General features: G+C 39.8%; 5 protein-coding genes, 1 long non-coding RNA gene and 1 pseudogene across 8 annotated transcripts; 3 read left to right on the forward strand and 4 right to left on the reverse strand.

The window, feature by feature from the left end:
- The first annotated feature begins 4,747 nt into the window (after nucleotides 1–4,747).
- Nucleotides 4,748–17,802, forward strand: LOC125960571 (uncharacterized). The gene is made up of 4 exons (XR_007470374.1): nucleotides 4,748–4,824; nucleotides 13,880–13,959; nucleotides 14,533–14,620; nucleotides 17,709–17,802. It is a non-coding gene; the product is annotated as an uncharacterized LOC125960571 (long non-coding RNA).
- On the reverse strand, nucleotides 11,424–121,775 carry NTN4 (netrin 4). Of its 3 annotated transcripts, none has more exons than XM_004269526.3 (10): nucleotides 121,240–121,775; nucleotides 117,877–118,406; nucleotides 83,226–83,504; nucleotides 57,902–58,028; nucleotides 55,729–55,917; nucleotides 27,531–27,744; nucleotides 27,055–27,170; nucleotides 20,780–20,848; nucleotides 17,834–18,004; nucleotides 11,424–12,842 (listed from the first exon to the last, which is right to left on the reverse strand). In XM_004269526.3, the coding sequence occupies exons 1-10, from the start codon at nucleotides 121,292–121,294 to the stop codon at nucleotides 12,706–12,708; spliced, it is 1,887 nt and encodes a 628-aa protein (XP_004269574.1). In that variant the 5' UTR covers nucleotides 121,295–121,775; the 3' UTR covers nucleotides 11,424–12,705. The 3 variants fall into 3 exon arrangements, with proteins under 3 accessions (XP_004269574.1, XP_012388356.1, XP_033283582.1); XM_012532902.3 differs by having other exon boundaries at nucleotides 27,055–27,167; nucleotides 121,240–121,767; XM_033427691.2 differs by lacking the exon at nucleotides 83,226–83,504 and having other exon boundaries at nucleotides 121,240–121,770.
- LOC105747979 (receptor of activated protein C kinase 1-like) lies at nucleotides 80,123–81,751 on the reverse strand (annotated as a pseudogene).
- A 47,342-nt stretch (nucleotides 121,776–169,117) lies between the features above and the next one.
- Nucleotides 169,118–191,787, forward strand: SNRPF (small nuclear ribonucleoprotein polypeptide F). The gene is made up of 4 exons (XM_049695041.1): nucleotides 169,118–169,277; nucleotides 171,166–171,291; nucleotides 176,676–176,740; nucleotides 190,808–191,787. Exons 1-4 carry the CDS (start codon nucleotides 169,275–169,277, stop codon nucleotides 190,875–190,877), a joined length of 264 nt encoding a protein of 87 aa, XP_049550998.1. The 5' UTR covers nucleotides 169,118–169,274; the 3' UTR covers nucleotides 190,878–191,787.
- Nucleotides 177,603–212,701, reverse strand: CCDC38 (coiled-coil domain containing 38). Its single transcript, XM_033427533.2, has 12 exons — nucleotides 212,156–212,701; nucleotides 210,659–210,723; nucleotides 208,148–208,311; nucleotides 207,956–208,036; nucleotides 196,487–196,644; nucleotides 194,328–194,385; nucleotides 191,095–191,164; nucleotides 189,402–189,553; nucleotides 187,972–188,107; nucleotides 183,193–183,398; nucleotides 180,988–181,081; nucleotides 177,603–178,662 (listed from the first exon to the last, which is right to left on the reverse strand). Exons 1-12 carry the CDS (start codon nucleotides 212,400–212,402, stop codon nucleotides 178,549–178,551), a joined length of 1,545 nt encoding a protein of 514 aa, XP_033283424.2. The 5' UTR covers nucleotides 212,403–212,701; the 3' UTR covers nucleotides 177,603–178,548.
- A 6,791-nt stretch (nucleotides 212,702–219,492) lies between these two features.
- AMDHD1 (amidohydrolase domain containing 1) lies at nucleotides 219,493–238,701 on the forward strand. Its single transcript, XM_004269524.3, has 9 exons — nucleotides 219,493–219,744; nucleotides 221,495–221,601; nucleotides 222,976–223,040; nucleotides 225,273–225,550; nucleotides 227,602–227,827; nucleotides 228,810–228,934; nucleotides 234,176–234,269; nucleotides 234,873–235,033; nucleotides 236,393–238,701. Exons 1-9 carry the CDS (start codon nucleotides 219,608–219,610, stop codon nucleotides 236,478–236,480), a joined length of 1,281 nt encoding a protein of 426 aa, XP_004269572.1. The 5' UTR covers nucleotides 219,493–219,607; the 3' UTR covers nucleotides 236,481–238,701.
- Nucleotides 238,702–241,675: 2,974 nt separating this feature from the next.
- On the reverse strand, nucleotides 241,676–264,624 carry HAL (histidine ammonia-lyase). Its single transcript, XM_004269521.3, has 20 exons — nucleotides 263,998–264,624; nucleotides 263,046–263,106; nucleotides 262,912–262,939; nucleotides 262,496–262,570; nucleotides 262,331–262,403; nucleotides 262,172–262,238; nucleotides 261,842–261,879; nucleotides 260,877–261,002; nucleotides 259,686–259,825; nucleotides 257,733–257,780; nucleotides 256,933–257,080; nucleotides 256,074–256,169; nucleotides 255,918–255,976; nucleotides 254,970–255,050; nucleotides 252,497–252,562; nucleotides 252,255–252,420; nucleotides 249,601–249,735; nucleotides 245,730–245,838; nucleotides 245,560–245,629; nucleotides 241,676–243,347 (listed from the first exon to the last, which is right to left on the reverse strand). Exons 1-20 carry the CDS (start codon nucleotides 264,242–264,244, stop codon nucleotides 243,207–243,209), a joined length of 1,974 nt encoding a protein of 657 aa, XP_004269569.1. The 5' UTR covers nucleotides 264,245–264,624; the 3' UTR covers nucleotides 241,676–243,206.
- Between the last annotated feature and the right edge of the window lie 2,166 nt (nucleotides 264,625–266,790).

The raw sequence follows: 266,790 nt of genomic DNA on the forward strand, positions 1-266,790 counted from the left end.
GGACACTGTACTGGCTATTTCCTTTAATAAGAATGCTTTCTCTGCTCTATTTATGTGGCTGCCACCTCCTCACTGTATAGTTACCAGCTTAAATATTACCTCCTCAGAGAGGCCTTCCATGACCACATTTTTTAGGTAGTGACCCACCCCCACCATCATATCTGCTGGGTGGAATGCATACTGTGTTGTGCTGCCCTATCTCCCTTCGATGGCAACAGGCAGTCTTCAGCTGTCAGCCCCTTTAGGGACTGCTTCAGCTGCAGAGAGCAAGGTCATCACCCTTCCTAGGGTAGCCTACATCCAGAGAGGGGTCTAAAGGTCTGGTCACCTCAGCCCCACTCGGGACCTCCCCAAAGCGTCATTCCACTCCAGCTCTCCTTGTAGCATGGGCTGGGGCTATCGTTGGGGCTGCTTTGCAGTGCAGCTTCTTCTTCTGCCTGCTTCTGGTTCCTTTTCCTCCCTTCCACAGAGGTTGATCCCTCCTTAGTAAAATTCTTAAAATTCCACCTCAGTGTTCATTTCTCAACACCAGGAAAGTGTCATTTCCTTCACAGTGTTTAAAACTATTTGAAATGGTTTCACTGATTCTTTGTAAGTTTATTGTTTGTTTCTCCCACTAGAATGTAAGTTACATGCACACAGGGACCTGTCTGATTTCTTCACTATTGTACCTCCAGTGCCCTGAAGCTTAGAACATCCTCATCTTCTTCATCCTTGTAAACACCTACTATTTATTATATGCCAGGTGCTGTTCTAAATACTTTATCTATGTGAATTCACTTCATCCTTATAACAGCCTTGTGAGGTTGGTACTATTACTTCCCCCATTTTACAGATTGGGAATATAAAATACAGAAGGGTTAGTTGGCTCACCCAGGGCCACACAGCTGGTAAGTGACAGAACCAGTATTTGAATCCAGGAAATCAGAGTTTAGATTCTGTGTACTTAACCACGCCAATAAGCTGTTTCTTTTTGTAGCTGCTGTTCAATAAATGTTGAATGATTGAATAAATAAGGAAAAGGGAATAGTTGAATATGCTTTGGGGGATATCACCTATTTATTCATTTGACAAATATTTTCTGAGTACCTGCTATCTGCCAGGCACTTTGGTATGCATAGGGGATAAAATATGAACAAAACAGATATGATCTCTGCCCTCAAAGAGCTTGTACAACCTAATGGAAGAAAATAGACTAAGTATGAAAATGAGTAATTATCTTATTATGATGTGTTATTTTCCATCCTTCTAAGGTGGTGGTCTAGAAGTAGTTATCACTATCATTGCTGTCCAAGATGTTTGGTTTCATTTTTAGGCAACCAGAGTACCACCCGTACCAGTCCCATAGGGCATACTCTTAGGTAATGGGGCCACGATGGCACCATTCCCTACACTCAGTGATTTTTTTAAAAAAGATTGTAGGGAAGTCATCATTTGCCAGGCTTAATAGGGAGAACAGAATGGAGATGCTGAAGCTCCTACTAATGATGGTGCCTAGCTGCAGGAAGAGTTACCAGTTCATTGTCTCAGGACTCAGTTCCTGAGTTCTTCCAGCAAATGGTGCAGAGGGCCAGAAGGAAGAGAGAGATTCAGGGAGAGTCAGAGCAGTTGGCTGCCTCTGCAGACTGAGAAAGCACATGTTAAAGAAGAAGGACTACAGTATAATGACTAAGAACACAGGCTCTGGGGCTCAGAACTGGGCTTGTACTCTTGCTCTATCACTTACTGCCTGTGACAAGGGCCTAGTTGCTCACTTGGGCTTCCTCTTCCTCAGGAGTAACATGGGAATAATAATAGCACCGGCCTCATTGTTGTGAAGATAATGCATATAAAGCAGATCTCAATGACAACAGTATCTGGATTTCAGGGGAGTCAGGACATTAGAGCCATCCTAGTCATTATAAACTACAATGTAGAGTCTACCCCTTTGCCTAGTGAAATTCAAAAGCGGAGAAGTTGCTGTTAGACACAGCCAAATCACCTTCTCTTTAATGTCTCTAAGAATCTCTCATTCAGGGCTTCCTCAGCATGCATTTTTGTGGTTCATTAATAGCACTTATCCCGGTGTGACATACTGTTGCTTGTTTGTATTATCTTCTCAATCAGATTTCTATTTGCTAGTGTTTGAATTGCATTAGTTTTCTCCCCCCCTTCCACCTCTCAATTATTAGAATAAGTGCATGTGTACTCTATGTTGGAGGAAATATATACTCAATCTGTGGCTCTGTAAAGAAATGGTTTCTGGGAATACCCTGAAGGTCCAGTGGTTAGGACTCAGCGCTTTCACTGCCCTGGCCTGTGTTTGATCCCTGGCTGGGGAACTAAGATCTTGCAAGCCACACAGTGTGGCCAAAAATAAGTTTCTGTTTGCAGAGTGTAATAATTATCCCTGCTCTGTTATCAAGGTCAGTGTTTTTGACTCCTAGTAACAGTAGCCTAAGTTTGTATCAGTTGAAGCTCCTTTGGGACACTTCTTAATGATGGGATAATTTTTTTTTTCTTTGCCTTAAGAAAAATTGGAGCAACTTCTCATATTTTTCTATTATTTTTCCTCCCTTTCTTTATAGAGGAAGAAATAGCAAAGAGGAGGTAAGCAGGAAGTGAGTCTCCTAAAAAGAATTCCCTGGTGGTCAAGTGGTTAGGACTCCAGGCTTTCGCTGCAGAGGGCCCTGATTCAATCCCTAGTTGGGGAACTAACATCTCACAAGCCCTGCGGTGCCCCCCCTCCCCCACTGCTCCGCAAAAGAATCACAAGTGAGAATGAAATTTGCAGGAGAAATTCAAACAAGGATGATTTGGAGGATGCAGTTGGACCTAGAAAAGGACACAGGAGCATTTGATTTTCAGGACCCTGAAAGGAGTGAAGACTTCTTAGAACAGCCATCAGTAGTCATAGATGTAGATTTCTGAAGCTTAAGGAATAAACTGTTCTGCAAAATTTCCAGATCACAAACGATGACTCTGCTCTGGAATAGCAATCCTTGAAGTTGAAAATCTTCGAACCTCTGAAAAGTCATTGCTCAAAACCTGAGGATAATTCACCAAATCCCAGACTGACCTCCCTATAGAATCAGCTTGTGGTTCATGATTTTAAAAAAAAGGCAGGGAGAGAATTTGTAGAGTTAATTACTAGACCTCGGTCTATTAAATGTACAAAGCATACAATGATGGTGCTGAAGCTTTGACATAAGTGGAGGAACTTGAATTCTTTTGCAGCTGGAATGTGCTGGAACTTCCCAATGGCTTGAAAGAATGCTTAGAATTTCTTTTTTTATTATGATCACTGTTATTTCTCACAGAGGCAAGTGAATCTTCCCGAGCTCTCGTGACTGGAGTACATGAGCCCCCAGCAGGTTTGTGGGGAGCAAAGCTGGCCAGTGCACCACAGCTTGGGCACATGGGATCCCTGTGATTCTCATGCATGAGTGTCAGAGCTGTTGTAAATCTTTAAAGCCAACAGGAAAATTAATGAGCACGGCACAGAGCAGGACCTTGTCAGCTCCATAATGGGTGGTGGGAGGAAGAATTCTGCTGCTTCCCCCCAGGCATTTAGTGTAACTCAGAACGCCTGCTTTGTGTTCATTAGCCAATTTTAACAGCTTTCCACTCTGAAGAATTTAGTCATTTACTGCTTTCAGTTCATCTGGGGGAAAACAGTGTTCAGTGCAATCAAGAGGATAGGGTCCATTGCATTGAATTTTCCCTTTAGTGATGAAGAAAGAATATTTCTCTTAAATCATTTAGGGCATTGAGTGCTCCATAAATAATTCCTACAGTGTGGATATAGAGCAGGGATTATTATATCTATCTTCTGAATGGCCTCCCCTACTAAAATGTAAGCTCTATGAGAGTAGGAATTTTGTTTTGTTCACCACTGTATCCCCAGGACCCAGAACAATGCCCACTGCATAGGAGGGTCATAAGAAAGATCTGTCTTCAAAACTTTGTTCTGAGGACTAATTGAGATGAGGATCATGATGGTGTTTGGCACTCTGAAAATGCTGGTTCTACCCCTACCTTCCATAAATCATGTTGTTTTAATAAGAATTTACACAATGGATGACCTACTCAATGGGAGAGTAAGCTAGGCTAGCATCTACTTACTGCCGTAAAAATAGATTTTAAAGAACTCTTCAGGTTGCAAGGTACTTATTGTTCTGTTTTTATACATGTGTTATTTTTATTTTCTACTTAAAAACTGAAAACACATTTCATAAAGATATTGAATCAGAGTCCTGAAAAATCAACTGTGGCCTATGTGAGGCTTTAAAACATCACTTCTCAAATAGCTTTTACCTAATCCAAGTAGGATAACATTTGGGGACAAGTGAAAACTTAGAGGAATCTTTCTTAAAGTTAGCCTTCTTTCCTGAGACATTTGGCGAGACTTGTGAAATTCTGGAGGATGCAAATTAAGTATACTTGTAAATACTGCATTAAAAATAATGTAATCACTGTGTTTTTGCTTCAAACTGCTTAGTGCAACATTTATCAAAGGCAGAGAACACGCTGATAAAAATATCCAGTTGTGTATTCTCAATTGTTATAAAAAGCTCTCAAGGCTGCTGAAGGTCACTTCTGGGCAAGTGTCCCTGTGTAAGAGGTTGGAGCGTGTGTGTATGTATAATGAGTATTACCGAGGTTAAGGAATTCTATTCGCTGTGATGCAAGTTGTGTACATTTCCTTGGTTTTTCTCCCCATACGTATCAAGGAAAATGTTATCCTAGATTTTACTTCTCATTTACAGGAATGGGAAAGCAAAATGTGAAGTCTGTGTGGATTCGTATTTTATTTGTGGCTTGAATCCTTACTTCTGAGAGAGGGTAAGTTAGATGGTCCCCAATGCTTTCCTTTCCCAATGTCACTGCTTTTTACCTTTCTCCTAACTTCTTAAGCTTCTGAGTGGGGTACAATTGAGTGTGTGAGTAGGACTGGCACTGCCTAAAGGGTAATTAGGAAGCTGCCTAAGCGTCCTGATTTATGAGGCATTGAAAGGCACAGCTGACCAAAAATATCTCTTCCACTGGCCTGCCATCAGTGCCTGAAATTCCCATGATAAGAATCACCCATTAAAAGTTTTCTGCAGACACGCATGGTTTATTTGAGTTAATAAAACATTGTGTTTGGGAAAAAGGAAAGTGGGAAAACGGGAAAGTATCTCATTAGAATGACTTATTTTATCTTATCAATCTACCAATCTCTTGGTCAAGAGTAGCATCTTGACAAGTAAGTATACTGTTTAAGGCTGGAGGGAGTGTTGGGAGTTCAGAGTTTTGTGTAGCATCTTCGTGTAGACTCTGAGCAGTATGAAGCCAATAGGCATTTGGGAGGAGATTGCCCAAAATGGACCAAGGAGCTAAGATATCAAAGACAAATTCAGGCATTTCGTAATTCCGTTTCAGGCCAGGTTAAGAAGTAGGGTAGATAATAGTTGGAGGAATCGCTTTTCAATTCCCTTTTTCCACCATTTTAGTTCCTGGGTAACCATAACAGGACTAATGATTCGGTTATTCATAAAATAATATGTGTGATGAAGGCCAAGTAGATTTATGACCAGAGGGAGATGCATTTGTAGAAGCAGAACTAGTGATAATTCTGACTTTGTTGAGACTATTCTGTAAAAGTGTCTAGAGCAGTGTTTCTCAAAGTCTTTTCTATAGACCACCTGTATCTGCGTCACCACTGGTGCTTATTAAATTGTCCCTCCCGGGTCCCCACCCAGACCTTCTGAAACAGATGTTGTGAGATAGGGGCCTGGGACTCTGCACTTTAACAAACATGTCTGTTGATTTTTATGGACATTATTTGAGAATCATTGGTTTGGAGGCTTCAGTAGATCATAGGGGTTAAAAGGGGTTAAAATCAGGGCTCAGATCTCAGCTTTTCTGCTTGTTTGGTGACCTTGGACAAGTAACCCTCTGGCCCTCAGTTTCTGTCTAATAACAGTACCAGCTTCACAAGATTGTTAACTGAGGTCTGAGGTAAGTCGTATAAAATTTAGCACAGCATCTGGCACTTAATAAGGGCAAAAGTGATAATCATTATTAAGATGAGTCTTAGGCAGTGCTTACTGGTATTAAATATTTTGATGACTATGTACCTTGTAAAAGGTAAATTTAAAATTCTGTTTCAATATATGGTAAAACCAATTGGTTTCCTAATTTCCTAATTACTATCACCTAAGGTTTCTCTGTTGCTTTATCTTTTTTAGCTTTTCTGACTCCTCAAACATAACTGATAGCAAAAGAGTTGGATGGAAAAATTTTGTAATAAATATTTGCAGTGATCTCATATAAATCATGATATCTATGTGAAGTATCTATGAACATACTTCAGTCAACCAATGGAAGAATTGGTTGACTGAGTATGTTCTACTTTAAAATATTTTGCATATTCTTACTAGAACAGATCACCTGGCTCCTTTTCCAGCTGTTGCTTTCCTTTATTCTCTTATATCTTTACCCCTTCTTTCTTGCCTCTTGCTCTCTCTCCTTGGTTGACAAGTGCCTACATTCTCTATTTTTTTCCGTTTCCTTGTGTCTTTCTGGTGTAATTCCTTCTCATTTATCTTGCAAGCAGAGTTGCTCTACACAGCAAAATTTAGAGCTGAGAGAACTGATTGAAATGCTGTTGAATTGTATAGTAGCTTATTCAGGGACATTACTGATAAATGCAAAAGTGGACCTTATACCTAAATAGATCTCAGAAAATCAGATCAAGAGGAAAAGAGCAAAGATAAAAATGGACTCATTATCTCAACTTAGTATAAATTATGGTAAACAGTTTTACTCTAATGGCAATGTAATAGTGAGAAAGATAGTAGAAAATTATGTAATTGCAAGGTGGAATAATGGGATACATTATAATCTGGAGTATAGAGAAGGAAAACTGGGAGAAATGCTGACCTTCAGTGTTCTTCCCTCAACTATGATCTAAAAGAAACAGCCATGTGGAGTCTAAAATATGACACAAATGAACTTATCTATGAAACAGAAACAGACTCACAGACACAGAGAACAGACTTGTGGTTGCCAAGGAGGAGGGGGGCAGGGGAGGGTCGGATTGGGAGTATGGGACTAGCAGATGCGAACTATTATATATAGAATGGATAAACAACAAGGTCTTATTGTATAGCACAGGGAACTATATTCAATATCCTATAATAAATCATAGGGGAAAAGAATATGAAAAAGAATGTATATATATATGTATAACTGAGTCACTTCGCTGTACATCAGAAACTAATACAACATTGTAAATCAACTATACTTCAATAAATAAATAAATAAATAATAAATAAATGAAATGGCCAATGGAGAAAATGGTGCAGTTGGCATCATCTCACGTGAATTCCTTTCTGAGTGCTAGGATCCCCTTTTAGTGGTTGAAATACGGACTCTGGGAATTAGAATGCTTGGGTTTAAACCCAGGTGTCACAATTATTAGCTGAGTGTCCTTGGACAATTTAGTCTCTCTGTGCCTCAGTTTCCTTATCTGGGAAATGGAGGTAATAATATGTCCTTTACGTGTGCTTAGGAGGATCAAATAAGAATAACATATGTAAAACATTTTGAAAAGTGTCTTCTTAATTATTGATTTCTACTGATATATTATCTTTCTTATTTTTTATTCACCACGTTTGAAATCCTTGATGGTACCCTGGCTGAGGAGGGGGTGTCCAGGGTGTCTCTGGGTGGACCATGTTGTTCACACCGTGAAAATTTGCTGACAGTGGTTATTTTTCTTTCTGGGAAGCAAGTTTCCCTGCCTGGCTGCCATTCCCCTCTATTCAGATAAGTGCACTATGATTTGATCATCCCCAGTAAATCTTGGAGAGCTTTGGATTTCTAAATTGACTCATTATTAATGATCACACTTTGGAACACAGCCACCCACCTGTGACTACCTAGTAAGAAACTAGAGATGTGTTCAGCATTTACTAAAACTCTCTCTTAACAGAACATGCTTCTCAATTCTGGAACTATCTATTTGGCCCCGTGCATATTTCTTTCTCTCTCACTAGTATTTTGCTTTTTTGGGTCACCCACCCTTTGTGAGTGGACTAATAATAAAGCTGAGAATTTGTCATTTAAAATATTGCAGGTCTCAAACACAGTAATGCTCAAGAAGTAGAGAAATGTTTAAATCCCTTTGGCGCAAGTGTAGGAAAGCAGGAACAAGGGCATCGGTTTTCAAAAAGTATTCTCAGACAAATCATTCTCTGAGATTTAAAAAAATCCGTCATGCAAGGCACACACCCTTTTGCTTCTATTCCATTTTTATCATACCAATCTCCCTTGCAAACTTGAGGTTATTCATAAATATTTTCCTTCCAAACTGTGGGAAATAAATCGTGAGTAATTTGGCTCTTTGATAAAGTTAGGTTAGGGGACTGCTTCTCATTGAAACAATGAACACAAAGGCGATTCAGTCCTGGGGCCTCTGACAAAACTCTCAACAGCCAAGGCGGTGTTCGTGCTCCTTGTTCTCAGGCATTCCAGAGCAGTGGCAAAGGGACAGCCAGCACAAGGAATTTTCAAGGGTTTTTTTTTTCCCACCCTTCAGAGTAGATAAGTCTCTAATCATTTAGAAAGGGACTTGTTCTGCAAGAACCCAAAGTATCCCAAAGAACTATGTTTACCCGTAACAGGCCTTGCTCTCTGTTTAACATAGCCAGATGCACACTGCTTTTTGGACTCACCATCATATCCCTACAGATTTGACCTCACTATTAAAAGATTATCCTGCGATTGAGAATTTCCATTATATCAAATACCAAATATTAGTAACATTCCTCTATGGGGAAAGTGATGTAATAAGAAGGCATAGACTGGGTTGACCTCAGACAAATTATGCACATAGGTATGTGGAGATTATGCAACTAATCTGCTGGCTAATAAAGCCCCACAGTACAGAGAATAAAGCTCTGGGGGCAGAGACTTTCCCACTAGCTCGTGAAGGAAGTATTCATGTTCATCTGAAGCCATAGATGGAAGTTTTATGTGATTCTGTTGCCTTGGTACTGTGATGGTTATTTTGAAAGATGCCAAGGGTGAGAAAGTATACAGAAGTGTGGCAGAATGATGGAATGATGGAATGGGAGTGGGGTCAGGGGGCGGCTTGCTCACATTTCATTTTGTTGTTTACTTTTACAAAGAGGAACATGAGGTTCCTTCTATTTTTCTTTCTCTTTCCTTTTTTTTTCACTTTGGAAGCCAATAATGCTCATAGGAAATTAAAACTGCAGTGAAAGGGCTGCAAATGATTTAAGAATCAAAAGATTAAAAAATGATTATAACAGTGACCTATGTTTTTGGAATGTTGCCAGAAAAGGTGTTGAAACAGCACCTAATGAAGATTCTAATCAAAAAGACTGGAAGGGCTTCCCTGGTGGCGCAGTGGTTGAGAGTCCGCCTGCCGATGCAGGGGACGCGGGTTCGTGCCCCGGTCCGGGAAGATCCCACATGCCGCGGAGCGGCTGGGCCCGTGAGCCATGGCCACTGGGCTCCGCAACGGGAGAGGCCACAACAGTGAGAGGCCCGCGTAACCAAAAAAAAACAAAAACAAAAACAAAAGACTGGAAAACCATATAGGGGCCCAGCAATTTGGTAAACTAGCTAAATTAAACTTTCAGTTATGATTTTGCTTGAACATACTTTAAAAACAGTTGATTAAATTTTAAGTGTTTAGGGCTTCCCTGGTGGTGCAGTGGTTGAGAATCCGCCTGCCAACGCAGGGGACACGGGTTCAATCCCTGGTCCGGGAAGATCCCACGTGCTGCGGAGCAACTAAGCCCGTGCGCCACAACTACTGAGCCTGTGCTCTAGAGCCCGTGAGCCAGAACTACTGAAGCCCACATGCCTAGAGCCCGTGCTCCGCAACAAGAAAAGCCACCACAATGAGAAGCCTGCACACCGCAACGAAGAGTAGCCCCTGCTCGCCGCAACAAGAGAAAAGCCCGTGTGCAGCAGCGAAGACCCAACACAGCCAAAAATAAATAAATAAATTTTTAAAAAAATTTAAGTGTTTAAAAAATAAATTACAAAAGCAGTACGTGACCAATGAAAGAAAGTCAAGCAATGCAGACATATGCAAACTACAAGGTGAGAATTCTCTTTCCCTTGCAGGGGTAAATACTGCTATAATCTATCTGTCAGAACTTTTGAGATGCTATATTATTATTTTTTTTTCTTTCTTTTTTTTTTTTGCGGTACGCGGGCCTTTCACTGTTGTGGCCTCTCCCGTTGTGGAGCACAGGCTCCGGACGCGCAGGCTCAGCGGCCATGGCTCACAGGCCCAGCCGCTCCGCGGCATGTGGGATCTTCCTGGACCGGGGCACGAACCCGTGTCCCCTGCATCGGCAGGCGGACTCTCAACCACTGCGCCACCAGGGAAGCCCGAGATGCTATATTATTATAAATGTGTTTTGGGGGTGGGAGCTAATACTATAAGTATTGTTCTGTCATTTTCTTTCACTGAATAGTATATTGTGGGCATCTTTCTACTCTTTTAAAAAATAGACATTATTTATATTCTTCTTTTTAATGTGTAGTAGCTATTTTATATAAAGTGAAATGGAAAAGAAGACAACCTGGCAATTTTGAAACTTAAGAAAATCCTATATCTGACATACTTAAAATATTTTTCTTGGTATGATGTACTTACCACCATGTTTTATAAGTTGCTTGTAAATGATGTCTACTAGTTAGCATTCCATCTATGAGGATAAGATAGGAATAGGTAAGAAACTAAGAGATATGCTGCAGGTTATAAAAGCAGACTTCATAAGAGTATGTATAGTATAATTCCAATTCTATAAGAGGTATGTATATGCATACAAAGTAGTCTAGCAGCATCTACACTAAACTGCTAACAGCTATTATCACGATTGTTGGAATATAGGCATTTTTTTTTCTCATTATGGTTTTCTGTATTTTCAACAGTGAACTTTTATTACTTTTTAAATTAGTTAAAAAGTAAATGTAAGGGCTTCCCTGGTGGTGCAGTGGTTGAGAGTCCGCCTGCCGATGCAGGGGACACGGGTTCGTGCCCTGGTCCGGGAGGATCCCACGTGCCGCGGAGCGGCTGGGCCCGTGAGCCATGGCCGCTGAGCCTGCGCGTCCGGAGCCTGTGCTCCGCAACGGGAAAGGCCACAACAGTGAGAGGCCCACGTACCACAAAAAAAAAAAAAAGTAAATGTAATATAAAAAAATGCAATGCATCTGATGAAAAAGTTCACGTCCAACAGCTACAGAAAGTAAACCCATCTGAATTAGCTTCCACTCCATCCCCAAACCCTAGAATATAAGAGTAGAAATACCAGGTCCTTATTTGATTTTCTTAGTTTAAGGAATTAGATTTGAGTTCCCTCATTAAGAGAAGGTAATCTTTAGCATCAGTTGATCAGGAAATGAGGCAAAAATCAGGAGATCATATTCCTTTATTACATATATGAAATATAAAAAATTAACAGAGCAATATATATATATATTTTGCAAGTCCACAGGACCTCAGGAAAAATATGTTCTGTATGTGAAGTTAATCTTATGGCACTGTGGTTCAGGTTTTATATATTCAAGTACAGAAGAAATGATATGTATAGTGGTTATGCATGAGTACAGAAGAGAAATAATAATGAAAAACTGTAATTTGGTGAACTATCACATACATTGAGTCAAAAAATGAGTGAACAGAATGACCATATACTGTTAATAAAGACAAGGAGGAAACTGTTTCCATATTCAGGTTTAAATACTAAACACAAAAATAAAACAAATTGTGTCTACAATAATTTTTGAAGTGTATACAAGTGCATTGCAAATAAATGGGCTTTTAAAATTTAAAGTCCATTTTCTCTTTATCCAAGCATTTTCTACACTTATGACTCCTTTCTCTTAGAGTCTCTTCTTGTTCAGTTTTTTTAAAAGTTTCATCATGGCCGGTATCTGTGGAATCTAACCTCTATCCCAAAGCTGAGACTTCATGCAAACATATTCTCCTTTCAGGTTGCATCTTCACATAGTTACTCTCAAGTGTTCAAGTTTAAAGAGTACAACTTCCACTTTTTTTCCACACGTAGTGATAGTGCTTCTGTTTCAGCAGGTTTTCTTACGTGCCCTTTTCTTCTTTTTTTTTCTGTCAACGGCAGTCTCCAAACTTTCACAACACAAGTGGTAGGTAGTAAAGTGCTTTATACAATGAAATACTATATACATGTGGAGAGGTTCCATTTAACACCCCACAGACCAAAGTTCACACACATCACGCAAGAGAAGGCTCTTTTTAAGAAACACCTTTTCTGATAGTAGGGTTGGGGATTCCTTAAAATCTCATTAATTACTCCAAGTAGCACAAATGTAAGTAACATATCTGAAGATGGGAGGAGTCCTTGTTACATGCATTGCCCTTAATGGATTACTGCTAAATATCTTACTGCTATTAAAATATTCTTAATAGTTATGAATTTCAGAATCAGTCCTATAGAAAATAGGTATCGGTATTGGATTTTTCATTCCACTTTATGAAACAAACTGTATTTAAACATGGGCCCAAAAGAGATAGGGTAGACAAGGGCCATGCATTGGAACATTTCTATATATTTTGGCACTAAAAAAAATTTCCAGTTTCATCTTTGAGGTCTCCTTTCCATTAAGTTTGTGTTTTGTACATAGAGAATTGCCATTATGTGCTATACACCTTTTCTGCTACTTGCACTCTCTTTTCAAAATATCCATGACTTTTCTTCCAAGAGATGGTTTCCAGTGCTGGACAAAACTTTTCATATTCACGACTAGTTTGCCTGTTCTTACATCCTCATGTCCTGCTACAAGGTACTCCAAACCTGAAAGAGAACAAAATTAGGGACTATGTAGTATCATAGTTTAGTGAAGGGAGAGATGTGACTTTAGCAGTTTTATATATACATGGTTCACGGTTTTATAAATTCATAGTTGAAATAGGGAGTCATATGCAATAATAGCTGACACTTAGTAAATATTTATTATGTGCTAAGTGCTCTAAATGTATTATCTCATTTAATCTTGAAAATAACCCTATGATGTAGGTATTACCTTTCTTCTTTCCTTGTTTTACAAATGAGGAAACAGAGGCTTGGCAAGATTGAGAAACAGTGTTTGCCAGTAAGCAGTGCACGCTGACTCAAGTTCAGGCCTGTCTGATTGTTGAACTTTTACTCTTTCCCTCTATGGTGAAGAAGTGAGGATTCTGTGACTACTTAACATGCTGCTACAGTTCAATATTTCTTGGAGACTCACTATGTATAGTAGTGTATATTAAGGAGGATTTTATAAAAGTGAAACAATCATTTGGGAAAACGTATTGGAAGAGAGCTATGGATTATACAAAATAACACATATCTCCTATATAAAGTCAGTGTGTTTTTGGAATATAGAATGTTTGTTTGTCATACTTAAAAAAAAGATGAGACTTGACTAGTGCTGACTTTATAATTCAAAATTCTTTTCAGGCTTCAAGTAAAAATTTTGGCTAACAAACATAAGAATCCAAAAGGACAATCTCATTATCCATACATTAATAAAAAGAAATGTGATAATCTCCCTCGGTACATGTCTGTAGTAATATCAATATTAGTATTTTGAAACAATTTTCTTTAATATTATAGGGTAGAGCAAATAAGTAATTACATTTATAAAATAAAACTTTCCTATATAAGATCAAGAGACATATACTTTAAAACTCAAGTTAAGGGAAAACACAAGATGTTAAAATTCAATTGAAAATATCAATTTAAGCTCATGGTTTAATATATACAGTCTTGTTCATTCACTAAAATGGCTTTAAAAATGTCATTCCAGTGGTAATGAACACCTGTAACAAACATAATGTCTCTAATAACAGGTCTCACTAAAGACAAAACAAAACTAAACAAGGCTTCTTGAAGAAATGCTTTTTTTAGGTCCAGGGCAGGAAGATACAAGGTAAGCATGGGATTTCTTATTGTGCTAAAAAAAGCAAGGAAGCTTTCAAAGCTTAATGGGAATCATTTTAAAAGGATACAGGAACCAGCAAGGGAGGGTTATAACTCACCAAAGTTGTGATAATTTGAGCACCAAGAATGTAATAATTGTGTGTGTGTTAATATACTGAATCAACAAAAATCCATAATTCCAAAGTGATACTCAAAAAAGAGAAATCCAGAGAAAAATTAACTTGTCGTCTTGAGACAGTTGTTAAAACCATTCCTTACTTTGGAAATTGAAAATTAAAGGAAAGAATTTAGCATTTATTGTGCTTTTATAATAGGAACTATATTTCATGGTAACCTAATAGCCCAGCTTGGGAGAGAAAGTCCTCTTACAGAATAATGTTAATTGATAAATGAAGGGAATTAGGTGAAATTAGAAAAACATCATTTCTCAAAATTCTAATGAAATTATTCATTGAGGAAGGGATTGCCAATTGAATTGGTGATAAAATCATTAAATTGAATAGCTAATGGGGAACTGGATGTTTGCTTAGTGACTAAGTAACTCATACTCATTGTTTTCTAGTCTCAAAAGGGAACCCAATGGAGAGATCAGACTGTAATCACTCCAACCCCAGAGTCAAGTTTAGCAACCCTGACGGTGGGTCATCCAGGTACTATATATCTTGTGATGTGATTTAACATGATGTGAATTAACATGAAGCACACAACAATATCTATGATGAATTCTAGACAAAATGTTTATCTTGAGTCTATCAAGCTTTTCTTTATGATTACAAGAAATATAGGAAGTAGAGAGACAAGCTAAATGACACCACAAAGAACCAACCAGACAAATATAGAAGGCAGGATAATCTACAGGACACCTGGCCTGGTTTCTTCAACAATAATAATTTCTTCAATACTAAAAAGAAACTCTGCATGAATAAAAGATACTTGAGGGACTTAAAAACTAGATAAAACGTGTGATTCTGGATTGAATACTGGCAAGGGCAAACCACGTCTAAAGAACATTTTGGGATCAATTGGGAAATTGGAATATGATCTGAGTATTAGAGTATGTGAAAATTAAAACTGAAGGTAAAGATAATAACTGAATAAAGTAGGTTGCAGAATGAAGCATATACTTATGATTTCATTTTTGTTAAAATATATACATATATATATACGTAAGATGGATTATAAGGTATTTAAATTCTTTAAAGGGTAACCTTAGCTTCTTCATGAAAAAGAATCCCAATATTTGATTAACAGACTAGTTAAAACATAATCGTCTTAAAAAAAAAAACAAAAAAACCCAAAACATAATCATCTTGATATTGTTTGTATCATCTCTAAAATAATAAAATCCTCATTTAAAAATACGATAAACAATTTTTAGGAAACTTTCAGTGTTAAGTCTAGTATTTTAAATGAATTTACTTTGAAACTGTAAATAGAACAAATATTATAGGAGTTTGCCATTACTTTGAAGTATAAATATAAATTAAACTAATAAAATGATGCCGAATAAATCCATAAATTATGGAACAGCATCATGCCAAAAGTTAGCATGGAAAACAACGTTACCTGTTGTATCACTTATTAGCATTTACATTTTATCTTCCTATCTCTATGCTTTTGACATCTACCTTGCTATAAGTTTTTATTTATTTATTTATTTATTTTTATTTTTTGGCTGCGTTGGGTCTTCGTTGCTGTGCGCGGGCTTTCTCTAGTTGTGGTGAGCGGGGCCTACTCTTTGTTGCGGTGCGCGGGTTTGTCATTGTGGTGCCTTCTCTTTGTTGCGGAGCACAGGCTCTAGGCACGCGGGCTGCAGTAGTTATGGCATGCAGGCTCAGTAGTTGTGGCTTACAGGCTCTAGAGCGCAGGCTCAGTAGTTGTGGCACATGGGCTTAGTTGCTCTGCGGCATGTGGGAATCTTCCCAGCCCAGGGCTCAAACCCATGTCCCCTGCATTGGCAGGCAGATTCTTAACCACTGCGCCACCAGGGAAGTCCCAACCTTGCTATAAGTTTGAGGGTGCAAAGTTTACTTTGTATCCATAGAGAAAGAAAATATAATACTTTAGTGCTAGTCTTGGTATTCTAATATATATGATTGATGAATGAGTAAATGTATGTATGAATGTAGGAATGAATGAATTTGCAGGGATGCCAATTAGATTACTCCTTTTCAAAAGTAGCAAAGGAAATGTTGGCGTGTAAAGTTTCAGAGTTTTCTTATCAGCTTTCTTTGGCCTTAGCTATTGAACTTGTAAAATGGAAAAACAAAGTGAAATGAAAGAGTGTCTGGTTTTGCTTTGGCAGGTTCTAGTCTTTTCATCAAAGTGAATAAACATGTTTTCAAGAATTCTTTGAATAATTGTGCTTATGTTTTCAATTGTGATGAGCTCAGTTGATTCTTTTACTCTATTTGGCAGAAATCTGATTAGGAAGTGTAATTCACTTCCTGGAGGGTGGCTCAGATTGTCAAAGCTTTTGTTTATAATGTCTTGCTAAAAAAATGAGTGGATTTCTTTCTTTCTTTCTTTCTTTTTCTTTTGCCAAGATAGTAGAAAGTGCTTATAGAAAGAGCCCCGGGAAACAGAACTTAAATTGATGACTCCTAGTCTCCGGTATTCAAAATCCAAGATTCTGATTACTTCATTTGTTCTTTGTAAACATATTTATTTTAAAATGTCTTTAAATTTTTCCGTATTAAAATTTAGATTAATTTAAATAAAATATGAAGAGGTATAAAAGGGTGTGAGAGATTAGTCAATGGTCAAAAGTCAAGAGTTTTATATCACTGTGTAGATCGTTTAGGTTGTGGGGAGTATTTTATTGATAGTTTTTCTCTCTCTTTCTCTCACTCAGTTATCTATTTCTCTCAAATTTATTAACCAAAACCCATAAATGACTTCTTAACATAACTGTGGTTTCCTGGACTTAAATTTGAAAAGAATTAGATCCAGAACACAAATTATGCACCTGTTTCAGCAGTGCCATTAAGACACAGCTGGCAACTTCGTAAACAAGGAAATACAGAAGATTAAAAAATATATTATTTGTTTTACTAGAACTTACTCTGTGGGTACTTTGTTACTATTATTTGGGTACTAATGGTAGGCCCTGGAGATAGTATGGTCAAAAATCTAAATCCCATCCTCAAATTTAATGAGGGAGACAGAAATAAGCAGCTTACGACACAGTATGAGTGTACTTGTAGAGTGAACAGATATGAATCCCATCCTTACTTGCTTGCCTCTGTGTCTGCCACAATGTTTTAAAGTGCAAATTTTCCTCCACTCCAAGTTTCTCTAAGATTCTGTAGTTTTGTTGTTGTTTGTTTGTTTTTGCTGTTTCTAATTTGAAACCAAAAGGTCATTTAATGAAAAAGAAGATGATGAGAACTTGAGAGTTGTTTTCTATCCAGGAGAAACAGATGCTTCTCATGCAACAGTAAAAATGAATTCGATATTATTTGCACAGATGGAATTTTGCATTTGAACTTCCTTTTGGGAGCAAGTTCTAACCAGGGCATCATAATAGGACCTAGCTTTCCAATACAGTATTATTGGCAGATAAATTCATGAAAGTGCTTTCCTTGCTACTGACACCTGGAACCAATCTGAGACTTCTCTTTCAGGACAGAAAATATTATATTGCTGGATTTTAAAATATTTTACTTTTATAGAGCATGTGAAAGAGAAAAAATTTTTTGATGTCAGTTCAAAGAATTCCATTTGGATTTTCCCTAGATCAGATGGTGAAAAGGAGAGATACTCTTGCTGAGTTTATTTAGGTTGTGGTTCAGAGAATGTAGGACAAGCAGCAAATCAGCAGAAACACGGTAGGTAACAAGCTAGACGAGACTAATGCTCACCAGGGTTGAGGATTGGACAAGTGCAGCCTCTGTTAGTCCATGATTCTGGATATAATGTTCGTTTTCCTCGTAAAATTTTCAATTTGGTGGATTTTAAGACTTTTTTAATCTTCACATTGACCTCAGCATGAGATCCTTTATCATGAGCTGATAAAATCTTTATTTTTAGCACTGTAACAACACAATTCCAAAAGTCAAAATGCATAGAATTTCATACTATCCTTTGAACTCTGAACAACTTAAATATGCATTTCAGAGTATAATGGAAAAGTGAACCAATGATGATAATGTGGAAATTTGCTTTAAAAATCATTAGGGATTAAGAGGTACAAACTACTATGTATAAAATAGATAAGCTACAAGAATATATTGTATTGTACAACACAGGGAATATAGCCAATATTTTATAATAACTGTAAATGGAATATAACCTTTAAAAATTGTGAATCATTAGTTGTACACCTGAAACATATAATATTGTACATTAACTGTATATACCTCAATAAAAAGAAAGAAAATCATTAGGCTCATTGATTTTGCACTGACTTCATCTCATTTATCTATATTAACTATCCTCTTCTTTCTTAACATTTTTCAACTGCTACTTCTGTCCATATCACTATGCTAAGAGAATATCAGCCATTTGCCTACTGCAAATAAATCTTAAACACATTCAGCTATCAAATCTAAATAGAAAAAAGATGCACAGGAAGTAGAATTGTTATCCTGGTTTTTATTTAGATTCTGACTATATTATACTCTTATAGCTAGCTTTGTGTAATGTTATGACAAAAAGCAAAATGTTACTGCCAGGACATATTTTACGTATTCTAAAGAGATTAAATAATATTATTGATTACTTAATTTTCTTCCCTGGTGTAATGCAAGCTGACTGGGATTAGGAAGCTGTCCTACGTGATGGCAGAGCTCCAGTTTTCGATATGACTCCTGATTCTATTATGTTCTTCCATCTATGAAATGGATGTGGATAGGGATCAAGTAATGGGATAAATTGGGGTGGGGAAAAACATAGACCTAAGGAACACTGAATGCAACGTTCTGTATTATTAGGAGAGTTCTTACTGGCTCATCTATATCTTGGAAGATGATGGAAGATTGTGTGTAATAAAAGAACCCTATCTTGGCTGGTACCATATCCTGAGAATATGGCTGTCAGATGGCCATGTTTTCTTTATAGATTCACCAAATGCACCAAATTATAGATTCACCAAATTTTAGACGTCTAAGGGCTCTTAAGAGCTCATCTAGTCTTGTTTTATGTATGAGGAAGCAAGTTTTAAGTGAACTGCTCAAACCTGTATGCCTGATTGATTAGAGGTAGACTTTGGACTAGAACTCTGATAAGATAAATGCATGAAGGGTACATATTGTAGTAGCCCCTTGCACATGGCCAATGCTCAATAAATGTTCACTATTATTTTTCTAGCTCAAAGAGAGCAGGAACCTTATCAATTCACTATTATAACTCAATAAATATTTGCTAAAAGAATAAAAATGAATCGAGTATTTTTTCTATTAAGTCAGAGAATGGGGAGGGGGAGACCATTTTTCCCCAAGTCTGTAGGTGTATTGCACTTAATAAGACCAAGATACTTCATGACATCATTAAAAGCATTCAAGTTCTCTTAAGCAGAAAATAATACAGTTGTATTAAAAGATATCAATGTGGTTGTAAATTCAGTCAAAGAGCTACTGAATCTATGTGATAATGAAAACCAGTTGATATTTCTATTGAACTGAATGACTTTGGACTAAATTGTCATATTTTTTTGCTTTTAATAGTAAATACCTTTCCCTCTAAACTGACTTTTCTTTACTGGGCACTATGCATTTCAAAAGTTTGCTTCTATTATTTAACCAGGTTGGCAGGTGAAAGGAGGGAAATATGCACATAATTTTAGATAAGATTTATGAGGTTTTTAACATTTGTGTTTTTATCTTTTATGAGAATAAATACGATGTTATCAAGAACCTAAACATTTTGTTTCAGAAATCATGACTTAAAACTTTCTCTTCATTGTAATGCATAAATAATAAATAATGCTGTATACATTATGGAATAATAAAAAGATTCAGACACTAGTCAATGATATGTTGGCAGGATAAGGCATCTTTAATATACTTAATAATAAACATAAAGCCATTTAGAATTTGAAGATAGTAACAGTCTTTACTGAAAATGCAATGGCATTTTCCTTTGTCCATACACTGTATTTTCCTGGCATTTGGAAGGTAGAGGAGTCTAGAGTATATAGAGAGGGCAGGGAGGAGACTCAGGCAGAGAGCTTGTCTCAAGGCCTCCCCACTATATTTCCCCTTCCTTCCCTAACACTGACTGAGCATCTAGTATGTGCAAGGTAATGTGCTGTGTGCTTTTCAAAAATCTCATTTCATGGGGAAGGTGGCGTCATCCCTATTTTACAGAGGAGGAAGTCTGGAGACGTTAAGTTACCCACCCAATAAACCACAAATAAAACCCATGTAGGTCTGAGCCCAAAGCCTGAGCTTTTAATCACTGTGAAATATACAGCTTTAAACTGATTGCTGCCTAGTAGTACTACAGGATAAACTGGCTGAGAAATCATTTAAGTGGCTAGAAACTTCCCTTTTAGATTACTAATACAAGAAGCATTTATAAGAAAGGATTACGTGTCATGATTTTTTTCTTTTTCTTGTTTGCCTCTTTTCCACATAGCAGGATAACCCTGCTTTTGCTCTAAAGCCTCCTGCTCTCACCATTACATTCAACACCATCTCTATTAGGAGAATCTAGGTCAAGGCCAGACTACTATGTTTACTATTATTATATAAGACTAGTGCTTTGATTTACTGTGAATGTGATAAACCAGGCCACCCATTTCCTTAAAAACTCTTCCTACTTAGTTTGAATAGATCCTTAGAAGCATTCAAGCACTTCAAACTCACCGTATGAATATTTCATTCCACAGAATGCCTTGGAGTTTCTTAACACCTGTTCCTTACACTCACATTTACCTACAGAAAGTAAATGAACATGGTGTTAGTTATTTAGAAAAAAAGTAAAACAAAACAAACAACAATTGCAAGTAAATTCAAGAAATCTTTGGAAGACTTTCAAAATGCCTTTGTACATAGTCTATAATAGCATTCTTATACTTATTTATGTACCTGTTTCCTCTCTAGACTGTGATCCTTGAGGACGATGGTTATGTCTTATTCATCTTTATATGCTTAAAGCCCAGAATGGATATGATTTTCATTCTTTTTTTTTTTGGCCATGCCGCTCAGCTTGTGGGATTTTAGTTCCCCGACCAGGGATCAAACACGGGCCCTCGGCAGTGAGAGCACAGAATCCTAACCACTGGACCACCAGGGAATTCCCCAGGATTTTCATTCTTACTGATTTAACAATTAGATATAATTCTACCTCTTCCCTAACCCCTCCCCTCCTACCCTCACACATTGCATTTTATAGGCACTGAGTGGCATAACAGCAGGTAACATTTACTGGGGAGCACTTACTACATGCCAGACACTATTTTAAGTCTTTTACATTTATTTACTAAGTATTTATTTATTATTTATTTATTTTTTATTTATTTACTATTTACAATACTCTAAGATTCTAACAAATAGAAATTTGACAGGAATACAGAGATAAAAGGATGAGCAAAGAAATGTAAGAGAAAGAGGAGAGAGTGTTCATGGAAGAACCAGTTGTTCTGTTTATCCTGGGTACAGATTGAGTTGAGGATAATAGAAGGTATCATGGAGAACCTTGACTGATATGCAGTTAGGGCCTGAATTTAATTTGTTAGATAAAGGGGAATTTTCAAAGCTATCAGCTTAAAGAAGTTACATGAATTTAAAAATATATATATGAAAATTAATCTGGCATTACTGTATCAAAACTATTGGAATGGAGAAAATATGAAGGCAGGGACCAGTTAGAAACTCGTGAAATTGGTAACACACAACAGTAACTAAATTGAATACCAACTATAAGCCATAAACTTTATAAGGAATTTTATCCATATGATCTTATTTAATATTTACAGTTAGGTTATGAGATAGGTACTATTAACAAATGAAAAAAGGAAGGCTCAGAGAGGTTAATTAGCTTGTTCAAGGCAGCGTATAGCTAACAAGTAGAAAAGCCAGATTTTAAGCCTGGGTCGGGGGGAATCTGAAGCCCCCAATCTTTCCATTGTACTATCTTTTTAAGGCAGATGGGATGTGGGTCTGAGAGGTGGCCATGGGTGTAGATAGGAAGAAATATCAAGGGATGCTGCAGAGTTAGGGTCTACAGGTCTACAAATCCTGTCACTGCATTGGATGAGGACAAGCATCCAATTTTATGAGGAAGCATAAAAATGTACTTGAAATTTTCAGCCAAGGTGACAGAGAGGATTGTAGTTTCACTAACAGAAATAGGGAAGTTAGGAGAAGGAGAGCATTTTAGGAGTGTATTACGTGTTTTTTTTTTGTAGTAATCAATAGTCTAACTTAATTATTGAAAGTTTATTGAGTAGCTCATAGAAAGGAGAAAAAGCTGAAGAACCAGAACTCTGAAAGGACAAGAAACAAGAGAGCGCCAGAGATCTATTGGGCAGTCTCTTTACGGCTTTGCCATTGGAATCATGAACTCTAATCATTTTCAGAATTTGCCACTTTCAGCTCAAGATTTAAACTCTAGGGACAGAACATCTGATTGACCTCTCTAAGACTGTATTAAATGGCGGAAGAGTGGTTCCCCAAAGAAAAACTGGGTTGAGCTACCACAGAAATAGCAAGAAAGAAGGGGAAAGGGATCTGGTCAGGCAAAAAACAACAGAGGTCTAGTACGAGGAGAATATAATGAATTAGAGATGCTGACAGACATACATGTGGAAATGAGAGTGTGATTCTGGTGAGACTAGGTAGGTAGATATGGAAAATGGAAAATATTGACATATCGGCTCTAGCTAAAGTTTCTTGAGAAACCAGAAGGAGATCTGCAAGTAGAAAATCACAGTGGAATTAAATAGTGGGAAAGATTAAATCAAAGATGCTTAAAATGAGCTGTTGTGATTTGTTAAGTAATATTGCTTATCGTCTAAACAAAGCAGAGGATTGCTCATTCAGAAACTGTAGTAACCTGAGTGGACAGCTCATGGCCTTTGATGATTCCACCAAAGCAGAAGAGTATGGTAACTACCATGCATATCTTACTCCTCAACATAATGCTCTTCCCTTTGTCCTTGAGCCTATAAGAACATGAGTAGGGAGGGACAATATTGGGGTGGGGGAGTGGGAGGTACAAACTATTGGGTATAAAATAGGCTCAAGGATGTATTGTACAACATGGGGAATATAGTGAATATTTATAGTGAATATAGTAATAACTGTAAATGGAAAGTAACCCTTAAAATTGTATAAAAAGAAAAAAAATTTAATAAAAAGAACATGAATAAGTCTGTTACTTGAAGACCTTTCCTTGGCTGCTTTCCAATACTCCCTTTTCATATGTTAAGAAATCAGACATTAAAATTTGCTTTTGAATAAATCTTTTTTTGATTAGGCTTCAGCCCAGATGTGTTTTCTTAAAAGAAATTTGGAAGAAGAGGAAAACCTATTTAGTTATACTGGGTTGTTAGAACGTTTCAAAAAAAAGTATTGCTTACAGTTCTCTGGTACTAGTTAAAGCCAGTTTTGTTGGACAGGAAGTGAAATTTTACATCTGATGCTCTCTACCCCACAAGAAGTGGTAGAAATTAAGAGTATCTTGGTATAGTGCATTATATTCCTAGTTATGGAAACTTATGGCAGGTAAATAGGTATGTAGGCACATACATTTGAAAATGAACCACAGTGCTTAGAAAACTGATTATCACTTTTCTGTTGAAAAAGGTGCCCAGGGGCACTATTTTATACTCATTGGGAATATTGCTGTAGCAGGAGACTGAACAGTCTCTTCCTCAGTCCGGAGCTCATCCAGATGAATTTCAGAGACTCTCTGGGGACATCATAGACCTAACAGCTGTTATGGATGTGAGAGTCTGGAGTTAGTCTGATGCCAGCACCGTTATGTGCTTCATTAGTGTGCTGCCAGCTCCCTCCCTAGTAACATGATGATTGGCTTAATGAATGTCTTATGGCACTAGAACCTTGATTTTTACAGATTTGGCTTGGCAGACAAAGTTGGAGAATTCTGAAAACGATTGTGTTAGAAAAAGAGAAGAAATCTTTCAAAAGTGGTTATTAAAGTTAACATCATAGAATTCAGACTACGTAGCATTAAGGCACAAAATTAATGGGAAAGAGTTTTCCTTTTCAAATGCTAAAAAAGATAAATATGACAACTTCATATTACCTTATCTTTCCCACCTTCTTTCCTGTTGTGAATTAAAATGAAACCAATTAGGAAAATGATCATAAGATTATGTTAAGTGAAAAAAAACCCATGATATGGAATTGCAGATACCAAGTGTTTCTATAACTTGAGTTCTTGATTCTTGAAAGGTCCATAAATTCTCTATGAGAAGGTGTTAAAACTGGTTTCTTACTCTGCTTCAGCCACACTGGCCTCCTTGCTGTTCCCTAAATAAGTCAGGCCTAGTCTCACCTCAGGGTTTCTGTACTTGCTGTATCTTCTGCCTAAACTCTCTTTCCTCTGTTATCTGTATAGCTCACTCCCTTACCTTCCTCAGGTTTTTTTCTCAAAAGTCCTTTCATAGGACTTTTCTGATCACCCCATTTAAAAGTATGTCCCTCTCAAGTATTTCTTATCCCACATCCCTGCTTTATTTGTCTATTATATTAAACATCATTAAATATTTAACTTATTAGCTGTCTTTCTCTGCATGAATGTGAACTCCTTGGAGACTGAGGTTTTTGTCTGTTCAATTACTAGATTTACAGCACTGGCACGTAGTATGAGTATTCGATAAATATTGTCAAATGAATGAGTCTATAAAGCATTCCTACAAATTAGTAAGAAAATTACAAATAGGAAATTCACAGAAAAAGAAACCTGAAAGTCCAAGAAACCATGAAAAATTACTAATCAGGAAAATGCAATTAAAATGACAAGGTCCCATTTCACACCCATCAGATTGGCAAAAATTTAGAGGTTTGATAACATCAGTTTTAGAAGCCCAATAAATATTGAATGAATTAAACTGTGCCTGAGTTATTAGCGAGTTAGAATACTGCTTGGCCCCTTGTGTATGCTATATAGACATTTGTTAAATAAGTACAAAGTACTTACTTGTGAGGATGTGGAACAACAGGGTGTCATATTTTGCTGGTGGAATGCAAATTTATGCAACCACTTGAGAGAGCTATTTTGCAATAAATGGTAAATTTGACAATAAGCACACTGTGACCCAACAGTGTCTAGATTGTACCCCAGAACAAGGGTCAGCAAACATTTTCTATAATGGAACAGATAATAAATATTTTAGGCTTTGTGGCCATGGGGAAAAATTAAAGATTTTATGTAGGTACTTATATAACCATTTAAAATAACTTATATAACCATTTAAACCTTAGAGCAGGCAGCTTAGCCTGTAGAAAAGTAGATGGCAGGCCACATTTGGCCTGAGGGCTGTAGTTTGCCAGCCCCTGATCTAGTGAAACTCCTTCTCAAGTACACAATATAACACATATAAGAGAACATTCATGGTAGCATTATATATAATAGTGGAAAATTGGAAATTGGAAATAACCTAAATGGCAAACAATGGGAGAATACAGAGTGTTGTATTCATATAATAGAATGGATGAATCTAAAAAAAGTACACATTTAACTAAAAAAAAAAAAATTTAAAGGGTAGGTAAGTTACCATGTACATGAGATTTTTAAAACATTACATAAATATATAAATATATTAATTATATACTATTTAATATATATATATAGTAAAATAGTAAAAATGTGAAAGTGGATGATGAACACCAAAATTCACGTTAGTGGTTATTCTGTGGAGTAAGGAAGGCTAGTCAACTTGTAGATTGGTACATCAGGGGCTTCAAATGCATCTGTAGAATTTAAATGAAAATATGAGGCAATTATGGCAAAATCAAGATTTCATAACACTAGAAGGTGTTCATATGGGTGTTCATATCACATTTTTGGTGTTTGTCGTGTTTAATAATAAAAAATATTTTAATGTTATTTTAAGTTTTATTTGGATGATTTGGTGAGCACTTTACAACCAAATGCTGACAACAAGATTTCTTGTCCACATTTGTATTTGTGACATGATTTAAGTTGATGCTAAATAGAACCACTTGAGTTTCTATGAGAAAAGAATAGAGATAGGATGAACACAGAAATTATGTGTTCAAGCCAGTATCACAGCCTGCTCCTCAAATGACAGAACACGTAAACATCACAGGAAAATTAAATCAGAATAAAGAGGAGTATAGACTTGATAAACTCAAGGAATCATATTTATGTAGTAAACAGTGTTTTGGCTTCAGTAAAAATCATTTTTCATATTCAGTTAATGTTAATTTGAATTTTATTAGTTTTATTTGGCTTATATTTAGTTTGTAAAATTATTTTTGTTTTATAGTTGGTTAAAAGCTTTAAACATAAGGAGTTCACAGCTAGCTTTTGCTTTGTACTGAGTTACATACACTAGGTCTGTAAGAATGTTTTTCCTTTAAATGAATCTGTACATTTCCATTGAGTTAGCTCTCAGCTGTGTAAAACAGTATGTTTTAGAGAGAGGAAGGGACTTCCCTGGCGGTCCAGTGGTTAAGATTTCGTCTTCCAATGCAGAGGGCGTGGGTTTAATCCCTGGTCAGGGAGCTAAGATCCCACATGCGTCATGGCCAAAAAACCAAAACATAAAACCGAAGCAATATTGTAACAAATTCAATAAAGACTTTAAAAATGGTCCACAGCAAAAAAAAAAGAAAAATCTTACCAAAGTATTAACAGTGGGATAGTGAGATTTGGAGGGTTTTTTTTACTGTGATATTCTGCATTTTCCAAATTTTCTGTACTAATTACATGTTATTCTAACAATCAGAAAATAAACAAAAGCTTGTTAAATACCATTTAGCTATGTTTAAGAGTTTTATACTTACGGGGGTCACTACTTTGTTAACCTTAGAACTAGAGTTCCCCTTGTAAGATCCAAAATCTGTTCTCTGGTTTGTCATGAATCACTGTTACTCAAGACCAGACCCGGAAATATGACTAGACGCGGTAATATCTATTGTCTCACCTGAATGTCGAAGTGCAGAAAATCCTTGCTCATCCTCCCACTCCCAGGTTGGTTCACTCTTATTGTGCATGGAATGGAAGTTAGGAATTTCATGATGCCAGTCTATGTCTGTGCTGCTAATAAAATAGAAAATGATGAAGAACTTATTAAGGAATTTCTTAGAACTTGAATGAAATGAATGTATTTCTAGAGATTTAAACCTTATTAGCTACCTTCCCATCCTTTCACTTTTCAGAAATAGTGTTGTAAAGGACTTATTGTTAAAAAGAATAATTTATTTTGCAGAATGAACCAGGCCATCTCTAGAATCTTGCAAGAACAAATTACTTGACTCTGCACTTTGACAAAAATTTTTTAAAGAGATGTGCAAATACATCTTTGTCCACTAGCGGCATGCAACGTTTTCCAAATCACTACCAGATCTTCAAAAGAATCTGAAAGACACAGAGGTGAGAACAAGAGCCATGCACATTCACCTGCTGATGCAGTCTCCTGTGAGAGGGTCGCAGCTCCCTGCACAGTCACAAGGCCTGCAGCCATAGGCTCCGAAGCCCCAGTATCCCACCATACACCTGTCACAATGTGGCCCTGCCACCCCAGGCTTGCAAGGGCAGTCACCGTTGCTGGGGTCACAGAAGGTCACTGAGCTGAAAGGAAGGACAGCTGATCCAACTGGATGACAGGAACACACTACAACAGAGAGGACACACAAGGACCATGAGTGACCAGATTATCTGTGGAGATTAGGCCCAGCCATCCCAAACTGGCTTCCCTTCACCACACAGCATATCTCTGAGTCTCCTCCTTTACCCACTTGGTGTATGCTCAATGAATGAAAGCTAATTAAATGACAGATAAGAAGATATCATCAGAAAAGCACATCTGCTGCTAAACCACCTAATTTATCCTAAAATTAAAGGCATTAAATATGAATGGCTTTTGTTTGGGGTGATGAGAATGAATCAGCAAAGAAAACAAAGAAGGAGCAGTTAGTGAGAAAGGAAAAAATTCATGAGCGCATGGTGTTCTGGAAGCCAAACAAAGTTTCAAGGAGGTGGACGACATCAACTGTGTTAAATGCTGACAGGTCCAAGAAGATGAGGAACAGGAATGGGTCACTGTACTTGACAGCATGAAGACCACCGGTGTCCTTGGCAGGAACGGTTTCAGTGTAACAGTGAGTGGCGAACCTCACTGAAGAAAACTCAGGAGAGAATGGGAATAGAGTAATCTGAGCAAGAGAACAGACAGCTCTGTTGTGAGCTTTTCTATAAGGGCACAGAAATGTGGTGGTAGCTAATACCGAATGGATATATGAACTGAAGTGAAGGTTTGAATTTTTGTCTGTTTTGATTGTTTTAAGATAGGGGAAATTACAGCATGTTTGATGTTGATGGAAATGAACCAGTAGAAAGGGAAAAATTGATGAGTAGAAGAGAGATGGGAGAATTTTTAAAGGGATACTTGAGTGAGGAAAAAAAGGATGGGATTTGGTGTAGAAGAGGAGGTGTTGGACTTGGGTAGGAGCATGATTAGTTCATAGTAATAGGACAGAAGGCAGAGCATATGGATACAAATGCAGGGAAGTGAATAGATGCAGTGGTGGGAGCCGGTGGGATTTTTCTTCTGATTGCTTGCATTTTTTTTTGGCTGCGCTGGGTCTTTGTTGCTGTGCCCGGGCTTTCTCTAGTTGCAGCAAGTGGGGGCTACTCTTTGTTGCGGTGTGCGGACTTCTCATTGCAGTGGCTTCTCGTTGCGGAGCACGGGCTCAGTAGTTGCAGCATGAAGGCTCTAGAGCATGCAGGCTTCAGTAGTTGTGGCACGTGGGCTCAATAGTTGCAGCACGTGGGCTCAGTAGTTGTGGCGCACGGGCTTAGTTGCCCCGCAGCAATGTGGGATCTTCCCGGACCAGGGATTGAACCCGTGTCCCCTGCATTGGCAGGCAGATTCTTAACCACTGTACCACCAGGGAAGTCCCCTGATTGCTTGTATTTTCTGGATGAAATAGAAAGCAAGGTCATCAGGTGAGAGAGATGATGAAGAATGGGAGTGGGAGAGTGAATGAGACACTTAGGAAGTGAAGTATAATTGCCAGCAGCATAAAGGCCACCTTTTGAGGTTAGTAGTCATCAATTTATAGTGACCCCAGATAAAATGATAGGTTGTTTCTCCAACCCTATACAAGTGGGAGAGTTCAGGTTTGGTATAGGAAGAAAGCTTAATTTGATTTGTTCAACGTTTGTGTCCCCTGGCTTCAGATTTGTATGTTGAAGCCTAATCCCCAATGTGATGGTATTTAGAGGTGGGGGGCCTTTAGGAGGTTTAGATACAATTTGGGGGAGATGAGATTGGTGCCCTTATAAGGGAATGAAGAATGCAGAGCTCTCTTCTTTGTGAAGGATGTGAGGCAACAACAGAGGTTGGCAGTCTGCAACCCAGAAGAGAGCTCTCACTAGAACTGGACCATGCTGGTACCATATTGCGGACTTCAACCTCCAGTTATTTCTCCAACTGTGGGGAATAAACGTTTACCTTTTAAGCCACCTAGTCTATGGTATCTTGTTATAGCAGCCTGTATGGGCTAAGACAGCTCCTCAGACTAGAATCTATAATCAGCCACTTCTGCAAGTCCTTTCTATTAATCAAAAGTCCTTCCCCTCAGCCCTCTCCCAACTCCTGCGATTGCCTACTGCTCAGTTTGACAATCCCCAACACTTTCTTTGTTCATGGGCTAGCAAGAGTAGCTGAACAAAGTAAAAAAAAAATGTGCTTGTTGGGTTTATCACAAATTTGTGTACCCTAACCTCAGTAGGGTCCCCTAACTGATGCTCATTAGCCCTATTTATTCAGTTGTCCCTGTCTATTTTTTTTAAATAAAATTCCTCACAGTGGGTGTCCCAAAATTTCTCCAGGCTTTTTAATTCACCCTCACCACTTGGTCTGAAGATTCTGATTCACTGATAAGGTCCTCAGGTAATCTTTTCTCCACCTCAAAATCTCTTTATCTTCAACTTTCCACGCTTTTCTCTAAGAATCAAATGAGAAAGCTGGAAGAGATCTTGCTTTATGGCCTTGTCTCTCACAAGCTCTGTGATTTTGGACAAAAAATTTAACTTTTGTGAATGTCGGTTTCTTCATTTGGGTATCTACATTACACGGAGATTTGATGAGGATGAAACTATTTTAAATGAGATTACTTCAGCAAGGTGCATAGCACAGAGTCTGACACCTGCCGGCCGGGCTCTTCCTTCTGAATCTTCTCAATTAACTTTCTGGATCCCACTCCCTCCTTTATCCCCTTGGAAACTTACTCTATTGATTACTTTCTTTGTCATTAAAAGCTCTGTTTGGCTTCAATCTGGCTTCACATCAACTACTAACTGTGTGACTTTTGGCAAGATACCCAGCCTCTCGTTTTCTCAGTTTTCTCTTCTATAAAATGGAAAAGAGAACAATATCTACCCTCATACAGTTGTAAGGGTGAAAGGAGATCACGTATATAAAGCACTTAGTATAGTGTATGGCATATGGTTAGTTAATAGTGAGTTAAATAACTAATGAATTCATTAGATAATTCTTGTAGAAGCATAGAGTCTATGCCTGTATAAGTTATGGTGACTCACGGATATGAGTCAAGGAGCTCATATCCGTGTGGGGGAAACAGAGGAATAAACAAAACATTTCCATAATCTGTGATTAGCACTCTGATAGAGCTCTGTAAGAGCACAGAGGAGGGGTGCACAGGCTGAGGGTCTCACATAGGATCCACAAAGGAGGGGTCATTTAGACATCTGAGTTGATCCTAAAAGATGAGTAGGAGTTTGCAAGGTGAAAAGGAGGGGAAGATAGGCAGTTGCTTATTTCAGCCTGTCTTTAGATTCTCTCCCCGTTGCATTTCTTTTAAATAATTAAAACAAAATTTTAATTGTGGTAAAAAACACGTACCATAACATTTACCATCTTAACCATTTTTAAGTGTATGGTTCATCCTCATTGCATTTTATGTTTCTGCATTATATGTGGAAGCTCTTCCTGCTTCCTGAAAACGTGAAACTCTTTCATGCCTCAGTGCCCCTGGCTGTGCCTGCATTGCTTTTACCTTTACGCTTCCTTGTCCCACGCCTTCCAGACAATTAACCACCCTCTCTTCTATGCTGCCTCTGTTCTTTGTATGTATTTCTATTCTGTGTGTATCACAGTGCATTATTATTTATGTGCCTGTCTCCCTTATTACTGGACTCTGAACTCATTGACAGAAGGATCTTTATCTTCTTATTTTTGCTTTCTATGCCCCAGAACAGAGCCTGGTACATAGTAGATGCCCAAATAAGAATTTACGGAATTGACCTGAAGGACATTCCAGGCTGTAGGAGTCATATGTGAAAGGGCCTATTTGGGGACTGTGAGAAGGTTACTGTGTCTAGAGTATACATTGAGTGGAAAGCAGTTGGAGCTGATGAGCCTGAAGAAAAAGCTATAGAGTTACGTTTGGAGCCAGACTGAGGCAGGGCCTAACCCAAGAAGTTGAATTTTGTCTTATGGGTATAAAGAATCATAGGAAGTAAAATGTTAAAAAAGCAGAACTATGACATGGTTATAATTTAATTTTGACAGTTACTTTGGCATCATTGTGTGAAATAGACTGCAGTAGGGGGAGACTGATGGCAGAGAAACCAAAGAAATGAGAGAGAACAAGGAACTTGACTAAGACAGCAGATGAAGGAATGGGAGAAAACCTTATTTTTTTTAATAGTGAATTGATAGGGTTCAGAGGCCATCTGGATGAGGAGGAAGAATGCATTGTTGAGGGACAAACAGAAACTGAGGAAGATTTTAAGGTTTGTAGTTTATGAAAGTGAATGACTAGAGCAGGTTGGGATAGGTGAATCCATGTTGGGGTGGAGATAGGGAAGGGAGGGAGAAGAGAGTGAGTTCAGGGTTAGACATATTAAGTTTGAGATGTCTGAAGGATGCACCAATAAGTTATAATACACAACTGGAAATAATAATCTGAAGTGTAGGAGAAGGTTGGGGTCACAAATACAGTGTTGAGAGTTGTCAGCAGATGGGGATTGAAACTAGGAGGGCTGGATGAGATTTCCCAGGGATAGTGTATAGAGTGAGAAGGCAACCAAGGGTGGAACACTGGTCCAGGCAGTTAGCGGAGCAGTAACTAAAGCAGATAAGGACCAGATAGAGAGGGAAAAGAATCAAGTAGGTGTTGTTATAGAAATCAAAGGATGAGAAAGTTTCAAGTGATTAACAATGTAAGACAACACAGAATGAGTAAGTCACATAAGATTTATAATAGGACAGTAATGCTGTCAAACAGGAAGGTGTTGGTGACTTGTGAGAACAGGAGCTGAAGAAATGCAGGTATTGATGGTGTAGTACTCTGTTTAGATCTCTTTAATTTTGTTAAGCCTATAATCATTAGTGCAGTGGTTCCCAAACCAGCAGGAATGTGAGAAGTCTGCAAAAGTTCTTTACATCTTACATATGTGAAACACACCCTTCCTCTCCTCCCTTATGCTCTCCTTGGTTGAGAACCACTACAGTAAGGGCATGGAATATTGCCTTTTTTTTTTTTTAAACAAAAGGTATAAATTATCTTCTTGAGAATATTCATTTATTTGCTTACTCAACCAACATGTGTTAGTTAATAATTCTAATGTTTACGAAGCATTTGTAGTCTACAAAACACAACTGCCCCTTAATCAAACATTTAAGATCCTTCATACTATGGCCCTAGCCCACTTTTCCGGTCTTACTTTTCATTACTCTCTTGCCTATAGCCCTTATTCTAATCAAATGGGATGAATTCTTGCAGATAGCCTTTATTCTAATTAAATGAACCCCCAACCTTTCCTGTTTCTGTACCTTTATTAATTTCAATAGGGAAATCTTTTCTCCTATATCTATCTTCCAAAATTCTACACGTCCTTTAAGATCTATTCAAGTGTCACCCCTAAAGTTGTCGCTGGAAGGGTATGGTCAAAGCGATTCAACCATTTGGAGCAGTGGAAGTGCTCAAGGTAGCAGCTCTGTTTGCACCTTTCCTGTAAAGACAGAACTTCAAAACTCATATTCAGTGATATTCAGAAAAGAGATGCAGCACCCTTCCCTCTGCTACCCTCTCCCACCTCACCAAGTATGAAGCCCAAAGCAGCCATTCCAGTTACCCATCTAATGGACAAGTTTACCTTCTTTGAGAAGTCATTCCTTATTTCAGCACAGTTGAATATGATTTCATCCTTTCTTTGAAACCCTCTAGTGCTTTAAAAATAACACTTCTTCTTATCGCTCTGGTCTCTTCTACTTTGCATTTCAGACAGTCAGAGGTTTACTTTTCTGTCAAACCGGTATGTAAATTCCTTGAAGGTGAGCATGGGTCTCACTCACCTATCCCCTGAAGGGTTTAGTGGAGGTAGACTTGGGTTCAACTCCTAGCTAAATTTTTACCTTTATGAGCCCCGCATTTCTATTTTACCAGGTGGTACCGAGAGTTAAATGAGCCATAATGTATGTCCCTAGCACTTAACAGGCAATTAGCAGATAGCGAATTATGGCTGCTCAAAAAAAGACTGTTTTTGTTTGTTTTTATTCTTTTTTTTTTTTTTTTTTTTTTGCATTACGCGGGCCTCTCACTGTTGTGGCCTCTCCCATTGCGGAGCACAGGCTCCGGACGCGCAGGCTCAGCGGCATGGCTCACGGGCCCAGCCGCTCTGCGGCATGTGGGATCCTCCCTGGCCGGGGCACGAACCCGCGTCCCCTGCATCGGCAGGCGGACTCTCAACCACTGCGCCACCAGGGAAGCCCTGTTTTTATTCTTATTCCTCTTCTGTGAAGTCTGTCTTCTTGATCTTTCCCTATTTTCTATTGGATTATTGTTCTAAAACAGACTGTTTAATTGAATTAAAAGGCAGTGATAAAAGAAACTATTTACAAAGGACAGAGGAGGAAAACACCATAATAGATTTTGTTCGAAAGGATAACAATGTGTGTGTTTGTTTAAGGCAGCATTTATTTATCTGTTCACTTACTCAACAGACATTTAATGAGCATCTACTATGTGCTAAATACTGAACAAACTCCTAGGGATAAGACAGTCTTGGCCCTTAAAGAGATTCATAATTTAGAAGAATAATTATTACAAGATTAAAAAAAAACTTACCTAACACAAGAGAGAAGTAAACATTTTGCTTCTAAAACGCTGAATTTCTCACGAGACCAGTTTTATTTTAATTCATACAGTTACGGTGATCACTATTTCCACATTAAATCCCCAGATATTTTTTCTTTTGGTTGGGCATCATTATGAAAACATTAGGCATTTTCTCTTAAGATAGCAAAGCACTTTTGATTTTTCATTTGTTTTTAATTAAATAATTTGGAGGTATTATATAATATGTAACATGAATGTATCAAAATGCTATGACTTTAAATTAAATCCCATAATCCAGGATAAACATTTCATCATTTTGAGGTGACTAAACCAATAGTTACTGTATGATTCAGTTAAGTCAACTTGGTTCTTGACAGCAGACAGGGAGCCAGAAGAAAGACAATGTAGGACTCTCATCTATTATTATATGGTATTCCACCACCACCACCATTATCTTTTACTCTAATAGAAGATCCAATCCTTTCTAGGATTTGACCTCTCTGTACTGCCATGTATTTTATTTTATTTATTTAATTTTTAAATAAATTTATTTATTTTATTTTTGGCTGCGTTGGATCTTCATTGCTACGAGCAGGCTTTCTCTAGCTGCGGTGAGCAGGGGCCACTCTTCGTTGTGGTGTGGTGGGCTTCTCATTGCGGTGGCTTCTCTTGTTGCGGAGCATGGGCTCTAGGTGCACAGGCTTCAGTAGTTGTAGCTCGCGGGTTCTAGAGCGCAGGCTCAGTAGTTGTGGTGCACGGGCTTAGTTGCTCCGTGGCATGTGGGATCTTCCTGGACCAGGGCTCGAACCCGTTTCCCCTGTGTTGGCAGGTGGATTCTCAACCACTGCGTCCCAAGGGAAGCCCTGCCATATATTTTAAAACCTACACACATTTCAGGAATGGCCAGAGAAGAATGTGATTCTATCACATGTGCTAGTGGATTTCTGTCAATGTGACTTTTCACATAATTACAAGATAAAAATACCATTTGGAAACTATGCAGAACTAGCTTCAGGCAGAAGGCCCTGACACCTTTCATGGCATACTTTTTCGGACTGCACACGGAGGCTTGCCTTGCATACCTATCTCTTGAGGTTTGTACAGCAGGCAATATCGGACACACATAATCTACATTTCTTATTTTCTTCCAAAATGCAAATATATTTTCTTCTTGCTTGGGGGAAAAAAAAGTTTCTTCTTAGATTCTGGTTCAGGTTCTGATCCTCCAACATATATTTATTTTTTTAAAAAATTTATTTATTTTATTAATGTATTACTTTTGGCTACGAGTCTTCGTTGTTGTGCGCAGGCTTTCTCTAGTTGTGGCGAGCGGGGGCTACTCTTTGTTGCGGTGCGCAGGCTTCTCATTGCGGTGGCTCCTCTTGTTGCGGAGCACGGGTTCTAAACACGTGGGCTTCAGTAGTTGTGGCACGCAGGCTTCAGTAGTTGTGGCTCGCGGGCTCTAGAGCACAGGCTCGGTAGTTGTGGCACATGGGCTTAGTTGCTCCATGGCATGTGGGATCTTCCCGGACCAGGGCTCGAACCCATGTCCCCTGCATTGGCAGGTGGATTCTTAACCACTGCACCACCAAGGAAGCCCCAACATATATTTCTTACCAATTGTTGATTCTAAAATGCAACCTAAGCACTTACTTTTTATGCATTCATTATGATGAACGTCAAATTAGAACCCAATTGCAGTGACATAAATCCTTGACTTCAGCTTTCTCCTTGTTAGACATAAAACCCAATAGTAAAGATTGAACTAACATCATATACTATTATTCTAAACTTAATTATTTGTTTCATTACCACTTTTGGTGTATTCAGCTGTGGTAAATTGTTCTTGACAGCCAAAAATTGCCTGGTAACAATGTTTAATGTTTCTAAACAATGTTTAGAAACTATGTGGTCTACCTAGGTAGCAAATCATTACTGGAGTAATTATTACCACTACCCCCCAAAAGAAAATTTGCCCTAGGCTGCTCTCACATAATCATATTGGCAAAGCAAAATTATTAAAAATGTCATTTTAATTCCTCACTATTGTCACAAGATTTCTTTAATAATGAAAACATCTTATTTTAAACAGTATGTTCTATACTGGTATGTCCTGTTATAAGAAAACATGACATAGTAATACAAAACTTCCAGAACAGATGAGATAGAGGAAATGGGTACTTTACAAAAGATTTCACAACAATTTTCCTTCAAATAATGAATTTAGATAATTGCTAAATGATGTACAAATTTTACAAATATATATTACAGATATATATTTGTAATTACATCTATTTTGTGAAGTATTGTCCCTCCATAGAGCATGCACAGAAAAGAGGACATGAGCTGCTTTTCTCCTAGGAAACATAACTATTAATGAAACAACGGGTGAACACGTTTTTAAATAACCTTGTGTATCTGTAAGGCTCTAAACTAATAATTGTTTCAATCACAAAGGCTGACAATAAATACAGCTGTCTGGAAAGTACTTGTAATATCTCAGGAAGACATAAAATAAAGCAAAGGCAATGTAATAGAGTTGGTAAGGGCACAAACTTAGGAGTCAGACTAGAAGAGTTCAAATTCTGGTTATGAGGCTTACTCCTTATATGACTGTGAAATTAACCCCCTCAAGTCTCTGTTTTCTCATTCATGAAGGAAGAGTAAAAATACCTAGGCTATAGAGTTGTTTGTGTGAGGACTAAATGAGATAGTGTAAATGTGTAGCAATGTTTCAGGCATTTAGTGGTACCATATGCTTAGATAATAACTATTATTGTTATCTGGATGAAACATATTGGTTTTAAAATGTCCATCATTCATTCATTCATTATACCTTTACCAAAGAGTTCTTGAGCTTTAGTGTTAACATGAATTATGCTAGGGGCTGAAGATACAAAGACAAATACAGTCATATCTCTTCAGAGAGGGAAGAGAGATATGCAAATAAATAATTACAGGGCAGTAAATGTTAAAACAGAGGTAGACCAGGGTGCATGGAAACACAGAAGAAAGAATAATAACTGCCTCATTATAGATATGGGTTGTTTTTTAAGGAAATTAATGATCTAACTGGCTTTCAAAATAGGCTGAAATTCCTTGCTTTGCACCTGTGAGGAACTGGTGGCAAACAGCTTTCTTGACTAATCTAAATCCTATAGAATTAGGTTACTCTCTTGTTACATGTTCCTTTCTTTGCTTAAAAAAAAAATTAATCGGCTATTACTTTCATTTTTTGGATCACAGTATGTTGAGAAAAAGTAGGGTATTATCTATGATCCTGCTGCTTATAGGGAGATACCCTGCCATGGAATGTAAGACAAAAGTCACAGCTGTCAATCTACATGAACATAATAAGCATGTAAACATGGGTACAAAATGGCCAGGAACATAATGGAAGAGTTATGGCTTCCTTTATTTTGATGGGGTTGCTAAAGCATTTGGTGGTAGAGTCGCAGGAGACCACTGCTGCCTTTTCATCTTTATTCCCACCTTCACTTGAGCTCTATGAGTCTTCACATCTTTCACTCAGAGTGATCCACAGTGCCAAGTGTGCAGCAGAAACAGCCTGCTGAGTTTAGCATCTCACCTTTTTTAAATTGCCCGAACTCCTTAGTATTACCTGATGGCTCTAGCTTTTGCCATTTTATTAGTAAAAGCTACACTTGGAGCAAAATACCCTGAAAGTATTTGCTCCTGATTTAGCTTCTCTAAAAACAGAACTCAAAGTTCAAGGCCCTCAGCTGGGAAAGAAACTGCTCGTCAAGCCCTTTCACCACTGCTCAGTGGCCACTCCTTCAGCTGCGCCTCCCAGCCTCCCAACATTGTTTTCTCCTGCAAAGGCCAAGGCCCTACAGAATTTCTGATGGAGAATTTTTAATATCAAAGCCATTTTGAAAGCTGTCCAGCTTCCTGCCGAGGTTCTTAGAAGGAACAGAAGATGACTTTGAGATGTAGCTCCAAACAGAAGGAGACAGTATGAACTGTCATTACTATATGAAGTGTGAAGTTCAATGTTAGATAAAATGAAGTCTTCTACATTTTTTGGGCATTATTTTCTCCTTCTACTATCAACTGGTTTTTTTTTTTTTGCTAGTGGATGGATAGCTACAAATAATAGAGAAAAAACTAAATGAACTTTACTCAAAGACAATATGGTTTTTACCCCTTTACTCTCCTAAGGAGCATCTTTCTATTCATCCTTTAAATGTTATATACATTGTATTCAAAGATAGCTAGTTCCACAATATTCAATATGTTAATTTCAAAAAAAAAAATTACACTAGAATAAATTAATAAGAAAATAATCTAAATTAGGATTTGCCTATCAGTTACTGAAATGCAATATCTCCTGAACTGTACATCCCACACAAAAGAAAGAGATCCATTTATGCATGAGATCTATTCATTCTTGCCTCTATTAAATGCTTTTTAAAAATAAATATAAGGTATTTAAGTGTATTTCCTATCTGTCTTCTATAAGCTTTTAAATGGGCAATGCAAATAAATACAAAAGTCATGCCCTTTAAAAATTTTTTTTAAATTCAATTGTTTGAATATATTCCCACTGAATTTTTATTTTATTTATTTACTTATTTTTGGCCACACCACGCAGCATGCAGAATCTTAGTTCCACTACCAGGGATCAAACTGTACCCTCTGCAGTGGAAGCACACAGTCTTAAGCACTGGACAGCCAGGGAAGTCCCAATGCCCTTTATTTTTAATGCTTCACTATGTGACCACTGCTCAGACCCTCAGTTTGATTTCTGTATCATTCCTTTCCTGTTTACTAGTTGTAACTGAGCCAGTTCCTATTTATTTCTGAGTATATCTAAGAGATCTTAGCAAGCTAAATAGCCGATTTTATATTCCTAGGTTGCTACTTTAGTTAAAATTGAAGAAAGTACTTTTGAGTGTACAGACAAATTTTACTATGGGAAAACTTTTTAGTATAATTTTGGACAATGTATTTTGCTTTGGAGAATTTGGTTTGATCATACACCATTATCTTTTTTGTTGAAGACAGTCTTCTATATTCCCAGGCCACTCAGGTACCACTCAGGTGCCTAGTTCCTAGCTAGGCATCTAGTGAGAAACTGGGGTCATCTCTAACTCCTTTTTCCTTTGGAGAAAGAATCCCTATTGACTCCATTTATCTCCATGGAACTGATGGGTTAGCCTCTGCTAGATTCTGTCATGGTACCCTTTTCTTCTTAATACTTAATGCAGTTTTTAATTTACATATTTACTTGGGTAAATTTATTTATAGTTTGTTCCCATGGGGTAAGGGACTGTTTTGTTGTATATACCGTGAATAGGATAGGGCTGCCACATGATAGGCACTGAGTAAATCCTTGCTGAGTTTTTAAAAAATGGATTAATTATAGCCAGTTAATAGATATTTCTTAATGACTGATGGTCTTCTGGCCTCCAATGTAATTTTGTTATGATTTTTTGCCTCATTGCTGTCTCCATAGTACATTGTGAAGGCCTAGAAGGTAGGGGCCATGTCTTTTCATCTCTGTATCCCCGAAACCTAGGACCATGACTGACCCATTTTCAGAACTTAATCTCTGTTGAATGAATGTGCCTCTCAATGAGCAACAACCAGGAAATGATTTTATGTTTTGATGAACCTCCTAAAAGGCTCATACTATTTCTTTTACAGGTTTTTAGTATCTTAGCATCATAGCATTGCAACACTAAGATATTAGAAACAGAACAAACACAGCAAATTCATAAAGAACTGAAATGGTCAAACAGAACAGAATATTCTGAATCTTGCCAGTGCAAGACTGTTCCCTGCATGAGTGCAAGACTGCTTCCTACATTTAATGCTACACTCAGTCAAGTACTGTTATTTATTATTTGTAAGAAAAGTTCTTTATTCTAACTCTGTGGGAGAGATTCCCCACCCATAAATGCCTCTCACTGGCAGCAAAACTTTTTTTCACATTAATCAATCTGAAATTCCTTTCCTCACTTTCATCCAATTATATCTAATTATGACTCATTGTTCTAGGTAAGTTAAATTATTCTTTGCCCCTCCCTATGTCCCCTTATACCTTTCAAGTATATGTAAAAAGTTGTTGTATTCTCACTGAGCAGTTTACTAGTTGATCTGAGAATATTTATCTTCTTTCATATTTATTCATTAGTATCTCTCTTTTCCTGACTGTTTTGTTGGTCTGTTTGAAGCACTCTCCATTTACCTCCACCTTTCTTATACTAAGATTCCTTAAGATAAATACAGCTCTTAAGATTCAAGAATGCAAGTGTGTGTGTGTGTGTGTGTGTGTGTGTATATATATATATAAAATTTCCGATTATTTCTGCCTTTGTTTACTCATTTTGTTTTCATCAGTTAGGTCACAGTATGGAATCAAGTTCTTCGGATCTTTATAGGTCTTTGGATCAAAGTCTTTGGGGTCAGAAAAATCTGGGTTCAAATCTCTGCCTCTGACCAGCTGTGTGAACTTGGACAAATTATGTAGTCAATTTAAGCCTTGGTGTCCTCATTTATAAAATACAAAAGATACCACCTAACTTGTAAAGATTGCTAAATGAGAAAACTTATGTAAATTGCCCAGCACAGTGTCTGACCTATAATAGCCACTCAACAAATGCTAGTTCTCTTCTTTATACCCCATCTAGTTTTGTCTAGGCTTTCTGAGAGTTTAGATATTTTATAATTATTTGCTTGATTATTTAATGCTTCTTCTCATCAAATGCAGAATAGCATATTATTTATTTATTCAGTGAACTGTTCTGGAGACATTTTAGAGAATTCCATGACCTCTCCCACTTCTCTTCCAAAATTTGACTGACTTTTATTATTCATCAGTTCATAAAATGTCTCCTTTTTGAGACTTCCGGGAAGATGGCGGAAGAGTAAGACGCGTAGATCACCTTCCTCCCCACAGATACACCAGAAATACATCTACGCGTGGAACAACTCCTACGGAGCACCTACTGAACGCTGGCAGAAGACCTCAGACCTCCCAAAAGGCAAAGAACCCCCCACGTACCTGGTTAGGGCAAAAGAAAAAACTAAACAGAGACAAAAGGATAGGGACGGGTCCTGCACCAGCGGGAGAGAGCTGTGAAGGAGGAAAACTGTCCACACACTAGGAAGCCCCTTCGCGGGTGGAGACTTCGGGAGGCGGAGTGGGGGAGCTTGGGATCCGCGGAAGAGAGCACAGCAACAGGGGTGCGGAGGGCAAAGCGGAGAGATTCCAGCGCAGAGGATCGGGCCGACCGGCACTCACCAGCCGAGAGGCTTGTCTGCTCGCCCGCCGGGGCGGGCGGGACTGGGAGCTGAGGCTCCGGCTTTTGTCGGAGCGCCGGGAGAGGACTGAGGTTGGCGGCGTGAACACAGCCTGCAGGGCGTTAGTGCACCGCGGCTAGCCGGGAGAGAGTCCGGGAAAAGTCTGGACCTGCCGAAGAGGCAAGAGACTTTTGCGTCCCTCTTTGTTTCCTGGTGCACGAGGAGAGGGGATTAAGAACGCTGCTTGAGAGAGCTCCAGGGACGGGCGCGAGCCGTGGCTAAAAGTGCGGAGCCCAGAGACAGACATGAGACGCTAAGGCCGCTGCTGCCGCCACCAGGAGGCCTGTGTGCGAACACAGGTCACTAGCCACACGCCCTTCCGGGGAGCCTGTGCAGCCCGCCACTGCCAGGGTCCCGGGATCCAGGGACAACTCCCCCGGGAGAACGCACGGCGCGCCTCAGGCTGCAACGTCACGCCGGCCTCTGCCGCTGCAGGCCCGCCCCACACTCCGTGACCCTCCCTACCCCGCGGCCTGAGTGAGCCAGAGCCTCCGAATCAGCGGCTCCTTTAACCCCGTCCTGTCTGAGCAAAGAACAGACGCCCTCCGGCGACCTACATGCACAGGCGGGGCCAAATCCAAAGCTGAGCCCCTGGGAACTGTGAGAACAAAGAAGAGAAAGGGAAATCTCTCCCAGCAGCCTCAGAAGCAGCGGATTAAAGCTCCACAATCAATTTGATATACCCTGCATCTGTGGAATACCTGAATAGACAACGAATCATCCCAAATTAAGGAGCCCTGTGGATGAAAGGCTCTTGGTGCTGCAGCCAGGAGTCAGTGCTGTGCCTCTGAGGTGGGAGAGCCAACTTCAGGACACTGGTCCACAAGAGGCCTCCCAGCTGCACATAATATCAAACAGCAAAAATCTCCGAGAGATCTCCATCTCAACGCCAGCACCCAGCTTCACTCAACGACCAGCAAGCTACAGTGCTGGACATCCTATGCCAAACAACTAGCAAGACACGAACACAACCCCACCCATTAGCAGAGAGGCTGCCCCAAATCATAATAAGTCTACAGACACCCCAAAACACACCACCAGACGTGGACCTGCCCACCACAAAGACAAGATCCAGCCTCATCCACCAGAACACAGGCACTAGTACCCTCCACCAGGAAGCCTACACAACCCACTGAACCAACCTTAGCCACTGGGGACAGACACAAAAAACAACAGGAACTACGAACCTTCAGCCTGCAAAAAAGGAGACCCCAAACACAGTAAGATAAGCAAAATGAAAAGACAGAAAAACACACAGCAGATGAAGGAGCAAGATAAAAACCCACCAGACCTAACAAATGAAGAGGAAATAGGCAGTCTACCTGAGAAAGAATTCAGAATAATGATAGTAAGGTTGATCCAAAATCTTGGAGATAGAATGGACAATAGAATGGACAAAATGCAAGAATCAGTTAACAAGGACCTAGAAGAACTAAAGATGAAACAAGCAATGATGAACAACACAATAAATGAAATTAAAAGTACTCTAGATGGGATCAATAGCAGAATAACTGAGGCAGAAGAACGGATAAGTGACCTGGAAGATAAAATAGTGGAAATAACTACTGCAGAGCAAAATAAAGAAAAAAGAATGAAAAGAATTGAGGACAGTCTCAGAGACCTCTGGGACAACATTAAACGCACCAACATTCGAATTATAGGGGTTCCAGAAGAAGAAGAGAAAAAGAAAGGGACTGAGAAAATATTTGAAGAGATTATAGTTGAAAACTTCCCTAATATGGGAAAGGAAATAGTTAATCAAGTCCAGGAAGCACAGAGAGTCCCATACAGGATAAATCCAAGGAGAAATACGCCAAGACACATATTAATCAAACTGTCAAAAATTAAATACAAAGAAAACATATTAAAAGCAGCAAGGGAAAAACAACAAATAACACACAAGGGAATCCCCATAAGGTTAACAGCTGATCTTTCAGCAGAAACTCTGCAAGCCAGAAGGGAGTGGCAGGACATATTGAAAGTGTTGAAGGAGAAAAACCTGCAACCAAGATTACTCTACCCAGCAAGGATCTCATTCAGATTTGATGGAGAAATTAAAACCTTTACAGACAAGCAAAAGCTGAGAGAGTTCAGCACCACCAAACCAGCTCTACAACAACTGCTAAAGGAACTTCTCTAGGCAAGAAACACAAAAGAAGGAAAAGACCTACAATAACGAACCCAAAACAATTAAGAAAATGGGAATAGGAACACACATATCGATAATTACCTTAAATGTAAATGGACTAAATGCTCCCACCAAAAGACACAGATTGGCTGAATGGATACAAAAACAAGACCCATATATTTGCTGTCTACAAGAGACCCATTTCAGACCTAGAGACACATACAGACTGAAAGTAAGGGGATGGAAAAAGGTATTTCATGCAAATGGAAACCAAAAGAAAGCTGGAGTAGCAATTCTCATATCAGACAAAATAGACTTTAAAATAAAGACTATTAGAAGAGACAAAGAAGGACACTACATAATGATCAAGGGATCGATCCAAGAGGAAGATATAACAATTGTAAATATTTATGCACCCAACATAGGTGCACCTCAATACATAAGGCAAATACTGACAACCATAAAAGGGGAAATCGACAGTAACACATTCATAGTAGGGGACTTTAACACCCCACTTTCACCCATGGACAGATCATCCAAAATGAAAATAAATAAGGAAACACAAGCTTTAAATGATACATTAAACGAGATGGAGTTAATTGATATTTATAGGACATTCCATCCAAAAACAACAGAATACACATTTTTCTCAAGTGCTCATGGAACATTCTCCAGGATAGATCATATCTTGGGTCACAAATCAAGCCTTGGTAAATTTAAGAAAATTGAAATTGTATCAAGTATCTTTTCCGACCACAACGCTATGAGACTTGATATCAATTACAGGAGAAGATCTGTAAAAAATACAAACACATGGAGGCTAAACAATACACTACTTAATAACGAAGTGATCACTGAAGAAATCAAAGAGGAAATCAAAAAATACCTAGAAACAAATGACAATGGAGACACGACGACTCAAAATCTATGGGATGCAGCAAAAGCAGTTCTAAGAGGGAAGTTTATAGCAATACAATCTTACCTTAAGAAACAGGAAACATCTCGAATAAACAACCTAACCTTGCACCTAAAGCAATTAGAGAAAGAAGAACAAAAAAACCCCAAAGTTAGCAGGAGGAAAGAAATCATAAAAATCAGATCAGAAATAAATGAAAAAGAAATGAAGGAAATGATAGCAAAGATCAATAAAACTAAAAGCTGGTTCTTTGAAAGGATAAACAAAATTGATAAACCATTAGCCAGACTCATCAAGAAAAAAAGGGAGAAGACTCAAATCAATAGAATTAGAAATGAAAAAGGAGAAGTAACAACTGACACTGCAGAAATACAAAAGATCATGAGAGATTACTACAAGCAACTCTATGCCAATAAAATGGACAACCTGGAAGAAATGGACAAATTCTTAGAAAGGCACAACCTGCCAAGACTGAATCAGGAAGAAATAGAAAATATGAACAGACCAATTACAAGCTATAACAACCCTCAAGGAATACTCCACAGCCTGGCTCTGAATTAACAGTTACTCTGGGGGAGGGAGACGCAAGAGGGAGAGGATATATGGGGATGTATGTATACGTATAGCTGATTCACTTTGTTATACAGCAGAAACTAACACACCATTGTAAAGCAGTTATACTCCAATAAAGATGTTTAAAAAAAAAAAAAAGTCTCCTTTTTGTGGTGAATTTTAATGTTATTTAATCTTTTTAAAGGATAGTCCTAGTATGATTATTACATAATGATATATGTATTTTACCTAGCTCTTTCACTTCTTAACCTTCCAGTTTTACATCCTAGATTTTTTTAAAACTGAGATTAAAGTTTCCCAACTCTTATTGCCAAGTCACTGTTCTATTTAAAGTTTGCTTTTCAAAAACAGTTACTTCATATTGGTTCTATGCTGGAATCATTCACAGTTGCTTCCAAAATAAAACAAAGATGTCTATGTTGTTTATATGACATAAGATGACTTCATGTGGATTTGCTAAAACTACAATTTGAAAGAAAAAGCCCACTGAGCTACTACTGGAAGAAATGTCAATGACCCTTGGGGAACAATTCTTTTCTGAGATGGACTGGAATACAGGCACAAGAATGAAAAATGGAAGGTGATATTGTGATAAGGTATTCTGGATTTTATTAATTTAACAATTATACTTCAAAGACAATTTGAAGGTAAAGAATAACCATGCTAAAGGTAGAATGAAATAGTTGTTAAATAGAGGTACAAGCAGAGAGAGACAGTGATTCTTCTTGCGACCATGTTGAGAAGGTGATATCTGAGTAGACTGTGAAGGATGGAAAGATGGTCTGCAGCAAGATAGTCACCCACTCAAGGCACTTGTATTTCCATCAGTTGAACAGTTTTCATCTAAGCCAGAAAGAAGAAAGAAGAAATAAAAAGCAAGAAGGAACACAAGAGAGATTTGAATGGATGATAGAACTCTTTCTTTACAGAGATAGCTTGCTACTTAGGGTAATGGTAACCAAGTAACCAGACACTATCTTGGTAAACATTTGGTTTAGGTTTTAGGGCAGAGGGACTAAGTTTATTTTTATTCACTCTCTGCTAAAAGGCAGTTGAATACATTTATTTTGTCCCACCAGGGAAGAAGGAAGGGCATGTCAGTTCTTCAAGAGGTTGTTTACTCTGACAGAGAATGAATGATACTTTCTTTTCCATTTGCTGATTTTTCTTTAGATGTAGAAAGAGACTATGCAATAGTCAAAAATATGTCTTGACATAAAAGTCAATTCATTTGTTGTAAAGTAACTAACTGGCTATTTCCCAAAAAGAGAACTAATTCTGTTCTATAAAGCATTTCTTCTGTTCTATAAAACATCTGTTTCAATCCACGTGTCCCACTAAAGGAAGGGAAATTTTCTATAGAAAAATGTCATGGACTAGCTGTCAATATTCCATACCCAATCAATTTCCCACCCGTTGAACATTTAACATATCCTTTGGTGTTAAAAGAATAGGGAAGCGGGGGAGGATGGGACTTCATGAAGTACTGGCTTCAATATTTATTTCAATACCAACATAACATACTTATACTAGTTTAATGCTATGTTCTGGAATATGTAAACATGAAAGTAAAAGCAGATTGTCCATGTAGTGATAAGCTAATTTTATTATAAATTCCAATCTCATTATAATAATTCACTTTAAAGTATGAGGTATTTATGGTAAATAAACCTGTACACTATGAGTAAGGGAGTCCTGTGAATGGAATTGCTTGGTATTTATTTTGAAACTGTTACATGAAAAACAGACATCCTAGAATTCTTCCAGAAATTTTCTTGGAGAAGAGCAGAGGTTCTGAGTTAGACAGCCTTATGTGGGAGAAGATAATTGAATGAATGCTTACCAGCATTTATATCTATCATTGAGTCAGGAAAAACATGTCTAGCCAGAGTTTTAGTAATCCTTTAGGATTTTCCACCAGAGATATGGCTAATTCAGGGAGTGGATTAAGTTATAGATGATAATTAGCTCAAAATCTTTGATCCAAGGATGAAAGTGAACAGAGTTCACACTAGAAACAGGAATAGTATGTGTAGTGGTTCTCACATGCTAGCCTGGAGACCAAAAGGCTGAGTCAGAATCACCAATGATGCTTTTTAAAATAAAATACAGATTTCTGTCTCCATCCCTGTTGGAGATTCTGATTCAGCAGATCTAGGGCAGGGCTCTGAAATTTCATATTTCAGCAACTTTTCCCAAGTGATTCTGGTCCACAAACAGGTTTGGGAACCAGTTACTAGATAGCAACAGTGCTTGAGATCAGATAAGGGGGCTGTGAAAGTGGAAGCCAGACTTTGTTCAAAGGAGAGAAACCATCCCACTTTTGGTTTAGAGTCTGAGTTCCTGATATTAAAAATATATATATGGTAGCTTGAAATAGGCCACGGTGGGAATATTTATTTATTTATAATATTTATTTATTATTTATTTATTTGGCTGCGCCGGGTCTTAGTTGCGGCACATGGGATTTTCTTTGCCACGTGTGGGGTCTTTGTTGCGGCATGCAGGATCTTTTAGTTGTGGCACGTGGGATCTTTAGTTGCAGCATGCGAACTCTTAGTTGTGACATGCATGTAGGACCTAGTTCCCTGACCAGGGATCGAACCTGGGTCCCCTGCATTGGGAGTGTGGAGTCTTAACCGTGGACCACCAGGGAAATCCCCATGGTGGGAATATTTAAACCATAGAAATTGACCAGTGCTACAAATCAGGGCTTTCTCCCCCCTAGAAAGCCAGCGTGCCACTGTCCAGTAGGATTATTCTATTTTTAATATGCTTGCCATAGGAAAATCTACTTAGGTTATAGGCTACTAAAGGCACATAACTGACTTTAAAGATTTCAAGTGAGCTACTCTAGAAGAAGCTTCTCTTTATTTATTTTTTTACACAGTAGGTTCTTATTAGTTTTCCATTTTATACACATTAGTGTATGTATGTCGATCCCAATCTCCCAGTTCATCATACACACACACACACACACACACACACACACACACACACACACACTTTCCCCCCTTGGTGTCCCTACATCTGTCTCTACATCTGTGTAGAAGAGACTTCTCTTTTAGAACAAAGAGACTGTATTCCTCCAAGCGTCTCAGTACACAGTGATAGTTACATTTCTCATGTATCTTAACAACCAGTTTGTGCTTCCATTCTGCTCTCAGCCCTAGATTCAGCTGGAGAGATTCACGTTGTCTCTTGTGTTTATAGACATTAAATGCACTGTCTTTAAAAAAAAAAATTTTTTTCTGAGTTGTAGAAATAAATTCAGTTTCAATGATCTCCACTAGTCTTAAAAAAGAACAAACAACCTCTCTAAAATCCTCAGAAGTAATTTCTTGACTATGAAAATGTGTAGTTGATTGTTTGGGTCCCACAGTTGACTCTAGTTAAGGTTAAAATAAAGAGGAATTGAGAACAAAGATGATTTAATTTCTCACAGGAATAAATCTATTGGCTAGTAGATTTGGTTCAGGGCCCTGTTTATTCAGCTTTGGTGAACTTATGGCCATTAACTACAAGTGTACACATAAGGACCATAGTATTTAGCATGATGTTTATCAGGAGGAAAAAAATAGCCTAGAACATCCATGGGGCCAGTAAGTCCTGAGTATTCTGTTCAATGTATAGTATATAGATTCTGTGAGGAAGAATAAACATCAATTCATTCCCTTTTCTAGATTATCTCGTTAAAGGCAACAAAGGCGGACAAACTTTGTATTTCAGCACTTTAAAAGGAAAAAATAAAAACAGCCACCAAGGAAGTATGGAAGGCATCTTTCTAAGGAAGCCTCCCCTTAATTGCCCTCACACCACCCCCAAACTCTCCTTGAGGCACTTCATGTGTCACTTTCATTGCATTTTCTTCATATGATGGGGGGACATTAATACTTTTGTGCTTTTGTGAAAGTTAAGTGAGTTACTAAATATACAGCCCTTTGAACAGTGAACAGAAAAGAGTAGGCACTCAATAAATGTCAGCTATTACTATTATATCATTACCATCACCACAGTGTATTGAAATGATCTGTTACTATAAATTTCTCCCCATCTAGAATGTAAGATCCTTTAGGGAAGACCTTTTCATCTTTTTCAGAGCTAGTGCTTACTGCAGTGCCTGCCATAGAGGAGCTGTTTTTCCAATAAGTGCTTCTTTGGCTAAATTGAGCTATGATTTATAAACTTCGACCTGCTGTTTCAGGCTTTCAATAGTTCCAACTCCTGAGAAGACATAAACTAGGAAATAAGGGTGACAAGGTTTTGATACATCGTCGCTGATAATCCAATAGTAAACTTTGACCTGCTGTTTCAGGCTTTCAATAGTTCCAACTCCTGAGAAGACATAAACTAGGAAATAAGGGTGAGAAGGGTTTTGATACATCGTCACTGATAATCCAATAGACGGTAATTGTCCAGGCCTATTTAATATTATGTTTGTAATTATTTCACTGATAGAAATATAAAGTTTATTATTTCCTTGATAAACAGTTGTAGGCTCTAGCACTTGGAAATGAGGAGCAAACATACAGAAGGAATCTTCTAGGATATGTCTTTGTAAGTGACTCTTCATATAGATACGGCCACAAGACAATAGCAGTATTTCCCATGCATTCTGTAGAATGCTGGTCCTAAAAGATGCTCTGTAAGAAAAGCATTCTCTGATTAGATTTGGGAGACAGACTTCAGAGCTCTATAGGAGGTTTATCATGAACACTAGCATATTAAAAGCTCTGAGAAATCCTGAAGAAAAGAAACCTTTGATTAATTCACCACTTCCTGAATTTGAAGTCTGTAGAAAAATTTCCCCGAATCTAGTTCCTATTAACACCTTTCGGAGTTAGTGTTCCATGAATCAAACTTTGGAAAATGCTATATCATAGAAACACATTTATCCAGATTTCCATTTTTTTCCTCAATAAATCTCTATGTAATTCATTAAAAAATCTAAGTCTATGTGCATACAAACAGAGATGCAAACTCTGGTTAATTTGGATGCTAAGGGAATAGTGGGATATTCTGTCTGGCTAACTAATTTTTTAAAATTAACTGTAGAGTGAATGCTAACTGCATTTAACCCTTGATGAAAAGTACTCTGCAGCATTCTCAAACTTTAATATAACACAACCACCTGAGAATTTTGGTAAAGCGCATGTTTGATTCAGTAGGTCTGGGGTGGGATCAGAGGTTCTGCTACTTCTAATCAGCAACTGGATGATGCCAGTGCAGCTGGTCTTTGGACCACACACTGAGTATCAGGTTACTTTTCTGCCTTGGTAAGCACAGTAGAGTAAATATAATAAAATTGTTACTTTGAATAACATTGTACATGCTGTTGATGGAACCACACACTGAGATAGTTTAAATTTTTAGAGATATCCACTTGTTTTCTTGATACTACCTTCCTCATAAAAGTAAAGTGGGACCCAATGGGCAGAAAAGTTGTAGCTCTAGCGATATTTCTATCAGCACTTAGAGTGAAATGTGGTGTACTGTAGGTACTTAATAACTGTTAAGTACATTAACCTATTTGTCATACACTTTATTATCAGCCTTGGTAACTGTAAAGGTGATATAGAGACACATCTGCTAAGGAGGGAGTTAATGATAAGAAAATATTACTAAATAAAAATGAAAATGTTGCCAAACATTGCCAATCAAACAGTATAGTATAGAAAATACTTGAAAGAGAAAAAAACTGAATGTGCTAATAAGTGGTGGAATTTACCCCTGGTGCAGAAAAGGGAAGGGAAGAACCAGAATAATGTTCTGGAAGAAGGTGCCAGTAAGAAAACCCATGCTAGGGAAGTGGACACAGGCATCTCTGCCCCAAACATATGCTGGAATAGTCATAAAGTGAATGGAGATACGCCTTCCTCAGGCAGCCTACCCAGGATCAAGGGTATGTCTAGAAAACGAAAAAAGGAAATACAGATCTTCCATACTAATCCATCCACCACCTACAAATTATGCTAAAAGGACTAAATTGGTACCAGTTATTTTCATAATCCCCCTACTTGGTGCAAGTATTGTGTACATGTTTTTAACTAGGAGTGATTAGCAATATGAATTATTGGTAGTAGCTTCTAGCTTGAAGTCTTTCAGTACCCCAGATGCAGGGGAATTCTATAATTTAAGGGGTTGAGAAACTAATCCAGACAAGTATGTTACAATTGTCTTATAATGTTTTCTTCCTCCCTCCCTCCCTTCCCTTCTCTTTCTTTCTTTCTTTCTTTCTTTCTTTCTTTCTTTCTTTCTTTCTTTCTTTCTCTCTTTCTTTCTTTCTTTCCTTCTTTCTTTTAAATATATTAATGTGCTCTTCATGCAGTTTTCATTAAAATAGCTTTGATACCTTTGGTCTTCGGACACTTGGATATTGCCTATAAATATCAATTGGCAGGGTCCAGGTAATTATACTAAAGGTACCTATTGACTGATTATCATCTACTTGTGGATAGTTCAATCCACACCATCTCACTGACTGAGGCGTCCAAGATGAGGGCACCTCTAGCCAACCACCCATCTTCTCTATTTCTCTCATCCTCATACTCCTTTAATGTCCTCCCCCTCTTTTTTTGCCTCTATAACCATTCTGAAATTTTTTCAGTTCTTTGAACATGCTATAGTCTTTCTTCCTTCTGCTCCTTTTTAGCACTGGTTGTTCTCTCTGCTGGGAATATTCCTACCCATGTTATGTTGATTCCTATTAAACTTCAGGTCTCCTTAATCAAAAAATTAACTCTTGTTCATTGCCCCTCCTATGAGCTGCCCTGTACACTCTCTAAACAATACTGGTCATACTTGTGTGATCTAACACACACACGTATATACCACTAGTTGCCTATACACACACACACACATACATACACACACACACATATGTGTGTGTATATATATATATATATATATACATTTATATGCACATACACACACACTCATAAGCTCTTTAAAAAGACTGTCTCTTGCTCACTGTTATAATTCCCAAGAATTAGCACACAGTAGTGTTCAATAAGAATTTGTAGAATGAAAGAATAAGTTTTTTAAATGTCCTAATTTTGCTCAAGTCTATTGACCTTGGAAATCAAACACTATAATATGGAAAATACTGTCTCTATTGACATTTTCACAGGCTAAAAAATAATAAAAAGTTATGTGTTTTGTTAGTTTTAGCTACCTTCTCCAATTTTGCTTATGTTTTTATAGAACTGTAGTTTGGGGACCAAAAACCTATAAAGCCTTTTCGGCACAAGTCCCTAGAAGAGCTATATAAGTAGTGGGGTAACTTTTAAAATAATCTCCTCTTTCATGCTCTTTTTATAAAACTCTGAAGCCATGAGCCCTCTAGGATTTACATAGTTAGAGCTGGCAACCTTTTTACGTTTTGTAAGAATATGAGCAGTAGCTTGAACATAGAACAGTAACAAAACAAAACAAAACACAAGGTATTTATCTTGGCTCCAAGTCTGCCAATAAACCTTTCTATTTCTCTTTTTATTGGTAAGACACAGACATTTTAAAAAAAAGTCACAGTTTTAATCTTTTGTACATTTACTCACCTTACAATTTTATAAAGCTGCAGAATTTAAAGTTTGATTAGTAAAGTAAAATGCAGTGCATAATATGCAATGCTTTCAAATTAATCTGAACATTATATCAGTAAAATATATTTGAAATATATGAAACTTTCCTAATTAAATCACTTGGCCCCCAGTACCCTAGGGAATAAATACTAAAATCTTTAGGATAGCATACAAGACTCTCTAAAATCTAGCCCTAATCAATGTTTCAAAGTTTTCTTTCACTGTTCTTGTAGATCTTCTACTTGTTACTCTAATGAAAGTGACCAGCCATTTGCTATACCGGAACATAGGAGATACTTGAATGTTAGTTAGATATTAGAAACTGGGTTTGTTTTAACCAATGTAAGTAAAATTGGGGGAACCTTCAACTAGACCAGTGTTTCTCAAACTTTAGCTTGCATCAGAAACACCTGGAGGGCTTGGAAAATTCAGATTTCTGGGCTCCACCCAAAGAATTTTTGATTCAGTTGGTCTGGGCTGGAGTCTGAGAATTTGCATTTCTAACACATTTCCCACGTGATGCTGTTGCTGATGGCCCTGCAACCACACTTTGAGAATCACTGGTTTGCTTGTTAACTTCAACTAAGTTAAAAAAAAAACAGAAAACCCCACAAACTTCCAGTTACAAGATAAATAAGTTTTGGGGTTGTAATGTACAACATGATAACTATAGTTAATACCATACTGTATATGTGAAAATTGCTAAGAGAGTACATCATAAAAGTTCTCATCACAAGGAAAAAAACTGTAACTATGTGAGGTGATGGATGTTAATTAAACTTACTGTGGTGATCATTTCACCATTATACATATACTAAATGATTATGTTGTACACCTTAAACTTATACAATGCTATATGCCAATCATTTCTCAATAAAACTGGGGGAAAATAAAAAAAAATACTGCATCTTGTCACTCCTCATTCCAAATCTCTGGCACCTTGGATCTTTCTTAACTTGTTTTGGTGATAAAAGCACTTATCACCTTCTAACATACTATATATTTCACTTATTACTTATATTTATTGTATGTCTTCTCTGCTAGAATATAAGCTCCTTGAGCACAGGGGTCTTGGTTTTGTTCCTGAACACATCCTAAGCCCTTGGCACATAGTAGGCACTCAATGTATATCCATTGAATGAACGAATGAATGAATGAAGGAATGAATACATTAGGTACTTCGTACAACATACTGTTTCAAGTCAGTGCTATATAACAGTATCTTTTTGAAAATGTTGTCTGTTGCTATACAAGACAGTTACAAGTATCTAAGTTACTCAATGACAAATGAATTTCCTTTCCTGTTTCATCTGCTCGTTAGTCCATACATTCTTATTTTTAGACATTTCTACTAGTGGTCTGAGGATGTGGAATACACACATACATATCTATTTAAATATATCCTGTACAAATGGTGTTAGGGCTGAATATATTCTAGATTGAAATTTCATAAGCAGACCCTTCAGTCAGCACATGGAGTTAAGGAAACTACATTTTAGTCCCTAAGGTACTGTGGATTTTAAAGAAGTAATTATCTTTGACATAAGGTATATTTAGTCAATAAAGAGTAGAAACTCTATAGTATTATTTCCCACTGTCTATCTTATAGGACAACAGTTATTATAATACTAGTTTTCATTTCTTGGGGGCTTACTATATGACAAGCAACGCGCTAAACACTCCACATACTTTAGCTTATGTAGTTCTCATTACAACCCTGTTGGGAGAAGGAAATCGAAGTGCAAAGAGCTTCAACAGCTGGCGTAGGATGACACGGCCGTAAGGGGCAGGGAAAGCTTCTACTCTAGATCTGTTTGAAACCTATTAAAATGAAAGTCTGAGTACAATAAGGAGCAGGAGTAAAACAGAATTCTTGGAGAAATGTTATGACGTAAATCCAAATTTGGGGCTCAAGGTTGAAAGGGAGCTGTTGCACATTCTATCTTCCACAGTCTAAGAGAGAAAGCTTGTAACAAGGAAGACCACTCATATTTCATGTAGGTATCTCCTGCTTGAGGTTAAAACTGTATTTTCAAGAGCAATAGAATTTTTCCTTTAAATTAAAAATGAACCCAAGATTTTAAATGATTGTTTCCCATTGTATTGCTCCTTTCCTGTCACTGTTTTTGATCTAGAACATGGAGTCCTTGGCAGGGAAAGGAAGGGCATGATCATTCATCTCCATTAACAGTCTTGAGTGGTTTCTGTTATCTAATAATTTCTGAGTTGACAGACGTGGAAATGCTCATGTAGTTAAATGACTATTCATCCACACTGGACTTCTACTTAAGCTCTGCATATATCTTTCACAGTCATGTTTCAGGTAATGTCTCATTAATTGAGCAGATCTTTGAAGATTCTACTCTTTTTTCAAATAAACCTCTTCTTGGAGTTATACCAACAAAAAAGCAGAACCATTCTGTAACAGTTTAGTATTTGGGGGGAGAGTAGGGAATTATTGTTATGTTCTAAATTCATTGCTACATTAGAGCAGAGTCAACCAAATTGCGTTCACAATGAAACCAAAACCTGTCATTTTTCAGGTGTTCAAATTCACTGCAGAGATGAACACTAGAGTGACCCAAGTGCAGATAACCACTCTTTCTTTCGTCTATTTGAGTCCATTATTGTCTGCGTCCTACTCATATGTTTGGTCTTAAGATGATCTTAAATATATCTCCCTCTTCATCATTCTTTTTTCTCTCTTATTAGACATCTTGTTTTCCAAAATGTGGTGCTATAGGAAACAATTTTACTTCATGGAGAGTGAGAAAGGACATTGTCTTTAAGAATATTATACTGTTTCCACCTAACAGATTGAAAATTCTTACCCCTTATCAATGAAGTTAACTGATGGGTGTGAGTGGATTGTCTGAGAATTTCATGACCTCTCTCCCATGCGTGAGCAAATGAAGGATGGAGAGTCATCTCTTTTGTACAAATCGACCTTTTTTTTTTTTCCAGTAACCATTAATTCACTTACATTTGCAAGCATCTGGGGCAGAGAAAGGTCTTCGGAGGTCCCGGTAGAAGCCTGGCTTACATCGTTGGCAATGCTGACCTTCTGTGTTGTGCTGACAGTCATTGCAGACGCCACCACTACGATTCCCTGATGCCTCCCACACATTAATGTCAAAGTGACAGGCATCAGCATGTCCATTGCACTTGCAGGCTGGAAAAAAGAAGCATGGGAGGAAAACAAAGAATTAAAAATAAAATGACAGGTTCTCTAATATTCAGGCAGTTAAAAGTAGGGTAAGCTGATTCCTAATTTTTAAAAATTTAGTTTTTTCTCATTCAGAGACATAGAGAACAGACTTGTGGTTGCCAAGGGGGAGGGGAGATGGGGAAGGGACAGAGTGGCAGTTCGGGGTTAGCAGATGCAAACAATTATATATAGAATGGATAAACAACAAGGTCTTAATGTACAGCACAGGGAACTATATTCAATATCCTGTGATAAACCATAATGGAAAAGAATATTTTTAAAAGAATGTATATATATGTACATACATCTATCTGTATGTATAACTGAATCACTTTGCTGTACAGCAGAAATTAACACAACATTGTAAATCAACTATACTTCCATTAAAAAAAATTTAGTTTTTTGAGTAGTATACATTTTCACAGTACAAGATTCAAAACAGTATAAAAACATTTATACATTAAGAACTCTTTCACCCCATTTCCTCTGGCCTTCAGCAGCTGCTTTCCTTCCTTCCTTCCTTCCTTCTCTTTCTCCCCTCCTTCCCTCCCTCCTTCCTCCGAGCCTAGAAGGAACCTTCTGGTGGACAGGGGTTAGTAACTTGGCAGATAGATTGATTTACCTTTCATGAAGTACTATTCCTCAGCTATTGCTGTACTGGTGAGTACGAGGTAATCTCCTATAGAAGCCTTAATTTTCTTATAGAAGAGGCTTGCAGAGTTTCTCATATAACAATTTCTCAAAGGCATTTCTAAGATTATCAGTCAATAGTGCCAAGTGACAAGTCTCTGTGTTCTATATGTGTTTAGATATGCAGCTGGTTTCGGTGGAAAGGGCCAGAATGGCACTCTAGGAATTTAGGAGAAATTCTTTAGATTCTCTTGATGAGTGATTTGAATAAGGATCCAGACTTTTTTCTGGAGGTCAACTGCATTTGAAAATGTTTGTGCTATTGTTTTTCATTGTTTCCTTGATGTGTTATGATACTTTGACCAGACTCATAGTCTTTAAAAAGCATATTGTAAGATAATTTAAGAGTTATACTTAGAGGAAATCCTTTACATTTCCTAGAAACTAAAATAAATCAGTTATGATTCCAAATTATGTAAGGGAAGAGACTTCTCACAGTTTTACCCACTGTACTTGCCTTTAAATCCTAGTAAAACTGAAGTCTGTGAGTGTAAACATTGTTAAGGCCATGTGTATTTCTCTGTGCATGTGTATTTCTATTTCATGTATATTTCATTTTGAATTGCAAAGAAAAAAAATGATTCATGTTCCCATAGTTTTTACCCTTCTGTCTAATCTCCAACCTCAAACCCAAAGTTAGCCATGGCAATGTTAGTCTCATTCTTGACGCACTGGCTTAGTTTTAAATCTAATTTGTCACTACAAGTATCATAAGTGAAAAGAAAGGCATTATGGTATTACAGGAAAAAAAGCATTTAATTTGGAGTCTGAAGAGCAGGGATCAAGTCCTGACTCTATCATTTACTAACTTTGGCAAGTTACTTAATCTTATTGAGCCTCAGTTTCCTGATCTCTAAAATGGGATTAACACCACCTACTTTATAGGGTTGTTTTGAGAACTGAATTCAAGATAGCTATTTTCATGATTATAATTCAATATCTCAGCTATGATGGTAACTGCACATTCTAATCCTCAGTTGCTCTTGCGTCTAGCCATGTTTTATTATGTCAAAGTCTCAGGGAGGGTGCTTAGGTCCCACATAGTGTCCTAGCAAATGGGCAACACATTATTGGCAAAATAGTATATCGGTGATTTTGCAAGCAGTAATTGTTTCCAAATGGCTGAAGTTACAGTGGGCAGTGATATGGTTTATGTTTGATATGGGCTACTACCTTATATTGTGTTTCTAGAGACAACAAGGAGTCCATAGATGTTTACTTTACAAAGAAGGCTTTGAGTCTGTGGTTTGGTACTTACTTCTGCACTCTTTTGGAGACCCTGTTTTGCCATCAGCTGCCTCCCAGGGGCGGTCATTGTATAAAGGTGCACAATGTTGGCAGTGGGTGCCTGCCGTGTTGTGCTTACACATACACTTTCCATGGACCTGCAAACAAAAATAAGTAAGCACTATGAGCACAAACAGTGCTAGGAAAGAACACTCTTCCCACAACCTCATCTCATTGGTTGGCTTTAGCCATATGACATTCATTCATTTTTGCTGAGAAGTTAGTCATCAAGATGAAAGATCCTTTCTTTAGTTTGTCTTGTTGTTAATTCATATCCTTGGCTATAGAATATGTGACCCTAATGAGCAGTTCTGAGATACTGGCTAGGCATTTACTTAAATTTTTTTGTTTTGTTTTGTTTTGTTTTTGGTTATTTATTTATTTATTTGTGGCTGCATTGGGTCTTCGTTGTGGTGCATGGGCTTCTCATTGTGGTGGCTTCTCTTGTTTCGGAGCACGGGCTCTAGGCGCACGGGCTTCAGTAGTTGTGGCACACGGGCTCAGTAGTTGTGGCTCGCAGGCTCTAGAGCGCAGGCTCAGTAGTTGTGGTGCATGGGCTTAGTTGCTCCGTGGCACGTGGGATATTCCCAGTCCAGGGCTCAAACCCGTGTCCCCTGCATTGGCAGGCGGATTCTTAACCACTGCACAACCAGGGAAGCCCTACTTAAATTTTTAATACCTTTAAATTATTTTATTCTTTACACAGAAGTAATACATCTTCAATATAGAAAACTTAGAAATCTGTAATCCCATCACAAAGTGACATCATTATCAACATTTGAAGCATATATTTGAGGCACTTTAAAAATAAAATTATATTTAATAAAATTTAAAAAAACACAATTATATTTAAAACTTCTTTTTTGGATTGAGATCATCATTTCATGTCATTAAATATTCTTGTACAACACACATTTTAATGGCTCCCTTGTATGATGTAAAATTTATTTGACCAATCACCTATTTTTTGTCATTTAGGCTTTAAAATATTTTTACATACTATATTTTAATTCTATAACGAATATCCTTGTAGCTAACAATTTGTGTACATCTTTATTAGGAATGTGTTTTCTAGAGGTAAAATTGAACAGTCAACATTTGTATATTTTTAAGGCTTTGAACACATTTTGTCATAATGACTGGGCATTTTCTTTTAATCCCACAATTCAGAGTAGTTGAGGGTTTTTAAAATAGTATTTCTCACAGGGAGGAATACTTTAGTGGAATTATCTGGGATCTGAGAGTTTTATGAGAATTTTAATATTTTTTGTATTATCTCACCAATAATTTCTTTTTTAAAAATTTTATTTATTTATTTATTTGGCTGTGTTGGGTCTTCATTGCTGCACACAGGCTTTCTCTAGTTGTGGCGAGTGGGGGCTACTCTTCATTACGGTACTCAGGCTTCTCATTGCAGTGGCTTCTCTTGTTGCGGAGCACAGGCTCTAGGTGCGCGGGTTTCAGTAGTTGTGGCTCACAGGTTCGGTAGTTGTGGCTCGCGGGCTCAGTAGTTGTGGCTCGCCAGCTCTAGAGCGCAGGCTCAGTAGCTGTGGTGCACGGGCTTAGTTGCTCTGCGGCATGTGGGCTCCTCCCAGACCAGGGATAGAACCCGTGTCCCCTGCATTGGCAGGCGGATTCTTAACCACTGCACCACCAGGGAAGTCTCCACACATTCACAGATTTCCCCTAGCCTCCTAGCACCGCAGCTTGGTTAATTTTGTTTCCTCTTCCTGGAAAGTCTCTTCCCTTCTGCCTGTCAGAAATACTGCCCAACTTCAAGAACCATCTCAAAACCCAGTCCCTCTCATGGTCCTCAACAACTGCTAATCTATGGTGATTTCTGCATTCTTTGAATTCCAACATCATTTTGTTTCTTAGGTATTTATTTATTGTCTTGTTTATCTGTAATTTTTTTCTACGTAAATTTTTTTTTTCTCCAGCTACATCATACTTTGCTTAAAGACAGAAAAAATGTTTTGTAATGCTTTGTGTACCAAACATTGCCTAACATAGCAACTCTCTCTTGTAGATATTCATTAAATAATTGTTGACGGGTTGATATAATTTATTACCTTTATGCTGATTTACCTCTTATACTGTTTCTCAAGAAAACAACAATACCTCATAGATCCAAATTTGGGAATCCCATTCTGAGCTGCTTTACAAAACGTTCATTTGTACAGTCATGACATCATGTGTCAATAAATGCATTTTGCTACTGGAATTCAGGGCAATACTTAGTTATTAGGAAGTATTCCAGATGATCCCAAATATTAATTTTTAGAAATTTATTCTATCAAATAAATAGTTATTCTATAAAATAACTTCTGCATGGTAAGATTCTTTTTTAATTGAAATACAGTTGATTTACAATGTTGTGTTAATTTCTACTGTACAGCAAAGTGATTCAGTCATGTGTGTGTGTGTGTGTGTGTGTGTATATATATATATATATATATTCTTTTTCATATTTTCCATTATGGGGTTTTTTTTTGCGGTACGCGGGCCTCTCACTGTGTGGCCTCTCCTGTTGCAGAGCACAGGCTCTGGACGCACAGGCTCAGTGGCCATGGCTCACGGGCCCAGCCGCTCCGCGGCATGTGGGATCTTCCCAGACCAGGGCACGAACCCGTGTCCCCTGCATCAGCAGGCAGACTCTCAACCACTGCGCCACCAAGGAAGCCCTCCATTATGGTTTATCACAGGATATTGAATATAGTTCACTGTGCTATACAGTAAGACCTTGTTTATCCATTCTATATCTAATAGTTTGCATCTGCTAACCCCAAACTCCAACTTCTTCCCTCTTCAACCCCCTCCTCCTTGCTAATCACAAGTCTGTTCTCTATGTCTGTGAGTCTGTTTCTGTTTCGTAGATAAGTTCATTTGTGTCATATTCTAGATTTGAACGGTAAGATTCTTTAAAGGCTCTAAAAAGATGGATGATCCTTTGTTTACTTGTACTAGATCCTGATTTCAAACAAAATGGAGTCTTTTGAAAAAATGAATAAGAAAAATCTTCCAAAGTTGAAGAATTTAGTGAAGCGAAGGCATACTTATGTAGCTGGCACAAGTTAGTAGCATAATGAAGATTAGCAGAAAAAGCAGTTTTGTAACTGTCTAAATTCTATAATAACCTGTGAAAAAATAAAAAACAAACCACTACGTACAAAACACCCAGGATACAAATATTTGATAGAATTAGAGTCCAAATTCCTAGAATAAACCATCCCTAATTCATCATTGCTGTTACGGAGATTATATGGAATACTATCTGAGGAGGGCATTTGAAACAATGTTAAGAAATCCAAAGTAAATATAGTAGAGACCAAGGTCAATAATTGCTATCTGTATAAAACTCTAAGTGTGGTCCCTGAGGTTGTGTCTTGAAGAGTATATAGGATTTTCCTTAGGGAGCAAAGACAAGAAGATAACCCCAAAGGAATATTCTGAATAGTCAGTAAGTAAACCAGAGGACATGTGTTGAACAAGTACGTTCTATCTAGACCATGGAATACATTATAGAGCTTAAGAATGATGAATTTATCCTGTAATACTGAAGATCCATTGAAGATTTTTGAGTAGGAAGTGATTGAAAGGTATATTAAATATACTTTATTTTCCTCTCTTTTAAAAGATTTCCTTTTATCTCCTATCTTGTCTGTTATGTTGTTTCTTCCCCCTCCTTTATTATTTCTTTTCCAAAATTTTTACCCCAGCTTATACCTTCCAACAGCCAATGGCAGTCAAATGTATTTTCTGATAATGTTTGGAATTTTAAAAGGTTGTTAATTTTTATTTTATTGCTTTTTTGTATCCTTCCTACTTTTAAAACAACCATTTATTGAATACTATATAAACGTAGATGCTGCAAATTATTGCTACTTTTCTTTAGAGGAACTAAACTATCATCATAAGTCAGTTTATCTGGTTTGGTCTTGGAATGCCCAAGGCCTATATGTAATTTCACCCAACTCATAGGTTAGTCCTGGCCCACAAATTCCAGGCCTCAGGAGGCCACAGACATTTAGGGAAACCTCATCAAACATTCACATGTATCACAAGATAATGTGGACAGGTCAGTTCCCTCTGGAGTAAAGATTTCAGAGCATTCCCTCATTCCTGCATGCCAAGGATTGGGATGAACCTCCCAAGGTCTGAAAGATGCCAGCCCAGCAAATATTTCTGCACACAGAAAAATTCAAGGAGCTGTCATTTTGAGAATTACCAAAAATAGCTGTAAATCATTACCTAGACCATTTGAAACAAGAAATCCTTCCTCAGCAATACAACTGTTACAGTTCAAGCTTGAAAGATCACCCACTATTTGATGCTCGTGAAAAATGTGCAAGTAAAACTAGGTCTTCACTGAAAAAAAAAAAAAAAACAGAAAAAGGAAAATTTAGTAACAAGTTAAACATAGCTCTTATTTGGTACACAAACATAAGCTAGATAAAGAGCAGGAAAATGGGATTATGTATTTAAGGCTTAGTTGAAGAGTGGTGTCTGGCTTTATAATTGGAAAATGAGAAATCTATTTCAACAAAAAAATCTACAACTTCTAATTATCTAAGAGGTATACCTCTTAGATAATACCTTGGCATTTTGGATATTCTATGAATTTCATAAACTCCTTTTCTATGCTGAGAGTATGTTTTTTCTGTTGATGTCAAAAGTTTTCCTACCTATATCTGAAACCAAGCAAGACCCTGTGGGACTCCTGGGCATGAAAGCCTTTCTGTGTCCCTTGTTTTTTGTTTGCAGGGAATAGTCTTCAGCCTCCATGACCTTCCCTGAGTTCCAAAGAGCAGGTCCAAACAGTTGCTAATCAAGGAATGGAGGCGATGCAAAGATAAGGGAGGAGCAGCCAAGAAACAGTAGTGCAGCCTTGGGGCAGGGTCCTGCTTCTGCCTCAAGGGGCACACATAACAATATCTTTAAGCTCTTTACAGAACTAAAATTCCCAACAAATGGAAGATGTTAGCATTCTTCATTCCAGAGAAGCTTATCAAGAGAGACTACCTGAGGCCAGATTAAAGGAGTGCAGGCCCTGCACACACCCTGACCCTTATCAACAATTCCGCCCTTGAACCATTGCTATAAAACTCCTCACCAAATCCTCCCAGGTTGGGACACACACTTTTGAGAGGCACGAGCCCGCTGTGTCCCTCTTTGCCTGGCAAAGCAATAAAGCTATTCTTTTCTACTTCACCCAAAACTCTGTCTCCAAGATTTGATTCAGCACCGGTGCACAGAGGCCAAGTTTTCAGCCTCATGTCTAATAGTATTTATTTGTTACTAATATTAACCTACTTGCAAGTCATTTTTAGCATATTTATCTTACAGGGAGGGAATCATACAAACTTTGAACCAGTAATTTAAGGAATTACTGGAACAGCTTGCTCATTAATACCTGTGCACTTTGACACATATTATATATTAGAGGCAAATAGACATGGAAGAGAAAATACCACTCCTTCATATGTAAGGCTATAGAAGTAAGAATCTAGGTGGGTGCAAAATGAGGAAATGATTCTTTCAAATCCGTCATTGGAAGATACACATCTTGCTTAGAAAAGCTGCTTTCTTTTTTATTTTTTTTATTTATTTATTTTTGTCTCTGTTGGGTCTTTGTTGCTGCGCACAAGCTTTCTCTAGTTGTGGGAGCAGGGGCTACTCTTCGTTGAGGTGTGAAGACTTCTCATTGCGGTGGCTTCTCTTGTTGCGTAGCACGGGCTCTAGGCACGTGGTCTTCACTAGTTGTGGCTCATGGGTTCTAGAGTGCAGGCTCAGTAGTTGTGGCACACAGGCTTAGTTGCTGCACAGTATGTGGGATCTTCCTGGACCAGGGCTCGAACCCGTGCCCCCTACATTGGCAGGCAGATTCTTAACCACTGTGCCACCAGGGAAGCCCGAAAAGCTGCTTTTTAATTGTTCTCTTTGGGGCAGTAGGCCTTCTAGTAGTCAGCAAACATAGAGTTGAGGAAATTGGCCATGGCAGGAGGTTGTGAGAATCTGGTTGTTTGCCATGTCAAGCATATGGGTTGGACAATCACTTATCAAGATGTTGTAGAATATTTAAACATTAGATGGAAGATTGGCTTTGACAACTTGTAAGGTCCTTCTAGTCTTAAGGTTCTATGATTCTAAGCCCTGCTGTTCTGTATTGTGAATACTGCCTGGTTGTAGGCAACTACCCATAATCCTTTCTGAGCTACCAGATAAGACTTAAATGTCATATGGCTGGGTCCTGTTGGCATCTCTCCAATGCAGCATGTTTCCAAATGATGTGAAAGTCAAACAAGGGAGAGCTAGGAGAATATCTCTTCTTTTTTGCAGGTACTACCTGATGTGGCACAAATGAAAAATAAATGTTAATAGTCTCTGAAGATGGATTTGCATTTGTCAATAATGACTATACCTAAACTAAATTGTATTCTTTCTGATTTTTCTTCTACTGTTTTCCTCCTTCTGAACTGCATTTTCCCCATTGGCTTGTGATTAAAGTAATTGTAGACTGTCTGTCATTCTAACACCTGCCTTCCAAATAAAGGTATATTTCATCATCTAGTGATGCTCACCACAGACATTCACCATAATGGAATTACCAAAGCGAATAATCAGTCTGGTTAAAGCTTTGAAGGACTCAAATTAACTGAATTGTTTTGTGAATGTCTGATAAAATTTACTTCCCAACTGCTTTCCAAGAAAGAAAGGACCAACTACTGTTCATGTCCTACTAAACTTTATAATGAAAGTTAGCGGAAAAAAAAGATTTTACAGCTAAAGATTCAGAAATTCCTGAATTTCATCAATTGACTAATTTCCTTGAGCTCTTGTGCCATTATTGTTTACATATACATGATTTTATTTTCATTCTTTGAATTCCAATGGGAAGTGAATATTCTTTCATACCATCATTGGAACTTTAAAAAATGTATGTGAAAAAAGGATACAAACAGTGCCTATTCTATGAACCTAAGAAAAATGCCCACTTAAAGGCAGCTGTGGCAATTCACGGACTTCCATTTAGCTATGACAAATGATTTAGAAAGTGGAACAATGCTTTGTAGCACCTTAAGACAAAATGTAAAGGCAAAAAACTGATTTAATTTCTAAAGAGATAGTATGTCCCTTTTAGAGAAAAGGATTAACTTCTAAAAGAATGAACTTCTTATGCATGAAAAGAGATAAATTCTAATAATGGCCAGCCTGTTAGAACCTGCTCCTCTTAAGCAGGGCAAAAACAGGCACAACAATGCTACAGCATAAACCTTTGAATAGAAAGCATTGTGAGGAAAACACGTCTTTTCATTAACAAATAAAATATTCCTCTACCCCTATTAAAGGTTTGCATGTTTTAATTTAACAGAAGAAGCGGGAGTTCTATGGTGAATATAAAGCATAGTAATTGAGTTTGGTAAAAGGGGGCTTGAAACATACTGTCAGAATGAGATAAAATAGGCTGAAGCCCGAGTATTCCAAACCCTTGCCCAGTAATATATATAGCAAGAATGTAAGAAGTTGAAAAGCTCTACAGTCTATTCCTTGGTCTATACTTTAACACTAGAGAAAACGGGTCTTGTAAGAAAGCATGGGCAAAAAAATAGAGGTATAGAGCAGAAACAATTATGAGTAAAGAATGAAAATCAGCCACGAGAGGCTTCCCTGTCAGCCTGTTGCCTGAAATTCTTCCTATTGGGACTCATTCCTTTAGCTTCTGAATGGTGCTTTAGGTTCAAGAGCTCCCTACAAAAATGTACTTAAGCTCAGAAGGTGTAAATCCTTAAATTATTAGCAACAAACATATCAGCAGGGATTATAACCATCTGTTTTCAATCCTAAAACTGTACTCAGAGTTGCTTAAAGGAGGAAGTAGTTTCCTGGTGGAAGGAAAGGGAATGTCTAAAGGGGAGAGGGAAGGAGCCAAAGACAAACTGTGCCTACTTCACTATTTTGCCAAGAACCTTGCTCTGGCTGACAAACCTGGAAAAAAAACAAAAACAAAAAACATGCATGGAGCCAATACAAATTTCATAGGAAAACTGCATGTAAGTACACTGTATGGTAATCGTGTTTATATACCTCTCTCCACTAAACTCTTGCAGGGAAGAAGCTGTGGCTTAAATTTCTTTGAATCCCCAGTAACTGGCATATAATAGGTTTTCAATCAATATGTGTTAATTTTATTCAGCCAATGTATATTCAAATGAGCATTGAGAACCTTAGTTATTGAGTTTAGTTCCATTTTAAAAACTTCCCAAGAAAGCAGGGTGCTAATTATTCACTTGAAGTGGGAATAGGATACTTTTGTTTGTCACAGAGCAGGATTTTGGGCAGAGTAGGATTGAAAGACATTCAGCTTTGTCCAGAGTGCTTCTGGTCAAGGAATATTGGTAAATATGATGTTACATAGAGTGGCCGTCTATAGTTGACCTGGGAGAACTACTGTAGGCCCAAGGAACATGGATTAGTCAGGGAGGGAAATGGGAACAATAAAGATGAAGAAGAAGATGATGATAATGATGATGATAAATAATAACAATTAATAGTAGTAGTTAATATTGATTAGCATTTACTATGTACCAGGCACTGTTCTAGGCATTGTCTAAATATTCATTGGATTTACACAAGAATAAGGTAGGTATATTACTTCCATTTCATAAATGAGGAAACTGAAGCCCAAAGAGTTTAAGTAATTTGCCCAAGGTCACAAAGCCAGTAAATGGTGGAGCTATTTGAATTCTAGCCGTCTGACTCCAGAGCCACCATCTTAACCCTTAAACTATACTATTCTGAAGACCCTGGGGAGTAGGATTTTTGAGAGATCTACTTTGGCTAGATCTCTTCAGTGTGTTACTTAAATAATATTGGTATGTTTCAAACCAATTTGTCCTTGAAGAGCTCCTTGGGACAAAGGCTGGTTTGGACTCAAAGTGAGCCATTTCAAGGGTATTAAGTTCTTGAATGGATTATTTGTCCTATTCCTCTGGGAGAAACCTAGCAGTTTTCAAGATGGGTGAATATAGGAAGATTGGCCCCCATTTCCCATACCTGGCATGAATAAGTTCAGTGCATGTACTGGTGGAGAATACTTTTAGATTCTCATTGGTTCAGTGTAAAATCTGTCTGTACACTGAAAATTCTGATGCCTCCTAGGGGCATTTCTGGGCCACTGCAAGTATTAACAACTCTTTAACTTATCAGAAACTCCCCTGAATAAATTTGCAAATGGAGATAATAGGAATGTAAATGAATTCTAATTAAAGATTTGCTCTTTGTGAATAGCCTCCCTTTTGTTATGTGCTCTCCCTATGAGATATGATTTGGTAGGGATAGATAGTAATATTATGTAGTGTGATGGCTTTTAAACAGTTAGTTTTAATTTATAAAGAATGGTAAGTGAGAACACTGTGCATAGCCTAATGATTCAGGTTAATTTTTAGATTCAGGTTGCTGGCTTATTTCCATTTTTTCATGTACAAAACTTTGTATGCCCCAAAGCTTTTATTTATATATCGAAATGGCAGTTTTTCTGTGCCCTTGTGCATGCTATTTATCATATGAAACCAGGAGTTGAAGTAGTATTCAGAAGCGTGAATCCACACACACACAATTTCCAAATGCTACTAAATCTGTGTACTCCAAATTGTGGACATTCATTTTAAGATTTCGTAAAGATGTGTTTCAGCAGACCTCTGTTTTGTAGTATTACAGCTAGAACTAAGAACTAAAATCAAGTTTTGTGGTTTATCTTTCAACATTCATCATGGCGCTTTCTGTGAAATTAGATGATTGGTCAAAACCAAAAACAAAACAAAGCCCAAACAAACTTTCCAAACCAACTTCCCTGCAGAAAGGAAGGCAGAAACTGCTCCAGGACAGAAAAAAGCATTTTGGGCTTTCCAAATAAATTTCAAAACACTTTTGAGTTAAAAAATAGGGTTAATAACGTAACCTTATTTAAAAGCCACATGAAAGAAAGTTTTAAAATATTCCCATTGTTTTAAAATGTACTATTAGCTCAACAATGGTTTTAAAGTGAGCACTTTAGTTTAAATTTTGGGTTCTTCAGTAAATTTTAGGTAGGATTCTCTCTTACCCTTCAGTGATGATTTCCTAGAATAAAGAAAATCTCTCTCTCTTTGTTAGTCCAGGTATAGGGACTACTTTTATTTATAACAATGGGCTTAGAAGGTTCAAATGTAGCAAGTTTTGGGAAACAACATTATCAACATTATCAGAATAATTTTCTTTGCATATTTCCCTAATTAACAAATAATGTTCTTTTTGTTTGGTAAAATTCAGATAAACTTTGAAATGCTGCTCCGCCCCCAACCCCACGCCAAAAAAAAAAAGACTAAGTGTTCTGGCTAGCATACTTTTGTGGGTTATCTCTGCCTTTTTTTTTTTTTTAACATCTTTATTGGAGTATAATTGCTTTACAGTGGTGTGTTAGTTTCTGCTTTATACCAAAGTGAATCAGTTATACATATACACATGTTCCCATATCTCTTCCCTCCTGTGTCTCCCTTCCTCACACCCCTCTAGGCGGTCACAAAGCACCGAGCTGATCTCCCTGTGCTATGCGGCTGCTTCCCACTAGCTATCTATTTTACATTTGGTAGTGTATATATGTCCATGCCACTCTCTCACCTCGTCACAGCCTACTCCTACCCCTCCCCATATCCTCAAGTCCATGCTCTAGTAGGTCTGTGTCTTTATTCCTGTCTTACCCCTAGGTTCTTCATGATCTTTTTTTTTTTTTCTTAGATTTCATATATATGTGTTAGCATACGGTATTTGTTTTTCTCTTTCTGACTTACGTCACTCTGTATGACAGACTCTAGGTCCATCCACCTCACCACAAATAACTCAATTTCTTTTCTTTTTATGGCCGAGTAATATTCCATTGTGTATATGTGCCACATCTTCTTTATCCATTCATCTGTTGATGGACACTTAGGTTGCTTCCATGTCCTGGCTATTGTAAATAGAGCTGCAATGAACATTGTGGTACATGACTCTTTTTGAATTATGGTTTTCTCAGGGTATATGCCCAGTAGTGGGATTGCTGGGTCGTATGGTAGTTCTGTTTTTAGTTTTTTAAGGAGCCGTCATACTGTTCTCCATAGTGGCTGTATCAATTTACATTCCCACCAACAGTGCAAGAGGGTTCCCTTTTCTCCACACCCTCTCCAGCATTTATTATTTGAAGAATTTTTAATGATGGCCATTCTGACTGGTGTGAGGTGATACCTCATTGTAGTTTTGATTTGCATTTCTCTAATGATTAGTGATGCTGAGCATCTTTTCACATGCCTGTTGGCCACCTGTATGTCTTCTTGGAGAATGTCTACTTAGGTCTTCTGCCCATCTTTGCATTTTATTATCATATCACTGAACCATTTTACAACTCTGTAAGTTGTAGAAAATGAATAATAATTCAAATAATTCTTGTCCATAGAAATGCAAATCAGTTGTGTCTGACAATGCAATTGATCATTGCCCTTCATATTGACCTATTTTGCACCTCTTTGTATATTTCTTCATTTACCAGTGTATGTGTGGTTCTCCGAATTTTCCTTTGAAGCAGTTATAAGGTCTTACTGGTACCTCATTGATTACTGATTTAAGTAAAATGGTTGACACATGTTTATTTTATATCTGTGTGACAGTCATGGCTTTACTCTTTAAAAATGTATCCTTGGGACTTCCCTGGTGGTGCAGTGGTTAAGAATCTGCCTGCCAATGCAGGGCACATGGGTTCAAGTCTTGGTCTGGGAAGATCCCACATGCCGCGGAGTGGCTGGGCCCGTGAACCATGGCCGCTGAGCCTGCGCGTCCGGAGCCTGTGCTCCGCAACGGGAGAGGCCACAACAGTGAGAGGCCCGTGTACCGCAAAAAAAAAAAAAAAAGTGAAAATAGCATTAAACTAAAAATTGTGATGCTCAGGAAGCTTATGAAGATTATATTTAGATAAGATCATACTATTACCAATTTATGTGATGTTTTTTCTATCATTACTTCCTTACATAAAACTATTTCTTATTTGCTTTTTGTTTCCAATGGTTTTTAAAAATTATTTCTGACTAATGGGCTTTTAAAAGTGATGTCTGTCCAACAGGTATATTTATTTGGATAAATCCTACAAATGAATAGTTAGGTTACATGCATAATTTGGTTTCAGATTTGCATGTGTACAATGCAATAAAGTAAGGTACTCTGATTTTAAGACATTTATTTCAGTGTATCTAAGGAATTGCCTCATAATATCAGATTAGCTCCGTTTCTCCTCTATAACAGCTACGATTTCTTCAAGAGAAGATTGACAAATATCATTAGAGTCTTGCTGCAGTTCTTTTTTATAGGCAGACTTTGACTTTCCTAAAGTACTATATAAGAAACTATCTTAGTATACAGCTAAGGCATCTGAAATTTCTTTCAAGCCCGATTACTGCCTGCGTTACTGTGTTGAGTCACTGGGACAGTTGCTATCATACATAGCCGTGTGACCAATCCATCTCTGCTCTTCGTTTGATCTCAGTTAAGTCTTGTTTTCATAAGTTCACTTTGCACTTGTCTTTTTATATTTAAACTTTTCCAAGGTCACAACACAAATCAGTGGCAAAACAGGGAACAGAACTCCCAAGAGAGTTCTAAAATATTAGAGGCTTCCATCTTAGAACAGTGATGTCATCAGGAAGATTTTTTTTTTCCTTCCCACAAACACCTAAAATAACTTCTTATGATAAAATCTCTGGAGGGAAAAAGGGATCATATCAATTTCAATTTTTTAGTATCTATTTAATTTGAATAATCTTAGAAAGAAATAGCAAAAGTAGAATTAACAATATATAACTTCTCCTATGCTGTTAAAACTATCAGACAAGAACCTAAGAAACTAAGTGAAGGGAAAAACTAGAACTCATTTTGTAAGCAACTTATCTGTCAAGCAGCATTTGATGCAAGAAAGAAGGAAGGTCTTGTGGGGTTTTGTTCAATGTCTTTGAGGATTTAGATGGGTTTTTATAATTAGTTGGGGACCAGGTAAATTCTATTAGAAATGCTGTGGGGGATTATTAAGTACTTTTCACCACATTGACATTCGCTTGCTCAATGTATTCACATAGCTTTTGGTTATTTTAAAGGAAAATTCCTTGTCACCCACTATTTTGCATTCTTATACAAAGTTTTTTCTTTCTTTTTTTTTAAATTCATTCTAGTTCACATTTCCCACTGTTTTTCTTTTTTCTTGACAGTTCTGTTTAACTGTCACTCAGTATTCTATATAGTGCAGAGGGTGTTACAAAAGTTGACTTAAGATAAATGAGCCCCTGATTATAGTACAAGAAGCCAGTTGCTAGGGCATGTTTTCTTCCATAGTCTTTTGTTATTGAATTAATTCATTCAGGTGCTTCTTTTCATATTGGAAAATTGCTTGTTTCCAGGTGAATCTTGTAAAATATTGTCTTCATTATTGAGTATGCTTATAAGATTAAGGTGGAAGTACTGATATTAAAAACTTATGCTTGTTAGGTAACTCTATCAGAAAGCAGTCATTACCACATCTGTGATCATTTGAATATGTCCAGAAACAACAACCACAGATACTGAAAGAATTGGTTTTCTTCAATACCCATCCATCCAAAGGTACTGCTTTTTAAAACAGTCGGCTTAATGACTGGGACTTGAAAAGAAATATATTCATTTTGTAAAGTTCCCTTATAACCAGCCATGCGTTGGTTGGTTTGTTTTTTAGCTTTTGATTTTTTTCTTATTGAGATTATATTCACATAGCATAAAATTCATCATTTTAACAATTGTAAAGCATGCAATTCAGTGGTTTTTAGAATATCCAAAAAATTGTGCAATCATTGCCATCACCTAATTCCAGAGAATTTCCATCACCCCAAAAAGAAAACTTGTGCCCATTAAGCAGTCACTCCCCATTCCTCCCTGAGCTCCAACTCCTGGCAACCACTAACCTACTTTGTCTTTATGGATTTGCTTTTTCTGGACATTTCATAGAAAAGGAATAATACAATATGTGGCCTTTTGTGTCTGGCTTCTCTCACTTAGCATACTGTTTTCAAGGTTCATTTACGTTGTAGCATGTATCAGTACTGCATTCCTTTTTATGGTTGGATAATACTCCATTGTATGGATATACCACAGTTTGTTTATTCATTCATCAGTTGATGGACACTGGGTTGTTTCCACTTTTTGGCTCCTATGAATAATGCTGCTATGAACATTCATGTAAAAGGTTTTGTGTAGACATATGTTTTCAATTCACTTGGGCAGATACTGAGGAGTAGAATCGCTGGATCATATAATAACTCTATGTTAAACTTTTTGAGGACCTGCCATACAGCAGCAGCACCATTTTACATTCCTGCCAGCAATGTATGAGGGTTCCAATTTCTCTACATCCTCATTAACACTTGTTATTATCTGTCTTTTTGGTTATAGTCGTTCTAGTGGATGTGAAGCAGTATCTCATTGTGGTTTTGATTTGCATTTCCCTAATGCCTACGAATGTCAAGCATCTTTTCATGGGCTTATTGGACATTTGCATGTCTTCTTTGGAAAAATACCTATTTAAACCTTTGCCCATTTTTAAATTGGGTTCTTTTCTTAGCATTATGTGGATAAATGTGACATAAAGAGAATAAATTTTGGAATTAGATACATGGGGTTTCCAATCCCTGCTCTCAATAATCTTGGGTAAATTCCTTAATAACAAGACATAGTTTCCTACCTATAAAATAAGGATAATAATACTGGCTCCATGTATTTGAGGATTAAAAGAGAAAATATATGTAGATGTGTGACACAATCAAGAACAGTCATTATTATTGATATTTTTAACATTATTATCTGAAATGAATCTCTTATTTTTTCAATGCCATTGATTAATTCATTCATATATTGACTGGGGATTTTTTGAACCCACTATATGCTAGACATTGTGACTATCCCAGTGTCTGCCATTAAAAAATCAGATAGTTTAGCAGATAGGGAAAGCTGGATATGTAAGCAAATAACAGAGTGAAGTAAATATTTTAATCGTGATAAGTACAGTGGACTCTTGGAGGTCTGAGGAATGATTGAGGCTTTGTGTCAAGGCCACTAATAACCTACTTGCTTGATAAAATAGACTGTCATTCTTTGCTTTGCATGTTAGTGAAGTTAGATGCCTAAGTGTAATTCTCTTTTTATTACATATGAGAATTGAATTAAATTACAAATGAGAATTAGAAGATAAATATACTACAATTATGACCTTTAGCCTCTATTCAGCATATGGAAATACTACAATTCCATGTTTCCTTTAATTTTAATGCCTACTAGGGGCTTATCTGGGAAACAATGAAACCATTGCCCTTCAGGAATTCTGAGAGCTGACTGAGCCAGCTAACTTACATGCCTGGTACTGGTGCCCTTAGAGATGCAAAAATTGAAGGACAAAGACACTTGATCAGTGTTTACTTTTACAAATTTCATAATTGTTTGTATATATAACATATTTAATAGTAGGAAAAAGTAATCATTTTTCCATTTCCATATACAATATACTGTAGTTTTTGAAACCATAATTTTCTCTGCTTTTTCTATCTAAAGAGCTCGAGAGTTAAAAAAGTATCAGAATTCCATATGATTAAAAAAATCTTATTAAGAAGTAACAAATACCATACTACTTCTGTATCCCCACACATGTACTATTTTATTCCATTAAATATTTACATTGCTAAGATGACTCTAGCTCCAATTCTAGCATTAAGGTTTTGAATGCCAAGATTAAGAGACCTTGTCTTCCTCACTATTTGAAATGGCTGTGAGGTTCCTCCATCTTGTGGGATAATTATTATATATATCTATATACTTGTCTGTATGTATGTGTGTGTGTGTATTTTAACCTTTAACTAAAATTCGCCTCATAAGAGGGAACAGGACTTAAATTACAACTTATCTTCTACTGAATGTAATTGTTTTAAGACAAATTGAAGTACATTTCCAGCTCTTACAAAATTGGCAAGACACAAATGAAATACCACAGAGATATGAGACCTGGGGTTGTGAACCAGAAGTCAGATAATCTGTAACCTCAGCTTTTCTCTTTCCATGTAGCTTCACCCTCCACTCACTCCATTATCTTAGCAATTAAACAGGGAGACTAGGCTTTCCAGATCCAGAGATCTGACTCTAGGCTCCCAGCTATCCACAGGATGGACACCCAAATGCTACTGGACTGAAAAGGAAATATTCGTAAGAAAATCGGCAAAGTGAGATATGCCTTGAATATCTGAGGGGTATTTTACAGTAGGAAAAATGTCAAATTTAAGTTGTTGTTTCCCAATCTATAGAACTAGCAGCTTAAACCTGTTAAAGAAACTCATTTTTATATCCTTACAGTGCCCAAATTTTGACCTAAAAATACATGTGATTCACTTTCTGTAAAGCATGTTCATGAAAAGTTGAATGTACAAATATTATACTATTTGGAGAATCAACCTACTTTCCTATTGGCTTATATTTTACTTTCAGAGATGTCAGCTCTCACACTAACATTTTAGCTTTCTGGTATTTTTTCCTTCAACCTGTGAAGTAGTCAAAAGCCTATAAACAAATACTTAAATGTTCTGGGGGAACCCTTGAAAGGAACCCCACAGGGAATTCCTTTCCTGAGTGCAAAACTTATTTTGTAACGCCTCTAGATTTAAAGTCTTCTGGTTTCCTAATCATCAAATAAAAAGAGTAATCTCAGACAACTTTTGCCATTAGAAGAGAGTGTGTCTTACTGTTTAGAGGGAAAATAAGGCTAGATTCATTTGCAATCTTATAGTCAAAACACTAACAATTTGCAGCCATGAACATGTTTTACTGACTTGCCCTGCTACTAGGAAACACAAGGTAGTAAATGAAGTATAAAGAACACTCTGTACACCTTCTATGTAGTTATTCACTGCCAAGGGACGACTGGCAAAGTTATACTATACTAACGTAGGAATATTGAAAGAAGAACTCTGAGACCTTGAAATGAATTGAGAATAGTCTCACACTAACTGCATCAAGCTGACAGCTTCTCTTTTGTTAATATTAGGAATACAACATTGCACGCCCCTTGGTGATAGGATTACCCATTCCTCCTGGTCTAATGTGACAAGTGAACTGCTTGGGATTGCTGCTGCCTTTCATTAGCAGTGAAAATGATTTATGGCTAAAGATGGAAGTAAAGAATGGTAGATCCAGAAATCCCTCTTCCTAATAAAACCAAAGATACTGATCAAAGATGATTCATACCCCCCAAAAGATAGTCACTTCTGAATTATTTCCTTTGTAGATTTTCCAAACTTATTGCTTTTACTCTTTCTTTTTTCCCTTTGGGCCATTTCAGTAATGAATAGAAGAGAAGAGAGAATCAATGATAATTTCTGGTTCAACAGAAATTAGATAACTTGGATAGATTACCTATTCCTATAAAAATAGTCTTTTTAATGAGAGTTTTTTTCTTGGTACCATATTGGTGGTGGAGGTAGGGTATGGTAGTAAGAACTCTGAATGTGAGAAATTGCTCTCTATCACTGTGACTACAAGCAGGTAAATTAATCTATCTGTACCTCAGTTCCCCTTATCTGCAGAATAGAAACAAAAATGCTTATCTTCTAGGATTGTAGTAAGGATCAAGTGAAATAATGCATGGGAAAGGGCTTTATAAAATATAAAACAAGGAAACTTTGGTTGTGGGACTAGTGTTTGCTCTCTTGTGTCCTCACTTCCCTCTTTGCTCAGTTTATTTTTTATTTATTTTTTGGCTGGGCCACACAGACTCATGCCCTCGGCAGTGAAAGCTAACCACTGGACCACCAGGGAATTCCCTTTGCTCAGTTTAGATTCCATGATCCATGATGATAATCAATCGCTTGAGCCCACCCCTACCACACTTGCCCTCCTGTGCTTTCTCCCCTCTTTTTTACTCTGTTCTTGGCATAATATCAAGTATAGATTAAGTACAGATTAAGTTTTTAACAACACACAGCAAAAAGAGAATGGGTGGTGAATTTAACCTGAGCTCTACTTTTTATTAACTTTTGGGAAATCAGTTAGCATTCCCAAGCCTCAGGCCTCAGTCCCTCATCTATGAAAGAAAGTGATGATGATACTTCATGCAGTTGTTGTGAAGATTAAATTCAATAACATTTGTAACATGACAGCACAAGACCTGGCACACTATAAGCATTTAAAAAGCTGTAACTATTATCAGCAGTATTTATAATCCATGATAATTATTTTTTCTCTGCTGAGAAGAACCGACACTAATTTATAGATGTTCATTTCCAAATATACATGCATGTTTGCTCTATGAAAATATTTTAAAATTCTGATTTAATATTCTCATTTAATAACTTTACTGATTGTTTTTAAACCCTCTGCTCTTTTCCTTAATACCTTGAAGAGCCAAGAGCTTTCTAATTATTATTGTCCATTTGGCTTATTCACAGTACAATAAAGAATTTTTAAAAAGAAAACTATGGTCTTAAATCTGTCCTGAATTTATAAAACATGACATATAAGTTGTGCAAATATAATACATGAATAAATGTATTCAGATTCAGATGAGAAAAATTTTTGTAATGAAACTTTATGAATGATTCTGAAACTTGCCTTACACAGCTAGGTAGGCTAAGTAATATTTTCCTCAAAACCCACATTATGGTTCCATAGGTTTTAATGTTTTCTTTTAGATTTAGAACACATTAGTCAAAATGTTGACACTCTTTTATCATGAGTTTCTGGTTACAAAAGAAAAATCCACTTTAACCTTAGTGTAACTCAAGGCATTTAAACAATTCTCCACGGCATTCTATGGCCTCTTGTTATCCAATGAATGATATTTTAGTAAAACAATGAAACGTTCCATGTTCCTTCTTATTACCATCCATCATCCAACAGCTGTAAAATCACCAGCTGCTGGGAAAAAGAGAACTACATCAGTTCTCCCCAGCTGCAAGGAGAAAAAGCTTGAGATCTCCTCTTCACATAATTTCTGGGATCCCAGCAGGCTGGAATCAAAGTACAGTTTTCCTTGACACAAAAACTCTAGCCTTGTAAACATGTCAAAAAGCACATACACTATGATTTATTCCTGTCGCTACTGGGGAGAAAGTGTCTGTGAGAAATGTGGTAGAAAAGGCTGAGATAATATAAGATAACAGCAGCAATGTAGATAGAGGCTACCATACGCCAGGCACTGGCTATCATATTTTTAAGCCTCACAATAACTATATAAGGTAGACATTGTTCTCATTTTCTTAGGGAACTGAGGTTCAGTGAGACATCAATTTAGTAAATGCTGTGGGGAGTCAAATCCAGATCTATTTGACTCCAATGCTAGGGTCTTAAACACTGTGCTGTTCTGCCTTCCAGTGACATGAACAGATAAGGAAATACTGAACTGGTGAAGGCTAGATGGAATGGATTGGGAAGAAGGGGAAACATGGAAAAGGTGGTACTACTTTAAAAGACACAGGAGGAGTGTTTAAAGGTAAATGAGGTTGCGAACTGGTACCCCACTTCATGCCTTTTCCTACCCCCCTCTTCCAAAGAAGGAAAATGGCCCTAAAATCTTATGTAGCTTAAGAAACAGACTAAGTATCATTTCCATTAACTTCCCTAGTTCTCTGTCATTAGCCATCAAAAATTCTAGCCCGTAAAACCAGATTTCATTAACTAATTGCTCATCCTCACAACATTGGCTGCAGGGGATTTGGCATAGTCTATAAAGCAGCAGCTCTCAAACTTTAGCAAGCACTGGAATCACCTGAGGGCTTGTTAAACACAGATTCCTGAGCCCCATTTTTAGAATTTCTGATTCAGTAGGACTGGATATATATTTGCAATTATAACAAGTTCTGAGGTAATCCTGATGCTGCTGGTGCAGAGACCACACGTTGAGAATGACTGATATAAAGAAAAACTGTGCTAAAGAAAGTCAGATTTATACACACATACCTATGACAAGCTGACTAGTAAAAGAATGCTCTCTTAAGAGGCTACCTTCTGTTCTGCAGGCACAATTTATGAATCTGGTTATTTACAGCTGCATATGTATAATGAATGGTGTTCACAGATACACAAATATGGGAGGACAATTGACCTTATGACCATGCTCTTAATAAAGCAAAAGACTATGCGTTTAATGTGCAGTTTGCTCAGCTAAGCAATCATAGGGATAAGAATATCACATTCAAACCAGGCAACTATGTCCAAATTTAATACCAGCTCTTTATAATCGAGAAGAAATATATACATGAAAATAAAATGCACCTAAGCTTAGGGATGGGAAAAATCTGAAACCAGAACCATTCACATTTCCAGTCATAAGCCTCTGCTGGTCCAATTGCTTATGGCTTTTTTTTTTTTTTTTTTTTTTTAAAGAGAGTTCTTCTGGAACCAGATCCCTGCAAGCCATCATGGCCTTGGCCACTTACCTGTTTCTAACCCCTTACCTGGCCCTAGCTCCACGTGTGACTTGGTCTTGCCTGGTTTTGGTACATGCTATAGTTACAGCACGGGGGGCTACCAGCATTGTTGCAGAAGTTGAAATCAGTACATAAGCTGGGGAGTAGGATGTCACAAGATGAGTATTATTTTAAGAAGATATGGCTTCCAATTTCAAAGGAGCCTGAGATGAGTAAGGAAATGAGGTTTCCATCCCATAGGGTCTTCTAGGATGGAGACTTCTCATTCTAATATCCTTTTGAAATGGAAAAAACCACTTACTATACAATCCCCTTTTCGTGGTTATCCAGATCCTCTTTTTAGGTTGATAATTATCTATTTGGGTGGCGGGGGGCAGGGTCTACAGTAACTTTAGTGTGGCAGAGAAACCAAGCTGCAATAAGTCTACATGATTAGAGCAGATGAAGGTTACCTTTCCAAAGGGTAAAGCCTAAGCCTGGCTGGCAGCACACAAAGATTAACACCAAAGCCCAGGGAATTCTCTTGTCTGGTACAACACTGCATTGGCCTATTCATGATATGAAATGAGTGACTGCACAACCACGTTGAATGAAAGTATGAGGTCCGACTGGCCAGAGGCAACATCCCGACAGGAGATAATCACTGAAGAGGTTGCTGAAATAAAGTGCAGTTACCTACTCTCCACTACTCCTTGCTGAGAGAGGTGAGGGTATGGGATGAGCAGTAAATGATGTTCTTCATCCTTCAAGTAAGTAAATCCTGATAGGATGGGGTTGATGGTCAATCAAGTAGTAGAACAGGATGAAAATCTAGGCTAGTTCTAGATCTTTCTAAGGAAAAGAACAGCAGTGATAAGGGAAAAGAGAGGAACATTAAAAATGCCTGCAAGTATTAAAAAGGAGAGCCTTCTTTCTTTTCACTTATGTAAGACAGGAGACGGCATCTTTTCTTTTTCTTGTGGCAGTGGCAGCAGACTTGCTGGTTTTCACAGAACACGATTTCTGTAATATGGTCTGTTGACAAGGCTCCTCAACCACTGGAGAACAAACAGGCTGACCGTTAATGTCAGAGCTAGGTCTTCTCACGAAGCCTTGGACAGGGGCTATTTCACACGCTGGATCCACAGAGGAACCCCCGACACTGCAGGGCGCTTCAGTTCAAGCTTCTGAAATATTACAATGGAGTGATTGGCAGGTTTTGGGGGGCTCTTACTTCCTTACACATGTAAATTCTTACAGAAAAGCTGGAAATATAAGTATGGGGAAAATTTTGTTTAGAGCCACAAAGTTCCAGAGACCAGCCACGGATGTTTCTGCCCCATTTCACTACATGTTCTTTTCTGAGAAACACATTGCTGAGTGTTAAGCACTGTGGCTGAAAAAAATGATTCACCCTCCCTCATCCTCCGTGTGAATCTCACAACTGCAGAGGCTGAAGACAGGAAGGTTGTCTCTGTTCCCTCTCATCAGGGAACTCACTTGGTGACCTGGTGGATGTCATGAGCAAGGTAGCCCAGTTGTCTGTGTCCCCTGCCACAGAGATGTGGCTGACCTTTGTCATGTAGATGGAGAATTCCTTGGTCAGCCACTCCACCTGTTCAGGCATTAGCCCTGTGAAATAAAACATGCCACTTTGGTTAGCGATGTTGCTGCCCATTGTGGGAGAAGCCCTCTTTCTTGAGGCTGGAGACAAGCTGAATCCGAATCTAATGACACAGTTGGCCATGCCTTTCACTTCTTGCAACCGTTGTTTTTGCAAATCCAGGCTGGTCACAATGGTTAAGGCAGTCAGGGCTCCATTGAGAATACATGGGATGGATCGAGATCTTCAAATGTGACTCCACCCTTTTGGCTTCATCAGCATCTTTGTAGGACCACAGTGAAGGCTCCCACATGCTCACCATGTAAGCCCGTGTTCTTGGCATAGGATCGGCAGAGACAAACACTAATGCCCTCTTGAATGAAGTGGTGCACAGCCCAGACATCCATGTTACCATCACCACTGTCCAAGCCTTGGTAGGCTGGCAGATGATTGTAGAGAACAGTTGTATTTTAAGACTTTTGCCATCAGCAGACCAGGTCAGAGAGGTGTACTGGGTGGCTCTGCTTTGCTGCTGGTACTGATAACTTCTTGCTTCAGTTCATTTACAGTGACCTTGCCCTCCAAGTCCCAGAGCTGGGTGTTGGGGCCCGTGGTGGCACAGAGCCAGCAGTGGTTGAGGCTGAAGCACAGGGAATTGATGATGTCCCCACCATCTGGCATATAAAGGTGCTTGCTTTTATTGAGGTGCCACAGCATGACCTGGCCACCCTTGCCTTCAGAAGCACAGAGGGATCCATCTGGAGAGACAGTCACAGTGTTCAGGTGGCCCGGGGGGCTGATACGGTTGGATTTCAGTTTGCAGTATTCCAGGTTCCATACGTTGGCCAGCTTGTCCCGGGCACAGGAGATGATGATGGGATTGCTGCTATCGGGTGAGAAGCAAATGCAAGATACCCACTCCCAGTGGCTCTCACCCTGGACAGTCTATTTGCATATACCCAGAGTGAATAATAAAAACTTCCAGAATTTTCTCTTCAGCCTAAGAAAGTGTTGCTAACTCTTTGAAAGTTTACATTCAGAGGATTTACTTTAAAAAAAAAAAAAAGAAACCACTGCTTTTTTTTTTTTTTTTTTTTTTGGGCCATGTGGCATGCAGGATCTTATTTCCCCAACCAGGGATCGAAACCATGCCCCCTGCAGTGGACGCATGGAGTCTTAACCACTGGACTACCAGGGAAGTCTCAAAACTATTGCTTTTAAACCATACTCATGAATGCTTTATAAGGCTCTTGAGAACTCTGGTAATTTAGTTTGGTTGACCAGAGCCATTCAGGTTGTCTCATAGGTCATGAGACAAATCAGATATGGCCTATTCTGGGCCATGTTTTGGGGGCCTCTAAGCTTGTATCTGTCCTTTTGCTCAGGACTCTACCCTGAAATAATCCTATAAGGCTTGGATTACAAAGATAGTTGAGGAAACAAAAGGCCAGTGTCATGGTCCATTTGGGCTGCTAGAACAAAGTTCCATAGACTGGGCGGATGATAAATAACAGAAATGTATTTCTCACAGTTTTGGAGGCTAGAAGTCTGAGATCAGGGTGTCAGCATGGTCAGGTACTGGTAAAAGCATTCTTCCAGGTTGTAGACTGCAGACTTCTCACTGTGTCCTCACATGGCAGAAACAGAGTTAGCTAGCTGTCTGGCCTCTTCTTTTAAGAGCACTGATCCCATTCACGAGGGCTCCCCTCTCATGACCTAATTACTTCCCAAAGGCTCCACCTCCATATACCATCGCATTGGGATTAGGGTCTCAACATACAAATTTGGGGGCGGGGACAAAAACATTCAGAACATTGCAGCCAGCCGGCTCTCCTTCGCTAATGCACTTAAATATAATGGCAGAAATTTATTAGCATCTTACCTCATGCAAATTTTCCTGTTTCAGTCTAGTTGGTTGACATGTATCTAGAATATCTAGGTTATTTTCTATTTGAATAATACCTGAACCCAGTTAACTTAGGTATAACAAATTATCCCATCCTTTATTTGAAACAATATTGGTTCAAAAGTCCATTAATGAGTAGAAACTAGTAGATGTTTGTTGAATGAGTATTGCACTCCCTTCAACTTGGAAGCCCCAGCTTCACTTCTAGAAGTAACAGCATTGTTTCTATTTTTGTAACTTCCTGGCTACTGTCCTAGTCATTTCAGTTACCCCAATGCTATTCTGCACCCCAGCAACTCAGCCCAGCTAACACAGACTGTCCTGCTGGCTAACTGGTTCATGGTCCCTCACGGCTGTACCTATATCAGGGCTGGGAGAAAGAAGACAAATGTGTAAGTCTACTCTTTAGGTAATGAAGTAAGGATATTCTGAGGCCTTTTAAGTTTTATTTATTTATTTTTGGTTTGGTTTGATTAGAAATATCAGAGCAAAACATAAAAAGAAAGAATTAGAGTGCTCTCCTACTTGCCTAATCCTCATTCACAGCTCTGGATGCATCCCAACAAGGTACTTGCTGTCTGAGCCACTCTGTATCTTTTCTGGAAGAAGATGAGGTGAAGACAATGACAGTAATTTTCATCATCTCCCTATTCCTATGTTGCTATCATTCAACCAAACACCTACTGAACACCTTCTTCTGGCTCAGGTAATACACTCGGTCCTGAGGATATGAAGATCACACAGTCCCTGTCCTCAGGAAGTTTGTGATCTCCTGGGAGATGCAAACAAGTAAAAGTTCAGAGGAAAGCGCAGTGAGAAGTGTGAGCCTAGAGGAGAGAGCATTTAAGTCTGCCTTAGGGTGAGAGGCTACTCTTTACAGAGGAAAATTACTCTTCATTCTACTGGCTGGCCAGCAAAAGATACTGGGCATTAAATTGAAGTTCTTATTTTTTACACTCTAAAATCTCCTTAACAATGGCACGCATTTACTGTCAAAGCTGGTTTCCATGTGATAATGCCACAAATATGATTATGCCAACCTCTTCTACTGCTCGCCTTACACTTTATATCTGGAAGTCATGGTACTAAAAACTGGCATGGATGTTTTCCAAGGAATCTGGTTATCATACTTGACTATTTATAATTCTAAAATGGAAGATTAAAAAACAAGTTAATAGGCACTTTATAGGATGGGCATGGAGTCAGAGAAGTGAATCAGCAGAGGAAGAAAGAAGAAGAACCATGTAAGCACAGACGCACTCTAAGGGAACTTAGACTACCAAATGATTTTTTTTCGTAAGTGAGGACTTGTTTTACATACCACGTGGAATGCTCCAGGGGCCTTGACAGGTCTGAAGCCATCAACAGGTATACACTGATCAGCGTGGCCATTACAGAAGCAGCTGCCCTTGACAATGAAATCATAGATTGCATAGTGCGTAAAATGTTGAGGCTTTGCATTCAGGTTGTTTCTCTGACAGGGACAAGACTGTCGTTTTAGCAGCTGCACACGGAGGTTGGTGATCTTTAGCTGCTCCTGCACTTTGGCACTGTAAGGGTTCTCCACATCATACGGTGGTGACAAAGCTCTGAAAATAACCTGTAAAGAAAAAGAAAATGCTGTGCATATATAGGACTGTGTGCAAACCCTGAACTATTTGCCCCGTGTAGTACTGGTTTGATTTATACCTTTTATTATCTGCAAGTGATAAGATAACAAGAGGTTTTCAGACCTTGATCACCCCTGGGGAAGAGCTGCCCTGTTATTCTAAGGAACAGATGTGCTGCCTGTTGGGATGCAGAAGTATAAATTGAGTAATCAGCAGAAATCTGACTCTTGGGTTGAAGGCAGCCATACAAAGATCTTGGGGGAAGAGCATTCTGGGCAGAAGGAACAGCCAGTTTGAAGGCCTTGAAGTGGAATCAAGCTTGGCTTATCCAAGGAAGAACAAGACCAGTGTGACTAGAGTTCAGGGGACAAGGGGGCAGTGGAGAGGAGGACAGAGGCCACGTATGACAGATCATGAATAGAGAGCCCTTTATAGGCCGTGGTGGAGTTATCCTAACTGTAGTGGGAAGCCACTGGAAGGTAATAGGCAGAGAAGTGATGTGATCTGATTTGCATTTTTAAAAAAGGTAACTCTCTCTTGCTTCTGCGAGGAGAATGGATTATAAAGGGTAAAGGATAGAAGCAGGAAGACCAGTTAGGAAGTGACTGCAAAATAAAGATCCAGGCACTTATATTTCTAAATGAGGTATGACCCTTTCAAAGACTCATCAGTTATTAATTGGGACCACTTTCGCTATGAGTATTTTTGATTCTCCTTTTCTGGATCTGCCTTGCAACTTGTGGCATATATTTGGAATATTTTTACTGGAAGTAAATATACAACCCTTTGAGGGTGGATTTGATTTCTAAAATTAGTCAGAAGTCACTTGAATCCAAGGCAGTGAGTAATGTACCTGATCAAGTTAGTTAACAGCACTTTTGGTTAAATGCAAGGTGTAACTAAGTAATGAGACTTTTTATTGTGCAGGTTATAGACAGACTCTACAGGCAACTTAAGGCTTTAGTTCTGAGGAGGAAACCAGAGGGAGGAAGGCTCAGAAGGGACAGACTTTGGACATGTCTGTGAGTCTATACATTATACAGGGGCAATAAAATGGGCCTTGGGGTGGGGTGGTGCAAATTCTCTAGTGGACCTGTTACTTTGGAGGAGTAGAGGTTAATGGAAAGGGAAATCACTGCCCATGGAAACCAATGAATATAAATATAATGTAACATAAAGCATTATTATAAGGAGGGCAACACTGTTACACCTCATTATGCAGTTAAAAAAAAACACCTCAATCAATCTTGTTGATTTATATAGTAAGAAATACAAAGCTCCTCTGAAAAATTCTTAAGCATCTCTTGACTTCTTAAAAATATGTCAAAAAAACCCTATTTACAAAAAAACAGAAATATTTTGATAACCACATAACGGTCGTCCCTTGGTATTCGTGGGGGATCGGTTCCAGGCCCCCCTGGATATCAAATTTTGCGAATGCTCAAGTCCCTTAGTTGGCCCTACATATCTGCAGATGTGGAGCCTGTGGATACAGAGGGCTGACTGTAGTATGAAAGTAAAGTAATTATTAAAAAGTAAGCTTTGGATAAACTCCCATTTAGAGAGAATGTACCTAAAAGTAACTTTCCAGAAAAAAAATTTTTTTCTTTAAGGAATACTTTGGATAGAAAAATTTCATTTTATAAATTGCTTTTGCACGGAAAGTATAAAAAGGCAAGAATCTACTCTGTAGGATCACATCTCCAGGTCTATTGGTACAGAACTGTCCTCAATGAAATATAACTTAAGGGAAGGTGATAATCAGCACTAGGCCTCCTATAGCCAATTCTCCATCCAGCAGCCAGAGTGATTCTCTATTAACAGAAATTGGACCATGTCCTTGCTTAGATCTACACGCACCTAAAGACCTCCCATGTCGCTCAGAATAAAATACGAAGTCCTTATAATGGCCCTGCTTTATTTTTTTTCTTAGTGCTATTACCACCTGCACATTTTAGTTGTAGTTGCTTAATGTTTTACTGTCTTCCTCGTCTAGAATGTAAACTTGATTTTTTTTGGGCCACGTGGCATGCAGAATCTTAGTTCCCAGACCACGGATAGAACCGGTGCCCCCTGCAATGGAAGCACACTTTTAACCACTGCACCACCAGGGAAGTCCCAAGAATGTAAACTTCTTGAGCGGAGTCACTGGTGTATCCCAGGACAGTGCCTGGCACAGAATAGGTATTCAATAAATTTTTGGTAAATGAATTGATTAACTATAACATTGTTCTTGGCACTCAAATAATAGGTGAGAATTTCAAATAACTTCCTTTTACAGGGTCCTAAACAGATTGACACACTGAATTCATGTCATAGCACCAGAAGGGGACAGGTGAGAAGTTGTATTAAAGCAATAGTTACCAATAATGAATTACTAACCAGTATCTGCATATGTAGCTAATTTTGAACTTGCAAAACTTAAAAAAGTTGTATCTTAAACAATATTCTGCACCATTTATTCACATGGAAAGTGGTAGAAAGCAACATAGTATGGAATAAAATTTTCCAATAAACAATGTCACCTATTTGAAAGTCAATATAGAATTAATGTCTTTTTCTTTTAACAACAGCCTAAATCAGAACATGATTTCATATTTTGAATCATTAAAAAAAATTTTTAAAAAGCATTGAATCCATTGTGAGCTTTACATGGGGTTTATTTTCCATATGATTCCCAAACACTGGCATTATGTTAGACATTTGTGACGCACTCTTGCTCTAAATAAGATCAGTGATGTGGCTGCCTCCCAATTTATCAAGCACAGTGGTGCAAGGACATGGAAAAAGGTAACCAGTGCTAACTAAATAAGTATTCCACTGAAAAGTCTATTGCATGCTACACTGTCACCCACCCATCCTTTTCCTGAACATTGGTGGCAACTGTTTGCTGTCTCTGCTCCTGGCACATATTTACCCTAGTTCCCTCTGTCTCCCTCCCCGTGAGAATTGTTCAGCACATGCAGGACTACAGGAAGATCTGTCAAGGTTTGTAGGAACTTAGAAGCTCTTTTGCTTCCTGGACCCAGACTGTGGAAGCTGAATGGCGGCTCTGTGCTTGGTGTGCATGACACCACAGTTGGCACGCTGATATCAGCAGGGAACGGACATCATGACCCCTGAGGCTGCGTGCTGGAAAGGAGACAGCGGAGTGCCACAGACACAAAAGTGGATGGGAATTTAAACCATGAAATCTTTTTTCCAGAAAGGAGACGCCTTAATCTGATACCCTGGGAAATGGATCTACCCTGTGTCAGGAAACAAAGAGTGTGCCAATCCAGATGCTTCAAACTTCTGGCAGGTCGCCTTTTGGGTCCCACCCAGTTTTTCTTCAAATATCCCCAGAAGAAGCCTGTATGGCACTACTTAAATGAAGGAAGAAAAAGTGTAGAAGCCCTCCATATAATATCAGCCTCTTCTGTTTTTGTCCCCATCAGGAACTGGATGTACCTATGGGCCCATCACTGTTCCTCTGCCTGTGATTGCTTCTGAAGATGCACTCCTAACAAGACATAGTCACAAAGCCAGAGGGGGATTAGGATCAAGCCCACTTTGATGTTTCCAGCTTGTTAGTGCCATTGGCCAGGATTTCATGATCTTATTTTTTTAACTAAGAAATTTGATTATGTTTTAGTGATTAATACTATGCTCATTACAGAAAAATCTGTCACTCAAAATGTAGAAGACATTAAAAAGTACAATTCAATCCATCCTAAAGGCAACCAGGGATACCAGCTTGATAATATTTTTCCATCTGAACTTCTATATGTATAAATACAGAATATAATGTAAAGAACTTTGTTTCAACTTAGCAACACTTTGTGAATATTCTTCCAAATCGTTAAAAATAACTCTACATACATCAGTAGTTCTCAAAGTGTGGCCCCCAGACTAATATCATCAGTATCAACCTGGAAACTTGTTAGATATGTAAATTCTTGGGCCCTACATCAGATTGACAAATCAAAAATTCTGGAGATGGGGCCCAGAAATCTGTGCTTCAACAAGCCTTCCAAGTGATTCTGATGCACAATAAATTTTGAGAAACACTGCTACATAACTTAAAACCTGTAGAATTCCATTGTGTGGATATGACATAGTTTATTCAGCCAGACTGCTACTGTTAGTCATCTAAGTTGTTTCCAACTTTTCAGTATAACATTACAATGTACAGTCTTGTAGCTAGAATATGGAAGTTTATAATAATATCCTGACACATTTCCAAACGAGAAAATCAAGAGTTAAAGGAATGCATAGTTGTTTTTTTTTTTAATTTTTTTAAAAAAATTAATTAATTTATTTTTTGGCTGTGTTGGGTCTTCGTTTCTGTGCGAGGGCTTTCTCTAGTTGCGGCAAGCGGGGGCCACTCTTCATCACAGTGCACGGGCCCCTCACTATCGCGGCCTCTCTTGTTGCGGAGCACAGGCTCCAGAGGCACAGGCTCAGTAGTTGTGGCTCACGGGCCTAGTTGCTCCGTGGCATGTGGGATCTTCCCAGACCAGGGCTCGAACCCGTGTCCCCTGCATTGGCAGGCAGATTCTCAACGACTGCACCACCAGGGAAGCCCCGGAATGCATAGTTTTAAAAGCTATCTGAGTTTCTTGAATGAATCATGGACCCTTTCCTACATAATCTTTGGAATCTTCACATTTCTCTGGTCTTGCCTCACTTCTCTAATCCTGGAATCCCTCAAACTTTGCCTAAGGATCTGGAATCTTGGCTTAGGTTCTGCCACTTCTTATGCCCCACTAAAACAAAGAGATCTTTAAGAAGTTCTGAACTGGTTAGAATCACCTATATGTTCTTTCTTTTCTGGAATACTTACAAAAAACTCTCAATAATACTGAAAGTTAGTAAAAATTGTATTCTTTATGTCTTATTTATACTCTGAGATAGAACTTTCAACAGAGTATTAACACAGTGTGAACAGAATAAGAAGTAGAGGAAGTATTTGGTACGTAATAATCAAGGAATTCTTTCAGTATTGAACTCATACCTGACATATTGCTTTGTACCTAAAATTTTATTGCCTGTGTTGAATCATAATAATTTGAGAAACTTAGTTATCACATTAAAAAAAAACTTTTCAGCTGCTAGCTTGAGGAATATTTCAGGTCCAAGTTCATTACCATCCCACGGACTCCTCTGGCACTTGCTCTTTCCATGACAGCATTTTTACACTAGTACATTGTTATTGCCTATTTACTTGTCTGTATCTCACATTAGACTCTGCTCAGTGGGCAGGCATCTTGTTTGTCTGGTTAACAGCTGTGTCCCCCAGCATGTCCCACAGTCTTTGGCATATTGTAGCATTTCATAATTATGTTGAACGAATAAATGAATGAATGATTTCTCCAAATAGCATTTTTAAAAGGAGAAGCCAAATAGGGAATAGGGTTTAGAAAAATAAAGAAAGCAAGATGGTCTTACCACCAGTTCTGCACTCTTGATGAGGAGCATGTGAACACACACATTTGCATAAATACCTATGTAAAAATAGGTAATACATTTCAAACGGCTATATGGATTCTTTGTCTTCAGTAGCACACAAGATCTTTCATGTTCTTCAGAAAACAAATCAGGCAGGCATGAGCAAGCACCCAAACACATACAAATACTAGATATTTCCCATGGTTTCTGGTCTAGTTTTCTTAGTTACCAAAAATAGAAGCTTCAGGATCATAACTGCAACTGTTATTTAATGGTTTTTGAAACCCTAGACATCTTCATATTCTCAAAAGAGCAGCTTTTGGTTTCAGTGACTTTCTCTATTTTTCTATTTCATTTTTGCTTTTATCTTTATTACTTTCTTCTGCTTCCTTTGGGTTTAATTTTCTTTTCTTTTACTAGTTTCTTAAAATGGAACTGTAGATCATTGATTTGAGACCATCTTTTCCCCTAAGTGCTTCTTTAGCTGCAGCTCATAAATTTTTCTATGTTGTGTTTTCATTTTTAATTCAGTTCAAATGCTTTCTAATTTTCCTTTTGATGTCTTCTTTGACCCATGGGTTATCCAAAAATATGTTATTTAACTTCCAAATATTTGGGGATTTCCCAGATACCTTCCTATTATTGATTTCTAAGTAATTCCTTTGTGGTCAGGGAATATACTTTGTATGATTTGAATCCTTTTACATCTATTGGTACTTGTTTTATGGCCCAGAATATGGTCTATCTTGATAAATGCTCCCGAGCCCTTGAAAAGATTGTATATACTACTGTTGCTGGTGAAGTGTTATATAAATGTTAATCAGATCAAGCTGGTTGATCCGATAACTCCATGGAGTTATTCAAATCATCTATATCCTCACTGATTTTCTCTACTTGTTCTGTCAATTTCAGAGAGAAAGTTGTTGAAATCTCCAACTATAATTATCAATTTACCTATTCCTTCTTGCAGTTCTTGCTTCATGCAATTTGAAGCCTTGTTATTAGGTGCATAAACATGTAAGGTTGTTATATTCTCTTGATTAATTGGCTCTTGATCAGTATGAAATGTCCCTCTTTATCCCTGGTAATATTCTCTTATCTGAAATCTACTTTGTCTGATAATAATATAGCCACTATCAAAAGCTTTTGATTAGTGTTAGCATGGTATATCTTTTTCCATTCTTCTCCTTTTAACTTACTTATGTCTTAATATTTAAAGTGGATTTCTTATAAGCATCATAATTGTGTCTTTTAAAATTTTTTATTCAATTTGATAATCTCTGCCTTTAATTGGAGTGTTTAGACCTTTTAAATTTAATGTGATTGTTGATATGGTTGTGTTTAATCTACCATCTTGCTTTTTGCTTTATATTCTGTGCCCTTCTTTTTCTCTCTTCTGTTGGATTGAACATTTAGGGTCCTTTTTACTTCTGTTTTTGTTTATTAGTCATAACTCTTTTAGAAAAAATAGTGATTGCTTTAGGGTTTATAGTATACATCTTTAACTTAGCACAGTCTATCTTTAACTAATGTTTATCACTTCACATATACTTTAAGACACTTACAGCAGTGTACTCCCATTTCCTCCCCTCAATCTGTGTTGTTTTCATGCATTTGACTTCTATATATATTATAAAGTCCATAACACATTGTTAATATTTTTTCTCTAAAAAGTCAATTATCTTTTAAAGAGATTTTAAAAATAAGAAAACAATTATTTTACATATAGCCACCTATTTTCCCTTTTTGATGATCTTCATGCCTTTGCACAGATCTAGATATCGATCTGGTATCATTTTTCTTCTGCCTAAAGGACTTTTTTTTTTAACATTTCCTGTAGTGCAGCTCTGCTGGTTTTTTGGTTTTTTTTTTTTTTTTTTTTTTTGCTTTTTATGCCTGAAAAATTCTTTATTTCTTCATTTAAAAAAATATTTATGTATTTATTTATTTTTGGCTGCATTGGGTCTTCATTGCTGCTGCGCACAGGCTTTCTCTAGTCGCAGTGAGCGGGGGCTACTCTTTGTTGCAGTGCACGGGCTTCTCATTGCAGTGGCTTCTCTTGTTGCGGAGCACAGGCTCTAGGTGCACGGGCTTCAGTAGTGGCGGCGTGTGGGCTCAGTAGTTGTGGCGCATGGCCTTAGTTGCTCCATGGCATGTGGGATCTTCCCAGACCAGGACTCGAACCCGTGTCCCCTGCATTGGCAGGCAGATTCTCAACCACTGTGCCACCAGGGAAGCCCCTTCTTCTTCATTTTTGAAAGCTATTTTTGCCAGGTATAGAAGTCTAGGTTAACAATTTTTTTTGCTTTCAGGATTCTGCCCCACTGTCTTTTGGCTTGCATTGTTTTTGTACAAAAGCTGCCATTCTTGTATTTGTTCTTTTGTACATAATGTGTTATTTTTCCCCCCTCTTGCTGCCTCAAGGTTTTGTCTTTACTGTTGGTTGTTAAACTATTTGATTATGATGTGCCTTGGGGTATTTTTCTTCCTGTTTCATGTGTTTAAGGTTTGTTGTACTTCTTGGATCTGTGGATTTATAGTTACAGTCAAATTTAGAAAAATTTCAGCCATTATTTCTTAAATTTTCTGTTCCCCTCCTCTCTCTTCTCTCCTTCATGGACTCCAACTACACATATATTAGATTGCTTGAAGGTGTTCCACAGTTCACTGATTTATTTAAATTGCTGATTTATTTATTTATTTTTCTGCATTTTTTTCTCCCTGTGTTTCATATTGGATCATATTTCTATTGCTCTATATTGAACTTCACAAATCTTCGCTTCTGTAGTGTCTAACCTACTAATCCCATTCCATGTTTTGTTTTGTTTTTTTGTCTGTGCCACGCAGCTTGTGGGATCTTAGTTCCCTGACCAGGGATCAAACCCAGGCCACCACCAGGGAAGCCTGTGAATTTTACCTTGTTGATTGCTGGGATATTTTTGTATTCTTGAGTTCTTTTCTGGGGTGCAGTTACTTGGAAATAGCTCGCTCCTTTTGAGGCTTGCTTTTAAGTTTTGTTAGGTGGGGCCGATGCATTCATTAGTATTGGGCTGGCTCTGTACTTTTACTCAGGCAGTACCCTTCTAATTACTCTACTGATGCATCACAAGGTTGAATTATCAGGTTTTCCATTCTGGCTGACTAGTCCTGGTCCTATATAACCTCTGAGGATTTTCTCCCTCTGTCCTTTAGGGTGGTTCTTTCTCTGGCCTCAGGTAGTTTTCTTAAACACATGTGTTGATCAGTACTCAGTTGCAGACTTGAGGGAGACCATCTGTAGATCTCTGGAAGCCTCTTCCAGTGCAGCTGTTTCTTCTCTGGTACTCTGCCCTGAAAACTGTAGCCACCTTGGCCTTCCCAGACTCTCAGCTCTTTAATTCAGGAAATCCATTAGGCTCCTCCTAGGTTCCTCCTCCCTGTACTCCAGCCTGGAAACTCCAGGCAATAAGCTGGGGCAATCATAGGGTTCACCTCATTTGCTTTTGCTCTCCCAGGGATCACTGTCCTCTTCTGCCTGATGTGCAGCACCTGAAAACATGGTTCATATATATTTTGTCCATTTTTTTTTTTCCAAGTTGTTTCAGGCAGTAGGGTTAGTCTGGTTCTCGTTATTGCATCTTGGCTGACAGCTGAAGTCTAAAGAACCAAGAGAGCTTAATTGTATAAAATACAATTTATAAAACTGTAATTGGACTAAGCCCTTATTTTTGTATAAAAATATCATAGAAATGACATATTGAAATTTTCATAATAAAGCTAGAAGTGTGGTTCCATTCCGCAGATAAAAAGGCTTGAAGAACAAATGAGTTTTCTTATGGGGCTTATCAAACTAAGAAATAGGAAAAATAATTGAAAACATAAGCATTTAAACTTTATAAGTTTATTCGATAATTCAATTTTGGTAATTTGTATATTTTAATAGACAGGTAAACCTTCACTATAACTTTCTTTATAATTTATGATACTTATTATAATCTTCTACTTTATATTTTTATGTTTATGCTATGCTGTGATGCATCTTTGTATTCCCATGTACTACTGTCTGATAGATTCTCAACAATACATATTGAAAGACTGAGTCAATATAGAATCATGTTAAGACAGATTTATTTTTATTTTCTAATACAAGAATAATAATATGGGAATTCCCTTGCGGTCTGGTGGTTAGGAATCTGCGCTTCCACTGCAGAGGGCACGGGTTTGATCTCTGGTCAGGGAACTAAAATCCCACACGCTGCATGGTGTGGCCACCCCCCAAAATAATAATAATATAAATGTAATAAAATTTTATTTATATAATGTGAATTTTATTCATAAGAGAATATACTAGGCACATAGTACTTCACAAGAAACTTTATCATCTTAAAAGTATCTTAGTTGTTTGCTAATCTTATACCACTTAAAAATTTTACTTTATTGAAAAAAATGGATTTACTATTAGTCAATATTAAAATACTTTTTGAGTGCCAAATCTGAATAATGTATTTTCAGTAATAAATTTACCCCAACTGCCAGGATGACAACCCATTTAGAGAGGAATCCCTGGTACTTTTGCCTAATATAATCTACAGTAATAACTAACTCTATATTAGAAAAATAATCACACTTCTTCCCTGCTCTACTTAAGCGTGGTTAGAGTAACATCTGTATTAAGAAATATTTCCTTTACAGATGCCTTTTTTCTTCTTGATTTCATTTTTTTAAAATATGTAAAACATTTTTGCTTCCATAGGCAAAACTATAATATAGAGTCTATCTAGAAAAGTCTCATATTATTGATGTCCTCTCCCTCCTCTGAAGGCAGTGCCTTTTATTTGTTCTTAGTTTTCCTTCCAGTGTTTCTTTTGGAAATATATATATATATATATATATGTTTTATTCTCTCTTAAAAATTATGTTAAATATAAAAATATATTTACCTCTTTTTCAATGGAAAAAGAAAAAAAAGAAATATTTCCAATTACATTATAAAGCCATCATTTGTTTTATGTGGTTGTTTACTAGTTGTTTACAAATAGCATCTGATAAATTCATTTGAATCTCATAACTACTACACATTGACAACTGTTCTGTATATTGTTAGGTTGATGACACACCTAAGACCTAAACATAGAAACTGATATATTTGTCTTCATTTCTGCTGTTTATCAAGCTATCTCAAAAGTGCAAATTCCCATACTTAAAAAGGTCCTAAAATTTAGTGCGATCCACACACTCTAGTTTTATACTGTCACCACGCAAACAAGGATGGCTTTATGTCACTTGACTTCTGAAGTTAGTTGCTGGCACCATTTAAGTTGAGGTTTTAGGAATTTGAGACGAAAAGCTCAAAGAGCACAGATTCTTTGAGTACATGTACCCTAATATGTTTCTGAAACCAGCTTTCTGCTTTCCTGGGTAGGTAACCTTTGGGAAAGTATGTGAAGTTTCAGGCTTTTTAAGGGTTGCCGTGAGTGGAGAGTTCCGGTTTCATGGAGAGAGAAGGCTGGACAAGGAAAAGATAGCATAATTAACAGGTGGGCATCTGTGGCGGAGCAGCTGGTTGGTTTAATTTTAGAACATTTGTCCTTGTCTGTGCCACTTTAAGTGGAGCACCTGCTTGTCTTAGAGAAGTGTGTCTGTCTTTGGGCAGTGCCAAAATCCTTTTGCTTACACTCTAGAGCATTAAGCACCCTTTTTCATCAGATAGCCCACCTTTTAAAGTGGGAGAGTCTTATCTACTCAACTAGTTCTTCTAAGATAGGACAATATAAGCTAATAAAGCTCTCAATGGAGCAAGCTGAGGAATGCAGTGCACTCAAGTGACTTACTTGTACTATAATAACCTCGATTTGTAAGTACACAAAAGCCTCTTTGCATGTTTCAAGGGCATATTTACAGTTTTAAAATGATGAAAAGGCAGCTTCTTAAATATCTTCAGGGGGAAGGGAAACGACAGAACTGCAAGGAGGAACAAGAAACAAGACAGAAGACCAAAATAAAAATAAAGATTGAGGCTAAAAATAAAATTTAAAACATTTTTCAATACATTTGGAATCCCAGCTTTTCCTTTGCCCTCAGTACTTGGAGTCATAGGATTTGAGTGTCAAAAGAGTCCTTAGCAATTGATGATCTAGTCCGACTAGTGGAAACTGAGACGCAGAGTGCTTAAAGTGATTTGCCAAAGGTCAATCCATAGGCTTGTGACAGAGCTAAGACTAGTACCCAGTTTCCTGACCTCCAGTCTAATGATTTTTCCATTATATCCCACTTTATACTTGTTTGGCAGCTAGCCATTCCTGAATTAAAGTTAAATTTAAAGTGGAGGATTAAGGAAAATATTATATATGATTTATCCCATTTCCACTTGTCATGTTAATAATGGATGGGACTAACTGTGCCTGCCACCTTTATTTTATTAATGGATGTGAATAACTGTACCCTTCATAAAGGTAACGATAGCTACTCTTGTTTGGCTCACAGGGATACAGTGAAGATTTTTAAAAAGATATCAGATATAGAAACACCTTGAAAAATTACTGCTCTTTATAAATAAAATTGATTGGTGAATAGCTTTTTATTAGGGACCTGCCTTGTTTTTGCCAGTCTCTCTTCTTTGGGACTGAGCCCTATCAGTAAATGCTAGGATTCATTGACGGGCCCTTCAGATGTGGATTGTATGTCAACCTGAGTAACTTCTCAGCATTTACCTTCTGTTTCCTAGAACCATGTTCGGCCTACAGTCTGGAATACCCTCTGCTTCATCTTGGGTCCCTGATACCTTCTGTTTGCCTCACCGATGCTGGAAATTGCATGCATGATCTCTCTGCTTTCACTGCCTGTGAAAATTCCAATTCTTGCTCCCTCTCTGTGTACTCAACTTTATATACTCCAGTCATACTGAACACTTTCTGTTCCTAGAAAGTGCCACGGTCTCTCTCCCTTCCCTTCCCAGCCTATGCCCATAAAATTCTACTGCCTGGAATACTTTTCACACCTCTTTGCCACTGTCACCCACTGCTTGACCCCCTTACTTGGCCAACTCATTACCTATCTTTTAGGTGTCATCCTAGATGTCACTTTCTTCACCATTCCTCTCCACTGCACGCCTAGACAAGATGTTCTTCCAACGTGCTACTTCAAGCACCTGTTATTTCTTTCAGACTTAAAACTTAACCATGTCTATTTTAATTGCTTATATTCCTCTCTAGACGGTGAGCCCCATGAGTACAGAGGGCCTTGTTTGCTTGCCTACCAGTGTACAGCGAATGCTTGGCACATAGAAGAGTTAACACATATTTGTGGAAATACAATACTCATGCTTGATAAGGATTTACATGTCACAAACTGCGTTCACCTTTATTTATCTCATTTCATCCTTACAGTGAACCTATGGTGTGGTTATTATTCATTTCCATTTTTCAGATATAGAAACCCTGAGAAGGTGTTAGTTGACATGTCCAAACTTACCTACCTAGTAAGTGACAGAGCTAGTACTTGAACCCAGGTTGTTGGAGTCCAAGTTCAGTGTTATTACCATTACATCACAACTAATTTTGTTTGGTTATAGAATAATTAAAAGTCTAAAGCAAGTGATCAGGGGATATAAATAATTGGAGCAGGAGAATAAATCTGGCAAAGAGAAGAGCTTGAACCATGGTGGAGGCAGTGGGGGAAGGGCGGGGCAGAACACCCATAGGTGAGAGGCAAAAAAAATGAATATTAGAACAAAAACTAAGAACTAAAGGCTCAGTTTTAGGGGCCACTCATAGTTAGAGGCCAGAAGAAAGGAGATGAGCCAGAAATAATACAAAAGAAGGATCAGTGAGCAATGTAGGAAAATAATGAAAATTCATTTTCCTAAAAGCCAAAGGAAGTGAGAATGCAAAGAAAGAAAATGTAGTTATTAATGGCAAATTCAATTCAGGAGGCAAGGAAGAAGATTGAGAAAAAAATGGGGGAGGGGTTGGCTGGCTCACAGAAGACTTTTGAGAGCCTCGATGGAATAAGGAACGGTTTGTAAAGGTTTCAAGAAAGAATAAGGGACAAAGTAAAGGAAGCAAGAAAGAAGCAATTGAAGAATTTTGGCAGTTTGTTTATTCATTCATCCATTGATAGACATTTGGGTTGTTTACAGATTTTGGCTATTATGAATAAAAGTGCTAAGGTCATTCACATAGAAGTCATTGTGAGAACCTAAGTTATTTTTCATGGGTACTTAGAGGAATTTCTAGGTGGTTTGATAAGAGCGTGTTTAACTTTATTGGGAATTGCAAGTCTGTTTTCTAAGGTAATTGTACTATTTTGCATTTCTCCTAGCAATGTATGATGAAAATTGTAGTTGCTACACGTTCTCACCAGCACTTGGTATTGTCAGTCTTCTTAATTTTAGCCTTGATAGTGAATGTGAACAGTCTCTCATTGTGGTTTTAATGTGCATTTCCCTGTTGACTAATGGTGTTGAGCATCTTTTCATGTGTTTATTTGATATACATCTTCTTTGGTAAAGTATCTGTTCAAATCTTTTGCCATTTTTATTCTTGTTGTTTTTCTTCTTGTTGAGTTATGAGTTGTGATATGTAAATATATATTCAGATATGTGATTGGCAAATACTTTCTTCCAGTCTGAGGTTTGTCTTTTTCATTTTCTTAATGGTGTCTTAAAAGCAAAAGTTTTTAATTTTTATGAAATTCAATTATAAATATTTTCCTTTTATGATTTGTGCTTTTTGTGTCCCAGATAAGAACTTTTTGCCTAACTCAAGGTCATAAATATTTTCTCCTAGAAGTTTTATCGTTTTACCTCTTACATTTAGATATACAGTCCATTTCAAGTTAATTTTTCTATATGGTGTGAACTAAGTGCTGAGAACTAAGTTCTTTTTTTCTTTCTTCTTCTTCTTCTTTTTTCTTTTTTTGCATGTGGATATCCAATTATTCCAGCACTGTTTGTTGGAAAGACTAGCTTTTCTTCATTGAATCACCTTGATGGCTTTGTTTGGTATAGTTTTCTTCATGTTTCTTTTGCTTGAAGTTTATTGATCTTATTAGATCTGTGGATTTATACTTTCCATCAAGTTTAGAAAAGATTTGCCTGTTATTCCTTAAAAAAAATTTTTTTTGTCCTCTGCTTATCCTTTTAGATTCCAACTACATGAATGTCAGATTACTCAATATTGTCCCACAGTTCACTAATACTCTTTTCATTTAATTCTCTTTTCTCTATGTACTTCATTAATGTATAGTTTCCATTGTTATGTTGTCGGGTTCACCAGTTTTTTCTTCTGCACTATCTAATCTGCTGTTAATCCCTTGCAGTATATTTTCATTTCAGATATTGCATTTTTCATCTTTAGAAGCTCCATTTGGATCTTTTTTTGTATCTTCTATTTCTATCTCCAATGTGTTTGTGTTTTCTTCAACATATGGAGCATATTTATAATAGCTGCTTTAATTGCCTCTGTCTGCCTATTCTATCAGCTGTGTCATTTCTGATTATGTTTCTATTAATTGACTTTTCTTCTGATCAGGAGTCATATTCTCATGGTTGTTATTTTGTTTTTGATCTTTTATGTTATTTTATTTTTATTGGAGTACAGTTGATTTACAGTGTTGTGTTAGTTTCTGCTGTACAGCAAAGTGAATCAGTTATACACATACATATATCCAATCTTTTTTAGATTGTTTTCCCATTTGGTCATTACAGAGTATTGAGAAGAGTTCCCTGTGCTATACAGTAGGTCCTTATTAGTTACCTATTTTGTATATAGTAGTGTGTCATGGTTGTTAATTTTGATTAAACATTAGACATTTGTAAATATTATGTTGCTGGTTGCTGGATTTTGATGCATTTCTCTAAGTAGGGTTAGACTTTGTTCTGCAGTTAATTTACTTGGGGTCAAATTGTTTTGAGCATTGTTTTTAATTTTTGTTAGGGTGAATCCAGTTTAGTCTTTATTCTAGAGCTAGTTTAACCCCACTAGTAAGGCCATCTGAGGACCCTTCTGAGAACCCTTCCCAGTGCCTGTGAATTATGAGGTCTTTCCACTTTGGGTGGTAGGAACATGAACTATTCTCAGCCTTCTGGGAATACTAGGAATTGTTCAGCTAGCCTCTGCATTCTATCAGTTCTTTTCTCCCTCTCATAGAGTTTTAGTTCACACATAAGCAGCTCAGTATTCAGCCAAAGATTTGAGGGGACCTTTGGACAGATCTTTGGACTTCTCTCTTTCTGCAGCTTCCTCTTTTCCAGTATTCTTCCCCACAAATTCTAGCTGCCTTGGCCTCCTTGAGCACTGATCTCCTCAAGTCAGTGAGATCACTGGACTCTGGGTTCCCCTTCCTATGCCATGCCTTAGAAATGCCCCATCAATAAGCTGGACAGTCACAGGGCTTGTCATATTTGTTTCTCCTCTCAGAGATCAGTCTTGTGCTGCCTGTTGGCCAGTCTGAAATAATTGTATCACATATTTTTTCCTCGTCTTCTAGTTTTTTAATGTGGAAAGGTAATTCCTACAGCAGTTAATCCTTCACAAGCAGAAGCAGAAATCCCATTTCAAATTGCTAACTTTTAATATGTTGCAACTTCTTGAGTGTCAGAAATGAGACAAAAAGGAAAACCTAACTGATTTTAAGGAGATCACTTTGAATACTTAAATGTAATTATTCTTTCTTTCTTATTCCTTCCCTATCCATCTCCCTTTCCTCCCTAAAGGGTAGAGGATTCTACCTGAGATCTTTCCCTTGAGCAAATGAAACTTGCAAATGAAACTGCTTTCTATAATTTGTTGTATTTGGAGGTGTACTCAGTATTTAAGGAGCAGAAACCATAGTGTTGCAGATATCCCCCCTTTTTTTTTTTCAAAGTAGATGATATTACAATAGCTCTGGGTAGCTATTTCACTTACTGAATTAAAAGTTCCTAGGGTTTCACTTTGGCCCTGCTGTCATTCAACACGATCAGAACAAAGCTCTTTACCCTCTTCTATGCCTCAGTTGCTTAACTGTAATATCAAGGTACTTTAATGCAGAATGTAAAATTGTGCACACGGAAAAGTGAATTTTCCTGAAGCACAGCAATTGAGATATTCCTTTAAATGAAGTGCACTAAAAGAGTCAGCCTTGGATCTCCAGTTTACTTACAAAACCTACCCTCATTGAAAAAAGATAAACCATGAACACTCAGTTGTTAACACCCAGAAGAATTCTCTAAGTCTACTATATCTACATTTCTATAAATACGTAGTTCTTTTCTTTTATCCTCCTCTTTAAGAGTAAGACAACTCAAAAAAAAAAAAGAGTAAGACAACTCTTAAACGCTAACAAGACTGAATGCCAGGAAAATTGTCCATTGTGGCAAAAATTTTCAGCCATTTTTTCATGTTAAAGGCTTTAAAATTTTTATTCCCCTCTGTTTATCTCCTCAATTAATCTTCCTTATAAAAATGCATATATACATATAAGTTAAAAACAAACACTTTCCCTAACTGTGTACCAGAGAAAACCACAGATGGCAATTAGCTTGACTTTATTTTATTTTATTATTTTTTACTATAAATTTATTTACTTATTTATTTATCTGTCTGGGTTGGGTCTTTGGTGCTGCACGCAGGCTTTCCTCTAGTTGCGGCATGCAGGGGCTACTCTTCATTGCAGTGCATGGGCTTCTCATTGCGGTGGCTTCTCTTGTTGCAGAGCACAGGCTCTAGGCACCCGGGCTTCAGTAGTTGTGGTATGTGGGCTCAGCAGTTGTGGCTCGTGGGTTCTAGAGTGCAGGTTCAGTAGTTGTGGCGCATGGGCTTAGTTGCTCCATGGCATGTGGGATCTTCCTGGACTAGGGCTCGAACCCGTGTCCCCTGCATTGGCAGGAGGATTCTTAACCACTGTGCCACCAGGGAAGTCCCAATTAGTTTGACTTTAAAACTAGCTTTCTTATTGAACATTTGTGTGCCTATTGGAGGATTTCCATAATGCAAACCTCCACTAGAATGTGCTTTCAACTTTTCATTCAAGAGACTTAATCAGGAGCAACCAAAATGTACTGCTTAAGGTTTAAAAAATATATCAAACTTTAAACACTGTTACCCTGGAGGGGAGATCCTGGCTACAAAACAAATAGACTTCAAAGGGACCTCCTGACTTTCTCTAAACCACAGATAAATATTTGCTATTACTATGGTAATAGGTAGCATAGGGCCACTTTGTCCTTCACTTGTAGGAGACCTTGAAGATAGGTGTTGATCGCCACCATGAAAAGTTTTCCCAGTAGAGATAAATCTCATACACCTTTTCCCATTAAGTTCTAGTCTGACATACAAGGATTAATTGCAAGAGATTAATTAAAGAAGAGAGCTGAAAGCTAATTAGAAGGAGAAACTTGCAGAAATAAAAGCCAATAAACTGGCTTAAAAGATAAAAAGTAGATATTATTTTTTCTACTTTGACCTACATGTAATGAAGTACAATCAGTTCAACTGAAAGACTGGTATCCCTAATTTATATGTTTGTAGAGATAGAAAACAAGGGACTTCCCTGGTGGCGCAGTGGTTGAGAATCTGCCTGCTAATGCAGGGGACACGGGTTCGAGCCCTGGTCTGGGAGGATCCCACATGCCGCGGAGCGGCTGGGCCTGTGAGCCACAACTACTGAGCCTGAGCGTCTGGAGCCTGTGCTCCGCAACAAGAGAGGCCGCGATAGTGAGAGGCCCGCATACCGCGATGAAGAGTGGCCCCTGCTTGCCACAACTAGAGAAAGCCCTCACACAGAAACGAAGACCCAACACAGCAAAAATAAATTAATTAAACTCCTACCCCAAACATCTGGAAAAAAACGAAACACCATGTTCCTTCAATGAGCCAAGTTCTTTCACAATATTATTATTTATAAAAAAAAAAAAAAAAGAATCCACCTGCCAATGCAGGGAACACGGGTTCGAGCCCTGGTCTGGGAAGATCCCACATGCTGCAGAGCAACTAAGCCTGTGCGCCACAACTACTGAGCCTGTGCTCTAGAGCCCACGAGCCACAACTACTGAGTCTGCACGCCTAGAGTCCATGCTCCACAACAAGAGAAGCCACTGCAATGAGAAGCCCGCACACTGCAAGGAAGAGTAGCCCCCACTCGCCACAACTAGAGAAAGTCCGCACAGAGCAATGAAGACTCAACGTAGCCAAAAATAAATAAATAAAAAATTTTTAAAAAGATGGAAAACAATAAATACTATAAAATTAGTCTATGTTTCCTTCCACTCCAGAGTAGAGATTTATAGAGAAGAACTGGAAATACAGAATTTTCAGGATGTTTAAGCCATTGAGCTTACAGAGCATGAACGCCCATAACAAAAATCCTGACCTCCAAAGAGAAACAAATTAAATCTCATTTCAGTTTCTAAAAATGTTTTTTTCTCATACTTTAGATAAGAAAAAGACATTTCCAACCTGGATAGATTGCAAGCTTGGCTAATATAAATCCTAATTGTGTCTCTTATCAGCAGTGTCATTTCTGAGTGATGACAGAGCTGTGATTAAAGATAAAATTCCAGGTCTATGTGACATTAAGCCTTTTAATCAAAGAAGCATTTATTCATTCAACCATTATTTATTGAGGAGATACTTTGTATCAGGCACTGTGCTAGGTACTCTGGATACAAAACTGAATAAGAAAAATCAGTCATGCGTAGGATTTCAGTTGTTCCCGAATTCTTGAAAATTGAGCGAGCTCTGTTAAAAGCGGTGTAAGAAAACAGCCCAAAATACTATTTTTTTAAATCAGAAGAGCACGTAAGGCCGTTTAACCAAATTTCTCAATGCTGGAAGTTCCTCTAGAATGGCTGATACCCATCTGTTCTCTTTTAGATCCCACACCCTCATCAGGCAGCATATTTCATTTTTTGATGATTCTAATTATCAAAAAGTTCCTCTGTGTTAAGCTAGATCTGTCCTCTGTAACTTCTAATACTGATCTTGAAGCTACACAAAATAAGTCTATTTTACTTTCAACACGCAAGTCCTTCAAACATTTAATGGCAGCCACCAACTTCACTTTCATTTTCCAGGTAAAATATCTACAGTGTCTCATATCATGTAGTTTTTAGACCATTTACCACTCTGGCTAGGTAGCAAATGACCTCTGTTTTATTTATATATGTAAGCAACCGATGACACTATTTTCCTCACATTTCCCCCTCTAAGATGTCAAACAAATTCTAAACTCTACTGCTGAACATTTCTTCCCAATTCTTTTTCAATCCAAATGCATTTCAAAGGTTTTTCTGTAACCTAAGGAATATTCAGATTTTAAAACACCTATAGTATTTCAATACAGCTATTTGGGAAGAAATGGAGTTGATGAGTAGGGACAGTGGTATGAAAGTAAAAAAAAAAAATGAATTCACCATGAGAATATTATTTATGTAGCCTACTGAGCACGTACCTACAATCACGGTAAAACAGGGAGGCAAGATTGCCATTCCAGTGTCATTATTTTGGGAGGTGGGGAAGGGAAGAGTCACTTCTATATCTGAATAGAACGTCGTAACATTATTTGCATATTTCTGTAGTATCTGTCATTGTATTATTTAGTTCATGAGAAAATAATATTTCTGGTTACACACCACCTAAACTGACAGGCATACTGGCAGGTAAGGCTGACGTAACGAAGCGGGGTTGGGGGTGGCCACAGCAGTCTAAATATTCAGTAGGTACATATGAACAGAATTGGTTCCCCCTGTCTCCATAAGCAGCTGAAGGGATGAAGGTGACTGGTTGAAACTGACCAGGAGATTAAAATGGCCTCTGAGGATGAAAGTACTAGCGGCCAGCTCCACAAGTAACATAGCCTTCTGGTTACACTTACGGCACCTGCTGGAACGTCCAGAAGTAGCTAAATGCTTTCTCAACTGGGCTTTTTAAAAAGGAGAACTAAAAAGGAACAGCAATAATACATCTTGGAAAACAGGTGTTTCCCACCTGTTCTGGTTACAGTATTTCAAACTGATAATCTTTTAAACATGTTATAACTCCCTGACTAACTTGAACAGGACTTCAAGAGAGACTTTTTCAAGCATATTGTTTTAAAAGACCATTTATTTTAACAACAAACCTACCACACAAAGTCATGAAGAGTATCTATTCTTAACAAAACAATAAAGACAAGTCCAAATAGGGAATCCAGACCAGGGTCAGGAACTGAACTTTGCTCACTCACTCTGAGTTCCCTACAGAGCAACCTCTTACTAGGATCACTTGGAGATTCCTCCTTGAGTCCAAAATACCAACAAGGTGTAGGTGGATACATTTTTTTCAGTTTTGATAAGAAGTTTTACTTTAAGCTCATACTTATCTCTTAACATAACTTTGCCATCTAAAAATATCTTTTAAAACTTAGTTCTTTATCTTGTACTTGACATTCATAATATAGTTTTAAAAGAATTTATAGAGTCACAATAGATATGTAGAACTAAATATGGAATGAAGAGACATGAATTGTTCTTTGTACATCTGATTTGTTCATTTTTCTCTAAATCTAACTCCTTCTAGTCTATTTTTGCCTGTTTGTGAAGATGACTGGGCTACTGCTTTAATAAAAAAAGTATATAATTCTTTATATTCACTCTACTATGAAATGACCAAGACTGATGTGTTCTCTAATTAAATAGCTGTCCAAAAGCACTAAGCAAAAATGTAGACCCTTGATGCTCTTGAAAAACATTGACAGTTAACCAATGTTAGTACAGGATGTCCCTAACTTACAAGTGGTTTGTGTTCTAAAAATTTATTTGTAAGTCAGTTGCCTGGCCTTTAGAATGCATTTTATGTCTATTTTTGTTTACTACTGTATCCCCAGAGCCTGAGATAGTGCTAGACACATAGTGGGCATCCAAATATTTGCTGATTGACTGGATGAAGTGACCTAAAAGTGCACTTCACTAATAACGTAATTGAACTATATTATTGTTAATAATAATTAGCATTTATAGAGCACTTAGCCATTTATAAAACACATTTATATGTGCCTTATTTTGTCCTTTCTCATATTGATTCAATTTACAAATGAAGAGTCTAAGACCCCTAAATTAAAGAGAGAGCCATTGAAGCTACTTGAGAGGATTGGGTGTGAGATGCGGAACTTGAATTAAAGTGGTAACAGTGGAGGTGAGAACCAATTAGAGATAGAACCACCAGAACCTGGTGATGGACCTGATATGGGCCTCCAACTCCTACACTTATGCTATCACATTGCATCTAGAAATACAAGCTATAGATAAAATATCATCTATACATACAAAATAGAGACTCAGAGAGAGTAGGGACTCATTTCTTTTTCTGCTGACACCCTTTTCTTTAGCAGTTAAGTGACTTCTTATGTTCAGTGGTTAAGAAGAAGGACCCATTCACCTTGCAAGAAATGAGATCTCTCCAAAAAGATTACACCAAAATTGAGGGCTCCTGCCTAGCTAGAAGGAAGACTGATGTGACTAGCTAAGCAGTATCCAGCGCAAGACCCCTGCTATTGGAGTAGTTTGGATGTAAAGAATTTTCTTAAGTCATTTACTCACTCTATGGCATAACCCATGTATTCAGAGGTGGATGAGACATTAAGGGGTCCTGAGACAAATCTTCAAATCTGTACACAAATCCTTTCTGTAACATCTCTCATAGAGGCTCACTCAGCCTTAGCTGAAACATTTCATGGGATGAGAAACTCAATGGATCTCACTTTGTCTTTTGGATACATCCGTTTTTTTAAAAGTCTTTCTTTGGTCAAACTCTTGCTTTCTGAAAGCATCAGAGTCCATTTAATCCCTCTTCAAACATCTGAAGAATGCTAGCAATTCCTGAACATCCATAAATCCTCTCTCACAGGCGAAATATCCCAAGTTAATTGTTCATGATATAATGAGGTTTCTAATTGATCTCACCAATTCTGCTCAGCTTTCTCTAAATAGGAATATCTTGACCTGAACATAATATTCTAGCTGTGCTTTGACTAGAGAACACAACAAAAGGACTATTCTCTTTTTGTTTGGAGCATTATTTTTCTATTAATGCAGCCTAAGACTGCATTAGCTTTTTTGGCAGTCATGATGTATTGTTGACTCGCATTGAGATTACAGTCAAACGAAACCCTCAGGTCTTTTTCACATGAATGGCTGATAAGTCACACCTCTTTGGTGGTATTACAGCTGATTTCTGAAAAGAGGAATTTATCACTATTAAGTTTAATCTCATAAGTTTTGCTCAAGAATCTTTCACAACGTTCCCTGAGTTGTCTTTCTTAAACAGTTCTGATTATGTTATCCTTACCCAGAGCTACTGATTGATCTCCACTACCCACAGGATCAAGTCCAAAATACTCTGCACACTAGACCCTGTATAATCTGAACTGAGCCTTCAGGGTTAGCCTCATCTTCCCTCATCCCTCTCTCTTCTCCATTCCCCACCATTCCATACTCTCCAACCATTCTGAGCATTGACCTTCTTCACACATGTGCACTTTTCCATGGAATTTCCTTCTCCACCTTTCAATTATTTTTTTATACTTTAAGAGACAGCAATTTAAAAGTCCCGATCAGACTGTGAGCTCCCTGAAGGCAGGAATATACTACAGTGATGTTCAGATAATAAGAAAGAGACATAACTTACAAGTTTTATATTTTTAAGTTTTTTTGGTTCGATTTTTCAAAGAAAAGAATATTTAAACCTCTTTCTTCAAAGCTAGTTTCTCCTCCCAGCTCTAGAAATGCAGGTGAGTGGGGTTTGGCTTACTTGAAATAATATTTCTTAGGGATAGGGAGTAACAACTTTGGCAGTTTATCTGAGTGAACCAGATAGCTGCACAGGTTTGTCCAGAGGCCATGTCATAAGGTGATTGTTTTCCAGAATCACAAAAAAACCCCACCTTTGCACCCAACACAGCATTGTGAAAAGAAGCCCAGCTGGAAGCACTGCAGGAGCAGAAGCATGAGGCCCTCTATTCAATCATTTCCAATGATTTCAATGAAAAACTAAACAAAATCCCCCAGTTAACCTTTACATGCACTTTCTGCTGTTTTCCAACAGGTGTTGATAGATTTGTACCTTTCCATCTAAACTGCAACCCTTTGTACCAGGCCTTTGCAGATTAGAAATAGAGCCTATGGTTTGGGTTTGCAAAGGGATGGAGGCTACGACATTGTTCTTGTTGAGAAATTGTACTAATTAACTATCTGCCTTAGGATCTGTCCTCCTAAATGGCTAACTTAACAGACATTTAGCAAGTCATCTCTCAAACAGACTGTTTAGTGTGCCTGCAGACTAGGTGCTCTGCCATAAAGATGAACAACAAAAGGTAACAAATAGTTATTATAGATAATCTTAACAATAATAATGCCTCAGAGTTCATATATTTGATAAACAGCTATTTAGCAGGCAACATGTTAGATGCAAGTCTAGTGTTTCTCGAAGTGTGGTCTGGACTGCCTTAAGGAGCTCACAGAACAATGCGATAAACGCCATGACAGAGGTGAGCGTGTGATAAGGGTGCACAGGTGTAAGGCACATACATAGTGCCCCTAACCCAGGATTTTGGAAAGAGGTGAAGTTTAAGGAAAGTCCTTAAGGATCAATAGCAATTATCTATCCTTTCATCCATCCATCCAAAAATATCTGAGTGACAACTTAGCTAAGTGGATGAGAGGTAGGACTTGGGAAGAGGAGCATCTCAGGAAAAGAAAGCATGTGTGCAAGGGTCAGAGGATAAGAAAGAGCATGGCACCTTGGGGTAATACGATGGTTCAATAGATAGAGCTGGAGGCTGGGGTATAAGCGGCAGTGAAGAGGCTGAGGCAGCAGGTATTAGAGAGGACCTAGCGTGCCCCATTAAACAACGTGGACTACGTTATGAGGAAACTGGAGAGTCAGTGAAGGGTTTTAAACAGAGAAGTGACATGTTAGATTTCATAAAGATCCTTCAGAGTGTGGTATAGAGAACAGATTGGGAAGCAAGCAAGACAGAGTAGAGAGAACCTTCAGGAGAACATTGCAATAATACATAGAAATGATTTGCACCACCATTTGTAGCTGTGGGGATGGAGAGAAGCATACGTACTCAAGAGACACTGCAGTAGCAGAATGGGACAGGCCCTGGGGACTGACTGAGGCTGGGTGAAGAAGAGAAAAGAATCGAGAATGAATCTCAGTTTTCGCCTTGATGGGTCTTTCTGGGTTAGACAGTGATGCTATTTGTTTAGGTCTTTATTTTCTCAGTGAGGTAAGAGGCAAACTCTTTGGCTGAGAGCAAGCAATGGGTGTGAGAAAGGGTTTTAGGGAGAGGAGAAGACACTTTGAAAGAGTCATTGCAGGAATGAAAGGGAGCTGACGGAAAAAGGATTTCCAGGGAAGTTTGAGGACCAAATTCAGGCTGGAAAACATAAATCTGTAGAGGTATCTCTCAGCACAATTGTGTTATTATTTTTCCCATTAGAGTTCAGCTATTTAGCTGAAGGAGCGAGAAGGCGAACAGTAGAATTGATCTAGAATGGGGATGTGATGGACAGACAAGGGGGCAATGGAGTTGAGAGAACTGACAGAAGATTCCAGAGAGAAAATCATGGGAGCAGGCTAGGTATCATGTCCATTTTTGCAGACAAATAGATATTTGGGGGCCAAAGAAGAGATAAAAGAAGTGGTCTAATGTGACATAACTAAATTGTTAAAGAGAAGAAATAAAAATTCAAAAGAAAAATGGCCAAAAGTAACAAACAGGATTGATAGAGCATGTGGGCAGGAGTTGATGATTACCTTTCTGTTGTTGCAAACTATACCTCTTCACTATGTCCCCTGCCCCAGAAAGGATTCCCCAGTGGGCCTATGTTCTTCTGAACTCTGGTAATCATCAGAGAGAGAGCTATTGTTACAACAGGCTGAGTGTAGTGTCCTCCCCTTTGGGTGTGTTGGGATGGTGAACATGGGTTGTTGGAGAGTGAGGTGCCTAGTTCTTCTGACAGAGAAGTGGTTGATGTGGCCTCCATTTACTTTTGCTTTTTATTTGGAGGTGGGAGTGGAGTCAGAGGGTTATTCATTGGGACACAGGATATGAGAAAAATGTAGGCATCAATTACAAAAGGAACTGATGGAAAGCCTCAAAGACCTCAGCAAGGTCAGGTTGGCTGAAATAAAAAGAAACACAAATTCTTAATGGAGATTAAACAGTATAAGGGAGTGATTACATTTTCTCTCTTTGATTTAATTTGAAAACACTGAAACCTTTTTCAGTAGCTGCCGAAAGACAGAGTGTTAGCACAAATGATGTCACGCAGAAGGCATTTGAATGTTTTTCATACTTGTTTTGTTTTGTTTTAGGAACTGTGATTATGAAGTGTAAAGTAACATCGGCAAACATAGCTGATGCCTTGAAAGACTTCTGCTCCTGTCAGTTACAGGAAAGTTAGGAAGACGAGTGAAACAGGACATAGAAAGAGGGTTGGTGTTTTGTTTTTGTTTGTTTGTTAACAAGACAAACTATCCAGGAAAAGAGCTTGTTTCTTAGAGATAAAGTGAGATGTGTACAAAATGCCCAACATAATAGAAACTGGCACATTATACTGTGATCTCTAAATGATGCTTTTCTCTTCTCCTCCTTAATAGAACAACTAAACATTAATACATAAGCATTAATAAAAACATTAATATTTTTCAAGATTGTGAAAATGTAAATACTTCTACATAAACGGGATTAACTGCACAGCACCCTTGCCTTAGGTAGATGTTCTCCATCACATTTTGAAAATTAAATTTCACAACCCACTAAGCAGAAAAAATGTGTACAATGCTATATTTTAATTTCATTTCCAATACTGTAATAGCTCAGGGGCATTTAAAAAATGCCTTTTAAAAAAAATCATTCCAAAAAATTGCTCCTATAGCTGGAATTGTGAGTCAAAAGAAGATTAAAAGTTGGATAAGTCAAGATAAAATGGAATGTGAGGCCCTTAAAATCTGAAAGCACCTAAAATCAACATTTCTCTTTCAGCATGATATTTTCAAGGGTTATCATTCTCCTTCAATACTGTTCCCTCTCCCTTTTCTATCATCATTTATTACCTGCTCAGTGCTTTCCCTTCTCCTCATTTGTTTCGGTTCATCTTTTGAAAACCTAAAGTTGCAGTTCTCATGCCTTCCCTCTGACTTTTCATTTTAGATTTGTACCCTCTGTTTCAACTGTAGCAAGTCAATGTTATTTGAATTCATGTTGTTGCTTAATTAAACAACCATTTAATTACCAACCCGCAGATTGGTAAGACTGGTTCTTGTATAAGCCTGGGCAGTTCCAAGCGTTTATGGTAATGGCAGCGTCAGTGGACTAACTTTGATCCTCTCCTGGGCTCAGTTCTTGGACTTTCCTCTTTTCTATCCACACCCATTCCCTTGATGATCTCATCCAGTTTCATGGCTTTAAACATCATCTCTGCACTGATGACTCCCAAGTTTATATATTTAGTCCAGAACCCTCCTCTGAACTTTAAACTCACAGATCCAACTGCCTACTCGGTATTTCCACTTGGATGTCTCACAGGCAACTCATACCTAACGTGTCCACATATAAGCTCCTGGCATTCCTCTCCAAATCTGTCCCCTCTAGAGTCTTCTTCATCTCAGTAATTGGCTATCCCATTCTTCCAGGTGCTCAGGCTAAAAACATGCTTACTTCTCTCTTTCTCTCATACCCTGCATCCAACCTGTCAGCAAATGCTGTTGGCTTTTATCCATAAAACCAATCTAGAACTCAACAGCTTTTTACCATTTACACTGCTACCTTCTGTCCAGGCACCATCAGATCTAGCCTGAATTACTGCAACAGCGTTCTAGCTGGTCTCCCTGCTTCCCCCTTTGGTCTTTCCTTAACACACAAACCAGAGAAATCCTATTAAAAATAAATTGATCATATTGCCCCTCTGCTCAAGACTCCACTGGTTTCCAGTATCATTCAGAGTAAAACTCAATGACTATAATAACTTATTGTCCAAACTGGGATCTCTTTGAGAGTGAAAGGGGATGCTACAAATAATGAACAGGATTTAAGTGATCTAGGTGTAAATTTGGGCCATCCTGGGCACCTGTTTATCAGGCTCCACATAATCTCCCACTCCTCCCCGTTATCCCTCTGACCTCTGACCTCACCTGTTATACTACTCCTCAACCCCTCTGCTTCAGCACCAGCCTCTTCACAGTCCTATCAGTAGGAGGCAGACTTCCTCAGGGCCTTTGCTCTTCCCCTAGACATGCCCATGACTCATTTCTGCTTCCCTTCAGGTCCTAATTTAAAAGTCACAGTGAGGCTTTCCCTGGGAGCTCTGTCTAAACATTTAAAACCCCCTTCCTACTTCCTAGCCCCCTTCCCTGCTTTTTTTTTTCTTTCTTAATTTACACTGATTATTGATACTATCTAACATTCCATATATTTTACTTACTTAACTTGTTTAGCACCTTACATTTAGAATGTAATCTCAGGGGCAGCAGTTTTTGACTTTTTGCTGTGTGTCCGCAACTCCTAAAATAGTTGGCACATAGGAGACACTATATAAATATTTGTAAGAAGAATGAACGAATCAGGACTAGTTTGAAAGGATACTTAAGAGTCGTGTAACATCCAACACAATTAGTAAACAGTATTATCATTTTACAGTTATTTTCGTATAATTCAGTTCAGCACCAGCCCCCTCGCTGTCCTGAAGTATTCTCCACATGTACTCTGGACATTCATGCCTTGTGGGGATCTGTGCTAGGTTCAGAGGTTGGGGGCCTGGGAGCCACAGAGTGAATACAAGGAGAGAGGAGACAAAGTTCCTCACGAAGTGACCACTGTAGGAATAGAAGAGACGGGGACATGATATTATAGTTACATGTGAGTGACCAGAGTGCATGGGAGTGCAGACCAGAGAGAGATTACGTTCAGTGACATTTCAGACAATTCTGATTACTGATCAGAAGCAACAACTTCCATATTCTCTGGCATGATTCATTTTCCTCATCTTCCAGAGCCCCCAACCTCTAATACTCCCAGCCTGGTTTGTGTTCTCCGGTCCTTGGTAGGAAGTTACCTTGTATGCCCAGATATACCTGACCTCCAGGTGTCTGTTCCTCATTGTCTGGCCTTAATTTTTCAATATGAATCATCAGTTACTAACTCAGCATTTTGCAATCTGATCTCTCAAAGTTTCCAGAAAATTACAACCAAATACTGGCAAAGTTAAACCATCAAGTAGAACAAATACGAAGCAAGCAGATGCTAAACAGATTTTTTTAATAGCTAGAAAGAAGGTATTTGATGGGGGGGTATTCACCCATTGAAATCAATAAGTCAAAGTTTATTGATTTAATTTCTGGGTTTGTTCGAATTTTTAATGTAGCTCTTTTGAATAATTTTATTTGATAACCATCCTGTGGGTTTTCCTTAAACTAAAGCCATTTTTTAAAATGTGCTGTTGTAAGTCTCTAGCCTCACCCCTACAGGAAGGGAGTAGCCCCAGGGTGTGGATAATTGAAACACTCTAAACAAATATATACAACATTTTATTTTCAAAAAAGTTCAACAAAATTGTAGCTGAGAATATGCTTCAAAGCATAACATTAATAACTTAGAAGAATTACTTAAAGCGGTTACCAACTAGATAAAAAGTATTTCCCTTCCACCCAACAAACAAATCAATCAAATAAAAAGTATGCTAAATGGTACTGAAGAACTGTAATACTCATTCCCATATAGTTTATTTTAAATGATCTTGGGTAACATTAAGTGCAAAGAATCTTTACTTGTTATTTTTCTATCTAATGTAAAAAAAATTAACTTTATTATGCAAAGTTCACAAACCTATATTACAAATTATCAATTAAACTGTAAGTTTTACAGTTTCATAATTACCAGAGCAATTTAGTTTTAGTTTTGTTTTGTTTTTAATTTTGGAGTTATAATAAAACCTAATCATATAAATAATTTTAAAGCAAGCTAATCATCCCAGCTCTGGCACAGGTTAGCTCATTACTTACTTACTCTGACCAAGTTACTCTGACTCACTAAGTCTCAGGTACTTCGTCTGTAAAATGGGGTCAATACTTGTACCCAACTAACAGGGTTCTTGTGAAAATAAGGGATGCAGAGGACTCTACAGAATGCCTGGCAGATGGGAAAGCTTCAGTAGATAAGAGCTGCCACTATGACTCATGACTGATGCTGCTGAAAAAATAGGCATGAGCGCATTTCAATAACTGAAGAAAACAAGTAGCTAACCAAAGAGTAGTGTTTAGAAAGCATTTCTACTCATGTATTACTTTGTTTTATCTTTTCAGTTTAAAAATCCTAAATATTGTCTAGGACATTATACATATAAATACCTGTAAAAACCTGATTAATTTATCATTTTCTGCACATTTGTGCCATACTGACTTTATCACAAGGTATTGAAATATAATCCTTTTCAATGGCCTAAAGAGACAAACAGATACTCAGATCTTGCAAAGCACATTATTTTCACAACATACTTGGGGAATTAATCATGCACTACCTCATATTATTTAATCAATCAGTCCATAAATTATCACATTTAATCTCTCACCCACTGGACTGTAAGGATTACGAAGGAAAGGAATGTATATAGTTTTTGTATCTTTCACACTACACAGCTTGGTACAAAGGAATTTCAAACTAGTATAATGGAAACAGCACTGGGCTAGAAGTCAGGAAATACGAATTTCAGCTGAGTAATTGTAGACAAGTCACTTAACTCTCTTCAGGCTTCAGATTACTCATCAGTCATGTGCTTTTCCATCAATGACATTCAGGTTCCTTTTCAAATGCTCTCATTTTAAGAAACACTAGCAAGAGGGATTTTTACCAGTGTTTGTCATTTTAATACACAACTTCATTTTTCCATATCAACAGGTTGAAAGAATGGGACCCTTAAGTACAGATTTTGTTCACTCATGAAAACTTGCCAGGAACTCAGAGTTCTTGTCACTGTCTGTTCCATCAAACACAAATCCTTCAACCTGTTTTAAAAACAGCAAGCCCTCCCCTGCCAGCATTCCCTATCCCCTACCCTGTTTTATTTTCTCCTTACTACCTATCACACTCTGGCATACTGTATATTTTACTTAGTTATTTGTTCTCTATCTCCCCCTTCCCCACCCCCATTCCCAGTACCATGCCAAGCACCACATCTGCCTGTGCCTTTTTTTAAAAAAAATGGAGGTATATTTGAAAATTAAGAATTGCATGTATTTAAGGTGTACAATTTGATGATTTGATATACATAAATATTGTGAAATAATCACCACTTTCAGGTTAACATTTCCATCACCTCAGATAGTCACCACTTTTCGGTATGTGTGGTGAGAATACTCCAGATCCACCCTCCTAGCAAATTTCAAGTACACAATAAAGTATTGTTAACTATAGTCATACTGTTGTACATTAGATCTCCAGAACTTGTTCATCCTGCATAACTGAAACTTCGTACCCCTTGAACAACACCTTCCCCATCTGTGCCTTTTACCAGGATTTTGGGAGCACTTAATACCTCCACCCCAGCATTTCCCAAGTTGTGCTCTGAGGATCTCTAGAGTTCTGAAAGATAGTCATCGGAGTTCTGCAAAAAGAGGGTTGCATGGGCAAATAAGTTTGGGAATGTCCCATCCTATACTTCCCACTTGGAGACAGAGGACACATAATGAGAATATTTATATACTTATAAATGTCTAATTTTGTTAAACCCAGTCAGTGTTTCCCAATCTGGTTTGGCCATGGAAACTTTCATTCCCAGAACACCACTGACATCTCAGAGGACATTCCTGCTCAGGAGAAAGCCATCTGGCAAATTCTTTTTTACCTTCATGTCACATCCAAATGAATAGCAAATGTGAGAGAGTGAGCGAGGAGAAAGGCAGATAGCTCTTTGCTAGCAATTCTTAGAGGTAATGGAGAGAGAACATGGTTTTCTGAAACAAATACTATACTTAAAGTCAGAAGACTTGTGATTTAGTCCTAGCGCTGCCACATAACTAACTAACTGTATGTCGTTGGGCAAATCGCCCTACCTCTGAGCCTATCTCCTCTCCTGTAAAGGAGACACATTTTAAGATAACCATATCCTATTCTTTGAAACTGCTAGAAAGTTTATGTGTAGTAGATTTGACTTGGATTTAAAAAGTATTTAAATTTAAAAATTATTCTTGGATTTAAAAAGTATTCTTCTGGGTGGATTTTTCGGGCCTATATTTTTAAAGTCCTTTTTCAGATGACTGGTGCCTTCCACTCTGAAGGTGGGCATATCTGATTTCTTAGACATGAAACTACAGGACTCTCTAGAGCCCTAAAAGCCCAAAGAAATATTTTAGAATGAATAATGGAAACAAATTAAGTCTGGGATATATTTATGTTAGTCTGAGTAGTAGGATAATACCTAGAGAAAGCCTGAGAAGTCTTATATAGAATGGAGGAAGATACAGGTCTATAGTATTATAAATAAGGAGTAAATGAAATTTGAGACTACTTATTTGATGCTAGATTAATTGGCTTATTTTTCTGATCACTCAGTTTTCAAAGAGAGTGATTGAGGATACAGGGTTGTACTGAAAAATTAATTTGTAGCTCAGCACTAATTTATATTCCAAAGCAACATGGGAGAGGTAGATAATAATCATTTCCTAGGGGGCTTCCTCTGGTCCTTACCTTTGAGGAAGACTCTCTTCTACTCTCTAACTCAGGAGGGAAAGATTCATTCTCAAACCTGTCTCTGAAGGGAAGAAATTCTATGATGGTTTAATGTACACTTGCAAATAATGCTCTAGAGAGAACTAGGTGGCCCTTGATGTTTTTCTTGCCGTTGAAATATGTCTGCTGAAATAACAACTACAGTAAAAAAAAATTTTTTAACTGGATATAAAAGGTGACTGCACATTGAAAGATCTATCTAACGTAAATTTTAGTCTCTGCTTGAAATTTGATGTAAGCATTGATGACAATAAGTAGTTTGGCTTTAAAGAAGACAAGATTTTGCTCTGCTACAGGTTAAATAAATGTTCCTTTAGTCATCTCTAAGTAATTGCTGGGCCATTGTAACACATTCAATATGATATTTGCTAAGCAAGCATGCCTGCCATCTGGTTACTGAAACTCTATTTTTGCTACTTCATAGGTACACATGGCCCAGTAGCACTGAGATGCAGGCAACTGATAGGAGCCTGTGGATCAATTCCAAAGCAATTTGAGAGTTCAAGCCATTCATTTGTTTGCAACACAAAGTGTTCTCCACGGAAGAAAACAATGAGTCTAACTTATCTGTCTCTTTCCTGTCCTGGTATCTTTAAAAATGTCCATCATGACAGGGTGCATGCAGGTTTACAATATTAAGCCAACTTTAGAGAAGAATGGAAAGAAGACTAAGAATGGAAAATAGTCTGTGTGCTGCTTGTACCACATCCTGCTCGGCTCTGGTGCCAGCAACTCTGTTCCTGGTCTGGGGAGTGTCCACAGAAGAAGAAGTAGCTGGGTAACATGGCAAAAGTCCATATGGGTCTGTGGTAGGAGGGAGAAGAAGTTTCCAAGCCAGTCCTTCCATCAAGTCCCTGGCAAGCACCCCTGTCCCCCAAACCAAAGACAGAATTAGCAGCACTGAGTACAATGCCTGACACACATAGTAGGGGCTCAATGAATGTTTACTAAATATAATCATCTGGGAAGTCTGTGAACAGTAATATAAATGACTGCTAGAAGAATGATTATGTTAGTCTCTGAAGCCATTGTAATACATGCATTGGATATATGCTTAACACCTGGTCCAGGCTTTCTCGACTTTGACACTATTGACATTTTGAGCTAACAATTCTTTGTTGGGAACAGGAGTGGGAGGGATGCTATCTTGCCCACTGTAGGAGGCTTAGTGGCATCCCTGGCCTCCATCCACTAGATGCCAACAGTGTCCCTCTCCCCAGCAAAAATGTCCCCCTCGTGATGGGGGGTAACAAAATCACTCCTTGTTGAGAACCACTTACCTACTCTGTGTGTTTGTGTCATGTACTAGAATTAGAAATACTATACTCTCTCTTCTCTTTTTTTCTGCATTGATATTTCTTGATCTACATGTTGAAGGTATTTTATTCTTTTAATCTGCTTTCTCTCAATTGCCTCTAAATTCCATGTTTTCACATATCTCAGTGGGGGAGGGCTTTCTAGGTACATCTGTACAAGTTAAAAAAGACATGTTTCCCCCTTAGGAGAGGGGAAATATGAAACAAAGAGTAAACATTCCATACAGAAATTGGACTAGTAGCTAAGGAGGCTGTTTTGCAGAATGATATTGAGATGGTCTTGCACCCAGGATAGACCCCAGACTCTAAGCTGCAACTATTGTGTATGTGTGTCCAAAAAGAGTTTCTGCATCTTAAAAGAAACTACCTTCATTTGTTTGCTATGCACTCTTGCAATCTTACCAGTAAAACTCCTCTGTTATATAAAAGTATCCTTCTGACAAACATATTTTTTTCTCCCTTGGTTTTGTTTTTATTTACTTCCTATTTATGCTAACAGTTTCAGGAAGATACCAGCATGGGCTCCAGGAACAGGCTGTCTCAGTAACTCTTGCCTCTTCAGAAGCACAGTAATCAGTCCTGCTAACTGAAGAAATCAGTAGCCTTTTAAACCTCTAAGGCAAAATGATAATGTTGCATATTTCCTCTTTCTTAAAATGAAAAATATTAAAATCTTAGAAATCTGACTTAAACCTAGCCAGTGGGCAACCTGCTTGAAAATGACTACACATCCATGTCTAAGGGTGAGAAATAATTTATGACAAATAAAGCTCATGAAAAATTCTAATTTCACTCATGTTGCTACAAGTATACCTTCATGCTTTAAAAAAAATGTGGGCTGGTAACATTTTTCTACCTTACTTACAGTGTAGAGTTAAACATGTGCCCTTACCTCTCCTCCAGTGCACGGGAAAGGATTGGAGTATCTAGAAGTGCAAATAGCTCCCTTCTTGACAACATCATCTTCCAGGCCAAATGTAGCCGGGCAGTTAGTTGCAAAGTACTTGTAAGGCTTCCATGTTTTCCCAAAGTCCTGGGACCGGTCCAGCACCATGGCTGCCGGCCTAGGGGACTTGAACACCATAATCAGATGAGTGAAGTAGAATTCAGCTTCCAGGTCTAACTGGATCTTTTCTCTGTGCACATCCTCAGCAGACTGCCACCACGTGCGAGGAAACCTGAAGGATGAGTCTGCCATGGCAGCTGGCAGGTGAGCCAGGTGAGGCTGGGCAGCACTGCATTTGTCACATTTGGGCTGCTGACAAGTCAGATCAGTGTTCTCACTATAGAAGCAGTACAGTTCAGTGGCGTTCTGACCACAGGTGGTGTCTGCCCAGAGTTTTCTTCCTAAAGCCAAATTTCCCATGCGAGGGTTGCAGGCTTTTTCACAGCGGGAACTCACTCCAGCCACTCCACTCAGTCCTAGGGATGGGAGAGCATATGTTATTCAAGACAAACCCATCTGGAAACTTCTTTTGTCCACCTAGTCCATCTTCAACAGTCGAGTTATCCCCATATTGCCCCAAGGCTTTCAGTAAAGAGGAAATGCTACCGAATTTGAGCATGAATACTGTTCTGCATTTATACTATTGGCATATGCAAGTGTGTGAATGTGCATGTGTGTGTGTGAGTGTGTGCCTGCGTGCCCGTTTCATGTAAAATTCCCATAGAAGAAAATAAAATCAGTTTGGGTAAAGGGCAAGAGGAAGGAAAGTGGAAACATTGGGTAAAGATAATGGGACTGCTTTCTAACAGTCTCTATTTTTGAAATACACTCATTTGCTTTTGAAGTCATGACATAAATAATACCAAAAACCAACAATGTTTTTAAGATCACTCAATTTAGTCTTTCAAATATAATTTGAGTCTTTAGCATTATCTAACATGTTTATGAGAATGCATTAAGGAGGAAATGTAGAATTCTACTATATTTTTAAGACGAAAACATGAAAGGACCAATTCCCTAAGAAAATCAATATGAGGTATTGGTATACAATGGGATCTCATTTAGGGATACAAAGCTAGAGACCACTGGAGCCAAGATGTGCAATATCTATTTTTAATATCAAGTAAATGTAAGTAAGAAAAAACCCTCTAAACTGCCAAATGACAGAAAAGCTTATTTGACACCCTCTCTGCCTCTTGAGTGCTTCTACCTATGACAGGTTCTACAGTAGTTACCTGTTTGCTTAACAGGAGAATGTTTACAGTCTGGCAGCCACTAACAGGACCTTTAAACATAATCTGTGAACTAAAACACCTTCCTAAAGAAACATGCGCTTCCACCCAAACAAAGGTCCAACAGACTTTAATGTTTCAAAATTACTTAAAATGATAAACATTATACACCGACTAACATCCTGACTACATAATATAATCCTTAATTTGGGCTTGTCATTTTAATTATGAATACCTGAAGCAAAATTATCTATTTTAAAAGTTAAAACAGAGAGGGAAAAAAAGGAAAAAGAAGTCAAACCCCAAATTCCGGCTAATTGAACGTTTCTGCTTCTTAAGAGGGAGCATCTCTGAATCGTTATCACTATACTGTTGGAGAAGCCAAATGACAGCTTAGACCAAAAGAGAGACATTTCACACACTCAACTGACTATCACGAGCCTCACGAGCCTTATGGTTCTTTGCAACCATAAGAAAGGGCTTCCTTAGGCATATTTTTTAAATGTCAAATTCAAGTGTGCGTTATGCCTGGACTCTGTTTGCCACTTTTCTGATTAGCTGGGGCAACAGTTGCTTGTGGCCAGGATCACCCAAACACACAGTGTGCTATGACTCACCTGTAAAGCATTTCAGGGAAAATCATATACTGCCCGTACAAGTATTTTTGACTTGAAACACTTGCCTTGTGATATTTATTTACAACCTCTTGATTGCTTGCATGTTTTTGCCATAACACGGTTTGAAAAGGGAAAGGTTTATTAAAGTTCACCTTGTGGCTGGGGGAGCATGCATAACAGCATGCAGGGGTGCATAAGTAGCAAGAATTAAAGTAAAAGCTTAGACCTTTAACGGCTCCTTGGGAAAAGTACTGAATAATTTTAGATGTCCCCACCCCAAACTAGGAAGAAATCCAGAAAAGACTGGAGCCAGATAAATAATCGGTGGACACAATACTTAGAGATCCCTAAAGAAGTGACCATCCAAGTATAGCAAGGATGCTCCTAAGAGTCCGACGCGTTTGGGATGCAGACTCCAAGCCTGGCTTTTACTTCATGCTAGCGTCTCTGGGGGCTGAGTGGATGAAACCGAAGGGAAGGGAGAAGTGTGCCAGTGCTCTCTCTCCACCAGTCCGTCCCTCCAGCCCACACTCCCCTTTCTGGAGCAAGCGAGATGCGTTTGAGAGACCAAGTGGCCAAAGAGTCCCTCACTTTCTTTCCCCCTTACACCCTGAACCGCACTTACGCCTAGCTGGAAACCAGGTGACCTGCAAGAGGAGGGAGAGGAGCAAAAGGGGTTCCCAAATTTAGAAACGGCAAGCTAGGAACGGGTGGCCAAGGGCAACCCAAGGCAGCCGGGACGGGAGTGGGAGGGAGAGCGCATCTGACGACGCCTCTATCGGTCGTCCAGTTACCGAGACAGGAAGCAGACCCGCCTCCGACCTCCCGCGGAGCCTCGGCCAGGGTACCAATTCCCCAAGGGCGGCAGGCCGGCTCCGTGCAACCCGGGGCGATCACTACCTATCGTCCCAGCCCGGGGTCTCACTGAGTTCTAGCCACTGCCCAGGGAGAGGCCACTCACCCCGCCCCAGGTGTCCCTACCTGGCTCCCTAGTACCCAGCATGAGGTCGGGGACAACGGCGATCGCTCTCAACAAGAGAGCGGCCCCGGCCCACGCGCGCCCAGGGTCGCTGGGCCACCCCTCCCCATCATTCCTCAGGCCATGAAGTGCCGGGGGATGGCGAGCTTGGTCCTTTGTTCCCTCACAAAATGGAAAGGCAGTTTTTTACAAGTCCAAACCGAGAAAAAAAACCAAGGTCGCGCTGTCTCCGGCAGGGCGCACCCAGGATATCGGGTTATCCAAAGGCATGTGTATCGCAGTTGAAAAAAAAAAAAAAAAATCAGTAGTATTTTAAACTGCTGAGACCCGGGGAAAGGAGGCGGAACATGGCCACTCATTTCATCCTTGGGAGCTGAGCTCTGCGCTCTCAACCTGCACTCGCCTGCACCCCCGAGTTCTGAGGTGGGGCACACAAGGGGCGAAGGAAGGGGGTTGGGGGCCCGGCAGCGTCACCACCCACCTGCGGCCACCGCGGAGCAGCCCCAGAGCAGCAGCAGCCGCGCGCAGCTCCCCATGGCCGGGAGGAGCCGGGAGGACCCGGGCCGGGCGGGTGCGGGAGGGAGTCGAGCCCTCGCGGCCGCGGGATGAAGCGCCAGCAGTCCTCGGGAGGAACCGGGCTCTTTATTTCTTCCTCCTCCTAGGGCGCCAGGCTCGGTCAGTGGGCGCCGGCGGCGGGGAGCTGCGGGCTGGGGCCGCGCCGGGCGGTGGGGTGACCCTCGCGCACCGGCCTGGAGGGGCGCGGGCACCTCGGGGGCGGCGGGAGCCCCGGCACCATAGCCCGCCTGGCCACGCTGCCCCGCGGAGCGGTCCTGCGAGCTCCTCCGCCGCTAGCCCGGGGCTCGGCGCCCGCAGCAGCCGCTGAACTTTGCGAGACCTTTCACTTCCCGGCCGCCTCCGCCGCCGCCGCCGCCGCCGCCGCCGCCACCGCCTCCTGGGCGTCCTCCTCCGCTTTTACCACGTCCTCTTGCTGCTGCGTCTCGGTCCCGTCCTTCTCCATGGGCAGTTCCATGGGATGCATTTTTATTGCACCGACACCGCGGCGCTCCGGTGCCAGCCCTCCTCCCCTCGCACCTCCACCCCTTCCTCCCGCCCGCCCCCCGCGCTCGCTTGACAGCCCGGGCGCAGTAGCCCTCGCGGTCGGGTCGCCGCCGCCGCCCAGGGAAGGATCCTCTCGCCCGACCAGCCGCCCCCGCTGCCTCGCTGCCAGCTCCACCCGCCGGCTTCAGCCCCCGCGCGCGTCCGTCACCTCGCACCCCAGCTTCTCTCGTGCCCCTCCCGTCTCTTGCCCTGCATCTCCCTGTGTGACCCCCCTGGTGCCCTCCAGCACCCACAGGCCTCCTCTGGAAGCAGTCTCCCACCTTCTCCCGGAACATTCCAGAGAGCAGTTGACTCCCTCTTGATCAGGTCAGGGCATGCCAAGGGGCTTAAAAAACCGCGAAACAGGCTAGCTCCTACTTCCTACATCCCCCAACAAAAACAAGCCCTCCTCTTCTCCCGCCACCCCTTCTCCCAGAGTCTAACGACCCAGGGATGGAACCCCTGATCCAATCCGGGGTCAAGGGCAAGGGAGAGCTCATTAACTGCTAAGTGGCATTCGCCGCTTCTCTGCTGACTTTCGGGGGGGTGGGGGAGGGCATCTTGGCTAAACAATCAATGCTTACTTTATCCGAGGTGTATCTGTTTTGATGTAAAACGTGTTCCCTAATTCAAACTCAAGGTGCTAAAAGAAAAGGGTCACAGGATTAGCTAGTACCCAGTTTAAGAACATCCTTGTCTAGGGGCAGGGGCACGACAAAGACAACCTCTTTGGTCCTTCCAAGCACTCTCTCTCCAGTTGTGCTGCGAAACAATAATGTTGTGTAATAACGTATGGGGAACAATTTAGTAGCGACGGCAAGCAGCTAATTGTGGATAGGATTGCTCAGGGCTGCTGCTTATAGAAGACGATTACACAGCCCTTGAGTCTGGGACTTTTGCAAGTTCTGTGAAGACATAATTCTACGTACACATCCAGGGAAATTGGTTAAAGTTAAGTAGAAAGCAATTTTTTATTGCAGTGTTCATTTTGTGCCTTTAAATATTTTCCAGAAAATTATCTACTTTACAGATACCATTCAGTTGTGTGTGTTACTGATGACGACAGTTCAGAGCTCTGGGGCATATGTAGATATTATTTATGACTCAGCTGGGGACACGTAAGAAGTTTATATCTCCCAGGAGGGACTGGGGCAAGGTCAGCATCATCCATTTGGGAGACATTAAAATTATTCTGGCCAACACTGGGAAGTGGCAAAAGGTGTGGAACAGCAATTTATGTAACACTTTAGAAAATAAACCCTTTGAATTTTTCAAATATTGTTAGGGCTTTCTTCATATCTTATAGACATGTTCCCGATGAAGTCAGTGAAATACGTCCCCAAATTATTCTTCTTACCAAATAAATGATAGGAAATTATAACAACCAAAGGCTCTAAGCACCAATATTAACCTAATTAACAAAGCAAATCTTTAAAAAAAAAGAAAGAAAATGCACTTTTATTATTAACTTCTGATTCTACTATATTGAGGCAGAACTACTCCATTTCTCATTACAAGTGTTAGGGGCATAATATCTGCACCAATCCTGCCTTGATAATATACTTCCTTGATTGCTCTGTAACTGGTTCCTGTTTCCTTTAACAAGAGAGTAAATGCCTTAATGGTCAAGCAGTCTTTTATACTTAGTCTATATAAAACATTATTATGTTTTTCTTTTATTCGTAACTGAGAACACCTGCTAGATATATAGTAAATTTTCATTAAATGTTTTTGACTGAGTAATGTTAAAACTATTACTATATACTGAGAGCAGGGATTAAGAAGAAAACCAGTGAAATCAGAATGATTCTCCATAGTCTAAAGAAATCTGTATGTTTATACCAAGATGAAGTAGCTCAGGAGAGAAGTAATTAGCATTCTAATAAAGTTCATTTGGTTGTATAGTCTAATTTAGTTATAAATTTTATTTTCATTTAAAAATTTTGGTTTTCTTTTTTTCTATTTTCATTTTGAAGAAACTATACAGGAAAAGTTTACCTACCTAAGGAAAATCTTGCTCAGTGATCAGCATATATTGCCTATGATTAAGTGTTTTTGAAAATTTTAGTAATGAGTTTAGAATTTTTTTAAAAAATTATGAATTAGTAGGAAGCTTAACATGGAATTTTGATAATGAGTTTTCAGAAGCCACATAATTGACAAATCTAGACTACTCCTGAGAACTTGAAAGAAAGATAAAAGGGCCTTTAAGAACTAAAATAGATGGCAAAAAGTCCATGCACCAAAGACCTTATTCACAGGAGAGCTCTTTAGGTCTTCACTTAAATTATTCATGCAATGTTAATAAGTTTGGTTATGCTGTTATCCTGGACCATAGCATATTAGAAGTAACAAAGTAGAATGAAGCAGAATCCTGTTAAAACAAGGAATGAGTTGCAAAGTGGTAAGAAAAAAGTAGCCATAAGGACCAAAAACCCTACAGCCATCTGAAGACTTTTAGTTTAGAGGCAAAGCACCAAAAGGCTGCAAAGGTATCACTCGAGTATAACTTAGTACAGTAAATGAGGTTTCTAATGGATCATGGGATTATTTTAGCATCAAAAGGAACCTTAGGGGTCTTTGAGGCCAACTTCTTACCCCATCGTGAATTCTCTCCACAAAATCTCTGTCCAATGGTCATCCAGTTTCTGTTCTAGAAATCTCAGTAAACAAAAGCAGCCCTTTTCATTTTTGGTACTATTTTGTTTAACTGTGACATCTTTCTTCTTAAAATTCTACCTATGTTTATAGTTTAGTTGTCTGCAACAATACAGAATAGGTCCAATCTCTTTTCTAATAGGTACTTGAAAATTTGAAGTCAAGATTTATTGCTCCTCCTAACTATTCTTCAAGTGTTTAATTGCCCATGTAGCATGATTTCCAAACCTTTAACTATCTTATTCACCCCTTTTCAGATATACTACAGTTTGTCAATGTTGCTTTTATACTGTGCATCTAGAACTCAACTCCAGGTTTGTCTGAATCGGTGTGGAATAAAACTGAACTAGTAGTTCCTTTAACTTAGGTTTAGGGCTTATATTTCATTAGCCTAAAAATGTATTAGAAGCTTTATGATGTCAGCTGATATTATGCTTGAAGCAAACTAAAATCCCCTTTTTATATACTGCTGTCTTAAAGAGTCATTAATAAAACATAAAGCATGTTTTGTTTAACCAGAAGGAAAGAGTTCCACTAAAATACACTGCAGATAGCAAGCATTCAATAAATATTAAGGAAAAAAAGCAACAAATTCAAATTGCTAAATTTGAAAAATGGTTAAATTCTTAAAAGGAAACTGTTACTCCTGAATGGGATAAGTATCTATTTTCTATAAAAATCATCACTTCTATGGAAAATTTGATTCAATAACACAGTATACATTGGTATTACTATACATTTCCAAGGAAAGGAGGGACTTTGAAATAGTGATATTTTTAGTATACCTACTATCTTTCCTCCATGGAACTATAAACAGTATCTCATTTATCGTGGAAGCATCAATGTGTGGGAAGGAACAGGTATAATTTTGCACATTTTCAGAGAGAGAAAATGATATGAAAGATATAAATGCCAAATTAAGATCATCCAATAAATATACACCAGAGATAGGACATGGGTTTCCATATTTGTTTGTTTGTTTTCATCATTGCTTATCCATCAATTTTCCGTGAATAAAATCTTCTCTTTTTGAACTAGAAGACTTTTAGGAGACAATGAAATGGAGAATTGTTTCCATTGAAATAATCCTATATTTTGTTTTCTACCTGGTCTATGCCCTTCAAATGCCCTTTAAAAACACCGTCCTGGGAATTTCCTTAAGCTTTAATCTAAGCCTCCTGCCACTGGCACTGTGTTTCTTATTTCATCTGCTTCCTGGCTACAGCTGCTCATTCCTAGGAAGGGAGTAAGAGCCTTTGAAAACACATGTGCTCTTCCAGGAAGGTAAGCAGTACTTTCCTTAAAAAAAAAAAAAATGCACACATGTTCTCTCATGTTCAAATTAATTATATGGAGTCTAGAAAGTTCAAATAAACAAGAACAGTTCTGTTGTTGTTACAGAGATAGCTACTCTGGACAACACTGTATTGGCACGAATTTTAAACATTTTCTCTTCAAAATAGCTCTTAGCTAAAACTTTCTATACATATTTCTATTTCTGACATTAATGAAAAGATGCTCAGAGACAAATAACTACTTTTTTAAACGTAGGGAAATAGATAAAGAAACAGCTACCAAAGGCCTCATGAGGATGAAAGAACAGTAAGCAATATGGGTAATTTCTCTTATTTATATCTTTTATATAGCAGTATAGTAATTAGGAGCATGGACAATGGGGTCTGACTCCCCAGATTTTAAGCCTGGCTCTGCCACCTGCTAGCTGTGTGAGTGTGGGCAAGTTATTTAACCTCTTGGTGCAACCATTTCCTTATTTGCTGTATGGAAATAATAACAGTATCTAATTAATAAGGTTATTATGAATATTAAATGAGTTTATATTTATGAAATGGTAGAAAAGAGCAAGACACATTGGAAGCACTTTAAGTTTTGTTAAATACATAATATAGTAAACTACAAATCCATCAAGTACATACAGTCTCTTTTGACCTGCCCTAGAATTCCATCTTCAAGTTATATATGGATATTTAATAGGCAGAAATGAAATCGTTGCCCTGGCTTAATTTTAAGTGCTGTTTTAGCTGTGTAAAAGGCATTGCACAGGAGGTGAAAGTATGAAGCAACAAATCTTTTTTAACTAGAGGGAAAGAGGGATTGGCACTGATGGAGCAGCTGCAATTTACCAGGCACAATGTTGAATACTTCGTAATTCTCACAGCAACTTTATATGGTTAGGTTGTCAACCACTTGATGAGAAAACTGAAGCTCAGAGAAGTTAAATATCTGAGCCAAGTTCAAACAGCTAAGTAAACTGACCATGCAGGATTTGAACCCCCAGTGTGTCTGACTTTAAGCACAGTATTCTTTCCGTTTCCTCTTTCAAGAGAGGTGGCATAACAAGGCAGTTAAAGAAAGTGTGTGAGACTAGATTGCCAATTTCCTCATTAGTAAAAACACTCATAGAATATTTTCTACCTTAACAATTACCGTTGAACCCACTGAGCCATGGATTTAACTACCACCTACCTTGTTTACTCCCTAACGTCACTCATGGGCCTCAGCGCTGTCAATGGACACCTCCACTTAGACATCTCAAATTCAACACATTTAAAACTAAACTCACTATCTTTCTCCCCTAGCAGGTTACTCCTCCTGTGTTTACTATCTTAGTAGAAGGTCACAGCTATCCATCTACTGGATCAACACAAATGAGTAGTATTTTCCAAACTTCTGCAGAATACTCATGCTCGGTGAGATATACTAAGTGTCCTGAGGAAAAACAGTTCTATTGTCAAATGATATCAATATTAGGTCAAACAAAATTAAATAGGACTTAGCACCTTTCATATGCTAAGTTCATTGCCAATCTTTAAGAAATGGACATAACATTATATTACATAGGATTGCATTCAGTTGCGTGGACTCAACTCATTAGCTTAACCAAATTGAGATTGATTTTCTTCCCATGACCGGAAGTCAGGAGGTAGACAGTCCACAACAAGTGCAGCTGCTCAAGGAAGTCATCAGGACTTGCGTGGCTTTCTTCTTCATGGTCGCAAGATGGCTATTCCACCTCCAGGACTTGTATCCCCCTTCTAGGCAAGAGAAATGGAACAGAGAAAAGGAAGAAGGATGTACGCCATCTGAGTCTTAAAAAGCTTCCCCAGCAGCCCCACCCACCTGCTTATATCTAATTTCCTGAACTGGGTTATGTGGCCTTTCCAGACCCTGAGGAAGTCTGAAGAGGTGAATATTTTAACTGGGCACATTGCCACCCTTAAAAAATCAGGCTGCTTCTATTAGAAGGAAGAGGAGATTGAATGTCAAGTAGACGTACTGTGTATGTCATCAAATTGTTAGTAATATTTCACTGGTGTATCTGGCCCAAGCACCTATTAACATATTTCATGGCTCCACATCGCTGACAGATGGAATTCATGCTGCTTGGCACCCAAACCTGCTGTGATGTACCAGTTCCTGCCACAGGGTCTCTGGCTCCACCCAGAGTGAACTTCCTGCAGTCTCTGAGTGGGTAATGGGCTTCATGCCTCTTGTTTCTGCATGCTCTCTCCCTTCCTTTGCCTCCTCTTCTCCTGGCTAATTCTGGCAGGTCCTCGGAAATTCAGTTCAGACAGTAACTACTATGACACATTTCTCTCTTGCTCTCTCCTCTTCCAGCAGGGTTAGTTGCCCCCTCTATCATCCCATGGATCACTTCATTATCCTCAATTATAGTTTTTTTCTTATATATTAAGTGGGGGAAAACAGGAAGCAAAATTATATTTATGCTTTAGTTAGAACTATGGGAAACATACATATGAAAAAGGCATGGAATGTATCAAAAATACTAGAGATGCATGCTTCTCTAGCTTCGAAACTTTCAGCAATACCATATAGTTGTTATGATCACATTTATTTTTTTTGTTTTTTTTTTTTTTTGCGGTACGCGGGCCTCTCACTGCTGTGGCCTCTCCCGTTGCGGAGCACAGGCTCCGGACGCGCAGGCTCAGCGGCCATGGCTCACGGGCCCAGCCGCTCCGCGGCACATGCGTTCCTCCCGGACCGGGGCATGAACCCGCGTCCCCTGCATCGGCAGGCGGACTCTCAACCACTGCGCCACCAGGGAAGCCCTGGATATTTTTTAGTACTAAACTTGGGCTGCGATTTCAAACACAAGCACTTTTCTGTATGTTTTTATTTCAAATCTCACAAGATTACAATGCAATTTAGAGGGCAAAATGGTGACATAATTTGCTTTAACCCTAAATTCAGTATAATGGACCTCATTGTAGAAGAGAGATTCAGTTACCAGGAACATCAGAGAACCTCATTAAATAATGTCGAACCATAACACCATCCTCAGAGCTCAAGGTAACAGCTTCAGGGTATTAATACATTTCGAAAGCCTATAAACTGAGCAGTAAAGGAAATTGGAAGGCCATAGCCACTCAAGGTTACAATAAAAATAATTTCATTTATGTTCCTGCAAAATTCAAAATAGCACCTCCAATGTTCTACTTTAAACCTTCTCTACTTATAAATGCTATTTACTCACAGAAATAGTGCCTATTAAACTTGAGGAATAAAGGCCTTAAAGCCAAAGTTAATACAAAATTAATATGAAAATAGTCATTGCTCTGGTGAAGTCTAAGCAATTTTTCATGTATGCAGTTAGTCTCTCTAACATAACTGTAGAAGATTCCTTCATCATAAAGGAATAGTACATCATTTTCCCACCTTCTTCCTTCCTTCAAGAATGTTTGAATGGACTTCCCTGGTGGCGCAGTGGTTAAGAATCCGTCTGCCAATGCTGGGGACATGGTTTCGAGCCCTGGTCTGGGAGGATCCCACATGCCGCAGAGCAACTAAGCCCATGCGCCACAACTACTGAAGCTGCTCTCCAGAGCCCGTAAGCCACAACTACTGAGCCTGCGTACTGCAACTACTGAAGCCCGCGCGCCTAGAGCCTGTGCTCCACAGCAAGAGAAGCCACTACAAGGAGAAGCCTGCACGCCGCAAGCAAGAGTAGCCCCCACTCGCCACAATGAAGAAAAAGCCTGCGCCCAGCAATGAAGACCCAACGCAGCCAAAAATAAATAAATTAAACAAATTATAAAAAAAAAAAAGAATGTTTGAATGAAGGCAGGTTTTATTACAAACAGAAAAGAAGGAATCCTCTTTTAAAATGATAGATTATTGTTAGAATACATGATATCCCTATTATGGACAGAACTCTGCCTTTGGTAATGAAAGCATATAGAATTATATGAACACTTTTAAAGCAGTATTAGAATTTATATTAAAAAGAATCCTGAAGCAGTAGGAGATTTCTCAGTCTACTAATGACCCTATAGGATGTTTGCTCTGAAATTATCATATTCTCTGTCTTCCTACTGACCCAACAGGGGAAAAGAAAGAGGTACAGATTACTATCTCTTACTCTGGAAAAAAAAACATCAAAACCTGCAGACTTGAAGTAATATGTAGCTAAACCGTAGCTTTGAATTCTTTTCTCAGTCTCACTGGTGTGGTCCTGGGTATATAGTACTTTTGCTTTTTCCCATGCCACTCTGATGCTGCTTTTGTTTATTTATTATTTATTTTTTTTAACATCTTTATTGGAGTATAATTGCTTTACAAGGTTGTGTTAGTTTCTGCTGTATAGCAAAGTGAATCAGCTATATGCATACTTTTAAATACGTGAAGAGAGTCAAATACATTTGTGGTTTTCTAGTATGTACTTTTTTTGTGTACAAAAGGATATTTAATGGCCCCTCTATGGACTCAAAATATCCTGCAATCAGTAAACAAATATCTTGAATATGCATGTAATCCAAAGGGATCAGTAAATAGAAAAAAAAATTCCCTATGCAAATTTGGATGAACCTGTCCTAATGTGCCTACTCTCGATGGGACATTGTTTTTTAAACTATTATAACCGGTAACAATAGCTAGTGTTTACTGGGGACTTAAAACACAGCAGGCCCTGTGCTAAACAGGTGACATACATTATCACCTTCAGTCCTCACAGTCACACTAGGGAGAGACCTTCAGTCATCATCCTCACTTTACAAATGAGAACGGAGACTCGCACAGCAGAGCTGAGACGGTAATCCAAACCACTCTTCTCCAAAGCCACTATGTCCATCATGGGTCTTTGGAAAATATGGAAAAGCGGCAAAAAGAGCAAACCCATCATACCAAGAAACCAGTTTTCATTTTGGTATATTTCTTTCTGATTGTATTTCTATCCATACAATTTTTGTTCCATACTCTTTCACTTATTATTATTAATTTTTTAGAAATTATTTCAAAATATCAATTTTCATGGCCATTAACTATTCCAGTGATTGGATATTCCTTGTTCAACTTAATGCCACACTTATTTGGGCTATTTTCAAATTTTTGCTATAAATAATACTTTTATAGCTATTTATGTGAATTAAATATTTTCTTAATCTGGGATTATTTGTTTATAATCATTAAAATGGAAACACCAGGTCAAATACATACATTTAAAGGCCACATTAAATACATTTTAGATCACATTGCCAAATTTATTTTCCAAAAAGGTTACATCAATCTGTACAACTACCACCAATGTGGTGCCTATTTCACCTCACCCATACCAGCATTGGGTATTATACTTTAGAAATACAAATTTCCTAGTTCAGTATGTGAAAAGTGATTTTTTTATTTGCTTTTCTTTTACTGGATTATGTGCAAAATTGAACATTTTTTTCTATGCTTGCTATTCAGTTTTATTTTACCCTTTTCACTGGATTCCTAGGGTGGAAGCTTTGATTATTGTTTTTAGTTTGTTTTTTCTGATATACACATTTAATGCTATAAATTTTCCTCTAAGCAAGTTGATTTTTCTGTGTCCCACAAATTTTGATAAGTTGTACTTTTATTTTTTCTTTAATTCAAAATATCTTAAAATTTCTCTTGAGATTTCTTCTTTGGCTCATGAGTTACTTAGAGGTATGCTGTTTAATTTCCAGATATTTGGGGATTTTCCAGTTATCTTTCTGTTATTTGTTTCTACTTTAATTCATTGTGGTCTGAGAACATACCATGTTTGATTTCTATTCTTTCAAGTTTATTAACGTGTGTCTTACGGCCCAGAATATGGTCTATCTTGGTGTATACTTATTGTGAGTCTGCTGTTGTTGGATGGAGTATTCTGTAAATGTCAACTCGATCAAATTGACTGATCTGTTCACGTCATATATACCCTTACTGTTTTCACCTTTTTCAAATTATACTCACTTAAAAAATTTTATTTGTTTATTTATTTATTTCTTATTTTTGGCTGCGTTGGGTCTTCATTGCTGTGCACGGGCCTTCTCTAATTGCGGTGAGCAGGGGCTACTCTTCGTTGCGGTGTGCGGGCTTCTCATTGCAGTTGCTTCTCTTGTTTCGGAGCACGGGCTCTAGGCGCACAGGCTTCAGTACTTGTGGCACATGGGCTCAGTAGTTGTGGCTCACGGGTTCTAGAGTGCAGACTCAGTAGTTGTGCCACATGGGCTTAGTTGCCCTGCAGCATGTGGGATCTTCGCGGACCAGGGCTCAAATCCATGTCCCCTGCATTGGCAGGCGCATTCTTAACCACTGCGCCACCAGGGAAGTCCTATACTCACTTTATACAACTAGTGAACAAAACAACAGAAGAGAAAAGTAAATTAAAAAACTTAATTACACTTAAAGTTTATAATGGAGGAAACAGATTTCCATGCATGCTTTTCATGAAGTTTTTCATTCTTGCCTATTACCTCTTTCTAACAATGAAGAGGATGTATGAGAGGAAAAGCTGGGTGAGAGGGTAAGTCAGAAACACAGAAGAAAATGTTGAAAGGAAACACCAATCACGTCACTAGTCTGAGATTTTTCCGTATTCTAAATGATGGTTTCATGCCTATTGAAAAAGAAAAAGCTTATTTTATCTTTGTCTTCTTGAGAATTCATAATTTTTAATTAAAAAGTAATAACTCTTAAAAACAACATCTATAATCCATATTTTGAACTGACCCTGTTTTCACTGTAAAATACCAGAAAATCACAGTTATAGAGTCGTAAAGGTAACTGTAGTACAGAAAGTTTGACTGATTACATAGTGTTATAGTTTTAAGAGCTCCTTCAAAAGCAATCAGACTATTTGGAAAACCTCTTTCATAATATATGTGTTCTTCCTTTAAAATGTAAACACTGGGCTTCCCTGGTGGCGCAGTGGTTGAGAGTCCACCTGCTGATGCAGGAGACACGGGTTCGTGCCCCGGTCGGGAAGATCCCACGTGCCGCGGAGCAGCTGGGCCCGTGAGCTATGGCCGCTGAGCCTGCGCATCTGGAGCCTCTGCTCCGCAACGGGAGAGGCCACAACAGTGAGAGGCCCGCGTACCGCAAAAAAAAAAGTAAACACTGAGCCAATCTTAGAAGCAAACACTGACTGCATACTTATATCAAGTCAGTTGTTGCATTTTAGTTATAGCAATCCAAAAACGTGAACCATAGGTTTACTTTTTAACTCCAACCCTGTTCAAAGATCACTTATTGGCCTCTGAAGGAACAGGTGGCATGTCTGTTATAGTTTAACAAGTGGCCTTTGGGTGAGGTATAGTCATTCAGATACCTCTGGATGCTTTGGATGCTCTCATGTGTGGCAGGGTACACTTGCTAAAACATTCTCTCTAGATCTGGAAACCTAGAGTCTGTATCTTAGGCACTGGGCTGGTATTCCAGACTTCCCTTCTGAGTCATAGATGAAAAATGCCATCTTGCAACTGAGATAGCACTTCCTTTGCCAAGAAATCACATTCCTAATTTCCTAATGTTGACATTACGATCCAGTTCTTGGTATATAAGACAGCTTTTCTCTTTGCAGTATACATATATCTGAGCATTCATCTTTCTGATAACAAACTTTACAGGGATTTTTTTTTTCTATCAGAGGTACCGTTAATTATATTAGGCTCCCCAGAGAATTCCAGATTCACTTCAAATACCAGCAACTCAATTCTATTCCACTACTCACATCTGTTGAGTTGGGTTGAATTGGAATTGTATTACATTAAAAGTTAATTTTAGGAGTATTTACATTTTTAGGAAATTGAATTTACATTTTTATGCGGATGGTATAACTCTCCATGTATTTAAGTCCTCTTTAAGGCATTTCAATAGAGTTTTATACTTTTCTTCATAAAAATCTTGTCAATCTTTAATCAGACATTCCTAGACACTATTTTTGGTTATGTTTATAAATACCTTTTTAAAAATAATATTTTAAAAATCGTTGTTGGTATATTGGTACATAACTGATTTTTTGTGTATTGATCTTATATCTAGCAACCTTACTAAATTCATAGTTCTGATATTTTTACTTTTTGGATTTTTCTGTATAAACAATCATATCATATGTGTATACACATGGTTTACTTCCAATCCTTAAAACTTTTGTTTTTCTTTGCTAACTACGCTGGCTAGAACACTTAGTACATTTTGAATAGTCACAATACTGGAAGACTGGTGATTTCCCTTATTACTTTGTGAGGTAAGCAATGTGTTTAAAAGATTTTTTTTAACCCAGCACTAGGTGTTTTGTACTGAGAGAAATCAAGTTGTCTAATCTGCCCTATTGCTAGAGTCATATCCTACCTTAATCATTTCCCATACCCTTACCTTCTTTTTCTACTAGGTGAATTGCTCTTTATACACTTTCTAAGTCCATGTTTTAAAATCACTTTTCTCATTTCCAATGGTGTATTTTTTTTGAAATTGAATATTGATTGTGAAATCAATACCCTATTGAGAAATTATCTTTCTCTTTACATTCAAATTACCTCTTAATATTCATGGCTTCCAGGAAAAACTTAATTAAAAAATGAAAGTACTTTCAAAGACAATGAGATGACCATGGGTCTACTTTCAAAGACAATGAGATGACCATTAATGCACATTAATGAAGCATTCTTTATATCTTCCTACAATATTTCCGGTACTTCCAAATGTGCAGCTTGCTTTGTTGCACAACATCAGAGGCACCATTCACATCACTGTCTCTGTGAATGGCGTTTCCTGAAATTTTCAGTGCACAACCTGCAAGGCTGATGTAGTGGCCTTGCCTGTGTGTTTCATTTTTCTGTCTAATTAGGACTGTGGGTTCTCTCTCAAGCAAGTAGTGATAAGCTGCAAATGTCTGGCTCCAAAAATAACCCTAAATGTGTTTCAAAAAGATTCTTTGGCTGCAAGCAGAAAAACAGTATGTCTAGGAGATGGGTTACTATAATACAGCTTTAGTAGGGTAGCCTCTTCTTCCACCCCAAATCAGTATTGATTCAGTGTTCTTTAACTTTAGTATTATGTAATTAAGTAAATTGTCACTTCCGTTTATATAAACACACAATTAGGATGAGGTAAAAAAAATGGAAAGTCGGGGCTTCCCTGGTGGCGCAGTGGGTGAGAGTCTGCCTGCCGATGCAGGGGGCACGGGTTCGTGCCCCGGTCCGGGAAGATCCCACATGCCGCGGAGCGGCTGGGCCCGTGAGCTATGGCCGCTGAGCCTGCGCGTCTGGAGCCTGTGCTCCGCAACGGGAGAGGCCACAACAATGAGAGGCCCGCGTACCGCACACACACACAAAAAAAAAAACACAAGGAAAGTTGGGTGAATTGCTTGGGGGAAAAGTCAACATAAAACTAATAAATTACAAATCTCACTAGTAGTAATAATATTTGTGATTAGATAATGGTAAGGTGGTAATGATAATAATGAATCGTAGTTGTTTGGCTTAGTTCCTTTTTTTTTTCTTTTTTTTTTTTTTTTGCTGTACGCGGGCCTCTTACTGCTGTGGCCTCCCCCGTCGCGGAGCACAGGCTCCGGACGCGCAGGCCCAGCGGCCACGGCTCACGGGCCCAGCCGCTCCGCGGCACGTGGGATCCTCCCAGACCGGGGCACGAACCCGTGTACCCTGCATCGGCAGGCGGACTCCCAACCACTGCGCCACCAGGGAAGCCCAGTTCCCTTTTTTTATTGAAGTTATAGTTGATTTACAATGCTGTGCCAATCTCTGCTGTACAGCAAAGTGACTCAGTCATGCACAGATAGATACTTTTTTTCATATTCTTATCCATTATGGTTGATCACAGGATATTGAATATAGTTCCCTGTGCTATACAGTAGGACCTTGTTGTTTACCCATCCTATATATAATAGTTTACATCTGCTAATCCCAAACTCCCAGTCTTTCCCTCCCCCACCCCCCAGCCCCCTTGGCAACCACACATCTGTTCTCTATGTCTGTGAGTCTGTTCCTCTTTTGTAGGTAGGTTCATTTGTGCCATATTTTAGATTCCACATGTAAGTGATATTATATGGTATTTGTCTTTCTCTTTCTGACTTACTTCACTTAGTATCATAATCTCTAGTTGCATCCATGTTGCTGCAAATGGCATTATTTTGTTCTTTTTCATGACTGAGTAGTATTCCATTGTATATATGTACCACATCTTCTTTATCCATTTATCTGTCGATGGACATTTAGGTTGTTTCCATGTTGTGGCTATTGTGAATAGTGCTGATATGAACATAAGGGTGCATGTATCTTTTTGAATTATAGTTTTTTTCTGGTCTATGCCTAGGAGTGGGATTGCTAGATCATATGGTAATTCTATTTTTAGTTTTCTGAGGAACATCCACACTGTTTTCCATAGTGGCTGCACCGACTTACATTCCCACCAACAGTGTAGGAGGGTTCCCTTTTCTCCACACCCTCTCCAGCATTTGTTATTTGTAGACTTTGGCTTAGTTCCAAATTTAAACTGCATTGTGGCTTAGTTTCTGCCATAAAAAGTTCTTGAGAGACAGAGAAAGAGAGAGGATTATATAGCATAGCTGCTACTTTCTCACTAAGAAATGTCAGTGTTAATGATGTATGCCAAACATACAATGATACCAGATTCTCAACTGTTTGAACTATCATCTCGTGCCCAAGCAATGTCAAAGTTAATTTTATCTGACTGAACCCATAAAGTTCTCTTTAGAAAGGCAGGTCTTTAGTTATAGACTAAAAAGGGCAAAGATTATAGCCAATTCATCTTTATAGCTGTACATCTGCAGTTTTAAGTTATATATATATATTTCACTCGCTCATTCATTCAGTATTGGATAGCACAGTGTTAGACCTCACAGGGGGTAATACCACAAAGGGAATAACATGTACTGGGTGCAAAGTAAGCGCATGCAACCAGCTTGCGCTATCAGAAAAAAAGCACTGGATGGAGCCAAAAGAAGAGTGTAGATCAATCATGACCTTGATAGAAAAGGATAAAGTTTGGATGCTTGGACACATTTGCAAATAATGATGCTAGCATAGAAGCTAAACAGAGGGCTAAAATAGAGACCACAGGTTATACGAAAAAGTTATGAATAGTCAAGAGTTCGAAAGCAACTTAAATGAAAAAAATAAAAACAGTCTGCCCTGGCAATGTGTAAGGTATATTAGGCTTGTCACTAATATGAGGTGGCTAGGGACATCAACTGTATTACTTCATCCTTATATCACCAGTGCCAGGCACAGAATAAGTTCTCAATAAATACTTGTTGAAAATGGAAGAAGGATGATCAATTAGATACCTATGTGACCTAATTTAAAATATTCTGGGACTTCCCTGGTGGTGCAGTGGTTAAGAATCTGCCTGCCAATGCAGGGGACACAGGTTCAAGCCCTAGTCCGGGAAGATCCCACATGCTGCAGAGCATGCACCACAACTACTGAGACTGTGCTCTAGAGCCCGCAAGCCACAACTACTGAGCCTGCATACCACAACTACTAAAGCCTGTGCGCCTAGAGCCCATGCTCCACAACAAGAGAAGCCACCGTAATGAGAAGTCAGGGCACCGCAACAAAGAGCAGCCCCTGCTCGCCACAACTAGAGAAAGCCCACGCCCAGCAACAAAGGCCAATGCAGCCAAAAATAAATAAATTAATAAAATAAAATAAAATATCCCAACTCACAAATGTCACATGTGGCTAAAGAAAAATCTGTTTCTGAGTTGTTTTTATAGGTGTGGTTCAGCCAGCATTGGTGACACATCAGGAAAGATGGCAAACAGACTGAGAACAAGCTGTAAAAAAGTGATCTCACTGTAAGCAGCATGGGTGGGCCTGGTAGGTCAGTTCTCATACAAGCACATTCATTCTAGAAAGTTCTCATATGACTAAGAAGACGCTAACAGAAATTGAACAGATTTCATCATTAAATAAATAGGAAACATCAAATAGGTAATGGAAAATGTTGAATGATGATGGGAGAAGACATTTCTAGATAATTTATAACCTCCTTCCTTTCATTCCCTTTCACATGTTGACTTCTCCTATTCCCCTTGACCTCTTCCATCCCTACCCTATGAGGCAGGGATGTTTCCCTGTAATCCACTCAAGAGCACTATCTTTGGAAGTTAAGTAACTTGCCCAAGATCACCTAAGAAGAGACAGAGCCAGGATTTGAAAAATTGGACTCCAGAGCCTGTGGCTACTACCATTCTGCTAAACTAGATTATGCAGTAGTTACATGGCAGGTAGAAAGTAAAATGCCTTAAAGTTGTCATGGGTTTTTTCCCTATTCTGTCATTAAGCAGCGTTATCCTTCAACTCAATCAATGATTCCAACCTTCCTCACCAGAAAAAGCCACCTAAACATTTCTAATTACCTAACAATATAAAGCAAGAGAACATCAAAGATCCAGAAATCTCCAGGAATAAAGAATAGAGGTGGGAGGGGACAGTGAGCATTTTACTGCCCACTTAACCTCATTCATAAAATGGGAGTAATAATAACATGTATTTTGTAGGTTTCCATAGGATTGAATAAGTTAATTAAAGCACTGAGAATAATGCTTGGCACATAGGAAGCATTTAATAAGAGTTAACTATTATTTATTTTTTTCCTATCAGGGGCAGTGGATTGTTTTTTCTACAAAAAAATTACAATAAAAAAAATTACAATATCACTACATGTTTTCAGTTCCTGTAGCCCAAGAATGTGATTTCTAGCATGTACTCATATTTCTTAAAATCCTATAGAACTTATTTGGATATTCCATGTTGTAATACAACATACCTTAACTTACTATTTTAACCAGGAATTCATATTGCTTTAACAAAAATGAATTAAAAGATTATTGATCATGTTGCAAAGGCAGAATAGTGAGATGCTTAGAGACCAGACTCTGGCATTCTAACTCTAGAAGAATCCCAGATCTTCCACTCATTAGCAGAGTGACTTTGGGCAAATTATCTACCCTATGTATACCTCAGTTTCCTCATCTGTAAATTAGGATAGTAATAGTATCTACGTCATAGACTTGTTATGAGGATTAAATGAGTCATTACCAGTAAAGTTCTAGGAATATGCCTTGCACATAGTCTGCACTTACATGAGTTATTATTTCTTTTATACTTTTTCCATATAGTTGAAAAATGTATTTTGTCAATTGATTTTTAAAAATCTATCAGCAAAATGTCCATAGGAAAATATTCAAATTCCCCTACTCTAAATGCCTAAAATATATTTAATATGTGGTTGAAATTCAAGCCTTTCTATCTGTCTAATTTTAGTATATTGTAATTATTGCTTTAATTCTATTTTAATCCTCAGATACTTAATTCGGAGTAGTTGCCTTTTACTGTCTCAGCCTGTTACTTTTCCTGAAATCCATGCTTAGGTTTAAACTTGCTTATATAATTTTTTTTAACATCCTTATTGGAGTGTAATTGCTTTACAGTGGTGTGTTAGTTTCTGCTTTATAACAAAGTGAATCAGCTATACATATACATATATCCCCATATCTCCTCCCTCTTGCATCTCCCTCCCACCCTCCCTATCCCACCCCTCTAGGTGGTCACAAAGCACTGAGCTGATCTCCCTGTGCTATGCGGCTGCTTCTCACTAGCTATCTGTTTTACATTTGGTAGTATATATAAGTCCATGCCACTCTCTCACTTCGTCCCAGCTTACCCTTCCCCCTCCCCGTGTCCTCAAGTCCATTCTCTACGTCTACATCTTTATTCCTGTCCTGCCCCTATGTTCTTCAGAACCATTTTTTTTTTAGATTCCATATATACGTGTTAGCATACGGTATTTGTTTTCCTCTTTCTGACTTACTTCACTCTGTATGACAGACTCTAGGTCAATCCACCTCACTACAAATAACTCAATTTCATTTCTTTTTATGGCTGAGTAATATTCCATTGTGTATATGTACCACATCTTCTTTATCCATTCATCTGTCGATGGACACTTAGGTTGCTTCCATGTCCTGACTATTGTAAATAGAGCTGCAATGAACATTGTGGACATGACTGTTTTTGAATTATGGTTTTCTCAGGGTATATGCCCAGTAGTGGGATTGCTGGGTCACATGGTAGTTCTATTTTTAGTTTTTTAAGGAACCTCCATACTGTTCTCCATAGTGGCTGTATCAATTTACATTCCCACCAACAGTGCAAGAGGGTTCCTTTTCTCCACACCCTCTCCAGCATTTATCGTTTGTAGATTTTTTGATGATGGCCATTCTGACCGCTGTGAGGTGATACCTCATTGTAGTTTTGATTTGCATTTCTCTAATGATTAGTGATGTTGAGCATCCTTTCATATGTTTGTTGGCAATCTGTATATCTTCTTTGGAGAAAAGTCTATTTAGGTCTTCTGCCCATTTTTGGATCAGGTTGTTTGTTTTTTTGATACTGAGCTGCATGAGCTATTTGTAAATTTTGGAGATTAATCCTTTGTCAGTTGCTTCATTTGCAAATATTTTCTCCCATTCTGAGGGTTGTCTTTTTGCCTTGTTTATGGTTTCCTTTGCTGTGCAAAAGCTTTGAAGTTTCATTAGGTCCCATTTGTTTATTTTTTATTTTATTTCCATTACACTAGGCGGTGGGTCAAAAAGGATCTTGCTGTGATTTATGTCATAGAGTGTTCTGCCTATGTTTTCCTCTAAGAGTTTGATAGTTTCTGGCCTTACATTTAGGTCTTTAATCCATTTTGAGTTTATTTTTGTGTATGGTGTTAGGGAGAATTCTAATTTCATTCTTTTATATGTAGCTGTCCAATTTTCCCAGCACCACTTATTGAAGAGGCTGTCTTTTCTCCATTGTATATCCTTGCCTCCTTTGTCATAGTTTAGTTGACCATAGGTGCATGTGTTTATCTCTGGGCTTTCTCTCCTGTTCCATTGATCTATATTTCTGTTTTTGTGCCAGTACCATACTGTCTTGATTACTGTAGCTTTGTAGTATAGTCTGAAGTCAGGGAGCCTGATTCCTCCAGCTCCGTTTTTCTTTCTCAAGATTGCTTTGGCTATTTGCGGTCTTTTGTGTTTCCATACAAATTGTGAAATTTTTTGTTCTAGCTCTGTGAAAAATGCCATTGGTAGTTTGATAGGTATTGCATTGAATCTGTAGATAGCTTTGGGTAGTAGAGTCATTTTCAGAATGTTGATTCTTCCAATCCAAGAATATGGTATATCTCTCCATTGTTTGTATCATCTTAATTTCTTTCATCAGTGTCTTATAGTTTTCTGCCTACAGATCTTTTGTCTCCTCAGATAGGTTTAGTGCTAGGTATTTTATTCTTTTTGCTGCAATGGTAAATGGGAGTGTTTCTTTAATTTCTCTTTCAGATTTTTCATCATCAGTGTATAGAAATGCAAGAGATTTCTGTGCATTAATTTTGTATCCTGCGACTTTACCAAATTCATTGATTAGCTCTAGTAGTTTTCTGGTAGCATCTTTTCCGATTTGGATTCCTTTTATTTCCTTTTCCTCTCTGATTGCTGTGGCTAAAACTTCCAAAACTATGTTGAATAATAGCAGTGAGAGTGCGCATCATTGTCTTGTTCCTGATCTTAGTGGAAATGATTTCAGTTTTTCACCATTGAGGACGATGTTGGCCTTGGGTTTGTCATATACGGCCTTTATTATGTTGAGGTAAGTTCCCTCTATGCCTACTTTCTGGAGGGTTTTTATCATAAATTGGTGTTGAATTTTGTCGAAAGCTTTTTCTGCATCTATTGAGATGATTATATGGTTTTTATCCTTCAGTTTGTAAATATTATTTATCACATTGATTGATTTGCGTATATTGAAGAATCCTTGCCTTCCTGGGATAAACCCCACTTGATGTGCTGTTGGATTCTCTTTGCTAGTATTTTGTTGAGGATTTTTGCATCTATGTTCATCAGTGATATTGGCCTGTAGTTTTCTTTCTTTGTGACATCTTTGTCTGGTTTTGGTATCGGGGTGTTGGTGGCCTCATAGAATGAGTTGGGGAGTGTTCCTCCCTCTGCTGTATTTTGGAAGAGTTTGAGAAGAATTGGTATTAGCTCTTCTCTAAATGTTTGATAGAATTTGGCTGTGAAGCCATCTGGTCCTGGGCTTTTGTTTGTTGGAAGATTTTTAATCACAGTTTCAATTTCAGTGCTGTGATTGGTCTGTTTAAATTTTCTATTGCTTCCTGGTTCTGTCTCGGAAGGTTGTGCTTTTCTAAGAATTTGTCCATTTCTTCCAGGTTGTCCATTTTATTGGCATATAGGTGCTTGTAGTAATCTCTCATGATCCTTTGTATTTCTTCAGTGTCAGTTGTTACTTCTCCTTTTTCATTTCTAATTATATTGATTTGAGTCTTCTCCCTTTTTTTCTTGATGAGTCTGGCTAATGGTTTATCAATTTCCTTTATCTTCTCAAAGAACCAGCTTTTAATTTTATTGATCTTTGCTATTGTTTCCTTTATTTCTTTTTCATTTATTTATGATCTGATCTTTATGATTTCTTTCCTTCTGCTAACTTTGGGGGTTTTTTATTCTTCTTTCTCTAATTGCTTTAGGTGTAAGGTTAGGTTGTTTATTTGAGATTAAACTTGTTTATATAATTTTATAGCGATTTCCCTTACTAACAAAGCAAACTGTTAAGATATAGTGAATGTGATAAGTACTTAGAATATTTTATTTTTTGTACAGACTCTGCTAAACGTCATAAGTCTTAGAGCTCAAAAATTAAGCAAAATACATGTACTTTTTTGTACATATTTTTAAATTTTATGCTTAAGTACCGTTTATGAGTATTGAAATTAACAACAGGCTCAAATCAAGAAGAGAAATATGCCAGTGACTCATCACATTTAAAAAAAAAATAAATAAATTTATTTATTTTTGGCTGCGTTGTGTCTTCGTTGCTGCATGCGGGCTTTCTCTAGTTGCGGAGAGTGAGGGCTACTCTTCCTTGTGGTGTGTGGTCTTCTCATTGCGGTCCCTTCTCTTGTTGCAGAGCTCGGGCTCCAGTAGTTGTGGTGCACAGGCTTAGTTGCTCCGCGGAAGGGGGGATCTTCCCGGACCAGGGCTCAAACCCATGTCCCCTGCATTAGCAGGTGGATTCTTAACCACTGCGCCACCAGGGAAGCCCCGCATCCCATTTTAATGCTGCTTAATTTTTAGGCTTCCTATGTGAATTAGCTAAGAGATACAGCAATTTAAATAATAATGATAAAACCTTTTCTATTTCCTGCTTGATTTCTTTCTAAAGGAAAGTATTGTTTTTAAATATTTCTCAGGCATTCTCTATAAAAATAAAACCAGGAAATTAGAATTCTCTTAACAGGCATATCTTCTAGAGCTAAGAATTTCAGATGAAGGAGAAAGTGAATAGAGAAAAAGTATTTTTATGAGTTTAGAAAGGATAGGTCTCTGTAGATCTAGAGTTTAAAGAGTCAGTCAAGTGTTGTCTGTGTCATGTTAATAGAATATTATTTTGTGAATTCTCCAGTCTTGTCCCAATGTCTGGCATCATTCACATACCTGCATACCAGGTATAGGTGGCATGAAGGCAGCACACACTGATAACCTCCCCTTGGAAAAAGATGAATAAAGAATATTTGCCATTTGGTTCACTCCTCGGAAAATATCAGAGGCATAATAGGAAAAAGAATTAAAACTACAAAAAAAAATTAAAAGAAAATTAACTTATAAAGAAGTCAGAGTGATCAGCTTTCTTATTTATAATTATGGAAAACAATTTACTCACATTACTAACGGTATAGATAAGACTTTCTTTAACTACAGATATGTCCTTTCATAGAACTGAAGATTTTTAAATATAATGTACAAAATTTAAAACCTCTATTTATCCAAAATCAATTGACTATTCAAAAACTTGTGTCTTCTTCTGCTTCCATTTCATGATTAACAAGGAATTAGTTTCAGCACTCTTTTTAGAGCATAGGTTGAAAAGGCATTTTAATTTCCATCTCAGGGTAATTTTAAAACCACATCAATTATTTTTCATGTGCAGCTGTTTTTTATCCACAAATTATTGCTCTAGGCATTTTTACTTTACCACACATTTCAGAAGAGAAGGAATGAAGGGAAACCAGCTAATCTACAAATGTTTCACCAACAGTAGATCAGACCACAAAAAAGTGAAGGAGGAGTTATGAACCAATGTTTCTTTAGGAATAAGAACTGCTTATTGGATATATATTATATATATATAATATATAATATAAACACTGGCTATATAATCCACTTTAATTGCATTTAATTATCACTAAAGAATTGATTTCTGATTTGCTTTCCCCCTACCATTTATTCATTTAATACATATTTATTTATGTGCTGGGAAACATAAGTGAAACGTAAGACTGTTCTCAAGAGGCTTACATCTGATTGAGAATACAATAATTGCACGTAAAACAAACAGAGAATGATATAAAGCAATAAAACACACCAGAGACTGGTGTGCCAAGAAGAGGAAGGAGAAGGGTGAAGGGTGAAGGAAGAAGGGAGAAGGGAGAAGGGGAAGAGGAAGGAGAAGGAGACGGAGAAGAAGGAGAAGGAGAAGGAGAAGAAGAAGAAAAGAAGAAGAAGAAGAAGAAGGGCAGCTAAGATTTGGATAAGCTAAAGAAGGGCAGGGAAGACATTCTCCAAAGGCAGGAGTGAAGGTTTAAAGTGAATAAGGAATGTTTGGGATACACTGGGTAGGCGTGTCATAGGAGCAGGGTACACAGAGGTGAGTAGAATAATAGAATTTAGCCTGGAAGGGAGCTTAGATGTCATCTTTCTGAACGTGCAAAAATCTCTTTTATAACATCTCTGGATGATAGTCATTTAACATCTACTGTTAGACGTTTCTTGTTTGTTTAGCAAAACACTAATTATGCTCCAGGTACTGCTCTGAAGAGTTCACAGACATTAACTCAAGTGGTCTCATAACAGCCCTCTGACCAAGGTATGTTCATCATCCCTGCTTTACAGATAAGGAAGTGAGGCAAGGAGAAGATAGGTGATTCGCCTCAGGTCACGTTGCTGGTAAGTGGCTGATCCAGGATCCTCATACAGATGGTCTGGCTGCAGAGTCCACACTCTAGCCAGGTGTTTACCCTTTTCCAGGGTAGATGGCCCTTCCACCGTTGGCCAGCTCAAATGATTAGACATGAGGTTGAGAAGCTTCTAAAATTTTTCTTATATGTCAGCATTATTTGTGATATAGATTCGCCTCATAAAAATTCAGATTTCAAGCAAAGAACACTGTGGAACTCTAAGGATTTGAGTGCAGGTCTTCCTTGACTTACGATGGGATTGTAGTCTTATAAACCCATTGTAAATTGAAGATATCATAAGTTGAAAATGCATTGAACCTACCGAACATCATAGTTTAGCCCAGCCTACATTAAATGTGCTCAGGACTTCCCTGGTGGCGCAGTGGTTGAGAGTCCGCCTGCCGATGACATGGGTTCATGCCCCGGTCCAGGAAGATCCCACATGCCGCGGAGCAGCTGGGCCCGTGAGCCATGGCCTCTGAGCCTGTGCTCCGCAACAGGAGAGGTCACAACAGTGAGAGGCCCGTGTACCACACAAAAAAAAAGTGCTCAGAACACTTCCATTAGCCTACAGTTAGGCAAAATCATCTAACACAAAGCCTATTTTATAATAAAGTGTTGAATATTTCATGTACTTTACTGAATAATGTGCTGAAAGTGAAAAACAGGATGGTTGTAAGTGTGTCAGTTGTTTACCCGCATTATTGTGTGGCTGACTGGGAACTGCAGCTCACTGCCACTGCTCAGCATCATGAGAAATTGTACCACATGTCACTAGCCCAGGAAAAGATCAAAAGTCAAAGGACAGTTTCTACTGTATGTGAATCGCTTTTGCACTGTTGTAAAGTCAAAAAATCATAGGTCCAGCCATCATAAATCGGGGACCTTCCATATAAGTGAGTTAAAGTGGTCACAAAAGTTACCTAGTATTTGTTTGATACCAAAACCAATGGTGTCTATGATTTTTAAAAAATTCTCTTAAAATATATAAAATGAATCTAATTTGACAAAATCTAGTGATTCTGTATGCAAAAATAAATGTAGTTGATTTATTAACTTGTGAAAGTCTTTAAACAACCTAGTGACTCAGGATACCAGAAAATATATAAAGACCATTTTATCATGATCACTTCAGAGGTAGAACTTTCTCTGTGAATGGGTGTTTTTTTTTTTGTTTTTTTTTTGTTTTTTTTTTGCAGAACACGGGCCTCTCACTGTTGTGGCCTCTCCCGTTGCGGAGCACAGGCTCCGGACACGCAGGCTCAGCGGCCATGGTTCACAGGCCCAGCCGCTTTGCGGCATGTGGGATCTTCCCGGACCGGGACACGAACCCGTGTCCCCTGCAGCGGCAGGCGGACTCCCAACCACTGAGCCACCAGGGAAGCCCTTTCTCTGTGAATTTAAAGAATGTTTAAAATTAAGAATGCTTCTTGGTAATCTTTAAAAATCATGATGTTACTTGGCGAGTGGAGACTGTGAGAACTGAGACAGGCTTCTTCTCCCAAAGCCAGAGTCACACAATCCTGAACACTGGATTCGCTCACCCATTCATTCAGTCAATACTGACTGAGTTCTCTCGATGTGCCGGGCATTCTTTCAGGCACTGGGGATTCTGTGGGAAATAACACAGACCAGGTTTCTGCTCTTGTGACATTTAACATTCTTTGGGGGTGAGGGATACAGGTGGGATTTAATCAGGAGTGTAACATATTTTCTGTTTGGCCAAAATTATACTTTATTGGATTCCCATCTGCCCCCAATTACTTCTATTATGTTAATAAGAAGGAGAAAAGACTGTAAGACCTTGAGATACGCTTACAATGCAAGGAAAAGGAAACATAGCTTGAAACAGAAAGAAAGTCTATTTTTCCAAGGAGCAGCATGAGGAAGGAGGTGGAGCCAGCTTTTAGGAACGCCTGGGTCTGATGCTATCTCCCAACAGTCCTCACTGAACTCCCCAAACTGAGAAATTCTAAACCTTAAAACATGCTAATAATTTTTAAAGTGTCAATAGTGATGGTAAACACTTAAATTTAGCATATGGTATTATCATATAAAAGCAGAATATTTTTTCACAGAACCAGAAATTGACAGAATTATCAAATGTTATTCCAAGATTTTGGCTATAGAACTGGAAATACGAGTCTATTGATTAAGCCATGGCTCATATAGATGATTTCCTCCAAGGAAAAGTTGGTCTTTCAATTAAGCACTTATGCTAATAGTTTTTATGAAGATCAAATGTTTCTAAATTCTAAGGCCAGAGAGAAATAGTTAAATCAATAACTGAAAATTTAGAGATTTTATTGGGTAAATGATTAAATATTTAGCTGTGAAAATATGTTTTTCTCCATAGAGTTAAAAAGTTTATATTGATCATTTTCTTTAAGAAAATATCCTAAAAAAAAAAAAAAAAAAAATCCTAGGGGCATTGTCAATTATAAATAAGGATCAGAATACAGGTCTTTGCTTTAAGGAAACAGAGCTCTTAATTTTTAATTGCCCAATAAAACAGCTGCAATGCAGCCTTTTATACCTCTGATAAAGGCCATATGTTCTTTTCTATCTATTAGGATTGTGAAAGTTTTTGGTGGACAAATAATGAGAACCCAAGACAGATTCTGTTCTCTTATAGCAGGTTCCGTTTTCTACATGTAATATCACAATGGGTGCTATAACTGGATAGTTCTATACAGAGTCATTGCACCAAATCAGGACTCTAAAATACTCTTAGTTTATTTTACCATGGCCTTACACATGTAGTAGGGTTGCATAATAGGAGAAAAATAAAGTCTGGTGCAATTCTCACAGCATTAACATAATCTCTATTGAGTAAAACTACAATTTAAAAAAACTGGCCCAATATATCTACTGTTAACTATGGCCTAAGTTGTTTAAATAAAAAGAATTGTCATGTTAAAGAAGAATCCTGTTTGTCTTTCAACACCTGCTATTGGTAGATTGAGAATGACTAACAGAACTGAGAGTTTCTAGAAAGAGGGGAGGCCTTTTGAATAAGGGAAGAATTTGAAACAAAGAAGATAAAGAGGTTTCAGACTTATTTGATTTTGAGTATCTTTACACTATATAGTGAAATTTCATTAACTTGAATTCATAAAATCAACTACTATCACCTAGTTTGGTGCTAAAGATTACTTTTGAACTATTTATTATGCAAGAAAATCAATAATAAAAAATTAAAATAGTTCATTCCATTTAGAATGCATAAAATGAAAAGAGTTGGACAAGGGGGCACAGGAAATATTTTTAATTTGTGGAGCAATTCCTGGGATTTAGTTTGCTCCGCAAGGAAGAATAACCTTTCAATAAATAGCTTAGCAAATAAATATATTATTACATTTTTTTCTTTTCTTAAATATTTTGATAGGAAAAAACATATATATATATATGTAAATACTTTGATTCGTATCTATAAGCCAGATATTTCCAAAGTAGATATTGCCCATGATTGGTTAATACCTGAATTTACGGGGTTTGTTTCTATACCTTTCATTCACACGATCAAATCATTAAGCCCCCATCATGTGTGCAGGCCTCAGACGCACATTCTGGTTATTGCCAGAGTGAAAGCAGCGTTTAAGAGGCTCAGGAAAAGCACCTAGGCAAGTGCTTTTGCCTGTCTCAAGCAGGGGATCTCAATCTGGGGCCCCTGCATGAGCTTTAATGAGCCGAGGTCTTCAAATCTGCAGAAACTGCATGAAAAATTTTTATGTGTTTATATGAAATTTTTCAGAGAGTGCCTTTTTTGTTTTGTTTTGTATTGTTTTGTTTTGTTTGCGGTACGCGGGCCTCTCACTGTTGTGGCCTCTCCCATTGCGGAGCACAGGCTCCGGACGCGCAGGCTCAGCGGCCATGGCTCACGGGCCCAGCCGCTCTGCGGCATGTGGGATCTTCCAGGACCAGGGAACGAACCCGTGTCCCCTGCATCGGCAGGCGGATTCTCAACCACTGCGCCACCAGGGAAGTCCCTCCATGTTTTTCATGATTATCAAAGGTCATTATCCCCCTAAAAAGGTAACAATTATTGATTTAGGGAGTCTTTGTTCATGGAAGATCCAGTGCTCCAATAAAATGCAATACAAGATTGGGATTGACATATAATCATTACTATGTATAAATAGATAACTAATGAGAACCTACTGTATAGCACAGGGAGCTCTACTCAGTGCTCTGTGGTGACCTAAATGGGAAGGAAATCTAAAAAAGAGGGATATATGTATATGTATAACTGATTCACTTTGCTGTACAGCAGAAACTAACACAACATTGTAAAGCCATTATACTCCAATAAAAATTAATTTAAAAAACCAAACAACAACAACAAAAAAAAAAACAAAAATGCAATACAAATTTGGATTAAAAGATCTGAAATGAGAATTCCCTGGTGGTCTAGTGGTTAGGGCTCGGCGCTTTCACTGCCAGGGCCCAGGTTCAATCCCTGGTCAGGGAACTATGATCCTGCAAGCCTCAGGACACGTCTAAAAAAAAGAGAAAGATTTGAAATGATGTCCCATCCCCGCTGACCACAAACTTTCCCTGGAAAACCCTTCAAATACCTAGCTACCATTTGCAAGAAAAACTGTTCTAAATGTAATGTTATAGATTTTGGTAATATTAAACATTTCTTCTGTTAAAGTCTCATATCCTTTGTTCAGTTAACAATATTTTTGCAAATGTATTATGTGCAGATGTTGAGGATAAAAACGATGAACCAAAACAGACATATCCCTCACCTTCCAGGATGGATATATAGCAGAAGACACTCTCAGTTTTCCTTGTTCTCTATATCAACTGGAGGAAAAAAATGTATAAGACATACTCAAGTTCATCTAATTTCAACTAAAAGCGCTCACATTAAACTAAATGAATGAAGTAAAGTGACATCTAGCGTTGGTTAAGTGGCAGTGAAATATGTATAAAGACACTGTAGCTTTAACTTATTCTTTGGAAATAATGTTAAACTTGGCTTGACCAACCCTTAAAAGCATAGTTTGTTTTCATTCTTTTTTACATTTTAGAGTAATTTTGAAATAATCTGAATTTAAATGTCGATAACCTTGTTTTTACTTTCATAAAAAAAATCTCAAAGCACAGAGAGAAGTATTGCATAGAGAATAAAATAACACTCATGGATCTATCACCCAGTGTTGGCATTTTGCTGTATTTGCTTCAGATAGCTTAAAAGTAAGACATAATAGACACATTTGATGCCCTGTGAACTCTCTCCTGGTTCATTTTCATCTTTTTCTCCTCAGAAGTAACCACTATCTGGTTTACGATTTCTGTGACTGTTTTTATATTTTTTATTACATATTTATGTACCTGTAAAATTTATAATATTGCACTTTTTATGCTCGATATAAATAACACCATCCTGTATAAGTCCTTGCAGCTTGCTCTTTCTGTTTCAATATTATGCTTTTCAGATTTATTCATATGGATCATTAGCTCTAGTCATTTATTTTAACTGCTGTGTGGTAGTAATCCATTGACTAGATTATAGCACAATTTATGTTACAATTGATGGACATTTGGGTTGTTTCCAGTGTCTTGCTCTTTTAAACCATGCTACAGTGAACACTCATATTCACTCACAGCACCCTTGTGCACACGTTTGAGAGTTTCTGTAGTCTGAATGCCAAGGAAGTAGTGCTCATATATATATATATATATATATATATATATATATATATATATATTTTTTTTTTTTTTTTGCAGTACGTGGGCCTCTCACTGTTGTGGCCTCTCCCATTGTGGAGCACAGGCTCCGGACACACAGGCTCAGTGGCCATGGCTCACGGGCCCAGCCGCTCCACGGCATGTGGGATCCTCCCGGACCGGGGCACGAACCCGTGTCCCCTGCATCGGCAGGCGGACTCTCAACCACTGTGCCACCAGGAAAGCCCTCAGGTATACACTTTTATATTCAATTTGCATCTCCCTGATTAGTAGTAAAACTGAGCTTCTTAAAAAATATGTTTTTACCACCCAAGTTTCTACTGTGAATTGCCTGTACCTCACACGTGCCTGTTGGATTGCTAGCATTTTCCTGACCAAATTCTTGGGGTTCTTTACATACTCTTGATATGAGTACTTTGTAGGTTTAATGCACTGCAAATATTGTTCCCCAGTTTATGGCTCGGCTCTTCGCTATGTTCATAGGATCCTTTCTTTTGAATGTAATCAACTTTATCTATCTTTCCCTTTTTATAGCTTAAGAAATCCTTTGGCAAGCTTTTCTCCTTTATTTTCTTCTCGAATGTTTAAAGTTTTGATTTACATATTTAGGCTTCCATGTTGCTAACTTTTGTGTATTGTGTGAGGTTGCGAATTTGTTTTCTTTTTTCTTATAGATAATAATTGTTCCAGCATTATTCATCGAAGAGACGTTCTCTTCTTTATTGTTCACTGTAGAAATTAGTTGTGTCAAATTTCTCTTGTATGGCGCTACTTGAATATGACCTTGAGTTTCCCTCAATTGAGTCAAGCGTATCTACTGACACATTCCACCTGTGGGCTTTTCCCTACTCACATGCTGAGCCTGATTTGCCATCTGCCTGAGAAATATTGGTCAATCTCAGCACCATTCTTCCTAATGTTCCCAGACTGTGTCTGTGTTCTCATCACTGTTTCTTTTCTTGCAGTCCATACCCTTGCCGTTTGCACTCCTATTCTGGATTCTGAGTTAGGGTGACCAACCATGCCAGTTTGCCCAGGACTGAAGAGTTTTCCCAAAACAGGACTTTAAGTGCAAAAACTGGGACAGTTCTTGGCAAACTGGAATGGGACAGTAGATCACTTTTGTTTTTACCTCCAGTTTCAGCTTCCTCCTATATTGACCCCTTGACTCTTTAATTTGGCGTTATCTCTGTGCTCACCAATCATCTTTACATTGAACTTATATTTGTTGAGCACCTACTATATCAGAGGCTGTATGAAGCATTTTCACATATAGTATCTCACTGAACACTTACAACAGCTCTGTATGTCTTCCTTTTATACACGAGGAGAGTTGCATATGATTGGCAAGGATCACAAAATTAGTGACACAAAAGATTGAAACCCAAGTCTCTTGACTAAAAGTATTTTATTTCTACTAAACTTGCTATCATTCTAGCCTGAGGAAAGCACAGTTGTGGTTGCATACATGGGGTCCACCTCTGTACTAACTGAACTTCTGGGTGGAACCTCATTACGCCTAGCCTCTCGCTGTTCATACCTTTTTGGTTGAATGTTATTCCTGGTACATTTGACAGTGTATGAAGTCAACTTCATATATTATAAAGCAAAAGTCACAATTCCATTTGTTTTGCAACAGTACAAACATCTCAAATGTTTCATTAGGATAAAAACTAAGAATAAAGAGAAACATGAATATTATAGCATGGTACACCACACTGCCACATCAGATTGTATCCCTCCAGTCAAAACATCACTGCATGGATGTGGGATCTTTTCATTTTATTGCATCTACTTTATCAATTGTTCCCTTTTTATAGCTTATTTAAGAAATCTTTCATTAAGTTTTCTCCTTTACTTTCTCCAAATCCCAACTCTTATTTGTAGATTATTAATAAAAATATTGTTTGTGTAAATATTAGTTCCCCAAATATCAACAGGAGTTAGGTAGGGGAAAAAATAATCCAATTAGTGTGGGAAACAAATTTCTTTATTATAGAACTTCTCAGTCTTTATTTTGTTAGTTTGCATTGTTATTTCCCCATACAGAGATAGTATAGTATCTTCCAAATGATTTGACCATGAAACCTTTTTGTTTTCTTTTTTCATAACTTTTCCCATACTTTGGAATATACATAGGGAAATTCTGTTTTCATCTGTCACAGCAGAATACCCTCTAGAGGGCAGCAGATTCCTTTGGCATATGGCCAATCACCTGTTCATTGAACAGGTTGACAAGGGTCCTGGAACATGTTCTATTATTATTCAGTTCATGGATGTAAAATTTCTAGTTCCTATAGCAGGAATAGGCATTGAAATTTAGCTTAAGCCTGTTAATAAAATAAATGTGTGGCACTAAGATAAATACTCAAAAATCAACTAACTGAGTCTCTGATTGATCACAATTACATCATTGTATTATAAAGTTCAGATAACAGATCATATCTTTTCCTTCTTCCTTTTTATCTTCAATCAAACTACAAATATTAACCAAATGTTCTATAAGGAATAAAATGAAGTATTACAAACAGTTCCTTTCCCAAGGAGCTACTAAAAGATTGGGGAGATGTTTAGATAAAGCAACACGTTACCTCAGTGACTGTCACACCTGCCTGTAATTTTGAATCACCTAGAGGCACTTTTAAACAATAACAATGCCCAGGTCCCACCTCAGAACAATTAAATTTGAATCCCTGTGTTTGGTCTCAGGCATGTCATTAAAATAAATATTTTCAGATGACCTGATGAGCAGCCAGGGTTGAGGACCACTGTTTTATAATGATCAAATAATGTTTTAGGGAAGTAGTTTCTGACCTTTTCAAAGAGGAGCAGAAATTTAGGCTTCTTATCCTAGAGGAAGTGTTTTAAATGTGGAAGAAACGAAAAGAAAATAGTCATTCTTACATCCTCTGTCCAAAGTTAACACGTGTCAACATCTTTATTCTTTCTTAGCCATCAGGATTGCATACAACAGAATCAAACAAAAACCCCACATCTTAGAGTTCCTAAACTTAAATTCAGAAAACATTTCCTAGTCTTACAGCAAAAGACATCATGTTTTTGCCTCCAAAAATTCATTATAGCTCACCTTAGTTAACGAATAGCCTGGCACATTCCAAATAGATCCACTGGACCCATGAGGGCCTCATCTGACAAAAATAAATTCTATTCAGTTGCTACTTGAATAGAGCTAAGAGGTTTATTTGTACAAAAACTAACTGGTGAGACAGAGGAGGAGAGAGCAAGAGATCAAGAAAATATGAATGAATGATATATCTTTCAGTTGCAAAGAGATATGGAACAAGAACCTGCCTGGATGGCTGGAATGAGAAGTGTAGGCTGTAATTATGGATTGGAAGTTTTCTTTATGCAAAATTAACTGGTTTACAGTGGGAAGTGAATGCATGGAAACGTGTCTCATTAACATCACATTCTTTTTAAAAATTAATTAATTTTATTATATTTTGGCTGTGCCGGGTTTTAGTTGCGACACGCGGGATCTTCATTGCGGGGCATGTGGGTTTTTTTTTTTTTTTTTTTTTGGTTGCGGCATGCGCACTCTTAGTTGTGGCATGTATGCAGGATCTAGTTCCCCAACCAGGGATCGAACCCGGGCCCCCTGCATTGGGAACGCGGAACCTTATCCACTGGACCGCCAGGGAAGTCCCAAAATCATGTACTTACCATGAGCTCAGTTAGTGTCAATAACCTGATAGGACGGCTGTTTTTAGGGCATCAAAGAACTGGAGACCTCCTGAAGACAATGACAAGTCTTTGAACTAAAAGATAGTATTTGAAAATAAAATACAGGCAGAAATAATGGGTGCAGTTCTTCTGAGAGCTGATAGATATTTTAAGCAAAGAACCAGATCCATCTTTTGCAAAAGGCTTTAGAAATCAAACTAAAAATGCTTAGCTAGGTCTAATGAAGTGTGCTTTGAATGATCCAGAGGAAATATTATTATCCCTATTTTATCGATGAAGTATCTAAAATCAGAGAAATTAAATAACTTTCCCAGGCCTGCAAGCAAATAAGAAGCTGACTGGCTTCAAAGTCTTCATGCTTGACTACTACACTGTATTGCTTCAGAACTTACAGAAAAAATTTCACGTTGCAATAAACACATGTATGTACATATCACACAAATTACCTGTTCTAAGGCACATCTTTCAACATCTCTAAAATTGGGATATTACCAACCCTCAATAGGGTCTACAATTATAATTGACACCTATATTGATACATAAATGATACCTATAATTATAACTGAAACATAACTGGTACATAAAACAATGGTATGTCTTTGAAGTATAGTAAAGTAAATCTCATAGGCACTTGCAGTTGTTCCTGCCCATAGGAAGGTGTTTGTAAAATCAGAAATCCTTTTCTTTTTTAAGAAAAGTGATGAAATAAATACAAATTTCTGTGAATGAAAGTTCATTCACTCTTTTAACTAATTTCTTGAGTTTGGTGATCAAAGTAGCAAAAACTCTGGAATCAGATGGACCTGTGTCAAATTCTGCCCAAACTATTTCCAAGCTATGTGACCTTGAATAAGGTACCTAATCTCTCTAAACCTCAGTCAAATGAAGATGTTAACAGTAACTCACAGAGTTATCATAAGAATTCAATGTAATAATTCATTTAAGGGACCAGCACAATGTTTGGCACATTTGATAAATATTATCCACTATTATCACTATTAGTTTAAAAAAGTCTGTTACATGCCTCCATTGTGTCACACAGAGGTCTAAGGTTTGGTAATGACCTTAAAACAATGAAATAAGGAAAAGATTTTGCTCTCATAACGCTTATATATATCCTAGGAGAAAAGGACACAATTATTATTGTATTTACTATGTGATCAGCACCAGGCAAATCACTTTGAGTTAAAAGGTGAGTTAAGATGACTTGCCTCTCCTTGAGTGATTTACAGTGTAGTAACCTAGTTAACTAATATTTAAAATCTAATTGTAGAAAGCCTCTTTGAAAGTAGTTATGTCCCTAACAAGGTAATTAAGACATTTCTATTTGAGGTCTAGTAAGAGATTCAAACTAGATAATCCAAAAATATTTGTCGAATCAAATTGGGATGCATATCTCTTCTTTCTAGTTCGCTGTGAGTTGGGAAACCAAATGGGGCCTTCTCCCAGACAGTTTTTTAAAAACCAGTTTTCCTTTAAAACTCTTACTATAGAATCACAGGAAATTTTACAACATTAAATAAATAGCATCCACCTTGCAATTACACATTCAGATGTTTCACTCATTGCCACATGTATTATCTTCACCTATTAACTAAGTTGTCCTTTATCACTACAGTAATGATCTTCTATGATAACGATGTGCTGAGTCACCAAAAAATTCAATCCACCACATAAGGTGAGTTAGGCCCCAGTGATAATTCTTCGTGATATTTTACCCACCTCTAACAAACTTCACATTTATATAAGATGAGAACAAGAGGAAGTGAGATGGTTTTGTGGCTCATTTTCTTTATATCAGATGAGAACTAGAGAAACCATGGTGGTTTCATGACTCTTATCTCATGGCTCAGGAAAAAGTAGCTGAGCCAACAGCAATCTAAGACCATGTTCCACTTAAGTGATATTCCTGGTCTCAGTTTTCTTATTTGGAAATACAGGAATTGAAAGAGTTTTTTTCTTTAAGTATTTTTTGCAAATATGTAAGTAACATATATACTGATTTCTGAATATTTGGAAAAAACAGAAAAATATAAAAGCAACCTATAATATCACCCAGAGAGAGCCAAATATTAACATTTTGACATATTTCTCTCTAGAAAGAGGAAAAGACAGGTGAGCACATATATATACAAATTAGGAATGGGCTATGACCAAATGCTTAGGTGAAATCAACAGACTACTTATTACTTTATGAAAGTAAATAAAAACAAGATATGAATGATTCTCAGGAAAATATAAATTACATTAATTGACTCAAGAATAGTAGAAAACCTGAATAGATCTATAACTATGAAGAAAACTGAAAACACTTGCAGAACCATACTTCCACGAGTTAGGTACCATTACAACCCCCATTTTATAGAATGAAGAGGCTACATGTCAAAGAATTAGCAGAGCTGGGACTTGTCAGTGGTTTCCATGATCGCAATCACCATACTCTAAGTAGGTCTGGACCCCAATGAGAAAAGACTCATCCTATGGTAGGCAAGTTCTTTAACAATCAGTAACCCAGCACCTTCTCTGTGCATTGTTCTGGGTGCCAGGGATGCAAAGATGAATAAGTATGCCATGGTCCCTGTGTTCAAGGAGCTTCTGGTTGACTCAAGACAGACAAAGAATTATACAGACTATATTGCAACATGTAAATTGCTATAACAGAGGTAGAAAAAAGAAGCATTGCCAGATCCCAGAGGAAGGAGCGATGCCGTGGGGGACAGGGAAGGGATCATACTGAATGTACCATTTGGGCTGGCTCTGGAAAGGTCAGCAGAGAAGGGAGAGAAAGGCATTCCATGAAGAGGGATGTGCTGAGGCAAAACGCTATAGATAATCGATACGTTGATGTGTCATTAAATCTCTCTTTAAAAACAGTGTAAAGAGACATTATGCTGCTTTTGACAGAAGGCAGCAGTTGTCGGCAGCATCTTTTCCTTCTTCCATCATGACAAAAACTGCTGTTAGTTCACATTAAAATGGTAGTGATATTTGGCAGAAATCTACTGTATTCTTCCTTAATGAGTTGTCAGAGATTCTGCCATGCCATTTGTCTTCTAAACAAGTTATTATGAAGGCTGTCAGTAAAGAGTAAAGATGAGGATAAGCAATATATTCACCAGTCAGCAGGGGGTTGAGAATCTGTTCAGTCAGAATCAGCAGGGGGCTGTGGGAAAATGTCTGTTCTTTAAGCAAGCCTATGAAGGACTACCATTCAAAAGAGAGGGTAGGTTTGTAAGAAGCTAAGAAAGTCTTCCTCTAATTTAAACTCCCAGGAGCTTTCTGTGGGCACTCTATCTGCTTACGGACAGAGAATGAAATAAAGAATAGCAGACATTCGGATATAAGAGTGATCTTAATTTTGACCACTCACCAAAACCTAATTTGGAGACTGACAGATGAATCTGATACTATACAGAAGGTCATGTGTATGGGTAATTAAGTGGACAATCACATATGTCAAAATAATTCACACTCAGTCTGCAGTATAGAAATTTCGCTCTTACTTAGGCTATTAATTACATGCGGAATTAAGGATTAAGATTGATTGTGTGTGTTTGTTTTCCCTGAGTTTCTTACAGTTTGGATTAGAAGTGCTAAGGAGCAAAGTTAGGAGAAAGATCCTGGCTCTGAGGCTTATTCCTTGTGGGACTTTGTGCAAATTATTTAGCAATTCTAGCTAATAATAACTGCTTAACAGAATTCCTGTAAGGATTAAATGAGATAATATGTGTAAAGTGTAGGCACATAAGTGCTCAATAAATGGCAGTCATAATGATGCTGCTGCTGGCTTAAATATTATTATTATACAGATCCAAGAACAGTCTAGGCTTTCCTCCAAGCATAATAAGTTCCTGTAAGGAGAAGAAAATTTTTATTGTCTAAATAATTATGGATAAGTAAATTATATTATGAATAAAAATATTTTCTGCTGATAAATTTAATCTTCTGTCAGTAATAAAATCTAATTTGTTATCTATGATTGGATAGAAACAGAATCAGTTTCAGTTCCCTTTCTTAAATTATTACATTTCTGATTGCTCTATTATACGTTGAGAATCAAGATACAGATGTTAACAGCAGCATTGCAAAATCTCACTTTACAGTGTATGGCTTTAAAAGAATTATATTTTACTGCCTAACATTCTCAACATACATGGAAAACTGAAAGATTTAAGCTATGAGACACTTACTGAAAAGCTATTCTGTCTTTGGGAGGATGAAGGGTTAATCTCCTGTAATTGAAGCCATAGTTACAACTCAAGGGATAGTCTTTATTTTACTCTTCAGTTCACTCCAGCTATTAATTTAAACTATCAGAGAATAATAGTATATTAAAGGTGGAAAAGTCCTTAAGATGATCTATTTCAATCCCTTAATTTGACTAATGCAAAACTAAGGCCTACAGAAGTCAAGGGACTTCACGAAATATCAGTGGGACCAAGGGTAATATTAAAAATTTTTTTGTTTTCAGAATTGCAGCAGCTATAAATAATATAACCTGATAATTGCTAGAAGTAAATAATAGAACTAACTTGGTATGGAATAAATCTGACTTTTTAAATCTTAACTGGTTCTCACACCTGGGGTTAAATATCAGCTATTTGGGACACTGTGAATAACATTAGGTGCTTCATTTCTACAGCTCCTTGAATAACAGCCCACTGCATTTCTACAACACATGGACATGTTCTTCAGTGCCTTAGAAGTTAAAGTGCTAGGGCTTCCCTGGTGGCGCAGTGGTTGAGACTCCGCCTGCCGTTGCAGGGGACATGGGTTCATGCCCCGGTCCGGGAGGAACGCATGTGCCGCGGAGCGGCTGGGCCCGTGAGCCATGGCCGCTGAGCCTGCCCGTCCGGAGCCTGTGCTCCGCAACAGGAGAGGCCACAGCAGTGAGAGGCCTGTGTACCGCAAAAAACAAAACAAAACAAAAGTTAAAGTGCTACTCAAAGTCCATCATTTTAGACATTGGATGAAAAAGGATATAGAATCATATTTGGCTTTGGGATATTTCACAGTTCTTGGTATGTATTAATATATCACTCAAATATTTGTCTATATTGTCTTGTTCACTGTAACTCTACTATATATTGGCTAACAAGGTCAAATAAAATAATTTTTTAACAAAGGATATTCTTTGTGTTTGAGAATAACACAGAATGGCTATTTTCCTGTAAGCCAGTTGATGTCACTCTATAAAATAGGCAGTAATTATCATAAAAAACTAAAATAGACTTCTTAACCTTACACTTCAACAATTTTTCACTCATGCATGTTCAGTCATGCATGTAAAGCTGTCATTTCCAATCTAGACTATTTCTGATTAGTCTTAGCTATTCTGAAGCAATGCCAATCAGAGTGATTATGTTATCACTCTTGTGGCAATTAAATGCTCTATTTGTTTACTACTGAAAGCATGACTGATCCGATACATAGTCAAGTTACAAATAGTTCTGTGTCTGATATTAATGAATGCCCATAATGCATTTTTCCAAAGTTATTTCTTCACAGTTAAAATGACACAATTTACAATGAAAATTTTTCCTCTTTAAATCAGTGTTTCTCAACTAGGGGCAACTTTGCCTCCTGGGGACATTTGGCAATGTCTAGGGACATTTTTGATTGTCAAGACTCAGGGGGAGGAGGGATGCTACTGGCATCTAATGGGTAGAGGCCAGGGATGCTGCTAAACATCCTGCAATATATAGGACAGACACCCCCCTTCAACCCCAACAAAGACTTATTTGATCCAGAATGTCAGTAGTGAAAAAGTTCTGGAGATTGATGGTGGTGATGGCTGTACAACAATGTGAGTGTATTTAATGCCGATAAACTATACACTTAAAAATAGTTAACATGGTAAATTTTATGTTATGTATATTTTACCACAATAAAAAGAAATCAATAGTGCTGAGACTGAGAGCTTTAAATCACTGAGAGTCCTTTTATAAGGAATGTATTTCAGTACTTCTAGGAAGGCTAAAAGACTCTGCATCTGATAAAGTGACATTAATAAAGCAAACAACTTTACTTTCTTCTATTAAATCATATTTTGTTCTCTCTTGACTTGCTTCCAAATTTCTTTCATCCACTAGTGAATGATTCCAAACAATTAGTTTCCTCACCAACATGCATACTGCTGCAACAAAAATGAAAACAGAAACTATAATTAGGGTTTTTGTTGGTTTGTTTGTTTTTGCTTAGGCTAGTTTGACTTCGGTTTCAGTTACATGCAACAAAAGTCTTGACAAATATAAGGGGCAGCAAAGAAACTTGGACACAGAAACACAGAAAATAAGAAAATTTGACACATGGGCTGTACGGAGAAGAAAGAACAAAACAATATGAAGCAACATGCTTCAAAAACCACTAAAGATAGAAGTGAAGATTTATTTTCTTTTTCTGGTGTTAGTCACAAAGGAAGCTAAATGCAGGCGTCCACTCAATAGTGTTCCATTAAGAAAGTTTATCAAGGGTAGACTCCAGCCTCAACCTATGCTTCTTCAAATCTACCTTCCCACTACTTTAAATATCTCCCCTGTGTTCAGAGTTGAACCCAGTAGTAATTAGTCACTTCACTTTATACTATTTCAGCTCTGCAAATATTTTATCAGTATTCCCTCTTCCCCAATTTAGTCAATGGTAATTAAAACATTTCTTATTGGGACAATACATATTATTAATAGCTCTTGCTGAAGCTGGATTAGAGTATATCAGCAAAGCCATAGCCCTTCAAAAGTTTTGATATTAACACAAATGAAAATGAAGCTCTAAAACTGGAACACAACGATTAGAATCAAAAGTTTTCTCACCTATAACATAGCCACATCATAAAAATAAATATCTTACACAACTTTCACTAAAATTACTCTTAGTTCCATAACAGCACATTAGAAAAAAGATGCTGATAATCTGTCAAAATAAGAATTTTAGTCATATATGTAGAGAAATTCTTGTCACAAAATTTTAATTTACGAAAGAGATGGGGAGAAGAAAATATAGGGAAATATTTTAGTGACTTTGGGTAAAGAAAAAAAGTAAACCAAATGAAAAGCAGAAACTATAAAGAAAATGATTAGTGAACTGAAAACATTAAAATCAAAATTTTCTGTGTGGCAGAAGATACCATAGGCAAAATCAAAGTTCAGGCGACAGTCTGGGACAGTGTTTCTCAGAAGCACATAGTCACCACCTGGGGAGCTTTTAAAAGTACTGATTCATAGGTCCCATTCCCAGAGATTCTGATTTTATGTGGATGAAGATACAGCTGAGGTGCCTAGAGTTTTAAAAGCTCCCCAGGTGACTAAAATCTACAGCCAAGATGAAGAAAGTTGCAATGTATATAACCTATGAGGTATTTTTAACCAGAATTATTAAAGAATCTTATACGTCAATGAGAAAAAGGCAAAGAACCAATGTAAAATTGGACAAGGGATTTAAACAGGCAAATAATGAAAGAGAAAACTCAGATCAGTAAACGTACAAAAGATGCTCAGTTTTCTAGTAGTCAGGGAAATCCAAATTAATACGAGATGCCTGTTCACACTAAGCAGGTTGGCAAAATTACAAGGGTTTGTAATGCTGTGAAGCAACAAGAACTCTCAAACAGTGCTGGTAGGAGTGTAAATTGGTACAACCCTGTGATCGTTAATTTGATGTGTCATCTTGGCTAGGTTATGGTGTCTGGTTGCTTGGTCAGACAGCAGTCCAGATGTTGCTATGAAGGTATATTTTTAGATGTGATTAACCTTTAAATCAGTAGAGCTTGAGTAAAGCAGATTGCCCTCCATGATGTGGGTGGGCTTCACCCAATCAGTTAAAGGACTTAAGAGCAAAGACAGGTTTCTTGAAAAAAGCAATTCTGCCGAAGACCGCCCTGCCTAAATTTTCAGTTGCTGAGCTGCCCTGCAGATTTCAGGCTCAAGCCTGTAACATCAACTCTTACCTGAATCTCTAGCCTGCTGGCCTGCCCCACAAATTTTGGACTTGTCTGCCCTCACAATCTTGTGAGCCCATTCAGTAAAATCTGTCTGTCTCTGTCTGTCTCTCTCTCCATGTTATACGTATATGATATAATCTGTGTGTGTGTGTGTCTGTGTTTTTGTGTGTCATGTGTCCGTGCGTATATACACAGAACCTCCTGATTCTGTTTCTCTGAAGAACCCTAAATAATACAAATTCACTTTGAAGAACAGTTTGGCAATTTCGGGAAAAGCTGAAGTTGAACAAGTTCTAGAAAAGCTAAAGATGGGCGTGGTCAATTTCAGATCTAGGTACGCAGCCTGCAGTCCCTCTCAAAGGGGCAGTACTGGCATTGTGGTCGGGAGCTGTAAAATGAGATGAAGGGATGGAACTTCTCTACGTTAAAGAGTGTGGGGTGGCGTGGGAGACAAATATGGCAAAATGTTAGAATGTGCTAAATCAGAGATGGAGTGTGTTTCATGTTGCCACATTATTTTCTGCACTTTTTCTGTATGTTTGACATAGTCTGAAACTTTAATAAAAACAATTTTAAAGCAACTTCTGTTAAGCATGATGGCAATGGAAGTGGCCCTGACTGGTAGGCCAAATGCACTAAATCAAGCTCAAAGTAGAAAAGACAGTCTCAGCAGAGAGCAGGGATGGATGAGGAGAGGGTTGAAGGAGAAAGCAAATAACTCGAGGACCCCAAAACTTTCAGAAGTCCCTTCGCGCACAGAACTTCCTTTAGTTTCAAAGATGGTTCATTCATCGTTAACCGGCAAAGGAGAGCATACACATTTGGCAGATTAAATGAGATCCACAGACATCACTGGTCATCTTGACCTTCATTGCTTAGTTAAGGCAGTGTTTGCCCAGTTTCTTTGCTGTAAAGGTACTATTTTCTCTTTTCCTAGAAGTTTTTGAGGATCATCTTGGAAAATATGATAAAATAAATGGTTAACTTGCTGTAATATCAGTGGAACCCTTTGATGATTATTGCAAGTGGGATTTATGAGAAGCTGGGAGAAGACAGCACACAGCAAGGAAAAACTGTATAAGGATTTGAGTAGGACCGAGGTAGGAAAAAATAAAAGATGTTGCTTAGTCCCTTGTAGTTCACTATTTTTCTACTCTGCCTTCCTTTCCTTGCCTTGAAAGTGTTTTTTCTTCTTCCTTTTGTTAACTGGGTCCAGTTAGTTCCACATGGGCAGGAACCAAGCCTCTATTTGTTAATCTTTGTATCCCCAGAGGCTGTAATAGAGTCAGTGATAAATAGATGCTTACTGAAGAAAAGGAACGAAAGGGGAGAGAAGAAGAGGGAAGAGAAAAGATGGGAATAAAAGAGGAAATAACTGACCATAACAGATTATCAATGTATTCTTTAATATTTATTTTATGTTCCATACACAATTAATTTATTATAGGTGGAAGCAAAAGAAAAAAAAAGCCACATACCATTGGCAAGGTTTTCCTTCTCTGAAAGCATCAACCTAAATTAAGACTAGAAAGAGCAGCGATACCTTATGCTTAACAAATGTAGCATCTTCAGCGGAGCTCCCTGTTTGGGAGAAGAGAAACAAGCATTAAGACTGCAGTTTCAAGGCTTTATTGCTTTCCTCACCTATACTTATACTGTAGTATGCCTGTGGGATCATCTAGATCAGAGCTGAGTCTGGTCATCATTTTCTTCCATGTGTTCATTCATTCACTCAATATCGGCAAAGTGAAACACTGCCTTGGGTGTTATCCAATTGAGTGAAGGGCTAGGGCCAAACACTGCAGGCAGGAATCTGCAGGCAGAAGGGTCAGCGGCCTGTTTGCCATCCCATGGACAGATATGTGTGGGCTTGGCATGGCTAGATACTTCAAGGGTTGTGCTCCAGAAAAGCAAACTTGCCTGCCCCCTCCTTGTGAGAACAGCCTTGCATGTAGAGGAAAACTGGTCTTCGAGCTTGGTTGCCAGACAGAGGGCAAGGAGCCACCAAGCCCAGCAAGCTTACTACCAAGCAACCCACAGACAGCCACAGGGATGGCCCAGCAGACAATTTGTTTGTCTCACCACACTCAATCCTCATTTAGCAGTAACCAAATACTGAATTTTTGTTTACCTTGCACTTAAGGAACTTATAGTAGGAGGTCAAATACATGTACACGAATACCACAATACAGAACGATCTATAACATGTACTATGTGAGTAGTCCAATTATTACGAATAGAGGAGTTTTTATGCCTTCTCATATTTTTGGCCTCAGGTTGAATATCACCTCCTCAGAAAAGCCTTCTCTGACTTCCAGAAGGAAGTCAATTCACTAAACGCACACTTGCTGAATTACTGATTGCTTTTGAAATTTTCATTACATGCAAGATTCACTGCAGTCATTTTGCCACAGCTGTTTTCCTCCAAGGATTTATGGGTTCAGCTCAGTTGATTATCAGTTTTGCGTGCATTTCATCTGAGGATGCCTAGCCCTCTTTGAGGGTAAACTTTCCATCAGAAAGGTTTTGCTGTCTTCTCTATTTTTGTAAACTGGAGCTTTGCCTCTACCCTGGCCACTCACTGACAGTGAAACCATTGCAGGGAACATTCTGAACAACCTGTTTTAGATATTTAGCAATTTTTGGTATATTCGTCATTTGGCAGACTGGTCTTTAGACAAATTTAGGCAAAATAGAACTTCCTTATCTGAGTTGGTTTCACTTTCCACCATACCCTTTCTCTATCTCCCCGCCCAGTTCACTTCCTTTCAGCACATAATAGTTGTAATTATTTCTTTGCTTTCTGGTTGCGTTTCTCCCACAGATTGTTCCTTCCTTTTGGAACAGTTGCATCCACAGCCCCTAGAATAATGATCAGCACGTTGTGACACAATATATATTTGCTGAATAAATGAATGAAAGTTTCAAGAAGGAAAGGATCTCTTTTAATTATTAACTAATTTAGTCATCCCAAACCTCAGGAGGTAGAGACTACCGTTGGCCCCACTATACAAATGAAGAACTCAAAGTCAGAAGGCCCATGAAGGAACTTGAACTCAAGCAGTGCCTATTCCAGAGTCCACACACTTTGCGCTAAACTACCTCTAGTAGCACAGAGGCACCCATGTTACAGAAAGACTTGTACAGAGATACATGGACATAAAGGAAAGAAATATACATACATAAATAGAATATTCCTAGATTGATATTTTATATAGTAACAAATCAAGAAACATCTTAAATCCCAACAATTAGGGTATATCTAAATATATGATAAATATTATGCAGCCATTAAAAATATTGACACTGAAACATTCCTAAGAAAGAGAAATTATTTTTACTATAATGTTAAGTAAAATAGGATAAAAATTTATATATTATTCCAACTATATCAAAATACATACACTTATACATAGAGAAAAGAGATGATAACAAAATTTAACAGTTATTTCAGCATTGGAATTACAGTTGATAAATACCCCAGGACAATGAAAGGTGATAATGAAGCTGGATAACATATTGATATACAGCCTAAAATGGAATGAGTGTAAACAGATGGCATATAAGAGGTTAGGTAAAATTGTAAAAACTAACCTAATTGTTAGAGTAGAATTTCTGAGTGTGGCAGAGACCACTCTGTGTTCACGCTGCCTTTTTCCTCCTGTGCACTGACAAAGCACATTTCCCAGCCTCCATTGGACTTAGGTGAGGTCATGTGACTGTGTTCTAGCCAACAGAATGTGGAAAATGATGTGCATTGCATTAGGGAACGAAATGTAACAGCAACAAATGAGTTAATGAACAAAATCTTTTTTTCTCTAAAATAGAGGGTAGCTGGTGTTAAAACAGGATAGATGGTGTAGAACCATGTGACAGAATAACTAATGGCCTGGGGAAGTTTAAGAGAAGTCTTCAGACCTAAAGTGCCCATTTGAATTGGATCATGGAGATAAGAATTTTCCAGGCAAAGCAAACAGGAGAAAGGATTTCTAGATGGAGAGAGTATCATGTGTAAGTACATGGAGTTGTAAAAAAACAAAAAAAAACATGGCCTGTGATTCAAAGGCCAGCTTTGTGGTTTGTGGGACAGAACGGAAAGACATAAAGCTGGAAAGAAACTTTGGGAAGGAACTTGTTTTAGGCCGCTGGTAAATGGGAACCAAAAAAAGGTAGCAGAGTAGTATGTCCAGATTTTCATTTTATTTTGGAGGAGGGGAGGTTAGAGATACTTCTAGCAACAAGGTGGGTAACAGATGAAAAGTAGAATAACAAGCTTATTTTTAAAAATTTGGTTCACTGGAAACATTTGAGGGGTGAGGGGGATGGAGACTGTACAGCACAGGAGACTGTGGGAGAAGTTCTATGTGGTTTTGTTCTGTTTTGTTTGTTTTTTTTTTTTACATCTTTATTGGAGTATAATTGCTTTACAATGGTGTGTTAGTTTCTGCTTTATAACAAAGTGAATCAGTTATACATATACATATGTTCCCATATCTCTTCCCTCTTGCGTCTCCCTCCCTCCCACCCTCCCTATCCCACCCCTCTAGGTGGCCACAAAGCACCAAGCTGATCTCCCTGTGCTATGCGGCTGCTTCCCACTAGCTATCTATTTCACATTTGGTAGTGTATATATGTCCATGCCACTCTCTCACTTTGTCACAGCTTACCCTTCCCCCTCCCCATATCCTCAACTCCATTCTCTAGTAGGTCTGTGTCTTTATTCCTGTCTTACCCCTAGGTTCGTCATGACATTTTTTTTTCTTAAATTCCATATATATGTGTTAGCATACGGTATTTGTCTTTCTCTTTCTGACTTACTTCACTCTGTATGACAGACTCTAGGTCCATCCACCTCATTACAAATAGCGCAATTTCGTTTCTTTTTATGGCTGAGTAATATTCCATTGTATATATGTGCCACACATCTTCTTTATCCATTCATCCAATGATGGACACTTAGGTTGTTTCCATCTCCAGGCTATTGTAAATAGAGCTGCAATGAACATTTTGGTACATGATTCTTTTTGAATTAATGGTTTTCTCAGGGTATATGCCCAGTAGTGGGTCGTTTGTGTTTTGAGAACAGTGAAGTCCCCTTTTGAACAGATTAACTTCCAAGTGCCTGTATGATTAGAAATTTTACTCAAAACTCACCACTGCCACCTTGTGGAAGTACGGCAAAGAACCGAACTGTGTTTAAAGTCAGTATTTAACACTGGTCAGCTAGCTGAGGGGTTCCCAGCTTTTTACCCGCAAAGGGTTTTATTATCTACCCTCCCCCCAAACTGAATCTATGATTTATGAAGCTAAAAAACATCATTTATTGACAATTTTCTTTCCCATTTTTATAAATCAGATACATCTATAAATGTCAATCAGAGCTTCTGATCCATGATTATCAACTAGTATTTGTATTTTGAGTTGATTTCATTCTAATCAAAAGCAGAGAAGCATCAGGTTTTCATCATTCTTATACAGTCCCTGTTAAATAAATGTACGATTTGTTAGTTGTTTTGTTTATTTTTTAATAATACAAATAGTTTGCAAAGCCTCAATACTACCTGCAAAGTGATCCAAGTCTGTGGCCTGTGTTTACAAATCATGGATCTAATCCAGTGGTTTTCAACAGGGGACGACTGTGCCCTCCAGAAGACACTGGGCAATGTCTGGAGATATTTTGGTTGTCACAACTTGGAGGGAGGGCGTTGCAACTGGCATCTACTTGGTAGAGGCTGGGGATACTGCTACAATACATCCATTCTACAATACAAAGGGCAGTCCCCACAACAAGAATTGTCTGGCCCCAAATGTCACTAGTATTGAGGTTGAAAACCCCGATCGAGTCCAATCCCTTCATTGTTATCAGCGAAGAAACTGAGACCCAGAATGGTCACATGACTTTTCAAATTAGGCAATACATTCAAGGGTTCCAGAAATAGAACATATAAAAAGGCATACAGGACTTGAACAGACATTTCTCCAAAGATATACAAGTGGCCAATAAGCACATGAAAAGTTGCTCCACATCATTAGTCATTAGGGAAATACAAATCAAACCCACAATGAGACGGCTTATTATTATTAGGATACTAGGACGACTATGATAATATTTTTTAATGGTAAATAAGTGTTGGTGAGAATGTGGGGAAATTAGAAATCTCATACATTGCTAGTGGGAATGTAAAATGGTGCAGGCATTGTGGAAAGTAGTTTGGTAGCTCCTCAAAAAGTCAAGTACAGAATTACTGTATGACCCAACAATTCCACTCTTATATTGGAAGGATCAATCCGTGATAGCGTAAACATCCTCCACCTTCTGCTATAAGTGCAGTATAAAGACTGTAGCGGGCCTCTGCTCACAACGCAAAAGAAACAGATGGAGCGGGAGCCCACCACACCATGTTCTAGACTCCATGTAACCTCATCTGAAATATATTCTGTACTTGACTTACTTCGGTGCGTTTCACGTCCCTTAGCCTATCTAGTCTTGCTTCTCCCACTTCCCCTGAAGTGGGTTGACATGAGCATTGAGCATTACAGAACAGAGAGAAGGGGACCGTGTCAGAGGAGACCTCCCAGCACAGATTCTGTGGGAAAGTGAGGAGGAAACCCGAGAGCCCCAAATTCGTTCTCCCAGGTGTACGAGGACAAAGGAAGCCCCCACTAGCCAAGTTGGCAAGACATCACGTCCACTCTACAGGGTACACAGTGCACCCTCGAGGTAGGTGAGCAAACGAGAAACCAGAGCCGCCTCACGGCATTTGCAGCCTCGCAGGTATCCTCCCGTTGGCTTGGAGCAGCCGGTTTCCCAGAGGCCCGCGCACTGCCATGGAGGCGCGCACCCACTCTGCGCAGCTGGTTGCCAGGAGACATGCCCAGCCACCTCCTCCAATCAGCACGCACCTCTTTGCGTCCAATCACAGAAGCCAGAAGAGAGGTAGTCGGAGGTGAAAGGTCACGCTGCTATTTGGCGGCCATTTCTCTGGAAGCTACGCGGCTGGGGACCCTGCTGTGGCTACTCCAGTCACGAGGGTCGGACGACAGCTGGGTCGGCGGCGAGTAGCCTGCAGCATTTGCCCAGTACTGCAGCAGTAGTCGCGATGGTAAGGAGAAAGAGAGCGGCCAGCGTCCCGTGAGAGAGAGAGGGCGGGTGACCAGCCTTGCCGGGCCTGGTGGTTGGTTCGCGCGTTTCCCATTCATCCGCGTGAGGCGCGGCGCGCCGGGTGGCCAGCCCCTTTCTCCCTGCTCTGGGTGTCTGAGGCGCGCCCTCCTTCCGAAGCGCTCCCCTCCCCAGGAGTGCCCCTGCCCCCTTCCCCGTCTTCGTTTTGTATCCGAGCCTGAGGTGTCCTTGCTGCCTGGGGCCACAGGGCTGGGGTAAAAATGCAGCGGTTTTTCACGTCCCACTTATCACACTCCACAATCCGCTTTCGTCCCGTGAGGTTGGGGGGCCCTGCAGCCCTTTGGAATACAGAGCCCAGGCTTTGAGCATTCTCCTGTTCGTTTAGCAAAGCTTTACTGAGCGCCTGCCGCCTGCCAGGGCCAGGTAACGTTCTAGGTGCTAGGAATATAGGATAAAAAGTACTGATGCGGACCCTGCTCTAGGTTAACTCAGACATTAATCAAACAACGATAAATACATAATTTCAAATAACGTTAACTGCTAAGAAGGGAGCAAACGGTGCTGTGAGGGGGCGCCGAGGTACGTTAGAAGAGTGGTTACAGGTGGCATCCCTTGGAGGAGGGATTGAACCTGAAATCTAAGAGATGTGGAATGCAGCCCCGTGAAGAGCAGGAGGAAGCGTGTGTACCTCAAGCTCAGGGAACAGGAGCACAGGCTGTGAGGCCGGAAGGAACACCTGACTAGCTGGAGGAATTGAGAAAGCCACAGCCGCCTGCAGGGATAGTGGTCATGAGATGGGGTCGGGCAAGACCTCTTAGGCCGTTTTAGGAGGTCTGGGTTCCACTCCAAGTGCAGTTGGAAGCCATCGAAGCATTTTAAGCAGAGACATGGTATGATAAAAATAATACTTGCCATGTGGCTAATAAGTTGGAGAAAGATGAGTGAAAACTGGAGACCCATTTGAGATCACTGTGAATGTGCTTATTCTAGAGGGTTTAGTAGCCAAGGTTATTGGTTTTCTTTCTTTGGCCGATGAGTGAGCAGATGAGGAAAGGAAGAAAAGTCTGAATTCACTGGGGGTACTACCGGTTAGCTGAATAAACAAACATTAAGTGATTGCCCATATGTAGGAGGCACTGCAAAGTCAAAGAAGACCCAGTCCTAGCTCCTGGAATTCAGTTGAAGATCGTGGAGCATGATCTGTCCCTGCCTCCTCCTGTAGCCTCATACAAAACTAATTTGTGTGTCCCTGAGATCCCTTGTTCATTCACTCTTCCCTCCTTTTACATAGGTACCCCCACCCCCACCCCACCAGATCAGCCCTTTTCCCTCTGGAAATACCTCTCATCCTTTAAAACAGAGGCATTACTTATTTCAGGCAACTCTTCCTTTTCTTTTAACCTGGATTGTTTGATTGTTTGGTACCCTTGTACATAGCATATCTCCTCTTACTACATTGCAAAATAATTGTCTATTTGCATGTGTTTTGGCCCTCCCCCCTCCCACTGTGGGCCTGAGGACAGGGACTGTTATCTGCTTTTTTTTTTTCTTTTTTCTGCCTTTCCCTTTGTTTCTTTATGGCCTTGGAACAGTGAGTGATGCATATTAGGTGTTCAGTGTTTCTTAAGTGAACAATGAATACTTCTACAAGTCTTGATGGATTGAAGGTGAAATTGGCTAACTGGGTATTTAAGTTTCTCTGATGCTCTTCAACAAAAGTGAAAATTATGTAATAATGTGAGAGGGAAACAAGAGTTTTGCTTCATTTGGATACTATAAAGTATTGGTGATTTGATAGAGAAGAGAGTAGGTAATGGAAGCCAAACTAAGGAAAAATAATCAGTTGGGTTCTTTTTTTGTTCTTTGTGCAGAGTTTGCCCCTCAATCCCAAACCTTTCCTCAATGGATTAACAGGAAAGCCAGTAATGGTGAAGCTTAAGTGGGGAATGGAGTACAAAGGCTACCTGGTGTCTGTAGATGGCTATATGAACATGCAGGTAAGCTGAAGAGTTACAAAGATCATTAAATTGTATTTATTTTTCTTCACCTGACTCCTCAAAGGTTTAGTGTGACTTACAAAGTTGTAATTAGTTTAATTGACAAACACAGAGCAAAATTCAGGAATAAAGTCAAGGCCAAGGAGGGTGTTGTAACTGTGATAACTATGTATGAGACATATTAAAGCAAAATTCAAGCACAGATTTGACTCCTAGCGGTTAAAAGTAAGAAGAGCTCAGACATTTGATTCACAATGCCATAAGACAAATACACTAGAGTTCGCAGAAAAAGCAAAACTTTTCCCAGCACTTAGCTCTGAGAGAAACTTTTCCACTGAAATTCTTAAGTCTTTTGATGAATGCTAAATGTACAACATCAAAGTAATTTGATAAAAGCAATTTTTTTTTTTTTTTTTTTTTTTTTTTTTGCGGTACGCGGGCCTCTCACTGTTGTGGCCTCTCCTGTTGCGGAGCACAGGCTCCAGATGCGCAGGCTCAGCGGCCATGGCTCACAGGCCCAGCCGCTCCGCGGCATGTGGGATCTTCCCGGACCGGGGCACGAACCCGTGTCCCCTGCATCGGCAGGCGGACTCTCAACCACTGTGCCACCAGGGAAGCCCGATAAAAGCAATTCTTGAGGGAGAAGACAGACTGACCAAAAGAATTGATGAACTGGCTACTTGTCTATTAAACTAGCTTCTGTAAATGTTTCAGCCACGTTTTGTTTTTTGTTTTTAATTGAGGTAAAATATATATAGCACAAAATTTACCACTTTAACCATTTTCAAGTGTGCAACTCAGTGGCATTAACCGCATTCACATGGTTGTGCATCCATCACCATTATCCATTTAAAGAACTTTTTCATCATCCTGAAGGGAAACTCTGTACCCATTAAACAATAACTCCCCATTCCCTTTGCCTCCTGGTAAACACTGTTCTTTTTGTCTTTATTCTAGGAACCTCATATAAGTGGAATCCTACAATATTTGTCCTTGTGTGTCTGGCTTATTTCATTCAGCATGGTGTTTTCAGGGTTCATCCATGTTGTAGCATGTATCAGAATTTCATTCCTTTTTATGGTTGAAATATTCCATTGTGTGTAGCGGTCCCTCAGTATCCTTGGGGGATTGGTTCCAGGACCTGCCTGGTATACTGAAATTCACAGATGCTTGAGTCCATACTTGGCCTTCCGTATCCGTGGTTCTGCATCAGCTTGTTCATGCGATCTCAAACCTGTGTTGTTCAAGGGTCAACTCTACCTCATTTTAATCGTTCTTCTGTTGGTGAATATTTGAATTGTTTCCACCTTTTGACTGTTGTGAATAGTTCAGTGAACATATGTGTACAAATATCAGAGTCTCTACTTTTTCTTTTGAGTCTATATTCAGAAGTGGAATTGCTGTATCATACAGTAATTCTTTGTTTAATTTTTTGAGGAAGTGCCAGACTGTTTTCCACAGCAGCTGCATCATTTTACATTCCACCAACAATGTACAAGGGATCCAGTTTCTTAACATCCTCACCAACACTTGTTATTTTCTGTTGTTTTTTTTAATAGTCATCCTAATGAGTGTGAAGTGGTATCTCATTGTTTCGATTTGCATTTACTTAATGATTAGTGATGTTAAGATCTTTTTATGTGCTTATTGGTCATTTACATATCTTTGGAGAAATGCCTGTTCATGTCCTTTGTTCATTTTTAAATTGGGGTGTTTGGTTTTTTTGTTGTTTAATTCAATAGTTTTCAGCCAGGTTTTTGAAGAAAGAGTTTGAGGTTATATTTTCCTGAAGCGCAGGTATTTATGTGACTGATTAATGGCTGATGAGTGAACTTTAAAGGGTACCTAGATAGGTGGTCAAACCAATCATGACTCCCAAGTATTCCAAACTGATAGTGCGGTAGGCAAAGTACTAATAGGAGCACTTGTAGGCCCAAAGCTGACATTTTCCTTAATTTAAGAGTTTACCACGTGAACAGACAATGCTCAGGTCCCCAAAGTTCTTATAGAGCATGGTTTTGGCCTGGAAAATTCCCTAAGCAGGAATCATTTACCAAGGCCATAGAGAAATTTGAAGACTATATCCATTGTGCTGAAAATGTTCCAGACTTAGATAGTGGTGATAATTACATAACTTTATGAATATACTAAAAACCACTGACTTGTATACTTTAAAAGAGAATTTTATAAAGAACTATATCTCATTAAAAGAAAGGGATAAAGAATACCCACCAAATACTTGGTTTTAGAAGTAATATGGCTTCCTAGTGAACCTGCCAGAGTTATGAAATGTATCTCTGAGTAACTAACCGCATTGGTGATGCTTTTGAGTTTGTTCACTCAGTGAATATTTACTGAGAGCCCCTATGTGCCTGGCACTGTGAATACACCAGTGAACAAAAACAAAAGTCCCTATCCTCAAGAAGTTTGTGTTTTAGTGATGGGAGATGGTAATATAATGTGATATGGTATCAGGTAATGATAGATGCTATGGAGAAAAAGCAGAAATGGAAGAGGGTGACAAGAGTGTACAGTATTAGATAGGATAGCCAGGGAAAGCCTCTCTGAGGAAGTAAATTTAAACAGAGACCAGAATTGAGTGAGCAACTAAAGAGAGTGTTTGGGGAAGGAGCATCCCAATCTGAGGGAACAGCAAGTTGCAAAGGCTTTGCGGCAGAAACATGCTTTTTCTTTTCAAGGCACAAGAAGGTGAGGGCAGAGTGAGTTACAGGAAGTATGATAGAAAGATTGGAATGGTAGTCATGGAAGACCTTTTAAGGAATTGTAAGAATTTTGGATTTTATTTAAAATGTGATAATATACAAACAGCTCATACAACTCAATATCAAAAAAACAAAACAAAACCAAACAACCCAATCAAAAAATGGGCAGAAGACCTAAATAGACATTTCTCCAAAGAAGACATACAGATGGCCAAAAGTCACATGAAAAGATGCTCAACATCACTAATTATTAGAAAAATACAAATCAAAACTACAATGAGGTATCACCTCACACTGGTCAGAATGGCCATCATCAAAAAGTCTATAAATAATAAATGCTGGAGAGGGTGTGGAGAAAAGGGAACCCTCCTACACTGTTGGTGGGAATGTAAATTGGTGGAGCCACTATGGAGAACAGTATGGGGGGAGTTCCTTAAAAAACTAAAAAATAGGGCTTCCCTGGTGGCGCAGTGGTTGAGAGTCCGCCTGCTGATGCAGGGGACACGGGTTTGTGCCCCGGTCTGGGAAGATCCCACATCCCGCGGAGCGGCTGGGCCCGTGAGCCATGGCCGCTGAGCCTGCGCGTCCGGAGCCACGGCCGCTGAGCCTGCGCGTCCGGAGCCACGGCCGCTGGGCCTGCGCGTCCAGAGCTTGTGCTCCGCAACGCGAGAGGCCACAACAGTGAGAGGCCCGCGTACCGAAAAAAAAAAAAAAAAAAACTAAAAAATAGAGTGGGCTTCCCTGGTGGTGCAGTGGTTGAGAGTACGCCTGCCGATGCAGGGGACACGGGTTCGTGCCCCGGTCCTGGAAGATCCCACATGCCGCAGAGTGGCTGGGCCCGTGAGCCATGGTCGCTGAGCCTGCGCGTCTGGAGCCTGTGCTCCGCAATGGGAGAGGCCACAACAGTGAGAGGCCCGCGTACCACAAAAACAAACAAACAAACAAAAAATAGAGTTACCATATGACCCAGCAGTCCCACTCCTGGGCATATATCTGGAGAAAACACTAATTCAAAAAGATACATGCACCCCAGTGTTCATAGCAGTACTGTTTATAATAACCAAGACATGGATGGAAGTAACCTAAATGTCCATTGACAGATGAGTGAATAAAGAAGATGTGGTACATATGTATCACACACACACAATGGAATATTACTCAGCCATAAAAAGAATGCAGTAATGCCATTTGCAGCAACATGGATGGACCTAAAGATGATCATACTAAGTGAAGGAAGTCAGACAGAAAATGGCAAATATCATATGATATCACTTAAATGTGAAATCTAAAAAATGATACAAATGAACTTATTTATAAAACAGAAACAGACTCGGAGACAGAAAACAAACCTATGGTTACCAAAGGGGAAGGAGTGGGGGAGAGATAAATTAGGAGCTTGGGATTAACAGATACACACTGCTGTGTATAAAATAGATAAACAACAAGGACCCACTGTATAAAACAGGGAACTATAACTATATTCAATATCTTATAATAACCTATAATGGAAAAGAATCTGAAAAATGGGGTAACTGAATTACTTTGCTGAGCACCTGAAACTAACACAGTATTGTAAATCAGCTATAGTTCAATTTTTTTAAAGTGTGGTAGAAGGCCTTTCGAGCATTATTATAATTTAGAAACCAGTTTAAATGTTGGTGGTGAACATCTGCCGGAAATAATCACTTTAAAAAAAAATTAGTTGATGTTAATACATTATTTCTGAGAGCTATTGCATACAAAACTAATTGTTGGCAACAATTTCAGACAAAACCATATCCCCTGAGTATAAGAGGTTATTTTTTGTTCTCTATAGGAGAAGGAATAATATCCAGTAGCATTATTAATTCATTAACATGTTTTAAATGCCTTACCTTATATCCTCTCTAAGACCTATTTTTCTTTCCCTTTGCCCACTTGCCTAGTTAATGAAGGAAACTTCCCTGTTTCCTTTCTATCTTGTTCATTTCTTTTGTGAGTCCCAGTAGCACTGATTGTAATTTTTTTAAATTATAAGTAAAGTTTATTATCTTTATGTAAAAGGAAAGCTAAACATTTTGATGTAAAATTAGAAATAATAGAGTTCTCTAAAGTAACTATAAAGGTCACTCTTAATTAAACCTCCTCTTAAGAACTTATTTTTTTCCTGTTTATTAGCACATAATTTTTAAAAATTCTTATTCAGTTCTTTAGTTTGGTTGTTGACTAATATAAGAGTATTTGGTATTTTAGCCATAGCTTTTGTACCCTTTGGGTTCCTCAGTATGATATAATGCTATTACTCTGAGAAAAGTTAACGTCTGTTTCTTTAGACCTGAATTATTCACAGCTTATTCATAAATTGGAGACTGTCTTCCTTGACATGTTGTTTTAATGTTTAATAGAAAGAAATATTACATTATTGAGATTTAAAAAATTGTGTTGAAACGAGCTTTATTATATATCAGTTCTACATCCATCAATGTTAACTTTACTGAATGTTCATATGAAACCAAAAAGTACTACAGTAGTAATAGAAAACTAATCTTCTAATTATTGTAGGTAAATGTGAGTCATTGGTACCGAAAGTTCTCTGTTAATAAGTTCTCTCACCAATATTAGGTGTATAATACTATTTTCCTCTTGTGTGATTATACTAATATATTTTCTTTTTATTTAAAGCTTGCAAACACAGAAGAATACATAGATGGAGCATTATCTGGACATCTGGGTGAAGTTTTAATAAGGTAACAAAACATCAGTAGTTTATATAAGGAGTTACTGGTGAGCAGTAAAAATACCTGTTTAAATAAACTATTAGTGCCCCAATCTCAGAATTACTTTTTTTTAATCACTATTAATTTTAACATAACATTCTACAACTAGACTTCAAGATTCTTGAAATTGTTAAACTTGTCAAAGCAGATTTAAATATTTGGGAGTTGTTCATTCTTAAGGTTTTTCTAGTGTTGATATTAAACTTTCTAGCTCTTAACTGTACCTTTTTCAGTGGTTTTAGTTGCAAGAGCTTGGTTTTGAATTTTAGGTGGGTCTGGCTGCTATTAGGGATTCGTATTACACTTATTTTCTAGAACTAGCTTCACATCTCCAAATTCTAGTCATTATTCCCTTTGGAAGATCATAAAGATACCATTTTGTAACAACTGCATGGTATAAAAATGAGTGTCATGTGCTCTTTAACAAACCAAAGGTAAAATTTTTTTTAAAAGAGAAAGAAATGATGTATTGTAATTTTAGCATTAATATTTTTGTAATGAAAAAATCTAATAAACGTAGTAATTCAGATCTTATATGGTTTCTTGTTGGAACAACAAAATGGACTGTTTTTCTGTTTACAGGTGTAATAATGTCCTTTATATCAGGGGTGTTGAAGAAGAAGAAGAAGATGGGGAAATGAGAGAATAGCATCTTTCGGGGGGAATTTTTTTTATATATATTTGTAGACAATAAAGATTTGTTTGTTTTTCAACTTGACTGTGAGCTATTCATATTCAGATATTTACATGCAGAGCTCAAATGTTGAAACAGTTGAAAAATTATTCACAGAACTAATGCTTTAAAAGCCACCCAACTTTATTCAAGTTGGTTTTCATGTAAGCCCAATGCTGTATTTTTTTTCTATAAGGGAAATTTATTTATATGCTCTATAAATGTTTATGAAAGTCAATTTTATCCCTTGTAATTGTATATTAACTGAGACCTTTTAAAAGCAACTGTTTCTTTTAGAGTTATTTTTGAGCCACTTTTGACACATATAAAGTTAAATATTTTATTAGAGTTAATATAGACTTTTACTTACTAGTCAATAAATTACATGTTAATTCTATATCAACGTGAGCTAAATGATATGCACATTACAGCTAAAATTGAAACGTCACCTGAAAATTAAGATGGTTTTGAGTATAGAACACAACAGAAATTGTGAACTGACATGTAGGCTGAAGACATACTGTTTGTTCACTTAAGAGAATTAAGTTTTCTGAACAGAACCCCTTAATGTGAATTAAAAATCAGTCTCATGGTTGGTTATGTCTCATTATGTTCTCATGAGAACATAATCTAGTAGTTTTCATTTAAGTTTTAAACTCCTCAAATCAGTATTTTAGAGTTGCACATTGTTAAAATGTATACTCCACAGTGATAAAATTGACACTGTGAACTTTCCTGTGCACTGGTTGAAAAAAAAAAAGATTATTTAAAGTCTTAGGTTGTCAGAATGCCATTATTGCACTTAAATGGTCATTCACCATACAGTTACATCAGTAAGGTCACTTTGGATGTGTATCCCCACCTGGGACAACAGAAAGTATAAATGTTTAGCTATATGGAATAATGGTTAGGATGTGGATAATAAAGGTCTTCAACAAAAGAAAATAACTCCCATTTCCAATCCTAAGAGCCTTTTAGAGTAAGGACCTGTCTTCCTGAAATTGGTTAGGCCTGTGTGTGGGGCAGAATATTGCCATTACTGAAAAGCAAAAATCTGCAAAATATGCCTAAAGCATTCTGGTTATAAATGTCTTACTGCTCCTATTCAAGTGAAAAAATATTCTTCCTCCAGTGATTTTGTTCTTGTATCCTTGACTAAAAGTAGTTCACGTTTGTTAGCAGATGGAGGTTTTGAGCGGTACATAAGTTGTCTTCCCAGCTGAAACAAAAGAAAAAGTAGTTAATATTTTCATATAACCATTTTCTATTGAAGTGTAACTAAAATACTAATATTAACTTGATTTTTCTGAAGAATAATATAGTTTAAAATAGTAAATAATAATCTCAATTACAAAGGGATTGATAACCTAATGGATGTCCAAATGCAGGCAAAGTTAAGTAACGAATGGAGCACCATGGTATGCAGAAGACAGGGCAGTTAGGTTTTATGGGCAAGTGGGAGGATTTAGATAAAGTCATCAGATAGCTTGTGTTTCAGGTATGCTAAGCTTAGAGAAACTCCATGTTTGAGGCCAACACTTCATTTCTCAGTAACTGCCATAGCTAATTTCTACTCCATTGGTTCAAAGAGACCACTTTCCTCTGCTAAGCAACAGCTGACTGGTATTTAAAAATCCTGTTAGGGCTTCCCTGGTGGCGCAGTGGTTGAGGGTCCGCCTGCCGATGCGGGGAGCGCGGGTTCGTGCCCCGGTCTGGGAGGGTCCCGCGTGCCGCGGAGCGGCTGGGCCCGTGGGCCATGGCCGCTGGGCCTGCGCGTCCGGAGCCTGTGCTCCCCGGCGGGAGAGGCCGCAGCGGTGAGAGGCCCGCGTACCGCAAAAAAAAAAAAAAAAAAAAATTCCTGTTAAACAAAACCTTGAGAAAACCATGTACTATTTTCTTAGGCACGAGAAATCCTGTTGGCTCTTGGTCCCACCAGGAGAGGCTTAGGAATACCCCAGTTCATACCTATTTATTCTCTCTGGAGCATATACTCAAGTATATCATACTAATCTTTCTCTTTGAGTCTTTTCTCCCCCTTCTCCTTATTCATTTATTTATTTTTTGTTTTGCCTTTATATCTGAATTTGTATAAATTAAATGTATAAGAAAACTGTTCTGTTAGACATGAAATTTGATGGGACATTTCCATTGTGCCTCAAAAGGGGCACCAACCCTGTGTGTGACTGTCCCCTGCATTGCAGAATGTTTGACATTCCTGACTCCAGAGAACTAAATAGCACTAGCAGTCCTCCCCTCATTATAACAACAAAAATATCCTTAGACGACTGGAATCCTTGAATTCCTTTCCTAATGTCATATTTTTCCCCTCACTGGTGATGATCTCCTTTGATAACCTTTGTTATTAATTTCTGTCTGGGAAAATTGCCAGTGATGAAATGTCCTAAATGTCCTCTGAAAGAGTAAAATCTTCTTTCAGAGGTCTTCATACATTGTTGACTTATCAACATTCTTTCTCCAATTTTCTTCCAGATTTAGTTTTCATTCTCATTTTTAGTCTGTTAATTCAGTAAGCATTTATTGAGTGTCCACTATGTGCCAGGCATTGGGGATACAAAGGTCATAAAACTCATTCATGGTCTAAAAGGAAAGATGGATATATTAAAAAATAATCACTTTAATTTGGTGAGTTTAGTAAGTAACAGTATATACATGTAGCAGGGTGATGAATGGTTAATTCTCTCTTAGAAGAAGAGAAGTTAGAGTTGAACTTCTCAAGAGAAGCAGAGTTGAACTAGATAAGTACAGACCCTTTTAAAGATGAAATGCTTATTTAAATAAAATTAATCATCACTTCTTGACATAGTACATATTAACAGCTACCATACTTCAGAACTTTAAGTACTTACCTCAAAGGCTGGTTATGAGGCACAGAAGCATTCACTATAGGTTAGCTGTGACTATGGTGAGAATCAATGTCCATATTAGCTTTGCAGTTAACTATGAGATTGCCTTCCTGGAACATACTTCAGACTCTAGCTCAGAGGAGGGAGAGTGGCATATAGAAACAAAAGGCTCTTCACACCTAGGGGGAGTCATAGACCACGTGCACTCTGTGACTGCCCAATTCTAAACTTACTGAACAGGTAATCTTGAAATATGAAGAACCTTGGCTTCTGGTCAGATTCTGCTGCTAAATCTGAAGTGACTCTGGGTAAATTATTTTAACTTCAATTATAAGTCTCATTATTTTTACAGTGTGAGGATTAAAAGACCCTTCCAGTAATATGTAATTCACTTACTATTATTTTTTTAATTCTCTAGTTTCATGGCACCTGGAGCTAAAGAAAAAGAGGAGAGGGGAGAGGTTTCTTTTACCAAAAAGTTAGTCTAATGGAGAACTGTAGAACCAGTAATTTGAATCATTCTAAAAGTAGCAAGGAACCAGAGAGAGATCAATTTAAGCTGTTAGCAATCTTACTGAAGTTTAACCTGGATAAATTAGATGAGTTAGGTATTTTGTTTTTGCACCACAGAAGCCCTCACACATTGATGTAGTGGAACCTATTAATAACAAAACACAAACCTTTTTCTTTGGTTGTGCTCCTGCTCTTTCCAGAGCAGTTTTTAGCCTTTCCTCCTGGTGTTTTTGTTTTTCTTTCACTTTCTCTTCACGCAACCTGTCAAGAGGGGAAGACATTGTTCTAACTATAAATCACAGAAAGTAAAAAAGACCTACATCATTACTATTTGGTAAAGAATTATGTAAATATTATAAAGTTTCCTTTAAGGTTAAATGAAAATAATACTTCATCTTCACCCAAATCTATGGGTTTTGAATATTCAGGTGAAATTTCAACAACAAATCCTGTTTGTGTTGAAATGGGAAGAAAACGCATGTCACCATTTTGGAAGAAGTAAAATCTATCCAAATCTTGGTCTAAAACAAGCACCTCAGCAAAGCTTTCTCATCACTCCATTTACAGTTCGGTACTTCGCAGTTAATCCGTATGGCAGCCACTTGAATTAATTTCCAGTTATTTCCCCCTCTTTTTAAACCTTTTTATTGAAGTATAATGTGGAGAAAAGTACACAGATCACAAGTGTATATAGTTCAATGGATAACCACAAAAACATACTTTCCAGTAAATCTTTTTGAATGTTATCCTCAAATTAAGGCCAAGAAATAGTATTTGTCTTCGTTCTCTTCAGAGTTGTTATGACGATAAAATTAAATGAGCTGACTTATGCAAACTGTCTAGTCCAATGCCTGGTACAGAATAACCACTGGACAAGTGATAGCTTTTGTATGGATGTATATAATTATCAATGTAACATTCACTGAACATTTTTTATGCAAAATTAGGTGTTATGTTAGGTGCCTCCAAACCATGGGAAAAATCCAGTAAAATTCTCCTTTTGATAAGAATGATAAGTAATTGGAATTAGGTTCATGTATCACTACTGGAAATAGTAGTAATTACAAGATGCAAATGCTCTTAGTATAATTAGTCAAAGGTCATCTTCTGGAAGGAGTGATTTTCATTTATGATTTCTTAAAAAAATTGCTTCATATTCAATAAAATCCCATCAGGATCACCTTAATATATTCTGGACTTTGTTTTTATATGGAGGAAACCATATCCCCCCCACCCCAGTAATGTAAGCAGTAACAAAGTATCTAATATTAATGGCTACTCTTTGAGTACTTACTATATGCCAAGCATGCTTTAGCGCTTTACATAGATTATTTAATTTAATCCTCACAACAACCCTGTGAGATAAGTTCCATTATTACTGCCATTTTACAGATAAGGAAACTGAAACTTAAGAGAGGTTGTGTGGCCTGCCTGAGGTCACAAAAGTTGTAAATGGCAGAACCTGGATTGAACCCAGGCAGGTCAGCTCTAATGCCCATGCTCATAGCCATAGTTCTAGTATGCCTGCCAACATGTTTTTTTGCTATAACAAGAACATTATTCCACCTATAAGCATTCTCTATATGCTACATTATACTAGGGATCATATTATATTTATAATAATCATTGCCTCAAAGGTAGTATGTACATAAAATCCTTATTTAACTTGGTATGGAAATTTCTAAATCAGTGAATTCTCCGGGAAAGGCCCCAAGCTAGGCAAAGATGTGGGGACATGGGGGCTGGGCAGGGGTGGAGGTGAGGGTGGTGGTATGTGTTCCAGGGATGGCAATCTTCATGAGATTATCTTGAGGAATAAATGAGTTAATGAGTAAATGTGATGTATGTAAGTGTTGGCAGTTAGGAACTGAGGAAAACCCTCATTACATGGCTCTAACTTTCAAACAATTCCTTCATAGGTTGAGTCTCCCTGTAGTTTTCCAATGAAAGGCTCCTAATTCTAGTCTTGGGCCCTTCACCACAAGTATAGTTCTCCTTCTACATTATAGCCCTTTGAAAATTTTCATGTAAGTAGTGAATATTCACTCTGAAAATCACTTTTTCAGGCTAGAAGGACCCCTTGCCCATCCAAAACTATGTCATTTGCCCCTGATGAACTCTCTCCTTCACAGTGCTCGTTTTACCATTGATAACGAGATGTTTATTTCGTAAGAATATGGATGTTATGTGTCTCCACACTAAATAATAGCTCCATGAGGAGGGCAGGGCTGGGTTTGATTCCACTGTGTCTCTATATTGCGTATAATAGAGACTTGCTGTATAATAGACTTCTTAATGTGTGTGGAATCCAAGCAAAAACAGCTTCTCATTAAGTCTTTCACTACATTTATATCATAAGACAGTGACTGTACTTTTGCCGTCGTTCTTTCTGTTTCATCCTCTCAATTGCCTCCACGGTTTCTTTGGGAATGGATTCAATGAGATCACTCAGTTCCACCAGGCGAGACTCTACTTTTACCAGCTTTTGAACTGGGTTGAGGCTGCCAACCTCAGCATCTCCAATGCAGACTTTGTATACTTGATTAATTTTTTTACTAAGAGAGTCTATCAGTTTTTCCTGAGGTTGAGAAGAAAAGGAGAGCAGAAAACATAAAATTTCATTACGATTTTCTTGTTCATTCAATAAACGTAAAATTCCCTTTTACTATATGATAATGAAAAAGGCTTTTATGTTCTTCTAAGTATTTCCTTTTTTAAAAGAAAAACTTTAGTACAACATAGAACAGTGAGAAAATGCAGCATTGAATTTATGTTATAATTTATAGTCAGATCATTACTATAGTAACACCTTGGATTATTTTCTTTAAAAATATTTCAGTCTAGGTATAAAAATAACTTAATAGGACAGATTGTCTTTTTGCTTGAATGTTTTCTGTATCATTCTCATTCAAGTAGACACTACATAAACATTTTAAATCCTTTTTTTCCCCACTCTAACGCATTTCCTAGCAGCACAGTGTGTGAGCTCCCTTTTTTGCCCTTACTATTCTTATTTGCTAAAACTATAATCCTGTATGATAGTTATTTGCATACATGCCTTATCTCCCCTCCTAGACTGTAAGCACCTGGAAGGCAGGAGCTATTTCTTATTTTTACACTTATATCTAAAGCAGCACCTTGCACATAACTGTGCACTTAATAAATGTTTGCTGATTAAATGAATGCATTCTCTAAGGAAAAAAAAAGTTACAAGCAAACAGATTCCTAAGCTGGCCTATAAAATCTTTTGAGGAGTTTTTTCATTCTCTCCACTGGGAAGCCATTCTAGTACTCCAGTCTAAGCAGAGGCTTAGGCCAAACCTTGCTGATCCCTGTACCTGGCCACTGTGCCGTTTTAACTGTTGGTAGAGATGCTCGAGCTTGTAGGTAACATGTTTCGGGACCATAAGGAAACTTTCTGTCTCTCCAGTGTGTACCCGGCATTCGCAGATAAAAGGATCTCAATAAACTGAGCAAAGTAAATCGTTCTCCAGGTAGCATCCTGCCCTCATTCCTGCTTCTCCTCAGGAAGATGAGAATCACCATAAAGCCAAGGACAAATAATCCTCAAGACAGATGTAGCTCCAGGAGCCATGGGAGACCCCTCCTGAAACCACAGACTCATTACAGAGCCACCAACACTTAATTACAAGTCAAGATCTGTTACCAATAGTTTACTTCAAACAGCTTGTCTGTCCCACCTAGTTTAACAAGCTTTCTGATGGTCCTGTTTGCCATAAAGTCCCCCGTTTTTCTTCTAAAGTAACACTTACTGTATTCCCTATTTATATTTAAAATATGCTTCTTCTAGGAAATTTGGAGAAATACAAAATAATGTTAAAGGAAAAAGTAAAAAAAAGCAAAAGTCCTATTTGCCATAAAGCTTTTTTCTTTCCCTTTCTAAATAACATTTATTGTATTCCTATTTATATTAACACATTCCTTTTAGAAACTTTAGATGTATAGAAAAATATAAAAGGAAAAAAGTATAACTCATCAAGGGGCTAAAATATTGTACTTGGATATGGAAAAAATTAATGTGGGTCATTAAAAATATATATTCTGAGAAAACATCTTTAATATGAGAATGATTAGTAAGTTGATGGAAGTTTTGTGGGGAAACCTCTTGAACACTTAGAAAGAGCTTTAGAGATGGATGGGCAGCGACCTTTCAGCATGTCTTGTTTTCTTTTTAAGTTCTGCCTGTCAAACAGGAGAGGAAAAGACAAGTAGAGATATTTTATTAAGATAACAAGTTAAGAACAGTGTAAGAAGTAGGATTGGGGAATGAGGTTAAAGAAAATACTCATGTATGAAAAAGAGATTGAGGGCCTGGCCCAACAGAGCAGAAGGACAAGGAAAAAGGGAGCTCAAGGCACAGGCCTACAGATGACAGAGAAGTAAAGCATCAGTCCCATCCCTGGAGCTGCCACCAGATGGCGGGCCCAGCCCAGAGCACCTCGGAGGAGGAGCAGCCAAGAGAGGCTGCAAGAAGTGGGAGGAGATGCTGCTTCCTGCTGTGTAGCGGGACAGGATCGGGACAGGACCGTGAAAGGCTCAGAATACTGGATACGAACTCTGGATGCCTTCAGCAGTGAATGGGAAGTGATCTGACCAGAGCAATGATTAGGAGAAATAGTTGTATCAAAACTGGATAGGCGAGGGGGTAGATGTCTAGATGACCTTTAAAGTCCTTTCCAACTCAAGGATTCTGTAATTCTAATCCATGTTATGTTCTGCTGAGTGCTGACTGTAAACAATTTTTGCAATTGAACTTGATTAGCTCCCTGTGCCCAAGAACGATAAAACGAGAGATGAGGACGTTCTGCAAATTGAACAACGGAATAGCTTACATTCCATTTCATGTTCGATAAACAACTGCACAAAACAACATGTATGAATCTCACAAACATAATGTTGAGAGGAAGAAACCAGACAAGCCAGACATATTACATGATTCCATTTATATAAAGTTCAAAAACATGAAAGCTAATCGATGGTGAGAGAAGTAAAGATAGTGGTCATCTTGGGTGTATGGCAGAGACTGGAACGGGGCATGCGGGAGGCTTCCGGGGGTGGTAATGGTGTGTTCACCTTGAGGAAATTCCTTGAGAGATAAACTTAGGATCTGTGCACTTTTCAGTATTACATTATAGTTGAGTTTAAAATTTTATTTTAAAAGTAAAATATTGAATCAAGGAAAAATGTTTTTAGGGGATTAAGTACAGTTAAGAGTGTGGAAATTTTGAAAGAATAAAATACTCATAGCTCCAAAATACCTATGATAATTTATGAATATTAAAATTAGACACAGCTATGCTTATTCACTCATAAAGGATTATGTTTTGCACATTTCAACATATGAAAAGAATGGGAGTGGGGAAGCTGGAAAATTCTTAGAAAAGAATACTTTCCCCTGCCAATTGTCCTGCTCTGCCTCTGCTTCTCTGCCCCAACATTTCACATTTTTGGGAGACACTGTGAATTATTAGCTCCATTTTCCCAGAGTATATAATACACGGATGCCAAAATTACACTTGTGACCCAAATGTCATAGTCTTTAAAAAAGTAATTTTCAGATCAATTCTATCTTCTCCATTTAGGGCTCTGGTTGCTTCAAAGTTTGAGTATTGAAATGCCACTTTTTTTCATAGCCACCCTAAATTTGGATGAAAGGGGCTTGGTGGAGGGCACGGGGAGATACCACTGATATTTACCTGACATTTTTCATGTTACTCAGTTTCAGAATTATTTAAAACAGAATTGAAGGGTGGAAACAACCCAAGTGTCTGTCAACAGATGAATGGATAGACAAACTGTGGTATAAAAATACAGCAGAATATTATTTGGCTGTAAAAAGGAATGAAATTCTGATGCATGCTACAACATGGATGAACCTTGAAAACATGCTAAGTGAAATAAGCCATAAACAGAAGTCCAGATACTGTATGCTTCCATATATATGAGGCAACTTTATAGAGACAGAAAGTAGAACAGAGGTTACCAGAAGCTGGAAGGTGGGGGAATGGGGAATTATTATTTCATGGGTACAGAGTTTCTGTTTGGGATGATGAAAAATTCTGTAAATAGATAATGGTGATGCTTATGCAATAGTGCAAATATACTTAATGCCACTGAATTGTACGCTTAAAATGGTTAACTTGTAAATTTTATGTTGTGTATATTTTACCACAATTTAAAAAAAGGTTTAAAAAAAACCCCAGCATTGAAGAACTGAGAGGTGGCTGTCATCACACTTCCTGCTCTGGCAGTGCACAGTCCTATCCCCTCCTACCTCCGGGTGTTATGCCACCCTAGGAAATGTGGGCTGTGAAGGAGCCATAAACAGCTTTGTCTTTTATAACCCTGCCCACCTATGGGCAGGGGAGCATAGTCATCTTCTGACAGAGTCCCCTTAAATCTACCTGTGTTTGAAAATCAAGTTCATAACTATAATTGTGATATTAGTCTCACATATGAGTTTTGAATTTTATTCATTTGAGATTTTTACAAGAAAACCAATGTTAGCTGGAGTTTGTTATGGGTCTTAAAACTAACCTAATCATTCATTCAACAAACATTTATTGAGCACTTACTTTATGAGGACACTAAACTTAGCTGACTAGATAGGGTAAGACAACCCCTACCCTGGGGTTTGCATGGAGCTGGGAGAAACCAGCACGCAAACAGATAAGCACACGTGGATCTATGCAGACCCGAAAGAGGCCACAATCTATTACAAGCTCACTGTTGGGAAGATAATTCCTTTCAGTGCTGATTCAGTGATTCCTCTGTTAATTATTTGCCCCTCAAATTAATACCAAAATGATCACAGGTAGTGAAATACTTCATATGTATGGTAATATGTATACTGACTAAAAGAAATTATTTATAGGCGGGGAAATCTCAGCATCATACTTTGTAACATTTTAAGAGAACTCCAATGCCAATTTAAATGCTTTCTATCTACTGTGAAATTAGCTATTACATATTGACAAGGTAATTATTTCCAAGCTGCTTTCTGGGCTCCATCATCAACCTGGGACTTGTGGTTTGCTTTAATTCCCCTATTCCAATGCTTAATACACAGGGAATGCAGATTATTAATATCATGAGCCAAAATAAAATTACTACAGGCAAAGAATGATTACCTGAGCATCTGAATTACATTCTCCAAAACTAAATAGCCGGGACCTTAATTCCAGTTCTGCTGCTTTTTCCTCTTCTCTTACACAGTTAACCTTAAGCATTTCCTTGTGTTCCAAAAGAAACTCTATGTTGGTATTTCTATTGCAAAAGAAGAAAGAGACCCTTGTCTGTAATTTGTGGTTTAGTGAAATAAGCCATCAGTCAGGAGCTTCAGCACTCCCTCCAGATCATGTGTCAACATCCTATGTCTAGCAAGCCAAATACAAGTTTATATTTTAAGACATTGACAAAGTACATGCAACTTTTCAGGTTAAAGTGAGAAAAATAAATGCACAGATGCTTTTTAACTTCCATCAGGAAGCATTTTTCTCACCCCACCCCCACTTCTGTGGTTCCCCCGAGTCCCCCAAATAGAAAGCAGCAGAGCTGAGGTATCAGGAGCCCAAGCTGTGTGACCTAGTATGTCAGCGTTCTCAAACCTGGCTGATAATCAGAATATCTGAGGAGCCACTGGGTAAAGTACAGACTCCTGACTACTCACTTAGAGATTCTGATATAGATCCCCTTTTCCTGCCCAACCATACCCACCCCATCCCCTCAAATCATATTGTCAGGGCGGGGGCCCCATACACTGAGGACTGGGAGAGAGGAGACAAGGATTAAAAGGATACAGTAGTCTACTGGGTGATTATGAGATTATGGTTTTAGGTTCTTAACTTATGAACAAGTTAATATGTTCCAAAGTTCAATGTAGTTTGACTTAACTATTTAAAATGACTGCTGTCTTCTGATCCAGAAGACTCTTCCCAAAAAAGGTTCTACACATTTTTAGTGTAGAGTAGATATAAAGGTCTATTCTCTGCAACTTGAAGCTATTTTCCAAAATTGTAATCATATAAAATTTTAGAGTAGAAAGGAATTTTGTGAGTCATCAAATCCAGCCTCCTTCCCAACAGAAATCCTTTTTTATAGTAGCCCTGATATATCAATATGTACATTATAAAATGATATATTTAAGTCACACACAAAAAAAACTTTTGCTGAGAGTCACAGCCAAGTAAAAGGCATTTATTAGCATTATCCAAAGCATGAATTGATTAGCCAGATGATAGCATAAAACTGTATTGAACAAAAATTAAGGCAGTAGGTGACATTTCAATTCTTTTTAATCTTTTAAATTGTCTCTTATTATTGCTAGCTAGGAAAATATTTTGACAAGTGAAAAGTAGGGACTAAAATTAAACTAAAGCCAGTCTATTCTGTGTAAATATAACTTCTACCTTTTCCACTCTTCAGTGTAAACTATTATTAACAAAAATCCCATCCTAAATCCAGAGAGACCACAAGGAAGGGCCATACATAAATGAGTTGGACTTTATCTCTGGTTAGAAATCGGTTAATAGAATAAGTCTACTCGTTTTTAATGACTTACATTTTATCCTGTATAAGTTTTTCTTTTTTATTTACATCTTTAAGATTTTCATCTACATCTTGGGAGTATTGTACCAAAGTAAGATTCTGCTCTTCCAGCTCTGTGAGGACCTGAAGTAACTCTTCGGGTTCTTTGAAATAAAGTTCTGGCTCCTAATCAATCAATAATGAAGAATATAATTCGCTTAAAAACATGCTACCTATGTACATGTGACATCTAGGGAAGAAACAGTGGGGTAAAGGAATACCGTTCTGATTATGAGGGAGACATGGGCAGAGATTGACAAAGGAGCCTATTTCCACATGAGAGCTGGCCTTCAGGAAGAGAGCACTTTGGGTGTTGGGGGGAGATCAAGGTTATTAGGGAAGGGGAAAAGGAAGAGGGTGAGGAAAAGAGAAGGAAGAAGGGATGGAGCAGAGGAGGAGGCAAGGGCAGGAAACAGGGAAAAGGCAGGTCTACAGAAAGGTAAGGGGAGAGGAACAGAAGAACGAGAAAGACAGGAGGCTAAGTGGAGGTCATTTTCTCCCCACATTTTAATGATTTTCTATTTTCCAAAATTTTAAGTATAAGTTTATATTACTTTAAGTAAATTTAATTATTAGCAAGATGACTTGAATATTTGCACACCCATGTTCATCATATTTACTATAGCCAAGAGGTGGAAGTAACCTAAATGTCCATAGACGGATGGATGGGTAAAGAAAATGTGGTATATCCATTCAGCCTTAAAAAAAAAAGGAAATCCTGTCATTTGCTACAATATGGATAAACCTGGAAGACATGAGGACATGAGACTAAGCGAAATAAGCCAGTCATGAAAGACAAATACTGCATGATTCCACTTTTACGAGGTATATAAAGTAATCAAACTCTTAGAAATGTAAAGTAGAACGTGGTTGCTAGAGGGAGTGGGCATAGGGGAGTTGTTCAATTGGTGTATAGTTTCAGTTTTGCAAGGTGAAAAAGTTCTAGAGGTCTGTTACACATCAGTGTGCTTATAGCTAACACTACAGTACCATACACTTAAAAATGGTTAAGATGGTAAATTATGTTTTTCCTACAATTAAGAAAAAAAGACTTGGATAAGGTATGTTATACATAATACATGGATGGTGATTTCAAGTGTTTTTCATTCGTTTTGAGTTTCTGTGGTTGTATATAGTGTGGGATTAGCTCAAAGTCAGGGTTGTAGCCATACAGGGCTGTTTTGTTGAAGGTCAATTTATCTCACAGTCCAGCTGCCCAGCATACCTCAAGCCCCAATAAAATGATAAACAGTCAGAAGGTGGTTATTTTTATAGGAAGACTGTAGATAATGTATATCTCCTAAATTGTTACCTTCTTATAGACCTTTATTTATTTATTTTTAATTTTTTTTTTTTTTATCTTTTGGCCACACCGTGTAGCATGCGGGATCTTAGTTCCCCGACCAGGGATGGAACCCATGCCCCCTGCAGTGGAAGCATGGAGTCTTAACCACTGGACCACCAGGGAAGTCCTGACATTTATTTTTCATTAAATGTCTGATGACAAAGATGAACTGTATATAACTGGAGAACAGTATCAAAATCATATTTTCTTCTGGAAAGTTGTGAAATATTTGGAATAGGACATTTTAATTTCAAAAGAAGAAATGAGCATTTATACTTTTCACCAAACACAATTTTTAAATCAAGAAAGATAATCTGGTTACCAGATCATAGTCCATATCATCATCTAAAAAGAATTCCGAACTGTCTTCTGAACTGATACTTTCAGGTCGGCTGTAAAAGAAAAAGAAAATGCCTGATTTCTGAGCCACTTTCTGTCAACAGATTCGCTTTCATTTCTAAATTGTCTTTGGAACCTAACGGTAACATAGTTCTTTTCAATAGCCTGTTTAGCCTTTTAGGGAATTGCTGATTGCAGGAATCCATGGATTCCATGAGTATGCAAAAGAAAATCAGATTCAGTCCCAGACAAGGGTGACATATGCAAACAGACCACAAGGAAGGGCCATGCCACATGATACCAATTATTTGAGGTGCATCTATAAAATTTCAAATTTTAAAAAAATTTAGAAAAAACAAACACATGACAATCTACATTGCTACATCTGCTTTGTCCTTTTTAAGGCAGTATTCTTGAGAAACTAAACATGTGCTCTAGTGCTCAAAACAAAACGTGTGTTCCAAGTAACACAATATTTGTCTTTTTAAGAGTAGATTTTACCTTTTAAAATATCTTCTGATCAGGCTGAGGAAATGTTGGTTGGGGGTGGGTGGGTGATGAGGTACATCCTTAAAGAATAATTATATGGCTTGCAAGGTGGCTCTGGAAAAATCCTTTAAGAAGGATAAATTGAAAATGATTGGAATATTAAAAGGGGCAGGGACTAAAAAAAAAAAAAGGGGCAGGGACTAAGGAGAGAGTAAGGCGGCTGTTGGTGTGATCTAGGTAAGTAACACTTTCAAGTAGAGGGTAGTGATGATGGGAAAAGTGAGTAAATGGGTGGGGCTTGGGAGGAGAATCTAGAGATGCATGAAAGAAAGAATTCATGGTAACCAAGAATAGAGCTACTGGGGTCAAAACAGAAGAGACAAAGATGACTCCAATGCTTGTAGTTTGTGAGCCTGGAATAATGGAGGTTGCACTAACAGGGAGGAAAACGGTTAAAGGATGGGATAAGAACAAGATTAAGATCTGCTTTGTTCATGTTGAGTTTGAGGGGACAAAATAACCTACCTGGAGCTGCCCGTTAGGCAATTGGAAATAAGTTGTAGGAAAACTGAGAAAGGGCCATAGAAGTAAATGAATATTTGGGAAACATCCCCTGAGAAAGCATTTGGTACTGCTGTCCATGCCACTCTTCTTGGACTCAGTGATAGCATTTTCTAATCAATCTCCCACCTCTCTGATACTTTTACCTTTTGGGGTTCCTTTTCTTTGGGTCTCTGGTTCCTCAGCCTTCTTGCCTCTCATTCTAACCATTCTTTTGGGCTGATCTCATCCTCTCTCACAGATTCAACCACTGCTAATATACTAACTCTCACATCTCTCTCTCTTTCTCTTGAGCTCTGGACTTCAATGGCCAGCCTCTAACTGGACACCAGTATCCACTTGGGTGTCCCCTGGGGAGCTCAAACAGACACATCCAAAATCACACTCTTTATCCTCCTGCCAGGCTTGCTCCCCTTACTGTGTTCCCAATATCATTGAATGACAACATCATACACCCGGTTGCCACACTAGAAATTTGGGAGTTGTCTGTGGCCACTCTCTTTTCCTCACACTTCCCCCAAAGTGTAGGGGACGCCTGTCAATACCACTTCCCTGATGTGTCCCACAGCCTTTCCTTCTTCGTTCCCGCTGCCACTGTCTGGTTGAGGCAGTCCATTATCTCTCACCTGATGAACTGTGACAACAGGCTCCTAACTGGCCTGTCCATTTAGGAGTTTCATCCCTGTCCATTTTATTTCTAGTTTCATCCCTGTCCATTTTATTCTTTAAAATACCACCATATCCAATTTTCTAAAATGCAGATCTGATTGGGTCTCTGTCACACACTTGCTAAAACCCTCAGTGGCTCCCCAGGGCACTTGGAACAAAACATAGACTCCTTTGGATGGCACCACTGCTTCCCTGTTCATGATGCAATACCTATTTACCCCTCGAGCCTCGCCCACTTGCACCCTGCGGCCCAGCCATTCTGAACAGAGCCAAACGCCGTCACCCCTGTCCCAGAAGGCCCCTCCCTCTTCCAGAGTGTCCTCACTGACCCCTCCTCCTCACCAGGAGCAGCTTAGATGCCACCTGATCTGGAGGGTGTTCACTGATCCCGCCCTTGCTTTCTGAGTCTCTCACCTCTCATCTGGACTGAGAGTCCTTCCTTTGCATGCCTGTGGCACCCTGAGCTTATCCTTCCAATGGCCTTATCACATTATAGTGTAACTGACAAATTCCTCGTCTGTCTCCCTCACTAGATGGTAAGCCCCTGGAGGGCAGAGACTGTCTTTTATTTATTGCTGGCCCTGCAGGGCACTCAATAAATATGTGCTGAGTAAATGAAAGAAACTAGGAGAGTGGTGAGCTTTCTGAGAGAATGAATGTGACGTTTGAGTATTACTTGTGCATCAACATGAAGAATCCTTATGATATTCTGTATTTGATTGTGTCTTGACTCTGTTGATGTCAATATCCTGGTTGTGATATCATATTACAATTTTGTAAGATGTTACTATTGGGGGAAACTGGGTGAACTGTAGTGGGGCCTCTCTGTATTTTTTTCTTACAACTGCGTGTGAATCTACAATTATCTCAAAATGAAAATTTAATTAAAAACACAACAAAACAGTGACTCCTAAATGCCACAGAAGTGCAGTCACCCCAGGGCCCCTGGAATTCAGAGCACAGTATCTGTGTTGGCTTTTGTCATGGATAATACAGTGCTGGCCCAGATCCTTCCTTTGGGGCTGGTGTACCCATCCTAAACATCAATATATTTTCTTAAAAGCTCCCCTAGGGTAGCTAGGGTTGAGAACTACCAATTTATGAAATAATGAGTATAAATGAGTCAATAATCAAATAAGGGAAGAAACAAAAAATGCTTTATAGTCTTATTGCAGCAATTTTGAATGACATGGTAAAATTGCAAACACACAAGTCAGCAGTGGATTCAAACAACTGGGCAGTGAATTCTGAGAGGCAAAGACCCGAGATGCAGGGCGCAGGCAGTTTCTGCAGATAGCAGTTGTAGGCCCTCATCAAAGGATGCAGGGAGGCCTATGAGAGCTTGGTCACCTCAGGAGCACATAGAACCACTACCTCCGGCATCTGTTAACGGTGGGTGTGGATACATGGTACGTATGTTAAAGAAAGGCTAAAAGAAATATTTGCTTAAAAAAAAAATTCACAGTTTTCAAGAGAGTTAATCAATATGTACTGTACTTTGATAAGGATGATTTCTTTTGCTCCTGGGTGGGAGTGGTCGTCTTGCGCGGTTTTGCTGTTCAAAATGTCCAGGCGAAGTCCATGTCATTGGTGATGGTGGAAGTGAAAAAAATAACGTAATTAGAAGTGAGTCCTTGTTATTTGGTACAAGATATTCATTTTTTCTGCACTGATATGCCCATTACTTTTTAAAAATTATTGTTAGAATAATAATCGTATAGGAAATAGAGCTCTTTTATTCTACTACTTTTGGTTCCAAGCATAAAATCAAAGGCACTGTTTGGGGTGGGGGGGTGCATTTTGTCAAAAACGTGGCACAACTATTAAAGGTCACAAATCAGGGACATAGATGGTGAAATATAAACCATGGTTCTATTTTTACCTAATCATACATATTTCTAATCAGAGATTTTAAAAGATCAATATATAAAATAAAAATGATGGACTTCAATTATTACATCTTGTGGAGAGACCTACCATAGGCCCATACAAGTCGCCCATGCACTCATTCCCCTGACACCAGTGTCTGGGCCTGACCCTGGTCTGAAACTGAGAAGTGGGCAAAACTGGTCTTGGGTCTCTCCATCCACTGACCCCCAGGTCCCCCCCACAGCCAGGCCACACTTCCTCATGCCTGTGCTCTTGTGACTTCCAGTCACCCTTTCTGCTATTCTGTCTTGAAACCACAGCAGGTCCCACTCTCCCACCCTCTACCTGGGAAGTTCCTACTTATTCTTCAAAATCCAGCTCAAACATCACCTCCTCTTAAAGACTCTTCTGGGACTTCCCTGGTGGCACAGTGGTTAAGAATCCGCCTGCCAATGCAGGGGACAAAGTTTCGATCCCTGGTCTGGGAAGATGCCACACGCCATGGAGCAACTAAGCCCATGCGCCACAACTACTGAGCCCACGCACCACAACTACTGAGCCCGCACGCCACAACTACTGAAGGCCGCATGCCTAGAGCCCGAGCTCCACAACAAGAGAAGCCCCCGCTCACTGCAACTAGAGAAAGCCCGCGTGCAGCAATGAAGACCCAACACAGCCAAAAATAAATAAATTTATATATATATATAAAAAGACTGTTCTAAATGCCTCAGGCATAGATCACATTTTTTGCTTTTGCTCCCAGACCCCTCACTATCACTGCTGTATCGTTTGCCCTATTGTATTGTATTGTATAGTATAGGTCCAGGGTGCAGAACTATGTCCTATTGGTCTTTGTGTACTCAGAGTCTTAAAAAGAACCCGATACGTTGTATGCCTCCAATATATACATGGTGAGTGGGGAAAGGAAAGAAAATGGATGAAGAACCAGTGGATTCTACCACCGCCATAAATTACCATCTTAAGCTTTTAAACTGATACTGGAACACATATTACTAAAATGTCTTGTTAAGGGATGTTATTTAAACTGAGTGACTTCTATATTCAAGATTTTAAAGAGAAGAAGACATTGACCCCACTACCTACTTCCTCCACCCGCCTCCCCTACACTCTACTCCAGATCCTCTAACCTTAATTGTGTGACCAGGAGATTTGACAAATGAGAAATGTGTCATGTTTTTAGATAGGAAGGTTGATTTTGTAAAGCTGCCAATTTTTCTGAAATTAATTATGTTTTATGGAATTATAATAAAAATGTTACAAAAAATTGGTCAGGGAGTTGGGTGTTGGGTTAGGTAGAACTTTGCATAATGATTCTGAGGTTCATCTAGAAAGATAAACAAATACTTTTTTTTTTTTTTTTTTTTGCGGTACACGGGCCTCTCACTGTTGTGGCCTCTCCCGTTGCGGGGCACAGGCTCTGGACGCGCAGGTTCAGCGGCCATGGCTCACGGGCCCAGCCGCTCCGCGGCATGTGGGATCTTCCCGGACCTGGGCACGAACCCATGTCCCCTGCATCAGCAGGTGGACTCTCAACCACTGCGCCACCAGGGAAGCCCTCCATGTATATATTTTTATTACTTCATATCTGAAATTAACCTGAATTTCCAAATTAATAATTTATAATATCAGAGATAGTGGGATAGTGGGATTGTTCAGGTTCTGCTTAAAATAAAAATTCTGACTATTTAATAAAAAACAAACATTGAGGCAGAATATTTTAGAATTAGGGATATTTACTTAATTGAATTTAAGAATATGGGACTTACTTGTCATTATACTTGGAAGCTTGACATTCACATTTTCTTTATTCTTTGACACCCTTTTCGTTGCTTGCTGGATTTGCCATTGTTTTGGAGACAGTTTCAGCAGAAAAAATCCATAGTGCATGTACTCTTTAAGGAGGAATTCTGTTTTTGCTATTTCACTACTCAAAAGAAATAAAGATATGATTAGATATACCTGTGTGAAATCATGTTCATTTTTTAAAAAACATTTTACAAAAGTCATTTTCTTGGTCATGTATTTGAATAATAATTTGTTTAACAAATATTGTAAATATGGCCATAAAAATATGGGCTTCAGGCTTCCCTGGTGGCGCAGTGGTTGAGCATCCGCCTGCCGATGCAGGGGACACGGGTTCGTGCCCCGGTCTGGGAAGATCCCACATGCCGTGGAGCGGCTGGGCCCGTGAGCCATGGCCGCTGAGCCTGCGCGTCCGGAGCCTGTGCTCCACAATGGGAGAGGCCACAACAGTGAGAGGCCCGCGTACCGCAAAAAAAAAAAAAAAATGGGCTTCAATAAGATATGAGACAAGAGGCAAGAAACCTGTAGGACGGCTTCCCTCGTTACACAGTGGTTAAGAATCCGCCTGCCAATGCAGGGGACATGGGTTCAAGCCCTGGTCCGGGCAGATCCCACATGCTGCGGAGCAACTAAGCCCGTGCGCCACAACTACTGAGCCCGCACTCTAGAGCCTGCGAGCCACAACTACTGAGCCCATGTGCCACGACCACTGAAGCCCACGTGCCTAGAGCCCATGCTCCGCAACAAGAGAAGCCACTGCAATGAGAAGGCTGCATATTGCAACGAAGAGTAGCCCCCGCTCACCACAACTAGAGAAAGCCCCTAAGAAGCAACCAATGCAGCCATAAATAAATAAATTTATAAAAAGAAACCTGTAGGAATGTTATTTGAATAAAACATGCCCGAGGATATGCACACATAGAATAGACTGATGATCGTGTTACTGGGCAAGGCCTCACTGCCCAGTGTGCATAGATGCCAGTACTATGGCACCGGCTTTTGAGAAAAGAAAGAGCTTTACTGAGAGGTTGAGCGGCAAGACGACAGGAGGCAAGCCTCTCAAATCTGTCTCCTTGCCTGTCACCCTCTCAATAAAGCTCTTTCTTTTCTCAAAAGCCGATGCCGTAGTATTGGCTTCTATGCGCATCGGGCAGCGAGCCCTTGCCTGGAACAATTCTGGCGACCACAAAGGGACATAGGTCTTCTGAGTGCCTGCCAGAGGCACTGTGGCCCTTAGTGGAGTGTGTGCCTTGCCACCAATCCAGAGTGGCTACCTAGACCGAATCTGTCTAGAGGGTCACCTGTCAGGTTCCTGCTTCCCCAGCCCGGCACTCCAGCTTCCTTGGTGCTACTTTCACTTTTGAGAAAAGAAGCAACTCCTGGATCAGAGGTCTTTTGGGCGAGTAAGCTCATTAAAATGCACCTGTGCCTGTCTAATAACCTTGTTGGGATTATAATTTAGAGCTCCAACCTGGGGAGATTTTTGTTGGGTTAGATTCCCAAACCTTGGGTTAGAGTCCCAAGGCCAAGATCATGGGTTAGGGTCCCATATTAAGGGAGACAATATAAAAGGTTCTAGCCACTGAGGTACTCAAAGGATGGGGTTAGAGTCCCAGGCCTTTGGTTTCATTGTTTATCTATGTTTGTCTGTGTCTGACTGTTTTATTTGTTAGGATTGGCTGATAGCGGTTGGCTCTTGTATGACTGTACCAGAACTTTATTAAACCAGATATGAATGAGGGCCCTCTGACTCAGGAGACCAAAGACATTGCTCCCTGACTAGAAACCTTGCCTTATGGAGGTGTGGGGTTTTTTTTCTCACTTGTCCCTAATATGATTGCCCGAAGGTATTGATACAGGGGTGTATTCTTAATGGAACCAGCCCTGATTACCTTGTTGGGGTGAGAGGGTAAAGGAGAAATGAGGGCGTGTAAAGCAGGAAAATCCTCCATCCCAGAGGAACATACCCTGTTCTTGGGTTAAAGGAATTCTATATAATTGGACACATTTTGGTTTTCCCTTACTGAGAATTTTAACCCTATTTTGCATGAGCCAAACTAACAGGGAGTTAGCATTGAACTGCTTTTAAGTCTCTCTCTATGTAAAAGGAAAGTTTGCTTGGAGGAACAAACATTGGTGGTGGTGCTTAAGGCCATGGACTACATACATGGAGGCCTTGGGCTGAATGCATTCCACCTAGAAATAGCCCAGACGTCTAGATTAGCTCATCTGTGATCTCTGCTGGGGAGGTAAAATGTTTTGGTCGTCTACCAGGAAGATTAAACACCAACATGCTCAGAAAGGAAGTGAGGGCTTGGGTATTTCAGCCTGTATCTTCCTGAATTCCTCTCTCAAATTCAGCTCCAACTGAGTCTAAGACAGCCTCCTCACTTCACTTTCTTCAAGGTGGTCCAGTCACCTCTCTCACCCTCCTCCTCATCGGGTAAGTTTTCTGAACTGGCGAGGGAGACAGTCTGGACTTTCACAGGCCCCTCTGCAATAGGCAGGCCTGCCCTTAGCACACAGGGGAGAATTATTAGGAGCCTCTGGCCAAATTGACTACAGTCTTGGAGCTGCCGGGCAGCTTCCTCAGCAGCTGGTAGCATGCGTGACTTTCAAGCCACAGTTCTTGGCAATCACCTCTAATGGAAAGTTTCCAGTGTTCCCTAAGTGAACCTTCACATCCATGCTGGCCATCTTTGACTCCTCATTGGATTTTCGGGGGAATTCATACAGCCAAGTTGTGAATAGTCACTACTTCATTTGCTTGCTTCTTTCCAGAAACCAACTAGGAGAAGAAATTGGTTCCCAAATTGTACGGTTCTTGCTTTCTCCCTCACACCTCTTGAGGCTGTCTGCTGTTCTGGGTGGGGTGGGGTCGGCGGGAGTGAGGGAAGGCCATTTTCTAGAGGTTTGCAATCCGTAGACTGTTCTCAGCTCTTGGGTTTGAAACCTGGGGTACTGGCTAACTGTTGACTTATGAGTTGCTTGTTTGCACACTCTCTCCAAACGTCCATTCTCAGGGGGGCCAGCTAACCCCTCAGAATCAGCACTAAGGTGGAATCATTGAGGGGGCAAGCCCTGAGTGTGCCCAGGTGCTTCCTACAAAGGAACAAAGTATGCCCTGAGCCCCAGATTGGCAAACCCTGGTGCTTTCCTTCATCTCCCATGAACTCAAGGGTTTTCCAGGTGCAGCCAGCATTGCATCCCACGGACGTCGAGTCTCTGATAAGACGGACGTCGAGTCTCTGATAAGTCTGACGTCGGGCCCAATCCATGGAGGCTGGGAAGAGGCAGCAGGCATTTGCTAACGGCAGTTGTTCCAGGCTCTTCCGTGTTTTTGCTGGCCAAGAAGTAAAGTGCTTGGAGCACAACGATGGAGGCAGCCCGGTCAGCCAACAACAGAGCTCCTGCTTCACGAAGGGGCTTTTTTTTCCTCCAGAGGATGGACTTCCACATGGAGAAATCTTGGCTGTCCTACCATCAGCTCTGCCTTGCACTGTGAATATCAACTTTCCTCAGATCAAGAGGTAGCAGGTACAAGTCACTTGACTGTTTTTTCTAACTTATTTTGCAATTTTTTCAGCAGTGTAACCAAATTAGGTCTTTATATCACAATAAGAATTTGCAGAATAGATGTAAAATCATGGTTCAGAGGCAAGACCCTCAGGAAAAGCCTGTCTTGCCTGCAGTCAGAGCCTAATGATGATCTCGACTTACTCCATTTGGCTTCGCCTTGGGCGCCCTGTGGCCCTCCCGCCATACGAAGCGGGAAGTCCTGCGTGGCGTGCCAAGACTTCTACCAGTAATCCTCCTACAGCCACAACCAGCCCTACCCTCATACCCTCCTTACCAGAGAGTCAGAAGGGATCGACTCCCCTCCCCGTACATGCCAGCGTATTCAATTGAGTCCACGTGGTCCTCTGCCTCAGGCAGGGCAATATCCCTTAAGACAAGTTCCTGCCGATCTAGATGACCAAGGTCAATCCAGGGGGTTGGTATCTGTGCACTCCCCCCTTTTCTACCTCTGATCTGTGTAACCGGAAAAAAACCATATTTAAAGCCCAGCTTTCTGTACATGCCTGATGCCCCCATTCCCTTGTTGGGGCAAGATCTACTAACAAAATTAAATGATTTTCTCACCAGACATTAAAGTACTCCCAGATCAAACCTGCGCCCTCTGAGCTGCACTATTACAACTGGGAGACCCGTCCTTGAGGAAATTCCACAAAAGGTAAGAGCGGATGTTTGGGCTGCAGGAAGGCCAGGGAGAGTCAAGATGCCTGACTCAAGAGTAGTAAAACTCCATCCAGGCACCAAGGCTCCCAATTTAAAGCAATACACTTTAAACAGGCATTCAAAGAAAGGTGTAAACCCTCTGATAACCACCTTTCTTAAATGCCAATTAATCGGACCTCGTCAATCCCCATATAACTCTCCAATCCTGCTGGTACAAAAACCCGGGGCCAGAGATTATTGTTTTGTACAGAATTTGAAAGCCATTAACCAAACTGTAGGGGATATACATCCCGTGATGCCAAATCCTTATACTTTGCTTCTAGTAAAACTAAGGAAACTTCAGACCAAAATGCAACCCTCACTTTAAACTTTCTGGCAGACTGGGGACAAAGTCTCCAGGGGAAAAGCGCAAATTTCTCAACTGACTGTAAAATACCTAGGATTTGAGTTATCAAAAGGAAAAGATCCCTTATTGCTGGATCGAAGGGAAGCGTTAGCTAGGGTAGCTGTACCCACGACCAGAAGGCGATTGCTAGGATTCTTAGGAACGGCTGGGTTTTGTAATATTTGGATTCCTAACTTTGGACTCATGGCCAAACCCCTATACGAGGCTCTTGAAGGAAATGACAATGAGCCATTAAGTGCACTGTGGAATGCCGTAAGGCATCTCATACCATACAAATGACTGAAGAAGTCTGTTCTAGCTGTCCTAACCTAACTCATCAGCCTTTAGAAAATGCAGATATGGATATGTTTATGATCGGGAGCAGCTTCGTGGACTGGGGACTCCAGAAGGCGGGGTACACAGTAGTAACTCCTCAGGAACCTTAGAAGCAGAAGCCCTCCCTCCAGGTACGTCTGCCCAGAAGGCAGAGCTCACAGCCCTCGTAAGAGCCCTGTGCCTCAGAGCTAAGAAAAAGGTAACCATTTATACTGAGTATGCCTTCTCTGTCATGCATGCCCATGGGGCCATGTGGAAAGAGAGACATCTACTAACATCAGGAAGGGAAGAAATTAAGAGGAGATACTGGCCTTATTAGACTCTATTATAATGCTGGAAGAAGTAGCCATAGTACATTGCCCGGGCCACCTAAAGACTGATATTAATAGAGCTAAAGGAAATATTCTGGCTGATCAGGCTACAAAATGGGCAGCCAGAACCCCAAACCCAGATCCTAAGGCCCTAACACTCATTCCACTTACTCCTGTTCAAGCTCAGTATTTAGAAATGGATTCAGAGAGAATAGAGTAAGGGGGATTTCATGCTGATTTTCAAGACTTAGAGGGTGATCAGTACCAAACAACCAAACAAGGCTGGATTTATACTGAATAGGGACTAGTGCTCATTTAATGGAAAGAATTACTACTCATCTACATCAAGGAATGCATCATGGGAGGGAGGCAACCTATCATTGTCTACGACAGTTTATTGTTGGTCCACAGATGCAAAGGACCATTTAAAAAGTAATACAGAATTGCAGGATCGGCAACAGAAAAATACTAAAACCGGGCCACCCACAGTAATAAAAGGGGTGCAAACCCGACAGACAGAACCAGGAAATGACTGGCAAATAGACTTTAATATATGCTGGTATTTGTGGACACCTTCACAGGATGGGTCGAAGCTTTTCCACGTTGGACAGACAAAGCTTCCAAGGTAACAGAGGCCTTACTGAAAGAAATTATCCCTCGTTTGGGGTTGCTTCATTCAATTAAATGACAACAGAGGTAACTCAAGGGGTGTCTGCAACCCTCAGAATACCATGGAAGTTACATGCTTCATGGAGACCTCAGTCTACGGGAAAGACTGAAAAGATGAATCGTACCTTTAAAGACAATTGCATTAATATGTAAGGAAATCCACTTAACTTGGGATAAGGTCTTATACCAGTTTCCCTGCTTAGGGTAAGGGTAGCCCCTAGAAGTAAGTTCCAGTTGAGCCCTTATGAAATGTTATATGGGAGACACTTCCTGAAGACTAAGTATTATTGTAGTCTTGAAAATGATCATACTATAAAAGAATTAGATACTATAGAATGTGTACAGTCTCTAGGTGTTACTTTATCTGCTATATCTAAATATGTTTCTAGTCCATAAATGTTTCCCACAGACATTCCCCTGCACTGCATAATCTCAGGGGATTGGGTCCTCCTTAAAACTTGGAAAAATCAACACCCTGAGAATCAGCTGCAACCTGAGTGGAATGGACAATTCCCAAACGGGGCACACTCTCCATGGACTGGAGGAAACAGGAGGACCCAACCGTCCTAACACGGGAGGGAAAGCCACTACTGATTTCCCCACGCTCATTACACTTGTGAACCCTTAACTGACCTTAAATTACTTCTCCAAAAGAAACAGGAGAGCTAAGGCTCCACCTGGCCAGGAAGAGAAATGCAGACAGCTTCAACCTGAGTCCAGATCAGGCCTATATAAATCCAAATTCAATCACTCAAAATAACATATTTTCTTGCATTCCCAAAGAAATAAGGTCCATTTTTGAAGGACTGTTAAAATTAGGAGTTATAGGTCTGTGTATCTTAGAGTTAATCCTTTTACTCATCAAATTTTGTACTTATTGTCTGCATTTTATTTTAAAAAGGCCTCCCCAGCTCGCATGATGATTGCCAAGACGTAAGAGTTCAAGGTGGGACTCATAAGTAGTTACATTTAAGTGCAAAACAATTTCATTCCTCTTATAAAAATCTAAGCCCTTTAATCAGCAGGGAGCAGGTAGGGCGGTCTTGCCCTCTTTCCCTCAAGACTGAGGAGGTGTACAAAGAAAAAGGAAACTGAAACAGCATGTGAAACATTGACCAGGGGCTTCCCTGGTGACGCAGTGGTTAAGAACCCGCCTGCCAATGCAGGGGACATGGGTTCGAGCCCTGGTGCGGGAAGATCCCACATGCCGCGGAGCAACTAAGCCCGTGCACCACAACTACTGAGCCTGCGCTCTAGAGCCCGTGAGCCACAACTACTGAGCCCACGTGCCACAACTGCTGAAGCCCACCCATCTAGAGCCCATGCTCCGCCACAAGAGAAGCCACCGCAATGAGAAGCCCGCGCACCACAACGAAGAGTAGCCCCCGCTCAACCCAACTAGAGAAAGCCACGCGCACAGCAGCAAAGACCCAACGCAGCCAAAAATAAATAAATAAATATTAAAAACAACAACAACAACAACATTGACCAACTTAAACTGGTTTGCCTCAAATAGGTTGTTGATTCATCAAACTTTGAGTTATTTTAAAGACGGCACCGTGCATGTGCTAGACAGGAACCCATGTCTCCAGGATGACCCCAGAACAAAGAATCTTCAGTCTACGAACTTAAAGAATAGAAATGTTGCCACCAGAGCCCTTTACAAAGAGAAGAGTCCTTAAATGAGGAAAATCTGCCTTCTAGCAGCTCGAGTAGCTTATGTGGACTGACTTAAGACTAGCCAATCAGCTTATTCCCCCAACCCCTCACATTTCGCCCCAAACCCTGGATCAGGGAGACAGATTTTAGCCCTGCCTCCTGCCTCCTTGTCAGTCAACCTCGCAGTAAAGCTCTTTCATTTCTCAAAAGCCCGTGCCATAGTATTGGGTGCTATGTGCATCAGGCAGTGAGCCCTTGCTTGGTAACAATAGATTTACTCTCCTTATTTCTGAGGGAAATATTGTGTTAAATTTCAGACATAGGGAGAAATTAGAAGACAGCAAAAGATGGCACTTATGTAAGAAGAAGAAGGGAAACTAACACTCAGCGAGCATCTATGGACCGGGTAATATGCAGGGCACATTGCATGTATGATTTCATCCTCAGTACAGGATAATACTGATGATAATAATAATACATATTGTTATTCCTATCTTTTGGAAAAAGAAATAAATGACTTGCGAAGTCATCTGTGTGGTAAATGAGCAAAGTCAGCACACAAACCTGGGTCTGTCTGACTCAGATGCTCACACTCTCAACAATACCCGGTGACTTGGACAGAAAGCCTTCCCCCAGCCTCGCATTGCTTTCCCATAAAATCATGTTACAAAATGGACCCAGAAGGAATGTTGAAAATAACAATGAAGGTCCTTGTGAAAGGGAGCTCCACTCTTATCCTTCAGAGCCTGCCTTATCCATACCCTTGTCAATACCCTTATCAATATTACTCCTCTATCTTCAGCCTCAGTACTTCTTTTGCTCAGAACCTCCCTTAAGTCCTGCTGGGAGTGATATTCAAGAGTCAATAAATGGCGGGCTCATGTATCAGCCGTCAAAAGATGTTGGGAACCCCTCATTCTACCACCACAGTATTTTTAGACTGAAAGCCTCTCTGATGTTCTACAAAGAACAGGATTAAAATGGCTACAACTGCACAGCTTCCAAGCAAAAGCTTCAGAATAAGCTCCCTTTCTCTGTGTAAACAGATGTCCAGCCCTCCCTTCAGCAGAGGGCCTCTGTGGGTCATCCTGAGCCCAAAAAGAGAAGAGGAAATATATAGCAGATGCTTGCATCTCTTTGCTCTGTTAGCAGCCTGTTTTTCATGACCTTTTGCACCTTCTTAGTGTGACAAGACACATAAACGACAAGCAAGTTCTCTATGGCCAGGCTGTTTGGAAGGTTTAACTGGGTGGCAATTGTGTATAGTTACTGTACTTTATGCAAACATAGAGGCTGGTACTCTAGTTCTATAAAGAGAATCTTCTAATTACATCATGGAGGGAAGGAAGGTAGGACAGGATTCTTCAACTTGGAGCACTTTCAACCTTAGGCTCCTGACGAAAGAGGCTGCTGAAGCCAGAATGCGTTTGAAACACACATTTTGTTAGTAGCAATAGTTTCCAAGAAACTGTCATCCAGTTCATTTGCTGTGTTTCAGACAAGCTATTGTCTTCCTCCCAAAAAAGTCTGGGATGTAAGTCTAGGACTTAGTTTTAGAAAAGAGAGAAACACTGAGTCCTCAAAAAGAAAAAACAAGTTTTAGCATGACTCGATACCAAGACCAAGTGTCTCCTGGATCGTGAAATTTCTGTTTAAGGATGTGACAGAAGGAAGCTTCTTGAGATATTTAAAATTAGATCAAGTTGACATCCACTTGACCATAGAAGAAAATATCCAAGGTTTAAAAAGAGTAGCTGGTATTAGAATAATTTTATCCCAACTCCTGCTCCTGTAATTTTTGTCATTATAAATCCCAGTTTTTTACTCTTTTTTGAAAAATTTTATTTTATTGAAGTATAGTTTACAATTTGTTAATTTCTACTGTACAGAAAAGTGATTCGATTATATATACACAGATACATTATTTTTCATATTCTTTTCCATTATGTTTTATCACAGGATATTGAATATAGTTCCCTGTGCTATACAGTAGGACCTTGTTGTTTATCCATTCTATACAGAATAGTTTGCATCTGCTAATCCCAAACTTCCAATCCTTCCCTCCTCCTCCCCCCTCCCCCCACCTTGGCAACCACAAACCTGTTCTCTATGTCTGTTAGTCTGTTTCTGTTTTGTAGATAAGTTCATTCACGTCATATTTTAGATTCCACATATAAGTGACATATGGTATTTGTCTTTCTCTTTCTGACTTACTCCACTTAGTATGATAATCTCTAGGTCCATCCATGCTGCTGCAAATGGCATTATTTCTTTCCTTTTTATGGCTGAGTGGTATTCCATTGTGTATATGTACCACAGCTTCTTTATCCAGTCATCTGTCAATGGACATTTAGGTTGTTGCCATGTCTTGGCTACTGTCAATAGTGCTGCAATGAACATCGGGTGTGTGTATCTTTTCGAATTATGGTTTTCTCTGGATTTATGCCCAGGAGTAGGATTACTGTATCATATGGTAACTCTATTTTTAGTTTTTTGAGGAACCTCCGTACTGTTTTCCATTGTGGCTACACCAATTTACCTTTCTATCAACTGTGTTGGAGGGTTCCTTTTTCTCCTCATCCTCGTCAGCATTTGTTACTTGTAGGCTTTTTTTTTTTTTTTTTTTTTGCAGTACGCGGGCCTCTCACTGTTGTGGCCTCTCCCGTTGCGGAGCACAGGCTCCGGACGCGCAGGCCCAGCAGCCATGGCTCACGGGCCCAGCCGCTCCGCGGCATGTGGGATCTTCCCGGACCGGGGCACGAACCCGTGTCCCCAGAATCGGCAGGCGGACTCGCAACCGCTGCGCCACCAGGGAAGCCCTACTTGTAGACTTTTTAATGATGGCCATTATGACCATTGTGAGATGGTACCTCACTGTAGTTTTGATTTGCATTTCTCTAAGAATTAGAGATGTTGAGCATCTTTTCATATGCCTGTTGGCCATCTGTGGGTTTTTTTGTTTTGTTTTGTTTTTAGGCTGCACCGGGCAGCATGTGGGATCTTAGCTCCCCAACCAGGGATCGAACCCATGCCCCCTGCATTGGGAACGCAGAGTCTTAACCACTGGACCGCCAGGGAAGTCCCCATCTGTATGTCTTCTTTGGAGAAATGTCTCTTTAGATCTTCTGCCCGTTTTTCGATTGGGTTGTATTTTGGTTATTGTCTTATTTGAGCTGTTTGTATTTTTTGGAAATTTAGCCCTTGTCCGTTGCATCATTTGCAAATATTTTCTCCCAGTCTGTAGGCTGTCTTTTCATCTTGTCTATTGTTTCCTTTGGCTTTACAAAAGCTTGTAAGTTTGCCTATGTCCAATTTGTTTATTTTTTGCTTTTATTTCTACTGCCTTGGGAGATTGACTTAAGAAAAATTGGTACATAAATCCAGTTTTTAATATCAACCAAGTTAGTTTCAACCAAGTGTAAGTATAAATATAAAAAATACTCCCAATTATAATTGTAAGATGACTGTAAAAATATACAAGCACCCCAATTTCAGAGATGGTAAAATGGGGGAAGAACAGTGCCTTAGAATGAAGATAAAAGGACACTTAGAAAATAATTTATTGTTTACCCCTAACATTGCTTTACTTCTTTTCAACTAATTTCTTGGTTTCTGTAATGACAAGTTAGAGAAATGTTTCAGCCAGAGGTCACTGTGTCCTGGCACCCAGGTAGAGATAATCCTTGATCGACAGATTACTTATTTTTAAAATGTGATAATACTTATGAAATCATCAACTGATAAGGATTAGTCCCACTGAGGTCTTGCCAGGCACAAGTAGGTTTCAGTGGGGCAAGGACACTTGATGAGGAGAAGACGGTGCCCGGCCTCACCTTTTCATCAACTGTACCTCCATACTCGCCTTCTTCAGCTCTGCTGTCATTTGGAGTTTGTTTATAGTTTCTTGTGCTGCCCTGAAAAGAAACAGATTTGTTAGTTTGCTTTGTATTGGGCTGTGTTCTGAGAAACTAAAAAGAAGAAAGAAGGAGGGAAAAAGGCGATCTGGCCAGAGTGAAAAAACGAACATTTTAAGAGCATCTACAGATCTCTGGTCGTTTTCTCGAAGGAACTCTTCAAAGGCCATTGCGTCTTCTTCGAGCTTTTTTTCTGCTTTCATGAATTGTCTTTCCTTCATTATTGTGTGTTTTTCAAACTTCTGAATTGTGTTTCTTTTGGTTGACAGAGCATACTAGGAATATTGAAAACAGAAGTGCATCAAGAACATGATTCCACATTTCTAGCACATTTCCATGGTCTCACAACAAAGGGAAAAATAACTGGCCTGGTCTGTGATCACTTGTATTAGAAATAACAGTATGCCCAATCTTGGGGCTACAGCCTTCATTGCATGTAGGGATTTTATTTTCAGGATAGTTAGAACGGGGACTCATGCCTTTCTTTCACTTTTATAAAGAGGTTCATGTTGTTCCAAAATGGTTCTGCAGATCAAAATAGCTACGTATCCCCTCAGGCTCTATCCTAAAAAAAGGGGGTGGTGGTCCATATCCCTCCAAAGAGCAAGTCTACTTAGTATTATTCAGTGTCCCTCCAATACTTTCTGGGCCTTGGGAAATTGGGCTGTCTGTAGCCACAAAAGCTTTCCTGTAGGAAGTACCATGGGAGAGTCAGGTTCCAGTGATTCCTCCAAGGGGGTAGGAGGGTGGGGGGGGTGTTTAACCAGCCTCAGAGCATCCTGTTTAGATCCCCAAATACAACCTTGATAGCTAGCTGCTTTTTTTTTTTTTAGTACATAATATAAGAATCCACTTGGGTTTTTAATGCCATGCATGAAAAATAAAGTATAAACAAAGCCACATATATTATAATATAAATGGATTAGAATATGGAAATGAGATAACTTTAAAGAAACAACAACCAAAAGTTAGATACTCCAAGTTTAAAACCCCAAGATATTTCATTTATTACTTTGTTTGCCAAGTAGTTACTGAGTGCCTGGTGTGTGCCAGGTCTGTTTTTTTTTTTTTTTTTTTTTGCAGTACGCGGGCCTCTCACTGTTGTGGCCTCTCCCGTTCTGGAGCACAGGCTCAGCAGCCATGGCTCATGGGCGCAGCCGCTCCGCGGCATGTGGGATCTTCCCGGACCAGGGCACGAACCCGTGTGCCCTGCATTGGCAGGTGGACTCTCAACCACTGTGCCACCAGGGAAGCCCCCTAGGTCTGTTTTAAGTGGTACTGATAGAGCAGTGACCAAAATAAACAGCATTGCTTTTACGAAGTATTCATTCTAGTAGAGCAAGGGTGTTGATTAAAGGAGAACAAGTGGTCCAGTGGGCAAGGGCAGGGGTTTAGCCCAGGAAAGCCTCACTGATATGGTGAACGTTAAACAGAGACTGGAAGGAAGTAGGACGCAAAGCATGCAGATATCTGAGGGAGAAGTGTTCCTCCCAGAAGGAAAAGCCTCCTGTGCAAAAGTCCTGAGGCAAGAGCATGATTGGTGTGTCCCAGGAACAGCAAGGAGGCCAGTGTGGCTGGAGCAGAGTGACAGAGTAGAGAGTGGTAGGAATGAGGTCAGAGAGCGAGTGAGCTGGGGACCAGAAAAGTCACCAGAGGTTTTCAGCAAAGGAGGGGCAGGTGTGGAGGACAGGCTGAGTTCAGAGAGCAAACGTGCGAGACCTGTGTTCAGAAGGTCTAACGTAATTCATGCGAGAGCTACTGGCAACACGGACCACAGTGGCAGCAGAGGAGGTCATGAAAAATAGTGTGATTACAGATATAGTTGGAAAAAAATATATTCCAAAGGATATTTGGGTGTGGGCTGTAAGAAGGAGGAGTTGAGGATAACTCCAATATTTTGGGCATAAACAACTAGAAAAATGGAATTGCTGTTTACAGAGATAGGGAGCACTGCCTGAGATTCCAATCTGCAGGGGCAGGAAGGGTATAGCAGGGGCAGCTCTGGCAATGCAAAGTTTGAGATGCCTATGGAGCATCTAAGTAGAGATGTTAAGAACTACGATTACAGTTGTTGAGTCTGGAGTTGCGTTTGTGAGTCTGGAGTTCAGGAAAGAAGATCAGGCTAGAGAAGTAAACTTGGAAGCTGTTAACAGGGCAGTAGAATTTAAAGCCTCCAGCCTGGAGAAGGGTAGATAGAGCGTGGGGTGAGGTGTGAGCCCTGGTCATTCCAGCATTTGGAGATCAGGGTGAAGAGGAACAAGAAAATTATGAAGGAGTGAGCTGCCAGTGCCATGGAAGAACCAAGACATAGAGAGGCCCAGAAACCAGCTGAAGAAAGTGTTTCAAGGGAGGGTGATCACCTGGGCCAATACCTGCTGGAAGTGAGTAGAGGGAAGACTGTGAAATGACCATTTGAATTTGGCAATGGAAGTGGTGTTGGTGGAATGATGAGAACAAAAGCCCCGAATGAAGTGGGTTTAGAAGAGGCTAGATCTTCAAGGTAGGAAAGGCAATGTATCTGGGGCATGAAATGGAAAAATAAAATGTCCAGGTGAAAATTTGGCAGGTATATGCAGGAAGTCTTCTATTTGGCTAATGGGAGAAAGAAATTATTTTAACTACCTCGAGCATAAATCTGTCTCTGTGGTCTTTAATAAATTCATGGACAGTCCTTTTTGTGTCTGCACCTTTAAAGAAAATTGAAATAGACTTAGGTTTGATTCATTATCCCTCAAAGATGTTGTATAAAATAAAAGGTATGTAATTAAATTATTGCATACAGTATGTATCTGACTTAAAAAAAATACCTTCAGATAAACCTTTTCGTAACCACTGAAAAATTACTTTAATAATATTAGCTACCATTTATTTTATGCCCATATTCCAGGAACTTCACTAGACTTTTAAAATATATAATTTAATTCTATTAATAACCCCAGTAAGGTTCTTATTACTATCCCCATTCTGTATGTGAGGTCCTGAAGCTCAGAGATGTCAAGATGCTCGCCCAAGACTGCACAGCTAACAAGTGGCAGAAAGGTATAGTCCCTGGTATCACCGTGTTGCCCAGCATTTGCCTATTTTTCATACAATTACAGTGCAGAATATGCACCTCCAAGAGCTTCTAAATAAGTTAACATGGCTTCCTTCTTCTACATTAATTATTGAATTCAAAGTCCTTTCCTAAGTGATTTTCTTGTTCTCTGAAGATTTTTTTGTTTTCCACAATTTGGGAAAGTACATGGATTTTGGGAGCCAAAGAAATTTTTTTTTTTAGTTACCACAGCAAATGCTGGGCACTCCATGTGTGTTCATCCTTCCTTCCTTTTAATTTTCAATTTAAAAATTTGGACAAGACACATTTGGGGGAAGATTTTATGACTCCATCATCGTACCATTAACCACTTTAACCTCATTAGCTTCAAACTGCTATCAATCTCATTTATAGACACTTCTTGATCTGATGAGTAAGAAACGCCCATGACATTTTGATGACCAGATTGCCCTCATTCATAGAGCAATAATGAATAGCTTGTACTATTTTAACAGGTTGACTTCAAAGAACATTAAAACAGGTTATGATTTTTTCAACAACAGGCAAACTTGCTTAATTCTATGAGCTTCTCAATTCTGGACGTAAGAGTTTCACGGCCTGAACAGTCAAGGCTCCACTTTAGAAAGTTTCTGTATTTCTACATCTGAAATGAGATGAGTGTAAAAGGTAGAACTGAGTGTAAAAGGCAGAGCTAATAGCTCTAATACTGTATCATTTTGGCTGTGACCTTCCTCCTTAGAGCCACGAAAATGAGTCATAGTCTATTTCTTTTCGCAGCTGCTGAACTTCCCTGACCAGGGATGGAACCCGCGCCCCCTGCAGTGGAAGCATGGAGTCTTAACCACTGGACCACCAGGGAAGCCCAAGTCTATTTCTTGGAAAAGGTATGTTTTCTTATTTAAAATAGATTTTCTCCCAACTCTCAACCCCCATTTACAAAGACCCGCTACCATATTATGAGACTGCATACTTCGTTTTTCTCACCTCCAGAAAAGCCCCCAAACCTAACATTAACAGTAAATATTCAAAACAATATTCTTAATCAAACAGTCATTTAGCCTTACCTTCTGTAAATCTGAGACTAAGAGTGGGATCTAGCCCCGGTTTTTCAGTTGAGGTACCACCTGTGTCAGCGAAGATTCCCATTTGGCCCAGGTATGAACGATTCTTCATTCGGGATGAAAAAGTAGACTTTTGGTAGATTTTCATGCTGTGTTCATAAATTTTTCCTGCCCAAGCGAAAAAGTTTAACAGAATTTCTAATATACGAAAATAATGTGTTAAAATAGTGATTGTATATAAAATTATCATGTGCAACAAGCCCTTTTCTCATTACTAATTCGTTAAACAAGCAACTTCAAGTTCTTTTGTCTGAAGGATTGTGCCAGTTTTCAATTCCTTCTCATATGAAGCTGAGCACAAAGATCGGAACGTTCAACCTTGATTAAACATAAACTTCACAAACGGGAGACTGGAAAGTGTTCTGGTTTTATTTTCACGATCTCGTCTTGCTCAAAATGCAGGTCTCTTGGAGATTCCACCGATTTGAAAGGATTGGTTCTGTGGAACTGAAAACTTGAGAGCAAATGGACCTCCCCAGTAGACATTAAAAAAAATCAGGCTTCCCATTTCTTGAATCTTTTCTCAATATCGGATACTTTCAAACTATAGAACACATGCAGAAAACCATGACCTCACAGCTGAATTGGTTAGTAAGCATTTCTAGATTTTTTTCCCCTCATTCTAATTAGGATTTAAAAAATTTTTTGTAATCAACCTTTACTTCTAGTGATAAGCAAAGCAAACCTCATGAAATCGGAACCATGGATCTGCTTCTGTACTTGTATGACCCTGAGAGTGAGTGCCTTACTTGCCACACCTTCGTCCCAGCCCACTGATCTTGTCTTTATTTAAAATTTTGATATTTTATTCATCATGGATTTTTTTGCATTAATTTTAATTTCTTACAATAGTGAATTAAAATGTTGCTTATTCTGATTGCTGAGTTTTTGCCTCCCCCTTAAATTTTGCACCCAAGGCAAGTACCTCACTTGCCTCACGCTAATCCTTGTCCAGATTTATATATATATTTTTTGTATCATTCAAATTTCTCAATGAGCTTATGTAATTTTTACAATGAAAAAAATAGCAATGATGTTTTCATTTGAGGGAAAAAGGTATTCAGGAGTTTATATAAAAGGGTGTGCTCACAACAGGAACAATGGGACAAAACATCCTATCTCAGGTTGCCCGTTTAAATACTTTTGTTTTAATTAATTTATTTTTGGCTGTGTTGGGTCTTCGTTGCTGCACGCGGGCTTTCTCTAATTGCAGTGAGTGGGGGCTACTCTTCGTTTCGGTGCACGGGCTTCTTGTTGCGGTGGCTTCTCTTGTTGTGGGGCATGGGCTCTAGGTGAGCGGGCTTCAGTAGTTGTGGCACATGGGCTCAGTAGTTGTGGCTCCGGGGCTCCAGAGCACAGGCTCAGTAGTTGTGGCACACGGGCTTAATTGCTCCGCGGCATGTGGGATCTTCCTGGACCAGGGCTTGAACCCGTGTCCCCTGCATTGGCAGGCGGATTCTCAACCACTGTGCACCAGGGAAGTCCTGCCCATTTAAATATTGACATAAGCCTCCGTAATCTCAACGAGTCACATTTAAGACCCAAATGTCCCAGCAGCACTGTAGCAGATGATCAGGAATGCAGACTTTGGAGTGGACAAATCTGATTTTGAATCTTGATTTGGTACTTACAGATATGTAAGCAAGTTCATTTAACATTCAAAATATATTTCTGCCTACTGTGTGTCAGGCACGGTTCTGGGTGCTGGAGAGAGGGCAATTTTTTTTTAAAAGAACAACAAAAAAAGATAAAAACCATTGTTTTCATGGAGCCTACATTTTAATCCCTTAGCATCTCTGAGCCTCAGTTTCCTTCCATAAAATGGCAATAACAGTTCCACCTCTTAAGGCTTTCATGAGGATTCAATGAGGTTGTACATAAACAACCAAGCAGGATGCCTAGAATATGGGATGAATTCAGTAAATGGGAGCTACCAGGTGCTAATCATTACTCATTAGCCTGTGTTTTTACTTCTAGTGACTATAAACACAAAGATGAACAGGAGAAAAAAAATATATTAAAGCATATAAAAGAGAAAATATTAATAAAAACCTACAACATTGATACTATACTTTTCCAGATTACTGAAGTTTTTTCACAGGCATTAGGTTCATTCTGACAGGTAGAAAAGCAAGGTTGGTGAAAAATTGATAACAATCTGTTGGGTTGATGTATTTGCAATTTGGATGGCTAATACTAAAGATTTGCAGGAGATTTTCTTAAATTTATGCTCAGCACTCATCCCCACCCTTAAGATTCTGCTCACCTCTTTCTTGTCACATTTCCCCCTCTTCAATTCTTCTATTTAAATTCACTCCCTTCCTCATCCCTACTCTCATTCCCTTTATCCTCAAAGTCTATCTGCAATAAACACCTTTATCCATAGGTTCTGGCACTTTTTCACTCATAGAAAAACTGGAAGTTCTCTTTCCTCTAAGCCAACTGCTAATAGCAGACGTCTGCTCTTACTTCATCTCTTGGGTAATTCATAGCACACGTAAAGAGAATCAGTGGTCTCTAGAAGTTGTTATACTTCTATATTTCCATATGTATTAATCCCCCTATTGATTAATGAAGGGCTGGTGATGACCATAAAGGAGATGAAGAGAACCAGCTATGCTTAGGAAGGGATTATAAAGTTCCCGAACTAAACCAATATGGTGTACCAACCAGGAAAAATAAGTAGAAGCTGGTGAATGTCTTCGTTGTGCAAAATAAAAATAGCAGAATGACTAAACAAAGGCTCTGTACCCAAATGAGAGGGAAAATGTTGCTGGATTGCACAGCAAATGCGTGCAAATTCACATCTAAAAGACATGTACAAATCCAACTTCTGATGGATGAAAAAGATAAAGAGCTCAGAAAACCAGGGATTGAAAATGGTGGTGTGTGATTGCAAGCCATCAGTTTTACAGGCTTGTGATTAAGAGCATGGACTCTCATTATGCTCCTTCATCCTCACCCCTCAATTTCCCCCTCTTTCAAAAGAGATGGTAAGAATAGCACCTACCTTGTGGAATTGTTAGGGGAGTTAGTTAGCATATGTCCCGCCCTTTGGACAGCATCAGGAGCACAGTAAGTGTTATGTAAGTGTAAGCTCATGGAGAAAGCGCTCTAAGGAGGGAAGATACTTGGTGTGTTTGAGAAACAGCAAGGAAACCAGTGGAGCTTAAGCACAGTGAACGGAGGGGAGTGACAGCCAAGGTCAAAGAGACAACAAGGGCCCTGTAGGTCATTTACTCAGTGGAATAAAGATCATTAAATGAATCACTCTGACTGCTGAGCTGAGAAGAGACTATAGAAGAGGTTGAGGGTCAAGTCGGGAGGCCTGTTGGGAGGTTACAGCCATCGAGAGGCAAGAGCTTATGGGGTCTCGGGATAGTAGTGGAAGTGGTGAGAGGCGCTCAAATTCTAGATATATCTGGAAAGTAGAGACTACATGACTGGCTGGTGGTTTGGATGTGGGGTATGAGATAAAGAGCCCAGGAAATAAAGAATGGAGTTGCCATCAACAGAGACAGAGAAGGCTGTCTCTGGGGAAAGGGGTGGGTGGGAAGAGCGAAGTTTCAGGTTAGAACATGGTAAGTTTGAGATATCTATCAATATTAGACATCTAAGGGGATGTGGGTATAAAATATACTGTTCTTCCAAGTGAACACCATGCAGGTTGGTTTAATTCTTGCATTATTCTAACATTATGCAATCACACGTGGTTACCACATTATATAAAAGACTGAGTCAGGTCCTTTGATGCGTGTCATCGTAGGGGCAGCACGAATGGCACTGTGGAAAGACCCTGGCCTTTGGGAACAGGCAGGTTTGAATCCTGCCTCTGACTCCACCCAGCTCTTTCTCTTAGGCCTACCCGAGTAAACTCAGTGCACCTTAGCTGCTGCTTCTATCAAGTGTGGATACTCATACCTTTCTTACAGCCTTGTTGCAATTTCCAAGCACAGATAATGTATGGGAAGTGCCTACTGATGATAGACTGATAGGGAGATAATTGCTTATACTTTCTTCAGAGTAGATATCCAGATCTGTCCTCTTTCTGGTCCACTTTGTCTTGTGAATAACCACAGCACTTGAAAAGAATAGGAGAGGTAAGTGACAACTAGCTTTCCTAAGGAACCCTGAATTAAAGTTATTGAAACCCGGTCGTTTGAGAGGAATTGACCACCAATATCCATACAAATTTGGGAATCTGACTCACCTTAGGGCTGATTCTTATTATTCCAATCTTTGTGGAAGTGGAGAAAGAGGAATTTTTTTTTTTTTTTTTTTTTTTTTTTTTGCGGTACACGGGCCTCTCACTGCTGTGGCCTCTCCCGTTGCGGAGCACAGGCTCCGGACGCGCAGGCTCAGCGGCCATGGCTCACAGGCCCAGCCGCTTTGCGGCATGTGGGATCTTCCTGGACCGGGGCACAAACCCGTGTCCCCTGCATCGGCAGGCGGACTCTCAACCACTGCGCCACCAGGGAAGCCCTAGGAATGGGGTTTTATAATGTCCAAACCTAAAGTCCTAGACCAATTCTAAATGAATTCACAGTAACAATATCTAGCACATGTTTTCTGAAGCAGTTTGTGTTTGATTTTCTCGACGACTCTCTCTACAATTCAATGAAAATGGATTTGCAGATTCTCTTATTAGGAGATAGAAAGCTCTGTTTGTCCCCCACGTGCAAATGAAGATTTAGACAGATTCTCTCAGACTCAATGCCTTTCAAGTTTTTCCCACCTCATTCCGGCCCAGTTGGACAAATACTAGGAGAAAGGGCTGTGAACTGTGTCCTGGGATAGTGTGTGGAGACCAGCACTAGCAATTTTTTATTTACAGGAAAGCCGGGAGCCACTAGGTCCTTGGCCTGCTCTGGGACCCGCCTCTTTTCATTAGGTCAGAAGCAGAGCGTGATGGTGAGGAAATTACCTTCAGCTTGACCTTTAAGGACCTGCTGGCGTCAAGCTAGCTATTTGGTATGGGCTTTTCTGTTGACATTTCTGACGGCACCTTTTGCAAACTGAAAATATTACTGGAGTTCAAGAGGAAGGAAGAGTAGGGGAAAGAAATAGCCAATTTGAGTCCCATGATGTGAAAAGTACTTTGTGAACCAAAAAGTGCTACAGGGATGCTGGTTATTTCTGAGGGAAAATGTGTTATCCTCACCCCTCTATAATTATTTAACAATGACCGGAGGAGAGATGTCCACTCTTAACCTTCTTGCTTCTGCAAACTTCTTGTTTGCAGGAGCTTTTTGGGGAATGTTGTCTATCTGGACTGGAATTGGATACACTCAGTTCACCCACAGATATAAATTCCCGTGAAGAAAAAGTATGATTTCTTTTAGACTTACCAAGAGCTTGTACGCTTTAAGAACATGGTATATTCTTTGAAGGGCTGTTGGTTGAAATCAAATCTTTAACTTAATTGACCAGCAAGGCAAATAGCAGGATTAAAATAAACTAACAGTAATAATAATACTACTTCTTTAGAGCTAGGCACTGGGCCGAGTGATTTACATTTCATCTTATTTAAAGCTCAAACAAGTCCATAAAGTAGAATCAATTACTCCCATGATATGGATGAGGAAAATGAGGCTTAGAGAAATTAAGTAAATTGCCCAAGGTCAAATAGCTCATAAGTTACAGAAGTGGGATTACGACAAGTTTACTGAACCCCACAGCCTTCTATGTGCCTATAATTTCACCCCGTGCTTAGTTTATACCTCTAATTGCAACATCTGCAAATATGCCTATAATTGCAAAATGTAGCAGATTCAAGTCTTTAGCAGAAATTTTATAAAGAAAATGTTAATATTTCTCTATGAATTAGTGACTTTATGTGTTTCTATTTTCCACTGTTTCTATGGTTGTTCAAGAAGTTCCGTTTGGATTTTATACTTCTCTTATAGTATTATTTCTCTGTATATATTATACCTTTCTTTTTAAAACTGTGAAAGACACACATCTGTTTCTGATTGTGTGTCTGAGCTGTGAGTAATCTATGAATTTTTTTCCCCTTTAGGGTCTCTTTTATTCACATTATCTATTTAATTCTCCCCCCCCTCTTCTTTTTCTCTCTTTCCTACCTGTCTGATCTGTCTCTTTCATGGCCGTAATATGAAGCTTAAGTATATTCGTATTTATTGTGTTCATTTAAAGGCGTTTTTGCTTTCTGTTCTTCGTTTTTAAATGGCTTTATAGTGACAAAAAATGGACTTTTAGATTTTGTGGTTTTGCTGGCCGCAGCTTTCTTTTACCGTATGCTATTTGCGTCCATAAAGTGTCTTCCTTTTGATTGTAAAGTTTTTGCTGGGCAGGGAAAGGGCCTTCCTATCTTTGAATGTCCTGAAAGGCCTAACACAGAGCTTCTAATAAAAGTGTATAAACAAAATAATATATTTGAGAAACTCAAAACCCAGTGCCTGCCAGTGTATTCACAGCAACTGACAGGCAGGAAGAGATGTGGCTAAGAATTACAGACCATCTTCTTTAAACAAACTTAATTCGGTCTCCAATCTCGGTGAGGGCAGGCCCCACCGGATACAGTTGCGGTGGGCGACACTGAGCTGAAACCAATCTTACCTCGACGAGTTTGCATTCAGGAGCCGTTCCAACCTATCCTTCAGGAAGGCGGAAGGATAGGGGAAGATGAGAGAAGGCGCCAATCGATTTTTTAGTCTCGGCTCTATCCTCCCCTGCCCTGCTCCTCCTTCATCTCGGGGACCGTGTGGTAGTGGATCCGGGAGCGGAGCGGGCCAACCGCAAAGTGCGCGGTACTCGCGGTCGCGCGGACCCTGGAGCGACCCACCCCCCCGCCTCCCTCTCCTCCCCATCCCCGGGTTCCCTCTGCGGGCGGCCCCCCGAGTCCCAGGCTGCCGCGAGTTTCTGGTCAGAGGTTTCTCCCCACTCTGTCCCCTCCCGGGACTCTGTCTCAGGTTCCGGCCCCTGCCCCTACCCAGGTCCCCCTCCTCCCCCATTCTGCCCACTCCGGGCCCCCTCGCCCTCGGTGACTCCTTTCCGCCAGGTCACGTGATCGTCGCAGCCCGCCTTTCTCTCTCCCCTCCGCAGAGCCGCAGTTTCCTTACCTGTAAAGTAGGGACAGGACTCTCTACCACATTTACCCAGAGCATGAACAAAGCGAACAGGAAAGAGAAGATTCCATTATAACGTTTATTACTAATCATCATTCTCGTTGCTGGTACTCTTCTTGCCGGTTCGTAGTGGGGGGAGGCGCGCATCCCCGGCGGTCTGGACTGGCAGCTGCTACGAGCGCCCGCCCCCGCCCCGCCCCTCCTTGCTGGCCCCGGGGCGGCGCCGCCTGCGGACCTGTCCCCTCTACCGCCGGCCGCCAGCGGCAGGAGCCGCACAGCCTCTGCTAGACCTGCGGTGCGCAGCGACATGGCGGACGGCCACCGCCTCCTGCTGGAGAACGCGCGGCAAGTGGTGCTGGTGTGCGCCCGCGGCGAGCGCTTCCTGGCGCGGGACGCGCTGCGCAGCCTGGCGGTGCTGGAGGGCGCCAGCCTGGTGGTGGGCACGTAAGTGGCCGCGCGCTCTGGAGCTGCGGGCGACCCGGGTCGTGTGCTGTGGGGCACTGGTCAGCCAAGGCCCAGCTTGGTGCTCTTTCTGTAACTTGTGCGCTGTGGAGGGCAACGCGGTAACAGCCTTTTCGCACCCAGGGAGTCATTGGCACGCCTGCCTTTTAGGCGCCTGTTGCTAATGTATTTGGCCGCCTCCGGTTGTCATTCAGTTGAAGAAACCTCTCTCAAGCTGCACATCCCACTGGGGAGCGTCAAGATCCCGCTTCTGCTGATAAAATATAATTGCAGCAATCTGAAGGCGTAGGGGTTCTCTCCAATGCTTCTTGAAGTGCGGACGGGGGACCACCTGACTCAGACGGCCTGAGATTTTTTTTTTAAAGACAGACTTCTGATGCCGCCCCCCATCCCCAGATCTTTTTTCTTTTTTCAAGTTTTCTTGAGATATAATTGGCATACAGCACTGTATAGATTTAAGGTGAACAGCACGATTTGACTTACATACATCTTGAAATGATTACCAGTAAGTATAGTGAACATCCATCCTCTCATATAGATACAAATTCAAAGAAGTAGAAAAAAATTTTTTCCTTGTGACCAGAACTCCTAGGACTTATTCTTTGAACAACTTTCATAAGTAACATACAGCAGTGTTCATTATATTTATCATGCTGTACATTACATCCCTAGTACTTATTTATCTTATAATTGGAAGTTTGTACATTTTGACTACCTTCATCCAATCCCCTCCACCCAGTCCCCACCTATCCCCAGGTCTTTTGAATCAGGATCTCTATGGGTGGAGTTCTGAGATCTGAATTTTTACAAAGCACGTCTCCCACCCACTTTGTCTGCACCCCAAAGCTTGAGAACCACAGAAAACGTTCAGATGGCAATGGTTTGGGGTGATAGATAATTAAGATTCAGCCACCAGAAAGAGAGGACATTTTCAGTTATTTTCATTTACACTTCTGAGAATAAAAGAACAGCCAAAGTTTGGAAGGGTGGACTTGGAGTGGTAATGGGGGTTGGGTGCCCATCTGAATTGGAGAGCCCATGGCACTGCGATTACACAAGTCTCATCCCTTATCTGAATCTGCTTAGGGTTGTGTAAGAGCCCAGCTTTTAGGGACTCTGTGTTTGTTTGTTTTTAATTAACAAAGAAATAAAAACATTCCCAGTGTTACTGTCAAAAACTTGTTAAAATGAGTTAACAGAATTGCATGGATGTAGGAACCTAGAGCTAGTTGATGGCCGTACTCCACGGAGGATCCAGACCCGACCCCTACTGTCTTGCTCAGCTGAGCACTGCCCTCTTGCTCACAGGCACTCCAGCATCCAGGATTGCTGTGCCATCTCTCATTATGGTGTCTACATTCCAGCCAGTAGGAAGTAGGCAGAGAAAACGATCCTATTGGCTAGAACTTAGTCACGTGGCCACACCTGGCTGATGGGAGATGTGGAAAGGTGGTCTTTATTCTGGGTGGTCATGCCTCTAGCTAAAATTTAGGAATCTAGCACTGTGGGAAAAGGGAACATTGATCTTGGGGAACAATTAGCAATCTCTGCTACACCTGATTTGACTTTTTGCCTTGCATGTGGCTAGAGTCAATTTCCAAAGACACACACTCGAGAAGGAAATACAATAAATATTGACTGACACCAAAAGGCATCAATAATGTGATCATTGGTCAAAATTTTCACAATATTTTCCCCAAAGTTAGTCATAATTTCTTGATTTTTTTTTCAGAGATGGGTTCATAAAAGCCATCGGTCCTGCTGATGCTATCCAAAAACAGTTTTCAGAAGAAACATTTCAAGAAAGAATTGACTGTTCTGGGAAATGCATCTTGCCAGGTATTAACCTCTTTTTCAGTAAAGCCCTGAAAGCAGTTTTAGTAGTGTAAAGAGGAAGAGTAGTAGCTTGTTTTAAACAAGGTTTCACAATGATGTGAAAATATAATAGCTACCATTTATTGAATTTCTACTAGTAAATGTCTAGCTGCTTTACAAACGCACTTTCATGTTGAATGAAACCGAACTGCCCTGGAAGGTAAGTATCATTATCTACACATTGCAGATTAGAACACTGATGTTTAGGGGTGAAATATCTTACCCAAGATCTCTAAACAGGTGAAGGGCAAGCTGGGAGTCACACCCATTCATTCACTCCACTTCTTCCCACTCATATGTTGAAGAGAACCAGCTGTGCTGGGCTTGGGTTCAAAAGCTGTTGGAAGAATTTTATTAATCCATGGCATAGGGGAGGCAAAGACAGCAAATTGCTCTCTGTAATTCCAGAATATACTCTAAATTTGTATAGAGTATGAAACAAAGGACCCATCTCCAGGCGAAAAAACATAAACCAAGAAACCCTAGAGATTTCATTGAAGTTCATTTGTATCTTCAGTGATTGATAACAGAATCAGTTTATTAACCATTATCTCCTACATTTTCTATGTTTTATGGCTTTATGTAATCCTCTGAAACAAATTTCACAAATTTTGAGTTCTGCGCAAACACAGAGGCTAGGATTTATACTTGTGTGCTGTGCACATCTGACAGAGCTTCTACTATCTGGCCCTTGGGGGTCAGGAGAGAAAGTCAGGGTGAAACCTCATGAGAAAGAGCAGAATATGGTAGAGAATATATGGTAGGGACTTTTGATTTTACTCCGATCGGAACCACTAATGAGCCATTTAATCTATAAGGCACTTTGAATGTTCTGGAAGGACGGACTTTACCAAATTGTACTGGGATAAACAAAAGTTTCAAGTGACCATTTTATAGTTTCTCTTTAATTAAAATATTTTTCTTTCTTAAAGAAAGATTCATCTTTCTGATTTTATACTTTTCCTGCTCAAAGTTGAGGGTAGGGATAGTATTATTCTTTTTCACACCCAGATTCTTCCTTGGTTTTGCTCAGCTAATAGATTTGACATCCTGTTTTAAAAGGTTGCTTGGTGAGCATGGATTTATTGGGCAAAAGGAGCTGTATTTCTTTAGGGGATATTTTCATCATGTTGAGTCACCCTCCTCCATTAGAGCCTTCTAGACCAACCATGCAGGGAGTCTTCTTGGAACGACTCAGACAAATTCTCCCTTCTCCACCCTCCTCCAAGATGGCTGACCACCATCGTGCTTTCCTAAGAACTGTATAGTAGAGTCTGCCTGCTGTCTAAGTGCTTTCTGTTTCTTAACTTTAAACGTGATTTGATTTATTGATTACAGGTTTAGTGGATGCACACACACATCCAGTATGGGCTGGTGAAAGAGTTCATGAGTTTGCGATGAAGGTAACTGCAATAAACAATAGCAAATCAAAATAAAGCACAAATATAGACGTGGTTTTCTAGAGTTTGTAGGCTGTTAGGCTTTACAACAAATGTTTACATGTCTTTTTAATGGATATTTTTACTGGCTTGGACTATGGAAATCAATGACAACAAAATTAACCAATTTATAACTTGGTACCAAATCTTTATACTGTGCCCAGGGCTGTCAGTCATTTCAAGTATAATAGTTTTCAAGCTGTTTTAGCTGCCAAATCCTCCTTTTAAAATAGAGCTGACCTGCTTTGCTCACTAATTTCTCCTCTCTTTTCTTTTCCTCATTCCATCCCTTGGTAGCCTTTGAAGGGACTCCAGGAAACAGTTTGAAAATCACCATTCATTGGGGTCAAACTTGGAAAAACATATTATTAATCACAAAAATAAAATGTCTTATATTGTTCCCACTTTTTTTCCAGAAAAATGAAACTTATTAAGAAACATAAATTGTAGTCTTTGTCAGTCATTAATTAGCTGCAGTCAACCCTCAAATCCCTGGTTTGAGCCATTTTCACATTGTTTATTTCCTTGTTTTTAGTAGACTTTATTTTTTAGAGTAGTTTTAGGTTCACAGAACAATTGAATGAAAGGTACAGAGATTTCCCATATACCACTGCTCCCTGCCCCCTGCCCAAAGCACAGCCTTTTCCATTTTCAACATCCCTGACCAGAGTGGTACATTTGTTACCATGGATGAACCTACACTGACACATCATCATCACCCAGAGTTGATAGCTTTCATGTCGGTTGACTCTTGGTGCTGTGCATCCTTTAGGTTTGGGCAAATGTGTAATGACATGCCCCCACCATTGTAGTATCATACAGAGTAATTTTACTGCCCAAAAAATCTTCTCTGCTCTGCCTATTCATCCCTGTCTCGCCCCAGTCCCTGGCAACCACTGATCTTTCTACTGTCTCCATAGTTTTGCCTTTTCCAGAATGTCATAGACTTGGAATCCTACAGTACGTAGCCTTTTCAGGTTGTTCCCTCCGTGTCTTTTCTTCACACTGTTTTTTAAAAACCTGTGCAGCCTGGGCTTCCCTGGTGGCGCAGTGGTTGAGAGTCCGCCTGCCGATGCAGGGGACACGGGTTCGTGCCCCGGTCCGGGAAGATCCCACATGCCGCGGAGCGGCTGGGCCCGTGAGCCATGGCTGCTGAGCCTGCTCATCTGGAGCCTGTGCTCCGCAACGGGAGAGGCCACAACAGTGAGAGGCCCGCGTACAGCAAAAAAAAAAAAAAAAAAAAAAAAAACCTGTGCAGCCTAACAGCGAAATTGGATTATTTCAGAAAAAGAAAAAATTTCTTCAAAAATTGTCTGCCTTTTTCAACAATCTAGAACTGTTTTTAAGACTTTCTTAAATCATTGAATTTCAGAGCCAAAAATCAACCTTAGAGATTTACGGTCCAATTCTCTCATTCGATGATGCAGAAAGTGATGCAAAAAGGGCAACATGTAAAAAATGTTTTTTTACAACCCATCAGGTGTTGTTTTTTTTTTTTAACACGAAATGAACAAAGATCATTTATTATAAAACCATTGAAACTTTCCTTAAAAGCTCAAGTTTGCAATAACTTGAACGTGACAGAATTAAGAACAGAAGGGAAGGGTGTGACTAAGGGAGCCCCGCAGGCGGGCACACTTTGTTTGCACCACATTCTCTGCTGCCCAGAGTAACAGGGGTCCAGTGGGATCCCAGAAAGAGCCTCTTTATTTGCTTGAGTGACAGAGGTCAGGCCCGAAACTCTAGGTGGCCAGATACTGAGGGGTGGAAATGCTCTGGGTCTCTTAGTGGGGACTTGAATAACCACAGTGAGGTCCCTAATCGCCTAAGCTTTGCTTTCTCATGGGTACCGAGACTAGCTGGTACACACCGAGACTGACTGGCTTGTTAAAATACCGAAATACTTTTGTACCTGTTGGTAAACTGTCGCTAGCCTGAGGCCCCAAGTCCTCCCCACATCTCCCATTTCTGCCATCCCAGTCCCTTCCTGAAACACCTCTGACCCCTGCAACTCCCCACCACCCTGGCAGAGTAGGGACTTCCAGAAGGATGGTGCCCCACCATCCTTCCTGATCGGTTGGTGCCTGTGCCATATCGATTGTCAGTCATGTCGAATATCACCCCGTACGTAGGTTCTGTAGAGCTGCCTGCAACCTCCCTGCATTTTGCAGACCTAAGGGTGAACCGTGTGTTCAGTTGGCAGGAGCCACATACATGGATATCCACCAGGCTGGAGGAGGGATCAACTTCACGGTGGAGCGCACGCGCCAGGCCTCAGAGGAGGAGCTGTTCAGTTCCTTCCAGCAGCGGCTTGGGTGCATGATGAGGGCGGGGACAACGCTGGTGGAGTGCAAGAGCGGATACGGCCTCAGCCTGGAGACGGAGCTCAAGATGCTACGCGTGATTGAGCGCGCCCGGCGGGAGCTGGACATCAGCATCTCAGCCACTTACTGCGGGGCTCACTCGGTGCCAAAGTAACCTCAGCCGAAGGGACCAGGGTTTAACTCAGGATACTGAGAACGCAGAAGGGCTCCTGTGGTGCCTAAGTGGGGCTGTGTTCTCCAGGGAGTGAAGGTGCACCAGCACGTTAGCTCTTGCAGAGGGACCAGTAGAGCCTTTGGAAAGGTGTTCTGATTCCAACCTTCAGGCATCTCACACACATGGGTTTAGGAAGGCGGGCCCCCCCAGACCCATTCGTTTGCAAGTCCCTTAATAGTGAAGGAAGAGGAGATGTTGAAAACTCTTGGTTAACAAAAAGAAATTCCCCTGATAGGTCCTTTAAAATGACAGATATTAATTTAAATGGTTTCCCATGACAGTGAGCCCAAAGGCACTTCAGGAATTGAGTAACACCCCGTGGGAGGTAGGTCAAATCTTGACGTCAAGATGACGTAGGGAGGTTTTTATTTTTGTTCATCTGTTTGCTTGTTTAGCAGCAAACATTTTTGTTTTAATGCTGTAAATGTTTTTTTCAACTTTCCTCTTTACCTAGAAAGTTCCTCCTGTATGGATTTGCTGTAGAGAATTCTCTCCCCTTCTGTGTCTGCATCTCATCCATCCCGGAATTACTAGATCAGAAGGCCTGCAGTCCCAGAACCAAACGATCCAAAAGAAATCCAGGACTTGAAAATTCGCAGGTGTCTCCAAAGTCTTAGTGCAGTTTTAAGTTGTGATAACTAACTTAGATAATAAATGCTGCAGGCTTACAAAAATGGTTTAATCACATAAATAGCCCATTTAATTAAGTCATATTAATAAGTTAATTAAATCTTTTAAGGTTAATCATTAAAAAATGTGTACATTTATTTAGTTCTGTGAACTTTGACAAAGAAAATTTTAATGTTAATATTTCATTTACCATCTTTAATCAAAGGAACTAAAAAAATTAACATTGAAATTATTATGAAAAATTTACAGAACTAAGTAGAAAAGAAATATAAATACTTAATATTTCCAATGATGTTTGTTGTATGTTTTTAGCATTTATACTTCTGAAATTATTATGGCTTGAAACTGCACTAAGACTTTTGGGTTATCCTGTCTATTATAGTCTTTTTTTTTAGTAGGAAAGACAATGTGACATGGCAGAAAAGTCTCAGGCTTTGGAGGGACACCAGACCTGGGTTTGAGTCTAGCTTAGCTACTTCCAGCTGGGTGATTTTGAGTTAAGTTTTGATCACTTAACTTTTCTGAACATGAATTGCTTATCTTTAAACCAGCTAAATAACACGCTTATCCTATATGGTTGTCTCGAGAATTAGAAACAGCATATATAAGTACGTGTCTCCTCAGAGCCCACCTCTATCTACCCACCCAGATGGTTTTTGCTGAGAGCCTTCTGTGTGCCAAACACAAGGCTAAAGTTTTACAGAAAATTTCTCCATCTGCCAGTGAGCCTCTGAGGTCTGATCCTTATCCCCGAAGATAAAGCCTGAGGCCCAGAGGATGCCAAATGACGTCTACATCATGTGTCCAAAGTTATATGGCTAGCAAGTGGCGCAGCTCTGTGTCTGACTTCAAAAGCCCAGACCTTTCTCATATATAACTACCCCAGAATCTTAGAAAGAATTTCAGGGCCTCCTACTATCTTCCTCCCCTATGTCTGATGAGGCAGAAAGCCTTAGGCAGATGCTCCTAGAAACAGCTTGGCCCAGATAAGGGGCTCACGGTTGGGTTGTCAAGGAAGCATCCAGGATGTCCTCTACGTGTCCTTGACAAGAAGATTCATTTTTTCAGCAAGGCATTCCCAAAGGCAACCCAGATGTGCCAGAATGGATGAACCATCTGAGTCTCTGCCTATAGGGTCAGTGTATACAGAAGTCTTATCAATACCTCTGCTATGTAGGCTCATCCGGATTGCTAAGAGTCCTGAGTTATAGCTTTGATCTTCTCTTTACCTTTCTGAGGCTTGGGGTCATTTACCTACAATTTCTCAGATTCTCCAAGTGCCAAAAAAACCCTTTCTCCAATTTAAAAAAAAAAAAAAACACTTGCCCACGGTAATCTCACTTTCTTCTTCCCTCAGAGGAAAAACTGCTACTGAAGCCGCTGATGACATCATCAATAACCACCTCCCAAAGTTGAAGGAACTTGGCAGAAATGGGGAAATACACGTTGACAATATAGATGTGTTCTGTGAGAAGGGCGTCTTTGATCTCGATTCCACCAGAAGGATTCTTCAAAGTGGGAAAGATATAGGGTTACAGATTAACTTCCATGGGGATGAACTCCACCCAATGAAGGCTGCTGAGGTATGGGTGACCTTTTGCTTTTCCTTTGTCGACACTCGTGCTGTGGAAAACTTAATGAGTTTGTTCAAAGGAAGGAGTAACCATCTGAAAAGATAGAGAGTGGGGAAACTTGTTTGAAATATGTGCAGGTTGGTGTGGTTGAGCCTTGGAATCCCAGACTTTTTTGCTGATCATTTACTTTTATTATTTCCTCCTGGTGATACTAGTAGAAAAAAGAAGTACCTCTGTGATCTCATTCACTAAATTCACAACCTATTTTGATTGGCACGCAAAGCCACCCTAGCTCAGTCTGTTAATTTCACAGGTAGCTTCTAGGGTCTTTCTGTGGCAGCATCCAGAGGGCTTTTAGTGGAGCATACCATTAATGGCCACAGGAGGATTTTCACATCTATGTGTCTTTTCCAGATTAATTTATTCATGCTTTCTACAAATAGTTGAGTATCTACTGTGTGCCGGGCATTGTTCTAGGCACTGAGAATTCAGCAGTAAGACGCACCAGATCCCTGCAGTTGGGGGTCTAGCTCTTTCCTCTAAGCCCTGGAGCTACATAAACAACTGCCCTTGGGGCATAAATACAGATGTAGATAGTCTACATGTGTCTCGACCACCACGCGTTCAATATGATCTCTTAATATCACGTCCAAATCTTGTCCCGTGTTTCCTGCCCCAATGAATGACGTCATTATCCATCTGTTGCCTAAGTCGAGACCCTGGATATCATTTTGACTCCTCCCTCCCCCTCACCTACTGCATTTCAGCCAACCAGCAAGTCCTCCCAATTCTCCTCCTAAATATCTCTGGATCCACTTCACCACACTGCCGACTTCAGATCACCGAGCTTGTGCTCGTGAGAGGTAGTTGGCAAGAAATCTTAATAATAGAGTGCTGTTTATTTTTGCAGGAAAACCATTTGCTGGCACGTTATTGATTTGTTTTTGCTGTTGGTGAAACTTCTCTCTGTCTCTCTGCCCATTCTGTTTAGCTCGGGGTGGAACTGGGAGCCCAGGCAATCAGTCACCTGGAAGAAGTGAGTGATGAAGGCATTGCTGCCATGGCAGCGGCCAGGTGCTCTGCTGTCCTCCTGCCCACCACGGCCTACATGCTGAGGTGAGGTTGTTTCTCCCCCCAACATGAGAGCTGCAAGTATAAGCTGTGGACACACAGACTTCCAAGATGCCCAAATATTCATCACCCTTACAAATCCCTTAAAAATGCAGATCAGGGGCTTCCCTGGTGGCGCAGCGGTTGCGAGTCCGCCTGCCGATGCTGGGGACACGGGTTCGTGCCCCGGTCCGGGAAGATCCCACATGCCGTGGAGTGGCTGGGCCCGTGAGCCATGGCCGCTGAGCCTGCGCGTCCGGAGCCTATGCTCCGCAACGGGAGAGGCCACAGCAGCGAGAGGCCCGCGTACCACCAAAAAAAAAAAAAAAATGCAGATCAGGAAAACTTAGCTCATGGAAGATGCTAATACTGGTATGATATTTGTAATGAATTACCCTGAGGAGGGAGCTTAGACCCGAATTGTGTTTGAGTGGTGGGATTACTGGCGAGAGTGGCGCTTTCATTTTCTTTCTTCCTCATTTTTGGAATTCTCCAATTAAAAATCAATATGTATTACTTTTATAATTAGAAAATAGTGATATAGGCTTTATACTTTAAAGGCTTTATACTTATGCATAAGATATTAGGGATATTTCACAGTATTCTGAATCTGAATGAGCTGCTTTCTAAGAGGATACAAGTGGGGACCATAATCCTCATAAATCCTGGGAGTGGGAGGAAAGAGGAGATGTCTAAGTATATATTGTGGCATCTCCCCGGGGATTTGGCTGTGTGCCCTCAGTGGACTGAGTCCGTGTAGTCCATCTTTTATCACGGCCATTGCTCCAGTTCAAATATGAGACCTGAGGTCTCTTGACTCATTGAACCGCTTCCATAACAGCCACCGAAGTTGTGGTCAGAAGGTCCAGCGTTCAAGAGGCAGTTGATTTCCTCTTAGGACTGGGTGCTTTCTCTGCGGTTGTGATACATGGTTTTTTGTGGGGAGGGGCGTGATTCGCCAGTTATGGCCTTAGGACAGTGGTTCTCAAACTTGGAGTGATTTTACTCCTCAGGGGATATTTGACAGTACCTGGAGACATTTTTGGTTGTCACAACTAGGGGGTGTCACTGGCATCTAGTGGGTAGAGGCCAGAGATGTTGCTAAATATCCTACAGTGCACGGAAAAACCTTCTACAACAAAGAATCATCCAGTCCAAGACATTAATTGTGCTGCGATTGAGAAACTCTGCCTGAGGGATTGGAAAAACAGGTTCAAGTAACTTTTATAAGGGAGAAGAAAGGAATATTGCAGTGCTTTTTTCAAATTTATTATGATTTTATACACCTATATATATAAAATATTATACATTTCTCTTATTACTATTCTCTTAAAGAGTAGACATAATGTAGGTTACCGTCAGGAAATATCCATTAATAACTATTCTCAGTATGATCAGCTGCTTTTCTTGCAAATCTCAGTAGTCATCAGAGTCATCAATCAAGACTTAATCTGGTTAACTTTCCACCACCCAAGGAATAAGTTTTTACAAAAGAAAAGGATTCCTTTAACTCACCTTGAATCTCTTAAGACAGAGCAAAAATCTGAGACCTGCGGTGCTGGAGGGCAGTTCAGCATTAAAAGTCTGCACTTTGTCCCTATGCCAGTGGCCGCTGCCACGTGCCATCACCACAAGATGGGTTTAACATCCTGTTTGGATGACAGGGGCAACCAAAGAGAAAGCCACGCTCTTCTCTGGCTTCTCTGTTTCTGTATTTCTCTGATCTCTCCATCAGGAGGAACCTGCAGGTTTCCCCGCTGCGCCCTGAACTCTCTTGACTCTCATTTCCAGAATAACCATTGCCTTATGCCACTCAAGGGCTTCTTTTAATCATTATTTTATGCATCTTTGTGTATAATATTTAAATTTATTCAGGACACATTCGCCTTAGTTTATCTGGAGCCCCCTTTATAATTTTACTGCCTTGTACATACATATATTTTTCCTCCTTAAGTAGTTCGGGAAAGGGAGGGGAGGCCGTCAGAGTTACCGGCAGGGAAATTTTAACATCTACCCTTTCCTCACTCTGTACCTCTGCTTCACCCACCTCTCTCATGCATTGTCCTAGCAGAGAAACACTATTTTAAGTGGTCCTGGAAACTGCCTGTCGTAGACTGGGAATGCTACAAGGGCAAGTGTCACCTCTGTACCCCCAATCCTTGATTAATTTCTGTATTCAACACGCGTGTTGGGGGCCCACTACTTGTCAGGCACTGTTCTAGGCACTGTGGATCCAGCCACAAGTAAAACAGAGTCTTGTCCTCAAGGAGCTTACATTCTAATGGGGAGAGACAGACAATGTGCAAACCGACCAACGAACATAGAAAATGTCAGGTGATGCTTGGTGCTGTGAAAACAATCCAGGTGAGGCGAGAGGATAGAGAGTGTTTGAGGAGAGGGTGCTGTGTTTTTAGGGTGGTCAGGGAAGGCTTTTGGAGGAGGGGACATTTGGGCAGAGACCTCCAGGAAGTGAGGGAGCAAGCCATATCTGGGGGAAGGAGCCGGGATAACTAGAAGAGTGTTCTGAGTGGCTGGATGGTGAGTGCAGCGGTAGAAATGCACTGAGAGTATTTGAGGAACAGCAAGAGTGAGGCCAGAGAGGCACAAGCCAGGCAGGGAGAGAGAGGAGACGAGGCCAGAAAGAGGGGCAGTTCTTGAAGGGCTGAGTTCATGGTGCAGACAGCAAGCCCACGGGAAGCCACTGAGAGTGGTTCAAAGCACGGCGACACGATCTAACTTATTTTTCTAAAACATCCCTCTGGCTGCTAGGAAGAGAATATATTTTAGGGGACTTGAGGGTAGAAGCAGGAAAGCCAGTTAGGATGGTCTTAACAAATATCCTAGCAAGCAATGATGGTGACTTGGATCCAAGGTGGTAGCAGAGGGATATAAAAATGAGTTGGATTCTGGATATAGTTTTAAGGGGGAGCCAACAAGATTTTCTGATGGGTTGGATGTGGACTGTGAGAAATGACTCAAGGATGACTCTGAGGCTTTGGTACCTGGCACAGAGTTTTCACTAATGGGATGGTTTTAGAATGACTCTGGCTGAATTAATGACCAGGCAAGTTTTATTGATCTCCTTGTGTTAGATACCATATGCTTTTCATTGAAGCTGCCAAGAAGTCCCTGTATTTTGGGGAGAAAATAAAACTGAGGTGCAATGAAAACACAATAATAAAAAATTAAAGAATTCCTTTAACAAAACATAATCAATCAGCTATTAATACCAGGCACTGTACTGGTACTAGAGACACAATGGTGAATAAGACACACATGGTCCTTCACAGAATTTGCAGTGTAAGCATATGAAACATGATAAGTGAATAGACAGTAATACCTATAGAGGTAATGAAAAGGATAATCGCTTCTGGCTGAGTGACCAGGGAAAGTGAGCATGGGTGGGTGAGAGGTGAGCTGGGCCTGGGAATATGAATGCATTTCAGGGAGGGGTGGATATTCTAGGCAAGGAGAACGGCAGACTCAGAAATGTACAAATAGAAAACCCCAGTGGTTCGAGTGCAGTATTGGGTAGGACAGGGATGAGAAAGGAGGCCCTGAAAGAAGTGTGGGCTCAGTTTGCGGGGAGCCTCGAATGCCAAACTTAGGTGGACTTTGTATAAAACATAAAGAGAACCTACTCTGAGCACAGAATTATTATTAATAATTAATATAATTATTATTAATAATAAAGTTATTCCATTCTTTGCCATATTTAGTACACTCCTAGAATATAACAGTATCATTCATTCATTCAATCAAAAATATTAATTAGCCAGAGACAGGACTGGGTGCTGGGACAAATTATAAGAAAAAGAAATAATCCTTTCAGTGATCCTTAGCCCCTGCTGGACTTGCCAGCAGAGGGGCAGGTGTAATAGTCTTAATACTTTACAACCAACCGATCAATCAAATTGAACTTAAGGCTAGAGTAGGGTCTCAAAGGAGGGGTCAGGGTTACCCTCAGCAGCTTTATTTAAAGACAGCTCCTGGGCAGTACAGGTTCATAATGGCTGAGTACCAGTCCACTATCATTGTCATGAAACAATAGCTATTGTTTCTAAAATGGAGGGGTGTGGGGTGCTGGGGAAGCCAGAGGAAATGAGGGCCAACAAGGTGACTGGGAAGGCTTTCCAGCGGAGGTCTCTCCTTGACCAAACTTCATTCAGGCTCCTCTGAGCCCCTCTCTCCACTAAACCTCAATCTTGCCTGTAAACCTACAGGTTCTTAGCACAAATGATTTTATTCACCCATCTTCCCCGACATTATAAGACTTGAACAAACACTGGCATAGTTTCTAACAGCTCCAGGATGCCTCCCTAGAATGAGCCCAGGCCCCCTTAGAATACCTGTCTGAGAAAGCCCAACCTGCCAGGAAAATTAACTGTTTGTTCCAGTAAAACCTGGTGATAGGCAGATAGGCCTCTGAACTTCCTCTTAAGCAGTTACTTTAAAAAGCTCGCAAGGGCTTCCCTGGTGGCGCAGTGGTTGAGAGTCTGCCTGCCGATGCAGGGGACACGGGTTCGTGCCCCAGTCCGCGAAGATGCCACATGCCGCGGAGCAGCTGGGCCTGTGAGCCATGGCCGCTGAGCCTGTGCGTCCGGAGCCTGTGCTCCGCAACGGGAGAGGCCACAACAGTGAGAGGCCTGCGTACCGCAAAAAAAAAAAAAAAAAAAAACACAAAAAAACAAAACAAACAAACAACCAAAAAAAGCGTGCAAGGAGGTCAGGGAGATACCTAATCCAGGAAGAAGCACAAATACGTTACATATTAGTTTCTTGGGCCTTCAAAAATTTAAAGGACCTATAATAATGTTTGAGACCCCCTTTCCCTCCCAAAAAAAAGGAGAGGGAGAGATATGAACAAAAAATTGTAAAATATTAATTTAAAAAGCATTATTTAAACCTCATTGTTTATATTTGGGAGTCAAAAAAAGTTTATTACATTTGAAAACAATTTTAAGTTTTCTTCCTTTGCAAGGAACTCCGAATATATATAAAGATTGTCATGATAATCCCAAATTTAAAAAGCTAGCCACAGCCACGTGATTTCCAAAGCGGGCTGATAAAAATCAGGAGTCCTGGGCTTCTGCTGGACGCCACCACTAATCACTGAAGCTTGAGTTTCTGTTTCTTCTTCCAGAACACGAAGGGGTTGGATATCTTTAAGTCTGCTTCAACTCTGAACATCTGTTCTTCAAAAGTTCCACTTCTAGAGACTGACATCATTTTTTTCCCTCTCCTTAGACTGAAGCAACCTCGAGCCAGGAAAATGTTAGATGAAGGGGTAATAGTCGCTCTGGGTAGCGATTTCAACCCTAATGCGTATTGTTTTTCAATGGTAATTATTTTTAATGTGCCTTTCATAGTCTATGAAACTTCTACGAAGCATATAAATAATTTAAAAATATTTCACTAACTGTTAAAATGTTTCAAAGATCTGAAAAGGTTTTCCTGTGAAACAAGAAGAGTGTGGACAGCAGTGTAATTGGGTATTTCTGTGCCACTTGAATGCCTCCAGGCTGAGAGAGAAGAGAGAAGGTTCTATTGATACTATGCTTTGATGCAGCCTCTGGGCATTGTGGTTTTATAGTAACCTATTTCCCCTCTCAGAATTGCATAAGCTCAAGGAAGTTTAGTAAGTTTTAGTAAGTAAATGTGGAGGTGAGCTTCATCGTACACAGTAAGTGGCCTTGAAAAGTAATAAATAAATATTAAATACATATAGGGGGTGGGTGGGTAAGTAATCTCTATAATAAACGAATCTTTCCCAAAGCATAAGGATCTTTACGTGTAAATGTAAATGTAACTTTTCTCATACTGATTTAGCCAGCTCCACTTATACATTTAACTATCATTATTTGTTGTGCTGTGTTGAGAAATGTCCTAGGTGGCAGCTGCCGTCTTGTTGCTTTCCTCCAATGCTTTTCTTTTCCCGTCTTAGCCGATGGTCATGCATCTGGCCTGTGTGAACATGAGAATGTCCATGCCCGAGGCCTTGGCCGCTGCCACCATCAATGCCGCTTATGCCCTGGGAAAATCTCACACTCATGGATCTTTGGAAGTAGGCAAACGGGGAGATCTCATTATCATCAATTCATCCAGGTGCGTGTTCTCCCAGCTGAGCCATGTTATTGTATGCCCACTGTAATATGGAGACTTGGTTTAAATCCCTTTTCCACTGATTATTAGTGTCAGGCTCTGTATAAGCTCAGCAGCTACCCAGTCTTCTCAGTGTCACCCCTTTCTAAGCAAAAACTCTCCCTCCAGGTCCTAAACTGCAGGGTAGACCAACTTTTCTGGTCTCTTCATCCATCTTATATCTTTCATAGATCTCCAGGTTTCTGCTCTGTTTACCTGGACTTTGGACTTGTGCCCTCTGGCCTGTGTTTGTTTTTCTTCTTGGGTTCTGACCTTTTCTGCTTGTGTTGGGCCACGCAGGTCCCAGCTCTGGCTTGTCATCCTGGTTCTGATTCATTACCTCTCTGACTTCTCATTCCTGCTGGATCCCAAAAGCCTTGCTTCAGTTTTCCTGCCTCTTGTTTTGTATTACTCACTCACAGCCTGCTGCCTCCTGGGCCTCCAGTGTAACAAGTTGAGTTTTATTGTTCTAAATCTTTTTTTTTTTTTTTTTTTATTGTTCTAAATCTTAAAGTTGTGAATCCTATGGTGTCTGGACCCTAGCAAGCCTCTGCCAGGCCTTGGACCTCATGTTCAACAGAAGAGAGTGTCTCCATCATAATTCTACTCTCAAGGGTCATCAGCCATTGTCTCTATCGAGAGTGATGCTGGTGTTACCACTCATGCATCATTTAACTGAAGCAATTTTTTTTTTTTTTTTACTGTTCCAATAACACTTTATTTATGGACATTGAAATTTGAATTTTATATAATTTTTATGTCACAGAATATTATTGTCTTTGTTTTTCATTTTAAATCCTAATTTAGAAAACCCCAAACAAGACTATCTTAGCTCAAGAACAATAAAAAGCAAGCAGCAGGCCAGATTTGGCCCACAGACCACAGTTTGCCGACTGCTAGCCCAGAACAGTGGTTCTCAAAGTGCAGTCCCAGCAGCAAGGGCATCCTCTGAGAATTTGTTGGAAATGCAACTTCTCAGGCCTCTTGGACAGTCTACCAAACCAGAAACTCCAGGAGTGGGCCTAGCATCTCTGTCTTAAAAAGTCTTCTAGGTGAAAAAGATACATGCTAAAGTTTGAGAAGCACTGATCTGGAGTCATTGTTCTAATGTGAATCAAATATTTTAAGATCAAATACTTAATATCATTAAACAATATTGGATTTATCATAGACTAATTATCATAGTACTCTACCATTTTTTAAAGAGCCCAAATATTAACTACTAAGGGTAAAAAAATTTTTAGAGAATGTATTTTGAAATTAGCATTTATTGACAGAGTGATAATTTTGACTTGTATCTGTTTATGTTTGATTTCTTTCTAGATGGGAGCATTTGATTTACCAGTTTGGAGGCCATCACGAATTAATTGATTATGTTATAGCTAAAGGAAAAGTCATCTATAAAAAATGATTGATCTGTAAGGAAAGAGCACACTGTTCTACTGTTTAAGTCAATACAGTTATATTAAAAGTTAAAATACTTTAGTAGTTTACCAGAATGATGTCACTTAAATCTATTTCTGTATTTTGTTTATCCACTTGAAAAACCCAGGGGATTCACTTATTTTAACATGTGCACCTGGACGTATAAGCAAGTAAACCATTGGTGATGATAATCTCAACGGATTAAATTACTTCACAAAGATTTTCTATAAATATTCTGCAGATTAATATGATGGAGTATCACAGAAATGCCTTTGTGGGGAAATGCAGATTGGCAAATAGGTAGACATGGCTTAAAATTCCAATTGTGCTTCTACTTTTCAAATTTCAATTCTTAAACTATATTTACTGAAAATTGCGGGGGGGAGTGGGAAATCCAAGTCAAATGCCACAAACTAAGCTAAAATGTAGCCATCTGTAATAAGCAAATAGTTTTTCTTTTCCCCACACAGTGTGTCTTTCTAGATGCTCTTCGAATGCATTAGGGTCCTCTGAGGGAGGGTGTTCTTCTGTTTTCTTCTCAACCCTTGCAATAGAGCTTCACAGCAGAGCTCAGGACTTGTCATTTTGTACACAAGTATAGGGACCTTCTTGTAATGGATGCATTTTGACCAAATCCAATAATGTAATTTTTTAAAAAGTTTTAAAGTTTTTGATTCTTCACATTACAAATGTATAAAAAAATCTATAGCTTTCAATAAATGTTTGCTGTCACTATTATTGTTGTTGTTTACAGCCCTGGAAGCCAGTCAGTGGTGTCTATTAGAACCTTTTAGGAAATGAACAAATTACAGAAGAAAGTGGATTACATAAAGAAAAAGTGGATGATTATATAAACGAGTGTTTCTAAAGCCATGTGTTTACTTGAAATGTTTTCAAACGCTTTGATCATTCTTACAATCACAACTGCATGATAAAACTTTGTCCTATTTATGAAGAAATGACTAGAGAAGTAAATATTAAGTACCCAAATGATCACCTATGTCAAGTTAATAGAGCCTGAACCAATGAGGCTTTACTGTATTCAACACAGATCAACTCAAGATACCCCTTGTCAGAAGGTTAAGGGTAACAGTGCACATCGCTATCACGGGCTAGTAGCATGGGGTACCTGGAGCTCTGCCCCTCACATGCTTGGCGAAGAAGCCGTGAGGGGGTTTGGGAAGCACGAGTTGCTGTGGGAGACGCCTCCCCTATGACCAGTTTCCTAGTCGATGGTGGGAGTTTGGGATGCAGGAGATACATATAAAGGCCAAAACTAAAGATTAGGTCTGTCCTGGAACTCAAGCCACGTAGAAGTATATCCTTATAACTACGGAATAAAAAGGTGAAGCACTTCCTATTTTCTTTCTAGGAGATATTCACTCTACGCAAGGAGTGTTCATGTCTTTTTTGAATGAAAGCAGAAGATACCCACCTGGAACTGCTTTAGTCCTCCCAGGCCAGTGTCCTGTAAGCTCTTGCAACTCATAGGAGCTGGCTGGAAATGCAGAACTTCAGTTCTATTCCAGACCTGCTGAAACAGAACCCGGTCTCGACAAGCCCACAGGTATTTGTATGCCCGTTCAAGTCTGAGAAGGGCTGTGGTCTAGACCCTAGCCACATGGGCTTTCACACTGTGCCTCAAAATCGCCATTTGTTTTTGCTGCTCCAGGCCTTGCAGCACTGTTCCCTCTGCCTGGAGTGCTTGCCCTCTCTTCTCTAAGTGGGAAGTCAGAGCTAGCCACTGCCCCCCACACCAAGCTCCCATCCCTCTATGATAGCCTCTATAGCATTGCAGTCAAACTGTCTTTCCCTTTAGATTGTGTGTTAGTAGAGGGCAGGGGCCTGGTCATGTCCCCAGGATCTAGTGTAGTGACTGGTTCATAGTAGGCGATCAGTGAATGAATTAATGAATGGCTGCACAAGCATACAGACGGTCCTAGGGAAAACTGCTTATTAAAACACACTCAGCAGGCCAACCCAGGAATGCAGTGTTAAGGAAAATACTTGTTATGTATATTGGAAAAAGCATATGAATTCCGGAATATAATGGATGATGCTTACGGGGGAGTAAAGTGGAAAAGTGAAACCCAACGAGAAACAATTCCATGGCTGGGTGGAAAATGGCATGGCCATCCTCAACTTGAGAGATTGGAAAGATTTTGATGTGAGGGAAAGGCTCCGGAGATGGAGCATCATGGGGTGTTCAGAAGGGGGGGATGCCTGAGTCTTCCTAGAGTGGAGGGTTCAGTGGGGGCGGGGAAGGTCAGATCGACTCAGGTTGGGTCTTAGTTGCTGCACGCGGGCTTTCTCTAGTTGCGGCGAGTGGGGACTACTCTTTGTTGTGGTGCACGGGCTTCTCATTGCGGTGGCTTCTTTTGTTGCAGATCACGGGCTGTAGGCACACGGGCTTCAGTAGTTGTGGCTCGCGGGCTCCAGAGCACAGGCTCAGTAGTTGTGGCGCATGGGCTTAGTTGCTCTGCGGCATGTGGGATCTTCCCGGACCAGGGCTCGAACCCGTGTCCCCTGCACTGGCAGGCGAATTCTTAACCACTGTGCCACCAGGGAAGTCCTGGAACTTCTTTCTTAAAGTCAGGGGAAGCCACTGCAAGTTTCTGAACAGGTTAGGCCCAGTACAAGAGTGTTGTGGTAGAAAGATTAATCTGGTTTTAGTGAACAGAGTAGGCACTCAGGTATGTGCTGTGTGAGTGGACTCTGGCAAGACACCTTAACCAAGTCCTTTGGTGGAGACAGTAGGAGGTATCAGGTGCTAGAAATCTGGGTGGAAAGCTCTGGAAATGGCACAGTGAGATGTGAACGCACTGACTAAAATTGGTTTGAAAAATAAGGAAGTTCCTCTATGACACACATCACAGCAAGACCCTTTTTGACCCGTCTCCTAGAGAAATGGAAACAAAAAGAAAGACAAACAAATGGGACCTAATGAAACTTAAAAGCTTTTGCACAGCAAAGGAAAACATAACAAGATGAAAAGACAGCCCTCAAAATCCGAGAAAATATTTGCAAACGAAGCAAGTGACAAAGGATTAGTCTCCAGAATTTACAAGCAGCTCATGCAGCTCAATATCAAAAAAACAAACAACCCAATCCAAAAATGGGCAGAAGACCTAAACAGACATTTCTCCAAACAAGATATACAGATTGCCAACAAACACATGAAAGAATGCTCAACATCATTAATCATTAGAGAAATGCAAATCAGAACTATAATGAGGTATCACCTCACAGCGGTCAGAATGGCCATCATCAAAAATTCTACAAACAATAAATGCTGGAGAGGGTGTGGAGAAAAGGGAACCCTCTTGCACTGCTGGTGGGAATGTAAATTGATACAGCCACTATGGAGAACAGTGTGGAGGTTCCTTAAGAAACTAAACATAAAACTACCATATGACCCAGCAATCCCACTACTGGGCTTATACCCTGAGAAAATCATCATTCAAAAAGAGTCATGTACCACAATGTTCACCGCAGCTCTATTTACAATAGCCAGGACATGGAAGCAACCTAAGTGTCCACCGACAGATGAATGGATAAAGAAGATGCGGCACATATATACAATGGAATATTACTCAGCCATAAAACGGAACAAAACTGAGTTATTTGTAGTGAGGTGGATGGACCTAGAGTCTGTCATACAGAGTGAAGTAAATATTCTCAGAAAGAGAAGAACAAATACCGTATGCTAACGCGTATATATGGAATCTAAAAAAAAAAGATGGTTCTGAAGAACCTAGGGGCAGGACAGGAATAAAGATGCAGACGTAGAGAATGGACTTGACATGGGGAGGGGGAAGGGTAAGATGGGACGAAGGGAGAGAGAGGCATGGACATATATACACTACCAAATGTAAACTAGATAGCTAGTGGGAAGCAGCCGCATAGCACAGGGAGATCAGCTCGGTGCTTTGTTGCTTTGTGACCACCTAGAGGGGTGGGATAGGGAGGGTGAGAGGGAGACGCAAGAGGGAGGGGATATGAGGATATATGTATATGTATAGCTGATTCACTTTGTTGTACAGCAGAAACTAACACACCATTGTAAAGCAATTATACTCCAATAAAGATGTTAAAAAAAAAAATAAGGAAGCTCATTAGCTCCCCCTCGGAATTTCACAGGAAGGACAGGCTTCAGGAGTGGTTTACCCAGCCGCTCAGTAATCCTGAAGACCCAGATCCCTTCCCTCCCTCTGTTCTGTCCTCCAGTGTTGGCGGCGCCCCAAGGCCAGGTTCCCCCAGGTGTGGCTGACTCGCAGCAGCCAGAGGGGCTTTGTGCTTTCTCACTGGGGTCAAGCAGAAGAGGGAGAAAGCCTGGCTGTCACGGCTCTCAGGAGAGAAAGCGTTTTCTCAAGCCTGCAGTAAAATTCTTCTGTCTCATTGGCCCAAATTGCAACCTCCGCTGTCTCTTGAACTAATCACCCAGTAAAGGGAATGGGACCCCCTTGAGACGAACCAGGCCTGTGCCCTGAGCTGAAACGAATTTCCTCCAACTCTTTTTGTGGTTTTGTTTTTTGGTATAATTTCAGTGTTTCCATTTAATAAGTTAATACCTTCAACCAAAGTAAACCCCCAAATGCAAAATGATCATGCTATTCATGAGATAATTAGAAGGTTTAATAAAAAAGCTAATCATCCAGGGACCAGATTCAGAAAGGAGACACAAGTTTAAAGTAGTAATGAAAAGTAGCTTCCCGGGAAGTTTTCAGGTTATGTGTGGAATTTCACGTATGCGGCAGACTGTGACAGCTACAGCCCCCAAACCACACGCCCACGCCCTTGTGTGTTACTCTCCCAAACTCACTTGGGCTTGATGCGTGACTTGCTTTGGGCAACAGGACATTAGCAAATGTGGCACAAAAGAAGCTTGAAAATCCCTTGCGCTTTGGGGTTTGCTCTGTGGCTGCCCCGAGAGAACAGGTGAAGAAGCCCAGGTGAGCTCACTGGGGCAGAAATCGTGATGCCTCCAGCTCTTCTGGGCTGCTCAATGGGGAAGAGAGAGAATGTATACTGAATCAATCACATTTTCTAAAGACACTTTGTACCGTGTGAACATTCACTGACGAAATCTTTCAGAAATGTAATTAACTGCAGTTAGAATAACCTTTCCCTGACAAGGTGTTAAACTTTGTTATAAAAAAATCTAAGAATACAGCAATGACATAAGACAGTTGAGACTTAGTTTATTCCACATTTACCTGGAAACTCCCTTGATGGCATAGTACAGAGCTGTGTAGAAAACTCAATGACAGAGGGCCCCGGAGGACCACGCGGGCCTGTGGGAAACCAACCCGCCCCGTACCAGTGACGAACAGCCATCAAACCGCTGGGTTTACTGGCTCCACTGCAGCTCGTGGATAAGAATGAATAAACTTCATTTGTGTGTTTACATTTCAGCAAAGAACAGCATGAAGAACCACCTTTCGGCGAACAGGTTCCTCAGCACATTTTGCTTCACTGAATTTTGGTTTGCACTCCTGTCTCTACCTTTCCTGTGGACAGGCTGCAACCTAAGAGAAGACTCTACCGTGAAAAGGCTGTAATCGGGTAGGCAGGCTGGCAGGTGTGCCTGTCCTTTCCTTGACCAGCTGCCGTTGTTAGAGCCGTGGGGTCACATTCCTGCACTTGGAAAGCGCCTTGCTTATGTTTGCACAGAAGGGTGCAAAGTCACAGCTTCGGGAAGCCAAGAAGTCATGTGACCCATCCTCCATCCTTCATCGGGACAATCACACTTAAGCCTTTCCAGCAGGTTCTTTATCTTCTTTGCGGGAAGGGGAGGGAACAGATTGGGTAACATCCTAGGGCGCATCTGACCTTTGTCAACGGGGCCTTGTTTTAATGATTACTCTTATAGAGAGGGGGTTGGTTAACTTCTGGACATCAGATTCCTTAGCTGTGAAATGAGGAGGCGTCTTAAGCTGGGTTATTACAAGAATGTGAATAGAGTACTAACACGTGGTAAATTTAGTAGCAATAACACTAACCTCCTACTCCAGTTTAAGCATCTGAATCCTTTTTCTGATATGTGCGGTGACATCTGATAAATATGAAATGCACGATTCATTGAGAACCACTCCCACAGCAATCTTTATATTCCTTCCTTAACTCCTTTACACAGAATCTCTTGTTGACCTATTGACTATTCTTTAGGATGATTCCATGAATAAAAGAAAAAGCAGCTTAAGAACTAATTATGACTTAAAAAGTGTTGTTTACAAAGACATATTAAGGAACATTCATCATAGCATGGCACAATACAATCAGCCAAAGTTAACTAGTGGAGAGTTTGACAAAGCAAAAAAAAAACAACCCAAAACAAAAAAAAAAGATTCACAAAAGTCTAACGTTTTTGGAAAACAATGCCATCAATCTGTCTCAAGATTTGAGTTCATCTAATATTGAGTCAAAGGTCCATGCAGTTGTGGTTAGTCTTCTCACCCTTAGAGTGAGCGGCCTGTAGATTTCATTAGGAAACAAGAAAACTCCTGTAATCTGGAAACACCAGCTGCATCTGTAACCAGTGCTAGATTTAGTAAATGTAATACTGTCACCAGCCTACCCAGAGCAGGTATTAGAACCGAACTAGATAATTGATTGATCCACCTGAGAAAGTTCTCAGGTCTCTCCTTCAGCATAATACTGTTTGCTGTTAAACTAAGTACCATCTGATCTGCTAATTCGTGACAAAAAAGCATTAAACATCCTCAGACTCTGGGATTTTGGTCGATTTCCTGTGCAGAAATTCCAATGAAAATGCTGTTGGAGAAACAGGTCTTGATTCCGGAATATGCTCCATTCTGTATTTTTCGATGTATGGTGCAGCTACTTCCCAAACCTGAAATGCAAGGACAAAACAAAGTCAAAGTGTTGACAACATTGTTTTCACATGTCATTAAACATCAGCTTCATGTGAAGTCAAAACATTATCTCTGACTAGATAACACAGCAGCTGTTTGCTTGCTTTTATTATAAGCCATTTGACACATGATCTGTCAATGAGCCTTTGGTTGCTTTAACAGCTTTAAAAATACAAAGTCCAAAATGTTTCTAAAGTTACCATGAAGGTTTTCAGCTGCTTTACTCTTCTAAAGCAAAACAAGCCAGGAAACAAATGAAGCCTAGAGAATTCAGTGTGGATGGAATTAAGGAAAGTCGCTCAAGGATGGGACTGTGTGTTTTCTAAGGCAAGCCTTAAATGATAAGAGGCAGTGGATTTCCTCTTTGCTCTCTTTCCATGCCACACGCCCTCTGTTCTTTGGACCCTTGCTACTCAGAACGTGGCCCCTGGACCAGCAGCGTCAGCATCGCTTGGGACAAGTCAGAATGTCAGCCCCACTGCAGACCTACTGAGTCCGAGCCTGCACTTTAACAAGATCCCCTAGAAATTCACGTGCACTTTACCGTTTGAAAAGCACTGTTTCACAGCCTTGTTTAGTGTTTACCTCCACCCACGAACCTATTTCCTTTCAAGCATAACATCTTCTCAAACTAAAGTCCGGCTTTTCGTTTATATTATAGCTGCTTTTTATCTGGTTGGCCGCTGACAGGGAAGGAGCATTTCCTATTCTTTTGTATTACCTTAGAAAATGTATTCTTTCAAAAACTAGCCTCCTTGAAAAGATATCTGCACCCCCAGGTTCACTGCACTATTTACAATAGCCAAGGCACGGAAGAAACCTAAGTGTCCATCAATGGATGAATGATACAGAAATTGTGAGACACACACACGCACACACACACACACACACACTGGAATTTTATTCAGCCCTAAAAAAAGAAGGAACTCTTGCCATTTGCAACAACATGGATGGATCTTGAGGGCATCACGTTAGGTGAAATAAGTCAGACAGAGAAAGACAAATATCGTACGATCTCACTTATATGTGGAATCAAAAAAAAAAAAGAGCTCATAGATGCAGAGAACAGATCAGTGGTTGCCAGAGGCGAGGGTTTGGGGGAGTGGGTGGAGGGGATCAAAAGGTACAAAATTCCACTTATAAAGTAAACAAATCCTGGAGATGTCATGTACAGCTTGGTGACTATAGTTAATAATACTGCACTGTATATTTGAAAGTTGCTAAGAGAATAGATCTTAAAAGTTCTTACCACGAGAAGAAAATTGTAACTATGTGTGGTAGTGCATGGTAACTAGACGTACTGTGGTGACCATTTTGCAATATATGCAAATGTCAGATCATTATATTGCAAACTAATATAATGATATATGTCAATCATATTTCAATTAAAAAAAAGGCTGAGCTCTCACACACCTCTCTTCTAGCACCAAAGTTGGCAGCAAGCAAGGGAATTCCCCTCAAAGGGTACAGGGAACACTTTGAAATGACAGGGGTGAAGGTCAAAGGAAAACAATTGTTCCCCAAGAGCAGTGCAATGGTTCCAGGGGAAAATCAAGCCATTCTAGGGAACATGATACCTACAAATGAAAGGCCTAAAGAACTTTAAAACTACATTTTAAAAATAAGTCTGCATTCTAGGCATCTGTCCCTATCAGATGCGTCTGCAGTCAATGTAGCCAGAGGGAAGAAGCAATAAAGAGACCCTGTATCTCACCCAGTGTGATGGGGCAGGACACACCAGGGCACTAGACACATCCAGATCCCTTTGAATAAAAACTCGGGAAATTTGTTTTCTCTTCAGGTCTATGCAGTCACTGAACCAGGTGGTGGTGGTGGCGATAGCATTATAGAAAGAGAATGTATTTTTAATAAGAGAGAACCTTCTTGATGGGGAGGAATCCATGAACCCTTCATCTCATTTTCTCCCCACAAATACTTGTCCCCAAATTCCATTTAAAATTCATTCCAGCTTCTAATCCTTAGATAGTCCATGTTTGGGTGCAACATGGGACACTTAAGAGTGTATCGAATAGTTTCTTAGTGACCTTGAAAGTTGCATGAGTACCTTTGGGTTCACTTCCAAGGAACAGCCAGGAAGCAAAAGAATATGAATGTTTTTCCACTCTTCACTCCCACTTTGCTTTCCCATAACGACCCCAAACTAAGAACTAAGCCAAGTAGCCAATTTACCTTCTGCTCTACGAGCAGTCTGTGCGCTGCCTCAATGTCTGGGGCCATGAAGCGATCTTTTATCCAGGGCCTGCAGAGACAGCACATCAAACCGTGAGCCAACGTTAACTGCTGCCAGGGTTCAAAGTTCTAAAACAGTGTCACTTTCCAGGAATCTGTTCTGACTTTACCTTACAACTGAGCGCACCAGGTCATAGACCTTCTCCAGTGGAGTGGTAGTTTTCAAAGGGCGTAGAAACTCTATCCCTTGGCAGGCTGCAAGAAGCTCGATGGCCAGCACTGAAACAAGGAAGGACGAGGGGACAGCTGAGTAGAGTCTGACTTCATGCTTGAGGGATATAAATCCCATGCAAGCTGACGGCCATCGCCAGCCAGCTAACAGATGGTTGGCTCTCCCAGTCTATGGGTAGAATGAAGATCCCTTGGTATTTGGTTACCATCTTAAATGTGCTTTTCTAACCCCTTGGCTGCACCTTTAATGGTGAGAAAGGTAGGACCATCCAGGTACATCAGCTTTCCCCTTCTCCCCTCAGCTGATCAAGATGGATGACCTGTTTCCTATTTCCACCTTGGTGTAAATTTTAATTTGTTTTCAGTCTTACTGTTCCCTACGGCCTGAAATACCTGGCAGATAGACTTTCATCAAAGGATTGAAGGAACCAGTGAATGAGCAGATGAGTCTTTGGTTGCCCTGGAACTAATTCTCCAATGTCTGTTTCAAACCTTCAAACTTAAAGGCTCCTGAATCCACGAAAACTGAAATTCTAGCCATTGGCATCTTGCCAACTTTAAGTTTCTTGATAAAACAGTCTCTACACTGTCTTTTCCTAGCTATGAACGCTTGTGGGATGTACCATACCTTGAGATCCACTCTGAATATTGAAATCTAAATCTCTCTACATTTGATATAGTCTAATGAAGAATTTTTTATAGAAATATAATTCAAAATTAAACCACTTTGGGTTCTGTTATTTGCCAAGAAGTTAATTTAGAATCTTAGAGGCCACTTAAGTGGTCTCTTGATCAGGCCACTTAAGTGGTTAACCAAAATGGAGTATTAAAAACATTTGACTTCTTGTCTTAAAATTTATAAAGCACATTCCAAACTCTGGTGAGTACAGACAGGTCACGATGGGAGAGGATGAAGTTACAGAATCCATTAGGACCTGGAAGAAACTTCACATCTTCTAGTCCAGTCCCCTCACTTTACACGTAAGGAACTGGAAACTTTGAGAAGTAAAGCATCTTATTAAATAAGTGCTTATGCTTATTTCATAGAGCTGGAGCTCAAGATCAGAACTGGCTAACCTTCCTGATTCGCCCTCACCCACATGACACAAAGCTGGCCTCTTGGTTGGAGACATGTGAGTAGGAAAATGGCAGATTTTGCTAGTGCATATAACAGACAGCTTCTTAGATGGGTTTGCAAGATAAACGTGATACATGTCAGGAAAACCTTGAGTAACCATCTCTCAGCATTCTGTTAACTGCTCTTCGTTGCTATTCACAACCGTAAATTCTCCCTGATGCCATCAGATGGGATTTAAAAACCACACACTTCATTGATACAGATGCAAAGGGTTCAGTGTATCTTGATTTACCTGGATTTTTAAAAATACGATTCTCGTTTATTTTGAAATAAGCTGATATTCAGTGGCCTAATAACCACCTTCACCCTTCCCTTCCAAAAATTTAAATACACTTAATATATCCTAAGAATCACGGAGATACCTTCTAGTTTCCCATGAATATTTTCTTCACCTTAACAGAGTATGAGTCACATGAACTAAAACCATCCTGAGCAAATAAGTAATAGTTCTACTTAGATATATTGCAAGGACTTTCTTAAAGTTTTCAAAACTGACGCTATTCATTTTATCGACATCTGAGGCTAATTTATACCTGTGTCCCTTTCACTAAGAAAAGACTGCTTCTCGTGACCTTACATCCCCTTCCTTCCCACCTCCCCACCATCCCCTGGCCTTGACTGATGTCCGTGCTTGGGCTTCAGACTCTCTCTCACTCCTGATCTTTTTCGGACCGCCGCAGGGCATGCGGATCTTAGCTCCCCAGCCAGGGGGATGAACCCACGCCCCCTGCAGTGGAAGCGCCCAGTCTTAACCCCTGGACCGCCAGGGAAGTCCCCACACTGGGTTTTTAAAGCTCCTCCCTTTGAAAAGTTTTCCCTCCTTCCTCCAGTGGGCTGGTAACATTTCAGGTCTTCTTTTCCCCTGAGCGCAACCGCCTCTCTGTTCCTGGTGTTCTTCTCACCTGACCTCCTGCAGCCGTCAGCTGCCTCCACGTAGAGAACTGCCCTTCATCATCCATCCCAGTTCTTTCCTGAGTGTGGGCAGCTGTACATCATTGCGACGCATCCCAGAACAATTTATTTTGTGCACACACATCCCCTTTCCTTATTAAATACTGTTCCCCTCTTCCCAGTTTGCTGGCCCTATTCGTTTCAGGTCTTAATCTTAAATACTCCTTTGGAAATGCCTTTTCTCATCCCTTCAAACTAGGTCAGGTTCAGTTACAGCCTCCTATAACTCAATTCTTTAGTCAGGATTTTGTTAAGTGCTACAAAGAGTTGCCAAGTTGTTGTTCAATGTCTTCCTCTTTAGGTAGACTCTAATTCCCAAGAGGGCAGAGAATACCTCATTCACCACTTAATCCACTGTGCTCAGTGATGCATGCCTTTCCACCCGAACCAGGCCAGACAGGGAGGAGAAGGGAGTGATAGTAAAGGGTACAAGGTTTCTTTCTGGGCTGATGAACATGTTCTAGAGTTGATTGTGGTGTTGACTCACAACTCTGATATATTCACAACGCTACTAAAACCCACTGAATTGTACAATTTAGGTGGGTGAATTGTATGGTATATGAATTATATGTCAACAGAGCTGTTACCAAAAAAAGAATACCCAACTCTTTCACACTTATCTTAAAATAGTGGTATTCTTTTGTCAGCCAATTGCTTCCAATACAGTTGCAAAAATTTAGGAATTTAGAGAACAATGCCTAAAGGAAGGCAGTTTCCCTTTAAGAAACCAAACAAGCAGCGATTAAGAAGTCTGGAAGGGGTTGACTTAACAGGGCTCCACCTGTGAACTCTCTTTGCTGAGAAGGCTCAGCGTCCATGGCTCACGGGCCCAGCCGCTCCGCGGCATGTGGGATCTTCCCGGACTGGGGCACAAACCCGTGTCCCCTGTATCGGCAGGCGGACTCTCAGCCACTGCGCCACCAGGGAAGCCCTCGTCAAGTCTTTAGGACCAACTGCAACACACAAGAAATGATGGGACAGAGAACAAAAGTACCACCACGAGGAAGCTCACAGGTAAATCCAGAATGTCAGTCTCTGTCAGAAAACTGACGTGGTTTTTTAACTACTCAATGGCATGAATTTAAAAAAAGGGAGAGGGGACTGTTGTAAATGAAAAGAAGCTTAAAACCTTGGCCACCAAATTTAAAAGGTGGGTCTTGAATCCTGATTTGAACAAACTGTAAAGACGTTGAGGTAATTTGGGAAAATTTGATACCAAGACTTATTGTTGATTTTTGTCGGATGTGATAATGGCATCATGGTGGATAAGGAGGTTTGTATTTGAGAGAGAAAGTATGCAGGAAGAAAACATGACAACAGGGATTTGCTTGAAAATAATTTGGGAAAAGTTAAAAAAAAGAAAAAAAAATGAAGCAAATGTGTTAACTGTTGAATTAGAGTGAGGCATATGAAGGTTCCTGGTACTAATCTCTCCACTTCTGAATACGTTTTAAAATTTTCATATTAAAAAAAGAAGCCAGCTGATGAACTGGCTTCACCAGCAGGTGTGGTTCTTAATCTTCACCGAGCATTAGAACCACCTGGAGGGCTTGCTAAACCCAGCTTGTTCTGCTGTCTTTCCTAGGGTCTCTGATTCAGCAGGTCTGGGACAGGCCCTGAGTTCCCAGGTGATGCTGATCCTGCCGGTGGGGATCCCACTCTGAGGACCACTGGCGTATAGTTTATCAGGGAGGCCTGCGTCCCGGCCTGGCTGGGGTTACCTTGCTCCACGTGCTCAATGACCCTGAGGGCTTTCCTTGCTGCCCATCCTCCCATGGAGACATGGTCCTCCGTGGCGGCACTGGTGGAGAGAGAGTCCACGGACGAGGGGTGGCATAGGGCCTTGTTCTCAGAAACTGCAAGAGGCCAGAGAAGTTAAGTTAGGGACATACTTACGTATGTTCCTAATAGAAAAATTGCCAAAATGACACATGGCTTCCCAAAGTGCTCCTCTGCGTGGGATACCCTCTCCAGGAGCTCTTTGTCGTTAGCAAAGCACCAGATGGTCCAAAGTTACTTTGGGAAAAGGAAGAAGGTTGGGTTTTTTTTTTTTTTTCCCCAAAGTGAGAAGGACTCTAAAACTCTAGTGAGTTCTGAGATAAGATCGGGATGGGAACCCTCATATTACAAAGCCAAGTTGAAAACACTAGAAGCATTTAGCATGACAGGGAGACTCGGGATAAAAAAGGTGATGGTCATTTCCAGGTATTGGAGGACAATCTGATTATGTCACCAGAGGAGGTGGGATCAGAATTCAGGCGTGGCGTTTGGGGATTGAGGCTGGACCCACAGATCTTGAGCGAGAAGATTTACAGTTGAGACTGTTCAATGATGACATAAGTGGATGTACTGGGTTTAAGCAAGGGCTTGATGACTGCGGGGATGTCTTGGGGAGGTGGGGGGAAGTCTAGAGTTGGCCTAGGTTGCTGTCTCTCAAACTTTATCGTGCAAATGAATCACTGGGTCTTGTTAAAAGTGCAAATGTTGAGTTTTAGATGGGGGCTGATATTCTGCTGTTCTAACAGATTGCCGGTGATGGCTGTATTTTGGGCCAGAGGACCACACCTTAAGTAGCAAGAACCTAGATCACAGAGTTCCTTCTCCCCAGCTTCAGAAGCTGGGAAAGGTCAAACGCAAAGAGTCTTTTCCCCTCTTTTTTTGAACTTTGAGAGCAGCTCTGAGTGAAGCTGCAGTTCTTTTCTATGCTATAGGGGATCCTGAGATAATATACTATAAACTATGGTGATCCACTGATCCTGGTTTGCCCAGAACTTTCAGGTTTCAGCACTGCAAGTCCTGGGCCCCTGAACCTGCTATGTGGATCACCTGGTTTGGTGGGGCTTGTTCAGAAACGTAACTTACAAGTGGCCAATAAAAGAAAACCACCAGTTTTATTACAATGAAAGCAAGCCGACCAACTTCAGATGACAGCTAGGGCAGCTAAACACATCCAAAGGAGGCTTCCCAAATTCATAACGCTTCTCTGAAAATCAGTTACCACCCCCCATGTTAATGTGAGAAGTTGCTGCCCCTTAGAGGGATATTTTAGTAAGGAGGTAAGTGAGTAAAGAGAAAATACTGGACAGAAAATGAACTCAGTGGCTCTTTGTTGGCTGTGTTGAGTCTTAGTGTGAGACTTAACTGAGGAAGGGGTGAGTAGTAATAGTAACAACAACTAATATTAATTTAGTGCTCATGACACTCTAGGCACAGTTCTAAGGTATTCCACACATTCATTAATTTAATCCTCAAAACAGCCCCGTTGGGTAAACTTATCACCCCCATTTTACACAGGAGTAAACTGAGGGTCAACAGGATTAAAAGACTTCCTCCATATCACGCTGCTGGTAAATGGGCCGAGCTGGGATTCGGACCCAGAGTCTATGCTCTTATGAGCCACTATGCTATCTGGCCTCTTGGGTACGTTTGCCAGAAAAAATACCGGATGCCCAGTTAAATTTGAATTTCAGATTAAAAAAACAAATAATTTTTTAGTACCAGATAATATGCTGAATAATTCAAATTTAACTGGGCAGCCTGCATTTCTATTTGTTAAATTTGGCAACCATATTTTAGGATTAAGTATTGATTAAAAAGAGATCCTCATTAATTGAAGTGAGAGCACAGATTTGCAAGCCAAAATGCCTGGGTCTGAATTCTGCTTTGCTTCTCACTAGCTGCGCAGTATTGAGTAGGTCACTTAACTTCTTGGATCTTCAAGTATTCATCTTTGAAATGGAGGAAATCATAGTACCTGCCTCTTGGTATTGTTTGACGATTGAGTAAATATAAGTGAAGCCCTTTGCATTTCCTTTGTGCCGGTCTCTATTCCGATGTTCCTTCTCTGTCCCTTACAGTCTCGAGTCAGAAATCTGCTACATTAAAGCTCAGTTCTCATAGAGGGCATCTTGCTTCTTATAAGCATTTTTGCATGTTGTAATCACATCCTTACGTTTTTAGTGGTTGGTACGTCTTACAGAATGTATCCAAACTTTAATCATTTGGATCAGTTCAAGTTTCACCAGTAGCTATAAACATCTTTTGCTTTTTTCCTTCTGATAATCTTCAAATTGAGATTAGTGAAAAAACTACATAGATGAAGTTCACATGTGAAGTCACATGGCTTCCTACAGAGAAATCGTGGAAACCTCCTTATTTACAACCTCATTAGTGTGTTATTATGTTTCAGTATAATGTTGCCTAGGTTTTATTTTATATTTTTTTTCTCTAAACCTGCTGCATTTGTATTGAGGATGCACGTGATGAAGGTGGTGAAAACGTTAGATCTCAAAGACAAAATGTGACACTTTTAGGTAAAATGGAAAGGCCTTTAGGTGACTAGGCTTGCATTCTGGGCAAAGTGCAGTGTCCTTACCCAGGGCTGCAGCCGTGCAGTGGGCTATCATGAATCCAGAGTTCAGACCACCTTCAGCCACCAGGAAGGCAGGCAGCTCGCTGAGGGAGGGGTTGCAGAGCCTTTCAATTCTTCTTTCACTAATTGCAGCAAGTTCATGGACGCCAATGGCCAAATAGTCCAGGGCCTGAAAGAGTGTCTCGATTCAGTCGGCCTGTATTAGAATATGCTTTCAGGGTCAGGAGCAATTCTAAATAGCTTACTTTGGCTGGATATTCACCATGGAAGTTTCCTCCAGAAACGGTCTCTCCCCTGCTGGCAAAGACCATCTTTCAAAATAGGTTAAGGCTTTCACATAACACTTGGTGATCACTTCACGTATAACTCTTTCCCCAGTTGCTCATTTCCAACATTGAGGTGGTAGCCCTTGTACAAAGGTAGGGTGGAGAGAAGGAGAGTCTTTCCACAGGCAGGTGTTGACATGAAGGGGTACAAAGGTAAACAGAACAAAACAAAAACCTTAAAGATCATTGTGTCCACCCAACTGGGGGTCAAAGAAACTTGAAGCATGAAATGATGTTTTCTCTTGGGATGAGATCCTCAAACACCATAACATTACTAATCTGGTGGTCTGTACTTGCCCTCAAAAAGTTTATAACCTGAAACTAAGAACAGAGATCAGGACACCAGTTTAAAAGCAAATTCTGTTTCCTCAATGGGCACTGCGAGCTTGTGCTCCATTGAAGAACCTGCTGAATGGAAGATTTTGCTGATGAGCAACCACCAAATCGTTGGAACAATCAATTCTGAGAAAACTTTCAAACCTTCTACTCACTGATCCTGTGCCAGTGTTCACAGCAAATGGCGGCCAAGAGGTCATTGCAAACCCACTGAAGTCAGTGGCAACTTTGGACTCACCGAACATTAAGACTCTCAGGGATCATTCCACTCCATCGTGTATTTTACTTAAGTCAACAGGAACCTGACAGAGGCAGCAAAAGACTTTCCAAAGAGCTAATTTTCACCTACTGGACTAAAGACTATTCACAACCTACTAACTAGGAACTCACTCTGTGTAGGAAAGGTTCTGACTTCCAAAGAGGTAGAGGTGCATGTGTAACTTAACAAGTTTGGAATTACCCTTTTCTGTGCATATGACTGTGAGCCTCTTAGACCTAGCTCCTGCCCTTTTCCATGGACCCGCCCCCAACGACAGGCCTTGGTTTTCTCTGAATCCTCAGAGCAAGTGATCTCTGCACCAATTTACAACTTAAGCAACATCTATTGTTCTCTAGTTGTTCCAAATTTGTTTGTTGGCTACTAGGTTATAGCAATTAGAAGTTAACTCCTATAAACTATGTAATAGATGGTCTACATATGCAACAGAAGATTGAGAAAGATATTCTTTTGGGTAACACCAGTATTGCTGGAGAACTCCCAAATATTAGCCAACTGGAAATTCATCAACAATTAAGAATCTTTCACTGAGAAAGTAAAGGACTTTTGGCTGAAATTTCTGCTGAGGCAAGTGGTGGGGGAAGAATTTAGCAGGGAATGATCCTCCCTCCCTTGGCCAGTAGTTTAATGGTATTTTTGTTTATTTGTTTTGCTTTTTATTACTCCGTAAGATACCCTTTCAAGTCTAAATTATGTAAGTGTAGAATGGATACCTCTGCTCTACAGTGCAAGAAATAAGAGATGAGAGAAGAATGCACGGAGTTCATGAAAACTACTTCTCCATTTGGGGGTGGATGGTGTTGAGAAGGGTTAGTGAGTTGAGGGGTATTTAGCTTGGGTCTGACTTAACCGTAAAACAACCTGAGAGGACATAAAACGCACATCCTGAAGTAAGCTTGTCAGAGAAGCCACATGGAAAAGGTCTAGTGAGAAACCTTATACAGCTGCTCTCTGCCAGCCCGGGCTGTGCAAGGCTTTTAGGGCTTACTTTCTCCAATGTTAAGAACTGAGGCGGATGTGGGGTAGGAGAAATAGATTCCTAAGGGGTTGGATGGTCTTCAAAGGCAGTATTTCTCTGTGAAGACTTTGCCTGTGTGCCTCCTGACCGATCACATTGACTTCTGGGGGAACTAAGCCATCACAGAACCTTCCATAGCAAAAACAAGATGACGCTGAGATACCCACACCGTGAAGGGAAAGAAGGGCTCCATCCTCGAGAGACGGAAGCATTGTTACTCTTCTTTGTACAAATATGGGAACAACACTGATTTGATTAAACTCCATGTCAGAAATAAACTCAGGATGAGGAAAGCCATAACTCTTTGATCAATACTTAGGTAAGTGTTAAAAGGTTGCCTCTGTTTAGTGCACCATGGTATCACTAGCCCTAGGAAGGCTCACATAAATGCCATCCTACCCAGGGTCTCTACAATCACACTTGTGATGTAGATCTTCATCCTTCTACCAACAACCTCAGCAGTGGGTTTTAGGGCAGAGGTCTTCGTGAAACTCTGCAGCCAATGTTGGAAATACCCCCTTTAATCTTTCATCTGTCAGTTTTGGAAGCACAGCACGTTAGACTCCGAATCTGAGACTAGGTTCACAGATCTGCCTCTGACACTTACCAGCTCGGCTCTAGAGCAAGGCATTTAACCTTGGAGCCCAAGTACGTAGTCTATGAAACGGAGCAACAGAGAGGCTACACAAAACGATCACTTAGATCTTAAAATGACCAGCTGGAATTCTATAATCACAGCTTAGTAAACCATCAAAAGATACAGGATTATCTGTTGCACTGTTAATTTCTGTGGTAATGATGTTCTTCACAAATGCTATTGTGTCGTTCACCACACCGTGGATCTAGAAGACAAGATCAAATGAGCTATACATGGAAGACACTGATAATGGTCCCTGTCACATAGTCTGATATTCTTATTAGAATAGCAAGAACAATTTAAACTGGGATTTCTTCTTACTGTGGAGCCAATTTGGCAATTCTTCCCCATAGACATTTTAAATCTAAGCTAGAACAGAACTTGCTGAGAACAAGGAAAAGAGGGTATTTATGCTAGGGAGGACTCTTTAGTACCCTACAGATTGGAACTTGGTACAACCTGAAATATTGTTTCACCCTTGAGATGCATGTTAGTCTGTCACTTAACTGCCATTTGCAAATGAGTTGGAACATCTGCAGTGTAGGTTGCCTCATGCCAACCCAGGTCATCTGCATTTTATATTTAAAGTTATGACTCACAGATTCATTTATAATGGTTTATGTCTGCCTATTAAATGCAGATAAGATCTAACCATGGATATGCCCTTGAATTGTAGTTAGATTTTCCCATGAACGTTCCTGGCAGACTGGTTCTAGTTCTGTCTAACAGGTAGAGCCAGTAAAACTCCATTAACTGGTTAGGATGATGCTATTACTAAGAATTTTTTAAAGTTAGGGCACTAAACCAAAACAACAAGCTATCCGTCGGACTTCTCTACACGGGGGTTGAGCAAAGTAATTCAAAGGGAAACAAGCAGCTTACCATATAGAACAGAAACTTTACAATAATTGGAAAGTCGAATTATTACATAGACATCATTTTTAATAGAGGCAGTAATGAAATCTGGACTACCATTGACCATTACATGACTTTCTAACACCTTCCTCTCTTTCTATTCCCCACCCCGACAAACTGGGGGAAAGAATAGAAACTTGTTAGCTTTTTTGTTTACCTGTGGACAGCAGCGCAAGGTGTAAGCGTCCTGAACACGATCACAGAACCTGTGACTTTCTGTGGAAAAGGTACAGGGATGGCAGGGGGCATGTTAGCAGTTCTTTCCAATAATTTCCAAAAGCAAATAAGCTCACTCACATAGGCACGCCCAGACCTGCTATTTCAGATGGGTGGTGATCTGAGTCCAAGAGGGACCGAAACCGAAAAGCGACTTCAACTTGCCCACGATGAGGGCGAACAGCGTGAATGTCTAGAATTGATGAAAGAGGAAAAGTCTGAGCAATTCTTATATTGAATGAACTACCATCGCTGGAACAGAACCACCCACTGTGCTGACACAGCCCGCAAAAGTCCAGGGGTCCTTAACCATCACTCAGGATTAGAAACTTAACTCCAAAGCAAGATTTTCCTTATGGACTTTATTCTTTCTACTTTAAATATCTGAGTGTAAACTATGTGTTGAGATCTCTGGGAATTCAACTCAAGACACTGGGCCTACCCTAAAAAGACTTAGGCTCATAATGGAAGGGAGCTCAATAGTGGCCTAATTTAACTAAGTCATTTTTAGATAGTTTTTTTGGTCCTACTACATATAAGAGTAGGGAGTCTTTCCAAGTCATTATTTTCTAGAAAAGCTACCACTTCTACAATTTTTCTCTCCCGATTTTCAAGTGGGGATCAGTGCTAATCCTACTCTAGCTCTCAAATCCTGCCCATAGATTCTTAAGACAACATGTAGTTTGATGGGAGTCAGAGCTGGTGATCTGGGGCAGGTCACTTAACCCTCTGGGTCAGCATTGGTCTGTGAAACACGGTCGTTTCAACGGTCAAGTGTGGCGTAACTTAGATGAAGCTGCAGCAGTCCTACGAAGGCACAGGCACTTGGATTTTCTTCTTCCCTGCCATCTACCCCCACCACTCCCGCGTCTGAACACCTTGACCAGCCTCCCCTCCCCCCCTGCACCCGAGCTCTGCCTGAATGAATAGCAAACCAACGGAAGAGCCATGCTGACCAGTATCGAAGGCTTTGGTGGTGCCCTTCAACACCTCGAGGGTCAAGGACGCCACTATGTCAGCCTGCCGAGCAATGGCGCTGGCTCTCTCCACAGCTTCACAGCCCAGGGAGGTGATCATCTGCGTCCCGTTGATGAGCGCCAGACCCTTTGTGGAAGGGGAGAGAAGTGTCCAGACGCTGTTTGTTGTAACAGGTGTATGTGCAAGTTGATTTCCTATCTTTTGCTTTCATAAGAGAAAAGTTAGCCTGTCGGTTGAATGACGTTGATCCATGGTTTCTAAAGTGCAGGGCAGTAATGCATATTGAAGGATGCAAGGATGAAGTGCTAACATATGTGAAATCATTAGTGTAAATCTAGCAAATGGAATAGCTGTTAAGTGTCCCCGTCATTAAGGCAGCAGTGGTGCTCCAATGTAGATGGCATATCAAATCTTTAGCTCTTAATTATGCTGCATTTCTTCTTCAACTTCTCATCATTATAGACAAGACACCTTGAACAATTTCTGGCCCGAGACTCTTGGCTTAGAGCATCCCAAGGGACGCTGGCTTACAGCATCTCTTAGGGGTCCTTAGAGATCCTGATTTGAAGTTTAAGTTCTTCTGTAAAAGAACCCCTAGGCATCTGTGGCCTGAAGAGTCTTTTCAGTGCTTACGGCAGAGCCCTTTCTTCAGTGCCCAACTTAAGCAAACATGGGAGCTATGTTTATTTTAAGATACCAGTGAGGCTGATATTAAGACTGAAAATAGCTATTAAGTAAAGATGTGTTAAAGCGAACAAATTTTCCTTAGTCTCCTTACCTCTTTTGGCTTCAAAACAATTGGTTTCAATCCATGAGCTGCCAGGACCTGTAGAATGATTTAAAAGGTAAAAATGGGTATCAAATGAAACATCAGCATATTTCTAATTTCATGTGGAATCCAATAAAAGGCTTTTTAAGCCCAAAGGTCTGTCTTATAAAAGGTTAGACCTACGTGAATTGGTTCTGTTTATCTTCGCTGGTCTATCCTCTAGTTCTGTTCTTTAGTCTGCAAGCAGACTTAGCTTTCGAGTAATTTTTGTACCTACATCAGGGGCTAGTGTCTACAAAATCAACCCTGAATGTTGGTTTCTAGGTCCTTTGCTTTCAGTTTCCACTTTAGTGATTCACTTTTTTTTTTTTTACTGCTGCTTCCTGAGCAGATGCACATCCAGATGCATGTGCGCTAAGGCTGAGCTCCAAACTCTGTCCACGTTCCCTGGCCTCCAGAGCTTGACCTAAAAAGTCCTCCACCCTCGTCCTACTTGTCTGAACACTAGCAGAGCCTCAGAGCAGGGCTTCTCACTTGTATGGCAAATGTGTGAGCACCAGTGAAGAGGGACTTATGGGCCCAAGAGATGGACACAGAATCCTGAGGGGAAATGGGCAGAATGATCTTCCCCTGAAATAAAAGAAGTGAAAGCAATCACTAGGTTAAGGTCCCTCTAGGGGAGAAGGAAGACACAGAGGCAGGACCACTGACTCCATCAATTTCACAAGCTTATTAGAATATCTAACACATGATTAACTCTGTCCCAGGAGTGGGGCTGAGGGTAGGAAAAATGGAGACAGACAAGCTCAAGGGCAAACACAGTCACAGTATGTTAAGTGTAACTGGAGGTAGGAAGTGGGTAGGGTTCCGTGGAAAATAATCACATAAGATGCTGGGAGGGCACAAAGGAGGGGCAAAAGGGACTTGACGGGGTGGGCCTATAGGGAAAAGAACCAGAAGAGCAGAGAGGGAAGTTTCTCAGAGGACTTATCAGAAGCGGGAAGAGAAGAAGGGACATGGCTCGTCCCTCTGCCTAGGACACAGGGCACTCCAGCCGCAGGCCACCTCTCGCTTCTGTGATGTACAATGTTGCTGGGGAAGGATTTGGCTGGGGCGTGTGGATATGACAAGCAAGACTCTTGTAAGCCACTTTAATTTGAGACATCACCCTGAGGGCAGTGAGAAGCATTGCACGTTTTGGCCAGGACACGCTTGGATTTGCTGAGTGAAGGTGGTTGTGGGAACACTGTACATAGAGAAGTAATGAAGACCAGTCTGCATAGAAGGAAGGTGATCTAGAACCCAAACCCCCGAAGGACTATCTGTTCCCTTAACTTCTTCCTCCTTGGTCCTCTGCCCCTTCAGTTACTGTTAGGGGACCTCCCAGCAAGAGATCAGAGATGACGCTTCAAACAATTCTTTGGGCTGCTCTGATGAATTTGGAGATGAATGAAGAAAACGTTAAAGCTTTATCAAAAACAAGCCTTTCTGATTGGCCACCAGATGAGAGTTTGGGGTGGAAGGGGGAGTGGAGCCTCCTTTCCAGAGGTTATAAGTCAGTGCTATGATCCGCAGCCCTGTACCTATTAGACCAGCAAGTAAATAAACCTGCAACAACATGTGACCTCCTGGACAGGCACTGGAAATGTTTTAGATGCAGAATAAATTCCCGCAGTTAACACTGGCTGCTGTACCTTTTTACCAAGGTGATCACCAAGTCCAGAAGGTTGACAGTTGCACATGGAAGCTAAGAGCCTTGCCTATTTGACATCTGTACTGCGCAAAGGCTGAGCTCCTGACTGTCCACACTTCTAAGCTTCGGTTGTCACAGCCATAGTATAGGGATAACATTGGCTCCCTTGTCGGGCTGCTGTAAGGATGGAGTGCTGGAAAGCATGCAAGTACACCTGGTGTCCAGCCTCGGGAAATTACTGCAGGTGGAAGCTGTTATTAAAATCTTACGTATTTAGCGTCAGCCCAGCCACTCTTCGGAGACCACATCTTCCCTTCCCCAATTAGCCCGAGAGCAAGATGAGAGAGTGGGGCCAGGTCTCCACTGGCACCAACGGTTCCTTTCTCTGGAACATAGGGCAGGCAGGAGGCTGGGAGAGAAAGAGGCACCGGTTACTTCAAGAGTACTTCATTCTGGCCATCCTCGCTTTAGGGAAAGACAATTCCTCAAGCACAACTAATGCTTAAGGGACCTGGCTGAACTGCTATAGAAAGAAAAAGGAGAGGGGGAGAAAGAGAGAAAGAAAGTCAGGGAAGAGAGAAAGAAAGGAGGGAAGGAAGGAGGACCCTCCCGGGAGCAAAGCTTTCTCTGGAAGCCACTTTAAGTTTAGACTTTATCCTAAGGACAACGGGAAGCGTTACAGGTTTTAGCCAGGACATGCTCGGATGTGCTGTGTGAAGGGGTTGGGAGAACACTGTACATAAACAATTAAGATCAGACTGCATGGAGGAAAGGTGATCTGGAACCCGTACCCCCATGATGACTACCTCTGCCCTTAACTTCTTCCTTCTCCTTGGTCCTCTGCCCCTTTGTTTACTGTTACTGTGCATGTTCTAATCTGACCTAGAAATTTCTAGAAATTCTAGCAATGTATCTTAAAGATGTGATCAGGAGCTAGCTGTTATTCTTTGCTGCCTTCTTTCTAAGAACATAAAGTTTAAAATGATCCAAATAGGAATTAAGAGACTTTCATAGGACTGATTGGTGTATGTAGCCATTAAAAACTATTGGAGGGCTTCCCTGGTGGCGCAGTGGTTGAGAGTCCGCCTGCTGATGCGGGGGACACGGGTTCGTGCCCCGGTCTGGGAAGATCCCACATGCCGCGGAGCGGCTGGGCCCGTGAGCCTCCAGCCCTGAACTTAAGGCCAGACTTAAGGGGCTTATTCTAGTCTTAAAGATGCCAAATGCTAAGTGAAGGCTGATAGAGAATGGGTGAAAGTCCACAGGAGAAAGAGTCTCTGCCTCACTTCTACCTTGCACCCCCATCTAGCTAACCTCCTTCTTGCCAAGCTCATTTCCCACTCATCTGCATTAGTTTATGTCTTCTTTTCTCACCAATTTCTCACCACCCCATCAATCAAGTCTACCTGTGGTACACACACAGCCTCATCGGAGGGTCGGTTGGGTATCTGTTGCATTACCATTAAATACTTCGATAACTTGTTTGAGAGTCTCCAGGGAAATGCCACTGTATCCTTTGGCTAAGACATTGATCCTTAAAGCCAAGAGCATCCGACATCTCTCAGGGATTAGTGGCTTCCCAACACCTACAAAACAGAATTGATGTTTTCTCCAAGAAAAACAAAATTTTTTCCTTCTCCCAGCTGTCTCCATCTCAGACTTCTCGCCACGTCTTGGCTCAGATACTTGCACTACTTCCTCTCCTGATTCTCTTGCTTCTTCAAGTCTCATCTTCCAGACAGATATGAGAATCCAGTTTTGCCTTCTCACTTGCCCTTCTTGGAAGCGTCAGTGAACGCCCCGCCCTCCTCAATACCCTTAGAATAACGTCTGGACTCCTCAGCACAAGCTGTCTTGCAGTCTGATGGGATTCTTGACAGACTTTCCCGTCTCACCTCGTCCCGAACAACCCCTCCCTGAGTTCCAGCCTTAATTTCGTCCCCTGACTGCATCACTCTCTTGGCACGACGGTATCCACGCTCCCATGCCAACCCCATCCTTTCACCTGGCCCATTCCTTTTCCTGAGATTCACTTGAAAGGTGGTCTTGTGTGATGCTTTCTGCTTCCCCCCTCTCTGCCCCACCCCGGCAGCAGAATTGGCACCTACTCCTTGGAATCCGCTAGCTTCTGGACGCTGTTAAAGGATGCCTGGCACTGCGCTACGCAGTCGTCCGGGTATTGGTTCCAGGGCCCCCAACCCAACCCCCCCTGCAGATACCAAAATCCCCGGATGTTCAAGTCCCTTATATAAAGTGATGTAGTACAGTCGGCCCTCAGGATCTCCGGGTTCCTAATCTGTGGATTCAGCCAACATCCCAGGCTGGTTGAATCTGGGAATGCAGAACCTGGAGATACCGAGGACCGACTGCACTTCATTCAAATCAAACAAGATCTGGGAGGCACTGAATGTTTGGAGTGAGTTACCTGAAGAATGTGAACGTACTAGGTTGACCTGGAGCTCCCTGGAAGAGAAAGAGAAAAAACCCTCTTAGATACCTCACCGTGAAAATGTTCCCTCAGCTGGGAACATAGTTAAGTCTTTGGAGGGACAGAATAGCCATGATGGGGCACTGGAAGAAACCAGCAAGTCTGTGTTTTCTTTATCAACTCATGTGTGAGTTAATCCGAGCCTCACCCTCCTTATCTGTAAATTGGGGCAAATGCTAATTATTTCTGTTGTTGAAAGAAATCTCCAAAATGAGAATAAGTGGCATGTGACTGTGTGTGTGTTTGGTGGGGAGGAATCAAACTTACTCTAGTTTACTGACAGGAATTACAGTTCTGGCAAATTTCCCAAAACCTGTAGTAATGCCGTAAACAACTAGAATAAAAACCAGACGTTATACAGTTAGACACAGGCGGCATCTTTTAAGCATATAAAAAGAACTGCGTAATACAAAGAGAAAAGGATACCAGTTTTTTCTTTCACGATGCTTTCTATGACTTCCCTGGAGTTCTGCACCTTCTTTTCAGCAGTGGGGGTGAGCTAGGAAAACATGGGTCAGAGCTGAACATGTCAAAGATTTACACGTGCCGTGGAAAAGGTCAGAGGATGTCCTTCCCCTCCCTCCAGCATACCTTGATTTTGTAGTGTCCCTTGCCCAAGTTGACCAGATCCTCTGTGGTCAGGCTGTCCCCATCTAAGGCAATGTACTGCACAAAAGAAGGGAATCTCCGTGAGTGCAAACAGCTTAGTCGCTCAAACAAAAGAGTAGGGAAGCCTGAAGCAGAATTAAGCTCTGACCCGTCAGAGATTTTATCACTGCTGTCAAACACTCATGTGCTAGTTACAAAGACAGCTTGCTGAAGAGGAGGTTGAGGAAGGAAAATTAGAAGTGGAAAAGCGTAATGCCTTTCCCTATTACACAGAGCTGGATAAAGCCCTGTCCTCACTGACGGTGCTTGGTCATAAATTTTGCTAGCCCTCCCCCTCCTTAAATGAGGGGTGGGGGGACTTCATTTTCTTAAAAAAAAGGACGTGGTTTGAAACTTACCTTTTCGGGTTCCCGGTATTTGCTGTATCTGTAGCCAGGTAAAGGAAAATGCTGGGTAGTGTGGAAAAGCCCCAGCCCCATCATTGGTAGCAGTAGCCCCCAGAGCAGACCAACAAGCCTGCAGGAAAGGATACAGGTAAACTCCTTCTGGTTGCGATGGAATGAAGTCGGAAGACATGGCATCCCCTTCTATGACTGAAACAAGAATGCAAGAGAGACCCCTTAGGGATCACAGTGGAGAGCCACTTTTGGCGTTACTGGTAAACCAAGCAAAGGGCTCTTCAACTGCCTTCGGAATTCTACAGAAATGGCTGCTTTAAAACGACTTCTCATGCTTTAAAATTTACAAAGGAGGAGAGCAAAAGGCAGAGATGTAGGCGCCAGGCATGCATGAAAGGGTTTAAATGAAAGTTCAAGATCCAGCCCCACCTCCATCCCCATCACTGGCTTTATTTTGTTTTAAATCTATTGTTTTAATATTTAAAATATATTTAATATTTAAATCTATGGGTTTTTTTGTTGTTTTTTTTTTTTGTGGTACGCGGGCCTCTCACTGTTGTGGCCTCTCCCGTTGCGGAGCACAGGCTCCGGACGCGCAGGCCCAGCAGCCATGGCTCACGGGCCCAGCCGCTCCGCGGCATGTGGGATCTTCCCGGACCGGGGCACGAAGCCGTGTCCCCTGCATCGGCAGGCGGACTCTCAACCACTGCGCCACCATGGAAGCTATCAAACTTTTGTTTGATAGTTTCATTAAACAAAATAGATTTAATTTTGTTTTAAATCTATGCTACTGGTCTCCAGTCTGGTGAGGTTCTTTTGAAGGGCAAAGGGATTTTCAAAATGATTCGGTAACTGCAAAAGCCTTCAGCCCTGCGGTCTTGAGTTCAAATCTAGTCTTTGCTACTAGTAAGAAGTCTCCTCCTTTCCGAGTCGGCTGCCTTGTTGTAAAAGGTGGCTAAGACTCCTGCCTTCCTCGCAGGGGTGTGCGAGAATCCCTTCCCCGTCCCCGCCCCCCCACAATTGGGGAGGACAAGGGACCGTCCCTCCCGGCCGAGTGATTCGCACCCCTTCCCTCCGGCCACTCACCCACTTCCACGAACTCGTTGTCCTCCAGGGCCACCTCCAGCGGGTCCTCGTGGTCCAGCAGGCCCAGGCCCTTGCAGCGGCGCACGAGGAAGCTCACATTGTCCACCGAGGCGAAGCCACCATTGTCTGGCTTGTTCTTGATGTACCTCCGCACGGCCTCCCGGCCCAGCCAGCCCACCGTGAGCTGCGCATCCTGGCAGGGCACCGCCAGCCACTCTCCACGCACGTGCACCGTATACCTGGGCATGGTCGTCCGCTGGCGACAGTCACTGGGAGGGGAGAGTTTTATCCGGGAATGACTACCGAGGTGTGGTTGATAGGGAGAAGTGGGATGGGCTTTCAAAACACGCCCCCTCCTTTGCCTTTACTCATTCACGCATTGGACAAATATTTATTGAGCGCCCCACGGTGTCCCTTTGATTTTTTTGCAGCTGAGTGAGGGGCAGGAGAGTGGGATGCAGGCCGCCTTTCCACCTGCCCTCCAGGTCTGCTGCCAGCAAGGCCTGGGTTCTCCAGCCCTCGGGTCCTAGAGCCTGCCGACCCTGCTGCTGGCCCTGTCTCCGCAGGGGCCCTGATTCCTCCCTCCCCTGGTTTCTGTCTGCGTTCTCCTCCATTAAGGGCAGCTTATAAACACCATGTTCCTGTCTTTATCTGGAATTACTCAACTGTAAAATGCTCTTCACTGGCCAACTGTGACACCAGGGAGTGTGGCAATCTTCATGCATTTGTTTTTTCCCAAATACGTGTTGAGCAACTCCGCCCTTACCACTATGAAGGTTTTCTGAAGCTGTCCCTCCACAAAGGGAGAGGGCAAGGCCAGAGATCATTTTCACAACTAAAGGTCACCATTTTGGTGACAGCCACCGCGCTTGGACTCCAGCTCCACTGCTTATTAGCCTGGAGCAGTAAGTTATTGATTAGCCTCTGTTTCCTCATCAAAAGGCAAAGGGGCTAATTTCCTCACTGCAGTGTTTGCAGTATCTACCTGGGATCAGATCCTGGTCCTGCCATTTCCCAGCTGTGTGACATTTGGGCAAGTTACTTGACTTCTCTGGGCCTCTGTTTCTTCACCTACAAAATGGGGATGATAATAGTACCTATTTCAAAGGGCTTTTGGGAGGATTAAGTGAGTTCGTATATGTAAAGCCCTTAGAGCAGCACCTGGTGAAATGGAAATGCTATGGAAGTGTTTGTGATGACTGTTGTTTGGACTTTAATATATACCTATATTGCTTTATAAATGTTCTTCCATCATGGTGTCCCGAATGGATATCCCTAATCCAAGTAAGCTTCTTCAACACAGATTACTGCTCCCTGCACCCGATTCATTATAGTAGTATTAAGGAACTCTGAAAAGCATGAAAAGGGAATCAAGGAAGTGTTGGCACTGTTTTAACTAGGCAGCATTTTGGCAGTAAGCCAGTGTCTAGAGATTGGATTGTTCCAGTGGAAAAATCCTGAAAAGTCTGTTTCCACTAAGACAGACTTCTGTTGGGAGTAGAGAAACAGTTGTGATATCACAGAAAACACCCACACCCAGAACGTCCTTCTCTGAAACCCTCCCGGGGAAGTGTACAAAGAAAGAGCTGCCCCTCCTTGAGCTTCATTAAAACTTGCACTTCAGCCACCTACACCCTGACTGCACTCTGGAATTCGTCATCACCTGAATTTCATCCACATAAGAAATCTTAAATTCCGGTACCCCACCTTCTGACCACAGCCTCCTCGCCTTCCCGTTCTCCCCTTACATCAGTCATCTCCGACCTTGAACCTGGCTTCCGGTCAGTGCCTTCTTCTCTGCACTTCCCACTGGCTTTCTCCCTTACTTTCCTTGGAAGCTGGTCCCCTAGTTACTCACCTGGACCACTTTCTTCAGCACTTTGAAATTCCTTTATAACCCTAACCCTATTCCTACACTCTGAATAAACCGCCACCCATCCCCCACCCCCGGGGTTATCACAACAAACTTCCATCTGTGTTCACCTGGAGAGGCAGGCTCTGCTACAGAAAGTCTTGTGATGGGTAGATGGTGGCCCTGCCTCCTAATGCCCCTCCCCCTTAGAGAGTTCCCCAAACAGTCATCCCCCTCCTCAAGGACCTTCTCAATAGCTACCTCCTCTAATTCTCAGAGGAAGCCCTTACCAACTACGTCTCCAAAAACTGAGGCCCTTAGATGTGAAGCACCTTAACTTTCTGTCCTCCTCCATTACCTCATCCAACACATAATTTTTGAATGCCTGTTACGTCCCAAGCACTATGCTAGGTGCCGGGAATGAAACAAGATACATCTTCCACCTTCATGGTGCTTACTCTCTGGTGATGAATGCAGATGTATAAAGATTAGTAAGAAGTCCAACTATCCCCTGTGCTATGAGAAAACCCAAACTACTTGGGCACGCCAGTTGCTGGCCCCAGCTGAGCCCAGTTTGAGTAATCCCAGGCCAGACATCAGACATGTGAGGGAAGAAGCCACCTGATCATACCAGCCCCCAGCAATTTGAGTCATGCCCAGCTGTTTGAGGATTCCCAGCTCCGGCCCTAGACACCGTGGAGCAGAGACAAGCTATTTCCACTGGCTCTGTCCAAATTCATGACACAAAAAACCCATAAGTCAATACCTTTACTTATGTTATTCTTTCTTCATCCAGATGGAACACACTTCCAACTTTCTTTGCTTGGCTAGATATTTCTTATTCCTTAAGACTCAGTTTAGGCCTTCTCTTCTCCAGGAAGCATTCCCTAAATGCTTCAGTTGGGGTAAGTGGCCCTTCTCTGGGGTGCTTTTTCTTTAGC

Source organism: Orcinus orca, chromosome 11, assembly GCF_937001465.1.
Source record: "Orcinus orca chromosome 11, mOrcOrc1.1, whole genome shotgun sequence".
In the NCBI taxonomy this organism is placed as follows: domain Eukaryota; kingdom Metazoa; phylum Chordata; class Mammalia; order Artiodactyla; family Delphinidae; genus Orcinus; species Orcinus orca.

Coding starts and splice junctions, on each gene's coding strand:
- SNRPF (XM_049695041.1), top strand. Junction 171,292..176,675: donor ATGGCTATATGAACATGCAG/GTAAGCTGAAGA, acceptor TTTTATTTAAAG/CTTGCAAACACAGAAGAATA. Junction 176,741..190,807: donor CTGGGTGAAGTTTTAATAAG/GTAACAAAACAT, acceptor CACACCGTGTAG/CATGCGGGATCTTAGTTCCC.
- NTN4 (XM_004269526.3), bottom strand. CDS start 121,294: ATGGGGAGCTGCGCGCGGCTGCTGCTGCTCTGGGGCTGCTCCGCGGTG. Junction 118,407..121,239: donor CTGCTCCGCGGTGGCCGCAG/GTGGGTGGTGAC, acceptor TCCCATCCCTAG/GACTGAGTGGAGTGGCTGGA. Junction 12,843..17,833: donor TTGTCCAATCCTCAACCCTG/GTGAGCATTAGT, acceptor GTTCTCTTTCAG/GTTTGGAGTACCTTGTAGCA.
- CCDC38 (XM_033427533.2), bottom strand. CDS start 212,402: ATGATAATTTTATATACAATCACTATTTTAACACATTATTTTCGTATA. Junction 208,037..208,147: donor TCTGTAGATGCTCTTAAAAT/GTTCGTTTTTTC, acceptor GTTTCTTTTCAG/GGCAGCACAAGAAACTATAA. Junction 194,386..196,486: donor GCTTCCAAGTATAATGACAA/GTAAGTCCCATA, acceptor CATTTTGAACAG/CAAAACCGCGCAAGACGACC.
- AMDHD1 (XM_004269524.3), top strand. CDS start 219,608: ATGGCGGACGGCCACCGCCTCCTGCTGGAGAACGCGCGGCAAGTGGTG. Junction 219,745..221,494: donor GCCAGCCTGGTGGTGGGCAC/GTAAGTGGCCGC, acceptor TTTTTTTTTCAG/AGATGGGTTCATAAAAGCCA. Junction 221,602..222,975: donor TGGGAAATGCATCTTGCCAG/GTATTAACCTCT, acceptor TATTGATTACAG/GTTTAGTGGATGCACACACA.
- HAL (XM_004269521.3), bottom strand. CDS start 264,244: ATGCCCAGGTATACGGTGCACGTGCGTGGAGAGTGGCTGGCGGTGCCC. Junction 262,571..262,911: donor AATACCGGGAACCCGAAAAG/GTAAGTTTCAAA, acceptor TCTTTTGTGCAG/TACATTGCCTTAGATGGGGA. Junction 262,404..262,495: donor AGGGACACTACAAAATCAAG/GTATGCTGGAGG, acceptor ATGTTTTCCTAG/CTCACCCCCACTGCTGAAAA.